We start from the raw sequence: 288,358 nt of genomic DNA, 5'->3' as shown, positions 1-288,358 counted from the left end.
GATCATACTGTATGATCATGATGAAGCATCAATAAATGCAGGGAGCAAATAAAGCCATCCATTTCTCAGCATTGTTGTGGAGATGGGTAGCTTTATTTCCAAGACCAAAGACCTTTATAATCTGCTCTGCTGAGAAATGGTTGTATAAACATGGGCAGATTAGGCTGATGAACTGAAATGGCATATTGGCGATCTGATTGGGAATTTATTCCTTCTGCTAATCATCAGGGGAAAAAACAAGATTTCTCAGGAAACACTATGCTTCCTTTCCCAGAAATGTTTGGAGAATTTTTGTCTCAGTAGTGCTGCACTTACCAGATTTGTTTCTTGAATTTGGCACTGACAACAGTTCATTCATTCATACTCACAATATAGAAAGGTCAGAAGGGAACTGTGGGTTTGGGAGTCCTCTGTTTTCCTTCTGATATTTATGGGGGGCATCATATTGCACTTGTGGGGAAAAACCAGTGGTTGGAAAGGCTAGCAGGGCTATTTATAATGCTAATTTAAAAAAGGAAGAAAAAAGGAAGAGATGAAGTCAGTAAAGAATATGTAATAAATTCATAATGAGGGGAAATCAGTAACAAATACAGTATGTAATATATTCATAATTCATCAGTAATCCTCTGTTGGGAGCAGAAGCTATCATGGGACAATTCAGAGATACTGTTCAAGGGGCCATTACTCAAATCCCCGGCTGGGATCAACAAAAGCAATGCAGTGATCTGATCCTGCAAAGTGGTAGTATTTAATTTAAAGGCACCCAGGAGCTCTGCATTGTCTGACCACACTGGTCAGGCTTGATTACCCCCTCCCCCAATTGCCACGAATCAGGTCTGAAAAAACATAGCAAAGGAAATGCAGAAAACACTGGAAATTGGCATTTTGGAAATGATTATGTCATCTGGATGTTCCATAAAAAGTGAGTGACAAAAGACTGCTGTTCCATTGAAAGGAGCCAGTATGGAAGCACCCTATGTCAAGTTCAAGAGGTGGCTGAAAAGTTCCTAGCCTAACAGAACACTGTTGGTCTGCATTTAGAATTTTCACCTGTGCCCCATATATAATAATATGTCAAAACCCTAATATATTTGTGTGCACAATATCATCACACAGCCCCCTTCTCAATGCTCATATAGTGGTCATATTGATACTACTGGTACATGTAATTCTCATACATAGCAAGTCCTCACTTAAAGTTGTTTCATTTAACATTGTTTTATTTTAAAGTTGGTCAGCAATTCTCAATCTTCTGAACTTTGTATCCTCCATGGTTACACATTTGTAGAGTTACTGGAAGCCACTTTCAGGTTGCGCCAGGCCCACAACCCACTTCCTTGGCCTTGTCACACCCCAGAATGCCTTGCGTAGTTATACAAGTGGGACATGACAAAGAGATCAGCAAGCTGGCCACTTGAGATAATTTTATTGAGCCCACCTACGGTAAAATTGGTTTTGTTATCAATCGGTCCACTTAAAGTGGCAGTTTCCAAGAACCTATTGACAACTTTAAGTGAGAACTTGCTGTGCATGCAAAACATTCAATCACATTCGATAACCAATGATAGTACTACCTCCTCCTTTCTCAGCTGCACCCCTCCCTACTAAACAGTACCATGCAAACAGGCTCTATGACCATAGTCAGTGGCCCCTAATGCAGTGGTTCTCAAACATTTTAGCACTGGGACCTACTTTTTAGAATGACAATCTGTCGGGACCCACCAGAAGTGATGTCATTAAATGTGGAAATGATATCATGGTCAGAAATGACATCATCAAGCAAGAAATTTTTTAACACTCCCCATATCACAAAATCAAATGAAATCAATTAAGTAAATTAAAACTTTACAATAAGTATGAATTTAAACATTTATTAAAATAAATAAAATAAAATAAACTAACCCTTCCAAGCAGTTGCTGATCTGTTTTTAAAAAATTCTCCAAATATCTCACAGGCTGCAATCCTATCCACACTTACCTGGGATTAAGCCCCATTGACTATTATTGTTAAAAACATATACAGATTAGACTGTTAAAAGTACAGATCTGTAACATTTCCACAAAAGCAGTAACATACCAGGGTAGCATCAAGTCTAATGTATTAAAAAATTAAATACACATTGAAATGAATGGGGAAACTGGCTCGTGACCCACCTAGTGGGTCCCAACCCACAGTTCAAGACACATTGTCCTGATGTATTCTCCAAATCTGGAATTCACAAACAGTTCTATCTGAGTGCAAGAGACACACTTTTTTCTTCTGAAACAAATCAGGAAATCTGCACTCACAAGAGTGATTAGGATTTTCAGGGATATGAGCAGAAATGAGGGACAAACCTTTGAACCAGACTGCCTTTTGGTCCTCTTTCAGCCTGCCCAGGGAACAGTGCTAGACTGTTGAAAAGCAGATCATGAGTTGCAGCTTCTCTGGCTTGTGGGTACCCCCTTTGTGCAGCTGAGCTGAGCACATGGGAGAGAATCTAGTTGCCTAGAGTGAAGGAGCAGATAGTCCCTGGCATATCAGAAACCCGATGGTAGGGCAATATTATTCTGTGCTTGTGGGCATTATTTCAGGAGTCTTTATTTCTACTGAGCCATTCAACCACAATTAAATCCGAGATGGCAGATGTGGGAAATGGAGACAACCATGGATTCACTACCATGCATGGAACCTTCAACTAAAATTACTATGAACCAGAGTTCATATGTAGTATACAGGACATTGGTATACCATGCAAATGCACTGAATCATGAGGCAATAGAATATTCCTCTCTATTTTCAATAGCCAGAGATATAAGTTCCATTCTCTGATTATATATTTGGGTGTCAAGCACTAGACAGAAGTATTGAAACTATCTCACCCCTGCTTCCCCCAAATGGGAGATGTCTGTAGAATACCAACTCTAGTCCTGGTTAGCTTTAACAATGCAACAACATTGACAGCTCGTGAAACAGCATCTCTTCAAGTGCCAACTGCCTAGACAGAAGGGAACAGAAACCACAAAGCTTAAAAATCTGCACTGACAAAATAACTCATGACTGTTGAAAGACAACTGGGGCTAATTCTCCTTGTGCAAGGGGTACCTGGCTTAGTTTCTGCTTGCAATATTAAAAGGTATATGTAGCTTAGACTGATGAAGACAGAGCCTAGGTAGCAGTTCCTAGGTAGCATTCCTCTTCCTTGAGCAGTAGCCCAGGAAATGACCAGAAGTCAATACCAAGAAAAGAGGTAACAAATGAAAGAGAGAGGATCGACCCTCTGTCCACAGACAGTGCAGCAAGGGTTGAAGGGGCTCCAAGTCTCTTTCACTTTGAAGAGCTGGCACAGCCTCAGGGAGCAGCCAGTCCCAGGAAGGGTGGAACCAGGAGGGGGAGGAGGTAGAACCAGTCAAGGCCAAGATAATATAAAGAGTGGCCAGGGATGATAAGGGACTGAGGGCTGGAAGAGAGCCTCCAGAACCCTAGGAGGCTGGAGAAAGCTCTGAAGTGGGTACTGCAGGAGCCTAAGACTCAGCCTTCCTAGAACCCCTGGCATTCCCTTGCAACCTTCCTTTAGAATGCATAGCAAGGGCTTCAGAAAGTGATGCCTTCCTTGCCTTTGAGATGCTGTTATGAGAACTGAGCTATGGTGAATCAGGGCAGGGCAAGATATAGGTGCCTTCTTTCAAGCTTTCTTTGCAGAGGTTGTGGTTGGGCCTGACACCAGGAATGACAGTTCTGCCTCTGAGGTGTGAAGCGAGTTTGCTGACAAGCTGACAACTCAGCTTCTCCTGACCCCACCACAAGGTTAAAGACAAGGGAGAGAAGTGAGCACTGGTTAGTGGAAGGGAAACTGTGCCTCTGAGATGTTTTCAAGCTTTCCTGTTACCTGAGCTCTGCAGCCAGCTTCAGCCCTGCAACTGCGGAAAGTCAAATCAGACTGGGCTGGCAGGTTGCTTGGAGGGGTCTGCATAATTGATACATTTGTCAGCTCAGGTGGGCGAGGATCAGGTCCATCTCACTGATCTGCAGAATGAAGGACAGACAACAATCCTCCTGGTTCTGCAGACAGTGGGTGGTCCTGGGCAGCATTCTAATGAATTTATGTGGGAGGTCCTATGCAGCCAGTCCTAGGCAGCCACCCTTTGATTACTACATTCTCTGCTAATCTGTCCGCGGCAGCCGCATTATCCTGAGTGAGGGAGTAGGGACACACCAGACTTCTTTGAAGTAGGTACAATTTACTATCACAGGTGAATCCCAGATGCGTTGCCAGCAGCCAGAAAACACTGGGGAAAGGGAGCATGAGATACTGTGAAATCTGTGTGTTGTGTGCATGGGATCAAGTGAAATGAGCTTCCAATTTTTATCAATGAAAGATTCTGCTCAAATGTTTGGAAAATTTTGTCTTGTGCATATAGAAGACCTGCAGGGCGGGGGAGGGGGAGGGAGATACCACAATATGGGGACAAAAATCCCCCAAGAAATTTCAGAGACACTGCTATCTGGACTTGGCTTCCTTTGGATGAGAGTCAGCATTGGTGGCTGGCAGTGTTTTCATAATATTTGCTTTACTTCCAAAGAAGAGCAGAAATGGAGGCAGGCAATTCTATAAGGCTGGTTGCTGATTCACTACCCCACACCAGTTTCCCAGGCTCTGTGTTTCCAAGGTGCCTTCAGCTAATGCTCAACCCTTTCTAACTGTAAACTCTCTCTCTCTCTCTCTCTCTCTCTGTGTGTGTGTCATATGTCTATATCCCTGCCCCTTCCCCTAAGTGGGGGGTCACCTACTTAAAGCTCTGAAAGATACTTTGTTCAAACATACAGAGAGATCACCAGCTCTATTTCTTCCATTAACTTTTTCATTAACTTTTTCACCATCCAACTGTCCTGGGCTACTTAGCTGGCAATCTGCCTTACCAAACGATGGTCAGTGAGTCCAGAAATCATCGCAATGTCCTAGATCAGGGGTCTCCAAACTATCAAATATCTGGTATGAAGTCAAGGGCTGGAAAAAAATTTTTTTAATATAAAATTTTAATAAATCTATTAAAGACGGAACTTGGCCCCCAGAACACCCCAGACCAGCCTCCCTGGGCCCCAGAACACCCTCCGGATGCAACCGGAGCACAGCTCTGGTTGTGTTCAGTCAAGTGGGCCAGAGGCTCTTAGAGGACTAGAGTCTGGCCGTTTGCCAGATAGAGGTTCACTGCAGGTCACATCTGGCCCCCCGGGTCAGGGTTTGGAGACGCATGTCCTAGATTAACATAGGCCAGTGTTATTCAAACTGTGAGGCGTGGCTCCTTAGGGAGGTGCCACGAACACACAAGGGAGGCGCGGGTTGTCTTCTCGCAGCGACACAGTCACACCACCGTCCCTGGGCAGAGCCCCTCTGTCTTCTGTGCTTTTTTTTAAAGCAGAAGAAACGGGGGTTGCTCAGCTGCTCCCTCCAAGAGGGACTGCAAGAGTGGCTGCTGCTGCCTGCCCTCTTCTCCCTCCTCTCTGAGGCTGCTGCCTTCTATGTCCTCTTCAACTCCAACCCTCCAGCTGGCAAATACCGAGTATGCTTGCTGACCATCAGAAAGAAACCCTCCTTGATCCTTGTCTGGTTGGTTTCTAGTTCCCAGCCTGGGATCACTTCTCATCAATGAAATCTTTCTTTTCAAACCCCTCCTTCTTCTACTCCCCCCTTTCAATCTCCAAACCTTCCCGCTTTCCTCCCTCTCCCAAAATAAAACGCTTCCTATTTTACCAGTCACCAGGGGTCTTAAAGTTGTTTCCATGCAGTTGGCAAAGGGGGAGGGGAGAGACAAGCACACACTTTACTTGGCCAGGAGCAGAAAAAGGGTACTGTTTTTAAAGTGATTTATTAATCTTGTTGTTTGACTGAAGAGGAGAGGCTGTATTTTTAAAGTGATGAATCTTGCTATTTGAAGGGAATACTTATTAGCCATTGATTAAGTGATTGCCAGCCCAATCCTATCCACTTTCTTGGGAGTAAGCCCCATTGAATCTAATGGGACTTACTTCTGAGTAGACATGCATAGGGTTCAGCTGTGCATCTCCTAGTATAGAAGACAAATCAGCCTCCTAACCAAACGCTTATCAGCTCTGATATATTTTCATGGTTTATTTTTGTTTTCCCCACCTGCTTTATATTAAATTATATAAAGTGCTTTATATTAAATTAATAAAGTGTTCAATCCTATCCAAGGAGAATGGGAGAAATGACTAGTTGGATTGGGGTCCACAGGGTGTGTGTGTGTAATGTTGGTCAGACTGGTTGTTCACAAAGTTCATTTGATAAAACAATTCTATTGGTATGCTTACAAAGTTTTTTGTTTTTTTTAAAAGAGTCCTACTGGACCAGACAAAATCTACCTATTCTAGCATCCTGTCTCCAACAGTTATCAGCAGCTGATCATTTATAAAGCATGTATATTGCTGCGTATTAATAATATATTTTTAAGATCTGCATTTAATTAATGATATGATTAATATAATTAATATTAATATAGTTAATATTTCTGGCCCCTTCCTGTTTAATGATGTCACTTCCAGCCCTCAGGAACATGATGGGGAGTCATGGCCAACAGCCATGGGGGTCAAGGAAGCCATGGGCCGAAAACGTTTGAGTACCACTGACATAGGCTTATGTTGACAGTGTCTGTGAAGGTGTCATGTCATGAATGAGCTTCTTCAGTTTTGTCCAATTCTGAAGACTGGCCCACAGGTCTGTGACCTTCAAACCATTTTTTTCCTGTTGTTACTCCCATGGAGCTCAGTGAACTGTCAGTAAAATTAGAGCTTTTTAAATACAGAATTAATATCAACAGCCATGAAAGATGCAGTGGAACTTGTAAAACATGGTTTCAGCTAGCTTCTGGGTTTTGAATAAAAGCAGCCAGTCCTCAGGAAGCTGCTTTGCTATGCAGGCATAACATAATCTATTTTTAGCATGACACTGCATGCTGAAATAGGAAGAGGGCCTGATGCATGTTTCCCTCCTCGTCATAGTGTTGTCTGCATTCACAATCACAGGGGCGCTTGCCCTCATGCACATTCATTCCTTTTACACTGGTACTTAAAACTTCCCTTCTTCAGCATCACTGAAGCAGTTTGAGTGTCACACACAACTCACCACTTCCAGATAGGAGCTACAGAACTCTGTGCAACTTGATATTTCCTTGCCTGGAACAACTCCAATGGGGGGGGGAGCAGAGCTATGTGTCCTGCTCCTGCTTTATTTGGGAGCAGCCATTGCCTTGGTCCTATTCGAGCAGTACAATGCCCTGAAGTGAAATGTGAAGGGACCCCCATTTAGATTGCTGGAAATGCTAAGTTGGTGTGCTCAATGTTACAGTACTGCAGCAAAAACAAAGGTACCCTAGTATAGAATGCTACTTTAGTGCTAAAATTACAGGGAGACCTAGCCCCCTTATCAAGGGATGGCCCACCCTGAGAGGCCCCAGGAAGCAGACTGGTAGTGTCCTTCTCCATCTGCGCTCTTGCTTCCACTGCTTCTCCCACTTTGGCTGCTACATCACCTTAGGCTCCAGAAAGTCTTGGAGCCTTACCTTCTGTGATAACCCCTTAGTTACTGTTTCTAGACAGCCCCATATGAGCCATGATTTGACTGAAATGGGGGAGATTCAGTTGATTGGATCTGCAAATTCTATCCTTACCCTGACCATCACTGAAAATAGTATTCCAACAGCAAGGAGCACTTTACGGTTGTCACAAACAGCCTGCTGGCAGAGCAGAGAGCTGCATGCTGCCAGCCCGCTGGCTGGGAGGCTGGAGTGGCCTTGCGTATGGTGACAGACCATCAAAGCTCTGCCAACAAATGCGGAGAGGGCAGCAGGGGAAAGTGGCAGGGGAGGGTGGAATGGTATATGGGGAGTATGGCTTGGGATGGTGAGGAGGGTGGATCAGGTCTGGGAAGAGGCAGGTTCAGCAGCAGTGGTGGCAACCCAAACCTCCTTCCTGGACCTGATCCTCTGACTAGGTCCACATGGACCTCTGCCAGCAATTTTGCTGGCACTGGTCTGAGTAGACTCCGTGCTGCAGGGGTTTACCTTTGGGTATGGGAACAAATGTTCCCTTATTCAGAGGAGGCCTTTAGATCTGCCCCCATGCAGGATGCAGCACAAGCCATTTTGGCATGGCTACATTGGTGGGGGTGGGGGAAATGTAGGATTAGACTGTTAGCTAGCTAAATTTGAGCCCTAAAGAACACCATCACCAACCCTAGCTTCCTGACAACTGAAGCTACAGGTTGTGCCTGTTATCCACTAGGGTTCTGTTCCGGAACCCTCAGTGGATAAAAAAAATCAGTGGATACCAAAGCAGTGGAAAAATAGCTTTAAAGATCAACTTCCAGGTTTCTTGCTCCTCCATTGATCCTAATGGAATAATTTCATTCCATTAGATTCCATTATTCACCCATCCTAGTGGCTGAATGTGGTATACCTTCTATACCGATGCATTCTGGGGTGAAAATGGAGGAGCAGGAAACCCAGAAGTGGGTCTTTAAAGCTATCTGTATTTGTGAGAAGCTTGCAACTGGTTCAATTTAACAGCACAAAGGTAGGAAATTGGATTGGCTGGTCCTATTTCCCTTGTTACTAGGCAATTAAATGTAAACCCAGTATCTGAGTCAAATCAGTGGATACTGAGGCACCACCTGTATATGATACCTATGTTTGCAATATGTGTTTGTGAGGCATTCGGATATTATGTGATCAGATGTATTCATTAAACTTAAGGGGTAACAAGGGACAGCTGCCACACTATACAAACCTGGCTATGATCTGAGATCCTCTGGGAAGGTTCTAGTATCCCTGCTCTTTGTGTGGTGGTTAGGCAGTTGGAGACTGGGGGCCCAATCCTATCCAATTTTCCAGTGCAGCCATGCCAATGGGGTGTGCACTGCATCCAGTGCTGGGGAGGCAGCCACAGAGGCCACCTCAAGGTAAGGGAACATTTGGTCCCTTACTTTGGGGCTGCATTGCAGCTGCACTGGTGCTGAAAAGTTGGATAGGATTGGGCCTTGGGTCCTCTCAGAAGCAGCAATCTACCTTTGGAATGCCCTCTCTATACGCCTGGCACATATTCTTGTGACTGTTAGGTGCCAGATAAAACAATAGTAGATGAAACATTTTTTAAACCCTATGCTAATATTTTTATCAGCTGCTGCTTTTAGTACATTGGTTTAGTACTTTGATATTATCTGCAACTGTTTTCAGGGGCTTAGTTATGAATGACTAAGCTCTGTTACCATCTTAATCTTACCTGCTGTGATTTAGTTCTTTATTTGATTTCATTTTTTTACTTTGTTGCATGTAAGCTGCTAGAAAAACCTGATGATTAGAGATAAATTGATTTCTAGAAATACAGTACATTTAATTTTAGTATGTTTTAAATAAAATAAAGAAGTTTTAAGTAAACATATAATGTTAAAACATGTAATGTGTGTGCTCCCTGTATCTGTGATCTCCATTGCCCTACAGCTCTTACACCCAATTCTAAGTATTACTCAGAAGTCCATTGATTTCAGTGGAGCTGACTTCCTCTTAACTCTGTACAAGAACAAAAGCACCTGGGCCAAATTATATGCTATTTGCAATGCATAGTTTTTCCCTTCAATGTGTGTTCTTTGCTTTAAGATAGCAGTTGTGTGAAGAAGGTCAATCACGATCTAGACTGCAGCACACAGAGAGGGGGTTTGATTCTTTCCCCCTGAGCTGCAGTCACAGCAAAAAAAAAACACCCCTTCTCCATCTGCTGTTTGGTACAGGAGGGAAGCTACCATTTTCAGGTGCTGGAATGACTAACAGCCCAATTCTATGCATGTCAACTCAGAAGTAAGCCCCATTATAGTCACTGAGGCTTACTCCCAGGTAAGTGTGGTTAGGATTTCAGTCTCAGGGATTTGGTAAAGAATGGAAGGCACTCTGCAGCCAGCTAACAGTTGCTATATCAGGAATAAAGTACTGCTAAAAAGCAGATCATACACTAGGAAATCAAGCCAAGTAGAGCAGGGTCGGGATAAGGTGAGGGGGCCAAGGCATGCCTGAAAATAGGAAAATGTGGAAACAAGACTGGAATGAGCACAGAAACTAAGCCAGAAAAGATAGGGTAGGAAGCCATCATATTCTATAGTAAGGGCTGTAACCAAGGAGCTGTCACATTATTTAGACAGCAATCGGCTCTTTCCCCCCCCTTATGATGGTGCATATCTGATATAGTGAACCTCAAGGCTAATGCACTCCACAAAAACTAATGAAAGCACAAAGCCAATGGGATTAAGACAAATCTGTTCCAGAGCTGGTGCCTGGTTGCTGGAGGTCATTGCTCTGACCCCAAGCTTACTGGTAGCAGGCAACAGCAGCAGCTGGTTTCAAACCCCCCCTCCCCCCCCATAACATTTCCCTGGGTAAATAAGGGAACTTATTTGTGGGCACTGATTGATATTTAGAGGGGCTCAGGAGGTTAGTCTAGGCAGCTGGACCCTTAATGGACATGAAGTCTCAGCTGTTGCCCAGTCTGGCCAACCTCTGATGCAGCCCATCTATCAGAGGTTTATAGAAAATGGATTTTTATTCATGACATTCTGTAACAGTCAGTATCTGGACCACCTCACTGTGTGCCTTCCAGTCTTTTCTATGCATCTGTCTTGTTGTCATTTCTACTTCTCAAATAAAACAAGGCTCCTCCGACAGGTTGTGTCTGACAGGTCCTCCTCCTAGTGGTTGTGGCTGATGCATCTGGGACATGTGGCTGATGCATCTGGGACATGATTGAGACATACAATATTATGCAGGGGGTAGACAGAGTGGATAGAGAGATGCTCTTTACACTCTCACGTAACACCAGAACCAGGGGACATCCACGAAAATTGAGTGTTGGGAGAGTTAGAACAGACAAAAGAAAATGTTTCTTTACTCAGCTTGTGGTTGGTCTGTGGAACCCCTTGCCACAGGATGTGGTGATGGCATCTGGCCTGGATGCCTTAAAAGGGGATTGGACAGGTTTCTGGAGGAAAAATCCATTACAGGTTACAAGCCATGATGTGTTTGTGCAACCTCCTGATTTTAGAAATGAGCTATGTCAGATGCAAGGGATGGCACCAGGATGCAGGTCTCTTGTTATCTGGTGTGCTCCCTGGGGCATTTGGTGGGCTGCTGTGAGATACAGGAAGCTGGACTAGATGGGCCTATGGCCTGATCCAGTGGGGCTGTTCGTATGTTCTTATCTAGAGTGCACCAGCCACCACCAGATTCTTGGTGTTATGCGAGACACTTCTAGGGGTTAGAGTGCTGGACTTGGACCAGGAAGAGCTGCTCCATGAGAAGATACAGTCTCATGAAAATTCCTGAGCAATTTTGGGCCAGTCACCCTCTCGGAGCCTAACCTACTGACAGGGCTGTGGAAGGGTAAAAAGAGAGGAAGGAAGCATTCACTGCCCTGAGCGCCTTAGAATGCTGATGGAACATAATTGTTGTACATTTATTTATAAATAAAGTAATAGGAAAGGACAAAAGCAATGCAAAGCATCTTTAGTCCTTGGTTAGCTCTGCAGCCAGACTGCTTGGCCAGGAAAGTGAAGTGCATAAAGTTTGGCCTTGCCAAACTATCATGTGCTTGAAGCTCAACTAATGCAGAAGCAGGCTATGCTCTGAACCCACAGACTCCTTTGCAGGAAGATCTGTCCTGTGTTGGGGAAGCAAGGATTTTGTGAAGGGAGAAAGGTCTCTCTTATTACCAGCATGATCCAGCCTGTCTCTCAGGAGCTGGCTTGCCTCCAGGAAGGCAGAAAGGGAACTAGTAACCAGACTAAAGAGGAGGCACTCTCCTTGCTTCAGTGGCTTGCTTGGCCTGTCCCTACCTGACTGCCTTGCCTCCAGGAGGAGAAGTCAAGCTTGAAGGGAGATGGCAATAAGTCACGGCTCAAGTGATTTCTGTATAGCCAGGCATTAATTACACATATCATTCATACTTTGACTGGCAAAGACCCAGTTTCAGCTCTAATTAAAATTTAGGGGATTCTTCAGTGGTACCTAGAATACATCTTAGCAATTTACGTTACACTCCCAAGTTATGTACTGGTTCCATTCTGGAGGTTTATCCAGAAGTTGAAATGTACAAAAGCCAAAGCAGCTGGCATTTCTCACCGCAGCACAATCGCAAAAGCAGCACGATGGACAGAGGGTGTCCGTACAAAAGTGCCAACACAGCAATCTTTAACTTGGATGTCTGTAACACAGGGACTATGTATTCTGAATAGTTTCAAAGAAACATAAACTCAGAGTTGGGAGGTGCCCACAAGGTCATCCAGTCCAACCCCCTGCCCGTGTCAGGAAATCCTCCTAGGGCAGTGTTTCTCAAACAGTGGTTTGTGTACCACCAGTGGTACTTGAGATAGTGTTTGGTGGTACCATGGGACCCCTGGACACCTGCTGCTTGGCAGGGAGACCAGGAGTGTGATGCAACAAACAGTGGTAGGAGACTCAACTTGGTGGAAATAGCTTCAAAGCGTACCTTTCTGTGATTAAAAAAGCCCTCCCATCCACCCTGGGCCGCTTACTGGTGCTTGTCACATTGCATCTGGCCTACCAACACAGAAGTAACGTCCAGTGGTTACTTCCAAGTTATGTCCAGTGGTCCAAGTTATGTCCAGTGGTACTTCAAATAGGTGGACCATGTCAAGTGATATGGCAGAGGACAATAGAGAAACACTGTCCTAGGGCATCTCCAGCCACTGCCTGTTGAGCCTCTGCTTCAAAATCTCCAGTGAGAATCCAGCACCCTCCTTGGCAAATTTGTTCCACTGCTGAACTGCCCTTACCATCAAGAATTTCTTTCTGATATCCAACTGGTCTTGACTAATTCATAATGGCCCAAATTGCAGGACCAAATAAAAGAAATACTAATCTAACAAAGTATTTGTACAGCAGAGAAATTTGGCTTAACCCCACAATGCACCAAAAAGCACGTATGTAGTTCCTTATATATTTTCCACTGAAGTCCTCTTCAGTTTGGAAAATCCCATTCGATCAATGATTTTGCATTGGTGGTAAATGATTTACCATGTTTGTTGTCTTGGTTTTATCATAGTGACATGAGAATTAATATTTGGATGCTTTACTTTTAGGAAAGGATAATCCGTTCCACAAATGGGCTTGGTACTGTTACTGATTAACAGGCAGAAACATACAGAAATATGCTTCCTTTCTTTACAGAGCAGCCAAAGCACACTGAAAATTTGAAACAGACCATGTTATTCTTTTTATGATGTATAATGCCGCAGTGTATTGAATGTTTAATCTATTTTATTTTTCCTAGTTTTATATTTCTTATGACTTGCAGTCTTGACAAATAAAATTAGAGTAGACTGACTGATTTCAGGATTGCATGCTTAGCCTGCATATTTGTTAGCAACACTGATATACAAAAAGCAGAGAAACCCAGTTGAAAAGTTACCAGGGATTACTTTTAAATTTGTTGAGGGTTATTCAATACGGGGGAAATATTTAAATGGAACAAATTCGAAGTGGAAATCAATGGACTGTATTTAATAAACTCACACATTCTGTTTATATAAGATAATTTTTCATTTTCAAGTAGGAAGCACAGACAAAGCATTCCTTTTTGAAAAGCCATTGTACATGATGTTACTGGACACCAGGTAAATATACGAGATAAATATATCTCATACAACCAGAGACTTGTAACAAAAGGCCACATATATACCTGGGTCCTAAAAGGAGCTGTTCTATCCAGGGTTTCTTCAGCCTGGAACAAACAAGAACAGTCTTGTAATATTGTTCAGGACTTGTGATGTTGTGGGGAGGAAAAATGACTTTTTCTTTGCCACCAACTTGAACATGTCCTTATTTTTGTGACAGTTTCATTCTACTTCTAAACCAGTGGTTCCCAAACTGGGAGCCATGGAACACAGCTGGAGGAACTGCTGAATCCTCACAAAAACCTGCCACCCTATATAATTAAAATCCTATAAAATAGGATTGTAGCCCTAATGGGGAGCTGCGGCCAATAGCCCAGTATGTCAAGGGAGCTGCCATTAAAAAGTTTGGGAACCACTGTTCTAATAGTCAAAGGATCATATACATTTGGGTTTAGACACGGCTTTTTTTCTAATGGAAATGCCTTCAGAGGCATTCCAGGGTGGGGAGCAAAACAGAGGCATTCGCTGGGTGGGTGCTGGGGGGTGCAGGGTGGGCGGGCGCCTAGCCCCTGCCTGACCGCACAATGACCCCCTCCTGCCCCCATCCCCAAGCTCTCGCCTGAGCCCAGCCCGCCTCCCCTCCCTCCCGCGCTCTGCTTCCCTGCACAGCTTCCAAGCCGGTGGAGGGCGTGACAGAAGGAGGAGCCAAGGAGGAGGGCGGACAGCCAGCCAGCCAGGGAGACAGGCTGCAGCACCCACGGAACGCCCAGGTACTGGCTTGGCGGAGGAGGAGGGGAAGGAAGCTGGCTGGTGCAGCCCCCGTGCCAATCTACAGCACGAGCCTAGACTCAGAAGTAAGTCTCATTGTGCTCAAAGGGGCTTGCTCCTGGGAAAGGGTGCATAGCCTTGCAGCCTGAGAGCCCAAGCCTATGCATGTCTACTCAGAAGTAAGTTCCATTGTGTTCAATGGGGCTTACTCCTGGGAAAGTGTCATAGCCTTGCAGCCTGAGTAGACAGGCAGAGGACGGGCTCTGAGGCTGCAGTCCTCTCCACACTTTCCTGGGAGGAAGCCCCACTGCCTCTACTGGGACTGACTTCTGAGGAGACAGCCATAGGCTTTGGCTCTGAGGCTGCAGTCCTCTCCACACTTTCCTGGGAGGAAGCCCCACTGCCTCTAATGGGACTGACTTCTGAGGAGACAGGCAGAGGAGGGGCTCTGAGGCTGCAGTCCTCTCCACACCTTCCTGGGAGGAAGCCCCACTGCCTCTAATGGGACTGACTTCTGAGGAGACAGGCACAGGATTGGGCCCTGAGGCTGCCATCCTATCCACAGTAAGCCCCATTCACTAAAGTGGACTTCTGAGTAGACATGCATAGGATTGGGCTTTTAGGCTGCAATCCTAGGCACTTTCCTGGGAGTAAGCTCCATTGACTAGAACGAGACTTACTTCAGAGTAGACACACCTAGGATTGGGCTCTTAATCCTGGCAGAGATATATATTTGCACCTGTTTTCACCTGCCAAGACCAGGTGAAAAAGGGATTCTATGTGTGTACAACGTGCTTTCCAGCCTTGCCAGAGATCCTCCTCATCCTTCCCCCACAAACATGCCCTCCACCAGCCAGCGTTTGCAGCTCCTCTCCAGCAATGCACAGCAGCTGCTCAGGGCAGCAGAGAACATACAATTGCATGCCAAGCGCCTTCCCAAAGACACAGAGTATTCTGATATCTGAATTAAACCGTATTTAATTGCTTGTTTGCAAACGTAGCTGTTTCTATGTGCACCTAAGGACCCCTCTCGTGTAAGAATTCCTTTTTTGTTCTTACTCCCACAGTTGCTTAGAGTAATTTTACTACATGGAACTCATGTAAGCCATTTTTCAGAATCCATTCACTGCCTCCTCTCCTTGAAGTAGTGCCACACTACATACTACACGCTACAAGTGCACCTGTACAGTATTTTTCCCCATGTGTAGAAAAAGTAGCTAGGGGGAAGGGGATGAACATAAGAACAGCCCCACTGGATCAGGCCATAGGCCCATCACAGAACTGGATCAGAATAGGCCCATAGGCCATAGGCCCATCTAGTCCAGTTTCCTGTATCTCACAGCGGCCCACCAAATGCCCCAGAGAGCACACCAGATAACAAGAGACCTTATTCTGGCGCCCTCCCTTGCATCTGGCATTCTGACATAGCCCATTTCTAAAATCAGGAGGTTGTACATGCACATCATGGCTTGTAACCCCTAATGGATTTTTCCTCCAGAAACTGGTCCAATTCCCTTTTAAAGGCATCCAGGCCAGACGCCATCACAGAACTGGACACAATACTCCAGGTGTGGCCTTACCATCGATTTGTACAACGGCATTATAATATTAGCCGTTTTGTTCTCAATACCTTTTCTAATGATCCCAAGCATAGAATTGGCCTTCTTCACTGCCGCCGCACATTGGGTTGACACTTTCATCGACCTGTCCACCACCACCCCAAGATCTCTCTCCTGATCTGTCACAGACAGCTCAGAACCCATCAGCCTATATGTGAAGTTCTGATTTTTTGCCCCAATGTGCATGACCTTACACTTACTGACATTGAAGCGCATCTGCCATTTTGCTGTCCATTCTGCCAGTCTGGAGAGATCCTTCTGGAGCACCTCACAATCACTTCTGGTCTTCACCACTTGGAAAAGTTTGGTGTCATCTGCAAACTTAGCCACTTCACTGCTCAACCCTGTCTCCAGGTCATTTATGAAGAGGTTGAAAAGCACCAGTCCCAGGACAGATCCTTGGGGCACACCACTTCTCTCCATTGTGAAAATTGCCCATTTACACCCACTCTCTGTTTCCTGGCCTTCAACCAGTTCTCAATCCATGAGAGGACCTGTCCTCTAATTCCCTGACTGTGGAGGTTTTTTATTAGCCTTTGATGAGGTACCGTGTCAAACACCTTCTGAAAGTCCAGATATATAATGTCTATGGGTTCTCCCGCATCCACATGCCTGTTGATCTTTTCAAATAATTCTATAAGGTTTGTGAGGCAAGACTTACGCTTACAGAAGCCATGCTGATTCTTCCTCAGCAAGGCCTGTTCGTCTATGTGTTTTAAGTTCCTATCTTTGATGAGGCATTCCACCATCTTACCCGGTATGGATGTTAGGCTGACCGGCCTATAGTTTCCCGGGTCCCCCCTCTTTCCCTTTTTAAAGATAGGCGTGACATTTGCTATCCTCCAGTCTTCTGGCACCGTGGCCGTTTTGAGGGACAAGTTGCATATCTTAGTCAAGAGATCAGCAACTTCATTCTTCAATTCCCTAATAACTCTTGGGTGGATGCCATCAGGGCCCAGTGACTTATTGATCTTTAATTTATCAATGAGGTCTGAAACATCTTCTCTTTTAACCTCTATCTGACTTAACTCCTCGGTCAGGAGGGGCCGTTCGGGCAGCGGTATCTGCCCGAGGTCTTCTGCCGTGAAGACAGATGCAAAGAACTCATTCAATTTCTCTGCCATCTCTAAGTCTCCTTTTATCTCCCCTTTCCCTCCCTCACTATCCTCAACCGCTTCTATGGGGGGTTTCCTGCTTCTAACATATTTGAAGAAGCTTTTATTATTCCCCTTAATGTTGCTGGCCATGCGTTCCTCAAAGTCTCGCTTGGCCTCCCATAGTCTTGCTTGGCCATCCCATGAGTCTTGGCCTCATAGTCTTGGCCTCACAGTCTATTTTATTTCTCCATTAAAAAAATGGTTTAAAAATAAATAAATAAAAGATTAACAAGTTGTGAGTTTCTGCACTTTTTTTTTTTTTTTACAAAAAAACACTGGGTTTAGAAGGAATAACTATTTAATTGATAGACCTTGAAGCTTCTTCCAGGCTCCCTTTAAAGGGAAGTCAGATTATTCCTGCAGATGAGGAAATAGGAACATCAGGAAAAATCTTGGGTTTTCAGCTATTGGGGAAAAGTGGTTTTGAGAGACCAGCACAGATCATAGATTGAGTATAAAATTCCACAATTCCCACCACTTTGTGCAGCATATGTTTCTATTCAACATTCCAGGGGTGGCGAGGGGAGGAGAAAACAAAATAATAACATGTTATATTTCTATGAAACTTTCCATTACTAGTTCTTTGAGGCGGGATTGTGGCAGAGGCTGTTTCTTCCTCATGAGCAGTATTATATCAAGAGCAGGAAAGAGGGGTTCCACCCTAGGTGCAGGCCATGAGGGAGTGCCAGTGTGCCTGTTCTTTCAGATGCCAGGTAGACTTGGTCACCCCTGGGGGATCTTAGGGTGGAGGCCACCTTTATCTACTTCTTCAAATTCTGGTTACACTTGGCTTTCCCCAGGGGATCTCTATATCCATAGTGGTTTGTCTTGTTGCAGTAGAAATGCTTCTCTCTGTCATTCTGGTCACAGAGGTGGGACCCTCAACCCTTTAATAATAATAATAATAATAATAATAATAATAAATAATAACTTTATTTTTACCCCGCCTTTCTCCCCGAAGGGACTCAAGGCGGCTTACAACATATTAAAAACATAATTTAGAAACAAATAAAAACATATTAACACATCATAAAAAAAAGCAGTCAGAATAAAAAAATAGGTAAAAAGAGCATAGAGCAGCAGCAAGTCATAAAAGAATCAGGCCTGTAAAAAATATTAAAAGATGTTAAAAAGATGTTAAAAGGCCGAGAACTCAGAAGGCCTGTTTAAATAGAAGGGTCTTCAGGCCTTGCCGAAAGGTCTCAAGAGAGGGAGCCATTCTTAAGTCAAGGTTGAAGGGAGTTCCATAGTGTTGGTGCCACTACTGAGAAGGCCCTATTTCTTGCAGCCGCCCCATGTACCTCCCTAGGCGGCGGCACTTGTAAAAAGGCCTTCTCTGATGACCTGAGGGCGAGCCGGATTGTACGGGAGCAGGCGATCTCTAAGATACCCTGGTCCAGAGCAGTATAGGGCTTTAAAGGTCAATACCAGCACCTTGAATTGGGCCCGGAAACGAATGGGCAGCCAGTGCAGCCGCTGGAGAAGCGGACTGACAGAGTCGAACCGCCTACCTCCAGTAACCACGCGGGCTGCCGCATTCTGCACTAGTTGCAGTTTCTGAACCGTCTTCAAGGGCAGCCCCACACAGAGCGCGTTACAGTAATCTAATCTCGATGTCACCGAGGCATGGATCACCGTGGCCAGGTCTGCACAATCCAAGTATGGCCGCAGCTGGCGCACCAGCCGAAGCTGAGCGAAGGCCCCCCTTGCCACAGCTGCCACCTGGGAATCCAGGAGCAGCTGCGAGTCCAGGTGGACCCCCAAGCTGCGGACCTCCTCCTTCAGAGGGAGTGCAACCCCATTCAGCGCAAGCCGATAGTCCAGCACCTGCATCGAGGATTTCCGAACCAGGAGAGCCTCTGTCTTATCCGGATTTAATTTCAGCTTGTTAGCCCCCATCCAGATCCTCACTGTCTCCAGACAGCGCTCCAGGCCCTCAACCGCCACTCTGGAGTCTGGAGGAAAGGAGAGATAGAGCTGGGTGTCATCAGCATATTGATGGCACCCCACTCCAAACCCCCGGATGACCTCTCCCTGCGGTTTCATGTAGATGTTAAATAGCATGGGGGACAGAATTGAGCCCTGTGGCACCCCGCATCTCAAGGGCCAGGGTGTCGAACAGGCATCCCCCAGCACCACCATCTGGGACCGACCCTTCAAGTAGGAGCGGAACCACCGCAAAACAGTGCCTCCAGCTCCCAACTCGGCCAATCGGCCCAGAAGGATACCATGGTCGATGGTATCGAAAGCCGCTGAGAGGTCCAGCAGGACCAACAGGGACGCACTCCCCCTGTCCAGTCCCCGGCGTAGGTCATCCACCAAGGCGACCAAGGCGGTTTCTGTCCCAAAGCCCGGCCTGAAGCCAGATTGAAAAGGATCCAGATAATCCGCTTCATCCAAGACCCTCTGGAGTTGGGACGCCACCACCCGCTCAATTACCTTGCCCAGAAACGGGATGTTGGAGACTGGCCGGTAGTTATCCAACACAGTGGAATCCAAGGAGGGCTTCTTCAGGAGGGGGCAAACCACCGCCCGTTTCAAAGTGAGTGGTAACGTCCCCTCCATCAAGGAAGAGTTGACCACCCTCCCTGTCCACTCAGCCAGCCCACCCCGGGCAGCTCTTATCAACCAAGATGGGCAAGGGTCGAGCAGGCAGGCAGATGGCCTCACACTCCAAAGGAGTCTGTCCACATCCTCAGGCTGTACAAGCTGAAAAGAATCCCACAACACAGGACAAGCAGTTGCCAAGGGGACATCGTCAGACACTGTCAATGTGGCATCCAAGTTGTGATGAATACGATTGATTTTATCTGCAAAATGTTGCGCAAACACGTCACAGCAGCCTTTAGAAAAGAATAGCACCCCTATTCAAGATGCTAAGCCCCTCTGAGTATGTGCCTTGGGGTCCTGACTGTTGGAGTTGGTGCAATTCCATCTGCTGTCCAGAGGGGGCAGGATACTGTCCAGAAGGGGTCAACAATTGCCCAGTGACTCAGACCTTTCTAACTGTACTCTCAGTGATCCTTGCAAGGTGTGGCCCTAACCCTTTCTCCTCCCCTTCCCCTCCTTTTTGTCCTCTGACCACCAATCTGTTAGGATGTGCATACCAGGGGCTCTGATGCCCACACCATCTTAAGCACAAGGCCCACAGGGCAAGGCAGCTCCAGGGCCTTGCCATCTCTAAGTGTTAGCTGAACCTCTGATCCTAATCAGATGCTGTAAATATGTATTCAATGGAACCATGAGTAAACAACTTCTTTTTACAACTTTAACAAGCCTCTGCCTCTGTTTGTCTTTTATTGATAGCAGTTGGCCTGGTGAGGGAGTTTCCCTGGGGTGATACCCAAAAGGGGGTCTGCTGCTTATTATACTCTGCTTCCCCCCATCACCAAAGAGGAAAATATTTCCCCAGCACTGCCTTCCCTCAGGGCATCATGTCTGGCTATACTTTGCATCATATTCTTAACCAGTTGCCAAGCCTCTAATCTCATGACAGATAAATTTACTCAAAAAGCTTTGGAGAGGAACTTTGTCAAATACTTTTAGAAAGTTCTAGTATACAGTGTCAACTGGATTGCCATTATCCCCATGCCTACTGACTTCATAAAAGAACCTGTGGTTAGGAAGGCAGACTTCCCTTTGCAGAAACCATGCTGATTCTCCTTCAGCAAGGCTCGTTTTTCCAATATGCTTAATATATCTTTAAGCTTTTCCGCCGCTTTACCTGGAACAGCTGTTAAGCTGACCAGCCTGCAATTTCCTGTATTTCACCTGGATTCCTTTTTATCTGCATTGCATTAGCTATCCTCCAGTTCTCAGACACTGAGGCTGCTTTGGACTGGCAGAATGGGCAGCAAAATGGCAGATGCGCTTCAATGTCAGTAAGTGTAAAGTCATGCACATTGGGGCAAAAAATCAAAACTTTAGATATAGGCTGATGGGTTCTGAGCTGTCTGTGACAGATCAGGAGAGAGATCTTGGGGTGGTGGTGGACAGGTCGATGAAAGTGTCGACCCAATGTGCGGCGGCAGTGAAGAAGGCCAATTCTATGCTTGGGATCATTAGGAAGGGTATTGAGAACAAAACGGCTAATATTATAATGCCGTTGTACAAATCGATGGTAAGGCCACACCTGGAGTATTGTGTCCAGTTCTGGTCGCCGCATCTCAAAAAAGACATAGTAGAAATGGAAAAGGTGCAGAAGAGAGCAACTAAGATGATTACGGGGCTGGGGCACCTTCCTTATGAGGAAAGGCTACGGCGTTTGGGCCTCTTCAGCCTAGAAAAGAGACGCTTGAGGGGGGACATGATTGAGACATACAAAATTATGCAGGGGATGGACAGAGTGGATAGGGAGATGCTCTTTACACTCTCACATAATACCAGAACCAGGGGACATCCACTAAAATTGAGTGTTGGGCGGGTTAGGACAGACAAAAGAAAATATTTCTTTACTCAGCGTGTGGTCGGTCTGTGGAACTCCTTGCCACAGGATGTGGTGCTGGCGTCTAGCCTAGACGCCTTTAAAAGGGGATTGGACGAGTTTCTGGAGGAAAAATCCATTATGGGGTACAAGCCATGATGTGTATGCGCAACCTCCTGATTTTAGGAATGGGTTAAGTCAGAATGCCAGATGTAGGGGAGAGCACCAGGACGAGGTCTCTTGTTATCTGGTGTGCTCCCTGGGGCATTTGGTGGGCCGCTGTGAGATACAGGAAGCTGGACTAGATGGGCCTATGGCCTGATCCAGTGGGGCTGTTCTTATGTTCTTATGTTCTTATGTTCTTATTACATATTTTTGTGAGAAGACCAGCAATTTCATATGTGAATTCCTTAAAAACACTGAGGTGGATGTCATCTGGACCCAATGATATGTTAATGTTTAATTTGTCAATATGCTCTAGAATCTCATCCCTTGAAATTTCAATCCCTGGAGGCCATCCCTGGAGTCAGTTCAGGAATGGTTATCTGGCTTACATCTTCTGTAGTGGAGCCAGATACAAAGAATTCATTTACCTTTCTGCAATTTCCCTATCCTCTTTAAATTTTCTTTTTATTTCCTCATCTTCTGTCCAACCTTGTCCCTGTCAGGTTTCCTGCTTTTGATGTATATTGAAAGGTATTTGGTATTTATCTTGCTGTTTTTAGTCATGAGCTCCTCCTATTATTATTGCATCCCTTAGTGTACATCTCTTTTGCAAGGTTTGTCTTCCTATTTGTTCTTCTTTGAGAAAGTCTTCCATTTTCTGAAGGAAGTTTTTTTTTGCCTTTTATAGCTTCCTTGACTCCTCTTGGGAGCCATACTGGCTGCTTCCTGGGCTTGGTAATGTCTTTCCTACTTAGTAATATTCATTCTTGTTTAGTTTCCGTTATGGTTTTACAGAGGCTTTATGGAGAGATCTGACCCTTTTGACTTTCTCTTTTAGTTTGTTTGCCAGATGCAAAGGAGTGGCAACAGGATACAAGTATCTTGTTGTCTTGGGTGCTCCCTGAAGCCATTGGGTGATACAGGAAGCTGGACTAGATGGGCCCCTATGCTCTGGCACAGCATTTCTCAACATCTGTCCCCCATGTACCACTTTATATGGTCCACCTATTGGAAATACCACCAATGTCATCTCCAATGACTTCTGGATTGGGAGGCCAGACATGAAGTAAAAGGCTCAGGGCAGATGAGAGGACTGTTACAAGTGCATGCTGGAGTACTGCCCGCAGAGCCAAGCCTCTTACCACTGCTTGTCACATTGTGTTGCTGATCTCTTTTCCAGGCAGCGGAGGACTAGGGATCCCCTGCATACCAGCAGATGCCACCTGAAATACCACTGGTAGTACAAGTACCACTGGTTGAGAAACACTGCTGTGGCATATTCTTGTTTCTCAGTCTTTCCTTCATCTCTTTCCTCTGGCAGAGGCAGTGGCGTAGCTAGAGGGGGTGCCTCTGTTTCTCTCTCACAGCCCAGAATGACTCAAAGGGGAGGGGGAGGTAAGCCCCTTATTTCTGCATAGACAGGCATAGGGGTGTCACTCCCTTCATTTCATTGGTGTACTTTCTTTAACTTACATGCATGGGACTGATGCAAAGAGGTGTGCATGCTGTGGTGAGGCTCCCTGCAAAACTTAGTGCTTTGCACCTCTCTAGCTATGTCACTGGTGAGATGCTCTAGGCCATTTATTTTAAGTGCTATAGAAATTACTGAATAAATCTGTCAACATAAGAAGAGCCCTGCTGGTTCTGGCCATAGGCCCATCTAGTCCAGCTTCCTGTATCTCACAGTGGCCCATTAGATGCCTCCGGGAGCACACAAAACAGGACACCTGAATCCTGATGCTCTCCCTGGCATTCTGAGGCAGCCTACATCTAAAACCAGGAGGTTGTGCACACCTGTGATGGACTTTTCCTCCAGGAATTTATCCAATTGCTTTTTAAAGGCATCCAGGTCAGATGCCATCACCACATCATGTGGCAAGGAGTTCCGCAGACTAATTATACGCTGGGTAAAGAATTATTTTCTTTTGTCTGTCCTAATTCCCCCAACACTGTGGGGGATGTCCCCTGGTTCTGGTGTTCTGTGAGAGGGAAAAGAGCATCTCTCCATATTCATCTCCTGCATAATTTTGAGTGTCTCAATCATGTCCCATCCCCCAGCCTCTTTTCTAGACTGAAGAGCCCCAAACACTGTAGCCTTTCCTCATAAGGGAGATGCCTAGCCCACTAATCATTTTGGTTGCTCTGTTCTGCACCTTTTCCATTTCCACTATATTCTTTTGGAGGTGCGGCAACCAGAACTGGATGCAAAACTCCAGGTGTGGCCTTACCATTGAATGGCATTATAATATTAGCTGTCTATTCTCAGTACCTTTTCTAATGAGCCCAAGCATGGATTTACCCTTCTTGGCAACAGTCCCATGCATGTAGGTTAAAGCATGTACACCATTGAAATGAAGGGGGTGCTTCCCTGCACAGTGACGCCCCTATGCCTGTCTGTGCAGAAATAAGAAAGAAGGGGCTTACTTCCAACAAAGTCTGGCTGGGACTGCAGCCTCAGAGCCTGATCCTATGCCTGTCTACTCAGAAGTAACTCCCATGAAAGTGAACGGGGCTTCCTCCCAAGAAAGTGCAGATGGCGTTGCAGCCTCAGAGCCCGGCCTGGGCCCGTCTACTCAGAAGTAACTCCCCGAGAGTGAATGGGCTTCCTCCCAGGGCAGCGTGGACGGGACTGCAGCCTGCCCCTGCAGCAGCAGCAGCCCCACCCGTACGTGCGAGAGGCGGGCAGCAGCTGCTTCCCAGCGAGGGGCTCGGGCTGCGCGCGCGCGATGCTCCCAGGCGCCCCCCAGCCCTGCCGGGACCAGGAGCCCGGTATCCTGGCAGCCGGAGGCCCGTTACGGGAAGCGCCCCTCTCTCCCGTCTGCCACGCCCCCTCCCGTGACGTCACGCGGCCGGGCTGGCGGAGCGAGCAGTCAGTCAGGCGAGCGCTTCGGAGCGTGGAGGGTCCGCCGCCGCCCGCCTTCAGCCCCTCGTGAGGGGCCATGCGGCGCTCGAGGCCGCGGGGCGCGGAGGTGAGTGTGCCGAGGGGCGCGCGCGGGGTCTCGACGGCCTTCCAGGGGCGGGCGGCGGCTGAGGCAGCGCCAGGCCGGAGGGGGACTTGGCAGCGCCTGGCAGGCGGAAATTCCCCTCCGGCGAGCGGGGGCTGGTCCTTGTGGGCTGAGGGGAAGCGGCCTTTCCTCTCACCGCCCGGCCGCTGCGGAGTCTGCGGCAGCTCCCTGGTGTCTCCCCGCGGGGCCTCTGCACGCGGGTCGCCTCCCGACATTCAGAGCCCCATCCCGGGCTTGTCTACTCGGGGTTAAGTCCCACTAGAGTCAGTGCGGTTACTCCCGGGAAAGTGTGTAGCCTGGGAGCCCCATCCCATGCCTGTCTACTCAGAAGCAAGTCCCATAGTAGTCAATGGGGCTTACTCCCAGGAAAGTGGCTAGGATGGCAGCCTCAGAGCCCATCCTGTGCCTGTCTACTCAGAAGTCCCCTTATAGTCAGTGGAGCTTACTCCCAAGTAAGTGTGGACAAGATTGCAGTCTCAAACCCCAAGCCTGTGCCTGTCTACTCGGAAGTAAGTCTCATTATAGTCAGTGGGACTTACTCCAAGGAAAGTGTGCATAGGATTGTAGCCTTAGAGCCCCATCCTGGATCTGTCTACTCAGAAGTAAGTCCCATTGTAGTTCACAGGGCTTACCCCCAGGAAAGTGTGGATAGGATTGCTGCCTTATGCTCCCGATCAGCATGGCCTCACTTAAGATGCTTTAAAACCCACCCACCTCTTTCTGGAAGTCACCTCATGTGTTGGGGAGGAATTCCCCTGCTGCCCTGCGTTCTGTGTGAGCTGTGACTGTGCACTCCCCTAATTCCTTGTTCATCAAAACCTTATCAGGAGTTTTTGGTGGCTTGGTTTTCATCATAAGGAATGCAGAGGAACAGTGGAGGACCTGGTGGAAGGAATTATCTGGTGCATTTCTCTCAACAGTCTTGCAAACCGTTTCCTTCCCTCTTCAGTAACTCAGAGCAGTGTTTCTCAAGGCTTGTCCTCTGCCCTACCACTTCACATGGTCCACCTATTTGGAGTACCATGGAAATTGGTGATGACATCATTGCCAGTTACATGGAGTTCGGAGGCCAGATGCAAGGTGACAAACACCAGTAAGAGGCTCAGGATGGACAGGACAGCTTTTTCAAGCATGAAGATGCATGCTTTGGCACTCTGCTTGCCAAACCAAGCCTCCTACTGCTGTTGTGTCATGTTCCTGGTTTCACTGCCGGGCAGCAGGGGTCCTACAAGTACCACCAGACATCACCTAAAGTCCCACCTGTGGTACCCATACTGGTGGTATGGTATGGCTTGGTATGGGTGGTACCCATACCGATGGTACTGGTGGTGGTTAGTTGGGAAACACTGACTTAGAGGCGCTTGTGGGTGCCTCACACTCACGGCTGGCCGTGACAAAAGAGATGTAGAGATTCTTTCCCCTGATCTCTCCAGCTTCCACCACTGCTATCCTAGGTTACAATTCTATCCTCACTTACTTGGGAGTAAGCCCCATTGACTATAATAGGACATCTGAGTAGACAGATATTGGATTGGGCTGATAGTCTGACTATTCTTTATCTGCCCCACCTCCCTTCTCTGAAATGCTGATTAAACTCATGAGGAGTACGCATCCTGCTGCAAGAGCTGTACCACCTCTACAGTCACCACCATCTTTTCCCCCCTCACTCCAGTATTTGTATACAGAATAATAACAAACAACACAAGGAAATAATTGGGTGTTTTAAAAACATTGATCAAGCATTGTGCATACAAAACAGATACAGTCTCAAGTAGCTCTGTGAATGGCGTATGTTTTATGATGAATCTTCTATGGGTTGCTTATTACGGAAGTGGGCTGTGCCACGTTGGATTGCAGATGGGAATTCTAAACAGAAAAAAAAATATTTCAAGAAAGAACATGTAAATGTTGGGAAGAAGACTATTATGGGATTTTTATCCTTGATACCTAGTTTTCTGTGTGTAGGGAAGTTGTTTTTTGGATTAAATCCTGTGCCCTGCAATATGAAGACAGAAACTTGGGTTTTATCTCAATGAAAATTGCATTTTAGTTCTGTATTGAATCTTTTCTATATATGTAGCTGGAAGGGGCAGGACCGGTGAAGCTCGACTTCACCAGATCCAGAGCTCCGTTTCAGACTGTACAATCTGACAGAGGGCTCTCCAATTCTGCGCCAGCTCAAGAGCCACCATAGAATCGAGTAGCCCCATTGCAGGGCTATTTCCCTTACTCAGGGAAAGGGGACTAAAGTCCCCTTCTCTCTAGGCACTACTGCAGGCTGCCTGGTTGTGCGTTGGATGCTGTGGCCATTCTGGGCAGCTCAGGATTGGGCTACCCGGTATGCCTGAGCCTATTAAAGTCAATTTGTAAGAGCCAGAAGACTGAATATACTGAATAGACAGAATATTTCAAATGTTCTGAATATTCTCAGATGCTAGCAGCAAATTTCTAGTAACTTGGAAGACACGATTGTATGATATTTTAATGCAGATTGAAGTACAGTGTTTGCCTGAAAAATGGATGTACTAGCATAATCTTAGACATCATTTTGGCATTGCAAGATTTGCAAAATAAGGTGATAGAAATGGTAGGAAACTAATTGAGAGCTAACGCAGTAGTGTGGGGCAGAACATAATTTTGCCAGTCTATTTTTTTTACCCAGAAAACTTTCCTTTTCTAAAAGAGAATTGTTTCATAAAATTAGGATGCAATCCTAAACTCATTTAAAAGCAAGTAACAGTCCAATCCTAACCTGTACTAGAATTGGTGGGCCAACTGGCCTGTGCAATATCCAGCACAGGGTTAGAGGTGGCCGTGGCACAACTCTGGGTAAGAGATATTTTTCCTCTTACCCCAAGCAATGCCCCAGCCACTGCAGTGGGACTACTTGAATCTGCGCCAGTTAAATCGCTGGCACAGATCCGAGCAGACTGGTGTAAGGCCAGGCTGCTTGGGAGGGGGGTTAGGATCTGGCCTCATTGCCTGAGACCAGTCCCACCCCCCTCCCAGGCCCAGTTCACCCACCCTCTCCTGTCCCGAAATGCCCTCCCCCATCCTCTCCAAACTCCTGCGCTAGCAGCCTGCCAGCAGCATGAACTTACCGGCACAGATCCAAGTCTGGCACAGGGAGGCCAGTGTGTGTCCTTGCACAGGCCTTCCTGACTCCTGCAGGTTTGCTTTACAGCACATTCGCAAGACCCGGAAGCCAGCCCAAGGGCCTTGTGCCAGTTTAAGCACAACTCAGGTTTGCACTCTAAGCCCCATTAAACACTGTGGGTCTTAATTCTGATTTAGCATGCAGTGGTTTGTATTGTAAATAACAATGAATTGATACAATATCAATCAAATTGAGAAGTTTCAAAACTGTAATTCATTTTAGGTGTCTTTTCCGTGTATATGAGACAAATCTGTCTGTGGCTTCATTATTTGTACAGGGCAAATTAAAATGCACAATACAGATTTAGAACATAAGGACATTTTCTAGAAAACCCACATCACTGGCTGAGGTGAAAAATTCCTAGTCACAATTGAGAATATCCAGACATAAATCATAGTATGGGTTTGATGATTATATATACAGGCACTTCTAGATTTATATGGTCTTGATTTACACATTTTTGAAATAGTGTAGTGTGATTTACAAATTAATACCAGAAATCTAATTTATGTGGGTAATTTTTTTAAATAACATGGTCAACTATTTCCTAGCAGAACTACTCAGGAAGACATGAAGATGTTTTGTGAAGTTTGTCAGCTTTGAAATACAATTGATTAGTACAACAAATTGTGTTCGTCCCTTCTCCTCTTGCCATCTAGGTACCCAATAGCAGACAAGGAAGAGCTGGGAAGTAAAGTGCAGGAGTTGACAGTTTGGTGGTTGTTTGGCTGCTCTGATCACCTTGACAACATAGTGACCAAACAGGGATCACTACACTATGCAATGAGACAAGTCTTACCTATTTTTCTTGCTCCAAGATTCAGAGGAAGCCTCATCATGTTTGCCAGATGATAGTGCTGTGGTGGCTGATAGTGGTCCATCTAGTCCAGTACAGTATTGTCTTCTCTGACAGGTGTTCTCAAATAATTCAAACAGGCATCTTTTCCAGTCATACTGCTTTAGATTCTTTCAGTTGGAATTGCAGGGAATTGAACCTCAGACATTTTACATGCAAATTATGCACATGCAAAGTATGTGGTTGTCACCCCCCATCACAAAGGGAGTTGGGGAGATGGTCCTTTGGAATGGAATATGTTGTAATATATGCTTGGGGAACGTGACTTTTCTTCCATGTAATGCTTTGAAATGTACTTCAGCTACTCGAGTACTGTATATCAGCCCAATCCTGAGCTGTCTGGGGCACGGGGCTGCAGCAATGCCGAAAATGGCTGCCGCTGCATTCTGTACACTCTGGATAGCTGCCGCCTCCTCCTCGGGCGAAGGGGACTTTTGTCCCCTTCCCCCGGGTAAAGCAAGTAGCCCTGCAATGGGGCTACTTGATTCACCACCAACCCAAAGCTCTGGTGGCCGCCCAGCCGTAGCCGAGCATCAGCCAGCGCTGAGCTGTCAATGGCACTCGCTTGGTAGTAGGGCCCGAAAGCGTGCCTTAGGGCACGTTTGTGACAGTGCGCACTGGCGGTAAGCCGGTGTGCACTGTTCAGGATTGAGCCCTAAGTCAGTCTCACAGATAAGTCAAGGACAGGTTTTGTGCCAAAAATCATGGAATTTTCTATGACCCCCAGATAAGTCAAGGGTTAAACTTAGGGTGGGTATCTGACTATAATTTTGTCTGATTTTGCCCGAGACCAGATCCTGAAAAATAACCTACTAGTAATTGTTACCAAAGGACTGTACAGTCTCTAATTTATTAAAAATATAGTAAAAGATCATAAATTTTTATTAACTTAAAACTTCTTAAATTCTGGTCTTCACAACTTTTTTGTAAACGCTATCGGAATAAGTGCACTAACAATGTACCAGTAAAACCATTAATCAAACCCTTCTTTAAGGTGCCTGGTGTGTTAAGTCAAAGGCACAATATATAACATGCAACTTATAACACATAACTGGTAGTACGAACAAGCAACAAGGAAAATCAACTATGAACACATAGTTGGAAACCAGTTTACTCAGAAGTAGACCCATTGCTTTCCATGGATGTTATTCTTAAGTAATGGTGCACTGAATTGTAGCCTAGAACTTTGTTTCAGATGGAAATGAGGATTAAATCCTGGTGTTTTAAAAATCAGACCTCTGCCAAACATTTGCAAAATGGTACAAAATGTTTGCAAAACGGTGCAGAAGGGTTGGGTGTGATCCTATCAAAGAGAACAAGGCTTGTTTGCTTTAACTGGAAGCCTTGACCCTTCTTACTTTTGTCTCAGGAGGAGATGATTTACATTTGATTTATGGGCAGAAGTTTGTTGTCTTATAGGCGAGTATCTATGGTAATTCTTCCTTCCCTTAACATCTAAAGGTGCTTTTGAAATGTATTTAGCTATTCAGAAGTAACCATGGAGTTACATGTACTGTAGTCAGAGAGGGGTGTAAATCTGCAGAATGCAGTGCCAGAAAGACCTTGGGAAAGAAAGGATGTTGCAGATGGTTGTGAATCACAAGTTATCGGATTAGCTGGACAAGAACAAGAATATCACAGTGCTATAAATTTGGTATTATGCCAATTAGATGAACTGTGTACCTGGCTCCTGACTCTTCAGATTTTTGGGAATATGTCATTGGGTGAAACCCCTTGAGAGACTGAGTCTTTACCCTATTTAAGGGGGCGAGGTACTTCATTTTAGTGTGCGTGTGTGTCCACGGTGCTGCAAAGCAGTCTGTCAGACTAGATACTAATCCATATGAAAGCACAGCTATTATGGACTGAGGGAGTAGTAAAGCGAAAAGGGGTAACTATTCCTTAAACACATAGCAAAAAGGGGGGGATAGCTGAAGTAAACAACCCTTCCTCTAAAGCCTCTGTTCCCGAATGGGCGCAGCATTCTTTGGATGGCGGATAGGCAAATAACAGGTCAGGAGAATTCAGAGGGCTTCGGAAAAAGCTTTTACTACGTTTTGCAAAATGGATCCACCACACAGACATGATGGACCCCGAGGAGTTACGAGGCTGCAGGTTTTATAGAGCATTCTGAATAGAGGAGGGGTACGCAAGGGCACAAAGAGAGAGAGGTAAACATCCTTGGGAAATTAACAAGTAATCAGGCAGAAAGCAAAATCAGCATTGATTATCAGTTTGGAATGCTTGGTCGGAAGAACCATACAATGTGCGTCGACAGGTTATTTACGTATGGGATGTCCATAATTGAAGGTTTGGTAATCAGTTACACCACTTTACCCTAGTCCTTTCAGGGTCTCACATCCTTGATCTATTTGTTTATTGCCATTCGTCCGTCCTTAGAGGCCCATACTGGGCTTATCTTGATTAGTCAGCTTGTTTCTGAGAAGGATGGTAGATGCTGACTGGTAGAATTCCTGAACAAGGATCAGGGAGAGGCTTAAGCCAGAGAAGCTGGGCTTTGAAGCAGGCATTGAGGGTATCTTGGTATTGTGAGCTGCGTATTTTGGGGACACCTCCTTAGAATTAAGGATAGAGAAGAAAGCTGATCTTACATGTTACTCTTTGCAACTGTAACTTGTTCTCGGTGAACAATCATTTGAAGTACATTGATCAAAACCTCATAGCAATTTACCATCAAAGATGAAGTTCTAGTGTATTTTTATGTTCTGCAGGCTCTCTTCGCCTTCAATTCCATGTATCATGTGTCCAGTTCAATTTATTTTCTCTGCTGTGACAACTTTCCTGAAACTAGCCTTATCTGTGGCGACCTATGATCTGATTTTTTTAGGGCATCCTCCTGAATCATTTTTATCACAGTATGTACAATGGAATGTTCTAAAATCTAATGTCAGTAACTTATTTTCTAAGACACTTTTTGAATGTTTACTGTATGAAAACCCAATCCTATCCAACTTTCCAGCACTGGTGCAGCCGCAATGCAGCCCTAAGGTAAGGGAACAAATGTTTCCATACCTTGAGGAGGCCTCTGTGCCTGCCCCACCACCACAGGACGCATTGCACACCCCATTGGCATGGCTGCACCGGCACTGGAAAATTGGATAGGATTGGGCCCTCAGTAAGTAAAGACTAAATATTGCATGGCCCCACCCCTTGTTCAAGGGATTTACCTGCAGTATGTCTCCTCCTTTTTAGCCCAAATACCCTCCAGTCATCAGCTGTTTTCTAGGTTACTGCTAAAAGCGCTGGATATTTTGGTATTGCTCAAATTGAAATGAGATATGCTTCCTTGTTTCTTAGATCTTTTTCTCTTTTAGAAAACTTAAAAGGCTGCCCTGGGCCATTGAAATATAGGGTCAGTCTTTTTTATTTCTTTTAAGGTTGCAGCTCATCTTTTTACACGTGTGCGTGTGTTTATGTGTGTGTATACACACGCATGCACGTGCAAAAAGCATTACCTAAAAACTGTGTATCAGCCCCAGTTGGCTCACCTCATGCAGTCTTTGTGCAAACTGTATATTGCCTTGCTGTCAGGACACTGAGATTAAGTCTCTTTATTATTACTACAGCTGTTGCCGAGACTTCAGGTTATGCATGTTTTATCACACACTTTATTTTGTCTTCTAACAGTAATGTGAAGTATAACTATAGTTTATTCTCTCCCCTGGTTTCTTAGCTATATGCCACTTTATTCTTACTCCAAGAAACCTTGTTCATGCTTTTAAACAATTCAAGCTAAAGAAACATAGTACCTGTTGAGAGTTGTCCTCAAAAAAAGAAGGTAATAACTGATTCAGCGCAGTAAAAGGAGACTACAAAAATATTTTATTTTTACAGTGACGTGGTTCAAGATGTTTCCAAAATGGAGTTGGTCTGTTCAAGCTGTATGTATGATCCTGAGTATTTACTCCTTTGGAGGTAAGTCTGAGGGAATAATTGCATAAACTTGTGAGAGTACTACACAACTGTTTATGCTTTAAATATTACAGAAAAATCCTTTATGTGAGTTTGATGCTGAAAGACCTCTTAAGGAATTCTGTCTCCCTTACTAGTTCTACTAGTTTGATACTCTGGTTTTTGAATTGGACATTGTTGAACATTTTTCAGTTTGATTTTGTCTCAATACACAGAATTAAACACTAATAAAAAGTTGTAGTGTCACAAGATAAGGCAATATAAATTGAAAGATTTCATTTTCACTTTTCACTTAATTAAACTGAATTAGGTGGGTCATGCAACTACGTTTCATATCATTTCAGGCTTTATGTCTTGCTGTGTTTCGCTGATAAAAAGATTCCAAGTGTAGCATGTTTCTAAGAAGGGTAGTTAAACATTTACATCCTCCATTTCCCCCTTTGAAAAAAAGGGGGATGAAGGAGGTAGCTGAGGCCTCGATTGAGCCTTCCACGCTGCTTGTAAGCTGATAATGAGGGCCCACAGTACATTGCACTTTTCCATAATGTGCAAGAAGGGAAAATCTCACTTACTAGCAGAAACAGAAAATGCAGAGCCATAAGGAAAATGGTTGCATTTGCTTAGACACTTCGGGTGGTATGCCACCTACTGTTTCTCCTTATCAGGAGTTTTCTCTACAAATGGAAGTTTCGTTCTTTTGTTCACAGAGCTCCTGATAGCAGAACTATTAGTTGGAATGTCACACAGTGTTGTAAATTGGAGTACTGTGTTTTTTCCCCCCTAGATCATCTAGTGCAGGGATGTCAAATGTAAGGTCCGGGGGCCAGATGCGGCCCATGGAAGCCTTTTATGATGCTCAGGCGCTCAGCCGCTGAACAGTGCTGAGGTGTTGCTGCTGAAAGGGCAGCCCACATGAAAATTGGGCTCTCCCATCTTGAAATGCAATCAAGATTTGCATATTTTTGTCATTTGCAGCTAATGAGTTCCTAAGTGAGAAAAAGTGCTTATTTTTTGTTATGGCCTGTAATTACATCACTTCCTGCCTAATGGCATCACTTTCCGCCCTCAGCAGTCATGATGAATGCTATTCAGTCCTCTATATGAAATGTGTTTGACATCCCTGATCTCGTGTTTTTCTAGATATCTATTGCTCTCTTCGGTTGTGGTGTTACTGGAATTCACTGATTGCATACAGCTACTGGATTGAAAAACAAAGCTAATGATCTCCTTCAGTTTCAGATGCACTGGTGAATTCATGCGGCCACATTGAGCCAGAATCTCCACTAGTGTCCATTGGTTCCACTTTTACTGCATACTGCATTCTTGGTGTCGGTTGTAATGCTTATGGTAACATTCATGCAAATCAGATCATCTGGAAAATGAAAACAGAGGTTGTTCCTAAAGAGCAATATCGTGTGATAAACCAGACTGTTTCCAGTGTAACTTTTAATGACACTTCAAAACTGGTTTCTCCTCTGACATGCAACATCTTAGTAGAAGGAAACATTGAGCAGAACATCTATGGAATTCACATTCAGTTGGGCCGTAAGTAGTTTCCTTTTGTTTCTTGTGTGGACATTGATAAAATTCTACATTAAATGTACCATCTTGCTAGGTGGTTGTAGCTTCCATTTCTTGTCTACTTGTTATATAATGTATATCTTCTAAGAGTGTGATCTTTCTTGTTTCAAAGTGAAATACTTGAAAAGAGAAAAAAATTGTTCAGCATTAGATAAATATTTTAGCAACTATATTAAAGTCAACAAAAAGCATAAGAACATAAGAACAGCCCCACTGGATCAGGCCATAGGCCCATCTAGTCCAGCTTCCTGTATCTCACAGCGGCCCACCAAATGCCCCAGGGAGCACACCAGATAACAAGAGACCTCATCCTGGTGCTCTCCCCTACATCTGGCATTCTGACTTAACCCATTCCTAAAATCAGGAGGTTGCGCATACACATCATGGCTTGTACCCCATAATGGATTTTTCCTCCAGAAACTTGTCCAATCCCCTTTTAAAGGCGTCTAGGCTAGACGCCAGCACCACATCCTGTGGCAAGGAGTTCCACAGACTGACCACGCGCTGAGTAAAGAAATATTTTCTTTTGTCTGTCCTAACCCGCCCAACACTCAATTTTAGTGGATGTCCCCTGGTTCTGGTATTATGTGAGAGTGTAAAGAGCATCTCCCTATCCACTCTGTCCATCCCCTGCATAAAGCCTAAGCAATGTTTTGCATGAGTTAACAACAAGGCATAAAGTAAAAAAAAGTTATTTTTCTCTTACAAGGTTTATTTTATTAGAACATGCACTTTGTTTTCTCTAATAACAATATGAAGCTTCTTGATCCTACTGATCTACTAGATTTAATTGGAAATAGTAGAAGGAATTACAGGTGATCCTCATGATCCACGGGGGTTTGGTTCCTTCAGCCCCTGCAGTTGCAAAAATCTGTGGATGGCCGTGGATGGAACCAGAAACATTTCTCCAGAAGTGATATAAATCCATGGTTAAGTCCCTTTAAAAACATGTAAACAAGGGGAAACAGAAAAAAAGCTTCCCTTATCTCATGCGGCAAGCTGGAAGGCTGCAAGGCAGTCTTTTTGGTTGCAAGAAGCTGTTTCTGGATTGTGCTGAGCTGCCTCCCCTGATCCTCCATTCTCTGAAGTGCTACCTGTTCCACGCGCAGGGCCAGCTAGGCAGGCGGAGATCATGGGTCTCAATGCGTGGATGAGACGGTGGTGTAGGGAGGAGGGGTTTAGATTCGTTAGGCACTGGGGAACGTTTTGGGACAAGCGGGGCCTGTACAAGAGGGACGGGCTCCATTTGAACCAGAATGGAACCAGACTGCTGGCGCATAACATTAAAAAGGTGGCAGAGCAGCTTTTAAACTGATCCCTGGGGGAAGGCTGACAGGAGCCGAGGGGCATCCGGTTCGGGACTCCTCATCCCTATGGGATGAGGATGGGGAGGTTAGAGAACAACAAGACAAAGGCAGGGTAGGAGAAGAAATTGGGAAAGGTAGGGTGATGGGATGTGATAGACGGTTTGGCACAATGAGAGGATGCGGGGACAAAGGAGTGAATAAGCAGCCCATCCTGGGGCATTCCGTGTATAAATGCTTTTATGTGAATGCCCGAAGTCTACGAGCAAAGGTGGGAGAACTGGAATGTCTGGTGACAAGGGAAAATATTGACATAGTGGGCATAACGGAAACCTGGTGGAATGCGGAGAATCAGTGGGATACCGCAATCCCGGGCTATAAACTCTACAAGAGGGACAGGCAGGAGCGTGTTGGAGGTGGGGTGGCCCTTTATGTTAAGGAAGGGATAGAATTCAGCAAAGTAGAGATTGAAGGTGGGTCCGACTCCACCGTAGAATCTCTGTGGGTTAAATTACCAGGCTTGTGCAGCGATGTAGTACTGGGGGCGTGCTATCGTTCTCCAGACCAGAAATCTGATGGGGACCTTGAAATGAGGAAACAGATCAGGGAGGTGACAAGGAGGGACAGGGTTGTAATCATAGGGGACTTCAATTATCCTCATATTGACTGGGTCAATTTGTGTTCTGGTCACGATAAGGAAACCGGATTTCTTGACGTGCTAAATGACTGTGGCTTAGATCAGCTAGTCACGGAGCCCACCAGAGGACAGGTGACTCTGGATTTAATATTGTGCGGTACGCAGGACCTGGTTAGAGATGTAAACGTTACTGAGCCATTGGGGAACAGTGATCATGCTGCGATCCGTTTTGACGTGCACGTTGGGGGAAGAATACCAGTCAAATCTCTAACAAAAACCCTTGACTTCCGACAGGCGGACTTCCCTCAAATGAGGAGGCTGGTTAGAAGGAGGTTGAAAGGGAGGGTAAAAAGAGTCCAGTCTCTCCAGAGTGCATGGAGGCTGCTTAAAACAACAGTAATAGAGGCCCAGCAGAGGTGTATACCGCAAAGAAAGAAGGGTTCCTCTAAATCCAGGAGGGTGCCCGCATGGCTAACCAGCCAAGTTAGAGAGGCTGTGAAGGGCAAGGAAGCTTCCTTCCGTAAATGGAAGTCTTGCCCTAATGAGGAGAATAAAAAGGAACATAAACTGTGGCAAAAGAAATGTAAGAAGGTGATATGGGAGGCCAAGCGAGACTATGAGGAACGCATGGCCAGCAACATTAAGGGGAATAATAAAAGCTTCTTCAAATATGTTAGAAGCAGGAAACCCGCCAGAGAAGCGGTTAGCCCTCTGGATGGTGAGGGAGGGAAAGGGGAGATAAAAGGAGACTTAGAGATGGCAGAGAAATTAAATGAGTTCTTTGCATCTGTCTTCACGGCAGAAGACCTCGGGCAGATACCGCTGCCCGAACGGCCCCTCCTAACCGAGGAGTTAAGTCAGATAGAGGTTAAAAGAGAAGATGTTTCAGACCTCATTGATAAATTAAAGATCAATAAGTCACCGGGCCCTGATGGCATCCACCCAAGGGTTATTAAGGAATTGAAGAATGAAGTTGCAGATCTCTTCTAAGGTATGCAACTTGTCCCTCAAAACGGCCACGGTGCCAGAAGATTGGAGGATAGCAAATGTCACGCCTATTTTTAAAAAGGGAAAGAGGGGGGACCCGGGAAACTATAGGCCGGTCAGCCTAACATCCATACCGGGTAAGATGGTGGAATGCCTCATCAAAGATAGGATCTCAAAACACATAGACGAACAGGCCTTGCTGAGGGAGAATCAGCATGGCTTCTGTAAGGGTAAGTCTTGCCTCACGAACCTTATAGAATTCTTTGAAAAGGTCAACAGGCATGTGGATGCGGGAGAACCCATGGACATTATATATCTGGACTTTCAGAAGGCGTTTGACACGGTCCCTCACCAAAGGCTACTGAAAAAACTCCACAGTCAGGGAATTAGAGGACAGGTCCTCTCGTGGATTGAGAACTGGTTGGAGGCCAGGAAGCAGAGAGTGGGTGTCAATGGGCAATTTTCACAATGGAGAGAGGTGAAAAGCGGTGTGCCCCAAGGATCTGTCCTGGGACCGGTGCTTTTCAACCTCTTCATAAATGACCTGGAGACAGGGTTGAGCAGTGAAGTGGCTAAGTTTGCAGATGACACCAAACTTTTCCAAGTGGTAAAGACCAGAAGTGATTGTGAGGAGCTCCAGAAGGATCTCTCCAGACTGGCAGAATGGGCAGCAAAATGGCAGATGCGCTTCAATATCAGTAAGTGTAAAGTCATGCACATTGGGGCAAAAAATCAAAACTTTAGATATAGGCTGATGGGTTCTGAGCTGTCTGTGACAGATCAGGAGAGAGATCTTGGGGTGGTGGTGGACAGGTCGATGAAAGTGTCGACCCAATGTGTGGCGGCAGTGAAGAAGGACAATTCTATGCTTGGGATCATTAGGAAGGGTATTGAGAACAAAACGGCTAGTGTTATAATGCCGTTGTACAAATCTATGGTAAGGCCACACCTGGAGTATTGTGTCCAGTTCTGGTCGCCGCATCTCAAAAAAGACATAGTGGAAATGGAAAAGGTGCAAAAGAGAGCGACTAAGATGATTACGGGGCTGGGGCACCTTCCTTATGAGGAAAGGCTACGGCGTTTGGGCCTCTTCAGCCTAGAAAAGAGACGCTTGAGGGGGGACATGATTGAGACATACAAAATTATGCAGGGGATGGACATAGTGGATAGGGAGATGCTCTTTACAATCTCACATAATACCAGAACCAGGGGACATCCACTAAAATTGAGTGTTGGGCGGGTTAGGACAGACAAAAGAAAATATTTCTTTACTCAGCGTGTGGTCGGTCTGTGGAACTCCTTGCCACAGGATGTGGTGCTGGCGTCTAGCCTAGACGCCTTTAAAAGGGGATTGGATGAGTTTCTGGAGGAAAAATCCATTATGGGGTACAAGCCATGATGTGTATGCGCAACCTCCTGATTTTAGGAATGGGTTAAGTCAGAATGCCAGATGTGGGGGAGGGCACCAGGATGAGGTCTCTTGTTATCTGGTGTGCTCCCTGGGGCATTTGGTGGGCCGCTGTGAGTTACAGGAAGCTGGACTAGATGGGCCTATGGCCTAATCCAGTGGGGCTGTTCTTATGTTCTTATGCATTGCAGAAGCTACCCCAAAGAACTACCCTGCACTTCACAGAACAGACACTGTGGTTCCTGCTGAACACACACACATCTCTTTCACGTCTATGCTTTCCTCAAGCACCACAGCCCCCTTTTTCGCTTGCTGCCTCCCATTCTGCGCCCTTCATGGGGGGGGTCTGCCACCAATGTTGCAAGCTGTCCTTGGCTCAAAAGTTTAAAGATCCATCCTCAGCAGCATTGCAGTGAAGCATTTGGTTGAGACCAGTCAGTTTCTTCAGCTGCTTGAGTTGGTAAAATAAAAATTCCTTTAAGAACATTTAAACAAGGAAAAAAGTTTCAGTTTCCTTGGTGTGGCAGCAACAGCGCTTGTCATTGTGTGTATTGTGGGGGTCAAGGGAAGCTTTGTGGCTGGCTGCTTGGTCTTGCAGGAGAGCTGGAGCCAGGCGTGTTGTGCCTGACACACATTTTGCCCAAAGCCTCTAACCCTGTTCAAAAGATATCGCCATTTACCCTCCTCCCTCTAGGCTGCCCCCATGGTCTTCACACAGGTGCCTGGATACAGTTCCTCCTCTCCCACAAGATGAAGCAGTCACTAGTTTGGGAAACACTGGTTTATTAAAAAATCACCTGTGGTGGGACATGATTGAGATGTACAAAATTATGAAGGGGATAGAGTGACTAGACAGATGTTCTTTTCCGTCTCACACAATACCAGGACCAGGACATCTACTAAAATTGAGTATCGGGAGAGTTAGAACAGACAAGAGAATATTTCTTTACCCAGAGTGTAATTAATCTGTGGAACTCCTTGTCACAGGATGTGATGGCATCTGATCTAGATGCCTTTGAAAGGGAATTGGACAGATTTCTAAAAGAAAACAGGTTACAAACCGTGATGGGTTTGTGCAACCTTCTGGTTTTAATATAGGCTACCTTAAAAGGCCAGGTGCAAGGGTGTAGCAACAGGATGCAGGTATCTTTTTGTCTTGTGTGCCCCCAGAGGCATGTGGTGGGCCACTGTGAGTTACAGAAGCTGGACTAAAGGGGCTTTTAGGCCTGATCTGGCAGGGCTTATGGTCTTATTTTCACACAGTCTACAGCACTCTCATAAGCTCAGGTTTAAACACAACTAATTCTATGTAAAGATTCACTTATTAATTGGAGCATGTAATGTGACTCTTGGCATCTTGTTTGAGTGCAGTACAAGACATGTATATCATGGATGAGAATGCACAACCCACCAACCCCTTGGTGCTAATAAAACTACACAACCTTCAGTTTTGTGTTACTATTTGTCACACAACAGATATGTCCTCTGTACAGACATTGGATGATTAATCCTGCATAGTGAGCTAATTGGATAGGTAGGAGAACCAGAATTTCACTCTGGCTTTGTTCTTTTCCTGAAGATTGAAACATGTATGCCCCACCCCATGTATGCTGTTCTTTTGTGGGAAAAGGAGGCTAGCATAGTAACAAGTTAGTTTTGAGGAAGTCTGCATGAGCCAGCTTGGGTAACTGGTGGCTGATGTTGATGCTGATAGGATCTTGGGCTTTATTGAAACATTGGTAACTTTTGGTGTAAGTACCTACAGGTCCATCGATGATATGGAAAACACACTTCTTTTCACATGCGCAAATGAGAGTACCTTTTCTGAGATGGTGCCTGTTATGCCATTTGCATGTGTCACCTAAATACAAAGAGTAAATGCTTTTTCTCTTCATAGCTATTGTTTTATTCAAATGCAGATTTTAGCAGACTTACAGTTAATCAAATAAATTTAAGGAATAGACTTGTGTCCTTTTAATTGGACAGTGACTTATAGTTTTAATATTTTGTGGTTGGGTTTTGGAAAGGACAGGCTAACAACATAGAGGAATAGGAGATCACCCCAGCACTGTCTTTCTAGTGGATGTCTGCTGGTGTTCTTTTGCATCCTTTTAGATTGTGAGCCCTTTTGGGACAGGGAGCCATTAGTTGTTTGTTTTGATTTTCTCTGTAAACCGCTTTGTGAACTTTCCGTTGTAAAGCAGTATATAAATACTGTTAATATTTCAAATTTGAATAAATTTACATAAAAGAATATATTAGAGATGGAACTTACATGAATGAATGAAGGTCTTTCAATAGCTCAAGGCCTATAACACAAAGCAAGGCCGACCTTTCCTTTGCTGCCACTGCTGCATCACATACGGGAAACAGCAAGCAATGGAGGGAGCCCCAGGCCTGCAGCTCACGTGAGAGGTCAAACAGTTGCCCTCATGCTGACAGCAGTTGTGTCGGGCCAGCACTGACTCTAGCAAGTCTCCAGAGCACCAGAGGCTCATTGGAGAGTCTTGGGATTGGGAGTCTTGGAATTGGGAGTCCCTGAGGGCCGCAAGTGGCCCCCAGGCCGGGGTTTGGGCACTCCTACTTTAGATGAATAGCATGTATACTCTGTTAACTACCTAAGTGTGTTTTTTTAATGCAGTACCTCCAGATAAGCCTGAAAATTTGAGTTGCATGGTATATCAAAGACAAGCGGAAACTGGTCCAGAAAAATTTATTCTAACATGTAACTGGGAACCTGGAAGGTATACATGGCGGAACACCACATATTTTTTAAAACAGCAATGGTAAATTTATTTTTAATGTTTAAAAGCATTGAACAATATTTTTTAGACTACTTGTTGAGTTTGCATGCATTATTTTTGAATAATTCATATTCTATATTGCTGTCATTTGTGTCTTGTGCTGACAAATTAAAGTACTGTACATATAAATCATGTTTAATACATGATGTAAATGTCATGTTGTGATGGAATTATTCTATAAGTTTGAAATGTGCTGTGCTTGTGTGTTTTAAGGCAAGTATTGCTTTACACTTTTTTGGCTAAAATAAGAACTGGGATAAAGTCATGATGATGATGACTACCTAAATAAGCAATGGAAATTATTATTAATATGCCTACGATCTTCTGGGTGCTTGCAAAATGGCAATCTCTGCCTTAGGGAATATAGTCCAAGCACCACTTTGTGATTAATTATTTTGAAAGCTGGAACCTGGGGCTACTGTGTTTTCTGGATTTTCCGTTGGGAAATTTTTTTTTAGCACTTAAATGTGGAGAAAAGTTGAAAAGTTACCTGATATTTGATCAAAAGTAAGGCTGTTCCTCCCTTTCCTTTATTCTGTTATGAAAGCTATTGGAGTAAATAAGGAGCCCTTCTACCAGATATGGTGATCAGTGATGGAGCAGAACTTCATTTGGAGCATGTAGTATCCCACTCTTCAACCACCAAGGTTCTGAGAGCAGCTTACAGTAAGACACAGTAACAAAAAAAAAAAGTGCTGAACTAATCAGTAAAGCAGATAAAATTTCAGCACTAAAAGTTAAAACTGGGAGACCTACAAGGTCTTCACCTGGAACTGAAAAGAAATCTTAGTGCCAAGCATGCCTCTCTGAAGATGGAATTCGTTCAATGTGTCGTCACTTTCTACTTGCAAATTAAACCAAACATTTCTCACAGTTCCACTAAGTGAGACTGTGGAACTTACTTCTTGGCACACTAGTCTGCATTTGTGGGACATTTCAGCACAAATGCTCATGATCACAATGCATATGTGACTGAAGCTTATGAAATACTAGGTTCAAGATGTGGGTGTTACTATATTAAATCTTGCTCTTCTCTTGAACTTTAGGCCAAACCACAATTTTTCGGACTGCATACCCCAGGGCACCAACAGCTCTTGCAGCGTTCCTGGTGATCGATTTTTTGTTGACTTGGAAGTGTGGGTAGTAGCCAAGAATGACCTTGGGGAAGCTGAGTCTGACCACATTATCTTTGATCCTTCACAATATGGTAACTATCCTTTAAGTACAGCTAGAAGAATTCCAGTAGAGCTACTTCTGTGAATGAAATAGTAGCAGATAGTCACTAGGAGGTCAAGAGGGACAGTTACTAACCCCTATTACTCTTATATTTAAGATGAGCGCCACTGAAAAAATGCCTCTTTGCCAGCAGGGGTTATAGCAGTGTACGGAACACTGTCAGTGGCATAACTAGCCACCCTGGAGCCTGGGGCAAAGTTAAAAATGATGTCCTCCATGTCACACCCAGAAGTGACATCACTTCTGGGTGTGACAACACACTTGCTGGTTTATTTTAAATTGAGCCCCCCTCCTTCCTGCCCCCTCCAGGCCCCTAGAGAAATGGGGGCACATGGCCAGAGACTGTGATTGCTGCTGCCCCTCTTGCAAAGAGTGCTTTTTCCTGGCACTTTTTGCAAGAGGCACAAGTGACGTTCATGGAAGGGCAGGTGACTAGACTATTTCCCCCAGGCAGCCAGCAATTACCACCCCTGCATCCTGTTTAGCTATGCTACTGATCACAGAAGACTTAAGATAAGTTTGTCACCTGGTAGAAGTAGCCTTTATTCCTTCTTCACCTAGAAATTCTCTATGGGATGACACTTGGCAGATGTGATGGTAGCAGAGAAGTACAGTTTCTTCTTTGCCACCATTGTCTCTTCATAGTCTTTGAAAATGATTCCGTGCCGCAGTTGATTGGCTTTGGCACAAAGTGGGTTACCATTTGTGCTGAAGTTGTTTTCTTCCTTGAGTTCATCCAAAGGACTTTGTTTATATCCAGAGGACTTTGTTTATATAAGTAGAGAAGGATGTCTAGTGGATATCTAATTGGACATAGCTAATCTGCTGTTTTGCCACACAGGGCCATTGAAAGAGGTAGTCATAGCAGCTAGTCAAGCGAACTCCTCAGATAGTTATGGCTTCTTTAATCCCATGGAAGTTGGAGAGATGTTCATCCTTCTCTTGACTGGGTTTCACTGTCTTTTAAAAAAGTTTGAAGTTTACAAGTGCAATTAAATCCTTATGTTAAATACCCAAGTAGTATCTGTGGCATGAAGCACTTTACAGCAAGGTTAGGGAGATATCTGTGCCTTGTTGACAGAAGGAGAGCCTGGTCATAGTTAAAGTCCTGTACCCTCCCATATGAATCTCCTTGGCAGTTGAGATCTTCAAAAGCTGTTCTCCAAGCGCTCCTGATTTCAGAGTTTAGGCAGGTAATAACTGGGGCTAGGGCCTTCCAAGTGGTGGCATCTGTCTGTGAAACTGTAAATTCTTCCCAGGGACATTTACCCGATGCCAGTTTTACTTGGTTCTAGGCCCCCACGAAGTGCATTTTATTGCTTAATGTGATTGTTTATTGCTGCTTTCAGTTTTTATCTGAGTTTTATCATCTTTTAATTGGAAGGTAAATTGGGAATTTTTGTTCAAATTGGGCAGTTCAGAAATACTGCAGTCACCTGCCCATAAGTCGATCCCACAGATAAGTAGAGGGCAGGTTTTGAGCCAAAAATCATGGGATTTTCTGTGACCCTCAGATAAACTTAGGGGGGCGTATGACTAAGTTTTATCTGATTTTACCTGAGGCCAGATCCTGAAAAATAACCTACCACTAATTGTCACCTAAGAACTGTAGTCTCTTATTTATTAAAAACATAGTAAAAGATCATAAGATACATTTTTATTCTTTTTAAATTCTGGTCTTCACCACCTTTTTGTAAACACTATCAGAGTAAGTGCACTGTAAACAACATACCAGTAAAACAGTGGTTCCCAACCTGGTATTCATGTACTCCCAGGGACACTCAACAGAACCTTTAGGTGTACTTGAAGAATAGAATAATGGCAGAAAAAGGCAGGTTGTGCTCCAGAATGCCTTGCAAGGACCAGCAGGGCAGGAAGTGAGGTAGCTAGTTGGCTGTGAAAGCCCCACCAATAGCTAGTTTTTGGTCATCAATTCATCTATGAACCAGTGATTGAAAACCAGCACAGTAAAAAAGCTGAAACATAGTATGGAAAGTGATCACCCAGAAATTCTCAGGACACTTCTGGTGCAAAAGAGTGCAAAGGCAAAGTCTTCTATTCTTCAAACAGATGAAAAGAGAAAATATGTGATGAATATATGAAGTCTAGGTTTTCATAGAGAGGAGATGAGGGCTTGTATTATTGCAAACATTTTGCTAATATGAAGGGTACAATTTATGGAAATGGGCTGCCAAGGGATATGCAAGTGAAAAAGGTTGGGAACCACTGCAGGAGAACCATGAATCAAATCCACCTTTAAGGTGTCTGGTGTGTTAAACCAGAAGCTCTACGTACAACATTCAACCCATAACACATAACTGAGAGTGTGCAATTCAGTTCACAGCAAAGAGGTGCAGCTGCATATATTTGCAACCTTTTTACTCAGAAGTAGAGCCACTGCTTTCCATGAGAGTTATTCTTAAATAATGGTGCACTAAATTGTAACCTGGAACTTTATTTCAAATGGAAAGGAGGATCCCATCCTGGTGTTGGAAAAAAAGACCTCTACCAAATGCATGCATTTGCAAAAACCATGAACCAGAGAATAAAAGGTTAACTTTGGCTGGAATTTCCCAGGAAAGTAACTATAGAAACAAATGATCTCTGCATTGCTTCTAATGCAGAGCCTGCTTTAGCAAGAAACAAAACTTTTCAGAGTTGAAAGCTCTGCCCTCTGATTGATCTGGAGATAAGGCGATGTGATAATTGGAGCTTGATTACTTGGCAAAAATTTTACTTACTGTAGGGGAGTATCTTACTGTAGGGGAGTTACCTTGCCCACTATTACAGTTGGGTCACAATTGGAAAGGGATAAAGGTCAATATGAACTTAATTTGAACCTACATATTAAAACAATGCTGCCAGTGCTCCTGGCTAATGTAGCTTTTTTTTTTCCCCTAGTAAAACCTTTGCCTCCAAAGAATCTGTCTGTCACCTCTGGTGAATTTTCCACAGTTCTAAAACTATCTTGGCAAAATCAGTTTGACGAAGAGCCACTAAATCTGAAATTTAACATTCAATACAAGATTGTTGGCAGTATGAACTGGATTGAGGTAACCCTACTTTTGTTGTATGTCACCAGTTTTCAGTGATATTTTCTTCTTAGTCTAGTTATACTGTTGTATCTGTACTAAGAGTTGGAGCACCTTTACTGTATCCACTATAGTAGTAGGGGTTTAAATGGCCTAAAGATAGCTTCAAATAAATGTTTTTTTTGGGGGGGGGGAGTTCAGTAAATACATAAGAGATTCAGCATCCTTGTTGTTCTAAAAAGTGATATAGAAATAGAAGATTATTGTGGTAATTATATGGAAGAATAGGTCAGCAGAGAAATTGTGGGGGCAAGTAGCTGCCAAAATGAGGAAAGAGTTTGTACTGATAATACAGCATTATGGTTCTATAACTGTTAGCAAATTTGTCAGGTTTAAATTTTAAACCTCTCACTCTCCCCATAGCATGTCGTCTCCTTCTTGTCAAAGGCATGGAAAGGCCACATTATATGGTTTCAGAAAGATTTTTTAATTGCTGTAGTATTTTTTCATTCCCATGTGACCTATTTTTTTAAACCAGTGCTTCAAACTTCTTAAACTTTGCTCCCCTCTAGACTTGGGACTTTCTAGAGACTCCCAGTTCAGCACTAATATGTGTTCCACAGGTGATTTGCACCTTGCTTGCAGTTACGTGTATATAGCTTCCTGTTGTGAAAGTATTGATCGTGTTGGTAATCTCACACTAGCATTAGAAGCTTTGGACTCCGTTCAGGTGATCCAACAATCCATCTTGTCCTTAGCTATCCCCCACTTGCCACCTTCTTTATGTATGAGTAAGTGGTTATGATGGGACTTGTGCCTTTTTTAAAAAAACTCTGCTTTGCTGAGCTTCTGCAGACTGGTAGTTTTAGCTGTGTTAGAAGTGCCGATGGTGTTCTCAGCCACTGACTCTGCCAGTTTTCATTTTTCCCTTTACAGTGTGGCAGAAAGTAATCCATTGGCTTTAGGGTCACTTTCTAATTTGTTCTAAAAGAAAAAGTTGGCAACTGGCAGAAGCCAGACATCAAGAATGCTGTGGCAGTTCATGCACTGCTAAAGCTGCTGCTGCCTGCAGAAGCACAGTTTCACTATTGCTATTAACAGTGGTTAGTGCCCCCCCACCCTGTGCAACAGGAGACCATGAAGTCGCACAGGCAGGTAGATTTGGACGGAGTTAATGATGGGACTGCCACAAACCACAGTTTGTGTGGGAATAAACTCTGAAATCACATACTCCGTCCTTGCCTTTCATCCTCAGCAGCAAGGCATGAATCCTGGCTAACTTAAATCACTGCTCCTCATGTTGTTGTTCAAACTTGGGAGCTATAGTTTAATGGTAATTTACAAGCCAGGATATGAAAGTGGAATCTTATCTTGCCGTAACGTTTAGCACAATTCAGTAGGCTCTCTGTACAATGTCACAGTCTCTTAGATTTGTTCCAGTTGTAGTTAGTCAATAGACCACAGTTGCCCAAAATCAGGTATAATATGAAGCAGGGTTTTCTTGTTAAGGTATAAGTGAAAACTTTTCCATTTTCTGTCATACATGGAAGAGGAGGAGAGAGGAAGCATGTGAACATACAGTTCTCTAGACTCCTCATAGTAGGAAACTGTAGTTTCATGTAACATCCACCAGGCCATTGTAAAGAAATTATTTCTATATTTTTCCAGTAAAATTGTTAAAGTTCTTAAGTATGTTTTATTTAAAAAATTTAATCTTGTAATGAAGTATTAAGAAAATTTGACTCAAGGGACATGTATTGTTTCATATACAGCAATACCTTGCACTTTGATCTGGTTAGGGACCAGAGCATGGATGAAAGTAAAAAATGAATGAATGTCAAAAGCATAACCTTATTTAGCTTGCAAATTTATTTTGACTTATGAAAACCATAAATAATTATATCAGTGTTTTTCCAACTGTGGATCGGGACCCACTAGGTGGGTCGCGAGCCAATTCCAGGTGAGTCCCCATTCATTTCAATATTTTATTAATATATTAGACTTGATGCTACCATTGTATGTGACTGCATTTGGAGAAATGTTACAGTCCTGTACTTTTAACAAGCTACTATGTACCGTATTTTTCGCTCCATAAGATGCATTTTCCCCCCCAAAAAAGGGGGGGGAGTGTGTGCGTCTTATGGAGCGAATACTGGGGGCAAGGTCCGCACCGGGGGCAAGGTCCTCATTTGCGCAGGTGCCACAGGGGGAGGGCAGGCGGAGAACAAAGGGGGCAAGGTCCGCACCGGGGGCAAGGTCCTCATTTGCACAGGCGCCACAGGGGGAGGGCAGGCGGAGAACAAAGGGGGCAAGGTCCTCATTTGCGCAGGCGCCACAGGGGGAGGGCAGGCTTACTTTAAAAGTAAGTTTTCCTCCTCTAAAAACTAGGTGCGTCTTATGGTCAGGTGTGTCTTATGGAGCGAAAAATACGGTATATTCTTTTAACAATGATAGTAAAGGGGACTTACTCCTAGGTAAGTGTGGGTAGGATTGCAGCCTAGGATTGTTAAAAATGTTCCTGCTTGATGATGTTGCTTCTGTTCATGACATCACTTCCAGTGGATGCTGACAGATTCTCATTCTAAAAAGTGGGTCCCAGTGGTGAAAGCCACTGAACTATGTACATGTGAATGTGTGCAAAATCTATAAAAACCGAAATAAACATAAGAATGTTGATGAATGTCCTGGAAGGTTGGATGAAATGGGAAGAAAGGAAAGCATGTAGATGAAATTTGAAATGTGGTTATAATTGAAAATTGCTAGAAGAGCAAGTGGATGGAAATCAAGGGTATTGTATATACTTCAAGAAATGCACTGGCAAAATAAATGTTTTATGGAAGGGTTGTCATAAATTGGCATCAGACTTTAGATACACCTACCAGTCTCTATTCCTTATTCATTCACCTGTTGCACTTTTTAAAGATCAGTTTAATTTTAACAGATTCCTCTTGAAGAAACAGAATCACGGAGAACTTCCTTCATTATCCAAGATCTCAAGCCGTATACAAAATATGCATTTCATGTACGCTGTACAATTACTAACTGCTCAAATTGCTCTTGGAGTGACTGGAGTCATGAAGTAGTTGGGTTCACAGCTGAAGACAGTAAGTAATATTTGAAGCCATTTGTCCAGTTTGCTATACTGGGATAGAGAAATATTAAGCAGATTATGTGTCAGCTTGCCTGAAGAAGGAACGTTATACAGCCTGTCCTTTTGAATGAGGGCCAAAGCATATGTAACACTAAATGCATTTGATTTACTCATTTGTATGAGCTGAGTGCATGTTTAGGTTTGAATTGCAGCTTCATAATGGATGTTTTCAGTGGGAAAGCATTGTAGTAGTAAAGAGTCACAGTAGATACTTGGGTATAAGTTGTTCTCGCACGTAAGTCAAGAGCAGTTTTTGAGCCAAAAGTCATGGAATTTTCTGTGACCCTCAGATGGGGGGGGGGTTAAACTTAGGGAGAGTGTCTGACTATAATTTTGTCTGATTTTTGCCCAAGCTCAGATCCTGAAAATAATTGGTAATAAATAATACTACCAGTACTTGGTACCTAATCTCTGTACAGTTTCTATTAAAAATATAGTAAAAGATCGTAAGATACATTGTATTCATTTTTAAATTCTTGTCTTCAGAACGTTTTTGTAAACACTATCAGTTTTTGTAAACACTTTTTTGTTTACAATAAACACTATTAATAAAACCATTCTTTTATGTGCCTGGTGAGTTAAACCAGAGGCTTTACATATAACACATAGCTGGAAGTGTGCAATTCAATTCACAGCAGAGACACAAGCAACAAGGAATGAGCATAAACAAGTGCAGCTACACTTAGTTGCAACCCTGTTTACTCAGAAGTAAAAAGAAGGGGGTGGGGAGGAATGGACCTTTAAACATGTGCTCTAGTGCCTGTAAGGGAGCTAATGCATCATCTTTCATGAAGGAAAGTATCTTTAATGGTGAGACAGAAGAGAGCTTGTTATTTATTGTTTTAAAGAACTGTATGAGCACATATCGGCTCAAGCACTCATCCTTCAGCAGACTAATTGTTTAAATGCAGCATTAAGCAGGGTGAGTTGGCTTGTCATTTGTGATGTTAAGAGCATTTTCATAGTGATGCCCATGACTGTAGCACAGTTTCATTTTAGTGACATCTGCTGCCCCTGATGCTTTTGTTTCAGGTTTCACATCTTGGTTCCTAACAGATGCTAATGATTTCAGAATGTGAAAGCTTGACTATGTAGAATGCTTACTGCTTATTGACTCTGATTTGAAGTAGTATTGATATACATCTGACCTGAGTCCATTTGTTCTGAAACCAGACCTTAACTGTGTTAAGCTTTCGCACTACAATACTTTTCTTTGTAGGAGGGAACGGGAGGCATTCATCACGACATGGGTTGCTCCTCCTCTGGTCAAGGCTGGGCCAGACTAGTTTCAGATTCCACCATCAGAGTGGGCATCCCATCCTTCCCAGTCCGGCTCTGCCTTGCACAGAGCTAGGCCGTGACTGAGCTCGGCTCCTGGGCTCAGCTTCTTTCCACCTTCTTTTTTCCTCTTCGGCCCCCCCCCCCTCCAGCCTCTTATATTCTTCCCCCTCCACCTCCTCAGCATCCAGGAGGTCAGCCAGGGGGTCAGGCAGCAGACCTTACCAGCCCGCACAGTGAGAGCGGGAGGCCTGCCGGCCCTGCTAGGCCTCACACACCAGGCCATGAGGCACCGGCGGGGACAGAGGAGAGAGAGAGAGACAGGGAGAGCAAACCAGCGAGCGGGCGCAACCGGTAGAAGACTTCAGGAGGGTAGGCACAGGTGAGCGCTTTCCCACTCAGGGCACGCCACTGCAGCCACAACCAAGTTCCCCGCAGGTTCGGAGCGGAGGTTTTGCCCAGACCACATGTCTTGACTTTGCCATCCTGGCAGCGGTGCGGCCATGGCCCCTGGTGGGCTGCTAGCACATGTCAGACCACGCGGAAAGCGTACACCTTAGACAGCACGCAGCAGCTCCAGCAAGGTACGGAGGCTGGCACTTTTTTGGAGGAGGGGACAGAAAGGAGCTCCCCCCCCCAGCTATCTGGGTCCAAATTTGTCCAGGGCTAGTCTCAGCAGGATGGTCAGACAGTAGAGGGGGTCCTGGATAGCAGGCTCCTGGACAAAGTAAGGGCATGCTCTGCAAACCCCTGCCCACCTAGAAAGGCTAAAAGGAAGAAGGCTGCCAGTCCTACCTCAGTCTCTAACTATTTGGCTTGTGAGAATCTCCTCCCCTCCAGCTTCCAGACATATACCTAGACATGCTTTGCATAAAATGGTAAAAAGCAAGAAAGCTTCTTCCTATGACTTCAGTTCCATTCCTCCTTCTTCTGATAGGAAATAAGGGGAACTCTCGGGGGATGAGGGAGGAGGAGTTGCAAAAGGTGAACAGATTGTTCCCGGCGGACCTCTTCCCAAGGGTACTGTCAAAATCCTCTATGGCTCTGGAGCTCACTTCCAATTCTGACTCCACACAACTCTCCACCTCTGGGTCTCAGGGCAAATCTAAGCCAGAAGAGGTCCCCTTCCCTGAACCCTTTGAGGGCCGTGGACTGTGAGTGGGAACAGCCAGTACACCCCAAGCACTCTTCCAGGATGATCAATAAGCTTTATACCCTGCCTGAAAGAGTGATGAAACTGCTAGAAGTGCCTTCGGTTGATGCACTAGTGGCTTCTATTTCTTCATCTGCTATACTGCCAACGGAAGGGGAGGGGGTCCCTAAGGACATCTGCGATAGATGAGTTAACACCTCCCTAAAGTGTAACTGAGGCTTCCTGTCAAGCCTTCAGGGCTTCTGTAGCCAATTCTATTATGGCAAGAGCAGCCTTTCTCTCGGTGGAGGAGTTAGCTACCTCTGAGCTAAGGCTCTCCCAAAAAGCTAAGAATTGCCTTAAAAAGATCTCCCTGGCAGCGGCCTTTAGGGCTGACTCCTCTTTCAATGCTCTACAGCTAAATGCTAGGGCCATGGTGTCTAATGTCATTGTGAAGCGTAATATATGGCTTCAATAATGGGATGGGGTCATTGCTTCCGTGACTGGACTGGTTAGTGTCCCCTTTATGGAAGGAAAACTTTTGGGGGAAGCTTTAGATTTCCCCTTTGATTGAGAATAGGGATAAGAGGAAGGTGCTACGTCGAGGGGGAGGGAAGACCCCTCTAAGAAGGTTCAGTCCTTTCATTCCCCTGGAACCTCCTCACGTACCAAGGACAACAGGCAGCATAGCAAAAATCGCTGGAACAAGAGTAGAGTTCCCTAGAAACCAAGGTTCCAGCTGATCTGCCTCCTATGACAACAGAGCCAGAAAGGATCAGTATAGCATATGACGCCAGAGGAGGAGGCAACTCCTTGCCTATAGGAGCTTGCTCAGTAGTCTTCGCAGATCACTGGCGATCCGTGACCTTGAATGCCTGGGCTCTGCAAACTATTCCACACTGGAGTTTCTCCGAATTTCCCTGGATCACTTCTGGAAAGTTCTAATCTTGAGGGACCCGACCAGACATCAGCAAATGCTAGTGGCCATTCAGCATCTTCTAGACACCAGGGCCATAGAACCTGTGCCACCCAAACAGAAACACCACAGTGTGTATTTAGTAGTCTTCCTGGTTCCCAAAAAGAATGGGGACATGAAGGCCATTTTGGACCACAAATGGCTGAACACCTTCCTAAAGAGGAGGAAGTTCAGGATGGAGACATGGAGGTCCATTGTGACATCCTTGGAGGAGGGGGACTTGGAGGGGGACTTCCTGACCTCCATAGACCTTTCAGAAGCTTATCTCCATGTACTCATTCTGGAGCACCACTGCTGGTTTCTGAGGTTCTGATATAGAAATTGCCATTGCCATGCCTTTCGACCTCATGGCGGCACCAAGGATGTTTACGAAGATCCTGGTGTTGATGGTGACCCATCTATGTCTCTGAACCGTGGCTCTGTATCTGTACTTGGATGATGTCCTGATCAGATCTGTGTCCGGGGAACAAGTGCTGCAGGATCTGCAGAGGACATTGAGCTGCCTCGGGTTTGTCCCTTGGGTTTGTCGTAAACGTGGAGAAGAGCTCCATGGTCCTGACCCAAGAGTTGGTGCACCTAGGTCTGGTCATAAATACCAGATCATCCAGGATCTCTGTTTCACTAGACAGGCAGAAGTCAGGTGAGGGAAGCACCTGGACCCGATGGAACTGGCCAAGTTGCAGGGGCTGATGGTGTCCTGCCAGATTATTGTCCCATGGGCTCGTTTTCATCTACATCCTCTTCAGAAGCTGCTGTTGCCTCACTCCACCAGGATAGAGAGAAGACTGCATCGGTAGATCCTTCTCCCTCCACTTCTACACCTGGACTGGTGGCTATCACCAAGCTGAATGGCTCAGGGGACCGACATGACGACCCCCTCACAGACCGTAATCACCTTCGATGCAAGTCTCCAAGGATGGGGGGGGGGGCTCATATGGAAATGCACTATGTGCAGGGACTTTGATCCCGGGAGGAACAGCTTCACAATATAAACTGGCTAGAGCTCAGAGCACTTCACCTGTCGTTGTTACACTTTCAAAAAAGAGTCCAGAGGAAAACATATCTTAATCAGAATAGACAATATGAACACCAAGGTGTTCATAAATCACAGGGAGGGACCCGTTCCGACAGTCTCATGCAGGAGGTGACTCTGCTCTTCACATGGGCATAGGTTCATCTAGTCTCACTAAAAGCTCAGCATCTGGCAGGGTCGAGCAAACCGGCTAAGCAGCCAATGACTGTCCGAGGCCAAGTGGCAACTCCATCCAGAAGTGTTCCTGGAGATCACCAGACAGATGGGAGGGCCAGCTGTAGACCTCTTCGCCTCAGTCATCAACTCCCCTGATTCTCCACATTTGCATCCATTCTGTTCTGGTTGACTGCCTGGAGTTTGAAAGGGAAACCTTAATCTGGTATGGCTATACTGATAAGGTTTTGGCAACACTCCTGATTTCTTTTTTTTTCTTTTTTTAAACTCTACTAAAAAAATATATGGAGCGACCCAGAGGAGGTTCCGGGATTGGGGCCTGGAGAAGGGGGTGTCTGTTCTAAGCTCTTAGCTCTAAGCCCAAGCACATTTTAGAGTTTTGGAAGCCGGGCTGGAAAAGGTCCTTAGCACTTACAGAGGCAGGCCTCAGCCATAAATAGCACGTTGTCAACTGAATTAGGTCATAGTGTTGCCTCTCATCCACTTATCAGACACTTTCTCAAGGGGGTGGCACAGATTAATCTCTCCACAGTTCATCGCTTTCTTTCTTGCAATCTCCATAGGTTACTCTCTTCTATCATGGGTCCACCCTTTGAACCCTTGGCCACCATTCCACTTCAAGAGTTAACCTTGAAGACATTTCTTCTGGTTGCAGTGACTTCAGTCAGGAGACTTTCGGAGTTGAGTTAACCCTTTCTGTTAACCCTAAGCTCTGCATATTTCAGATAGAGTGGTGTTAAGGCCGAATCCTGCTTTTGTCCTTAAAGTTATTTCCTGGTTACATAGGCCCAAGATATTATACTTCTTCTGTAATAAACCTACTCATCTGAAGGAGCGGAAATGGCATATGTTGGTTGGCCACAGAGCCCTCAGGTTCTACACAGACTGTACCAGAGACATTAGAAGGATGGATTGTCTATTTGCCTTATTTTAGGGTCTATCTGTGGGTAAAAGCCTCTAAATCTACTTTTTCCAAATGATTGGGCAGCTATAGAATTGGCTTATCAGAGTGTGGGGCAGTTCCCTCCCCATGAGATTACAGCCCATTCCATCAGGAGGGCTGCCACCTTGGCTGCCTTTGAGGGTTTTTGTTCACTTGAGATCATTTATAGATCTGCTACCTGGTCAGCCCCTGGTATATTGGCAACCTTCAGTCTCGAAAGACTATGGTATCGCGCTCTGAAAGGTGGTTCTGGCACAGCGTCTAGTGTGGCTGAAAAGGCCAATCCGGGAGTGACAATCCCTTCCACACCGGGAGCAAGTGCAGTCTGTCCCTGGTCTGTCTCCCTGGCTATGGGCCTTCCTTCTTTGCCTCTTAGCCTCAGACTGTTGGCAAAGTGTCTCTTCAAACTGGGAAAGGCCATGCTGCACAGCCTGCCTCCAAGCGGGCCGCTCAGAGGCCAGGGTTTCCCACTTGTTGAGGTCCATCCCTAAGGCCTTCAGATCCCTCTTGCAGATGTCCTTGTATCGCAGCTGTGGTCTACCTGTAGGGCGCTTTCCTTGCACGAGTTCTCCATAGAGGAGATCCTTTGGGATCCGGCCATTATCCATTCTCACGACATGACCAAGCCAACGCAGGCGTCTCTGTTTCAGCAGTGAATACATGCTAGGGATTCCAGCACGTTCCAGGACTGTGTTGTTTGGAACTTTGTCCTGCCAGGTGATGCCGAGGATGCGTCGGAGGCAGCGCATGTGGAAAGCGCTCAGTTTCCTCTCCTGTTGTGAGCGAAGAGTCCATGACTCGCTGCAGTACAGAAGTGTACTCAGGACGCAAGCTCTGTAGACCTGGATCTTGGTTTGTTCCGTCAGCTTCTTGTTGGACCAGACTCTCTTTGTGAGTCTGGAAAACGTGGTAGCTGCTTTACCGATGCGCTTGTTTAGCTCGGTATCGAGAGAATGAGTGTCGGAGATCGTTGAGCCAAGGTACACAAAGTCATGGACAACCTCCAGTTCATGCTCAGAAATTGTAATGCAGGGAGGTGAGTCCACATCCTGAACCATGACCTGTGTTTTCTTCAGGCTGATTGTCAGTCCAAAATCTTGGCAGGCCTTGCTAAAACGATCCATGAGCTGCTGGAGATCTTTGGCAGAGTGGGTAGTGACAGCTGCATCGTCGGCAAAGAGGAAGTCACGCAGACATTTCAGCTGGACTTTGGCAAGGCACCTGGAAAAGACAGCATCCCTGCTGAAGTCCTAAAATGCTGCAAAGAGATCATCGTCACTGAGCTGCATGAAATCCTCTGTCTCTGCTGGAGAGAAGGTGGAGTACCTCAAGACATGAGGGATGCAAACATCATCACGCTGTACAAGAACAAAGGTGACAGGGGTGACTGCAACAACTACCGCGGCATCTCTCTCCTTAGCGTTGTAGGAAAGCTGTTTGCCCGAGTTGTACTAAAGAGGCTCCAGGTACTTGCAGAGAGCGTCTATCCAGAATCGCAGTGTGGATTCCGAGCCAACAGGTCCACCACTGATATGGTATTCTCCCTTAGACAACTGCAGGAGAAATGCAGGGAACAACGACAGCCACTCTTTATAGCCTTCATAGATCTCACAAAGGCTTTCGACCTGGTCAGCAGAGACGGCCTCTTCAAGATTCTCCCCAAGATTGGATGTCCACCCAGGCTCCTCAGCATCATCAGATCTTTCCACAAGGACATGAAGGGCACTGTTGTCTTCGATGGCTCCACATCAGACCCTTTTGACATCCGAAGCGGAGTGAAGCAGGGCTGTGTTCTTGCACCAACCTTGTTTGGGATTTTCTTCGCTGTCCTGCTGAAGCAGGCCTTTGGAACTGCAACAGAAGGCATCTATCTCCGGACCAGATCAGATGGAAAGCTCTTCAACCTCTCCAGACTGAGAGCAAAATCCAAAGTCCAGCCCCTGGTACCTTCACTAGATATTACCGTTTTGAAGCGGCCTTTGGCAGAAAGGCTTTGTCAAAAGTAGTCAAGGTGTCATAACATCACCTGATTCTGTCCCACCCTAGGGAGAGACTGCTCATTCACATCCCATGTCTTGATGAATGCCCCCCTTCTCTCCTACAGAGAAAAAGGGATTCTTACCTGAGAATCTCCTATTCTGGGAGGAGGAAGGGGGCATTCGGCCCACCACATCGGATCAGACGTCATTATTCCAGGGACCATGACCAGGGTGGTGGTATGGGCAGGTAGGCAGGAGTAAGTTGTGGAATTCCTTCCCTTTCGTGCCTACTAAACCTTTTCTCAGTTAACCATTAACTGTTAGTTGCCCGGGTTTTCTTTGAGTTCAGTTGAGTGCCAACTACGGCATTTGGAGGGAGAGCTCCCGTCACCCAACTCATCAGAACCAGACTGGGAAGGATGGGATGCCCCTTCTGGTGGTGGAATTGGAAACTAGTCCGGCCTAGCCTTGAGCAGAGGATGGGCAACGCATGTTGTAATAATGCCCCACCTTCCTCCTCCCAGAACAGGAGATTCTCTGGTAAGAATTCCTTTTTTTCTTTTTTGAAAGACAACCCAGTTTTAACATTCTGGTAAATGTGCATCTGCATGCTGGAACCTACTCCACTAATAGGCAGTGTGCCAGCTGTGTCCCTTTCTGGGAAGACAGGGTATCCATGTTTTGTTAAGAGTCAAGCTTGAATACTCTAGTGCATTCTATGTGGGGCTGCACAGGAAAAGTGTTAGGTTAAATGTTACTGCTGTTGTAGTTTGGACACATTAACTGGGATTTGCCATGGTGAAATATAATTCCCAAATGCTTTAAAGTTTTTCACTGGCTCCCAGTTTGTTTCCAGGCTCAGTTCAAAGAGCTGGTTTTTATCTATAAATTCCTAAGCACCTTTATGTGTAGGGATCTCCTTTGACCTCTGAAATGAATCTATCAATTGAGATAATCTGTAAAAGTCCGGTGTGTGTGTGTGTGTGTCCCTGCTTTTGAGTTAGGCAGTAGTTACTGATGAGAAGTCTCTTAAGTGGCAGCACTCCAATTGTGACACACTGCCCCAGGCATGTTTGTGTGGTCCTGTTATTTCTGCCTTCCACATACCAGGTAAAATCAATCCTCTTTGCTTGAGCATTTAATAGCAATTAAATTGGTTAGTTCCTCTTCCAGATTTTTTACTACTATAATTTATGCTTGCTGCTATTTTTTTAACATGTTTGATAATTGTTTTATAAGCTGTCTTTATAATGAAAAGGAGAGGTAATAAATCTCTTAATGTAAAAATAATTACAGATAACCAACTTCTGCGCTCTTTCTGGTTTACATTTTATCTCTACTATATTCTATTGCACAGCGCTTTTGGGTTTTCTTATTTATTCAACCTGGGTAACTATAGTCCCTTGTTGTCTTTGGTCTCTTGGCTATATGATAATTCTAGTTAAAGGACACAAACAGATGTTTAGTTCAACTAAACATTTAGTCAAATTAAACCTGATGTGTAGATGCTTCTATAGTTTCTCAGATGAAATGCCCAGTAGCTGGCATAGATATGCTGAGAATAAGGATAGAGATCTTTAATCATGCTCTCTGCATCTAATAGGAAATTACTTTGGGAAGCTTTGCTGTGGCTATCATCCACAAGTAAATTCTAGACATACTTGCCTTGTAGTAAGGTGTTTAATAGGCAGCCTGATAAGGGTAACTTAAAATAAAATATACTTTCCATCTGGGTTTAGGTCTGTGGAATTGACTGCAGTAGAGGGTATACGAATGTGGAGACATAAGTCACTTTTAAAAACAAAGTACAAATATAGGAAAATGAGCAGTGCGCTAAAAAATAAAGCTTCTAATTCTTAGAGAAACATTTGTTTTTGTTTTTATCAGAACCATCAAAAGGACCAGATGTCTGGAGAAAGATTGGTGCTGGTTACCCCCCGGGAAATTGGACTCTGTTGCTGATGTGGAAGGTAAAGAGTATCAGATATTTGCCAGTTTGTAATGTCTGGCATACTGACCTAATTGGCATCAAGTGATTTAGCTAAGAACAGTGGTTAATCCTATGTCTGACCTAGTTACAGTGCTAATTCCTCTACAAATGCATCATTATCCTTGGTAGATGACTTTTAAAATAATAAGTTGAATCTTATTACCAATCTTTTTTGTTTCTTTGCACTTTGCATTTTTTAATACTCTTTTGATTATAATATGGTAGAAAGTAGAGATTACCAATAATATGAGAGAAATGTTCCTTTGGGGGAAATGTTCTAACAAGCTTGGCCCTTCTACCAAAAGATGTGGAGTACTGACAACCCCTGCTTTCTTCCAAGTCTGTTGTCTGCCTAGCAAACTGCTAAGCGTTCCTCTCCACCTCCACACTCTGCAGGAATCCTCCAGTGTAGGTACAATTACTTAGGAGGCTGCCAGGAAAGAGGGAGTAAAGTAACCACCACTCAGTTCCTTCAAGTCCTTTGGGAATGCACTTCTCTTCTAGATAAGTAACCAAAACACATGGAATAATGTAGATAGTTCTAGTTTTAAAAATGTCAGTAGTAAAATGAGAGATTTCTTCTACCCAAACCAGGTCAGAACAGGAGGAAGTCTAAAAAATAGACAAATCTGAAGACAACAAGGAAAACAAAAAGCTGACTACACAGGCCAACACACATTTTGCTTCCTTTGGGGTGCTGAATTCCAAAAATGGCATCCGTTTTGCCCTATCACATCTAGTTTTGGAGGCACAGCATAGACTCTTTAGTGAATGGTTCAAGCAGCTTCCTCATGAGGAAGCCTACACCATGGCTTCCTCTTGAGAAAGCTGCTTGAACCATTCACTAATGAAGCTATACTATAGCTCCAAAATTGGACGTGATAGGGCAAAACGGATGCCATTTTTGGAATCAGCACCCCAAATTCATATCAAACCACCATAAAGTTTGGGAAAAACTTTTCTGACCCTCAGTTTTGTAGGCCTGTGAACTACAAACTTCAACTCACAAGGCTTGTATAGTGTTACAGCCAAATTGCTATTCCAATCAGCAGAACCTCCCAGATAAACTATTGCTCAGAAACATCTCTGAGCACACATATTTTATACCTTTTACTCTTCCCTATGTCCCCAATCTTTCGCAGTTTATCAGGGCTCCAGTCCTACAAAGACTCAAAGCTTTCACTTTTCCACATTAACAATTGTTCCGTACCCAGCATTTCCCTTCCCAAGCATACCAGATAATTCTTTCTACTTCAAGGCATTAGATATTTAACCCATTTTGCCCAGCCCACAGGTGTACACATTTGGTCCCTGTTGCATATATGCAATGTTGGGCAGAAATGGCTTTAAGTCACTCAACTTCCCAAACACCCTAATTCCTCCTAGAGAGCATCCAAATGGTCCCACAACCCATCTCCGTCACAAACATATTTAATGGCTGATAGTAAATTCCTATTAAAATGCTTTCATCTTTCCAGGTAACTTTTTGTTTCCTTATGGCTTACTTCTAGGTGATATGCACCAGAAATATTTGTGTGCTTGCCCCTTTTATACTCTGTTTCACCTCTAAGGAGTTTCAAACAGCATTTAACCTCTTAAAAATTTAATATGAGAGTTAGCTGCCCAAGGCTACCTGGTGAATCTTTTAGTTACATGTGAATTTGAACAAGTTTTCTCATATTGCTCAGTCTCCTGCATCTCCAGTTAAAAAAGTAATCTGAGAGACTGCAAAAGACCTCTGCTGGATACTTTGACAAGCTGTGACCCATCAAAGTAGACTAGGGGTCTAATCCTATCCAACTTTCCAGCTCTGGTGCAGCTGCAATGCAGCTCTGAGGTAAGGGAACAAATGTTCCCATACCTGAGACAGTCTCTGTGATAGCCTCCCCACCACAGGATGCAGTGCAAGCCCCATTAACACAGCTGCGCTGGCACTGGAAAATTGGATAGGGTTGGGCCCTAGGGCTGCAAGCTTATGTAGCAGTTCTGTTGCTGGAACTAAGGTTCTGGCAGTGGTAGCTGCTTTATGGCTGTCATGAACAGCATTCCAGCAGTGCACGAAACTGTGCACATTTCTAGAATGTAGCTGGACTTGCACTAGCCAAAAAGCTGGCGCAGGTCAGAGGAGACCCACTGGCAATCAAGAAGCTTCTAAAGAGGTAAGGAGTAATATTTTCCATTTCCTCCCAAGTTTCCTGATCTGTCCCCCCCCCCCCACCACCATAGGATAAGGTGCAGCCTGATTTTGCACAGCTGTATACTGTGGCAGGGGAAATGAAAGAATTGGGTTGTAAATTAGGCAGATGGACTAAAAGCCTGACTGCATAAACCTGCTTCATTTGTTCACATATTCAGCCCCAAATGAAATGCATCTTCTTTTAACAGGAACTGAATCATTCTGAAGCTAATGGAATAATTAGGAAGTATGATGTAAGTGTTAAGGGAAAGCCACCACTTTCTTTTCCACCTGAATTCTACAGTGTGAATACCACTGAACTGACTCTAAATGTACCAAATGGAACATATGAAGTAAGAGTTACAGCATATAATAATGCTGGTGGATCTCCTACATCAGTTTTGCTTATCCCAGCAGTTAATTTAAAAGGTAGGTTTTCCACATGATTTTATAAATGTCTAATGTATCTCTAGTTTTAAAAGTGGAGGGAATTTTCCAAATAAGAATCTTCATTTTGGAAGACTTTTTAAAAAAAGTTTATCTTTGTTCTTCATGGTCTCTGTACAATTACACATATTGGAATACTGCACCACTTTAGAGCTGACTGCATAAGCTTTCTGAGCTTTGTTAAAAGCTCTCCACTTTGTTAAAGCTCTCTGCTTTAGAGGAGGCAGGGCACGATTGCTCCGCTTTCACTTTCAAAGCTGCGGGGAGCCCTGCAGAAGGTCATGCAGGGCTCCCCGCACCCCCGGGGAGGTTGCAGGAGGCTCAGGTACATGCAGCCAAGCCCCTGCAGCCCTCCTGATCCTGGGGATTGCACTGCTGCCTCCTCCCTACCTTCAGGCTGCCCCCCCCCCCCGTCCCTAAAGGTGAAAGTGGCCGGGGCCCACCGGCTGGGGCGTCATGACAAACAAGGCTTGTGAAAAGCTTTGACCAAAAGCAAAATCTTTTCCTCTGTTTGGTTAGGGTCTAGTGGGGGAAAGGACATCCAGTGGAGTTGTCCAGTGTGCAGTCTACTTCTCCCCTGCCAAGGGAGAGGTACTGCTGATTATAATGCCCTGTGCATGCCTACTTAGCAGTAAGTCCCATTGTTAAAGGTGTAAGATAGGATTTCGGCCTAAGACTTACCACAATGGACTTACTTCTGAGTAAGGTACGAGTAAATAGCACAATTTTCAGACACCTCTACCCATTGTGTTTCATGGAAACTAACTGTAACACTGATTAAGTCAGGGGTGCTCAACACGTCGATCCCGATCTACCGGTCGATCATGAGGCAAAATGAGTCGATCGCAGAGCCCTTAGTCTACTCTAGTCTATAGACTAAGGGCTCCGCGATCGACTCATTTTGCCTTTAGCTGATAAAGGGTTGGGCTTGACTTTGCAGGACAGCCCTCACTAATCGATTGCGGAGCTCTAGCTAGACCTCTCCCAACCGAGCCACGTGGGAGTGGGGAGGTTGCTTCTGGGGTAGCAGGCAGGCTGCGGATTTCTGCCCTTCACATCACCAGCTCGGGCTCTTGCGATGGCTCAGCTTCAGGTGCGCTTCTTCACCGATGACACGAGGTACGTGTGGGAAGGAGCCTGGCTGGGGCTGCAGTGCTAGCCACTTACATGGGAGTAAGCCCTGTTGGCTCTAATGGGGCTTTCTTCTGAGTAGACATGCCTAGGATGGGGCTCTGAGGCTGCAAGCTTGTCCACACTTTCCTGGGAGGAAGCCCCACTGGCTCTAACGGGGCTTACTTCTGAGTAGACATGCATAGGATGGGGCTCTGGCTTCATGGAACTAAAACTGAGCCACATATTCAATTCAGTCCCAATGGAACTGCAAGGTTGTTTTGTACCATCACTTCACACTTCCCTGGAGGTGAATCCTTTGAACACAGATTTACTTCTGAGTAAACATGCAGAAAACTGTACTGTTAATAGCTTTTTCCCCCCTATAACTTTTTCTTTGTATCCCCCTGTGCATCTGTTTGCTAAATGCAGACACTTTATGCATCTGATAAAATGGGCTTTGGAGCCCAATCCTATGCCTGCCTACTCAGAAGTACATCTCATTATAATCAATGGGACTTGCTCCCAGGAAAGTATGGATAGGATTGCAGCCCTACAACACAGTCCTATGCTTGTTCTACCCTGAATTAAATTCCATTATAGGCAATGGTGCTTACTCCCAGGTAAATGTGCATAGGATCAATCCTGTGCCTGTCTACGCAGAAGTAAGTCCCATTATAGTCAATGGTTCTTACACTCAGGTAACTGTAGTGTAGTAGTAGTAGTAGTAAATCTTTATTACGGTCATAAGACCAGCCACATATAGAATGTCAAAATATAAGCATATATATAAATATACAAAGATATGCAATATATTATGATTAGGTTTAAAACAATAAAACAGTTTATCATTATGTTGAAACAGTTCTAAAATACCCAACAGCAACTTCCAGCCATCTCCCCAGAAACAATTCCATTCTGTCTAGCAGACTATACTCTAACTACAGAGGTTCATCCATATTTATTAACTGTAGTGGAGCTAAACAAGGGTTGGGCTTGACTTTGCAGGGAAGGCTCGGAGCAGAACTTCGGTTGTGCCTTGGAGAACCTGAGGAGGGTCTCCAGAAGGGCTTGGAAGCAGCCCGGGACTGTCTGGAGGAGTTGCTTGGGGCCACTCAGAAGTGCCGCTGATGCAGGGTGGTGACAGCCTCTGGATGGGGAAGTTCAGCAGCAATTGAGAAATGCAGGTGCCCAAGGCTGCGGTCCTCTCCTCACTTACCTGGGAGTAAGCCCCATTGACTAGCATGGGACTTACTTCTGAGGAGACAGGCTTAGGCTTGGGCACACAAGCTGCAATCCTCTCCACACTTACCCGGGAGTAAGCCCCATTGACTAGCATGGAGCTTGCTTCTGAGGGGACATGCAAAAGATTGGGCTCTAAAGCAGGGGTGCTCAAACTTTCAACTTTAGGGATGCTGGACCTTTAACAAGTGTATAGAAGAGAGAATTTCAGCAGGTGCAACTTGTCATCCCACAGATGACAAGCTGCACCTGCTGGAATTCTCTCCTACACAATTTTAAAGGTCCAGGGTCCCTAAAGTTGAAAGTTTGAGCACCCTTGCTCTAAAGCTCCTATCCACACTTACCGGAGAGTAGTCCCCATTGACTAGCATGGGACTTACTTCTGAGTAGACACCATAGGGTTGGGCTCTGAGGTTGCAATTCTGTCCACATTTACACAGGAGTAAGCCCCACTGACTATAATGGGATTAAAAAAAAACTCTGGTAGATCTCTGGGCCTTGCTGGGTTTCAAAGTAGCTCTCCAGCCAAAAAAGTGTGAGCACCCCTGGATTAAGTCATGATTAAAGCAGCCCACTAGCTTTTAAATTTCATGTTGTAGTTGAAATGAGGGAGGTTTTAGAAAGCTGGAATCTCTCCATTACAGCTCCTCTCTGAAATAAAGCTGCTGGTTTTGGTCGTTTCAGCTCCTGTGAAAGATGTTAAAGCATTTCCTAAAGATGACAAACTCTGGGTAGAGTGGTCACCTCCCAGAGACAATGTCAATAAATACATAATTGAATGGTATGAAGACTGCGACAACTTGAGCCACTGGCAACAGGAACCTGGGTCATCTCAGGGCACATTTTTAAGAGGTAATCATTAAAATTAGTCTGGGGTGTCTGCCTGCCTGCCTGTGTATGTTTATCAGTATTGTCTACAGAGGCAAAAGACTACGTTACTGTATATCCTAATAATATAGAGGTCCTGGACAGATCTGAGGAAATTAAATAATGTCTGACTTTCTCAATGCTAAAACTCTTTCACAACTTAAGGAATATGCAACATGGAGGTGGAATGGTGGGGAGTGGAAAGCAAGGAAATAGGATCCAAAAGGAAGGCATTGCTTCTGACTGGGAGGAGAGGTTGTTGAAGTTATGCTTTTTGTTGTGCATGTTGTGGATCTTGGCATCTTTCCTTGCTGCAGTTGATATTTATTTTTCACATTTTAAGCCGCTGTTCCTCTAAGGAGTTCCTTCTCTCCTTTTGTCCTCACAACAGCCCATGAGGTAGGTAAGGGTGAGAGATAGTGACTGGCCCAAGGTCACTCAGGAAGCTATATGGTTGTGTGGGGATTTGAACCTGGATCTTCCAGGTCTTAAATCCAACTTCTGAACCACTACATCATCCTGGCTTCTCGCTTTTCTCCCCAAAGGGCACCCAAAGTAGCTTACAGCACATGAAACCACATTATAGTAGATGATATCTAAAGTTTAGATGTTTAGACTCTAAATTTTAGAACAAAAATCACAATAAAACATGAAACTAGCAGCAGACACCCCTTTAGAAGGGCTAAAGATTGTAAAATCTAATTGGTATGGAAGTAAAAATCCAGATTTCCAGTAATAAAAACCATAACTAAGAAGGCTAATTTGAATAGAAATGTCTTCAGGCTCTGTCGGAAAACTTCTAAGGTGGGAGCAGTTTGTAAACGAAGGAGGAGGATTTCTGTAAGGTTGGTGCCACTATTGAGAAGTTTCTATTTTAGTGTGTCAGGGCAGCAGGGGAGGATAGCCCTTGCTTTCCCAATAGCAGAGGGGCACGGGAGCGTAGGGAGACAGCACAAGAAGCAGGCGATGCCAAACAGAGCCAAAGGAGAAGACACAGGCTTGTTTGTTGCAGAAGCATGTATTGGTAAAAGGAGCAGGCAGGAGAGTAGTCAGTCAAACGGTCCAAGAGTCAGGGATACAGAGAGGCACCGTCACGATAAGCACAGTCCAAGTCAGTACACTCCACCACAGCAACCCACACCCGGAGCCTGTGCTTGCCCCCATATATACCGGGGCCAGCCAATCAGAGTAGGGTGACCTCATAGTCACAAGACAGTCTTGTGACCCACTCTGATTGGCTGTCCAGTAGTGCACTGCACCACTCCACCATAGCCTTCGTGACTCTGCACATACTCCCAGGTCACATGGCTCCTACCTAACACAGGTGCAGTTGATTGCTAATCACACATATACAGTGCAGCTGTTCCATTACTTGCATTTCATAACAGGCCTGGGCATCAAGGCCCCTCCTGCCACATCCTGGCTTACAACAATTCAGGGCCTGGGATGCCAAAGGCCTGACACAGTGTTTCTCAACCAGTGGTACGGGTACCACCAGTGGTACATGAGGTGGTGTCTGATGCTACTCACAGGACCTCTGGACACCTGCCATCTAGCAGTAAGACCAGGAATGTGATGCAAACAGTGGTAGGAAGCTTGGCTTGGTGGCAAGAGCTCCAAAGCACTCAAAAAAACCCTCCTGTCCACCCTGAGCGTCTTGCTAGTGTTTGTCATATCACATCTGGCCTCCCAACCCAGAAGTGACTGGCGATGATTCCTTGTCAATTACTTCTGATGATACTTTAAGTAGGTGGACCATGTGAAGCGCTTTACTTTGAGAAACACTGCTTGAGGAAAAAAAACCTTAAGAAACACTGCTGTATTTCTTGCCACATCCCCTCCTAACTCAATCAGTGATAGAACCAATGAAAGGGCCTTCTCCAATGATCAGTGGGGAAAAGCTGGATTATACAAAAGGTGATGTCCAAAATATCCTGGCCCTAAGTCATGTAGGGCTTTAATGGTCAAAGCTAGCACCTTGAATTGGACCTGGAAACGTTTGACAGCCAGTGCAGTCCACCAGGGCAGCAGCCCAACAGAGTCAAGCTGCCTACCTCCAGCAGTATTATTATTAATTATTAGCAGTATATATACACCGCTTTTCAACGATCAAGTATCTCACCTTTACAGGTATCTCACCTTTCCTCCAATAAAATGGGATGCTCATGGTGACTGCTAACAGAACTTTCCAGGTCTAAAGGAGATTGATAAACGAGTGTTTAAAACAGAAATACAAAACGAATATATTCAATCAATTTTTTAATATCTGAATCTTAACTATTTCCTTAGGAGATCTAAAGCCATTCAAGTGTTACACAATAACAGTATATCCACTGTATACTAATGGTCAAGGAAAGGAAAGATCAACACAAGCTTATCTTCAGCAGGATGGTAAGTTCAGCAGGATGGTACTGCACACTCAGGTACCTACTCTTTTTGTTGCATGCAATATAATCATAGGCATACTGTGACATCTCATTTAGGTTATAAGCATTTGTGGATAATTTCTGCATCTAAGCAGAAACTGGCTGCCTTACTACTTACTGAACAAGACGGGGGAAATAATTTTCTATTCAGAAATGAAACTTTTTTTTTTATTCTTATTAATAGTGCCTGCAATGGGTCCAGCTGTTCGAACAAAGAAAGTTGGGAAATCCGAAGTAATTTTACAGTGGAATCCTCTCTCAATGGAAGAACGGAAAGGGTTTATCAGATACTATGCTATAAGTTACAAAATTGCATCAGAAAATGAAACAGGTAATTTCATCTGTGCTTATTACTAATTTTTACCCTGATTTTCTGCAGTTCAAAATGACTTACAGAATTGATCATTAAAATCATAACATTACAATAAATGCATAAAAAAGCTGAATAAAGCCATGCAAACAAGTTTGTCAGTTCAGTTTGAAGAGGAGTGTCTTTTAAAGGTGAAAGCATTATAAAAAGGGAGCAATACAAATTTCCTGGGTCAGGGAGTTCCACCTCTTGGCTGTCACTACCAAGAATGCCCTCTCCTGCTTGCTTGCTAGATGCAGAGAGTGACTGTTTTCTGCTGTTTCACATAAGAAGAGACTTGCTGGATCAGGCCAAAGGCCCATCTAGTCCGGCTTCCTGTGTCTCTCAGTGGCCCACCAGATGCCTCAGGGAGTATGCAAGATAACAAGATACCTACGTTCTGTTTCCATTCTTGCATCTGGCACTCTGATGCAGCCCTCTTCTAAAACCAGGAGGTTGCATGTACCCATAATGACTTGTAATTTGTGATGTACTTTTCCTCCATAAATTTGTCCAGTCTCCTTTTAAAGGTATCTAGGCCAGGTGCGATCACCACATCTTGTAGCAAGGAGTTCCACAGATCAATTACATAGTGGAAAAAGAAATACTTTCTTTACATTTACATATATGATTGAATAATAATGAAGGGTGTTTTTAAAGTTTATTTGGCTGTTGGAGGCCCTGTGTACTGAGATTCCTAACATTTTAGCATGTATGCCTGCAACAGTATAGTGTGTTTTGATGTTACACAGATGTAATAACTGGCATACCTCAACTGATGTACTTTTTTTGCTAGCTCATCTGTTTTGAGGGACTAACCAAAACTTTGGCTTAGTGTGATTTTTTAAAATCTCTTTGAATGGAACCTATAATCTAGGGACTTCTGCCATGAAGGAAGTTCAACTTCTCCATTGTCTGAGGGGTGATCCCTCTGTGGCAATGGCTAGAGTGCTGTTTACCATTTCCTTCTAGTGAGAGTGTCCCTTGACATGCATAAAATCCTTCAAGATTTCATAAGCTCTTGACCTGACAAACATAATGAACACTTTGTGAATAGCTTTCGATTACACAGGCCCACAAAATTGAGGGTCAGAAAAGTTTTTCCCAAACTTTATGGTGCTTTGGTATGAATTTGGGGTGCCGATTCCAAAAATGGCATCCGTTTTGCCCTAACACATCTAGTTTTCGAGATATAGTATAACCTCATTAGTGAATGGTTCAAGCAGCTTCCTCATGAGGAGGCCATGGTGTAGGCTTCCTCATGAGGAAGCTGCTTGAACCATTCACTAAAGAGGCTATGCCATGCCTCCAAAACTAGATGTGATGGGGCAAAACGGATGCCATTTTTGGAATCGGCACCACAAATATACCCAGGAATTGGTGTAATGTTTAAGTAAGAAAAATGTGTGTTGCCCTGTGTTACCAGGAAGTTTCAACTGAATGTAGTGGTTGCGCTTTGGGGATAGGTCACTGGGATTGTTTGATACATTTTTAACTACCAGCATTTCTGCTGGCTTTCAATACATGTTTGAGTAAGATGGCAGGTGCTGGTTTGACCTACAAGTAGCATGGCCCATGACTTATAGACTGCAAGACCTTGTAGACCTTCACTATGCCCTGTTGAACCCTTCAGAGCTCAACTGAGAGCATTTTCATTGACCAATATAGGAGAGTAGCTCATCATAGGCGTTGCCATAGAGCAGGGGTGCTCAATAGGTGGATTGCGATCTACCGGTAGATCGCGAGGCAAAATGAGTAGATCGCGGGGTGCCGACCCCCCCTTCAGTGCCTCTGGGAGGAAATCCCGGGAGTAAGGCCCATTGTACTCAATGGGGCTTACTCCCAGGTAAGTGTGGCTAGGATTGCAGCCTCACAGCCTAATCCTAGGCATGTCAACTCAGGAGTAAGTTCTGTTATACTCAGTGGGGCTCAAGGTACACCAACATACATTGTACACATAAATGTTATATGTTATGATGGCGCGAACATTGTAAAAAAAACTCTGGTAGATCTCTGGGCCTTGCTGGGTTTCAAAGTAGCTCTCGAGCCAAAAAAGTGTGAGCACCCCTGCCATAGAGCATGTCTTGAACAGACATGGTTGTAAGGAAGAAGATTGTCCAGGCATGCTGAATAATATGGAAGTTACTGTGTTCATAGTGAACGTTTACCTGGTAACTGGATTGTAGCTCTGTTACCTGAAAAGTTGAATGTTAAGGAAACAGGTAGCGTTATTATGTGCTTCTACTGGAATTTGAGTTAGCTTACATTTCTAATTTGATCTCAGTTCCCACCATTGATTTTGAGAAATAGTCTTGAATTTCTCAAGACTATTTAATTTAGTAATACCGCTATTACATAAAGTTTTTGTTTGAATTTATTGAATTAGAAATGCAGGCAAAAATATTCAGATCTTGCTAAATTTGCTAATTTTCCTTTGAATTTTATGAAAATGGCAATTAATATCAGGTGAAAGTTGTTCAGCTTGTACAATGAAGAGCTGGTTTTATATTGCGACCAAGAGACTTGAGCTGCGAATCAGAATTTCCCTGATTTCCTGCCTTGGCTCCCCAGCTGCAATAGAGGGATAATAAGACTTGCCTTACAGGGTTGTTGTATGGATTTATATCACATACGCATGGAAGCACTTTATATACTCACAAAGCACTGTTCAAGTGAGGTGTCCACAAAGCTGAAATAATGTACCTTCAATAATGGAGACCCTTTTGTTCTTCTTAGTTGTTAAAGTGGAACCTTCCAAAACAGAGTATGCACTGTCATCCTTAAAAAGTGACACTTCATATACGGTACAAATGACAGCATATACTGATAAAGGAGGAGCACGAGGTCCAACTGTAGTATTTACAACACACAAGTTTGGTAAGCTTTAACATTGTGCTTGAGTTTTTTAAAGTTTTAATGGCTCACATTTGTCATGATTACAGTGGTGACCCAAGGGTGCCACACCATGTTCATCTTGTGAAAAGATCTGTACCACAGAACAGAATGTTCTGCCGGTAGCAGTAGGTTTCCATTAACGCCCGAGACCTTTGACCAGGCTGCAAATTGTGTTCAAACATGGTAAGACTACTGTTAGCTTCTCCTACTGAATGAAAATCTCCAGGGACTCCCTGTTGGCTCAAAAGAAGTTGTCATTTACCATAATAAGATTTTCAGTGCTTCCTTTTTGTGCCCTAAGTTATCTTTTGGTCACATGAACATTTTTCTTGGTCCAAGAAGGCCAGAGCCAGCTTTGACAGAAGATGTTATCTTGGCTACTGCACTGTCATCATTGACTTTTATTTCAAAAGTTTTGAAACTATCATTCTCAAATAACTACTGAAAAAGAAATGCTGATTTCTTTGCATTTATCTTTTAGCGGAAGGAGAAATTGAAGCAATAGTTGTCCCAGTATGTCTAGCATTTCTGATCATTACTCTCTTGGGTGTCTTATTTTGCTTCAGCAAACGAGATATGTAAGTAATTTATCCTTAACACAATATACTATATAACATTTTGTATAAATTCTATATTGGGCAACAGACTTTAAAGTGTCCTTGAATCACATAGAGGTTTGCCCCCAAAATGTTGCATTACATCATTAAGTAGTGCAGAAATGGTTCAGCAAACAAGCATAAGAAAAGGACTGCTAGGTCAGGCCCAAGGCACAGGTAGTCCAGCATCCTGTTTCTCACTGTGACCCATGAAAGCTTGTGGGCTTTCCAGTTGCCTCTGGAAAGCCCACAAGCAGGAGTGAAGGGCTTACTTTTCTCCCCATAGCTAGAATTCAGAGGAAGACTGCAGCTGAACCTTGAGGTAATGGGTGTCCAATATGACTAGTAGCCATTGGTAGACCTGTCCTCCATAAATTTGTCCAGTCCTCTTCTAAAGCCATCAAAGCTAGTGACTGTAGTCACTGCTTGTGCTGCTCTTATTATGGCACCATAGTTAAGAGCACCACAAAATACTGGTGGTATCTTATTTACTTGCACAATTGTTGAGGTCATAGTCCTTTAGAAATAATATTTTTCTAACATTTTATGCATGTTCTGTACTTAGAATGGAGGCTTGCTTCTTCAAAAAATTGGAAGCTTTTGCTCCAAAAAGCAAAATGTCAGCTCAGAATATCTTGTTGCTATAGGCTATCTCTTGGAATGTTGCTAAATTTGTTAACTTTTGTAAGGTGATTCTGCATCCTAAAATATATTCATGAAGACCTTCATTGCTGTGCTAGGCTATGATGTTAGGCAGCTATTTAAATGTTAGTGCTTGCTGAAATTTTTGTAGGAAAGAAGGAATAGTTCAGTGAGGATGTAATTTAAAACTGCAGGCCTCTCTCAGTATTGACATACATCTTTCATTTTGCATTGCTTCTTAAGTTTAAAATTTTCTGGGTGTTTTTTTGTTTCCTATTGCTGTATATTAATTACCTTAGTGTGGATATGAAATGATAGCTCCAAAGTTTGTATGTTATTCTGGAATTTGAAATGTAGTCATTACATTGTTTTCTGCCTCTCTGCTTGTTGTCCTTCTGTATCTGGTCTTTTATCTACCAAAAAAACAAACTAGGGAAATTGCCCCTCTTCAGACAAAGGAGAAAGCAGGAGGCTTAAAAGGGAGAAGTATGCTCTGTATACAGAGCCTCTCACTGCTGACAGAGAAAGGCTGGGAGGAGCTTTCCAGATCCAGCAGCAGGCCTGGACAACTTGCTACCCCTCCCTATCCACTTTGTCTGACTATAACACAGGAATTAGGCAGTAACCCTTACTTAAACACAAGTTGTCCCACCAAACAGAAATATTAAGGGCACAATCCTAACCAACTTTCCAGCACTGACCTAGCCACAATGCAGCCCCAAGGTAGGGTAACAAACATGCCCTTACCTTGAAGAAGCCTCCTTGACTGCCTCCCCACTGCAGAATGCAGTGCATGCCACATTGGCACAGGTATGTTAGTGCTGGAAAGTTGGTTAGGATTGTGCTCTAAGTGAGTTATCTGTGTGTGTTTTAAGAAACGCTTTGGTGGAATATAAAACTGGCAACAGTATTGTAAATATGAGAGATACAGAGAGTTTTGGCGAGGTTTGTGTAATGGTGATGCAGTGACTTGTCCCTCTCAATCTTTTGCCAGCATCAAGAAGCATATCTGGCCTAATGTGCCTGATCCTTCAAAGAGTGTGATTGCACAGTGGTCACCACAAACACCATCAAAGGTAAAAGAAAAAATAATGTTTTAAACTATTTTCTACCAATATGGCAGTAGTACAGGGCCGTAAGCTGACTAGAAAAAGCATAATAAATGGAGAAGCAAAGAGGTTACACCAGCTAAGAATTCAAGATTTTCTTAACATGCAATATTTTTAACAGGGATGCTTATCCTGGCCGTAAGAAAGTAGTAAATTGCACTTTGTCAGACAATTAAAATTGCCTACCCCATCACTTCTGGAACTGTAAATTGGAGAGATTCTGATTGATATTTTGGCTTGCATTAATGTAATTTCATTTCAAGAACACTAAAGCTAAGTCTGGAGTGCTTATATATCGTGGCAGTTGCCCCAGAAATTAGCAGCTGAAACAGTGGCATAGCTAATGATCGTGTAGACCGGTGCCAAGCTCAAAATGTTGCCCTGGAAGTGATGTCACAACCGGAAGTGATGTCACACTCGGGCTTTTTAAAAAGTGAAAATTGGGAGGAACCCACCTCCTCCCCCCAGCAGCTTACCACCCACTTGCTCAGCTGCCTCCCCACACTCAGTGGCATAGCTAAAGCATCTATCTGCTACCTGGGGTCAAAGAAGATTTTGTAGCCCCCCCACACACACACATTAATTAAGTAAATAAATAAAAAGTTATTGGTTTCATGCTGTATTATAACAACATCTCATTGGCACTCAGAACAATCAGTCTCAGCCCGTTTGGAGTTAAGCAAATCCACTTGGTGTTCCACAAGACAGTTGTGTTTTCATTTTCTGGTTAATTGGCCATAATTTTTGATAGAATACTGATATTCCAGTGCAGTTTGTTTCATTGCACTATGCATTAAATTACCTTTCCAGTGATATATAGCATGATGGTATTATTCATACATACCAAGATTTTCACAATTTTGGTCACTAGTGTTAAGCTCACTTGTTGCCCCTCTAGAGCTTGATGCCTGATGCAGCTGCTACCCCCTGCACCCCCTTAGCTACGCCACTGAGCTGAAAAACTCTTGTGTTGCCAGGGAAAGTACTTGTTTTGTACATCAGGTACAGATTGGCAAATAGTCATCATTTGACACCTTACATAAGACCATTCCAAACTTGAAAGGAGCAAGAAATTTGGAAACAAAGTTTCTGCTAACTTCATTTTATCAGATTTTTTTTTTTAAACTTGACTGGGGTTGACCATCTCTGAGATCCAGAGAAATCTCAGGGATGACCATCTCTGAGATTCAGAGCCTGTGTTCTGTACTGGGGATCATATTAGTGACTTAGAAAAATATTTTAATTACTTATTTTTCATTGCTACAACCAACCAGGGTTGTTGTCGGATATCAGCATGGTTGGTCAGTGGCCAAAGGTGATTAGAAGAGTCATCCGGCCACACTGCACCTGAATCCATGGTACTGGTGACAGCAGTAATACCCCTTATGCCATCAGGAAGCAGGTGGGAGAGGTCATGGGGGTGGCCTGTGCAGGGTTTTGCCTCTGGATCCACAGCCACCTATTACCAAACACTGCAACCAACTGCCATATAATGGGATTTAAACTAGAGATAAAGGTAAAAGATATTCCAAGTTAGATTGCTGCTCTGGTACCTCTATATTTGCAATGTGACTACACCAAAAGTGACCCCTGGTAAACTAAGATGTTGGCCAAAAACGATGGGGGTTAAATGGAAAGGTAAGTAGGCACTGTATTTATTTGCCATTCAAGACACATGAATTCTCTGAAGCAATGAACTCTGGATGCATGTCAAAGAATCATAGATGTTGCTGTTTACAATCAAGTTGCATCAAAAGTAGCCATAACTTTTATTCTGTGTTTCTTTCTAGCATTTTAATTCCAAGGATCAAATATACCCAGAAGGCAGCTTCACTGATGTCAGTGTGGTAGAAATTGAAGCTGGTGACAAGATCTCGCTTTCTGAACAGGACTCGAAGCCTTCTGACTTGCTTAGAAAGGAGAATGCCTCGGAGGGGCACAGCAGTGGAATAGGGGGTTCCTCCTGCATGTCTTCTCCTCAACAAAGTGTTTCTGATAGTGATGAAGGCGAACCTGCACAAAACACTTCAAGCACTGTACAGTATTCAACCGTGGTCCCCAGTGGCTACAGAGACCAGATACCTTCAGTGCAGGTCTTTTCTAGATCTGAGTCTACCCAGCCCCTGCTGGACTTGGAGGAGCAATCGGAAGACCAGCAAGTGTTGGGAAGTGACAACTCAACCCCAAGATATCACTATTTCAAACAGAATTGTAACCGAGATGAAACCACAATGGATGAATCACATTTGGAAAAAGTAAAACAGATTCCTCCTATAAATGAGGAAGATTTGGCTGGACTTCAAGCCCCACAAAAGTGTGGCTCAAGTCTAGAGAGAGAGGAACAGGGAGTTGCCTTAGCAAGTGCTTTCCACCCAAGCCCTGAGGGGCCAACTCTGCAGGTTGAAACCACAAGAGTAAATGGAGTGACAGACGAGGTGCCAAAGTGTTATCTACCACAGACTGTAAGGCAGGGTGGTTATATGCCCCAGTGAGAAGGACAGACTGCCTCCAGTAGAGCTGGATAACGTCAGTGATTCTGATGACTTAAAACTAGTGCGCGCGCGTGTGTGTGTGTGGTTTGTTTTGTTTTTCTAAATCTTGCTTCAGGTGAACAATTCAGGTTCACTTGTGGAAGAGAATTTGGACAAGGTGGACTTGGGGAATTTTGAGCAGACATTTATTTGAAGTTTCCGGCCAATCTTATTGGAATGTTTCTTCAAACACTACATCTAATTCCAGTCTTCACATGATTCTGTTACTGTGATGTCCCATTCCATTTTACTGTGGAATGAAACGCCTTTTTCGTTGTTGCAGAGGTGAAGGCATAGAAATGGTGACAGGTTGAATACCTCCTTATCATTTAGACTATGAAGAGGTTAGACTAGTATATTATGAATTATCTCTGTTCATTAAGCTAGGGCAGTGATTCCCAAACTGGTGGGTCACTGTCCACCAGCCAGGGAAGCACTGACCTATGTCCCTATAAGGGGTGGGGGAAAGGCAGCAACCTGATCCCCAGGGGTGTGCTGCTGCCAGGGAGGGGAGGGGCTTTTTTTTACTTGCCTCCAGCCAGCACTGGAGACCTGGGAGGTGCAGGGGGTTGGAGAGCTCTCCATAGGTTTCCCCAAGCCCCTGTAAGCCTGAAAAATAGGGGAAAATGGACACATGGTTTTTGAGACAAAATGGAGATGTCCATTTTTTTCTTTTTTTACAGACTTACTGAGGCTTGGGGAGCCTTGAAGAAGGCTCCCCAGACCCCCCAGGAATCCAGCACTGACTTGGAGGTAAGTGAAAAAACTCCCCTCCCTTGCAGTAGTGAAATTCTGGGGATTGCATTGCTGCCTCCCTCAAGGGCAGTGCTTCCCTGGCTGGTAAGTCACAACCCACCAGTTTGGGAACCACTGGGCTAGGGTATACCCTTTGAAAGAAAGTATAGTGCTTTATTATAAATGACTTTTAAAATATTATCCAGAGACCAAAACTACTGGCCCACTTCTGGCCAAATCTAGTGGCTTAAGGTAGTGAATCCAAATATGATGGGGTCTAAGATATTTGCAGATTAACTGACTAGAAGCATTTTGTTTACTTTAGACTTTCCTTTTTCCCTGGATTTTGTACTCTGCCCCTCTCAGTAAAGGGCTACAAACCAATGGAGAAAAATATCATCGTGTTGAAAATAACTGTCAGAATGTTTAACTCTGAATGTTGGGTGTAATTTCCAGCCAAATGAATGGAAATTTAAACCTTAAGGATATATATGCCAGTTAGAAAAATTCAATCTGGACACATTTTGTTTTTACCTTCCACCAGGTTAGGCTCTGTTTGAACGAAATATTTATATTAATGAATAATAAAGCTGTTAGGAAAAACATTAGATTAAGATGAAAGTCCATTTTTAGTGATGCCAATATTACCTGCCACCAATGTCTGACATCATGGTTGTCTATAACAGGAAAGAAAACCATGTGGCCATGGTGATCTCCATGAAGAACACAAGCTTTGACTGTTTTTCTCCTCCCTCCTACCAGTTTCATTTCATGAAAATATTGCTTGGAGCCTCTATTTTATATTTATCATAAAATTATCCAGGTCACTTCAACTTCTTTCCTGTAAGGTAGCTGAAGCTAATGTGTTCCTTTTTATTCGATGCATTAATAAGTTGAGACTATGATTCTGAAGTTGTCCACAAACACTATAGCTGTTTAAAGAGAAATAAAGGTTCATGTCATTCTTCCTCAACAATTTAACTATGTGTAGTGATTTTATCTGTGAAGCTTTAGTGGTTAGAAATCATCATTAATTCTCCAGCCATTTCAGACTATAATTGGTGGCTATTATGAAGCTTGGCCACTCAGCCATTCTGTCCACTCAAAGAAAGGTGACTACATTCTGAATACCTTCAGAAGTTTGCATCTACAAAACTGTTCTAATTGCAGTATTGTCCTCAAGCTCATAGATGATGGTGACTTCTTGTGAGTTTTTCTGCTGTTAGGATATACATACAAGCAGGTATGAGCATGAGATACTCCTTAATCCCTCTTGTATGTGTCCTAATAACAGTTTCATCCAGTGTTCAGGCACTGAATGATTGTCAGTCTTGCTGTTTAATATAGACTATATTTAGTTTGGCTATTCTTCAGAAACAGCCTTTCAAGTTTGCTGTCTCTTTCCAATAGCCTCTTGGCTATCTGTAGGTAATAGCACTTGGATTACTACTCACCGAGTACTTGTGCATAGACTGTGGGAAAATAGATGGAAGTTGTAAAACTAGGATGAAATATGCCGTGTCCATAGTGTGCAGTTGAAAGCTCAGTACCTGAAAAAACAGACTTATATAAAAATGCATTTTGTTAATCTCTAGAAACTTGTCTCTTCAGTTGTTCTAATTCTTTCTGCAGTGAAAAGTCTCAAGGCTTGACTCTGAGAAATATTCCATTTCTTGGGGGAAAATATCACTAGTGTCAGAAACCCATTTTTATGCTTTAGCTGTTGGTTCTTACCAAGGTAATGTTTGCAATACTGTCCCAAGCTCTATGGAGCTGGAAAGAGCTTTTCACAAGCACCTTAATTCAAAAACATCTAGAATATACTTGATCCACATGTCCTGCTTTGAAAATCATACGTTCAAATTACTTTGAAGCTAGCTAATCAATCCCTTGCACAAATGTTTACTTTTGAAAAAGATCACTTTTAATTCTTGTGTTATAGACTATATATAATTCTACACAGAGTCAATTTTGTACTTCAAACTAAATAGTTAATGAACGTGGAACTGTGTGATGACTTGTATTGGAATACTTTGGTTTAAGTTGTAATACATGGATACATGGATTTTAACATGTAATACATGGATTTTTAAACCCTATGCAGCCTGATCCAGTGCTTGTTTACTCACTGTTGTGTGCGTAAGTCTCACCGAGTTCAGTGGGAATTCTAAGTGTTTCTAGGTTTGCAGTCTTTGTTGCATTTGGAGTCAGTGGTGGTCATGCCATGTGACCTACACCGTTGCCCAAGTCATGGATGCCCTGAGACTATGTATCCCCTGTATTTTTACATAAACCATGCTAATTCCCTTTGCCAGAGTAGGGGCGGTGCAGGCTGACATAACTCCTCCAGAAGAATGCATACAATTCTGTTCAATATGCAACACTTTTCTTCCCTTAATACTCTCTGCCGTACTTTGGTTGTCAACTAAAGTGACAAGCTGAGAAGCCCCATACCAATCTTAGCTTGGTGAAAGGACATTTAGAGAAACATCCTGTTCTGCTTATCTGGTGAATAGAAGAGTAGCTAGAGAGCTGGCTATGCAAGTCTCTAAAAAAATGGCCATAGAAAATTTCATTTGCTTCCAAAACACCTGTGAAATCTGATGATTGTCAATATTGCAGTTAGCTGTGCTTTATATAGACATCAGTATGACTTCTGTCTGTCAGCTCATGATGTTGCATCTTGTATCTATGCAAAATGCTGAAGCTTGTTTCAGGGTTTGTCTATAGCTTACTACAGTGGTTCCCAAACCTTTTAGCATTGGGACCCACCTAAAAAAAATTTCACTTTACTAGCTGCTCAAGCCTCTGTAGCTATAATGGTGATTGTAATGCTCCCCCCCCCCAACACAACAGGTTGTTTAACCCTTGATGCACATAGCCTAGTCTGCCTTGTCAATTTCATGACTCAGCAAAAATTGGATTATGACCTACCAGACCCACAGTTTGGGAACAGCTGGTTACTACAAGTAGTCATAGAGCTGGTGCCATCTTTGCATCAGAGTAACTGCAACTAGTTAACTTGAACCCCCTTGTTCATGCATAGCAGTGTGATATCCTCTGCCAAATACAGTTTACTGAAAAGCTTTTTGGTATTTTCTTCTCATCATTAAGGTTTAAGTTAATATGAATGCCTCTTAGTAGAACAAGTGAACATAGATTCTCCATTCTTGTTGCCAGTTGGTGGTCCAGACAGCTGTGAGTGGTGATCTCTCTCTCTTCCCCCCTTTCCCTGGTCTACTAGGAAGTAGATCAGCGATTTTTCAACCTTTTTCATCTCATGGCATACTGAGAAGGTGCTAAAATTTGTCAAGGCACACCGTCCGTTTTTTGACAATTGACATGGCTCACCATACTGCCAGCCAGGGCTCACATCCCAATGGCCCTACTAATATAGGGCCCTTCACCAAATTGCCATGGCATACCTTCATACCATTCATGGCACGGTTGTTGAAAATCACTCAAGTAGATTCCTTGGCTGGATTCTGAGACATCTCATTTCCTACATAGTTTGTACAGATGTGATTCTTTTTGTGCCAACCAGGTTGTTCAAAGGAAAGGCACAGCTCAGGAGTGTGCATTTGTATTTATCTCAGCACCGCTACTATTGTGTTAAAATACAGTGAAGATCTCCCCATTTATCCTTCCAAAATGCACTGCAACTACAAGCAACTTTCTATGGTGCTTGAATTGTATGTTTATTCCTGGATAGTTGCTGCAGAGCAATAGATGGTCACTACTACTAGGCACTGACATATAGACAACAACTTGTAGCATAGACAAACCCTTGGCTTTCCTTAAATGCAGATATTGAATACCCCTTGTCATTTATTCCAGGTGCATGTTTGTTATGTAAACATTGTGAAAATGGCTGTTAGCCCTTGTATTTGTAACTTTCAGTGTTTTTTTGTGGATATCCATATTCTGTACATGTATGTTTTCTAGCTAATCTATAAATGACTATAAAAATAACCATTAAAAGAAACAATCATAACTTGGTTTCTCAGTATTTGCCAGCATTGCCTTCAGGTTAATTCTGTAATGGGCAGTAAATTAGTAGCATGTGTTGTTACTTGACATACATTAGCTCAGTGACTAATAGGGCACCATTATTTACTGTTTCACAAGGCAGGCTGAAGTGTACTTTTGAAAATTTACTTCTGAGTGTTCAGTATATCCACTGCTTCATTGAAGCAGGTAGCCCTTCCAGTCCTCCCACCCCACTCTGCAGCAATATATGAGCAGCAACATCAGCCCTAGCCAAAGGAATAAGAATGCACAGGAACAGCAATATATGAGCAGCAACATCAGCCCTAGCCAAAGGAATAAGAATGCACAGGAACAGCACATGCTGCAGATACCTCGTAGATAAGGTTGAGCCTACTTAACAGCAGATTTTGTATCCGTGGATTTGGCTCAGGGTGGGTCCCCCGGCCCAACCTCTAGCAAGAAAAACCTCTTGTGTTTACCCAGGAAGCCGTTTTTGGCACAAGAGCTCCAGCACCAGCAGCTAGCAGGGTATACTATGTGATCAGAGATGGGCTGGGGGGGTAGGCTCTGCTGTGGTGGACAAGCTAGTAGCAGCCACAGCATCCGTCATTCTCCCTGCCTCCCTCCTTGGTTGTTATTACTTATAAATAAGTTTATTTCTAGATTTCTTTTTTTTAACGTCTGGTAAGCCTAGGTGGGTCCTGATCGAGTGTTTTAAAAAAATGGGACCTGGTGCTAAAAAGTTTGGGAACCACTGCCCTAGAGAGATATTTGGAGAAAAACACCAAAGAAAGTCATCTCAACATATGTCTGAAAGATTAAACATATTTTCAGATCAGGCTGTCAAAATAATGAGGTGCACATTTTGGGTTGCTTACTAGCTTCCAATTCATGCTCTTGAGTTTGTTAATCTCATCTTTTGGGGGGGGGGGAACCCATCACTCTATCCTCACAGTGTATGTGCAGACCCACTTAGAGTGAGCTCTGGGCCCTGAAAGTTCCTGTCACACCAAGGGCCCAATCCTATCCAGCTTTCCAGCACTTATGTAGCCGCAATGTGGCCCTGAGGTAAGGAAACAATTCCCCTACCATGAGGAGGCCTCTGTGACTGCACCCCACTGCATGATGGAGCACACACCCTGTTGGCACTGCTGCACAGGTGTTGATAAGTTGGAAAGGATTGGGCCCTAAATTTTAGTCTTCTAAGTACCACAAGACTATTTTGGAGATTTTTTTTGTCACAATATACACAGCTATTCATATACAATAATAACATAATAATGTTCTGAAAACTGTTTTAGTGTAAGTATAGTGGCTAAGAAAATACTTAGGCAGCTTTAAATGCAGCCTTATTCTGCCTGCACTGCACTTTTTTCATTCAGAAAATAACTATGTTCTAAGCTTTTTGTTTTCAGTGGTAGTGATTCTACTACAACTTAACACAAATGAAATAGATGGCATACTAAAGACAACTCTAATGTGGCCCTTTCAGGGAGTAGTGATCAACTAGTAGCAAGGATGGAGAGGCAAGGCAAAGGCAGGCAGAAGTTCAGGCAAATACAGGTTGATAATTAAATGGAATTCCCCCCCCCCCTAATTCTAGTAGTCACAGTATTCCCACAAATGTTTTGTTCATAAAATATCTGTAATGCACATCAAAAGCTGTATCACATTTCACTTGCAACAGGAATAAGTCTAGAATTTTAGCAAGCTATTTAACACTTTAATAACAGATTTCATTCCAGCATAATTGTTCAGATTAGGATAATAGGTGGAGAACCCAAAGGCCCTGTTCACTAGTTACTCATTTTGCAGACAACCGATCTTCATGCATATCACAACAAGCATCTATCAATGCAGGGTCTGAATAATTTATGTAGTATTTTAATAAACAAAATGTTTTACAGTCTTTAGTTCAAAAGAAATAGTGATGTAGATTACTTTTACTCCCATTTGACAAATGGGATGGATGGGGTTTTCAAAGTGCTGAGAGATGGTTGACCCAAGGCAAACCAGTGGATCTGTGGGCTATGGAGTCATAGGCTCAAGGCTGGATCCCATTTCAATATACTTGCATATACAGCCTTCTGCTTAACAAAAACTACATAGTGTTTAATATGAGTTTTCTGGGTGGAAACATTTGCTGTGTCTTCTAGTTTAATTACCATTTAAGGAACATTTCAGAAAATTTGCAGGAAAGTTGGTGGTTCACAAACCACTTCCAACACTTTATTTGTGGAAGTTGGTTGAGAGGCAGTAAACTGCATCCATGTATTCTTAATATTGTGTTTCCTAAGGCAAAGAAATACTGATGTTGCTATAGTGATACTACAGTAATCACTGTAAACAGTGACTAAACAGCCACCGGGTAGATGGGACTCGATAGCCTGGGAAGGCAGCTCATCTGAAAGAAGGAAAAGTCTGATCCCAAACCTCCACTGCCTTGTGGCTACATCCAGTTATGGAAAAGGCTTCAGGAGTCAACCTCGAGGCAAAATCCGGAGCCGGAGTCCCTGAGGCAGTTCATGGCTGAACACAGTCATGTTCTGGCAACTCCTGCGACGCCGCTGGAACCAACCGTATTGGCCTCTGCCTTTCCATTGGACCATTTCAGCGACGTGGAGAGGGGAGATTTGCTGCATGGGGAACAGTCTATCCTCCATATCTACTTTACCCAGGCTTTGCACACTGGAGAGGACACTCTGTTCCAGAACCACCATTCAGAGCGTGATACCATAGTCGTCTGAGACTGAAGGATGCCAACAACTACAGTAATACTGGCAGGGGATACAAGCCAGGGAAGAGCACAAGGACTCTCAGGCTGGATGCAAGTAAAAGGATATTTGGGTTTTCCTTGCAGAATGCTTCCACCCAGCCTCCTTGTGTTGGACCAGATGCACACACAAAGTCACTACAAAATGGTATGATCAACATTGACACTGGCAATTGCGTGAGTGGTATAATTACCGTTCTGGTAGGTGTGGGGAAAGCCAAAAGGTATAATTTTAAAGTATTTTTTTCTTTGTAAAATTCACCAATGACTGTCATGCCTAGTCCCACCCACACATTTGAAGGCTGTGTTAGATCCACCTCCCACGATACAGGAGTTACTGTCCAAAAATACAGAAGTGACACTGTCCTCACTCAGACTTCACATTAGCCACCTGCACAGGCCTCCTGTATTCTACATGAAATGCTACAGAGAAGGTGTAGAGACCAATTGTAGGAAAAGAGTAGCCTCCCTGCCATTCTCTTGGGGTAGCTCCTATACTCTTCAACTGCTCTTGATCTTTTAAGAGCCCTTTTAACTTATCTGGTGTTTTTTTCCAGAAAGCATGGTTTACACCCCTCCGCAAGCAGCAGTGTGCCCTAAAAATAACAAACTGCCAGCACCTAATACCTGGACAAGTGAGCCAGCAGCTCAGTAACCTTCATTTGCGAAGCCTGCAAAGTCAGGACTGATTCCAATCTGCTCAGCTGAGGAAGGAAAGCCCTCATGTAGATATTACAGCACCTATTTTCTCATACTATGTTTCTTTATTTGAAAGCACCCCATGTGCTAAGCAATCTGGACAGAGAATATGGTTTGTTTTTCATTCCTTTCTGTGCACTGGCTGAAATGTCCTTTCCGACAATCCTGAGTGGATAGATCTTCCAAACCGAAGAGAAGCGAAATAGGTTTATATCCAAAGGGAGCTTTCCAAGAAGAATGCTGTCCTTTTCTGATGACTTCAAGGCAGCTCAGGTACTGTGGCTCACACCATTTTGAAATGACTTGAAACTAAAAATCTTGGCTTCCCGCAACTGCTTTGGCCCTCCGCCCAATAAAGCCCCATGCTAGGCACCATGAGAGATCTGTCATCTACAAAATCTCAGTAATTTTTAAAAAAATTTCATGTTTTTGCTAGCGTTTTCTTCCATGAAAATTTGCACTCTTTATAATAAATTCCATTTTACTTTTACATTACAATTATATACAGGCGCCCCTGCATTTTTTTGAGGTTACACTCTTTCAACACATTTCAGTTATACCTGAAAGTTATTCATCCAATGCATGCTCCACTCTTTCAACCTCTCTCTGCTGGTCTAAAGGCTAAAATTGCCATCTCCTGTGTTGATTTGCATATGACATGATGATTCAAACTGTTTTGTGGTGTGTGTGCTCTCTCTCTCTAGAGCACACCAACTTTAGCTCCCTTCCTATTTCCCAAAGGCATTAATGAGAGTCCATTTTGCAGAAATCTTTGAGTGACAGGAGGAATTTGCAAGATAAAAAAGGCATTTGCAATTCGCTGTCTAAAAAAGCAATTGGAAGCAACATTTGAAAACTAAAAAAAGACCAGCTTCCAATTTTCAACCATTTCTGCTTATCACCACGGCTCCTAACCTTTCAAATGAGAGGGAAACACCAGTACTTTTATCTTCCACTCCATTTTGTGTCATGCTTAGATTAATGCTCTCATTCTGGATACCCCAATTAATATTGTACTATATGCAACTGGATAAGGCATTCTGGTAGCTTGGACCCATGAGAAGGTGGCAACACAGTGAAGTTTTTGACCATTTCATGGTCAGATAGATATGTGACGTGCATGAGGGCATGTTTGGCCCCAGTTGATGACAATCCCTCATTTTATGGGGTATTCATAATATTGAATATGGGGTATTTATAAGTTTCATGATCCACTTTGTTCAGCATTCCATTGTTCACTGCTCTTTGTTTGGGAATGCAGAGCAGCACACACTCCACCCCGATCACCCAACCTTTGTGTGGATTTATTTTAAATTGTAATTCATTTGCTGCAGTAGTGCAGTTTCTCAATAAATAATGAAACTAAACAGAAACTCCATTAAACTCTTGTCAACAGTTGAAAGGATCCAGCTTTCTGTCAACTTAAGGTATCTTTGTTTGGAAGAAGCATCAGCAAAATGCTCTCTGGGTTGAGGCAATTGATCAGTAGCAGTGCTATGCAAAATTATTCCTTCTACGTACGTTTTATGTCCCCTGCAATTCATTCATGCTTCAAGAATAGTTCAAATGTGTTCAGTGCCACGTAAGGTTGCCCAGTGTCATTTGGCATGCAGGTAGCCAAGTGATTAGTTGAGTTTTTAGATTCCTTTGTATTTTGGTTTGAGTTCTCACATAACAGGAACTCTCTTGTATGGACTGAGTTTTTCAAATATGGGTTGAATTCATTTGACTCCTTCCAATTCGTCTGGCCTTGATCTTGCCCTATTGAGGGAATTGCCTGTGGAAGGGGTTTTATATCTTCAAGTTCTGTACTGCACAACATCTGGTGCCTGCCAACCACATCTCTCATAGTAACATCTGGCTGGCTGAAGTCATTTTCCAGATCTGGTAACTGAACTTCATCATTACCATCATTTTCACTAGGAGCATCTACTTTCAAAATACTAATGCAGTCAGGAGATTCTGTGTCCTGCTCAGATGGTGGTACTCTCAACATTATTTTCTGTTGGGGGGAGAAAAGAGAAACAACCATGTGAGCATTTTCTATGCTGCAATTAGCTTAGCTTTTCATTTATGAAAAGAGAAGATTAATTATCTTATTTTACTTTGAATAACTTTCTACAATGTGTACAAACAAAAAGTAAGAATGTTTCAAATAATTCCTTATGTGCTGCAAATCACCACAGTACAAAACTACCAGTGAGCCTGTGGATATTTCACATTGTCTCTGTATTATATTCTTCATGTGGCAAATGCAGCCACTATGTTGCTAATGATAAATATTATGCAAATAAAAAGGTATCTCTGATCTCACTCGCATGGTAGCCCAATTCACTTGTCTTAAAACTGGGTATGCTGTGTCCAGGTAGAGGGGAATGAGAACATGTTGGCAGGTCCCACCATCACCCACACCAAAGTATTCTTCAGTTGTGCTCCTATCTGCTTTTCTTGCTTTGGTTCAGGAGGGCAGCACTGAATTCTGGATACTTCTGCCATGTAATTTTAGATCACTCTGGGTTCAGCTTTGCCTTATTTAGACAAGGACTGAACCCAAGGAGGACAGGGGGCATGGATGAGGAGCAAAGGAGTGATGCTACTGGGTGCTGCTCCCCCTCTACCAGGGTACAGCACACCCAGTTTTAGAAGATTTGAATAGGACTAATCTGCTCTGCTGCTCTAATAGCAGTAGATCCTGCCAAGTGGTCCTTCGCCCATCAACATTTTCAGTCTACCAGAGGCTTATTATTATTTATTTGATTTGTATTCAGCCTTTCTCCCCGGAGGGCACCCAAGGTAGCTTAAGGTCACCACTGTGGTGTATTATTATTATTAACAGTAAAATATTATAACAGTATAACTTTTCAACAAAAGTTCGCAAAGCGGTTTACAGAGAAAAATCAAACAACTAATGGCCCCCTGTCCCAAAAGGAATCACAATCTAAAAGATACAAAACACCAGTAGACAGCCACTAGAAAAGATACTGCTGGGGTGAGGAGGGCCAGTTACTCTCCCCCTGCTAAATAAAAGAGGAGCACCCACTTAAATTTGGGTGTGAAAAATTGCCTCTTACCCAATTAGCATTGGATATCTGTGAATCACAGTCTAGAAAAAAAAGATAAATAATACCCAGCATTTCTAGAGTTTTTGAGTAGTCAAAACATTTTGTAAATTATGCCAGTAATCTTAAATCACTCCTAAGTATTATCTGTCTACTGTAGATACATTCACAGGTCATTTACCTACTACGTTACACTAGCTTTCAAAAAGTCCTTTCCTTTTGCCAGTCTCACTCACTGGTGGTGACACCCACCCTTCAGAGGCAGAATTGCTCCACAGAGAAAGGGAGGCAACATGAAGCCTGGCATGATAGCTTACCATGTCCAGGTCTCGCACCCTACCAAGGGAGGGAGTCGGGCTACATGTCAAGGAAAATCTTAAGTGATCACATCTACCAGAACAGTTGCTTTCATCTACAGCTGCATATTAAAAATAAATTTCTCACAGATATATTTGCTCAGCAAGAATAACTCATTACCCGAGATGCGTCAGAACAATCCGATACTGTAGGATGAGGTATTTTAGGCCAACAAATATTTTTTAACCTGTCAAAACAAAAAAATATATTTTTAGCTATTTTAAGAAAGTATTTGTTGATCTATTAAGGAAAATCTCTTTTCATAAACTAAATGAGTTCCTTTCCCTTCATTCTGTAGAATGTGCAGATTCATTCTTCATTCTATGCGCAGACGAGAGAGAGAAAGAGAGAGAAAACATCTTCCTACGGTAATCTCAGTTCAGCAAGGGCCTCAGCCTTTCATTTCTATGGGTTCATCTTTCAGGTGCATAATGGTATGAGACAGTGTTTCTCAATGTGGGTTGGGACCCACTAGGTGGGTCACAAGCCAATTTCAGGTGGGTCCCCATTCATTTCAGTGTATATTTTATTTTTAACATATTAGACTTGATGCTACCATGGTATGTGACTGCGTTTGGGTAAATGTTATATATCTGTACTTCCAACAGGCTACTAGGTATAGGTTTTCAACAATGATAGTCAATTGGGCTTACTCCAGAGTAAATGTGGATAGGACTGCAGCCTTTGGGGTGTTGGGGGAATTTTTTTTAACCAGATCAGCAACTGCTTGGAAGGGTTAGGAGGATTCTTCTTTATTTTAAATACATTTTTAAACTTATTGCAAACTTTCAATTGATTGATTTGTTTTCATCATATTGGGGGTGTTAAAAATGTTCCTGCTTGATGATGTCACTTCCGGCCATGATATCACTTTCAGAATAATGACATAACTTCTGGGGGGTACCGACAGATTGTCATTCTTCAAAGTGGGGTCCCAGTGCTAAAACTTATTAGAACAGTTTGAGAATCACTGGGATAGCAACTTAGCAAGCAATAATCTTGATTTTGAAAATCTTTGATTTTGCTTTCATAAGAAAGGATGCCTTCTTTTTACCTGTTTAAAGGATTTGTGTAAAATATTTACTCACCTGTATTTTTTTAGAGCCCACAATGACCCAACAGTTAACAGGAAAAGCATGAATATTCCAACAACAATGTTGATGAGAATACTCTCTATTATACCTAGGAAGGAAGGAAAGAGAGAGAGGAAGAAATATAAAATGATAGATCCACAGTAACAAGCCCCAATTCTGATGTACTCTTACTCATAAATAAATCCCACTGAAATCATTAAGACTCATTCATGGGAACCTTCAATACATTTATTAGCCTGTAAGGTGCCAGAAGAGCTTGAGCTCTTTTGCATTTATGATTATGGCCCAAAGTGTTAAGTCAATTAGCATGGTTTATAAGATTAGGGTAAAACAAGAACAGAAATACACAAGATTTCTATAGTAATAGCCATACACAGGGCCATGCCATGAGGCAGCCTGCATCAGTCACATGGAGTGGTGGACATGGAGGGGTGGCAAGCAGACACGCCCAAGCCCATCTTTCCAGCAGCTTCTCCTGTCTGCCATTCCATTGGGTGCTCTGTTCCACCTAGCTGAGAGCCAGCAGGAAAAGGGTTGCGACAGCTCCCTTCACCCTCCATTGCTGGGGAGGGAGAAAAGACACTTCCAGAGCTCCAAATCACTTCTGCCCACCCAAGTAGGCAGGGAGAAGCAAGCTGGAGCCCACCTACCCCCTTTGTTACTAGAGCAAGCAGACACTCTCTCCCCTTTATATAATTTCTGTCTAAAACGAACAAGAGCAGTATGTGCTTTCTGACAATTGCTGTTCTTGTTTGTTGCCGACTGAGCATGATGGAGGGAGGCTGCATGCTGAGCTCAGGTAAGTACAGGATACATTCTCTGATCCCCGTTGTTATGTAATTAGGTCCTTAAACAAACATTCAGCCCAATCTAGTGCCTTTGTTGTGTAAACAGAAACTCCCTGTCAGACTCTAGCTGGCACAGGCTATTAGAGATAGATTGCCTTTTCTTTGCATTAAAAGTCTCTTTACTGTGCATACCCTCTGTTGCAGGCTATGGGAGACATGATTGCCTCATTAAGATCCTCCTTGTTGTGCTTTGCCCTCCATCATATATAAGGTCTGTTTTTAAGCAAACAGTTGTTAAGTGGCGCACACCTGTACAGGGAAGTTGAGTGGGGGTAACTCTTTCCTACTTATCCACATAGGTCTGAGGTATTCAATCTGCACGTCCCGCCTCCCTAGTGAGGCGTGGCTAGCCTCCAGGGGCGTCACCAGGCATCTCGGGGAGAGAGGTGGCCACAGCTGTGCTGCTCTGCTCAGCTGCAGGTGCTGCCTCCTGACTTGCCGCTTTTCCGAGGCTGAGAACGAGGTGAGTGGGGCAGCATGAGGTGGGGAGGGCGTATGAAACGTGGTGGGAGAGAAGGCTGGCTAGGCAGCTCAGAGGTGCTGCATCTCATCAGCACAGGGCTTGCTCCTGGTAGGCTTCAAACTGGGAGGGAAGCCTGACCTAGAGAGAGCAGGAAAGCACTTTCCTCCAGTTGGGAAAGAGGGAGCCCAGCCTGCTCTTGGGGAGGGGTGAGTGTCCAAATGCCCAGCCTGCACCCCTCTGTCTTGCCTGGGGGGAATAGGGGTGGCATCTGCATGTTGGGGTGTATGTGTATGAGCAGCCCCCATCTACTTTGGGGGTAAATTGAAATCTTGCTGGGTGTGGCTGCAATCCTGTCCACACTTTCCTGGGAGTAAGCCCCATTGACTCAAATGGAACTTACTTCTGAGTAGACCTACATAGGCTTGGGAACATAGGCATCAGGTTAACCAGGGATCTTCACCTTTCTCTTTTTCCTCCCCCTTCAAAAAAAAATAAAAGCCGCTCTTGATGGCTTTGTCTCCAAAAATTGATTAAAAAATAAAAACACCCATTCCTTTTCAGCCACCCCCCTTTTTCCTCCTGCCTCCTTTTGAGAAGGGGGTTACTTCCCATGTTAGCTGCTATTATAAGACAAAAGGCACAATCCTAGCTAGGTCTACTCAGAAGTAAGTCCTACTGTGTTCAATGGGACTTACTCCCAGGAAAGTGAGGTTAGGACTACAACCAAACAGCCTCTTGGTCTCAGTTTGCATCAGTAGATACACACAAAACAAAGTCTTCCCCTCCCCCGGCGAATTCATCACTTCTTCCCCCCTCCCTTTCCAAACCCCTCCAGGTGTGCTGCTAACAAACTCAGGGCACAATCCTAACCAGGTCTACTCAGAAGTAAGTCCTATTTTGTTCCATGGGGCTTAATCTCAGGTAAGTGTGGTTAGTATTGCAGCCTCAGAATGCTGGCAGCTGTTTTTTTGTTTCTAGTGTATAGTTATAACACCTTCATTCCCATTTGGAGGTAACTGAGGTGATCAGCAGAGCCGCGGGCTGGAAAAGTTCGAGAACCACTGCACATAGGTGTTCACTGGCCTCCTAATTGCTTGCTTGACAGCTAGTCTGCCCACCTCTCCCCTTGTCCACAGGTGGAGTGCACATGTGAGAGACCACAGGGGTGCCAACATCAGGAGGGATTGAGAGGCACAGGCCACTACTGGTCATATAAAAATGTGAAATATCTTGTACTGCATTGTGCCCCCCCAAAACCAAAAAGGTTACACCTCTCATTGTGTTTTGAACATTTCAAAACAGAAATATTCTTCCAAATAGTGAAAAAAAAAATAAAACTCTCAGTGTTCTGTGGGAAGTGTCGATAGTAATATTTGTGAATGTGCGGCGGCAGTGAAGAAGGCCAATTCTATGCTTGGGATCATTAGGAAGGGTATTGAGAACAAAACGGCTAATATTATAATGCCGTTGTACAAATCTATGGTAAGGCCACACCTGGAGTATTGTATCCAGTTCTGGTCGCTGCATCTCAAAAGACATAGTGGAAATGGAAAAGGTGCAAAAGAGAGCGACTAAGATAATTACGGGGCTGGGGCACCTTCCTTAGGAGGAAAGGCTACGGCGTTTGGGCCTCTTCAGCCTAGAAAAGAGACGCCTGAGGGGGGACATGATTGAGACATACAAAATTATGCAGGGGATGGACAGAGGTGGATAGAGAGATGCTCTTTACACTCTCACATAACACCAGAACCAGGGGACATCCACTAAAATTGAGTGTTGGGAGAGTTAGAACAGACAAAAGAAAATATTTCTTTACTCAGCCTGTGGTTGGTGTGGAACTCCTTGCCACAGGATGTGGTGATGGCATCTAGCCTGGACGCCTTTAAAAGGGGATTGGACAAGTTTCTGGAGGAAAAATCCATTATGGGGTACAAGCCATGATGTGTATGCGCAACCTCCTGATTTTAGAAATGGGTTATGTCAGAATGCCAGATGCAAGGGAGGGCACCAGGATGAGGACTCCTGTTATCTGGTGTGCTCCCTGGGGCATTTGGTGGGCCGCTGTGAGATACAGGAAGCTGGACTAGATGGGCCTATGGCCTGATCCAGTGGGGCTGTTCTTATGTTCTTAAGTGTATTGGCTTGATGTAATTCTCACAACAACCTTGTAAGATAAATATTACATCCATATATGTTGCAGGCGGGAAGCTGAGGCTAAGAGGAAATTTTGGTGGCACTACTGCCACCTAGTGAAGTCATGGCAGAGATGAGATTTCAATCGGCAATGTCCCGATTCATAACTCAGCCAGGACACTACATCAGCTCTCATCTGCTACTTCCTCAAAGAAACACACTGTGGTACTCGACTATCTTGAATCTTCTCTGGTTACAAGTAATGTCTGATAAACGAACGAGTAAGAAATTGTGTGATGAAAAATAGTTTTGAAAAAAGTGACTGCCTTCCTATACTGAATAACTCAGGATTTTCCCTGCTCGAACCGAACGTGTTAGCACTTTATACTATGCTCTTATAGTTTACAGTGGTATATAAGAATGAACATGGGATGGCAGAAAGCATTTGGATGGTCACATTCCATCTGCTTGCATGTACTTTTTTCCTTTTCCTTTGCACATATTGAACTACACCCATAGCAGCTGATAATGCAGGCACAGGTACAAGCACCCCCAACACAGGGGAGATTAGGTGGGCTGACTTTTTATCCAGGCATTGCAAATCCCACCCCTTGCCTAGTGCTCTGCCCACTCATTTGCATTCAGGTCTGGTCAGGAATCACTGGCTGTTTGTGTCTCTGAGGCAGAAATGTATATCAACGCTTAGACAGGCATAGCCTACAAGAGCATTCTTGCATTGTAAAACATCATGATAAACAAAAAGTTAACTCTTTGGAAATACAGAACTATTACACTAGTGCTTCTCAAAACTGTGGGTCACAACCCACTGACAGGTCAGGACCCAATTTTTGGTGGGCTGCAGGCCCACTGTGATCAGAAAGTTGCAGGGCAACATGACACGCAACCTTGTGGAAACAACGCACCCAATGGCACGAGTTGTGGGCCAACATGACCCAGAAACAGCAGACAATGAAGCGGGTCATGCAGGTAAGGAGTTTGAGAACCCCTGTAAATCACTTTCAACTCTTAGAGTTAAGGTTCTACAGATCAAGTGTTAGAGCACAGCATAAAATACCTGGACTCTGAGGTATTCTCTAAGGCCCAATTCCATGCATATTAAAAACAGTCCATAAACAGAAAAATGACATGTACAGAATAACGTACTAAGTCCAGTGGTGATGAATTTGATGGGCTTCCCACTGGTTCCGCCAGCACGGGTACTTGCCATTACATGAACTAAGTATGTGGTTTTGGCTTGCAAAGACTTCAGTTGATGTTGCAGAACACTGGCATTCACTGTTTCTCCTAACAACATACAGATTTAAGGTAGTATGTTAAGCTTTTCAAATATAGAATGCATGCAATTCCTTTAAGCCTGAAGGGTCCCCATCTGACACACAAAAATTAAGCAGGATGTTTGGCACACAGACCTCTGAGGCACAACTGCTTAACACCAGAGGGCAGTAGTGGAACATTCTTCATGCACCCAATTGAAAAACTGATTAAGAGATGTTTTTAGGTAGTGTGCAAGATTAATCAAACATGGGCACATTTGCTACTTTAAAGAAAACAGCTCCAATCAGTGCAAGCTGGAAGCATCTCACTCTCTATATTAATTGTGTGTGGTTTATTATTTCCCTTCATATACCCTCTGGATCCATGACTTTTTGCTCTTTTCCTGTGAACATTAGAATAGGTTCAAAAACCCTCTTGATACATACATACATACATACATACAAGTTCAAAAAGCTGCTTTTCAGGAGTAAGAGCCATCCCTTAAGATATTAGATGATATCAAACTCACTGAATTCAAGAGCTGCTATAAGGCAACACACTCTGGGTCAAATGACCTTTAACAGAGATTGTTTTCAAACTGTCTCACAGCAAGCCAATCTCACAGCCCAATCCTGAGCTGCCTGGGTGCAAGGCTGCGGCAGCACTGAAAATGGCTGCCATCGCATCCTGTGTGCTACGTACCTCGGGAGAAGGGGACTTTCGTCCCCTTCTCCTGTGTAAAGGGAGTAGCCTCGCAATGGGGATACTAGATTCACCACTGACCAAAAGGTCAGCAGTGAGGTGAAAGCCTTCATGCCGGGTGGTGAGCCTGACGCGGAGGCTTTAGATCTGGTGGAGTAAAGCTCCACCAGTCCGCCTTCCTCCCCACTCCCTTCCTCTGACACGCTTCCCTCACCCTCTCCCCATCACATTTCCTCCCTGCCCTCCGCCTGCCTCCGCCCTCCCCAGAATGCCTCCTCCCCACCTCCCCCCACGCCCCTGCTTTCCACTGCTTGGCAGTCTGTGTGACCACCGAGTGGCAGAGGCTGGGCGCCTGGCCAGCACTAGCACAGGCACTCACCTGGTGTTAGGGTTTGTAAACGTGCCTTACAGCATGTTTGCGACAGTGCACACCAGCGGTAAGCCAGTGTGCGGAGCTCAGGATTGGGCTCTCAGTCAGAAAACAACATTATAGTATCCCCAAGTGTAATAAACTGGTAATCATGAATTTTGACACTAGTTTGGGAAAGATAAATGAAAGGAAGAAGCTTTAAGAAAGCATCAAGCCTGAAAGGAGGAAAAAAAGGGTGAGGTGGGGATTGGCTAATCATTTCAAGTGCTGACAAAAGAGGATGGTGGTGGACACACTTTTATACTGTGTGCTTGGAAGGGGCAGAGATGGAGAGGCCAGAAATCTACCTCAGTCACTTGGTCACACAGTATGTCTGCCTTCCTTAGCAGACATACCAGGGTAAGAGTTTGGGATTAACAGCTCAATCCTATCCACACTTTCCTGGGAGTAAGCCCCACCGACTCTTATGAGACTTACTTCTGAGTAGACATGCATAGGATTGGGCTCTAATACAGCTAGTTTCCAAGTTTAAAAATTGTGTCCTTCCATGGCAAATATTCACACCAGTCTTAGGGAGGGTCCCCTCAGATTGTAAGAACCAAGAGCAACAGGGTCAAACCACCATTATCAGCATTGTTTATCAGTCATCTAATTTTCTGTTTTATATGTGTATACATACCTAATTCCTCTCCACCTTCAGGTTTGTAAAATACTGTGTAGTTAACAATATCACCATTCGCTTCTGCTTTTTCAACTTCTTTCCATGTTATGGTGACCTCATGTTTACCAAGATTCTCCACTCTGGCATCAGGACCTTTCGATGGGCCTAAATCAAGCACAATCTGCAAAACCTCAGCTACTTTGAAGTGTAATTCCTTTATTAATCACTATTGCTAAATGCAAAACAGTTAGATCCAATTTTTACTTGCAGAGTAAAACTGTCTCCACCCACAGCCAGCAGTAATTCTTACTGATGCTCCACCTAGCCCCTTACTATCAGTGTTGACTGGCAGTCAAATCTCAGGGAAGCCTTTCCAACCCCAAATGATCCCAAATTGCCTATGTACAGGTGGATTAGTTTGTTCTTATATGCTGCAAAGGTGCAATAACTATTTATGGTATCAGAGGAGAATTATGAGTTCAAAGCAATTTTGAAGCAACACACACAAAAAAACTTTAAATGTTAAACAGTTTTCACAGCACTTCCCATTGTATAAGCAAGAAACAGACTCAGGAATTCACAGTACTACCACTAAGCATCAAATTCTGTATAATGGATCCTCCTTGATAATGAAATTCCTAATCGAGTTATTCAGAAACTACTGAAAAAGAAGAGACTGAATTCATTACAAAGGCAGTCATTTATACATACGTTTTTCATGAAAGTAGATTCTTACAGAACTTGGTGATTCTATTTCACCTTTGTACAGGGGATACACAGAGATGTTATAACACTTAAAAGCTTCAAAGGCTCCTGCAAAAGAAATCAGAAACCACTACATTTCTTCCACAAATATATACTACACACATATGATATACACAAACATACTCTACAGAACAACAAAACAGCACAATCAGGAGAGCTTCACTCAATGACACCTTTTCCTTATCACCTTGATCAGAAGCATGATCTAGGAAACCAACATGGGAACATTTGTATGCCCCAAAGAGTTAACAGGGATGCAACTCTCATGGACAATTATCAACAGTGAGATCTTTGGGGACAGGGAACCATTTATTTTGCTCCATAAACCACTTTGTGAACTTCCTTGTTGAAAAATGGCACATAAATTTTAGTAGTAGTAGCAGCAGGAGCAGCAGCAATTTTCAAATGTAATTAACTTAGACTATATGCAGTCCTACTCTTTGACAATGAGCTTCAAACTATAGGCAAGTCCCCTCTTGCATTCTTCTTTCTGGCCCTTTGCATTACACAACTGTTCCCAAAACTACTATCTATTACTTCAAGATTGCACTCCACAGATAAATGAATTAGCAGTCAAGCAAAGGTAATTATCACACAGAACCCAATTTATGTACAGTACATACAATCCCTGCTGGTTTGTTTTGGACTACGCAGTCATGAGTAACCTGCACAAAGGGATGGTCAGAGCTGGACCAACACCTGAAATGAGACCCAGAGCCTGCTACCCTATTTTCACATGTGCCCCACACCATCACTACTACCACTACCCTACACTGCCCAACGATTCTTCAAAACTACCTGAGCAGTTTTGGATCCTGGAAGTCAGAGAGGTTTTTCCTCTGATCCCAAGGTCCTCTCTGTTCAGCCTGTTTTGAAGAAGTATCAGGCAGCAGAGGAGGCATGGAGGCACTAAATGTAAGGGGAGAGGGAGGATATGATTTTTAGGCTGCAATCCTAACCACACCTTCCTGAGAGTAAGCTCCACTAAACAAAATAGAACTTACTTCTGAGTAGACCTGGTTAGGATTATGCCCTTAAATAAATAAAGCTCATGTAGAAAATCTTAACGTACATTTTTTTAGTCAGAGTTGGGGGGGGGGGAAGGTGTAGAAGAAATAAACAACACAGCCTTAAAGACAGTCAAACTGAACCTTCGCCATTATGCCAGGCAAAAACAAGAATAAACACTTACGTTTAGGAGATGTCCACTTTGTGACATTTCTTACATATTGCCACGATCGCTTATATATATCTTTTTCCAACTCATCATACCATTCTATAACATAATCAGTTATATTGGAACATGTTGTTTCCCATTCCACAACCATTTCTTCAGGTAAAGCAGAAGCATTGAGAAGAACGATTCTCTGATCTAAGAGAAGAGTAATAGTCCACACAATCAAGAACGTTGACTTTAATAGGTTTCAGCATTTTAATCTTGTGATTAAAGAAAGCAAGAAGAGCCCTGCTGGATCAGGCCAAGAGTCCATCTTTCTGTATCTCACAGTGACCCACCAGATGCCTCAGGGAGCACTCAAGACAACACGATACCCATATCCCAGTGTTTCCCAAATGTACCTGGCCAACAACACCTTCCTCAACACTGGAACACAGAAATAAATGGCGATGACAGGAAACACATCACATGATGACATCACTGGCCACTTACTTCCAGGTTGTGAGGCTGAACGAGTCTAAAAATAGCAGTAAGGAGGCCAGGACAGGCAAGAGGGCTTTCACACACAGCAGCTCTGCCCACCATACTGAAACTCCTGCCACTATTTTTAGGCTTGCACTGCCATCGCACTGTCAGGCAACACAAAGACTGGGAATCCCTGCCATATTCTGTTGCCACTTTCTTGCATCTGGCCTGGTAGTCTACCTCTAAATCCAGGAGGTTGCATATAGTCATCCTGACTTGTAATCTGTGATGGACTTTTCCTTCATAGATCTGTCCAATCCCCTTTTAAAGGCATCTAGGCCAGGTGCCATCACAACATCCCATGGCAAGGAATTCCACAGATTGGTTACTCATTGGGTAAAGAAACTTTTTTTTGGTCTGTTAACTCTTCCACCACTCAGTTTTAGTGCACATAATCCTTGAATGATTATTTTCAGCAATAAGCAGAAGGAAACAGAAAAGCAAGTCATGTTAACATATTAACACAGTATTTCTTGACAAAAGCTTTGTGACATTTCTACAGTGTAGGAAGAAAGCATGATCAACAAAGTAGTTATACTTCTGTAAGTCCTTTCCAGTATAGTAAATAACACATAGTAATCAGGTAGTGAAACTGCTCAGCATTATCCTTACACAGGGCTGCCCAAACCCCAGCCTGTGGGCCACTTGCGGCCTGCTGGGGGTCCCCATCTGGCCCCCAGGGGGTCCCCCCATCTTCAATGGGCACCCGGCCCTCACCACAGCTCGCGCTGGCCCAATGCGCGAGCTCTGGGTCTGGCTTTCCCTCGCTGCCGCTGAACTTCACACCTGCAAAGCTCAGCGGCAGCAAAGGAAAGACGAGCCCGGCGTGCACACAGGGCCTTTTATAGTGGGAAAGTAATGCAAAACTTGCAAGTCTCGCGTTACTTCCCACTATAAAAGACCATGAGCGCACCCTGGGCCCATCTTTCCCTACCTGGCCGGTTGAGGGTGGGCGGGCGGGCAGGCAGGCAGGCTGGCTGCAGCACAAGCTGCTGGATGGAGGGAGGCAGGGTGGGTGGGTGAGCGAGTGGGCCAGCGGGTGGCTGGCCAGCCAGCCGAGTGAGTGGGCGGCCAACTGGGCAGGCTGCAGCACAAGACGCCAGAGGGAGGGAGGGAGGGCGGCCAGCTGAGTGAGCAGGCAGTGACTGGCCAGGCTGCAGTTCAAGCTGTTGGGGAGAGGGATGGCGAGCAAGCGGGCGAGCGGGCGACCTGCCAGCTGGCCAGCGAACCAAGTGAGCAGGTGGCCAGCTGGTCAGACTGCAGCACAAGCCACGCAAGGGAGGGAGGGAGGGAGGGAGGGAGGGAGGGAGGATGGGCAGGCAGGCAGGCAGCCAGAGCGGGTGCGCAGGCAGGCAGGCAGCCAGGTGGATGGGTGTCCGGATGGCCAGGCTGCAGCACAAGCCGCGCAACAGATAGAAGAAGGGAGGGAGGGCGTGGGGGCAGGCAAGCGTGGGTGAGAGTCCTTAAGAACTGGCTGGAAGATCACCCCCTTCCTATGGGCGAAAGTGCTTAAGAACTGGTTTGAATTCATTCATTCATATAAGTTCCCGTCTCTAATATAGCCATTTATGTAAATTATGCAAATTTATTCAAATTTGAAATGCAAATTAATTCTTTTTTTTCCCCTGGCCCCCGACAGTGTCAGACAGATGATGTGGCCCTCCTGCCAAAATGTTTGAGCATCCATGTCCTTACAGATAGCATTTCATTTGTAAAAGAGAGTAGGACTAAAATTTTGTGACCTGAAAATTTTGTGACCTCCATCTTCTCATCACAGATATGCAAGGCCAATCGTGATTATTGAGTGGTGAGGAAACAACTGTGTGAACAACACATCTGTATCTAAATGTAAGGCCTAGATCTGAAAATGGATTATGGGGCTAAGTGCCAGTAATGCTCTGACTAAAGCAGCCCAGGAATAGTCAAGACATCCAAATATGTCTTCATTATGTTTATTAGAAGAAAACATCCACAGCAATTTTTTGCTAACACATCAGCAATTAGCAAAGAGAAATAATTTATTTCACAGGTATTCAGCAACTCACAGGTAGGGAGTTAGGAGGGAAAGGTTACTACACTACTTTGAAAATTTAAAGTTGGATCCTAAACACACTGACTTGGGATAAGTCTTATGGAATTCCATGGAACTTATTTTCTGAGAAGTATGTTCAGGATTGCAGCCTTTGTGCAGTTTCAGAGTTACCTTTATGGCACAGGATTTTCCCCTCTGCTGTATTTCAAACGGCACTTTCCTCATTTCTGTTGAATCCTATCACGTGTAAATAAATGGGTATCTTTTCATAGTTTAAAGCAAGGGTCTCCAAACCCCGGCCCGGGGGCCAGATGCGACCCGCAGCAAGCCTCTTTCCAGCCAACCTCTTGTCCCCTGAAAGCCTCTGGCCCACTCGACTGAACATGACCAGAACTGTGCTCTGATTGTGTCTGCAGGGTCTTCTGAGGGCCAGAGAGGTTGAATGAATGAGCCCATTCATTCATTTATTCACTCATCTAAGTTCCATCTCTAATTTATTTATTTAAATTTCATATTTAAATTTTTTTTCCGACCCTCCACATCATGCCAGATATTTGATGCGGCCCTCTGGCCAAAAAGTTTGGAGACCCCTGGTTTAAAGAATTCATTCTTCTGTGAAGGTCTTGTATCATGATGGTTCTTTTTGGTCTTTATTCCATGAGTATTTATGGTCTGATCCCAAAGAATCAGAGAGATCTGCCCCACATTGTCATACAAAATTTTAGAAGTTGCTGTTTGATGGGCTCTTCTTTGCTTTTTATCTTCCTGTGCAAATGTTATATTCTGTACATAAGGGTCAAAGTAGACGCAAAGTTCATCATAATCTTTCTGTCTTTTTTTTCCTCAATAGCACTGTGGATGATTGGAACTGCAGCTCAGGTAGAGAGGGGATTAACCTCCCAACAACAGATTCTTTCCTACAACACAATTGGGCATGGGTGGGTGCTATTCACTGGGACTGTGGTACAAATGAAAGGCTTAATACGCATGCACACACACTCTGAACTCATGCCCTGTTCATGGTCAGACCCTAAAGGGGCTTTAAAGAAAAAAGCAATGGAAACACGACATGCTGAATGTTGCATCTACTTTGGCCCTATCAGTGTTCGCATTTTAAAAAAAACAAAACCTAAAGTTTTAAAGAAAAAATAATAGCACCCATGTGTTTACATATAGAGGGAGTATATGACAGTTCCCCACTTGTAGGTGGCCAACTTCTGAATTAAATCACACATACAGATTGCATAAACTCACCCTTTCTCTCTTCACGGATCGATGGAATTCTCAAAATAGCCTCTGGAGATTCTCCAGCTGCGTTACGAGCAATGACACTGATTTGATAGGCTTCCCCCGTTAGGTTGCAAGTCATTGTTTCATTACTAGTGGTTTCAGAAGAATGATTGTTTTCTGTGGAGTATTTTATTTGATAGTCCACTATTATTCCTGAAGATGGGAATTCTTCACATTTCTGTTTTTCCAAAAAAAAATCAGTACATGATAATATAAAAAACAGATAATTAAGAATACCAAAATCTGAGTGTATGTATATTCAAAATTAAAATAAAATTTCAGAGAGAGAGAGAGAGAGAGAGTGCGTGAGAACACAGTTTCAGCCAAAGAATTCCTCCTGCGGTTACTTCAGATTTACAGATACCCCACAGTAATTAACAACATCACACTTTGTGGTACTAGAAAATAACTAGCTTTGAACTAGCTACCAATTTCTACTTTTGAAAATACTTCCATTAAGTTTGTTCTTTCAAATATATTTCTATTTTTTGTTTCTAGCAAGAGGAATATCTGCAGAGCATCTATAATGAACAATGGAATAATTTGCCATAGCAAATTAGCTGAAGATCACCTCTTATTTTCAGATTTCTTATTTTTACAGTTTTTACTTCATTTATCCTGACAAGAACTCCGTGAGATTTCACAAAATGAAAAACTAGCGTCTTGCTCAAGAGCTTTCAGTATGCTTCATGGCTGACTGGAGATTTCAATATAGCCATCACACATTCAAATTTACTACTACTACTATTACTACTACAACGTTACTCACTGTATTTCAGTGGCTTGCAGATTATGGGACAGAGTAGATAATGATCAGCTCATTCACTCAATGACCCCTTACAACTGCTGTGGAAGTGTGCGGGGCTCCTGGCAAGCTTGAAAACAGGTAGGAGTTGCATGATAGCACCAGTTGCATGAATCAGCAATCACATATCAGGCCAACAGGCATGGCTGCCCCACATTATGAGAACAGGCAATCCCAATCAACTTCAAGGTTGCAAAACTCCATGTGAAAAAACCTCCTTGGACCTCTTCGTTTTAAATAAGCATTGGGCATTCACAAAATCCTTGCTTTCGGTAAGGTCCTTGAGAGAGCAACTGCAGGCATTCTTGGATGATTATCTGAAACATTTCTAACTGGTCTCAGGCCTGATTTTAACACACAATTATCTTGATTTCTGGATGACCAATGTTGGGGAAAAAGACGTGCAAAGCCTTGGCCAGTTGTATAAAATTGTATGCAACCGCCCAGTTGTATAAAATTAATTATAACTCAATTAATAAAAGTATAAAATTAAAGTAACTCAATTGAGATGAAACATTTTTGTGCACTTATATAAACAAAACTAAAAAATTACCCATTCTCTCTAACATTGCTGCTTTTATGTATAAAAAACTTTTGTGTGTCTGGTGTTTGAAGATTTGTTTTTGAACTCAACAAAGCTGATTTTTTTCATTTTTTTGAGCCCAAATCAATTCCTGATTGAATACAGGAGTGCCCCCATATCTGCAGGGATCAGTTCCATGGACCCTCCATGGATATGGAAACTACTGATATGGGGGCGCCCGTATTAATGGTGGCCCCCTGCAATTAAGTTTATAGCGTGACATGTGCAGGCTACCAGCAGCCTGAATGCTTGACGGAGCTAGATCTAATGCTAAACAGGAATTGGAAGTTACCCACTTTCTGTTTAGCATTAGATCTAGTTTCAGTAAGCATTCAAGCCGTCCACACCCAGCTTATGCTGTACTATAAGCTTAAATGCTTCTAGCAACTTGTTAAAACAAGAAGCACTTCGCCCCAGTAAGCTTTAAAACAATGCTAATGGGTGCGAGGGGGGCAGGATCCGTGGAGAACTGAGGATATGGGTGGTCATCTATACTGCACTTGGTAGCACGACTTGATACCACATAATCAATACTGGTGTAACTTATTAAACTTATTAAAAATTAATTTAAACTTTAATTAAGTTTAAACTTTAGTTTAATTAATTAAAATTAAATATTTTATTATTATTTTTCACTGGCCACCATTTTGTTTGTATAATTTAACTCTGCCAGGAATGAAAGTTCCCCACAATCCAAGTTTGTAAGCTACATGATCTGATACTACTTCCATGTTTATTTAACTAATGGCCACACAAACTTGCATTTGCTAACAGATTAACTGGTTGAACGTGCCTGTCAGGTGTTGCTGGAAAGAAAGCAACTTCCTCCCTGCCCAGTGCAGCAGCTTACATGCATTCTTGTGAAGGGAATGTAAACTCATGCCCTCTTGCCTGTTGATAAAGGTATTTGTTGAAATGTTGTCTTTCCATAGAGACAAAAGATAATGAGAAGGCTCTGGTTGAGAATATGCATCCAGAAGACTTGCAGAGCCAACCTAATTGCCTAGAGATCTAGTCAATTAATGCTCCTCTACTCTGAGCAAGGCCAAGCCCCCTAGGTCTTGCACACCCTACTTGAACAGACTGACACCTGTAGTGATAACTATCCTGTCTAGAACAAAGAGATCCACTCCCTTGGACAGTCTGTGAGGATTCAGGTCAGATTCAAAGTAATCACCACAGAGAGATGGTGATTGCACCATCACCATTGACTGCACTGTGATACTGAAAGGTTAGTAGACATTTTTTGCAGCAGTCAAGTATGAAAATAAATCCAGCTCACCAGATCCTGGCATGAAACCATCATGCCTAGAAGCTGTGGTCAAGACATGAGATCCAACTTGGTTACTTACTTGACGGAACAGGCTAGTTGAGAAATCTTGATCAGCCTGTCTTTTGTAAAGAGCATTCTATGCTGAACCAAGTCAAACACTACTCCCAAACCATTACTCCCACATCTGTGTTGGTGAGAGGGTGCTCTCCTTCAAAATTATAACAAAACTATCATTCTGTAGGCATGAATTTGTGGTGGATACATCCTTCAAGGTCTGTGTTCTGGATGGGTACTTGGATCAGGATATTTATCCAGGTAATAACATCAGCAAATGCTTTGTGAGCTCTGTTTTAAAAGTGAACATAGTGGCCCCACAATGACGCAAGCGTTATGTTGCCATTGAATGTGACGGAGCTGCTGGTGGAAATGGACAGCAGCTCCACACACCAGAATCACCCAGTTGTTCCACTGGCTCAGGCAACAGCAGAGGGGAAGGTTCCTGGGCAGTTCAGGGTGGTGTGGAGCCACTGGAGGAGGTAGTTCTTGGTGGCAAACATGCATGCAGGATCCTACCCTGATTTTTCAGTATGCCCCATCCCTTCCTCTCTTCATCTCCTCTCCAACAAAATAGTTGGTATAGATCAGAGAAAACCTATAGGTGATCAGAGGGCCCACCAGGAGATAAGTTAAAAAAATACAACCCTTTTACTTATCTCTAACCTGCCAACTGATCACCGCCCCGCCCCCACACACACACCATAGAAGTCAGCGTGCACTCTGTTGGCATGGGTGTATGCTATGGAGTGGCGAGCAGTAGTATAGTTAGAGCAGTGCAAAATAGTAAGTAGTGCAGGCTCCCAAATGCGAGTGAAAGCCATGCATAGCTGTTGCTGCCTGAATGGCTCCAAGGGCAAGAGGGAGGAGCTGCTTACACTAGCGTTCAGGAGCCTCCACTACTTACCATTTTGTAGTGTTCTAGCTATGCTACAGGTGGTGGGGCATCAATTGGGCTGTTACATAATTTAATTTTCTGAGGCATGTCTGAAGAGATAAAGCCGTGCAGTAGCAGACCTAGCACTGGGCAAAAGTCCCAAGTGCTGAACCTGCACAACCCCAGGACTGTGTGGAAAATCTTACAGAGGCTCCCAACACAACTGAAAGCAATACTTCCAGTTTTCTGGAAGTGCTGTTTTAAGACCACGGGAAAGCTTCAGAATGCTTGCCCAGTTGGTCCTAGAGTCGCGCGAGGCTCTGTTTCATTGGCAAGCATGGTGGGCAGCGTGGTGCAAGGGGGGCAACATTGCGAACCTTTGCCCTGGGGCACCTCGAGGGCAGGTCCATTACTGAAGCCGTGAAACAGCACAAAATATTCACCACTTGGATACTAAACCAGAAGAAACTATAATGACAAAGTGTTTTTACCTTCCACAAGAGATGCACGATTCGGTTTCCAGTAGGCTGATGAGATTCAATTACTCTCCACAAGTCTACTTTCATAGGAGCTATTAAAATTAATAAAATAGAATTAAAAACATACAAAGCCTGGGCATCCTGCTCCTATTGCCCCACAAAGATAGCCACTGCTATACTGCTGCTTCTTGTACTGCTACAGACTAGTTGGCATCCTGTCCTCATTTAGCTGTGATCAGCAGCTCAGAAATGCAAGGGCAATACACAGAATACCAATAAACAATTTAGCAGCTGGTTTACTCCTCCTTTACCCATGGACAACTACCCCAGAACTGTGCATAGTAAGCATCTATCACTGCAGTGGAAGAATATAATTGCTTGGTTGACAACACTTAACCCATTCCCTTTCTGTTCAGACCATGCCTTGGATCAAAAGAACAGGGAACAGTAGCCCCAAGATCTTCTGATGCTTGAGGCAGTATGCCAAATGATTATGTGCCAGCCTCTGCTCCTCCCACTCTCCAATGGTCAAATTCAGCACTCTCCTCTCCTCCAAATCTCCTCTTCCTCTCTGTCCCCCTATTCCTTTTCCAATCCAGGGAGTGGAAGGAGAAGAAAGAGCAGTAAAGGCAAATAGGCAGACAGAGATGAGCACTCCCTCCCCCAACCTGCTGCCTGAGACAACTGCTTCAGTTGGCCTCATGTGCCAGCCCTGCTTGTAGCCACCAACTGGTCTGGTCAATGCAAGCATCTCTTGCAGGTGACTTCCACCTCCCTATAGCTACTTTTAAAAATTGGAAGAGACTGGAGACAGGAGCAGTAGTTCAGTATTCCAAGACAGGTTTTGCTTTCCTAAAAGTCCCAGGGGTTGCTAGTGTTTACAGGGAATTGAGTTGAGCGAAATTCTCGTAAGTCTGAAAAATGTTGCTGCCACCTCTGGGAAGGGATTACAGATGGACCCATAGTATTATCTCTGAGAGAAGGTGAAACAATAGCCCAAACTAATTTGCTATCATTATGAGTTACCACCACTAAAAGTCTCTTCCACTGAACCATGGCAAATTCCTGTCTTTTCCTTTTCAAGAGTAATTGGAAATGTTTTTTTAGATCAAAGTAGCTAGCTGGGATGGATACTACCCCAGAATCTCTATATTGGTGGTAAATCTCATGAATACGCATTTTCATCTCTACACACTCCTCATCAAACCAGGGGTCATTAATGTGATTATTTGTATTCCTGGTGAAACAAGACACACAGTGTCACATTAAGGAAATGATTTTTAGCTTGAAAATGGTGTGCAGGGGAACAGCAAACTTTGGCCTCTCCACACATCTAAGTCCCTATTAGGGTCAACTCCCTTATTCAAGTTTGGTTGTTTTTGACTAGTAAAAGGTGCTTCTAGTCTTACAGAACTCTTTTTTTTCCTAGAAAATTCATGCATAAAATTCTTACATATAATTATATTGTAATAAGCAGCAAGCATGCTGCATTTTAACATCAGAAAAGCCACTGAAGCCCTTAGACACTGAATCCCCTAATATAAAATATATATTAGGCAGGCAGAGGAAACAAGCACAACCATCATGCTTTCACGCATTGTCATGTTTTTCTGCTTCAGTGTTTTCTAGCTTTATTGTCTCTCTCTCTGGCTACCACTTAATTTTTTTTTAAGATTTATTTTACTTCATCAAATTACCACGTTGCCTTCCCCAGCTCCGGTCACTTTTTGTGCAAGGGTAAGAACATAGCTTTCTTTTCTTCATCTACTGTTCTTTCCACTGACACACACTCCATCATGCATTTCTGTTCCATTCCACTTGCCTTTTTCCCCCTGCTAAAGTCCAACTAATCAACAAGAGTAAGATCCCTTGAACTAACTGGGAATTTTCAGTAGTCATACATAGGATTGAACTGTAAATCGGTTTATTGCCTTGTACTTCAGAAATGGTATATGCCATCCTATGCAGAATTAGGCTGCTGGCCGTGGCTCTTCGCAACAGTGGAAGACACTGTCGGTATCACAAAATGTCTGCCGACAGCAGGAAGGCTATTCTGCAACCATTTTTGGAGTACTGCCTTAAGAGGCAGCAGAGCTTCCTGTTCGTCGCTGGACCTGTCTGCAGCTATCAGAGCAGGAAAGGCTGCAGAGGAGGCAGGGAAGGAGAAGAACAAGGGGCACCGAGGCTGTTGGAGGAGGTGAATCCAGCGGCAATGACATCCGCCAGATCCTATCCTCCCTTTTTGCAGTCTCTCTGTCCCTTCTCCTCGGACTTGGTTCAGCTACAGAGCTAATGCAGGTCTGAGGAGACCCACTGCAGAGTAAGAAGCTTACAGAGGAGTAAGGGGATTTAAATCCCCAAAGCTTCCTGATCTTCCCTGCCGGATACTGTACGCTCCTTTTCAGCATGACTGCACCAGCAGGGAGGATATAGGATTGGGCTGTAAATATCACTATACCTGTGACCTGTTTTTAAAAAATTGCAAAAACAAAATTTAAACGAGACAGAATATAACTGAAAATAAAAAAGTACATATGCTTTAAATGTAATTTAAATTACAGCCAATGTGTAAAAGCTTCTCTGCAGTTTTTGCTTACCCTGTTCTTCTGTTATTCCTGTTTTGTTTGCACTCCATTCACTCCAGAATCTTGACTCTTTATGGGCACACCGAAGCTCAACAGTATAGTTTGTTAAATCCCACAGATTGGTGAGATTAATGGATTTCATTCTTACATTGTCACCCATATCATCATTTACTTCTCTCTAAAAATGAACAGAACACTTTTCTTCAAAAGAACACAGAAAAAAGATTATTCACCAGTTAAAAATGTCTAAATATATTCCTTTCTCATCACTTACAAAGATACAATCCTTCATCATCTCTTACATCTCTCACATTCCTTTTTCAGCTCACAACCTAGATACAAAAGGGATTGAAAGGGAACACGGTCTTTCTGTAATAAGCAACACAGGTGGGACCTCGGTATCCACTGATTGTTAACACTGATACCAAGGTCCACCTTTAAATGCCTTGTAAGAAGAAAAAAAAGCACCAAAATGCAATTTCCTACCTGTTAAATAATTATAATTTTGTTCCATTAGATTCTATTAATCACCTCATCTGGTGGCTGAATGTGGTATAGTGTCTTTACCAAATGCATTCTGGGGCAACAATAGAGGAGCAAGAAACCTGAAAGTGGGTCTTTAAAGCAATTTTTCCACTGATTTGATATCCACTGACTTTTTTTTTTATCCACTGGGGTTCTGGAACAGAATCAAGTGGATAACGAGGCACAACCTGTAATATATGAAAATATTTCTTTGCTACTGTGTGTGACACAGTTCCCCAATCTGCTTATCCACAATCAAGCTACTGGAGGAAAGTTATTTGGGATGAAGGATTCTCTGCCAGGAGGAGACTGACAGACATTGGGACTGAGTGTTCATACCAGTCTTAGAGCCTAAGACTGGTATGGACACTCAGTCCCAATGTCTGTGTCAGTCCCTGACACTCCTTCCCAGGATTAAGGGAGGTAGATACTGTATGCCCAGTGGACTTCTGCACTCATTCTGTTCTCACACTGCAAAGAAAGTAAATGCTAATTATTTAGCATTACAACTTGGAAGGGGAGAGAAGCTTTACATTCTTTGTCAGTGTACCTAAGACTTTGTATGCCCAGCAGACTTCTGAACTGGCCCTAAGAGTGGCCCAAACGAGAGATTTAGAAAAAAGCCATTTTTGGAAAGGATGTTTCAAAATTAAAATTTACCTTCCAAACTTGAACCATGGATTTAAGTCTATATATTCAGTAACATTATCTTCTAACAGTTTCAGATTAGCTGGTTTGTTATTTTATTTCCTATAGAAACATTTCCAATTGGATAGCTCTGCTGAATTAGGTGAAAATTTGGAGATTCTATAATATTAGTACAATTTGTACACTATCAATCAAGTCTAGTCACAGTCAAGATGGGGCCCATACCAGGGGTGCTGGAAACACCTGCTTGTAGTGTTTGCTTGGATGTATTTCAGTTTCTGACTCTGAGGATCTGAAGGCCTTAGGAGTGGACCTCAACAAGTGGGAAACCCTAGCCTCTGAGCGGCCCGCTTGGAGGCAGGCTGGGCAGCATGGCCTTTCCCAGTATGAAGAGACACTTGGCCAACAGTCTGAGGCTAAGAGGCAAAGAAGGAAGGCCCATAGCCAGGGAGACAGACCAGGGACAGACTGCACTTGCTCCCAGTGAGGAAGGGATTGTCACTCCCGAATTGGCTTTTTCAGCCACACTAGACGCTGTTCCAGAACCACCATTCAGAGCGCGATACCATAGTCTTTCGAGACTGAAGGTTGCCAACAACAAAAGAGGAGAAAACGGAATACATGCACAGAGTGAGAGTGAGGCAATGTATTTCATAACCCCCCCCCCCAAAATGGTGAGAAAATGCACTGTCAGGAGACTTGGGCTGCAATCCTTTACGCACCTGAGAGCCTCATGAAACATAGTAGAACTTACTTCTAAGTAGAAAGGAATACAGGGTGGATTCATAAACATATTTCTACTTTATCCCAATATGCCAGCTGCTATTATAAGCGTTCTGCACAGAATTTGTCAGCATAAGTTATCACAATAATTGCTCCAGGGTTTATTCATTGCCATTATTTACTATATACAAAGACAAAAAAATTAAGAATCAGTTTACCAAGTGATGTTTTGTTGGGGCTTCGTATCGAATCTGGCAATTTAAAGGCCCAAACGAATCAGGACATCTTTCCCAGGTAACTGTCAGCATTTGCTTAATCCCTGGAATTGTTTCTATTTTAGTTATCCGAGGAGGATCAAACTTTACTGAAATTGAGAAACAAAGGTCTCATACTTTCAAATGACAATACACAATATATATTAGTTTCTACGGACAATGTTTCAACCTTCTCATAATTTTAGTGTCATCTGTGAACACAAATGTTCTGTTTGTCAGTGGAAATATTTTAGTTTTCCACCCACAATTTTTCCACAGAATTGTACACAGATATATTTCACTACTACTACTACTACTACTACTACTACTACTACTAGTAGTAGTAGTAGTAGTAGTAGTAGTGCGTTTTAACCTTTTCTCCCTATACAAAAGCTTACCTTTAGTCACTATTAAACAGGCACTGTATTTCAAAGGAGAGTATGTAATGACACCATTATTTTTGCCCTTCTAACAACAGATTCCATTGCAACTAGTTTGCCAGAGCTCATGGGGAGTAGAAGGGGGTGGTGGGGAAAAGGAAAAAGCATTTCAAGTTCATAAAGGAAAAAGGGGAGGGTAGCAGCATTAAAAGTTGCCACACTGCTACTGATATTGCCTTTAAAAGCATCCTTAAAAGGAACTAATGATATTTTTGTGTATATAACAAATGCAAACAGGCACTTTATTTTTTACATGCCTAGGATCATGTCACTGGAAGCCTTCTCTTTCTTTGTCTTTCTCCCTCCATGCATCTAGTCCTCAACCAGAACTAGAATTTTTGATTTGCTTGATGGAAAGGTCCTGAGTTTGCACCAGTACTGGAGCATGCAGAAATATTTTAGTTAATATCAAAACTGTAAGTGACAAGACCCTCTATCTGTGAAGTTGACAAGGATGATTACCTTGCATAAAAGATAATGTTTTGTTCTGCTACAGCAGAGGCAGGCAGGCACTATGGAAATACAAAGTTATATACTGTACCATATTATGCAATTACTTCCAAATCTGGCTGTCAAGGTAGGTATCTGATGTAGGTAAGAAGGGGAATGTCATGTCTAGGACTAATTGGAGGGAATGATGGCAATATTTAAACTGGAAAAAGCATAGCTTGTGAGTGGTGGCAAAGCACAAACAGGGAAAGATCCCTAGTAATAACCAAAGAGTTTTAAAATGCACACCAGTTTCAGCCAAACAATTTCTGCTCAAGAGAAATGTTAGCTAGAGCTCTGTATGGCTGAAGTCCTGTATAGGATCTTGCTGAACAAATGCAAAATCCGATCTATGTTTCTTGTATCATGAGTTTAAATAATTTTCTCTATAACTTACTAACTTCCCGTGGACCATGGCGAATGCACTCCGACTTTACTTCTCCCAAAGAGTTGTTTGCCTTCACCTGCACACAGTAGTTGTCAAAATGCTCTGTAATTTGAGGTTCATAGAGTGAGCACGAACCATTCTTGCTTGAGCAGGTGTAATGTTTTAACGCATGTGTTAAATCTTGATCTCTGTTATCGAAAAATATCAAAACAGAAGTGATTACCACATTTACATTCAGGATATAATCCAGTAATTATATCCTTCCAGGTTCAACACAATGTAGAAAGAGGACAGAGTAAGGTTATCCTATGCTCCTCTTTAGTAACTGTAATGGGCACAACTGAGCCAAACTTAACTACTTTCAAATCCTGCTGATTCCAATAGGAAAAAATTTAAGTATGTGCTTCACAGAAGTGAATAGAACTTAAAAGGGGCATAACTTCAACCAGATCATACTCTGGTTCATAAAATTTAGACTAAAGATTTAGGGTTGCCTAAACACTATTGTCAGATAATATACCAATTTTTCTCATGGCTACCATGTGGAATGTGATTGTACACAATGACTGTACTCCCCCCCTTGCAAAAAAACACTAGTTTTTTTACACTAACTAACTAAAAAAACACTAGTTTTCTAGGGCAGGAGGTCTGGTCTAGAGGGTAGAGCCTCCGACTGCCTGAAGATAACATCCACAAGGTCGCCAGTTTGAGGCCACCGGCACCGTGCGACCTTGAAGCAGCTGACAAGCTGAAGCCGAGCGATTCCATCTGCTCTGAGCGTGGGAGAAGGAGGCCAGAATGTGAAACCAGATCAGAGTGAAACACCTGGACTGTTGTGGTTCTTGAAAGATAGAACCTTCTTTCAATTGTAAAAATCCCTACGGGGATTTAATCAGCCTGCCTATGTAAACCGCCTTGAATAAAGTCTTGAATAAAGACCAAGAAAGGCGGTATATAAATACCTGTTTATTATTATTATTATTATTTCTTCATTTTGATTCTGTAGTCACTGTGTTCAGTCCTGCTGTATAACAAATATCTTTCCAGAGTTTTATTGTACTGAATTTATGATTATTTTTATTATCAGTGCAGTAGACTGTACAATATCATGGATATTTTCAAAGAAGTAGTTAATACAAAAAGAAGTAGTTAATACATTTTAAAATGTTGTAGTACCACTACTGCCCATTTATGTACTGTATTCAAACATTAGCATATTGGAAGCAAAATGAATACTAACTTAAAGCAGTGGTTCTCAAACTGGTAGGTCGCAACCTGCCACACTGAGAACCCCTGCCCTTTTCCCTTTAAAGGGGTGGGCACAGGGAGAAAGCAGCAACGCGATCTCCAGGATCGCACCACTGCGGGGGAAGGGGAACTGTTTTTTTACTTACTTGCTGCTAGGGTCTGGGGAGCCCCACGGAGCCCTCTACTAGGCTCCCTCACAGCTTGCAGAATGCTAAAAAAAAATCACAACCCATTTCCAGTTTAGCAATCACAACCAGGAAGTGGGTTATGATAATTGGTGAGGTAAAAAAAGTAAGTAACTAAGGTAAGGAAGAAAAAAAAACCATCCCCCTTTCCCTGCAGCAGCCAGATCCTGGGATTGCGTAACTACTGTCCACCCCACCCCCGCAAAGACTTGTCCACGTTCTCAAATACCTGGAGAGTTTGAGAACTAGTGACTTAAAATATCTTGACACTCCTCTCTACATTTCAAATGACACTTGAAAATTTCCATTCAAGCTGCCCATTGTAGTTAGTGACCACACCAGATGTCCCATAGTGAGATTCACCTCTCAACTGTTTAGATGGTTCCAAATCTTGCAAGGAATTGATACACAGAAGCACATTTCTCTGAGCGATCTCTATTGCTGGATTTGGAAAAATTTTTTACATTGCCTTCAACTGGTCTAAAACCTTGAGAAAGGAATTATTGATATTAAATGCAATACTTACTGCAGCACAATCTTCCTGTAACCTGTACTTAAATAAACAACATTTCTTGCAGTCCACTCACAGATGGAACGGCCACATGAATAAAAACAGATAACATTTTCTGGCATATCTGGTAGGAATCCAAATCAGAGACAAGAATTTTTAGTTTCATAAAGGAATGTTTCTAAGAATTTTTCTAGAATGCACATTGGAAGATTAAGTGGGGTATAAATAAATAAATAAATAAATAAATAAATTCTGCTTCATCAACACACTATCCCTGACAAGTGTGTACAGAGGGGTAATGTACTGAAGTTCCACATGTAACCAGTTGATCATTTCTACCCTTCCTCACTAAAAATTTTAAATCAAAGTTTTGGACAAAATTGCACACTTACCATAGCCAGAAGATACCAAACATGCACTAACAGTGACCAAGTGTCCTTAGTAAGGAAGCTAGAATAGTACTTCAAATAATTCCTTTGCAATGGCACTACCTCAACTGTGGACTACCCTCCTGGCATTTGCTACTGGCAACAACACCACTCAACATGCATCTAGTGGGATTGTTTGAGAGTGTTCAGAGATTGATTGAGAGTGTTCAGTGGGCTTCTCATATACTACCTTGCAAATGAAAAGCAGCATAGAAATCATTTAAATGAATGAATCTTGCTGCAATCCTTACAACAAGCCTGTAGGACCCGCTGACGTAATTCACCCCATATTACAGATGGAGAGCGGAGGCTGACAGAGTGGCTTGCCTGAGGCCCCCTTCTGATATAAGGGTAGAGGAGAGATTAAAATAATGGATTTCTTGATTTGTAGCAATAGCGTAGCTAGAGGGGGTGCAAAAGGCGCAATCCTAACATCTATGTCAGTGCTTTCCAGCACTGACAAAAGGGCAATGCAGCTCTGAGGAAAGGGAGCAAACATTCCCTTACTTTGAGGAGGGCCTCTGTGAGTGACACCCAACTGCAGGATACAGCACATGTCGCATTGGCACCGCTATGCCAGTGCTGGAAAGTACTGACATAAGAGGTTAGGATTGCACCCTAAATTTTGCAAGCATCAGAACACACTGTGCAAGTGGCCCCTCGCCCTCCCCTTTGGAGCCATTCCTGATGGTGAATGTCTCAGTTCTGCTCTTGCCGCCGTGAATGGCTCTGAAGGGGAAAGGGACGGGGAGGGGCCCCTAGCACAGTACATTCAGGCACCTGCAAAACTTAGTGCTTTGCACCCCCTCTACCTATGCTACTGATTTGTAGTTCAATGTCTTAACTACTACAAAACAACAATTCTCTCATTGAAAGTACAGCTAAGACTGGTAAACCATTTATGTTATAAACCAGAATGAGTCAGAGCCCAATCCTGGGCTTGGTGCGCTGGCTCATCGCAGGTGTGCACTGTTGCAAACATGCCATAAGGCATGTTTGCGGGCCATACTGCCAGGCAAGCACGGACCGCTGAGCAGCAGAGAGGTAAGCAGGAGTGGAGGGGGAGGCGGAGAGGAGGTGTTCCGGGGAGGCAGAGGGCAGGGAAAGGGTGGGGAAGAGGTGTGCCCGGGAGGCGGGCAGTGTGCTGCGGGGAGGGAGCGGGGAGGGAGGAAGGTGGGACCAGTGGAGCGACACTCCACTGGATCCAAAGCCTCCGTGTCGGGCTCATCGCCTGACACGGAGGCACATGATTCACCTCTGAACTTTTTGTTGGTGGTGAATCAAGTAGCCCCATTGTGGGGCTACTCTCTTTACAATGGGCTCATGCACAGTGATGGACCAATCAACCAACCCAGGTAAGTTGGTGGGGGAAGTGGGACAGAGTGGGGGGGGGCGGAATGTGACAGGGTAGGTTCAGTGGCAGCCGAATTCAAGCCCCTTCCCAGACCCGATCCAACAGCCCAGGTCTGTAGGGGCTCTCTGGATTGCCCTCCTCTGCAGGATGCAACACAAACCGTTTTTGGTGTGGCTGCATTGGTGGGGTGGGGGTGGGGGGAAGTGCAGGATAATCATATGAGAATAAAATTGACAAATCAGCAGGCACATTTTAACCATCAATTTAACATTTAGTTAATTAATTCCATCGATCAAATAAAACAAACAGCTCTAAATGAATGTATTCACACTACAATATATGTTGGCAAATGCCATGCATATTTTACCTGGTCTGACAGCTTGTGTAGAATTAAAACCCAGCCTAATTTCTTTTTCAAATGTTGCAACAAGATATTGTGGTTGAAATATATCACACACACTAGTATTTATCACATGGACGGGGACGTTCTCATTTTGGTTTTTTACTTCCATTTTAATACGGCTAAAATAAAAAACCAGATATTGCCACATTAAAATTATTTCATTAAAAGTATCTTCACTGTATCACGGAATAACATATCTCACAACGTAAGAAATTGCCTTATATCATCAGATTTGTCTAGATCAGTTGTCTTTGCTGAATAGCAGTAGATTTCAAGGATTTCAAATGGTTGTTTCCCAAGAAGAAGAAGACACTAGGCGTAACCTAGGCCCCTTTGCATGCAAAGCAGGCAAACCACCACTAAGACATGGTCCTTCCCTTTTTTATTTTCCTTCCTGGAACCTTTCATAAAAGTTTTTCTTCTCTTAAGCTTTGCTCTTTTTCCCGAAATCTCGCAACCACACACTGATACACAAACAGAATTCCCTGAATTTGCTGATCTTTCAGCTGTGCCCTCTCTATAACTTGGGAACTTAGTCATGTATCACAGAAACATAGCCATTCCAACTGCGAAGCAACCTGACGTCGCTTGTGTCAGTCACAGATGGCTGGGGAGGGAAAGGATAGGGCAGTGGTACTCAAACTTTTCCGGCCAGTGGCTCCCTTGACCCCAGTGGCTGTTGGCCATGACTCCCCATCATGTTCCTGAGGGCTGGAAGTGACATCATTAAACAGGAAGTGGCCAGAAATACTAACTATATTAAATATTATATTATATTATATTTATTATGCTATAATATTAAATATATATTAACTATATTAATATTAATTATATTAATCATATCATTAGTTAAATACAGATCTTAAAAATATATTATTAATACACAGCAATATACATGCTTTATAAATGATCAGCTGCTGATCACTGTTGGAGACAGGATGCTGGAGTAGGTAGATGTGTTAATATGTTTTTATTTTTTTTAATTATGTTTTTAATCTGTTTTAACCTGTTGTAAGCTGCCTTGAGTCCCTTTGGGGAGAAAGGCGGGGTAAAAATAATAATAATTATTATTATTATTATTAACCCCTGGGGGCTGGGGGATAAGAATAGGCCCTCAGTTTGGCTGTACTTGTCGTAAGAGGTGACTAAACAGCCATCGGGTAGATGGGACTCGTTAGCCTGGGAAGGCAGCTCATCTGAGAGAAGGAAAACTCTGATCCCAAACCTCCACTGCCTTGTGGCTACATCCAGTTATGGAAAAGGCTTCAGGAGTCAACCTCGAGGCAAAATCCGGAGCTGGAGTCCCTGAGGCAGTTCATGGCTGAACACAGTCATGTTCTGGCAACTCCTGCAACGCCGCTGGAACCAACCGTATTGGCTTCTGCCTTTCCATTGGACCATTTCAGTGATGTGGAGAGGGGGGATTTGCTGCATGGGTAACAGCCTATCCTCCATACCTAATTTAGCCAGGCTTCGCGCTCTGGAGAGGACACTCTGTTCCAGAACCACCATTCAGAGCGTGATACCATAGTCTTCTGAGACTGAAGGATGCCAACTCAGTATTATTATTACATTTTGTCTGGTCCAGGAGGACTCATTTTTTAAAACTTAGTAAGCATACCAATAGAATAGTTTTATCAAATGAACTGTGAACAACCAGTCCCACCAACATTACACACACACACACACACACCCCTGTGAACCCCAGTCCAACTAGTCATTTCCCCATTCTCCTTGAATAGGATTGAACCCTTTATTAATTTAATGAAATTAAATTTTTCCAGCAGCTGGTGGGGAAAACAAAAATAGACCATGAAAATATATCAGAGCTGATAAGGGTTTGGTTAGGAAGCTGATTTGTCTCCTGTTCTAGGAGATGCACAGCTCAAGCCTATGCATGTCTACTCAGAAGTAAGTCCTATTAGAGTCAATGGAGCTTACTCCCAGGAAAGTGTGGATAGGATTGGGCTGACAATCACTTCATCAATGGCTGATAGGTATTCCCTTCAAATAGCAAGATTCATCACTTTAAAAATACAGCCTCTCCTCTTTAGTCAAACAACAAGATTAATAAATCACTTTCAAAACAGTACCCTTTTTCTGCTCCTGGCCAAATAAAGTGTGTGCTTCTCTCTTTCTCTCCCCCTCCCTTTGCCAACTGCATGGAAACAACTTTAAGACCTCTGGTGACTGGTAAAATAGGAAGCATTTTATTTGGGGAGGGGGAGGAAAGCGGGAAGGTTTGGAGATCGAAAGGGGGGAGTGGAAGAGGGAGGGGGTTGAAAAAGAGAGATTTCACTTTGATGAGAAGTGATCCCAGGCTGGGAACTAGGAACCAACCAGACAAGGATCAGCAAGGGTTAAGGACTGCAAGCTGACAGGGTGCCCCAAAAGGAGCAGGTAACAGTGGGTTAACTGGGGGCTGCCCTGCCTCAAATGCTAGCTTCACTGGTTGCAGCCTGAATACCTTGAAAACAGGGACACTGTTAGATGTCTGGTGAGAGGCAGACAGTTGTTGCATTTATGGCTTGTTGTACATTGTATGAATGAGAGAGGGAGGAATAACTGGCAGAAATAAGAAGCCTAACAGGGCCATTATAAAGGAAGAGTAACCAGGTAATCACCAATCTGCTCTCCATTCCTGAAGCACATTAGGGTGGAAAGATCTGATGATGAATGCTGGGGGCGGGGCAGTGACGTACCTAGTGGGAAGCGGGCAACCTGGGTGCCACCCTCGGGGGACGACGACGACACACACACAACACCACTGGTGACCAAAATAGCTAAAATTTTACGTACAATACCTACAAATACCTCAAGTTATATACCATTCAATGTGTAATTTAAAGCAAATTTAAATGAAAAAAACTGGAGTGAAATATCTCCATTCTATCAAAAGTTATGGCCAAAATACCAGAAGACAAAAATGTCTTTTGTAAACTGTCTTATGTAACAAAAAATACATTTCCTTAACTCAAAACAGACCAATGAGACAGATTTTTCAAAGAGCCAATGAAATGTTGTTTTGACACCACATGGAACCAATAAGGTACTAGTAAGGTGACACCCTGGGGGGGGGTGACACCACTAGTGACCAAATTGTGGAAATTGTGGTTTTTAGGAATAATACCATCATGTTATATATCATTCAATGTGCAATTTAATGCAGAATATAATGAAACAAACTGCATTGAAATATCTGTGTTATAACAAAAGGTACAGCCAAATAACCAGAAAAGAAAAACACAACTGCCTTATATCACAAAAAGTGGATTTTCTTAACTCAAAACTGACCAATGAGTCTGAGTGTTAAGAGAACCGTTTTTATGACACAGCATGAAACCCATAATATGTTGTTATGAGTCAGGTCCCATTTCCATGTATCAGAGCTAATACCCGAACTCCCATTCAGTTGTGCGAGTGTCATCAAGTTGGCCACTTTTTTTTGTTGGTTACTGATTGGTTGGGTGACCTGTACTTTTCTATAGTAAAATAAATAAAGTTATTGGGGGTGACACCATGAGTTTCCAGGCCAGGTGACACCAACCTTAGTGATGCCACTGGTGGGAAGGTTGGGTTACTGGCTTAGATGACTTCTAAAGTTGATTCTAAACATTCATGGTTGACCATAGTCTGTCAGTGGTAATTAACCATAATGGTTATATTAAAACTCCAGATGCAGGGACAGTATATCACTGACTACTATGTGCAGGGGAGCAATAGCAGGGGAGGACACTGATGTTTACCCATTGCTTGTGGGGAAATATTCACAGCATTTATTTTCTGGTCATTATTATTACTCATTTCATGTTACTTTCTTTCAGCCTCACCTACCTCACAAGGTTGTTGTGAGAACAAAAGAAGGAGAGGAACCATGAACACCACCTGAGTTCCTTAGAGGAAGGGTGGTATTAAAATGTGAAAATATTAATCAATCAAACAAAAAATTTTGCCTCTGGAGGTGACAAAAATATATGGGCCCTGGATGTCAAATTTCCTAGCTACGCCACTACCAGGGGGTGCAAGACTTATTTATGAAATAGATTCCCCAAGTACAAGATTCTCAACGTTATCTATCCATAAATTAACATTCTTTCAATATATTATCATAGTCAGTAGTCTAATGAACTGGGGACCAAGAAATGTCATAAGAACATAAGAACATAAGAACAGCCCCACTGGATCAGGCCATAGGCCCATCTAGTCCAGCTTCCTGTATCTCACAGCGGCCCACCAAATGCCCCAGGGAGCACACCAGATAACAAGAGACCTCGTCCTGGTGCTCTCCCCTACATCTGGCATTCTGACTTAACCCATTCCTAAAATCAGGAGGTTGCGCATACACATCATGGCTTGTACCCCATAATGGATTTTTCCTCCAGAAACTCGTCCAATCCCCTTTTAAAGGCGTCTAGGCTAGACGCCAGCACCACATCCTGTGGCAAGGAGTTCCACAGACTGACCACGCGCTGAGTAAAGAAATATTTTCTTTTGTCTGTCCTAACCCGCCCAACACTCAATTTTAGTGGATGTCCCCTGGTTCTGGTATTATGTGAGAGTGTAAAGAGCATCTCCCTATCCACTCTGTCCATCCCCTGCATAATTTTGTATGTCTCAATCATGTCCCCCCTCAAGCGTCTCTTTTCTAGGCTGAAGAGGCCCAAACGCCGTAGCCTTTCCTCATAAGGAAGGTGCCCCAGCCCCATAATCAGCTTAGTCGCTCTCTTTTGCACCTTTTCCATTTCCACTATGTCTTTTTTGAGATGCGGCGACCAGAACTGGACACAATACTCCAGGTGTGGCCTTACCATCGATTTGTACAACGGCATTATAATATTAGCCGTTTTGTTCTCAATACCCTTCCTAATGATCCCAAGCATAGAATTGGCCTTCTTCACTGCCGCCGCACATTGGGTCGACACTTTCATCGACCTGTCCACCACCACCCCAAGATCTCTCTCCTGATCTGTCACAGACAGCTCAGAACCCATCAGCCTATATCTAAAGTTTTGATTTTTTGCCCCAATGTGCATGACTTTACACTTACTGACATTGAAGCGCATCTGCCATTTTGCTGCCCATTCTGCCAGTCTGGAGAGATCCTTCTGGAGCTCCTCACAATCACTTCTGGTCTTTACCACTCGGAAAAGTTTGGTGTCGTCTGCAAACTTAGCCACTTCACTGCTCAACCCTGTCTCCAGGTCATTTATGAAGAGGTTGAAAAGCACCGGTCCCAGGACAGATCCTTGGGGCACACCGCTTTTCACCTCTCTCCATTGTGAAAATTGCCCATTGACACCCACTCTCTGCTTCCTGGCCTCCAACCAGTTCTCAATCCAGGAGAGGACCTGTCCTCTAATTCCCTGACTGTGGAGTTTTTTCAGTAGCCTTTGGTGAGGGACCGTGTCAAATGCCTTCTGAAAGTCCAGATATATAATGTCCACGGGTTCTCCCGCATCCACATGCCTGTTGACCTTTTCAAAGAATTCTATAAGGTTTGTGAGGCAAGACTTACCCTTACAGAAGCCATGCTGACTCTCCCTCAGCAAGGCCTGTTCGTCTATGTGTTTTGAGATCCTATCTTTGATGAGGCATTCCACCATCTTACCCGGTATGGATGTTAGGCTGACCGGCCTATAGTTTCCCGGGTCCCCCCTCTTTCCCTTTTTAAAAATAGGCGTGACATTTGCTATCCTCCAATCTTCTGGTACCGTGGCCGTTTTGAGGGACAAGTTGCATACCTTAGTCAAGAGATCTGCAACTTCATTCTTCAATTCCTTAATAACCCTTGGGTGGATGCCATCAGGGCCCGGTGACTTATTGATCTTTAATTTATCAATGAGGTCTGAAACATCTTCTCTTTTAACCTCTATCTGACTTAACTCCTCGGTTAGGAGGGGCCGTTCGGGCAGCGGTATCTGCCCGAGGTCTTCTGCCGTGAAGACAGATGCAAAGAACTCATTTAATTTCTCTGCCATCTCTAAGTCTCCTTTTATCTCCCCTTTCCCTCCCTCACCATCCAGAGGGCCAACCGCTTCTCTGGCGGGTTTCCTGCTTCTAACATATTTGAAGAAGCTTTTATTATTCCCCTTAATGTTGCTTAATGTCCTCTTTTCAGAGCAATTCATATGAAGACATTGTGTTCAACAGATGAGCAAGCTCAAGTATTAATACACACAACCTAGTCCCTGGGTTGCGTGTGTATATCTTGGAAGTAGCTGGCAATTATATTCATAAACCACCTTGAATGCCCTGGCACAAAGGGAATATATAACAGTGCAATCCTATTCATGTTCACTAAGAAGTAAGTCCCATTGAGTTCAGGAGGGATTACTCTCAAGAAATTGTGTACAACAGCATTTCTCAAACTGTGAGTCGAGACTCACTAGATGCACCACAAGCAAATTTCAGGTGGGTCCCCATTTATTTCAATGTGTATTTTATTTTTAATATATTAGACTTTATGCTCCCAAGGTGTGTGACTGCATTTGGGGCAATGTTACAGATCTGTACTTTTAACATGCTACTATGAACATGCTTTTAACAATGATAGTCAATGGGGCTTACTCCTGGGTAAGTGTGGATAAGATTGCAACCCTTGGGATGTTTGGGGAATTTTTTTTTAACAGATCAGCTTGAAAGGGCTAGTTCATTATTTTATATACATTTTTAAGCTTAGACTTATTGCAAACTTTTAATTTAATTAATTAAACAGATTTGATTTTGTCATATGGGGTGTAAAAATATTCCTGCTTGATGATGCAACTTCCAGCCATGACATCACTTTTGGGTTAATGACATCATTTTCGGTGGGTCCCAACAGAGTGTTGTTCTAAAAAGTGGGTCCTGGTGCTAAAATGTTTGAGAATCACTGGCATACAGGACTGCAGCCAGGAATGAAGTACATCAATAGCGATCAACTTAGCACTTACTGTGTTTTGAAGAGAGTGTAATCCGTTTCAATATCTGTTTCTCTTGTAGTAGTCCAGTTACAAGTAAAATTTTTTGTATAATAAAAAATGCAGGAAATATTTTCAGGAGCTTGTGGTGGAACTATAATGAAAGGAATAGAGCATCCTTTTCAGGAATTAATTTGTATTTAATGTGATGGAAATGTACAACCAGTTTCACATTCTACAAAACTGTATGGCAGTAGTGCCATCTTGTAACCTACAAGACTATCAACATTATTCCCACCCTGATTCTACTCTACATAAATACTGACAACTATGTTTTACACTCTTTATTGCATCTAGTTTCAGTTCAAGACTTTTAAGCTTACTTACAACCCGTCTTAACTTCAGCATGAGCCATGTGTTGCTTTTCAGATGGAGAATCAACAAAGCATTTCACACAAGCTTTTCCATAAGTGAAATTACGTATAATTACTCCAGAGACAGATTCATTGATAATAATGTAGTTTTCTTTCACAATAGCATCATTCAGTGTCCAGATGATGTCACTTGCATTTTTATAAGGATAGAGCTTTTTGCCAAGACTACAAAAGACTTCCAAAGTTGAACCTCTTTCAATCACAGGGGATGAAGGAAAAATACGAGGATATGCCACTGCATCTTCATCTATTTTCAAAAAGATCACTTATATCAGATAGATTAACAGCAACAAACAACAAAATACCAATGAGGCAAAAGTAACAAAAAAAGCTGTACACTGCTCATGTATACATGGTCACTCAAAAGGTGCGTCTTTGCCAGTTAGTTGGGCATATATAATTTACTGGATTTTAGCTGAGTAAAATCACAAAGCTTTATACTTTTTTATATTGCATATTCTCTATCTAAGGGAGGTAAGAGCAGGTTTGCTAACATCTTTATCCTTACAATATTTATTTGGCACTACAGTAAATACCACAGAAGTCAATACAAATTTCTTCTAATAGACAGCTCAATCCTATCTAACTCCCCATGTGGCAATGCAGCAGCGTCAAGCAGTGTCTGTTGCATTCCATGGGGAAGTTTTAGCCCCAGGAGGCCTCCTTCGTGTAACGTAACATCCATTTCTTTGCCCTGGGGTAAGCCCATGCCTGGTTGCTGGGTCTATCGGACCTGCACCAACAATATCAATGGTGCAAGTCTGTGTGGACTGGCGAAGGCAAATCAGCCCTGCAAAGGGGGCTAGCATTTGGCAGGCGACACTGCCACCAAACCCTTCCTGGATGTGATCTGCCCTCCTTCCCACCCCATCCCCGTTCTACCTACCCTGTTCCACCCCCTCCCTGCTTCCCTCCTGCCCACTATACAGCCTTACCCCAGGCTGTAGGTGTCTCCAATGCATCGCCACATGGACCTGGCTGTTCACCATTTGCAGCGGCAGCCAGAAGCATGTTCTCCAACATTATCATATTTGCAGGGTGACCAGATACCATTGAGGACAGAGTGCCTATACCTTTAACCACTGTATAAAGGGGGAATTGTAGCAGGTGCAGCTTTTTAAACCCATTCGTGCTGAGCTGCACCTGCCAAAATTCCCTCTTCTATACAATAGTTAAAGGTAAAGGCACTAAGTCCCACTTTGTATCTGGTTACCCTACATGTTTGCAGCAGCTGGAAAGCGCGTTACACTGCTGGAACATGTGTTCCGGTGGTGTAACGGCTCAATAGGATTGGACTGAATGCTTTCTCAGGATTGTAATCAGACAGTAATAATAGAAATAATCCAGCATACCTGCTAAATCAATTCTGTCAAGGATTGTTAAGATCCAGATCAAACTATAGAGCATTTCATTTAGAACCATTGTGGGCAGGTAGATACACTGCAATAAAATTGAGATTTTTTTTTTCAAAAAGGCCAGTAATGTTCATGCAATATAGTACATGGTGCTATCTGCTAAGCATAACAAAATACAGCCATTTACATAATGCACATAATACAGTATATATCGGGGTGAGCAAGCTGCACCTGCTGAAATAGGAGCCCTAAAGTTGAAAGTTTGCCCACCCCTGGTATATATTACAATCAAGGCTTATGGCACAATAAATTTTTCTTTTTTTTTCACTGCAACAGATTCACATGGCTATTCTTTCATAACGAGAGGTAATAATTTATAATGAAAATAAAATACATTTTTCAATTTTCTCTCTTCAGCTCAATTAAAAAAAAAATTGATGGAAGACATGGGAGGTGGCTTCTGGCCTTGGTCTTAGGTGCCAGTAGGGTTTGGCCTTGACCTGCGTGTGTGGAAGGCTAGTGGAAAATCCACCGACACCACATTAAATTTTGAATTTAAATGTTGAAGTGAGATTGAACATAAAAAGAAAATACTGGAACAGGTACCTGTTTGGTAAATATTGATAAACATCTTAAAGACCATTAATTTCAAACTTACCGCAGATACTCGCCTGTAAGTTGATCTCACAGATAAGGCAAGGACAGGTTTTCAGCGAAAAATCATGGAATGTTCCATGACCCTTGGATAAGTCGGGAGTAAAATTTGAAAATGGTGCTTGCGAGGAGGAGCTGCAGCTTACCCTGGAGCCTGATTGGAAGGGGGGGAAGAATCTGAGCCATGCCACTGTTTTTGAAGACATTAACAAGGTACCTATATCATACTGTTTGCCATTTGCCTCCTTAAAGCAACAGAATGGAACACTGCATTGATTTGCTAAAACCAAAACAAAAAATAATCCAGGTTTGAACCTATAGAAAAGCATTTGCAGTTATAAAAACCATCCCAAACAAATGCAGCACCTATATAAAGCAACATGAACAGCTTACCACAGCACAGCACCCTGCTTCCATTGCTGCCAGACACTTTTTTATACTGTTCACTGTTGTTTTTAAGAGGCACTCCTGGATTTGGAGTTAAGGAAGAAGACTCTACAACACAGCTTGACAAATGTAAACAAGCTGCTTGTTTGTAAGCTGTCAGCAATCACTCAAAATGTTCCTCAGATGCTTCACAGACCCTCCGCAGACACTTTTAAACCTCCAGCCCTGACCCACCCCAGCCGGTGATCCACAGATAAGACAAAGTGTCAATCTACCTTTGATTTATTGGTAGAAATTTCTGGCCATATAGGCAAGTATGTGCAGTAGCAGCTTTCCACTCAAGCTCTTAGGCATATGGCAGTGGTATTCAAACTGGGGCAGACCCACCAGCCTGCGGGTCCCGGCCTCTGCCCCCTTAAGGGTCGGGGGCAGCCAGGAGACAGGGGGAAGGCAGCCCAAGCCTCCTGCAGCTTCCCGGGGGTGCGGGGAGCCTTGCGAAACCTTCAGCGGGACTCCCCAGGTCAGGAAAAGTGAAAGTGGAGCGATTGCGCCCCACTCTGCAAAACCAGAAACAGAGCACGATTGCTGTGCTTTCCCTTCTGACAGGGCTGCAGGGACTGGGATGCACTCACCAGTCCCTGCAGCAGCCGTCCCTGTGTGCGGGGAGCCCTGCGCGAGCGCCTGAAGGGCTCCCCAGGTCAGGGAAAGGGAGAGTGGGGCGATCACGCTCCGCTTCTGCTTTTGCGGAGGCAGAGCAGAACACTCCACTCTCCCTTTCCCTGACCTGGGGCGCCCTGCAGGCGCTCGCGCAGAGCTCCCCGCACACAGGGACGGCTGCTACAGGGACTGGTAAGTGCATCCCAGTCCCTGCAGCCCCCTGAGCAACGCGATCCTGGGGATCGCGTCGCTGCCTTCCCCCTGCCCCTGCTGCTTCCCCCCCCCCGCCCCCACAAGACTTACTGCGGATTTCAAACTCCCGGAGAGTTTGAAAACCGCAGGCATATGGGATTGTCACCCCAGCAGTAGCGTTTTATTTTCCAAGAATTTTAGGACTGAACTTTCCATCAGCTTTATGACAAGGAGAGAAGAAATTTTTTTCCCCAAAAGTTTAAAAACATTTAAGGCCCACTCCAGCCCCACTATAAAACATATCTGCAGGCAATCACAGTTCTCTCATGAATACAGTTACCTGCGGAGTGGTAAAGGTGAGGGAGTCACAATCAGGGATTCCTGCATAAAGGAGAAAAAGATATGGTAAGGGAAAGGACTGTCCCTACAAAGATCAGAACTCGTGGAAGGTGTATATGTGTGTGTTAAAAATAAACAAAAACATTTTTCATGGTGGAATAAGAATAAGATAAAATGATTGTCTCAGGTCATGGTCTTAGGACACAGGAAGCAGCAGCCTTGCTAATCCAATGGTTTCCAAAGAAAGCAGAACCACCCCCTTGGGAGTGGCAGGGTTACCTGGGAAGCACTAAGAGGCAAAGGGGTGGCAGGGGGGCGCTGGAGGTGGTGGGATTATGGCACCATGCTAGCAAATCGCTCTCCAAATTCCTGCCTCGGCATAGTGCTGAGATCTGGTGGAAACTATCAGAATAGTTAGTAAAATGCTCCACTAGAACTCTCATCAGACCAGTATACCACATCTGAGTAGGCATGCCTAGGATTGGGCTGTAAGTCTCCTTGTCATTGAACAGAAATGGCAGAAGCATTAAGATCAAAGAAATGTAGACAATGTAGTTTGGAATACCTGAAATAATGGATTTATACCAGCGCAAACGAACCAGCATCTGCCAATGTACTAATATGTGGAAAAGTCTTTTCTAATGGGAAAATGAGACCTTCCAGACTGACTGAACATTTGAAGCTGCCTGAAGAAGGCACATCCCGACAAGGCAGACAAGACCTTAACTGTTTTCCAATCACTTTGTGACAAATTTCAAAAGCAGCCAATACTGTCAAGCATGTTTTGCAACACTGCATGACAAAACACTAATGGTTTGCGTGCATCGCACAACATTTCATTGTTGATTGCTAAGTCTGGAAAGCCACATACAACTGGCGAAGAACTCATCCTAGCAGCAGTTAGTGAGGTTCTGAGTACAGTTTTGCATAAGTCACTACACCAGTGGTTCTCACTCCTTTAGCACCAGGACCCACTTTTTAGAATGAGAATTTGTCAGGACCCACCAGAAGTGATGTCATGACTGGGAGTGACATCATCAAGCAGGAAAATTTTTAACAATCCTAGGCTGCAATCCTATGCACACTTACCCAGGAGTAAGTCCCATTTACTATCATTGTTAAAAGCGTCTTCGTAGTAGCCTGTTAAATGTATAGATTTGTGACATTTCCCCAAATGCGGTCACTTATCAGGGTAGCATCAAGTCTAATATATTAAAAATAAAATACTGAAATGAATGGGGACCCACCTGAAATTGGCTTGTAACCCACCTAGTGGGTCCTGACCCACAGTTTGAGAAACACTGCACTACAGGATATAATTAAGACAATTCCTATCAGCAAAAATTCAGTGCAAAGACCATGGATGAAACGGCTGAAAATGTGGAAGACACATTGTGCATCATGCTACAGGCAGGAGAATTTGCATTACAGTTGAATGAGTAAACTTTGCCAAGCAATGAAACATCTCTTGTCATTTATGTGTGCCTTATAAAAGACAAAAGTTTGGCTAAAGATTTATTTGCAAAGCAATTAAGAACAGATACTAAAAGGGAGTCCATATTTCATGTTGTTGAGCAGTTCTTTAAAGACAAGGAAATTCCGCTTACTAACATACTTGCTTTGCAACTGAAGGAGCACCATCGATGACTCCTTGCTACTATGAGTATGCTGATTACTTGAAAAAAGTAGGACCAAATCACTGTATCCTTCCTCACCAACATCTGGTTGCAAAATACCTTGGTGGTCCCCTGTACAAGTCATTACACACTGCCATTACTACAGTGAATAAAATTAAAGTCCATGCTCTCAATAATGGATGATTCTAGGAACCGTGTTGAAAATGAGGATTTTGAACGTTTGCTGCTTCACACGGAAGGGTGTTGGATATCAAAAAGTAATCGTGTGAGATGCTTTTACTATCTTTTTGACATGTTTCTTAAAGACATAAATGTTTTCCTCAATGATGACTCCAAGACATCATATATCATATTGCTTATTTCTTAGAACTATTTTCAAAGTTTAATGAAATGAATTTGCAGTTGCAAATAAATCTTATTAAGACCAAGTCTGTCATCTCTATGTATATTTCAAAGTTAATTCTATACAAGTGCAATTTAGGCTGTTTCAAGCTATACCAATTTCCAAGCCTATCTAAGGGCCCAATCCTATCCAATTTTCCAGGGCTGGTGCAGTTGTGCCAGTGGGGTGTTTGCTGCAACCTATGGTGCAAGGGCAGTCACTGGGGCCTTCGTAAGCTATGGGAATAAGTGTTCCCTTACCATGGGGCTGCATTGTGGCTACACTGGAGTTGGAAAGTTGGATAGGATTCGGCCCTAAGTTAGAAAAGAAAGGTGGGATACAAGGTGAACTGCTAGTTTTAAAATGACCATTTGGATATATCTGAGTAATCTCCGTTTACTGAGGAGCCGTTGCTTCGGTGGCTACACTGGCTGCCGGTTCTGTTCCGGGCCCAATTCAAGGTGCTAGTTTTGACTTTTAAAGCCCTTTACGGCTCGGGTCCAGGGTATTTAAGGGACCACCTCCTTCCTTACAATCCTGCCCGGGCTCTTAGATCATCTGGGGGGGCCCTTTTGACTGTGCCGCCACCAAGAGATGTGAGAGGGGCGGCAGCCAGGAAGAGAGCCTTCTCGGTGGTGGCCCCCGAACTTTGGAATACCCTTCCCTTAGAATTGAGAACTGCTCCCTCTTTGCTAACATTTCGGCGTGGACTGAAGACCTTTTTATTTCAAAAAGCTTTTAATTGTTGACAGGCTGGCTGGCTTTCTTGCTTTTTTATATGAGAATCCACGGGGTTTGTTTTCAGATTTTTAATTATTTGTAAATTGTTTTAATTATTGTTTTTAATGTTGTATTTTTAATTGCTGTAAGCCACCTTGTGTGCCCTTTGGGCATAAAGGCGGGATATAAATTAATAAAATAATAATCATCATCATCATCTGAGGATCATATTTTGATGGAAATTCCATACTGAGTGATAAAACCATTTTCAGATACTGAGGAAGTTGGGGTAGTGGAGAAAGAACGGGTAGCCCAGCCCTGAGCTGTCCAGCGCCCAGGGCTGCAGCAGCACTGAAAATGGCTGCCACTGCATCCTGCATGCTCAGTGGACACCACTGGAGGCACCCTCGGGAAAAGGGGACTTTCCTTCCTGTGGGTAAGGCAATTAGCCCTGCAATGGGCTTACTCAATTCTACGGTGACCTGAAAATCAGTGTAGAATTAATAACCTCCATGTTGGGTGGGCAGCACAACACAGAGGCTCAGGATCCAGAGGAGCAGAGCTCCACCGGTTCCACCTCCCTCCTGCCCTGCTCCCTCCCCAGCACACCTCCTCCCCACCCTCCTCCATTCCCCATGGGAATGCCTCCTTCCCGTCTCCCCCCATGTCCCCACCTACCTCTTTGCTGCCCAGCACTCTGCACAAACGAGGAGCGACGGAGCACTGGTGTTTTGCCAGCACTGGGCTAGCACTGGCACTCCATCAGCCTTATGGCATGTTTGCCACAGTGAGTGCCAGCGGTGAGCTAGCATGCATTGCATAGGAAGTTTAAGAAATTGGACCAAGAGTTTTGGTTACAGTACTTGGTGGTTGTGGTTTTGGTTTCTGATCATTATCCTACACTATGGATAGTGATTAAGAAGCACCTTTTCACACTGTTAACAGCATATTTGGTAGAATGCGGTTTTAATGGGGTCATCAAATAACTTTCCAAAGACAGAATAAATTAACTCCAGATTACTAAACACTGTGATGCAAGACTCCTGCTATGTTACTTTAAACCAGACATTGGGGAACTGGTATCACTTCGTCAAGCCCGTCTATCGCATTAAATAGTTTACTGAACAGTAGAACACTTCCTAAATGCGATATCTAAGATTCTTGCTAAATGACTATCCCATTTTGGAAAGCCGGTATCACTGGATTGAGCCCATCCATTTTGTTGAATAACTTCAAACTCAAAGTTTTCAGTGTGAGTGTGAATAAATGTGCAATTAACTGTTATGGTGTTGAATTTTATTATTATTAGCTTCCAAAGTGGGTCGTGCAAACCACTATTCTGAATAATGCTTTCTATAATGTAGAGCAGGTGGCACTGGGTACAAGTTTATGGAACCAAGAGGGGTAGTGGCCTGCAGTGGCATACTAGATGGGGTGCACAGCTCTAAGTTTGCAGGGAGCCTCACTGCAGCATGTAAGGAGCCCTTTGGAGCCATTTTGCCTCCATTTTGCTCTCCCTACCTGGAATGGCTCCAAAGGAGAGGGGCCCCTTGCTCGCTGCAGTGAGGCTCCCTGCAAAACTTAGAGCTGTGCCCCTCCTCTAGGTATGCCACCAGTGGCCTCAAAAAAGTTTGGTACCCACTGGTCCAAATAGAGCCTGGGGACCACATCTAGGCTGCCTTTTAAGTTTGAGCATGGAAGAAAGTTGGCACAGACATGACATCAGCCATTTCTGCCAGAATGGGACCCGCTGCTGCTGGAGCCACCTGTGCAAGGCAAAGCACTCCTCTCCTGACAGCACACACTCCCATAAATGTGGAACATGCTCAGAATTAACCCCTTGTTGCCTGGCCCACCTTTGGTCCCTGTTGCATATATATGCAACATTGGGCAGAAATGGCTGGTGGGGAGTAGGGATTCCTCTTAGGTAAAGGATGCAATCGTATCCACACTTATCTGGGAGTAAGAGCCATTGACTATAGTGGAACTTCTGAGTAGACAGACATAGGATGGGGCTGAGAGGCTGCAATCCTAGCCACAGGTACCTGGGAATAAGCCCCATTGACTATAATGGGGCTTACTTCTGAGTAGACGTGCCTAGGCTCGGGCTGCAAGTGTCTCCAAGGACTGCAGCCTTGGAAAGCCCGGACTAGGCAGGGCTGAGAGCCTTCCTGGAAGCGTGTCTTGCTCCAACAGCAGGGCAGGGCGGGGCAGGGAGTCAGGAAGGGAAGGAGCAAGACCAGGCACGCGAGGAGAGCCGGAGGGGGGTGGAAGCCCCCGAGAGCCCCTCCAGGGCGCGGCGCGCGCGCTCACCTGCACCTCCGGCCGGGGATCGCTGCCTGCCTCCGCCAGCAGCCTGCCTGTCTTCCTCCCGCCAGGAGCTCCGCAGGGCAGCAGCCACCCCGCCGCCTCTTCCGCCTCCTTCCAGCCCTCTGACGCCAGGCTCCCTGCGCCTCCCACCGCGCGTCCCTCCAACCTGGCTGGACGAGGAGAGGGTCCCTCTGGGAAGGAAGCGCCCAGAGCCTCCCTGGGACCAGGCGGGCATGGGCTGGGGGTGGGCAGCGCCCGCCCCTCCCCACCTCTGGCCCCGGCCTCGATCAGGGAAGGCTGCCTCCGGGGATGCGCGCGTCCTGCACAGGCTTCCTCTGCTCTGAGCGCATCCCTCCCTCGCCCACGAGTCCCCCAGATGGAACGAAGCTCGGCTGCCCCCCCCCCGCCCCGAAATGGACTTTGCTCCCGACGCGGCCCCCTCTGGCCTGCCACCACCCCTCTCCCGCAGTGCATCCAAGACCACAGGGTGCCATGTGGCACTTGAAAGACTCGCACATGGCGCAGGAACATGAAAGAGCCAACCATTAATGAGCCTTTTTTATGTCCCTGCTTTTAGTTAAGCAGTAAGTGGAGAGAACATCAGAAGAGCGCCGCTGGATCAGGCCACAGGCCCATCTAGTCCAGCTTCTCACACTGGCCCACCAGATGCGTCTGGGACAAGAGACCTGAATCCTGGTGCCTCCCATTCTGAGGTAGCCTATTTCTAGAACCAGGAGGTTGCACATACCCATCGTGGCTTGTAACCGGTGATGAACTGTTTCTCCAGAAATTTGGCCAATCCCCTTTTAAAGGCATCCATACCAGATGCCATCACCACGTCCTGTGGCAAGGAGTTCCACAGACAAACAACATACTGGTAAAGAAATATTTTCTTTTGACTTTCCTAACTCTCCCGACACACATTTTTAGTGGATGTCCCCTGGTTCTGCTGTTGTGTGAGAGGGAAAAGAGCATCTATTCACTGTATCCATCCCCTGCATAATTTTGCATATCTCAATCATGTCTCCCTTCAGGTACCTTTTTTCTGGACTGAAGAGTTCCAAGTGCTGTAGCCTTTCCTCATAAGGGAGATGCCCTCGCCCAAATGCCCCCCTGTGCAAAATGTGGTGCAGAAGAAACCAAGTGGAGAGGGGCGTGCACATGCATAGCTCCTGCTTCCTTCACCCCACCCATTCCTGCACTCTTGTGATGACTGGAGGGAAAGGCACTCTTTGTGTGTGTGCTTGCGTGTGTGTGAAGAGAGAGAGCTGTATAAAGCATCAATGAATATATGACGTCAGTGGCACCCCTAGGGGTGTGCAGATCACACCGGGTGACAAACTCAGGAGAGGGGTGACACCACTACTGCCAAAATTTAATTACTGTGAAAATCTTAATATTTTTGAACACCACCACCTTGTTATATATCATTCATTGTGGAATTCCACGCAGTCACCTATCATTTCCATGTATCAGAGCTAATACATGGCTAGTATTTAGTTGTGTGTCATCAAGTTGGCTACTTTTTTTTTTGTTGGTTACTGGTTTTTGGGTACCCCATACTGTTTTTATTAAAATAAAGTTAATGGGGTGCCAACCCTAGTGATGCCACTGCATTAAGGCTGTGTGCATGATATAATTTATTGTGTATGGTCTGGTGTGGTAGAAGATCCATCATGGGGGTGATGCAAAGAGCTCCTACATAGGGTGATGCAAACCCTAGTGACACTTCTGCCCAAAAGGGTATCATTTTCACACACACATACACACACCCCACCTTAGGCCTGGATTTTTGGGGTTTCCTAGTTCTTGTGAACCAATAGAAAGAGGTTTCTTGGGTCACTGTGTTTGGAAGTGGTGCCCAAATGACCCCTATCAACTTGTCCTGCTACCCTGGACAACTAGGAAAGGATTCTAGATCTACAGACCAATTAGAGCCCCCAACCAAATGATCTGCTGTTAGACTATTATATGACATCTCTATGAACATGCGTTAGCATGCCTGACCAACTGCAAAAGGTTTATTCCTAGGGTATACATTCCTTGTGGTGGGGAGAGAGTCATTTTGTGTTAGCAAACATGCTTCTGAACTTGGTGAGAGAAGATGGAGACCTTTCGTACTCCCATGAGGCCTATGGAACTCACCATCCCACCACCAGTACTAGAGCAATGGCCAGAAAGCATTATTATCAGCTCTGGCTCTGATAATAAGTTTTGGTTTCAGTGGCCCAAGTGAGGGCCAAGTAGCCTTGGATGTATTTGGTTGTAAGAGAGACATACATATAATGCAAAATTGTATTTTTTTTTACTGGAGAAAATGGGATATTTAAAGACCCTTAAATCTTCCAGGTCCCTTTTGCAGAGAGCAACTAAGGGCACAATCCTAACCGGCAGTTATGCTAGCATAGGAGCCCCTGGAGGGTCGCAAATGTGCTGTAAAGCATGTTTGTGCCTCTGTGGGAGGAAGCTGCGTTGGCGTATCCAGATGCGCCGCCACACAGAGGCCAGCAGAGGCCTCCATGGCAGCTTCCTCCCCACCACTTGTGCCGCCATAAGTGGCAAAGGTAGGGGTGGGGGGGAGGCGGGAGGGGGCATTTCTGGGCGGAGGGAGGGCGGGTGATGAGTGGCCCCGGGGGGAAGGTGCATGGGGAGCCGGGGGCGGGTCAGATCCCAACCCCGGATCCCAACCCCTGTCCCCAGGGAGAATGGAGCAGCTTTGAGCCGCTCCGCACTCCTCGGTCGCGCAGGTGGCGCAGATCTGAGGAGACCCATTGGGGCACGCAGCCCTTACGCAGGGGTAAGGGGAAGAGCTTCCCCTTGCCCCTGGCTGAGCTGCTGCAGCCAACGAACCTGCGTTGGATGCAGCACAAGCCTCCTGGCTTGCCTGCTCCAGCGCAGGTTTGGATTGCACCCTAACTCACATTACACTGAAGCCAACTGTGTCAAACTTCAAAAACATGGGGCCATGAGAACTGGGTGAGATTTGCAGCATATGGAATTTTCAAACACTGCAGCAAAAAGAATTTATTCAAGACCTAGATGCTTTGACATGTACTTGTTTACTGAATACTTGTCAAGCATCTATGTTTTGAATGAATTCTTTTTGCTGCCCAGTTCTATAAGTGACAGATACTTTAAAACAGATCGTAGATGGGACTCATCAGCTTGGGAAGGCAGCTCATCTGAGAGAAGGAAAACTCTGATCCCAAACCTCCACTGCCTTGTGGCTACATCCAGTTATGGAAAAGGCTTCAGGAGTCAACCTCGAGGCAAAATCTGGAGCCGGAGTCCCTGAGGCAGTTCATGGCTGAACACAGTCACGTTCTGGCAACTCCTGCGACGCCGCTGGAACCAACCGTATTGGCCTTTGCCTTTCCATTGGACCATTTCAGCGACGTGGAGAGGGGGGATTTGCTGTATGGGTAACAGCCTATCCTCCATACCTACTTTACCCAGGCTTCGCGCACTGGAGAGGACACTCTGTTCCAGAACCACCATTCAGAGCGTGACACCATAGTCTTCCAAGACTGAAGGATGCCAACAAGAAAATTGTGTACCACACCACAGTAAAATTATAAAACAGTAAAATCACAGAAGTGGCAGCAGGAAATAGAAGAAATGTTCACCTGGCACCTATAGGATTTGATACATGTGTTTTGAAGTTAGTATTTGTTTTTTGTGGCTACATAACAGCCCTAGTGCAAGGGAATATTCTTCTTGATAGAATTCTCAGGGCCCAATTGTATCCAACAATCCAGCACAGGTGCAGACACAATGCAGCCTTGAGGTAAGGGAACAAACATTCCCTTACCTTGAATAGGCCTATATGACTGCCCCCCCCCCCATACATACCACAGGGCGTGGCTACATCAGTACGGAAAAGTTGAATAGGATTGGACCCTTAGTAGTATTACATTTAAAGTTGTGGCAGCTCTGTCCTGTACTTCTGCATCCTCTTTCCCTAGTGTAAAGAGCAGTCAGTGGTGTCGCTAGGAGGGTGTGAGGGGTACGTGCCGCATCGGGTGACGCGCACAGGGGGGATGACGCGCACTGGGGGGGTGACATGCTAAAATCGCAGTTGTTAGGAGAAACCCCATCATATTAGATACCATTGGATGTGGAATTTCGGGTGGAATGCAATGCGAAAAACCAGTGTGAAATACCTCCTTTCTATCAAACGTTATGGCCAAAAAATTGAAGAACAAAAAATGCATGGATCCCCATGGAAAGTGAGCCGCATCACATGTTTACTCGCAAGTAGGCAAACTTGCCCTAGTGCATCGGAAAGGGCATGCTGAGAGGAATCCAACAACACCAGAATGGTCCTGATCCAATGAATGCAGCCCCCAAAAACACCTGAGAAGGAAGTCCCTCCCTCCAAGCAGAGGAATGTATTACGTCCTTTGGAAAGCTAAACTAAGCCTCACTGTCGTGTTTACTCATAAGCAAGCAAATATGCCTTGGCTGGTGGTCAGGCCAGGCAAAGGGGAATGTGAAGCTACCAGAATGGTCCTGATCTGATTGAACTGGAGCTCAACAAATGCTCCAGAAGGCAGCCTCTCCCCCCCCCCCCCTACTAAAAAGGAGGCTTCAGCTGATAATGTGAACATTTTTGAGACTTGCAAAGCCAGGTGGATCCTGACAGTGATCTGGTTTAAACAGAAGTTCTTAAATTGAACTGGGCACTGAGTAGGGCTGAAAACCTTACTGGTTTTGGAGGGGGGGGGGTGTTATTGCAGGCAGGCTACAGAAGAAATTCACTTGGTGGACCAGGGCTGGCTTCTGCTTATTTAATTTTTTGTTTCACTTTAATTATATATACATTTAATTTGCCTGATGATGTCACTTCCTGGTGGGTCTTGGACAGATTGTCATTCTAAAAAGTGGGTCCCAGTGCTAAAAGTTTGAGAACTGCTGGACTAGGGATCCTTCTTTTGATTTGCTAACAACTTGTTTTTCCCTAAATCAGTGTTTCTCAACCTGTGGTACAAGTACCACCAGTGGTACTTGCAGGACCCCTGAATACCATGAGATCATAAACAACAGACAGCAGCAGGTTTCAACGGTCCATGCTTTTCTGTGCTTGCAAAAGCCCTCCCATCCACTCTGAGCCTGTTACTGGTTTTGATTGCATCACTTATGGCATCCCAACCTAGAAAAACTGGCAACAATGGGTTGAGAAACACTGCCCTCAATCACTGCCCACTGCTTTTAGGAGGGGACTATGATCACGAGCTTGCTGTGTCCATGCGTTGTGATTATGTCATTAGAATTTTGGAGCAGAAGCTCCATCTGAGACACCCTGATAGAATTGGGGTGGCATGGGGTGGTAAATTGCTTTATTAATCAGAAGTGAGGCCTTCCTCTTGGGCTATGGATCGGAAACCTTTTGTCATCAATGCAGTAAATAATCACGATACTGACCAGGGTCTTGCTTTCCTAGTGGATGCTCAGCACCAAGCACACTTGCGTTTATATCTACACTGTTCTCCACACCCCTCAAAAGCAAAATAAAGGGAATAAAAAGGCTAACAGAACAAAAGTAAATTTTGTTTACTCCCACTGTGTGCTACAGATAACTCAAATTCAAGGGAAGGATTCACACAAGATTTTTTTCCCCCCAGTTGAATTCCAGTTTAATTTGCAATACAACATGTGGAAGAGTAAACTGAGGTGATGGTGAACTTGAAACAATCTCCAGTGTCTCAGAGAGTCCTGAATAAATGGAAGGATGAATAGCCAGATATCCATTCCTACACAATGGCCTTCAATTTAAAAGGGAGTATTTATATTCATTTGCAGCTTGTTCCATTATCCAAAGCTGTGAGGAAGAAAATACCTCCCCTTTCCCAAACTTTAAAAACATGTTTGACAGTAAAGAACTATTAGGAGACACTTGATCACAGTAATTTGCTTATGCACTGGCATAATGTAATAATGAAATGCACAAAGAATTAATAAAACATTTGCTAAAGAAACTTCTAAGAAATTGCCAGTGGCAGTTGCAGGCAGTGCTCTGAAAACTGAATTCAAGTTGTTTTCCCAACAGAGTGTCCTCTCTGTTATTGAGCTGAAAAATATGCAATACTTCCTTCCTGTTGCTTTCTGTGAAGGGCCTTTGTGAAGGGCACTGCAATCATCACAGCAAAATTAATAAGCAGACACAATTTAAAGGCTTCCATTTGAGAGAGGTTCTATTCCTGCTTTTCCATTGAAGACTGAAAACATGTACAAGAATCATGGTAACACTAAGGTCAGTGTGAGAATTTACACACAGCTACTTATCACTCCCTACAAAGTATAGTCTTTCATGTAGGAATTCTGTAACTTGTAAATGACCCTAAACCGGTTTAGATTTTTCACATGTTGGTTTTTCCCTCTCAAAGGTTCTTGATTGATGTTTCCCAAACTGTGCATCGGGACCCACCAACATGTTGTGACCTGATTGTTGGTGGGTCATGAAACAAACTGACAGAATAGCTGAAAAGGAAAATGGATCAAGCCCTATAGAAAGCAAAATGGAGCCACAGGTGCATGTTTATGTATGGGTAGGCGACCATGCCTCAGTCCACTTCAAGGCATAGGGTAAGAGGAATGCAACAGCACCAGGATGGTCCCAATCCGATGAACACATGTGGGAGGGATTACAGTTTTGCTTGCTTCATATCTCCTTGCCAGCCTTCTGGCTTGCTTGCTCATTCTCACAACACGGCTCTTGCCCCAAGCTCCTCCAGACTTCTCTGGCTGCCCAATCAGTGCACTGGGAAGGCAATGGTCACCTTATTCTTGCTTGGCCATAGGAGCTTCAAAGCGGATGCTTCTGGCTGCTTTTTAAGCCATTTCTGCCCTACGTTGCATATACGCAATAGGGACCAAATTCATACACCTGTGGGCTGGACAAAAGCATGCAACACAAAGCAGAGCTCTGGTGGCTGCTTCTTTTACTTATGCTGCCATGCAAGGCTCAAAGCAGTCACTTCTCTCACACAGCTCCTGTGGCACACCAGTATGCTATGGCACAGCAATTGAAAATCGCTGCAATAGTGTCATTTAGAAAAGTGGGTCCTGGTGCTAAAAAGTTTGGGAAGCACTGCTCTTGATGCTTGTTTCCTCAGCAATACTTACCAAAAGTTTATTATTCAGTTTTGAAGAACTGAGGGTGAGATGGGCCTTGCAAAAGGTCCACTGTGGGCCAAATTCTGTGTACACACTCACAAAAAATTACGAATTAGGGAAGGGTTTTAGTAATAAAAGAGTAATGATATTGTGATCTTTTAAACATCACAACAGCCTCTTAGTGGCAAGGAATACTAGACTACACATTCAAATGGAGACTTCAGTGACCTAACCATTGATTCCTGTCATTATCAGGTGACCTAGTCATAGGATATAGTGTCTCCCCCCCCCCCCCGGAAGTCATGTATTAGCACAGATTCCAGAGAAAGGACAAGGCTTGGGGCCAAATGCTATCTGGGTATGTACCAGCAGCTCAAGGCCTTTCTGACAGCACGAAAACTGGGACACTATCATGCACTGCTGATGCAGATGGACAGAGGTGCTGCTGGCACAAACAGAATTATGCTCCCAGAGGTTGTACCAGTGTCAGTAAGCTGGTGACAGGGAGGAGGTGGTTAGGGAGCAGGAGGGCAGGGAGTGGGGCTGGATCTCAGAGGCAAAGGCTGGAACCTATTCCCCATTTCCAATGCACCCTGCCCCCTTACTCTCCTCAGGCATACACTGGCAAAATAATTTTACTTACCTCTAACTGGCCTTCTGATTCCCCCCCCCCCCCACTATAGCATGCAATGCAGTATTCACTGGCACAGTAACATGCTAGTGTGGCAGAGGATAGGATTGGGCTGTAAGCTCATTATATGCAGCACCATGCTTGTTTTTTATTCTATAGTAGAACAGCATACATTGAAGGAAGAGACAGTCTGGATCAGACACCCACTACACTTCTGTGCTGCTCTATGACCAGGGAGAAAAACTCCCACTGATAGGAGGCTGAATCAGGCCAAAGACCCAATCGGTTCAGCATCTTGCTTCCAATGGCCCACCAGCTGCGTTTGGGAAGCCCACAAGCTGGAAGAGGGTGTGTATGTCTTACACCATTGTTCCCCTGCAACTAATATTCACAGCATAATCCTATCTTTCTAAAGCACCAGTGCAGCAATCGCTACACCAGTGTGAGCCCCATAGGGCTGGTTGGAGTGTTACTCAGGTAAGGGGGAAATATTCCCTTACCCCATGACCTTCAGCCACCACCTAACCTATGCTGGATACAGCACAGGCCATGTGGCCTGGCTCTGCCAGCACAGTTTAGGATTGAGCTGTTATAGGCATACTTACTTCACAATGAAAACTGTCCACTAATTCTTACCGTTTGCTCCCCATTCTTTAACTTGCTTTCTGTTTTTTTACCTAATCCATAAAAGGCCTTGTCCTCCTATTCCATGACTGCTACATTTATTCAAAAACATTTAGTGTGGAACTTTGTGAAACCTTTTTGTAAGTCCACGTATACATCAACTGGATTAACTCTGTAGATGCCTGCAGACTTTCTCAAAGAGCTTGAGGTTAGTGAGACAAGACTGTCCTTTGAAGAAACCATGCTGAGTTTCCTTCAGCAAGACTTGTTCTTCTACATATATTTTAACCTTTAACTATGCTTTCCACCAGCTTACCTGAAACAGATGTTAAGACAACTGGCCTGTATGTTCATGGGTCCCTTTTTAAATATCAGTGTTGTATTAGCTACCTTCTACTCCTCTGTCATAGAGGCCAATGTAAAGGACAAGTTACACACTTTGTTAGATCAGCAATTTCACATTTGAATTCCTTGTTAATCTCTGTCAATGCCTCTACAACTTGAAAGTTCTTCAGACACCCTCCCTAAGAAATTCAGGTTCAGGCATGAGTATCTGCCCTACGTCTTCTGCAGTGAAGATCGATGCAAAGAATTTGTTCAGACTATCTACTGAAAAGATGCAAAATCGTTTGTTCAGCCTTGCTACAATCCCCATATCTTCAAAACTTTTTATTTCCTTGCCTACCCAGCAGGTTTCCTGCTTTTGATATATTTGAGGAAATCTCATTCGTAACTTTGAGAGTTGGCGAACACTTGTTTAAGCTGGAATTTTAGTTAAATTTAGGCACCTCCCAATTGTTTTCTCTGCTCATTAGCTGATCTGTCAAGTTCAGGTCTTTATAGTGATTTTTTAAATATAGTAGTCAGCAACGTAAAGTGCCTTGATACCTTCTTTGGGGGCAAAAACGCAAGGTTTCAAAGCTGAGGGCATAACCAACAGATTGCTCCAAATCCTGGAAACATGCAAATTTCTGGCATCCACTTCATAGGTTAGGGGTGGCCAACCCACGGCACGCGTGCCACTAGTGCCACTTAGACACTTTCTAAGTGGCAAATGCAGTCACCACATATTTTTGAAAACGTTCAGATAATAAAGCACCACAGCAGTTTATGGCTTGCTTTGTTATGATTTCTTTACTACTGCTTATGCAGCAAGCTCCCAAGTTTCTAATGCTGCAATGGGTGCACTCAGGGTGGCTGCGCCTACTCTGATTTGGAAACGGGGAGAGAGGCAGCAAGAAAAATGATGGACAGGAGAGAAAGCTAATAGGGGAGGATGATAGTGAACTGCACTCTGCTAACTGGCAGGTCACTAACATATCTGAGGTGAGATTAGTGGACCACAGAAGAGGACGGGGTGGGCTATAGAGGGTGGGGGGCTGAGTACAGCAGTGCAAAGTCAGAAATAGGCAATAGCACTCCTGTTTCTTGATCTGTAGATAGACTGCCCTCAAACTTGGGAGGCTCTATTTGGCTACTGTGGTAATCACTAAAAGCCCTATTAAGGTGCAGTGGCGCATTCAAGATTCTTTACATTAAAAGCAGCTCATGGCATGCTGGCCACTCCTGTAGATCATATAAGAACTCTGGCAGGGCAGCACAGTGATTAAGTTCAGAGGAAGCACACACAGTACAATAGGTCATATCTTTTGTTTTGGAAATGAACATCTCTGTAAAAAGATACAAACATTTGCTTCCCCCCAAAAAACCTAGCATTTCTTTTTTGTTCAAGGTCAAAAATGTTGATTACTTTGCTTTAATTCAGTTCCAAATTATACCAAGCATTTTGGCAAACACAAAGAAAACTTCATACAAGTTAGCACTTTGAAACAGGAAATGGGGTACCTTTAAAGCTTATAACTCTACCCCTAGCCCACAAGGACACTTCGAACACAAAGATCATAGGAAGAAGCAAATGCATTAATGGATGTGTTGAGATGATGCCAGTCCTATTCACTTATGTCTACAAATTCAGCAGAAGGAAAATTCTGCAGAATAGAGAAGTTAAGAGCAGTTCTGCTCTTATCAAGGTACAAGACAAAGAGGTTGCTAAATGCATTTATTCATTCCCTGCCCCCAAAATACTTGAGGCCAGAGCTGTGGTGAATATAGCAAGGCCACTCATTTCAACAAAGAAGCCAGTTTGTGGTATTCTCTAAAAGGCACTTGCTGCTCAGCTCTTAAGTCCAAAGCTGCCAGGGACTATATATAGGAGCCATCAGGCTCTAACTAACTGGATAGTGCTGGCTTTTTTCCCTATCTAGTAAGATAAAGCTCAAGGTTCATAGACCTGGCAGCTGCAAGACTGGTCCCAGCAAAACCCCAAAGACAGTTTGAACATTGTGACTGCTGCATGCACTCACCTTGTGGCCACATCATACAAGCCACTAAGGCAAGAGAATCTTCCAAAGCAACAATATACACACCTGAAAAGTTTTGTGCCAGTTTTTATACCCAACAGGTTACAGAAACAAAACTATGGAATGTTGCATTCTATCCTGTACATTTTGCATTCTTAGCAAAATGTACAGGAGAATTATTGTAGCTTTAAGCAATCATTTTAAGATGAACACCACAAACTTTGAACTAACTGACAAGGGAACAACAGTGAAGTCAGACTTATATTTGAGTCAAAGACGGTTAGGATTGTACTCAGTTCTATGAAAATAGAAAACAGGACATGATCTTAAGTTTTTATTAAGCATTGTACAGTCATTTACAACAGCTCTTTACAACAAATTAGTGTTACTTCACAACCACTGAACATAAATTCAAAAGACAGAAAAAACAAATTCCTGTAGACCATTCAGTTGTCCCAATAACAAATGGATTGTATCATCAACAGTTCTTAAACATTTGAAGGCCACAATCATAAACACATGTACACTTGGAAGTAAGACCCACTGCAGTCAAAAGAACTCAGCCAAGTACATGTGTTTAGGATTTGCCAGGTTTTCAAACTATATTGTTTGGAAAATTATGCACGGTAAAGAAAGTGGTTTGATGATAGAAAAAGAGTCTTAGTCCCATGACTCATCAGCTGCACTTATATTTGATGCTGCAAATCCTCCACTATGCTGATCCTCTTTGCCATGGTAAACCTGCATAAACCAGAAGGGAGCTCATTTGCAGTTAGAATATTGCAGTAAAATGTAATATATTAATTCTTCCATTCTCAGATATATTAGGAAGGACTTGTCCGAGTTGTAGGCTGCCCTGAAACAGGCAACTTATCACTCTCATAGAACATCTTAATCTAGAAGTTGTATCTCTTTCCTGTACTTGGGATGTTCCCACTTAATTCTGCCTTCTATGACAAATTCTATAATTTGTCTTCTATGTAACTTTGAACTAAAAGTATTTTTTACAAAAATCCAACACCAATATTTTTCCTAACAATTCTATGTGCTCAATCAGCAAGATTAATTAGAACCCAATCTTGAGCCTTGCATGCCGACTTACTGCCAGTGCGCACTGTTGCGAACGTGTCATAAGGCACGTTTGCAAGCCCTTACTGTGGGCCCAGCACCAGAGCAAGTGCAGTGCTAGCTCACACTGGGCCCGTGTTCCACCACCCAGTGGTCACCCAGACTGCCGGGCGGCAGAGAGGTGAGTGGGGGAAGCAGGGGGGGTGTTCTGGGGTGGGGGGGAGGTGCGGGGGCAGGCGGAGGTAGGACCGGCAGAACTCAGCTCCACTGTATCCAGAGCCCTGTGTCGGGCTGTGCAGCCCAACGCGGGACTCTTTGATTCTGTGCCAACTCAAGAGCCTCCACAGAATCGAATAGCCCCACTGCTGGGCTACTCCCTTATTTGAGAAAAAGGGACCAAAGTCCCCTTCTCCCTAGGAGGCAGCGGCTGCCTGGGGTGTGCTGGATACTGCAACAGCCTGTTTTGGGCACTACGGCAGCCTTAGAATTTGTTTGCAGCAATTGCCATATAGTGAGTGTAAGCAGATTGATCTTTAATAGCAGATGCCAATGAAAAGTTTCAATTTCTCTTCCATTTGTTCTTGCCCAATACGAGAATATACTTTAAGACTTTCCCTTGTTGCTCTGCAACAGCAAAGAATGGCAATTGGCACATGTCTGTCAAGCCCACAAGACTGCTTGCCACTTGCTCCCTCTGACCTCACTCTCCTCCTCCCCTGGATGAGGGAGGGGAGAGAAGTTCATTGCCAATGTCATGCTATGCTTCAGAGTTGTTTGGAGCACCTCCAAAGTACAGAGCACCAGCAGGAATGATTCTTTTGCCCCCAAGGATGGAGATGGGGAAGGATTTAAGGGACAATGCCAATTTACAATTCCTGTTCAACACAGTGTAACACGGGGGGAGCCAGAAATGCACTCAAGTAGAACATGGATTTTCTACAAGCTGCCCTAGTTGTGACACTATGGCATACCTTGAGTAATTGATCCAATTGTAGAATCCATGTACTTTCACTTAGCCTCTACTAAATTGGGTAAGAACATAAGAACAGCCCCACTGGAACAGGTCATAGGCCCATCTAGTCCAGCTTCCTGTATCTCACAGCGGCCCACCAAATGCCCCAGGGAGCACACCAGATAACCTGCATCCTGGTGCCCTCCCTTGCATTGGCATTCTGACATAGCCCATTTCTAAAATCAGGAGGTTGCACGTACACATCATGGCTTGTAACCCGTAATGAATTTTTCCTCCAGAAACTTGTCCAATCCCCTTTTAAAGGCATCCAGGCCAGATGCCATCACCACATCCTGTGGCAAGGAGTTCCAGAGACCGACCGCAAGCTGAGTAAAGAAATATTTTCTTTTGTCTGTTCTAACCATCCCAACACTCAACTTGAGTGGATGTCCCCTGGTTCTGGTGTTATGTGAGAGTGTAAAGAGCATCTCTCTATCCACTTTATCCTTCCCCTGCATAATTTTGTATGACTCAATCATGTCCCCCCTCAGGTGTCTCTTTTCTAGGCGGAAGAAGCCCAAACGCCGTAGCCTTTCCTCATAAGGAAGGTGCCCCAGCCCAGGAATCATCTTAGTCGCTCTCTTTTGCACCTTTTCCATTTCCACTATGCCCTTTTTGAGATGTGGCGACCAGAACTGGACACAATACTCCAGGTGTGGCCTTACCATCGATTTGTACAACGGCATTATAATATTAACCGTTTTGTTCTCAATACCTTTTCTAATGATCCCAAGCATAGACTTGGCCTTCTTTACTGCCGCAGCACATTGGGTCGACACTTTCATTGACCTGTCCACCACCACCCCAAGATCTCTCTCCTGTTCTGTCACAGACAGCTCAGAACCTATTAGCCTATATGTTAAGTTTTGATTTTTAACAATTTAACAATTAATTGTTAACAATTTCAGTTAACAATCTCAGAAGTTCACCAAAACCTAAAAGTTGTTACAAAATTCCTTTTTGGCATCCATACTCAAGTTTATGGAAACCAGAGAACTATGTGGCTGGCCAGGAAGGGGATCAGAATCCAAACTAAGTTGCCCAAGGCAGGATTGTTCTCTTAGTATGGTTAGCCTGAAGAAAAGGAAACTAAGGGATGATACAATAGCTGTCCTTTAAGTATGTTAAAGGTGACAACACAGAACAAGGAGGTAACAACTTGTTCCTTTAAGTATGTTAAAGGAACAACACAAAACAAGGCTTGTGAAGGCAGAACTAGAACCAGTGCTTGGAACTATATGGAAATAAATTTAGGCTAGGCATGAAGAAGCATGTACTAAATTTAAGAGCAGTCTGGCACAGGAGCAGTGGATGGATAGCCTCCTGTCAGGGATACTACAGAAGTTGCCTGCACTGAGCAAGATGTAGACTAGATGACTTCCAAGATTCTTTCCAACCTAAACAGTTTATAATTCTATTACAATCTTCTCCTCTCTGATCTTTTATTGACGCACTGCAGCCTTGTCACCTCTATTCAGTATTCAGCTCAAAAATTTACTTTTCTTGTTGCTCTGATTCAAGCATGTCCCACTTAAAATCCTTGCACTGTCTTCTTGTCTTCTCCCAGAACTAGCACAAGTTCCTGGTACTAAGTTTCAAATCCCTCCACCGCCTTGTCCCTTTGCTCCAATCTCCTGCTTTGCTCCTGACCTTCAAACTTCTGACTTCAACTACTTAGCCGGCCAAGGGTCTGCTTCTCTACCCCATATGTCAGGAACTCCCTCCCTGATTACCTGTGAAATGTCCTATCTTTATTCAAATTCCTCCTCAAAACCCACTTTTTCTATGAAGACTTTGGCCTATTCTTTTGATGCTACTACTCATTACAACTATCTATGTCTAGGTACACACATAGGAAATAACCGCACACTCTTCCCAATCTAAGCTGGCACATTCCCTGTCCATACTTCTGTTATATTCAAAGGAGATATTTTAGATTTGTATCCCCTTGGTGCAGTGACCCACCTTCTCTTCCATTGTAAAGCACAATGCATTCTGATTGTATATAAATTGCATCATCATCATCGTCATCATCAACGCTTCAGTGAAGACTTACCTTTCGCGAATCAACAGATGCAAACATATTTCCCCTTGGATTGCTGAAATCAATTCCACCAGCAATTTCTTCTAACCATGCTGGGACTTCCTGTTGAGCCTCCAAAAGGAAAAAAAAAATCAATCACATTATAAATAATTCATTTTGCCACTCTCAATCTAATAAAAACAAGACCTTCAACAAAAAAGGCAACTTACATCTGCAAGCACTTTGACTAAGGGCCGTGCAATAGCACTGTCTGAATGGGGATCAAAGAAAGAAATTGCTTTGCCTGTATTACCACACCGTCCCGTTCGTCCAATTCTGTGCACATATTCATCAATTGTGGAAGGAAGATCTACATTTATAACATGTTGAACATTTTCAATATCCAGGCCTCTTGCTGCCACTGATGTAGCAACAAGAACAGGACATTTTCCAGAACGAAAGTAATGAAGAGCTTCTTCTCGCTCTCTCTGCTCTCGATCACTGTAAAGAGAAAGAATTAATACAACTTTGCAGAGACAGTAACTTTACAAGCAGTCAAACCTCTTATCAAGATGTAAGAAAAATGCAAGAAAAATGGTTTAAATACACATCTGTGAAGCTAAAAATGGTACTCAATGTTATGATAAATAAGAATACTGACTGTAGATATGTAGCTTGCCCAAAGTTTGTTGCACCTCCTACATATTCCATTTGTTCTTTTCAAAAAACGAGGTAGCTAAAAGAATTACTTCAGAGGAACATCCTAATTTTACTGATGGGAAGGAGACCAAAGATAATTTACAACCTGAAAAATGCAACTTAAGTTTTGCAAAAGGCTTGTTCCTTTCCATACAGCATAAAACTATCACAAAAATCTGTACACTTTAACAGAGCATTAAGTATTGTGGAGTAATACAGAAATATACAAAAGAGGCTAAACCTAAAAACCTCCACCTGTAACTTTTCATGGTTGCTGTAAGAGTCATTCTACGAAAGATGTATTTTAACTTTCCAAACACACACATTATGTACATCAAATTCCCAGTTTTACAGCATTGAGAGGCAAGAATACAAGAAACTATTCTTCAACTGTAATCAAATATGATACATAGACAACTGTGCAAAGAACTAAGGTTGGGTTTAACTGTAACATTAAACCATGGTTTAACATGACTAGCATAAGCCTCAAGCTTGGACACAAGGAGAGGAAGTTTGTTGCTTCCATTCTTGACTTAAAACTAGAATTTGTTGTTGTATCTGAACTTGGGCAAAGAAATACATGAAGAGGATGCACATGGAGGAAGGATCACTTTCATCAACACAAGTCTGTCCATACATCAAGATCATCTTTGGAGGCCCTCACTGCATGCCTCCACTGCAAAAACTGGGATGAGGAACTTCGGTGGTACTTTTGGGGAGAATGCTTTCCCCAGGGAGGCTTTCCTGGTGCCTTGCTTGATATTCTTTTACTGTCTGACAATCTTTTTAATTTCCTCATGCTTTTTAATTCTTTACTGCAGTGTTTCTCAGTCTGAGAACTGGAACTCATCAGGTGGGTCACAAGCCAGTTTCAGGTGGGTCCCCATTTATTTCAATATGTATTTTTAATATATGTATTAGATTTGATGCTCCCATGGTATGTAACTGCATTTGGGGAAATGTTATACAACTGTACTTCCAACGGGCTATGTATATGCTTTCAACAATGAAAATAAATGAGGCTTACTCCTGGGTCAATGCAATCAATAGGATTGCAGCCCTTGGGATGTTTGGGGAATTAAAACAAAACAAAACACAGATTAGCAGTTGCTTGGGAAGGTTGGGGGAGGTTCTTTAAGTTTTTAAACATACTTATTGTAAACTTTTAATTTACTTGATTTGATTTTGTCTCATGGTGGTGTTAAAAATTTTTCCTGCTTGAAGATGTCACTTCCACCCATGATGTCACACCCAGGTTAATGTCATCACTTCTGATAGGTTTGACAGATAGTCATTCTAAAAAGTGGGTCCCAGTGCTAATAAGTTTGAGAACCACTGTTTTAATGAATTGTTTTACTGTAGGTTTTATCTACTGTTCTTCTGTACACTGTTTTTATTGTAGCATTAGTGGAGACTTTTTCATTGCTATATACTATATTAATATTTATATGCCACTTTTCAACTAAGTTCAAAAAGTAGTGTACATAGTAAGAGAAATGAAAAGTTGATTCCATCCCAAAAGGGTTCACAATCTAAAGTTATAAGAGACACCAGGAAACAGTCAAATAGACATTAGGTTGAAGGATGAAAAAAAAAGTTGCTCTCCCCCAGCTAAAAAGAGAACCACCACTTTAAACAGTGCCTCTTGCCCAGTTAGCACCTGAAAACTTTCTCTTTTTTAGTGTGAGTACCAGAATATACATTCTTAAGATGAATATGTTTTAGCTGAACTTAGTTTTCTCCAGGATATACACTTCCTTTGAGGCAGGGACTTCATCACATTATGCTCAGAAGACTCGACAGATGCCTCCGAGGATGACGCTGTGAGCAAGTTCTCTCTCCAATGCTGGGAAGGAGATTCTGAAGCACACCCCTATTAGGCTCAGCATCAGACACACTAAGGCAGCAAGATACCAAAATGTCTGCAAAGCTTTGTATGACAAGGACATCCCACACTACCCTGCAATCTTGAGATGAAGGTGAGGAACTTCATTAGGCTTTAAAAGTACATTCAACAGAAGTTAGTATGTTGTTGGGCATTCCTGAATGTATCCATGTCTAATGTTATCTGCAGTTGCTCTTTTCTTTGTATGCCTTAGACAGAACCCAAGTTTTTGAGCAAGTATGCTACAAAACAAGTCCAAAGGAAAATAGTAATGCACATGGGAAGCCCCAGGGATCCTGCCTCTAATCAGCCAACCTGGGAGCAGGCAGCAGTGCAGAATGGGAGAGGCAAGTAGACAGGTTACATCTTATACCATACCATTCTTGGAACCAGGATCTTCCTAGTTTCTGCCCCAAAAATGGCACACTAACTTGATGCAACTAATCCACTTGTGGCACCTATGCTGCAAGCTTGCCAGCCATGTAGAAGACTGACAACCATGCACAACCATTCACAAAATCTTTTGCCACCAACCTTTATTCATGGGAAGTAGCCATATATCTGAAATAAAACAGGAATTGAGCTAAGAAAAGAAGAAAGAAATGAGATCAACTGAAAATGAACGGCTTGGATTAGCATATGAGCAAGGAGTTAATTAAAAGTCCAGATCCAATTATGATCTTAAAAGGAAGAATGAAAGCAAATGCATGAGAAACAGGAAAAATATAAACCATAACTGCTTACAAGCTAATCTTTATCTAAATCACTAGTGTGTCTATCTTATGGACTTTCAAGAATATTTGCTTTAGTTGTTTTGGTCAACTTCACACAATTCACCACCTTAGCCAAACTCACAACACTGAGTTAGGTGTCAATATTAAAACTTAACACAAAAGCAGCAGCAAACCTATTCCCTTTAGGTTTTGCTTTGACTGTAGCCATGTGTCTTGATGTAATATGTTGGGGAGGGGCACAGCAGAGGAGAACATAGGGAAAAGTTTGCTGGCTCTTCAAAGCAGCACCCAAAAACTGAGTCCATAGAGTGCATCAGCGAACACAAGATACACAGGGGTCAGCCAAACAAGATGCACTGCATCCTGTTATTAAATGGGATACAGATAGCCCCCAGCTTATGGGCATCCTGACTTACGGACAGCTGCGTCAATACTTTTGTGTGTAGGTACAATCTGTCTGGCCTTGCACTTTTGCACAGGCATGATAGTGCTGTTCCAAGTTACAGTATGTTGGTTCTGACTTCTGGTGAACCAGAACACAAGTTAAGGATTTGCTATACCTACAACATACTAACCCAATTCCCAGGGCAACTCTAAAATAGCTTCATTATCAATTATTGAGACTTGTAGGATAGAGATATTACCCATGAATACTTGTTGTTGATATATTTTCTTGGCAAAGAAATGTTGCAAGAAAGTCTGCTTTTTTCTTCGTTTCCACAAACACCATGGTCCGCTTATCCCCTGTGAATAGGTAGGCATTGACAGTCTAATATGCTTAACTATCAACATAATATAAAAGTAAACCAATAGCTTTCAAGTATCAGTAATATTGATGCTCCATACTTTTATTAAATATCTAATTCAAAAACTCAGGAAGCATGTATGTTAGATCCCAAATGCTTCAATTCACTATGGCTTTTTCCTGTTTAAAGAGCTCTTATCTCTAACATGCTATAAACATGCAAGTAGGGTCTGTGCTATAACTAATCTTTTTATACAGCCCATAGTTTTTATATACTATTACCACCACTGTACTATATTACTATTAACATCTTTACGCTTCACAATGCAATTTCATATCATTTAGCACAAAATACAGAGTAGAGCTATACTACCCTTGTCAAAGTCTGCAGATACTCTATTAGAGAATGTAAAAATCTGGAAAGATGCTTTTTCCAAGGCAAGGCTCATCCCAGAACCTACAAGTATTTTAAGGGTTGCACTGCTGCAATTGCCATTGCTATACAATTCAAACCAACTGAAATATACCAACATTTTAGAGAGCTCTTCTCCTCCCACCCTTGCTTGTCACTTGTACCTTTTTAGGAGCTCCCTTTTTTGTTGTGCACCACACCCAATTTTAACAGGAGATAGCTAAGATTAACAAAACCCTACTTCAGGGTGTTGCATGTAGAGAGAGAGAAAAGATTATTTTTGAGAGAGGAGGTTATTCAGTTAGAGTTACTTACGAATGCCACTGAGAATCTCTACAAGTTTGTTTCTCTTATCATACTGATTTACTTGAAGTATAGTCTGCTGAACATCACTGCAAGCTCCACCCACTTGTCCAACAACAACAAACAAGTATTCAGTCTTTAAAAATTCTCCAGCCAGCCTGAAAATGAACAAAAAACCTGAACTATTTCCAGTTAGGAGACATTTTATCAGATAAGTAGCTTCAAAGTGAAGATGTTACTGTTACAGCACAGAAATAAGTGGGAAAGTGATAAGGCAGAACTAGGTTTATGGTATTCTCGTGCGTGTTTGCATAACATCTATGATCTTAAAATATACCTGTTAGTCTCATGTCAAAATGGATTTTCAAAGACTATTCTGAAAGACGAGTAGCAACTATGGAGTACATTTAATTTGATATTGGTAGACAGCTTCAAATGCTAAACTGTATTGACTAATATACTGTGCTATTTTACTTAAGTGAACAAGAACCAACACTTCATTAAGGAATTTTGATAAAACAGATGCTATCATTTTAGAAATATTATATTCTGCTAGCATGTTTTCTCACCAATTCAATAATCTAAAATTTGTAATTCCATTATCTATGTTCTCAAAATGAACTGCTAACAGATACCTCTGAATTTCTTCTGGGAAAGTTGCACTAAACATTAGTGTTTGGCGCTCATCTTTGGATGGCATGCCTGGAGAGGAAATCAACTTCTTCATCTCTGGCCCAAATCCCATATCCAGCATACGGTCAGCTTCATCCAGCACCAAATATTTTAGTTTGCTCAGACCAACCTAAAGAGTTCAAACAAAAAGTAGTTAAGCCAAGAAGTAAACACTCTCCTCCTCTGACAAATTACAGCTATACAAATTTAAGCAAAGTGTCTCCATATTCCAGACAAATTTGCTATGATAATAAATAATAAATAAATACCTCTGTCTGACTAGACAGAATTAGAGGTTCAAAACCAGAATCAGAACCTCTGGACTATTGCCATTAAGTGGAAACAAGTCTCAGAGTACAATCCAAATTCACCCTTCTGCCATCACTCTGCTGGCCTAGAGTGTCACAAATGTGCTGTAAGGCACATTTGCAGCTACTCAGGAGTTGGCTGTACCAGGCTACCAGCGCCACATCCTGTCCTAAGGCCACCAGTAGAAGTAAGTATTCTGCTAACCAGTGCAGGAGCTGGGAGAGGGTGGCGGGAGGGCATTTCTGGGCAGGGAGAGGGCAGAACAGTGGTTGGGGCAGATCCAAGAGAGGAAGATTGGCAGAGGCCTCCTCCACTATATCCTAACTTTCTTCCCAGGCCATCCTACATTAGAGGTTACAGGCTGCTCAGACTTCTGCCAGCCATATAGCTGGTGGAGATCCAAACAGTCCCATAAGGCTGGCTGGGGCATTACTCCCCTTACCTGAGGAGACCTCCAACGGCCTCCTAACCTGAAAAGGATACAGCACAGGCCATGAGGCCTGGCTGCGCCAGTGCAGCTTAGGATTGGGTTGCCTATGAAATAAATATAACTTGCTGCCATTTCATGTTGAGGTTCAGGGTGTTAGAAGAATGATAAGCCTCAAGAGAAATCTACTGAATGCTTATGGGCCACAAAAATCTGTGAAGCAACTGAGGACAGTGTATAGGTTGGGTTTCCCTCATCCAAAGTGCTTGGGACCAGAAGTGTTTTGGATATTAGATTTTTCTAGATTTTGGAATACTTGCATGTACGTAATGATAGATCTGGGGTATGGGGTCCAAGTCTAAATGCAAAATTCATTTATGTTAACAAGGTTTCTTTATAAACCTTATATGCCCTATAATAAAGGGCACACTAAATTTAATGGCGGCTAATGTTGAACAAACCTCAATTAGTCTGCCACCTAGTGGCAATTGTAGACCAGATGCTTGCTTGTATGTCAGCCTATCAACTTTGAACAAAATATGAGCCAATATATACCAACTGCAGGTATAACCGAATTATCCACAATTTTTTAAACTTCGGTTTTATCTCAACAGGATGAGAAGGGCCCTTTAAATTAAAGGGAAACAGTCCTTTAACAATAGCCTCCTTAATGCAAGAGAGGGCAGCCGAATTAAATTCATCAATCATTCTCTCTCCAGGCACTTACAGAACAGCTTTAGAACAGGGCAAGCAATCCTCCCCCTCCAGAGCACATGAAAGAAAAATAATCACTTTGCATTCCTTCTCAGCACTGTGCTCTGGGTGAAGGGAGGGGTTGCTGGCTCAGAGTAAAGCCTTTCTAAGCACCTGGAAACCAATTGATGGATTGCCTGCCTAATGACTGCCTTACATCACAAAGGTCAGCAAGGCTATTTTTAAATCACCTAACAAATGGACATTGTTTTTTAAATGGATTTGCTTTAATGCGATTTTTGCTATCCTCTTCTGGGAATGGAATTCTCACAAGACTCAACCTGTACAGCAATTGTACTTATTGCTGCTAAACAAATTATTTCCTACAGCAAAACACAGAATACAAGTTGCCTCCACTGCCAATCTCAGCAAGTTCATCCACAGGAATGTAGTCATTCAGTGATCACAATCAACACTGTCATTTCAGCAGAGATTTCCCACTAAACATGTAATGCAATTGCCAAGGGTGAGTAAACCTGCAGCCATTTGAAGGTTTAGTGGAAGATGTGCCCTCATCTTTCAAGAAATCATGACTCCTAGCGAATGGAGAGAGGAACATCTCAGTTGCACCAAGTAGGATTAAGAGGTAACCCCTCCCCCCAAAACTCTCTCCACCCACCTGTAGAGATGATCCTCTCCCCCTCCCATGAGTCAGCATAGTATCTCACTGCTAAGTAATAGAGCACATGCTTGAGAACCTGGGAGGGTCACTTCTAGTCAGTATAGAATACTGGACTATATGAATCAGTCAATTTAACTTAACTTGAGCTTTAGAAAAGGTGGCATATAAGCCTTTTTAAATAAATAAAAACTCTCATGTTTCTCAGCTAGATAAGTGCAAACACACGCAACAGTGACCAGCATTCCTCTTTTTGTTATTCTGGTCTTCCAGCCAAAAGAAAGAATGCACTAACATGCTTTCCTTGATCAAAAACTATAACTATTTTGTCTATAAAGCTGCCTACGATACATGATCTTGTCCTTCTGCTAGAATTCTAACTCATTAATGATCAACTATAACAATACTACTTTGTAGACTTAAAAAACCTTGACATGCAAAAGCCTACCTTTTCTCTACCTATGACATCCAAGAGCCTTCCTGGGGTAGCACATAAGATATTACAGCCTTGCAATATCTGACGAATTGAATGACCCGTTTGTGTACCTCCATAAATCACAACTGGCCGTATACATGTTCTAGACAAGAAAATATAAGTTACAATTCTCTTTTACCAACATGACATGTTTGCACTGTTTATGATCAACATAACTTCCATTATGATCAGACGCTGTCTTAACAAAAACATGTATTTATCTTAGGTGTTTCCTGCACTGACAGAAAGCACATCATGTTCCCCTGATCTTCCTTCATTTCTGCTTCCCTCTGACCCATACAGTCCTGTTCTGGAGGGTCCCCCAAGCCACAGCAGCAGATTTGCATGGGGTTGCTACATTAAGGTACAGACATTCACTTGTACAAGCTTCCTTTTCTCGCATTCTTTAGGATACAACATATTCATAATACACTAGAAACATTCTAATAATGCTACATTACTTACAGTTTAAAACAAATAGTGAAATGACAATATAGCAGACATATAATAGTCTAGTTATCTAATATAAAATCCATTCAACATTCTCTCTACACTTTTAACATACCTAGAGTACAAATACTGAGCAAGCCCCTATTGAAATGCACAGAGAACGTGCAGTTGTAGTATGTTATGAAAGGCATCCAAACTGATATGGTCACATTTTAACCTTCCTATACTTTGGAAAAATTGTCTGATATTGGGGTCAAGATTCCCATTTTAGTCTTTTAAAATTAAAACTGTAGACTACAACACAAAAATGTAGGTATGTTCCAGATCGTTTATAACAAGAGATACAGATACCCCTAAACTATATGGTATATATAATTTCCCAATGTTAAATTTTTATTGGTCAGTACCCCAACTCTGGTACTTCTCCCTTCAATACAATTTTCTGAAAATATGAATAAACGTATAGAAGGTTAACATTATTAACTTACTTGAAGCATCAACACCAAATAGCTCCTGTGATATTAAAAGTTTTCACTACATTTGGGTCATTTAGGGCCCAATCCTATCCAACTTTCCAGGACTGATGCAACCGCAATGCAACCCTGACTTAGGGGAACAAATATTCCCTTAACCAAGGTAAGCCTCGAGGCAAGGCTTACCTTAAGGAGGCCTCCATGACCATCACCTTATTACAGGATGCAATGCATACCCCGTTGGCACAGCTGTATCAGTGATGGAAAGGACTGGGTTCTCAGACCATCTTAATATCTTGCATGTCTTTTCAATCATTAGTTATATACTGGACTGGAGTTTAAATCTTTTGAATGAATAAATGATACAGTCAGACCTACAAACCAAATTCCTAGCTCATCATATCACATATGTCAAACAGTTTTAGTTACCAGTTCCCTTTTCTGCATTCAATTTTCTGGAGCATCCAGCATTTTAGTCATCCAGGAAGTTAAATAATTTGGCAGTTTACCTCAACAGATTGAACTGAACTTCATCATATCAACCTGAGACTGCTTTTCAAGTTACAAGACATTTTTATGTTCTTTTAACAGAACAGTACCCATGGCCTCAATTCTACCAACTAGAAAAGTATAATCTGTTAGGGAGGGAATAGATACTGATTTCTTAAAAACAGTTACATTTTTATATACTGGTAGAAACACTATTTGATTTTTAAGTTTCATTGAACACTTACCCATATGCAAATTTTCTTGATTCCAGAAATATCTGGTTTATCAATTCTCTAGTGGGAGCTACAATTATACATTCTGGTTCTTGCTGCTCTTTGAACTGACTGGCAGTAACCCCTTCTCGCATCATATGAGCCAAAATTGGTATAAGAAAAGCTGCCTAGAAGCCAAAAATTATTTCCAGTTAAGAATTTCCAAACCCCCAAGGACAAGAAATGCCCCTATTTTAAACACATCCTGTAAACTCTGTTTACATAAGCTTATGGAAAGAAAAATCATTTACACAAGTTTTAAAATAACAGCCTTCTATTAAAAGTACCATTGTCAATAAAGCAGATTAACAATGTGCACCCCCATCCCACAAAATGGAATATGGACAAAGTGTGAAGCCAAAAGGCTGCAACAGGAGATCTACGGGTAGTGAAAGTGTCGACCCAATGTGCGGTAGCAGTAAAGAAGGCCAATTCTATGCTTGGGATCATTAGAAAAGGTATTGGGGCTGTTCTTATGTTCTTATGCCCAACTTAAGGACATCCCCTCTAAAGGACAGTCACATCACGCTGCTGTGTAGGTGCAGTTTCATTTTGTACAGTGATATTTTTGGACAGGCAAAACAGTACGGGTTTCTGAGAGAGAGACATACTGGTTTTTGGACAGGCAAAAATTGTGTGTAAAGGAAAGCCAGTAGTTTTTAACAGAATTGTACTTGTGTTCCTCTCCAACTAATACGAATTATAAAGTATTGCACAATGCAACTACTGTAGTACAAATGTAGCCCCCTCCTCCTTCCATCTAAGCTGCTCTAAGATTTGGTACATGACAAAAATGCAGGATTACTACAGAATATACATTCACAAGGGAGTGATTTTCTATTTTATAAATGTATAGAAATATTTCTATATTGTTTTTCAACTGCTAAAGAACATTGTTTACAATTTTGTTTATTAGAAATAGTGTAAGTAAAAAAATGTTTCCACTTACATAAGTACAAACCTCCAAACCTAACCTGTACTTAAGTAGGGGGACTACCAATAAAGTAAAATGCTTGATTTAGTATACCAAATATGTATTTTGCCAGTAAGCAAAGTATAAACATGCGTGTCTTTGTGAACTACTTGTATTACATCAAGCGTCATTTATCCAGCCATTCATAACTAGAAAAAGCATTTTTCCATTTCACTTTACCAATAGTGTCACTGTGAAACTGACTAGAAATTCAACTCTAAAAATAAGTTCAGTTATTTTATAGCTGCTAGTGTTTCTAATTCCCCTGGGGGATGGGGATAAGAATAGGCCCTCAGTTCGGCTGTACTTGTCGTAAGAGGCGACTAAACAGCCACCGGGTAGATGGGACTCATTAGCCTGGGAAGGCAGCTCATCTGAGAGAAGGAAAACTCTGATCCCAAACCTCCACTGCCTTGTGGCTACATCCAGTTATGGAAAAGGCTTCAGGAGTCAACCTCGAGGCAAAATCCGGAGCCAGAGTCCCTGAGGCAGTTCATGGCTGAACAGTTACGTTCTGGCAACTCCTGCGACGCCGCTGGAACCAACCGTATTGGCCTCTGCCTTTCCATTGGACCATTTCAGCGACGTGGAGAGGGGGGATTTGCTGCATGGGAAACAGTCTATCCTCCATATCTACTTTACCCAGGCTTTGCGCACTGGAGAGGACACTGTTCCAGAACCACCATTCAGCGTGTGACACCATAGTCTTCTGAGACTGAAGGATGCCAACAAGTGTTTCTAAACAGTTGCACATTTCAATGTTAGCCCTATTTGTTAATTAATGCACTCATGACTTGAAACATCAGATGTGTAAACACCCAAAACGACTACTGAACAACATGCACACATACACACTCCCAAATTCTCTACCTCAAATAGCAGCATTTGGCATTTTATACTTACTGTCTTTCCAGAGCCCGTTTGGGCACATGCCATTAAATCACGTCCTCCCAGCACAATAGGAATGCTATACTTCTGTACTGGAGTAAGTTTAAAATATCCAGCTCTAGCAATGTTCTTGACTAAAGTTTGACAAAGATCAGCTTCTTCAAAGGTCTAATAAAAGAATAAGCATATTACACATGAATACACATTGAGGAAGCAATTCATGCACATTCACTCGCATTCAGCAACTTGAAGTCCATTAGGAACTCACTCAGCATTTTACTGTTTGAGTAATTTCACACTAACCCAAAGGCCAAAATAGTCACATGAAGTAGATCAACATGCTAGTACAGTGGTATTGCCTGAGGGCCCTGGCCTCTGCTCCTTAAGGGGTGGGGGCAAGGGGGAAGGCAGGGATGTGATCCCCAGGATCGTGCCGCTCAGGGGGGCTTCAGAGACTGGGATGTACTCACCAGTCCCTGCAGCAGCCTTCCCGGGGTGCTGGGAGCCCTGCGCGAGAGCCTGCAGGGCTCCCCAGTTGGTTCGAAGTGACAGTAGAGCGATCATGCTCCACCTCCGCAAAACCAGGCTCCCAGCACCCTGGGAGTTTGAGAACCACTGTGCTAGTAAATTGTGCTGTGGTATTTTAAGGTTCCGCATTTTTCAAGAAGATAAACAATCTATAGTTCCTTTATCCTTGAAAACTAAAAACTAAAAATCCAAATACTAACTGGGTTTACTAAGAAGTCAGAAGATGTTCAAGAATTCATGCTGATTTCAGAACACAGAAAGGCTGAAACTGGAAATATGCTTCATGCGGTCTCCACAATCTACAGCAGGGGTGTCAAACCAGTTTCATACAGTGAGCCAAATAGCATTCATAGGACTGAAGAAGCATCATTAAGCAGAAGTGATATAATTAAGTAGATGGCCAGATACAAGGACTTGGTTCTCGCATAGGGACTCATTAGCTGAAAATGACAGAAAATGTGTAAATCGTGATCATATCTATAAGATATGGGGAAGCCCAATTATCACAGGGGCTGCCCTTTGAGTAGCACCACTTATGCAGAGGCATTAATTTGCAGAGCAACTCTCTGCTGCTGAACTGCAAAGTGAAGTAGCATTGCTGAAAGGGTAGCCCGTGTGATAACTGGGCTCTCCCAGCACCTCAGCAGCATTTCCCTCTCACCCCTCTTGGTCTGTTCCTTCCTCCAAAATATTCCTTGCCATCTGAGACAACTTCTGCCTGCCCCTCCCAGAGCTTCAGCAGAAGTGGTCTGGGAGACCTCAATCATCACATGGGCTGGATGGCTTGTGGGCCTTAGGTTTGACACCCCTGATCTAGTCCGGAATAACTATCTTCACATTCTTTAATTTTACAACAGTGCACAGGTGGCACTTCAGGGTAACATGCTCAATAGATTCCTATTGGAGTGGCAGGACACAGTGGAGGCATTTCTTAAAGATCCAAACTGCATGTAAATTGCTTTTACATTCTTGGTTAGCTGCCTTGGATTTAATGAAAAACAAAAATGAAATAAAGTATCTGTAGACCATAACCAGCAAGTTTTGGTAAAGCAAAAATGATTTAGCAGTCATGCCTCAAATGTAATGCACTCATAATAGAGCAGTGAAGCAAGTTTACCAGAACATTCTGAACTGGAAAGTTTTCCAATGCCCTAAATAGACTGTGTTCTGATTTAGCATGTTTGCCTTACATATAGAAAGCACAATTTAAAAAGCTTCTCATGTTATTTGACTTCCCAACATCCAAAATATCTGAACATAACAAAATTATGAAATAACAATGAAATAACTGAATAGGAAAAAATGTCATGCGGTGTAGTTATTCAGATTTGAGGTTTTATGCAAAACTAATTTTTATTGAAATACTACTTGTACAAATGTAATGACAATGTAGAAGGTACTTCCTTTACAATGCTGTTAAACACACACACACACACACACACACACACACAATGCAGGCTAACTCAGTTTGGCACACAAAATTGCCATAGACATGGTCATCCACTCATTTCAACAGTTAACTCTTTTCTACAGAAATCATTGCAGTACCTCAGTAGTATTATTTATTACTTCTATAACCAAGTTGAGGCAAACCCCACTCAGAGCTACTTTACCTAGATTCTAACGACTCTATGAGCCAAGACAAAGTATCATACCATCTTGTTCACCAATAGTGCTTGTGACAATTACCCAGAAGCAGTTTTGCAAAATAGAAACAAGCTTAGCAGTGCAGTCATTTGTCTATAGTCTATTCTTTTGTCTTGACAGAGTCAAAAGCATTCCAACTTTGTTCACAATGAGCAGGTGATGGTGAAACTTAGGATCTTTAGGGCAATCCTGGACAACAGTCAGGTATTACAAGGTAGAAAAGATACTGTAAGAGGAGACATTGGCTGCTTACCAAATGTCACCTTTTCTTCATTTCTCTTGCGTTGTGCTTTGCAATGTCTGTCATCAGGACTATTTCATCAATGCTGGGGACATTTGTAGTTATGTCCATAATTGTACCAAGTATTATTGTATTGGCAACCTTCAGTCTCGAAAGACTATGGTATCGCGCTCTGAAAGGTGGTTCTGGCACAGCGTCTAGTGTGGCTGAAAAGGCCAATCCGGGAGTGACAATCCCTTCCACACCGGGAGCAAGTGCAGTCTGTCCCTGGTCTGTCTCCCTGGCTATGGGCCTTCCTTCTTTGCCTCTTAGCCTCAGACTGTTGGCCAAGTGTCTCTTCAAACTGGGAAAGGCCATGCTGCACAGCCTGCCTCCAAGCGGGCCGCTCAGAGGCCAGGGTTTCCCACTTGTTGAGGTCCATCCCTAAGGCCTTCAGATCCCTCTTGCAGATGTCCTTGTATCGCAGCTGTGGTCTACCTGTAGGGCACTTTCCTTGCACGAGTTCTCCATAGAGGAGATCCTTTGGGATCCGGCCATCACCCATTCTCACGACATGACCGAGCCAACGCAGGCGTCTCTGTTTCAGCAGTGAATACATGCTAGGGATTCCAGCACGTTCCAGGACTGTGTTGTTTGGAACTTTGTCCTGCCAGGTGATGCCGAGGATGCGTCGGAGGCAGCGCATGTGGAAAGTGCTCAGTTTCCTCTCCTGTTGTGAGCGAAGAGTCCATGACTCGCTGCAGTACGCAAGTGTACTCAGGACGCAAGCAAGTGTACTCAGGACGAAAGCTTCTTGTACCAAGAAGAATATATAAATATCCCCTAACAGCCAATTTAATCTATCGGATAGACGCTGGGATGGGCAATAACAAGAGGCAGGGCCTTGTGGTTGCCCACAGTTATCAACTCCCTCCCTGAAGATCTGAGAGTTGCCCCCTCCCTCAATGTGTTCAAACAGGGACTGAAGACATTTGTTTGGCTTTTGTGCAGTTAGATGGTGGAAGGGTTATGTCTGTTGATGTTATTACCGCTTACTTCATTCCCCTTTGTTCTTATGTCCATCAGCTTGCCATTTAATCTGCGCCATTTATAGTTGCTGCTTATTTTTTACATATTTATGCTCTTTATGCCACTTGTTTTTTATTGCAAGTCTCTTCCATTGTTTTATTCCCAATATATGCAGGGTTTTGTATACTGTGGATTTTTAGTGTGAATATTTTTATGCTGTATTGCAATTATGATTGTTATTTTATAATTGAAGTTAGTTGCCTTCAGCATTCACTATATGAAAGAAAGTTAGGATAAAAGTTTTCTAATTATGGTTATAGACAGCTGCTTGTAATGGACTGCATATCTGGCAACACTGTGAATCAATAAACCATAAAACCAGAACACATTGCCCTACAATGGCTAATTTCTGACCAGTGTCCAAAACCTCCTGCTTTTGGGCAAGGTAATTGAGCATAAACATTGCCTGCAGCTTTCTTACAACTCTGAAAGCAGATTACCGCCAGATAGAGACTTGTGCAATCCGAAGGCAAAGTCAGCTTTACAGCTTTCTTAGAGCCTTCTAGGAAAAACCTATGGTTAAATGTCTATTAAGATAAACTGAGAAATACAAGTTATTGTGAGAATAAAGTAGTGTCTAGTCACCAACTCACAAGTCTCCCCAGAGCCTTGCCTGCCCTGCTGCATTCAGAAGTGAAAAGCAGCCACCGTTGCCTTGCTCAGGCCTGTCTGGCTGCACCACCCGCTTGTCTGTCTGTGTTGCTGCATAAGCCAAAATTTGCTTCCTCGCAGAGGCTCACACATTCTCATGCATAGCAGACACCAAAGGGACATACTGGGGAGGCCCCCGGGCCAGCTAAAACAGCCATGGCTGAGAGGTGGCTTTGGGATAATTTCCCATAGCAACAATATGCAACAGGAGGAGCCTTCCTCTCAACAGCGAGCAAAACAGGCATAGTGCAATTGTGCCTAGTCAGCTTCCCAGCAAACCAAGCCCAGGAGGTTAAGCTTCAGGAAGAAGGGAAAGCAGCGAGAGGGAGGGGATCCTATTGGGATGAGGGATGCTTGAGAAGTGGAGGGTTCACTTTGGCTGGATGGGGTGCACACAGGATGCCAGCTTGCCCACTGCAAGGATAGCAACCTGTTTTCATATGGTGTGGGCAGGGAAGAAGCCAACTTTTAAACTTACTTGCTCAATCTGCAGGTAGGATTGCTCCAGTCGCTTTGCTCCCCTCCCTCTGTGCCTTTTACGCCTATATATGAGATTTATGTAGACAATCTGAAATACTTCTAGTTCCAAGCATTTCAGATAAGGGATACTCAACCTGCAGAACACAGTTCACTAACCAATATTGCTGGCGGAGGATCAAGTCCTGAAACTTCCACAAGAATATTATCATATTTGTCAAAGTTTATCCCTGTCTGGTAATGAGCAAAGATGGCATCTTCATTTTCTGGTGGCGGCGGCGGTACATATGTCACTTTTGGACCTGGAAATACAGGAGCATAAAGTTTTGAAGTAAGATAGATATAAATATACAAAACTTACCTATGCTTGTATACTACAATCAGATAATTTCTACTAGTAGAATTTTTTTTTTTTTTTTTGGCATAGGGTGGAATTAATTCCATCTTCATTTTCACAAAATTTAAACACAGCAAGAAACAAATTACAAATATTTTGCTTCCAGGTGATTTCACAGTTTAATGGTCAATAAATAAAGTACAATCTAAACCAGCATGTATGCTGGCCTAGCTCACTTGCATCATATTTCAGGTGTCACAAACATGCCATAAAGCATGTTCACATCACCTTGGGAGTTGGGGAGGCCAGCGCGACGATACAGGTCAGCCTCCTCACACCAGATCCCACAACAGGCTAGTGAGTTTGTGCCAGCCAAAGGTAGCCAGCACGGGGGGGGGGGGGGGGAGAAGTGGGGCATTTATTATTATTATTATTAACAGTATTTATATACTACTTTCCAACAAAAAGTTCACAAAGCGGTTTACAGAGAAAAATCATTCAAGGCAGAGGGGTGGACTGGGCCCAGGAGGGGGCTGGGAATGAGCCTCTGGCACTTAAGCCAGTTCCTAACCCTCTCCTGAGCAGTTCAGAATTACACCGAGCTGCTCTGATCTGCACCTGCGATTTTGCCCCACTGAGGTGGCTAGGGCATTACTTGGGGTAAGGGGACATAACTCCAAGTTGCACCCCTTTTACCTCCAACCCTGCACTGGTTACTTTTCTAAAAGATGTAGTCCTGACTTTGTGAGTGAGCTCAACGATGGGCTGGGTATGGGTTCTAACAAGCTAAAGCGTTGGTGGTCAAGACAGCTGATCTGAATTTGGTTGTACCTTCCAGATGGTGCTGCACTTGACTTGAGAGAGGGGTTCACAGTTTGGGGATGATGCTGGTCAGGTGGTAGCAAGGGTAGGAGTATCACTGCATCAACTGAACTCTTCTAGTCAAGACAGATTTAGCCAATACTACACGTATAATTGTTAAATAGATTGACTACTCTGCTGTACTCTATAGGCACACTCTTGAAAACATTCAGAAACTTCAACTGGTACAAAATGCAGCAGGAAGAGCCCTGGTTATGACCCCTGCCGGAGAGTACATAAGAACAGCCCTGCTGGTTCAGGCCATAGGCTCATCTAGTCCAGCTTCCTATATCTCACAGCAGCCCACCAAATGTCTCACAAAGCAGCACACAAGACAAGAGACCTGCATCCTGGTGCCATGCCTTGTATCTGGCATTCTGAGGTAACCCATTTCTAAAATCAGGAGATTGCATGTACACATAATGGCTTGTAACCTGTGATGGACTTTTCCTCCAGAAATTTGTCCAATCCCCTTTTAAGGGTATCTACATGCCGAGTAAAGGAATATTTTCTTTTGTCTGTCCTAACTCTCCCAACTCTCAAATTTTAGCAGATGTCCCCTGGTTCTGGTGTTATGTGAGAGGCAAAAGAGCATCTCTATCCACACAATTCCAATTTTTTTCCCCTTATTGGTTACCAGCTTATTTTCAAGTCTTATTCAAGGTATGGTTATATACTTTAAAGTCCTTAACGGCATGGAACCAGGATATTTGAGGGACCATCCCATCCCCTGTAAGACTGCCCATTCTCTTCAGAAGCCCTGCTATGCATCTCTGCCCCCACCACTCATAGAGGTCTACATGCAGGATGAGAATGCACAACAGGGCCTTTTCTACTGCAGCCTCCAAACTTTGAAACTTCTTGCCCTGGTCCCTCTGAGTGTTTTTAGCTGCAACTTGTTTTTCAGTTTGTTAACTGTATATTTTTCTATGTTGAATTATTTTAGTATACTGCTACTGTGAGCTACCTTGGGACCTGAAATGGGGCTATGATTGTCTAGATCGGGGTGGCTAATCTTTCAACTTTATGGCTCCTGGACCTTTAACAACTGTGTGGAAGAGAGAATTTCAGCAGGTGCAGCTTGCCATCCCACAGATGACAAGCTGCACATGCTAAAATTTCCTCCTCTACACAATTGTTAAAAGTCCAGGAGCCATAAAGTTGAAAAGTTTGCCACCTCTGGTTTAAAGAACTAATGTTTTGTTTATTGAACTCCTTACCTGTAAGTTGTTCTTGCAGACACCAATATGTTTATACCATACACTAGTACTCCGCACTTTATGTCTCTCCAACTATATGTATTTTTGTGTTCAGAAGAACAGGCAAACTGTTTTCAAACATATTTGGTGTGGAAAACAGATCTTGAAATTGGAGATGTGTCCAGACATCAAAATACAGTCTCCAAAATCAGGAAATGTTAAAATAATCAGTCTTCCCTTGCATTTGCTGTTTTATAGTATTATGTTAAAAGTTTTGCTTTTCCATAATACAGTACATACAAGAAGCTATCCTAGTCCAACACTAGAATTCAATTAGGCAATATTTTTATCATGAAACAATGTTAACATTAAGGCATTAACACTAAACACAATTATCACTCCTCTGAGGACATGTTTATTTTCATGAAATTTAGTAACTACCAGTTACCTTGACTTCTCTGTCCATTTCATTTATTTGTTTATGTTTAACATACCTGTGCAGTCACCTCCTTCTGCATCACCATCTGATTTCCACATATCTTTATTGAAATAGTTTGGAAGAAGAAATAATGTCAGAGGAACATTTATATAAAAATCTATTTATATATTGACATTTTTGAAGCTTATACAGGTCCAGCCTATTTATACACAGATTTTTTTATATACAGATTTGACTCAACACGAATGGGCCCTGCAAATGAGAAGAAATGTGCTGATCTTTGGAGAAGGGGAAAAATGCACCCCTTTAAAATCAGTTTAAAAAACTGAGTAGTCCTTTAACAGTAGCCTCCTTAATGAGAGAGGGAAAGGGCAGCTGGCTGACAATCCATCAGTCCTTCTCTCTCCACCCTTCCCTTCCCTCTTGAGCATGTGAAAGAAAGATACTTTGGATTGGTGAAGGGAGGGGTTGGAGTGAAGCCTTTCTAAGCACTTTGAGAGAGACTTGAAAGAAACTTTGTTTCTTAAATTAATTTGCTATAGTGTGTTTTTTGCCATCCACTTGGGGGTGGATTCCACCCACACGGAATGGAACCCACAAAAATAATGAGGCTCAACTTGTATGTGAATACTTACTTCTTCCACAACCTCCAATTACTTCTTCGTTGCTTCCTTTGTAACCCCCTGTAAAATTGTATAGAAAGCATTAGGCAGACTTTAACCAAGCACTTTTTGACAATGCAGCTGGAATGGACCATATTTCTATGAGGCAGCTACACTGGAGATCCCTAGATTGACAGGTTAATATGAACCAGAAGTAGATTTGGCTAAAATGAAGCAGAGTACCACACATTATTATAGGTCAAGGAAAATGAAAAAAACTATTCATTTCAAAATAGTTACAAGAGGCAGTTTAAATTTAAAGAACTAAAGAACAAAGTCATTAGCGCATGCACACACAACACCTTCTCTTCAGTCCTTCAAACCACTTCTTTAGACATTTTACAACTACCTACGTAACACTAGAGTGCAAACCAATTGAAAAAGTCTTACCTCTGCCTCCAAATGCTCTTCCTTTATTTTCAAAGTCACCTAAAACACAAGTGCATAGTTTGAAGAGTAATGTGACAAGAGTAAAGCTCAGTGTAAACCAAATTCTACCATTTATTTAGCAGTAGATTTCTCTGTTGCACAAATCTATAATCTTACCTTCTACTAACTGAGCAAAAGGGACACCTTTTAAGATAGCCACTCTTTATCAAGATGAATGCAATAGAGTCTCCTATAGGTCTACAGGAATACCATGCACATTGATCTGGTTAGGTACCAGAGCATGGATGAAAATAAAAAATGGACAAATATCAAAGTATAGCCTTATTTAGTTACACAGTAGTGTAGCTGTGACCTCACAACTTTTTCAAGCAGGTTTATCAGCTGCTGCTGGAGACAGGTTAATGGGTGGAAAGGGTGGGCAAACTGGAGCAAAAGCCTGCAAATGGTTGAAAGAGCAAAGTGAGCAGAGTCGAGAGAACCAAGTCAGAGTATGCCTCTATTTGCTCATGCCCCTTCCTCCCACTCCTGCTGTAGCTTCTTCATGATAGGAAACCATATTTTCATTCCTTTTGCAATATAAACTGCTGTTTAATAAAGTTATCAAAGCAATATATAAATATTTTCAATAAATAATAAATTTTACTTCAGTTCTTACCTGAAGGAATACCAAACCCTCCTCTCCTACAACCAATGAAGCCAGAATTCTGCCTTCCACCTTGCTTTTCATTTTCATCATCTGGTGGAGCTGAAACCAAACAAAATAAAAAGCTCCAGTTTTTGATTTGGAGTTTCTTTTTTAAAGACCGAAAGATGGAATAATCTACAAAACGAATTTACAAAATAGCAGTCCCCCTTATCTACATGAGCTGTCAGTAATAATTATTCAAAAAACAAAGTATAGGCATGCCCCCTTGTTTGTAGGGATTCTGTTCTGGAACACCCTGCGGATATTTGAAACTGCAGAGGGGGCAAATGCCCTGCCCCACAGTCCCAGGGGACCGCTCCCCCTGGAGGGGCCTCTGAGCTCAGCCATCCCTGGCCTCTAAAGAGCTCAGACTGAGCTTAAAGACACACTACTTCCGGTTTCTCAGTGAAACCATCTTTAAAGAAAAGAAGAAAACATGGAATAAAATAAAAAACAACCAACATCCTCAAAAAAATACATTAAAAGTACAGATAAGAAAACCTCTAAAAATGTAGCATGGACAGAGTAGAATATTCTAATTACTTATAGCTCAGAAGTGACGTTTTTAAAGCCTTATGAGGCATTAGAAGGCCCAGGAATCCCTATAGTGGGCGCTCGCAGGCGTGTCTGGACCCAATCCAGAGATAATGAATCTGTGGATAAGGGATCCGCAGATATGGGGGCCCTCCTGTATATGCACAAAACACTTAAGAATAAAGGATACAGTAGATAGAGAGATGCTCTTTACACTCTCACATAACACCAGAACCAGGGAACATCCACTAAAATTGAGTGTTGGGAGAGTTAGGACAGATAAAAGAAAATATTTCTCTACTCAGCGTGTGGTTGGTTGGTCTGTGGAACTCCTTGCCACAGCATGTGGCAACGGCATCTGGCCTAGATACCTTTAAAAGGGGATTGGACAAGTTCCTGGAGGAAAAATTCATTACAGGTTACAAGCCATGATGTGTATGTGCAACCTCCTGAGTTTACAAATGGGTTGTGTCAGATGCAAGGGAGGGAACCAGGATGCAGGTCTCTTGTTGTCTTGTGTGCTCCGTGAGACATTTGGTGGGCCGCTGTGAGATATAGGAAGCTGGACTAGATGGGCCTATGGTCTGATCCAGTGTGGTTGTTCTTATGTTCTTAAGAAGTCAGTGTATTTGTTCAAATTGTCAAAATGCATCTCAAACACAATACTGGACACATGTCCACTGCTAGGTTGTTCAGGTTAGACCTGTCACTTAACAGGACAGTTCAGACAGCACTTTAAAGACCGAACCAGCTCCCTATACTTAGGAATATGCACACCGACACATCCTGGCTCTCTGTCTCTCACATGCAAGCAAATTTGCCTTATCCTGTGTAGAAGTGTTCAAACCACTTCCTACACACCAAAAAAGAAAACCTAGTGAAAGTGGTGGTAGTTACAACCAGGATGTGCAAGTGCACGCTGTTAAATGTTTAAAAGTGGTCTGTACTTGAAAGAGTCATTTGAGTCAAATCCATTTCATTTTACTCCATTACCCATGGAACTAAAAGTTACAAAGAACTTACTTGGAAGCAGCCCATATCCTCCTCTACCACTTCCAGCTGGTCCTCTTCCACCCCCACGAGCACCAGTGCCATTTCTCATCCCTTGGAAACCTGTAATGCAAAACAGTATGTACTAACCATGCTCAAGAGTTACTTAGACACACTGGCTCAATTGAAACATACTCACAAACCATTTTTAATCTTATGTCTAAATTAATAATTGTTCTGGATAAGGTTCTGGCACCATGAAGATGAGTTGACTTATAAAGCCATATGAGGACAGAGAAATGAAAATTTAAAGTAGCTATTTGTATTGGCAACCTTCAGTCTCGAAAGACCATGGTATAGCGCTCTGAAAGGTGGTTCTGGCACAGCGTCTAGTGTGGCTGAAAAGGCCAATCCAGGAGTGACAATCCCTTCCACACCGGGAGCAAGTGCAGTCTGTCCCTGGTCTGTCTCCCTGGCTATGGGCCTTCCTTCTTTGCTTCTTTGCCTCAGACTGTTGGCAAAGTGTCTCTTCAAACTGGGAAAGGCCATGTTGCACAGCCTGCCTCCAAGCAGGCCGCTCAGAGGCCAGGGTTTCCCACTTGTTGAGGTCCATCCCTAAGGCCTTCAGATCCCTCTTGCAGATGTCCTTGTATCGCAGCTGTGGTCTACCTGTAGGGCGCTTTCCTTGCACGAGTTCTCCATAGAGGAGATCCTTTGGGATCCGGCCATCATCCATTCTCACGACATGACCAAGCCAACGCAGGTGTCTCTGTTTCAACAGTGAATACATGCTAGGGATTCCAGCACATTCCAGGACTGTGTTGTTTGGAACTTTGTCCTGCCAGGTGATGCCGAGGATGCGTCGGAGGCAGCGCATGTGGAAAGCGCTCAGTTTCCTCTCCTGTTGTGAGCAAAGAGTCCATGACTCGCTGCAGTACAGAAGTGTACTCAGGACGCAAGCTCTGTAGACCTGGATCTTGGTATATAAAACATGTTATACATCAGCAAGTTCTAATCATCGTGGAACCATTCAGCCCATGGTGAGCCACTATATCCTTTTTTGCACTGGGACCTTCTTTTTAGGTATAACAACCTGTCGGGACCCACGGACATGATGTCATTAAGCAGGAAACAGAAGTGAAGACATTGTGCTGGTAGGGTCAGAAGTGATGAAATTAAGCAGGAAGTGAGGTCATAGTTTTGAATAAATCATCCTTTTTGAATAAACTGCATTTTGTAATGTTTTACTCAAAGTCTCACTTGCAGAAATGGATGGATGGCAGTTGTGTAGCCAGATGGGGTGCAGGGGCAGCAATTGCACCAGGCTGCCAGGGGACAAGTCTGGCCAATTGTCGTCATCCCTGTCCCCCAATGATTGCCGCTTACGCCTTTTGCAAAAAGTACTGGCAAAAATGGCACACTTTGCAAGAGGGACAGCGGGGATCAGTGTCTCTGCTTGCTCCAGAGCGCAATGGGGGACTGCAGCGGAGTAGAAGGAGCGAGCAGCCAGAGACTCCAATTGCTGCTAGCATCTCTGGGGGGGGGGGGGGAGCAGCTGATTTTTTTGTTTTTCAATTTTTTTTTTTAAAAAGTGCTTTTTTAAAAAAAAAAATATTTAAAAGTGTGATGTGCAGGGGCATCATTTTAAACTTTGCCCCAGGATGACTATGCCACCGATGGATGGAAAATGAATGAGTATGCGTGCAAGCCATTGGAGATGACTAATTCTCAGTTATTCAGAGACATAATATAAAGGTGTGCTATGTCTCCATACTCCAGCTGGGAAGTAGAGGTGCAAAGGGAGCAGCTTGCCCAAGGTTGCCTGCAGCAGGGAAGTGGAGGCTCACAACCCCAGCCTGAAACTTCCTCTGACAACCATATCAGCAATCAGTGATAAGCATAACACTCCACTGCATGCACAGATACAATGTCATGCAGAATCCTGTTGTTGGCAACCTTCAGTCTTGAAAGACTATGGTATTGCGCTCTGAATGGTGGTTCTGGAACAGCGTCTAGTGTGGCTGAAAAGGCCGATTCGGGAGTGACAATGCCTGCCACACTGGGAGCAAATGCAGCCTGTCCCTGGTCTGTCTCCCTAGCTATGGGCCTTCCTTCTTTGCCTCAAGTCTGTTGGCCAAGTGTCTCTTCAAACTGGGAAAGGCCATGCTGCACAGCCTGCCTCCAAGCAGGCCGCTCAGAGGCCAGGGTTTCCCACTTGTTGAGGTCTACTCCTAAGGCCTTCAGATCCCTCTTGCAGATGTCCTTGTATCGCAGCTGTGGTCTACCTGTAGGGCGCTTTCCTTGCACGAGTTCTCCATAGAGGAGATCCTTTGGGATCCTGCCATCATCCATTCTCACGACATGACCAAGCCAACGCAGGCGTCTCTGTTTCAGCAGTGCATACATGCTAGGGATTCCAGCAAGTTCCAGGACTGTGTTTGGAACTTTGTCCTGCCAGGTGATGCCGAGGATGTGTCGGAGGCAGCGCATGTGGAAAGCGTTCAATTTCCTCTCCTGTTGTGAGCGAAGAGTCCATGACTCGCTGCGGTACAGAAGTGTACTCAGGACGAAAGCTCTGTAGACCTGGATCTTGGTATGTTCCGTCAGCTTCTTGTTGGACCAGACTCTCTTTGTGAGTCTGGAAAACGTGGTAGCTGCTTTACTGATGCGCTTGTTTAGCTCGGTATCGAGAGAAAGAGTGTCAGAGATTGTTGAGCCAAGGTACACAAAGTCATGGACAACCTCCAGTTCATGCGCAGAGATTGTAATGCAGGGAGGTGAGTCCACATCCTGAACCATGACCTGTGTTTTCTTCAGGCTGATTGTCAGTCCAAAATCTTGGCAGGCCTTGGTAAAACGATCCATGAGCTGCTGGAGATCTTTGGCAGAGTGGGTAGGGACAGCTGCATCATCGGCAAAGAGGAAGTCACGCAGACATTTCAGCTGGACTTTGCTCTCAGTCTGGAGAGGTTGAAGAGCTTTCCGTCTGATCTGGTCCAGAGATAGATGCCTTCTGTTGCAGTTCCAAAGGCCTGCTTCAGCAGGACAGCGAAGAAAATCCCAAACAAGGTTGGTGCAAGAACACAGCCCTGCTTCACTCCGCTTCGGATGTCAAAGGGGTCTGATGTGGAGCCATCGAAGACAACTGTGCCCTTCATGTCCTTGTGGAAAGATCTGATGATGCTGAGGAGCCTGGGTGGACATCCGATCTTGGGGAGAATCTTGAAGAGGCCGTCTCTGCTGACCAGGTCGAAAGCCTTTGTGAGATCTATGAAGGCTATAAAGAGTGGCTGTCGTTGTTCCCTGCATTTCTCCTGCAGTTGTCTAAGGGAGAATACCATATCAGTGGTGGACCTGTTGGCTCGGAATCCACACTGCAATTCTGGATAGACGCTCTCTGCAAGTACCTGGAGCCTCTTTAGTGCAACTTGGGCAAACAGCTTAGACAGATCTCATGATAGAATCTGAGATTCACGATAGAATCTCAGATAGATAGAGATTCATAGATCTCACGAAGGCTTTTGACCTGGTCAGCAGAGACGGCCTCTTCAAGATTCTCCCCAAGATCGGATGTCCAACCAGGCTCCTCAGCATCATCGGATCTTTCCACAAGGACATGAAGGGCACTGTTGTCTTCGATGGCTCCACATCAGACCCCTTTGACATCCAAAGCGGAGTGAAGCAGGGCTGTGTTTTTGCGCCAACCTTGTTTGGGATTTTCTTCGCTGTCCTGCTGAAGCAGGCCTTTGGAACTGCAACAGAAGGCATCTATCTCCGGACCAGATCAGACGGAAAGCTCTTCAACCTCTCCAGACTGAGAGCCAAGTCCAAAGTCCAGCTGAAATGTCTGCATTACTTCCTCTTTGCCGACGATGCAGCTGTCACTACCAACTCTGCCAAAGATCTCCAGCAGCTCATGGATCGTTTTAGCAAGGCCTGCCATGCAGAATCAGGAAGACAGAAAAACAGAGACAAAGATGAGGAGGGATGCAGAGAAAAAGACACTGCAGCAATACACAGCACCAAATTAATTTCAGGATGGGAGCGGAAGGCTGCATGAATGGAATAAAAATTAGATGGATGACTGGAGGGGCACACAGGAAAGAGAAAAGGAATTGGAATGTAGTTCTAGCAGTAGAGCAACCTGCAGCCTGCTCTCCTTGCCCCTGCCGCTCCACCACCATCCTTCAATACAGTTCTTGACTCTCACTCCTTGGCTTTTCCCTATTCTTGCCCCCCCCCAATATTTAAACTTCAAGATCTATGACTGCAAGTAATGCTTATGCTTGCAATCCCTCATCTCTTCCCCACCCCCAAGTTCATGCCCACCTTTCATTCCGAACACATCTTCTCCGTGTGCTGAGACTCATGCAGGCATGCACAGGGAAGGCATGACACTCTGAGATCCAGAAGAGACTTCACCACACACCATGCACATGCGCACAGACCACCCCTCCCCCAAGACAAATCCAAGGCAAAGCTAGTTTCCCCCACAGCCAGAAGCACTGAGGAAATGGCAGTTTAATAGAAAAGCCTCTTACCTAGCCAGAAATTTCCACTGCTCCCAAATGCTAAGTTTTACAAAGCTATTTTGCAAAGGGGCTGCAGCAGGCGCAGGGAGAATTACTATCTTTAATAATATCTTTGTCTTTTAAGATAGTAAAAAAAGCATACTTAACGATCATAAACGATTGCTCCAAGAACTGCTCTCAGACTCTCGTTGTGTTCTTGCCCACCTCATGATCTCACCAACCATGTTCTTAAGCTCTCCCTTTCAGAACTCTGCTGAGCTCTTCGTGACCACCTGAAAAAACCAGCCCATACCCCCCCCTTGTGGGTCCCAACCCCCAGGCTGGGAACCAATGCACTATATTCTACAATGGAAGAGCACTGGGCTAAAAACCCCACGTTCAAAGTTCCGTTATGCTTACTGGATTGCACTGAGAAAGTAACTTCTCTCTTGCCCTCATTTCCATCACAGTAATGTTACAAGACTAATACACTGCTTTGAGCTCCTTCGAGGGAGGGAGAGGTAATAGAATACCAATACAAACCTGATTTTTAAAAAACAAACTGCAATTTCAATTTACTAATGTTTGGATTCAGATATAGCAAGTTCTAGTGGAACTGCTCCAAACAACCAAAACATATTTTACACTACTTTTGATAATGACTACAATCCTAATGACTTACACACATGCAACACAAATCACTGTAGATACTCGCCTATAAGGCAAGGGCAGATTTTCAGTTAAAAATCATGGAATGTTCCAAGATCCTCAGATAAGTCAGGGTAAAGGTGTTTATGAGGAAGAGCTGCAGCTTGCCCTGGAACCAGACTGCCCTGTATCCTGACTGAAAGCAGAGGGTGGGGGGAGAATCTGAGCTGCACCGCTGTTTTTGAAAATATTAACAAGGTGCTTATGCAGTACTATGTACCATCCCCCCCCCCCCGGTAATGGAATAGCCAGGAGGGAGGGGAGAAGAGAGGTAGCGAGGGACATTTTTTCCCCCCATCTACAGTTGTACTGAGGCTTTAAGACCCAGCAGCAGCCAGGCATCCAGACTGCCTGCCGAGTCATGTACTGGTTAGTTGCAACTGGAGAGGTTAAGCATGGCCAGCAGGAACAACACTGCGCACAACACTCCTGCCTGCTGCTCCTCTGGATTTTCCTGGCTGCTGCAACACTCCTGAACTGCCCTGACCCCCTGGGTGACCCACAAATAAGACAAGGAGATGGTCTATTTTTTGGTAAAAATTTCTCACCTTAAAGGCAAGTATCTATGGTACTTGTCTCACTGTTAATGCAAGTTTCAACCAAGAAACAGTTTCCTACACAGGCATACTCAAACATTTTATCTTGAAATAATCTAAATCACAAAGTGAGAGAGAAAAATAGCAAACAAAAGTTCTAACTTTTACACTTACCTCCTCTCCTTGAAAACCCTCTGTTTGCCTGGTTGTCTTCATTATCAGCAACTTCTTTTATTACAAAGGCATTAAAATGGAAATATGTGATTAACATTTACATGCCTGTACAGACCATTGTTTTAAGAATTCTGAATCTCAATTTAAAAAGCTTAAGCTGATCTTTTGATTCATTAACACCTTTTTAAAAGCTTGACAATGTAGTGAAGTTTGAAATTTCTCACCTTTGAACAATAAAGGAGAATAAATATGGAGCTGAATAACCATGTTTAATATCCAAGCTGACAAAGGGTAAAAGAACTGTCACAATGTTTTTTTACAAATGAATTTCTCTATGGCTTTAAACAAGTCACATTTATCACCATCCAACTAAAAGAGAAACTTGAGGGCCTTTAAGATACGTACTTGCAGATAAAACCAGAAGCCTGGGAACAGGCTTTATTCTGCTTTCTCCATTTTCCAGAAACAAAAAAAATGAAAGCCTCATCATAAAAAGAACTTTCTGTGACAAGGCAATGGATCTTAGTTCTAAGCAAACAAACATAAAACTATAAGTGCCATTTGACAGATTATGCTGTTTACAATTCCATCTCATCTACACACTAATGGCTTGCCTTGCTGAAATTTCTTAAAAGTAGCCACAACCTTTTATTGGTGAGTTCTGTGTCCAAGAAGTTTGTTTTATTGGGGGAGAAGGAGAGTTTCTACCTTTTCAGTAATTTATCCCCACTAACCAGGCAAAATGAACCATACCTAGCAATTCTCTTATTACAGTAACCCAGAAGTACAGTAACCCAGCTCTCCAGTAGCTGTATGCTACCACCCCCTTGTGACTCTTCTTAAAGACTACAATCCCCTTTATGGGATATTTTCTAATTTTTGTTTTGTTTTGCTATGAGAAGATTGCTGAAAAGTGGCATTACATCCTTAACACCATCACTGATTTTTCATCTTTGCTCAAAACTCACTAAAATTGTGCCTCAATAGTTCTCCACAGCAGATGAGACATGGTCAAGCTCAGACCAAACATGTTTTCACAAGTGAGGAAATCAAGTGGTTATTCCTTTGAAAATGCTGCTTGGATACAGGAACTACATGAAGTGCCCTAAGGTAAACCTGAGTTTCCTTAGCTGTGAGTTGTCATCCCCACCCTCTGAATAAGCCAAACACCCTTTACACAGCTTTCTGTATCTCAGTGGCCCACCAAATTCTTAGGGAACATACAAGGCAACAAGATACTTGTATCCAGTTGCCACTCCCTTGCATCAGGCATGGGACAGCCTACTCCTAAAACCAGGAGGCTGTATATACACCATCATGGCTTGTAACCTGTGATGGACTTTTCTCATAAATCTGCCCAATCCCCTTTGAAAGACATCTAGGCCAATCCCCTTTGAACGGCATCTAGGCCAGATGCCATCAACCATATCCTGTGGCAAGGAGTTCCACAGATTACACGCTGGGCAAAGAAATATTTCTGTCTGTTCTAACTCTCCCAACACTCAATTTTAGTGGATGCTCCCTAGTACTGGTGTTGCGTGAGAGGGAAAAGAACATACTCTACCCATCCCATGCATAATTTTATACATCTCAATCATGCCTCTTTCATGCCTCCCTCAGATGCCTCTTTCTAGACCAGGGGTGCCCAAACCCTGGCCCTGGGGCCACTTGCGGCCCTTGAAACTTCTCAGTGCTGCCCTCAGGGAACCCCCAGTCTCCAATGAGCCTCTGGCCCTCCGGAGATTTGTTGGAGCCCGCACTGGCATAATGCAACTGCTCTCAGTGTGAGGGCGACTGTTTGACCTCTTGCTGAGCTGTCGGATGAGGGCTCCCTCCACGGCTTGCTGTTTCACGTCTGTGATGCAGTAGCAGCAGCAAAGGAAAGGCCAGCCTTGCTTTGTGCAAGGCCTTTTATAGGCCTTGAGCTATTGCAAGACCTTCATTCATTCATGTAAGTTCATCTTTAATATATTCATTTATGTAAATTTATTCAAATTTTAAATGTAAATTTTTTTTTTTCCGGCCCCCGAAACAGTGTCAGAGAGATGATGTGGCCCTCCTGCCAAAAACTTTGGACACCTCTGTTCTAGACTGAAAATCCTTGACCAGGATGTCCAGTTCCTTTGCACTAACAATGGGGTGGGTGCATGCCACATGAGTGGCTCAGAGGTGGTAAAGCAGGAGGTGCGCTGCAATGATTACGGGCATGGGGAAAGCAGAAAAGAATTGGTCTTACTCCCCACAGTCAGGCTTTCTGCATCAGACATCCCAAGCTGTGAGTGAAGTAGACAACCTACTTTAACAGACATCTTGCACATAACAGATGTCTTTAAAACCAAGAATTTCTTCCATCCAATGCCTTATAGAGAAACACTTGGAAATGATGCAGGAGGTGGTTAGTTACCAGAAGATGGGGATGCAAATGTCTTTCCCACCTTCAGCACTGATTGCAGTAAGGATAAGACACGTATTGTACTATTTAAAGCTGAGTTCTCCTTTACAGAAATTGAACAATGGAGACCTCAGATGAACAGGGTGGAGAGAATGTGGGATCTGAGAAACAAGCAGAAGCAGCAGCACCTCAAGTTCTCCAAGGAGCTGTTACAGGCGAACTGATAATAAGTTAAAAGCTTACAGAGACACCCAACCCTTCCTACACAAACAGTCACAGCAAAGAAAACATGCTTTGAGCGTGAAGGGCACCAACAAGTAAGCCTTAGACTACTATCAGCTTCAAGACCTCGGCAGAACAGAAGTTGAAGACATTAGGAGGCTGTTTGGGGCTGTTGAAGACAGTCAGTGCATGATAGGTTGCTTCATGGAGACTTAGCTGTCCAAGCGTCACCTACCACAAACAGGGGAAAGCACTAGGATGTTCCATCATTGAGACATGAACCCTATTTTTGCACCTTGTCAATCTGCTACCATTTGTTTTGCGTGCATCTGGTTGTTACACTGGAGTGCTGTATTAATCCCATTAAAGATTTCAGAATGTTTGACAGGTTATGTGGCAGCAAACCATTTTAAAAACAAATGCTTGTTTGTTTAAAAAAACCTTATCTGAACCAGTAATCTCTCAGTGCCACTACCCTGTCAGGACCCTTGAAGAGCGCTGCCTTCAAAAGCAATACAGAGAAGAGACCAGCGCATTTTCTTATGGTGCATAAACTCCTGGATTGGAGTGAATGTGTGGTTGCAAATGCCATGAGGGTGGAAAACTCAGATGTAATTTTCCATGAAATAACTACATCTAGTGCAGGCTTCTGACTGGCTTCTTCCCTGCAAATAATCAGTAACCTTACCTTTTTTAAAACCTGAACATTTTCTTTCTTCAAACCTATTTCCCAATGCAGCTGTAGAAAAAGTACATTAAAAGTATTTTACAATTCTGTTCATTCAGTTTTATCCAAGATATTGCATCTTTCACCCTACCTCAGACAATGACCTGTCAAATCTCACAATCGGCTTCTCATTTAAAATTAAGCTTCCATTATTTTTACAACTGACTACACAAGCAGTAGCTGTTATTCCCACAAAAGAGTACTTCAAGGTAATCTTTCTTGTGTAAAGAAAAAGTTCAGGCAATAGTCCCCAATGTTAGAATGTTCTTCTGTAAGTCAGCAAATCCTGAAAGATTAGTATAGGGGTGTCAAATCCATTTGATACAGTGGGCCAAATAACATTCATGGTGCCAGCTGAGGACCAGATGCAATGTCATTAAGCAGGAAGTGATGTCATCAAGCAGCTAATGAACAAAAATAAGCATTTTTTCTCATCTAGAAACTCATTAGCTGCAAATGAGAGAAAGAAAATTCTCAAACCTTAACTATTTCAAGATATGGGAGAGCCCAATGATCATGTGGGCCACCCTTCCAGCAATGCCACTTCTGCCAAGGTTATCACTCTGCAATTCAGTAGCCAAGGGGTACTCTGCAAAAGCAGCACTGCTGAAAAGGGGGGCCTGTGGGTAACTGAGCTCTCCCAGCACCTCGGCTGTACTGTTCCTTGCTTTCTGAGGCCTTCAGTCTCTCCCTCCTATTACCTCAGAAGAAGTAGTGCTGCTAAAAGGACAGTGCTGAGGGAGCCCAAGTATGACAGGAATTAGATAAAGAACTTCCACAAGCCATATCCAGCCTGCAAGCCTTATTTGTGATACTCTTGGACTAGTATAGCATTTCCCAAATTGTGGGCTGGGACCAGATTTTTTGGTGTGTCACAAAACATTGAGCAAAAGCTTGTAAAATGTAAACCATGTAACTGAATGTAAAAAATAGGTGATGGCAAGATCAGATAACCAATTGCCTCAAGCCCGGGTGCTATTCAAAAATTAGACAGCTCCTAATTACACCCTGCAAACAGCTCAGCTCCTGGAGTTTGCAAGATAGCTGCTAATTGCCCTGCCAAAGAGCTCAGCAGCTATTATGCAAAACTATAGGAGCCAAGGCCTTTGCAAGGCAATTAGCAGCTAACTTGCAAACTCCAGGAGTTAATTGTCCTACAAAGAGCTGAACTCATGCAGTTCACAAGCACATGTAAATACAGAGAGATCAGTGTGTAAATACAGAGATAAGTTCTTCTTAGCTGATGCTCCCTAACAAAGCATTAAAAGAAATAGAAGATTTAAGGTATTTTAAATTCTGGGGGAGAAAAAGGAAAGTACTGGGGAGAATCAGGAAAGAAAGTATTTGTTCAAGTTCATTAGGGCTTGGATCAAATTTTTATGAATAAAAATACTAGTGATTACTTCCTTCTAGATCTTTTTTTAAACTCTTGTAAACCAAGGTGGGTCTCAATAGTAGTTTTAAAAAGTGAGTCCTGGGGCTAAAATGTTTGGGAACCACTGGACTACTGCATTGGCATGTGCGCACGTACACACATGGAAGAGATTCAAATGTCAAAAATACCATTAACCGTGGATCAAACATATTCTCTCCATTCAACTGCCATCCAGCAATGAAAGCTTGAGAAGAATCAACCATATGGGTGGGGATGAGGAGCCGAAGATTTTCTCTCATCTGTAAATGGTCTCATCATAGGAAAAGGTACCACAGAACTAAAAAGCGTGTTGAGTCATGCTTCAGGTTTCATGGACCAGAGTCTACTTTCTTAGATCCATGGTCTCCAAGGTAAAAGTACAGAGTTTGCTCTTTGCCTCATATAATATTTTATATTGCACTATTTTATACTGTGAACAATAAACAATAAAGATTCTGAATGGGTATGACTCATTTTCAAGTCAAAGACATCGACTAATCAACTCAACTAGTCAACAAGAGGGGAAAAAATCCATTCACATATTAGGTCCAAGTTTACTGAGTAGTCAGCTGAGAAGAAATTACAAAATATACTTCAGTGTTTCAAGTATCCCAAGAAGAATTAACATTTCCCCAAGTTTCTACTCTTGTTGTGACTTGCAGTACAGTCATGCATGTCTACTCAGAAGTAAGCCCCACTAGTTTCAGCAGAATTCACTCCCAGGTAAGCATTTACAGAATTGCAGTCTTAAGTGTTCTTGCACCTCAAATTCTACAAGTCACAACACCAAGATGAAAAGAAAAGCAGGCCAATGTTAGATTAGCACACACTTTCTCTGTTAACAGGTATCTGACAACTATTTCCCTTTTATGAACCACCCCCCCCCCAATCTGAAATACAGGTCCAGCCTTGTTATACACTGATTTGACTCAACAAGAATGGCCCCTGCAAATGAGAAGGAATGTGCTGATCCCTGGAGAAGGGGGAAAATGCAACACTTTAAAATCACAGTTTAAAAAACTGCTTTATTCTGTTGCAAAGGGACAAACATACAAATGATTACAGGTATAACCTAATTATCCACAGATTTTTCTATCTCAAAGCTGATGAAAAAGGCCCCTTAAATTAAAGGAAAATAGTCTAATAATGCCAGAGAGGGCAGTCTCTGACAATCCTTTAATCATTCTCTCTGCAGGTTTCACTCCTCCCTCCCCCCCCAGCACATGAAAGAAGGCTAAATGGCAGCAATTATCACCACCTCCATTCTTTTCACCTTGCTGGGGCTCCTGGTGAAGGGAGGGATTGCTGCCTCCTAGTGAAGCCTAAGCTCCTGGAGAGAGACTGATTGTCTCTGTGTGCATTACAAAGGTCAGCTGGCCTGTTTTTAAATCACTGGAGCAAAGGGCCTTTGTTTTTTAAATTGATTTGCTATAGGGCAGTTTTTGCCATCCACATGAGTTCTTAGAATGGAACCCTCACAAATAATGAGACTCAACCTATATAAAATAAGCTGTGTAGACAGGTGTTTCAGATGGACCAGAATGAACACTTAATGTCTTCTTACATCCCATTTTCCATATTATGCCAACTACAATAATCAAGATTCACACTTGGACATTCTTTGCAGTATTCATCAACACTCTAAAATAGACCACAGTTGCCAATAAATTCTCAAACTTGGTTAATTGATTTGCTCTCAGAAACCAACTTAATCTCTACTAAATATTCCATTTTACTAAAATGATTTCAAAACTAACAAGGATTTATTGTTGGCTGTGCAGTTTAAATACAGTTTAAACTATTCAGATATTTATTGATGTTACTTGGACACCAAGTGAAGAGTGAATAAAAATACCTATATATATTTGTTCCAACATAAAAAAAAACCATTATGTACATTAAGGTCAGATTTCAGGGGCCAGAAATGATCAAAACAAGACTGCGACCAAAAATGAACTGAAGGGCCCAATCCTATGCTTCCCTAGTGTCTAGGGTTACAGAGGCATTAAAATGGCTACCGCTGTATCTATGGGGCCAGGGAAACAGCTGAATGCCTCCTCAGCATATGAGAACAAACATTTTCTTACCGTGTGTCAACCTATAGCAGCCCCAATAGGTCTGCTCAGATCTGCACCTGCCTTTGAGTGACCCAGAACCAAGGAGACCTTTGTTGGGTTTCCCAGCTTGGGAGGGAACACTGAATTCAGCAGCACTGGAGTCTGCTGCCGTCTCCACCCCACCCCAGGTCTGTCCCACCCCCTCCCCCCATCCCATCCCAAATAAGTTTACTGCTATCAGTGGTGCAGCAGCACTGCCTGGGTATCTTCATGGAGCCAAGACCCAGCACTGACTGGCACTGGCCTCAGCACCAGTCCTGTACTTTCATCGCCAGAGTGCCTTATGGCACTCTTTGCAATACCTGGAGCTGGCAGCGAGTAGAGAACACGCAGAGGTAGGTCTGTTAAAAAGAACTCTCAAGAAGCCTACCTCTATTTCCAAAAGTCCTTTCACTTCCAAATCCACCTGCCATTTTGCTTTCCTCATTTGGTTTTCCACGAACACCTGAAAAATTTAAAGAGATCTAATTAACCAAAACTTACCTCCCATCAGTTTACCACAAGTAATGTAAACTATCTGGACTAAAAAGTTTACAAGAACTTTAAAATATTAGTTTTTGTGTCATCATATACAAGTCAACCGATTATCTTGATTAGTCATCAGTGTATTTATAGCAGCACCACAGAATACCCAACCCCCTCCACCAGGCCTTGATCTGCCTTCCTGGGTCCACTAGGACTTGCATCAGCAAAATCACCAGCTCAAGATTCCAGTAGACTGATTTCGACCCTGAAGGAATACCTCCAGGGAAGGGGGCAAATGTTCCCTCATTCAGAGGAAACCTCCGAGACACCCTCCCACAGGATGCACTCTGGCAGTGCTGCTGCATTGGTGGGGAGGGAAAGAATAGGGCTTGGACTTTAATATACTTAAAGTACAAAGGCTATAGCACAAATTATTAAAAATATTTAAATCATGATACTCCAAATACAAGAGAAATATACTGAAAGCTTCCGTTTTTGATTAAAGCACAGTTTCTCATTATATCAAATTATAGTTAGATAAAATAAAGCAGGATCCAACTGTATGTTTCCCATTCCTATTTTGCACAAGGCCAATACTTGTTACAGCCGATTTCACAACATAATGCCAGTGGATCAATGCACACATGGCACTAAACCAGGGGTCTCCAAACCCCAGCCTGGAGGCCAGATGCAGCCCGTGACAAGCCTCTATCCAGCCCATGGCATACCTCTATCCAGCCTGTGACAAGCCTCTGGACCCCTGAAAGCCCCTGGACCACTCATACCCCCATAGTTGTGCACCAGTTGCATCTGGAAGGTGTTCTGAGGGCCAGTGAGATCATGCGTCTCCAATTAAAATGCCTTTTAAAGGCCTAAAAATATCACTTCTCGTTTTCCTGCAAAACCAGAAGTGACATTTTTGGGCCGTCTGAAGGCCTTAGGCTTTCTAATGTATTTATTTAAATTTTATATTTAAGAACATAAGAACAGCCCCACTGGATCAGGCCATAGGCCCATCCAGTCCAGCTTCCTGTATCTCACAGCTACCCCACCAAATGCCCCAGGGAGCACACCAGATAACAAGAGACCTCATCCTTGTGCCCTCCCTTGCATCTGACATCGCCCATTTCAAAAATCAGAAGGTTACACATACACATCATGGCTTGTAACCCGTAATGGATTTTTCCTCCAGTAACTTGTCCAATCCCGTTAAAGGCATCCAGGCCAGATGCCGTCACCACATCCTGTGGCAAGGAGTTCCACAGACCGACCGCACGCTGAATAAAGAAATATTTTCTTTTGTCTGTCCTAACTCTCCCAACACTCAATTTTAGTGGATGTCCCCTGGATCTGGTGTTATTTGAGAGTGTAAAGAGCATCTCCCTATCCACTTTATCCTTCCCATGCGTAATTTTATATGTCTCAATCATTTCCCCCCTCAGGCGTCTCTTTTCTAGGCTGAAGAGGCCCAAACGTTGTAGCCTTTCCTCTTAAGGAAGGTGCCCCAGCCCAGGAATCATCTTAGTTGCCCTCTTTTGTACCTTTTCCATTTCCACTATATCCTTTTTGAGATGCGGCGACCAGAACTGGACACAGTACTCCAGGTGTGGCCTTACCACTGATTTGCACAATGGCATTATAATATTAGCCGTTTTGTTCTCAATACCTTTTCTAATGATCCCAAGCATAGAATTGGCCTTCTTCACTGCCGCCGCACATTGGATCGACACTTTCATCGACTTGTCCACCACCACCCCAAAATCTCTCTCCTGATCTGTCACAGTCAGCTCAGAACCTATTAGCCTATACGTGAAGTGTCAGGTCAGCAGGGGAGGATAGCCCTTGCTTTCCCCGATAGCAGAATGGCTCTGGAGCTTAGGGAGATAGCAAAAGAAGCAGGCAATCCCAAACAGAGCCAAAGAAGCAGACACAGGCTTGTTTGTTGCAGAAGCAAGTACTGGTAAAAGGAGCAGGCAGAAGAGTAGTCAGTCAAACGGTCCAGAAGTCAGGGATACAGCAGGTCACAGTCACGAGAAGGCAGTCCAAAATCAGTACACAAACCAGCAGCACGGCACGCAGAAACTCCACCACAACAACCCACACCTTTGTGTCTGTGCTTGCCCCATATATACTGGGGCCAGCCAATCAGAGTAAAGCAACCTCATAGTCACAAGACAGTCTTGTGACCTACTCTGATTGGCTGTCCAGTGGTGCACTGCACCACTCCACCACAGCCTACGTGACTCTGCGCACATCTTCCCAGAGTCACGTGACTCCATCTGCAACAGGTGCAGCTGATTGCATCAGCACTTCTACCTTGCTGATTGCTTCACACCAGGCCTAGATATCAGGACCTCCTGCCACATCCTGGCTAATAACCATCTCAAGCCAGGGATGCCAAAAACCTGATATGAAGTTTTGATTTTTTGCCCCAATGTGCATGACTTTACACTTACTTGCATTGAAACACATCTGCCATTTTGCTGCCCAGTCTGGAGAGATCCTCCTGGTGCTCCTCACAATCACTTCTGGTCTTCATCACTTGGAAAAGTTTGGTGTCGTCTGCAAACTTAGCCACCTCACTGCTCAACCCTGTCTTCAGGTCATTTATGAAGAGATTGAAGAGCACCAGTCCCAGGACAGATCCTTGGGGCACACCGCTTCTCACCTCTCTCCACTGTGAAAATTGCCCATTGACACCCACTCTCTGTTTCCTGGTCTTCAACCAGGTCTCAATCCAGGAGAGGACCTGCCCTCTAATTCCCTGACTGTGGAGTTTTTTCAGTAGCCTTTGGTGAGGGACCGTGTCAAACGCCTTCTGAAAGTCCAGATATATAATGTCTATGGGTTCTCCCGCATCCACATGCCTGTTGACCTTTTCAAAGAATTCTATAAGGTTTGTGAGGCAAGACTTACCCTTACAGAAGCCATGCCGATTCTTCCTCAGCAAGGCCTGTTCATCTATGTGTTTTGAGATTCTATCTTTGATGAGGCATTCCACCATCTTACCCGGTATAGATGTTAGGCTGACCGGCCTATAGTTTCCCGGGTCCCCCCTCTTTCCCTTTTTAAAAATAGGCGTGACATTTGCTATCCTCCAATCTTCTGGCACCGTGGCCGTTTTGAGGGACAAGTTGCATACCTTAGTCAAGAGATCTGCAACTTCATTCTTCAATTCCTTAATAACCCTTGGGTGGATGCCATCAGGGCCCGGTGACTTATTGATCTTTAATTTATCAATGAGGTCTGAAACATCTTCTCTTTTAACCTCTATCTGACTTAACTCCTCGGTTAGGAAGGGCCGTTCGGGCAGCGGTATCTGCCTGAGGTCTTCTGCCGTGAAGACAGATGCAAAGAACTCATTCAATTTCTCTGCCATCTCTAAGTCTCCTTTTATTTCCCCTTTCCCTCCCTCACCATCCAGAGGGCCAACTGCTTCTCTGGCGGGTTTCCTACTTCTAATGTATTTAAAGAAGCTTTTATTATTCCCCTTAATGCTGCTGGCCATGTGTTCCTCATAGTCTCTCTTGGCTTCCCATACCACCTTCTTACATTTCTTTTAATAATAATAATAAATAATAAACTTTATTTTTATCCCGCCCTTCTCCCCAAAGGGACCCAGGGCGGCTTACAACACATTAGAAACAAAAACAGATTAAAACATAATTTAACCGATAAAAACATATTAAAAACACATTAAGAGAAACCATAAAAACAGTAATCAGATAAAAGTCAGAATAAAAAGAGCATAAAACAGCAGTTCAAGGAGGAATTACAAACTAAAAAACTAAACTGTAAAAAACTGTAAAAAACTAAAAGATGTATAAAAGATGTTAAAAAGGCCATAGAGTCAGAAGGCTTGTGTAAACAACAAGGTCTTCAGGCCTCGCCGAAAGGTCTCGAGGGAGGGAGCCATTCTCAAGTCAAGGGGAAGGGAGTTCCATAACATTGGTGCCACTACTGAGAAGGCCCTATTTCTTGCCGCCGCCCCACGTGCCTCTTTAGGCGGCGGCACATGTAAAAAGGCCTTCTCTGATGACCTGAGAGGACGAGCCGGATTGTACGGGAGTAGGCGATCTCTAAGATAGCCTGGCCCAGAGCAGTTCTTTTGCCACAGTTTATGTTCCTTTTTATTCTCCTTATTAGGGCAAGACTTCCATTTACGGAAGGAAGCTTCCTTGCCCTTTACGGCCTCTCTAACTTGGCTGATTAGCCATGCGGGCACCCTCCTGGACTTAGTCGAGCCCTTCTTTCTTTGCGGTATACACTTGATTTGAGCAACCTCCATGCTCTCTATAGAGACTGGACTCTTTATATCTTCCCTTTCAACCTCCTTCTAACCAGACACCTCATTTGAGGGAAGTCCGCTCGTCAGAAGTCAAGGGTTTCTGTGAGAGATTTGCCCGGTCTTTTTCCCCCAACGTGCATGTCGAAACGGATCACAGCATGATCACTGTTCCCCAATGGCTCAGTAACACTGACATCTCTAACCAGGTCCTGAGTACCGCACAATATTAAATCCAGCGTCACCTGTCCTCTGGTGGGCTCCATGACTAGCTGCTCTAAGGCACAGTCATTTAGCACGTCAAGGAATCTAGTCTCCTTTTCGTGACCAGAACACAAATTGACCCAGTCAATATGAGGATAATTGAAGTCCCCCATGATTACAACCCTGTCCCTCCTTGTCACCTCCCTGATCTGTTTTCTCATTTCAAGGTCCCCTTCTGGTTTCCGGTCTGGAGGACGATAGTACGCCCCCAATATTACATCACTCCTCAGGCCTGGTAATTTAACCCATAGAGATTCTATGGAGTCTTCAATCTCTACTTTGCTGTATTCTATCCCTTCCTTAACACAAGTGGCCACCTCACCTCCAACACGCCCCTCCCTGTCCCTTCTGTAGAGTTTATAGCCCAGGATTGCGGTATCCCACTGATTCCCCGCATTCCACCAGGTTTCCGTTATGCCCACTACGTCAATGTTTTCCCTTGTCACCAGACATTCTAGTTCTTCCATCTTTGCTTGGAGACTTCGAGCATTTGCATAAAAGCATTTGTACATGGAATGCCCCTGGATGGGCTGCTTATTAGCTCCTTTACCCCTGAATCCTCTCATTGTGCCAAACCGTCTATCCCATCCCATCACACTACCATTCCCAATTTCTTCTCCTACTCTGCCTTTACCTTGTTGTTCTCTAACCTCCCCATCCTAGTCCCATAGGGATGAATTTAAAATTTATTTTTCCAGCTCTCAATACCATGCCAGGTATTTGATGTGGCCCTCTGGCCTAAAAGTTTCGAGACCCCTAAACTACACTAAGGTTTAGCATAATGCCCAAAATGGCGCACCAGAATCAGAAACTGTGGTATGCAAACATGGTTTACCTGGCCTGATTTGATAGATCACAGTTAAATCAATCTACCTTCAAAAAACTGCATCATGAACAAGAATGATTTTATGAAGCCAACCACAGAGACAAAATAAAAGCAACTCACAATAATTTGGCATGATGCCTGAACAAAGACTACAAAAGAGAACTACAAGTGTTCTTGTAGTGATGGCCAAAATGGCTGTTCTGCCATTTTCAACCACTGTGCCGTGGCACACTGGTGTACCACGAATGGTCCACAGGTGTGACACAGGAATTTGGGGGGAGGTCATTTATTAGTAGTGCCAATGGGGGATGTGAGCCCCCCACTGGCAGCATGGTGTGCCTTGTCCATTGTCAAAAACCTGATGGTGTGCCTTGACAATTTTAGTGCCTTGTCAGTGTACTGTGAGATGAAAAAGGTTGAAAATTGCTGTAGTAGAACTTTCAACATATGTTTTAAAGCAAATCTTATCTAAAGACTAGAATATAAAGTTTGCACACTAGCCACATCCAATGACTTTTAACCCAGAACCATGGCTTGTTTGATCATTCAAATTTGGACCATCAACAACCACAGTTTGATTCAGATAAAGCAGGGGTGCCCAAAACCCAGCCCTGGGGCCACTTGCGGCCCTCAAGGCTTCTCAATGCGGCCCTCAGGGAGCCCCCAGTCTCCAGTGAGCCTCTGGCCCACTGGAGATTTGTTGGGAGTCTGCACTAGCCTGACGCAACTGCTCTCAGCGTGAGGGCGACTGTTTGACCTCTCGCATGAGCTGTGAACATAAGAACATAAGAACATAAGAACAGCCCCACTGGATCAGGCCATAGGCCCATCTAGTCCAGCTTCCTGTATCTCACAGCGGCCCACCAAATGCCCCAGGGAGCACACCAGATAACAAGAGACCTCATCCTGGTGCTCTCCCCTACATCTGGCATTCTGACTTAACCCATTCCTAAAATCAGGAGGTTGCGCATACACATCATGGCTTGTACCCCATAATGGATTTTTCCTCCAGAAACTCATCCAATCCACTTTTAAAGGCGTCTAGGCTAGACGCCAGCACCACATCCTGTGGCAAGGAGTTCCACAGACTGACCACGCGCTGAGTAAAGAAATATTTTCTTTTGTCTGTCCTAACCCGCCCAACACTCAATTTTAGTGGATGTCCCCTGGTTCTGGTATTATGTGAGAGTGTAAAGAGCATCTCCCTATCCACTCTGTCCATCCCCTGCATAATTTTGTATGTCTCAATCATGTCCCCCCTCAAGCGTCTCTTTTCTAGGCTGAAGAGGCCCAAACGCCGTAGCCTTTCCTCATAAGGAAGGTGCCCCAGCCCCGTAATCAGCTTAGTCGCTCTCTTTTGCACCTTCTCCATTTCCACTATGTCTTTTTTGAGATGCGGCGACCAGAACTGGACACAATACTCCAGGTGTGGCCTTACCATCGATTTGTACAACGGCATTATAATATTAGCCGTTTTGTTCTCAATACCCTTCCTAATGATCCCAAGCATAGAATTGGCCTTCTTCACTGCCGCCGCACATTGGGTCGACACTTTCATCGACCTGTCCACCACCACCCCAAGATCTCTCTCCTGATCTGTCACAGACAGCTCAGAACCCATCAGCCTATATCTAAAGTTTTGATTTTTTGCCCCAATGTGCATGACTTTACACTTACTGACATTGAAGCGCATCTGCCATTTTGCTGCCCATTCTGCCAGTCTGGAGAGATCCTTCTGGAGCTCCTCACAATCTCCTCACAATCTGGTCTTTACCACTCGGAAAAGTTTGGTGTCGTCTGCAAACTTAGCCACTTCACTGCTCAACCCTGTCTCCAGGTCATTTATGAAGAGGTTGAAAAGCACTGGTCCCAGGACAGATCCTTGGGGCACACCGCTTTTCACCTCTCTCCATTGTGAAAATTGCCCATTGACACCCACTCTCTGCTTCCTGGCCTCCAACCAGTTCTCAATCCACGAGAGGACCTGTCCTCTAATTCCCTGACTGTGGAGTTTTTTCAGTAGCCTTTGGTGAGGGACCGTGTCAAACGCCTTCTGAAAGTCCAGATATATAATGTCCACGGGTTCTCCCGCATCCACATGCCTGTTGACCTTTTCAAAGGATGAGGGCTCCCTCCACGGCTTGCTGTTTCATGTCTGTGATGCAGCAGAGGCAGCAAAGGAAAGGCCAGCCTTGCTTTGTGCAAGGCCTTTTATAGGCCTTGAGCTATTGCAAGACCTTCATTCATTCATATAAGTTCATCTTTAATATATTCATTTATGTAAACTTATGCGAATTTATTCGAATTTTAAATGTAAATTAATTCTTTTTTCCCCAAGCCCCCAACACAGTGTCAGAGAGATGATGTGGCCCTCCAGCCAAAAACTTTGGACACCCCTCAGATAAAGAAACCAGGAGCTAAAAACATGGATATCAGTGTTTGCGTTAGCTGCGGATTTCACATTACATCAGAACCAAGAATCCTGTCTTAACTGTACCTTCAGTGGCTCTGCCATCACAGAGCTGGAAACCAAGATGCCAGAGCCTATCAGCAGAGAGAGATATGCTCTCAAAAAACACTGTCCCACTTTGCCCATTTGGCAACAGCTTTGCTCACATGCAGTACGGAAATACAGTAGCAGATAGTTTTGGGCTCCACCACAATCATCAGTAAAATATAAATGTAAAGCAATCAAAAGCACCACAACCTAATTCTCTGAGACACAAAAAACTCAAGATTGTATAACAGGTACAATTTGTAAACAAATTGCTTAAACACTAAGGAAAACTAAGGCAGCCAATCCAGAGACACATGGCCCTCCCCTCACCACCCTCCCCCCACAACCAGGACCAGAGAGCAAAACAAACCAGACAAAAACAAACACAGCAGGGAATCCAGAAGTATGAAAATGAGCACAACACTACAATTTTGCCAATTATACAAAAAGCAAATTATATTGACAAAACACAAGCATTCCCTTACAACTTCAAAAAAAATCCTAAAGCAAAAGTACTTACAAAAAATGGGTCCAATATATTTCTTCACTTAAACATATAGGTTTAGCAATAAAAAAGGTTGAATTAGTCACAAAATATTTCTGATCACTTTTATCTGGGTATCATTTAAAACATTTATTTTACTTAACCAACATCTCCTCCACAGCACCACACTATTCAGTTTCACACAGAATATTCATTCATATTCATACAAACAGAAGGTTAACCAACTGCTACCCACACTGCTTAGGCCAAGGTTGTGGCTGTGGCTGTATACTCTCCTACAATTACACCACTTCCCTTCACCAATGATTATTCAGGGAAGAAGCGAGATGGAGACCAAGCGAACACCCCATCTGTGTCCCTTGCATACTCCCAACTTGTAAGCATCTTAGTATCATATTATTCAAAGACTGGATACAAGACTACATTTTAGAACGGATAAAAACTAATACAACAGGAAAACTCTGAGAATTTAATATGGACCATAACATGACTGAAGTTTTCATGATGACCCAGCTCAAGAGTACTTCATGAACTATGTCAAAAAATACTTGATGAAAGTTTTCAACTTCTTATGCATCACGATTTGTTTCTACCAATGTATTATACATCATAAAATTACCTTGGCTGCCAGGACGCCATCCAGAACCCTGCATGGGTTGATGCCCTCTGGTAGGCTCATCATCAAAATCTAGGAGAAAACAAGATTTTAGACCACTAAATTATGCATATGTGGTCACAGGGTCATCCAGCATCAACTGTGCTCGGAGGAAAAATCAAGAGGGGAAGACAGAGAGAGGGGCCAGCCAAGACAGATACCTGCTTTGTTTCAGCTAGACCAATGGTTCCCAAACATTTTCGACTGACAGCTCCTGTGACCTACTGGGCCACTGGCAGTGGCTCCCCACTAGGTCTACAATGCTATACTCCAGTGTTTCTCGAACTGTGGGTTGGGACCCACTGGGTGGGTCGCGAGCCAATTTCAGGTGGGTCCCCATTCATTTCACTATTTTATTTTTAATATATTAGACTTGATACTACCATGTTATGTGACTGCATTCGGGAAAATGTTACAGACCTGTACTTTTAATAAGCCACTATGTATATGCGTTTAACAATGACAGTTAATGGGACTTACTCCTGGGTAAGTGTGGATAGGATTGCAGCATAGGATTGTTAAAAATTTTCCTGCTTGATGATGTCACTTCCGGTCATGACATCACTGCTGGTGGGTCCTGACAGATTCTCATTCTAAAAAGTGGGTCCCAGTGCTAAATGTGTGAGAACCACTGCTATACTCTATATATGTCGGTGGGTTTTTCATGAGGATTCTGTGGCTCCCAAGGGAGCCATGGCTTCACAGTTTGGGAACCACAGAGCTAGACTATTATCTTCTAACCAATAAGGCCACCTAAGAACTGTCCTAGAAGAATAATGCCAGGCAACAAAAGGAGGCAAAGACATCAGACACCTGCTTCAGATGGACTGGTAGCAGTATTTTGCTGAAGTCTATTACATCTTATCCAGCCCTTCCAAACTTATCTGATTGGTGACACCCTTCCCCAGTGCCCGAACCTGGATACAGAGGGTGATGATGTGTTTTGTGTCACAAAGTGATGTCACCACCACTCACTTCAGGATTTGGAGGCCTGCAGTGAACTTAAAACAGCGGTAAGAGGGTTTAGGCAGGCTGGCTTTACTAAGCGTGTGAAATCTGAGTGCAGGAGCTCTGCGTGCCTCACCAAGCCTCCTGCCACCATTTGCAGGGTTGCATCACTGTCTCCCAAGCAGGTGTACCCCGCAATGCCCCAATGGGTACCTCACAACATCCTAGGGAAGTGGTTCTCACATATTTAGCATTGGGACCCACTTTTTAGAATGAGAATCTGTCACTGGAAACAATGTTATGACCGGAAGTGACAACATCAAGCAGGAAAATTTTTAAACAATCCTAGGCTGCAATTCTATCCACACTTACCCAGGAGTAAGTTCCACTTACTATCATTGTTAAAAGATTATACATAGTAGCTTATTAAATATACAGCTCTGTAACATTTCCCCAAATGCAGACACATACCATGCTAACCTCAAGTCTAATATATTAAAAAGAAAATGGGGACCCACCTGAAATTGGCTTACAACCCACCTAGTGGGTGCAGACCCACAGTTTGAGAAACACTGCCCTAAGGTGTTGTATCGCATAGCTTGGGAATCTCTATAGAGTTGCTTTGGGGACTCCATTTCAAAAGCAGAATACAAATCTACTAGATCAGTGTTTCCCAAACTGTGGGTCGGGACCCACTGGGTGGGTCGCGAGCCAATTTCAGGTGTGTCCCCATTCATTTCAATATTTTCTTTAATATATTAGACTTGATGCTAACATGATACATGACTGCTTTTGAGGAAATGTTACAGACCTGTACTTTTAACAAGCTACTATGTATATTCTTTTAACAATAATAGTCAGTGGAACTTACTCCTGGGTAAGTGCGAGTGGATTGCAGCCTAGGATTGTTAAAAATGTTCCTGCTTGATGATGTCACTTCCAGTCATTACATCAGTTCTGGTAGGTTCTGACAGACTCTCATTATAAAAAGCGGGTCCCAGTACTAAATGTGTGAGAACCACTGTACTAGATAAAACGTGTAGTTCACATGATAAAACATGTAAGCAAACAATCTTACTTTCTCAGTACACTGTGACATTGTGATGATTAAGATGTTCTAGAATTTTTTAAAAAATAAACCTGGAGCTTCTAGCCACTCTGCCCCACTCATTTGACAAAATGGTTGTCCTGCAGATGTTACTGTCTAGAAGTCAATGCCAGAAGAGTGGCAGCAGCAAGTAGAAACCGAGGAAGGCCAAATAATTCTGGCATCATATGTAAATAGTTATTCTGTTTTCAGTTTTAACATATGGTATTTTGGCTCATATGGCAAGGATGTTTTGTAATCTATTTTAAACTCCTTCAGGGATACAAAAGGAGAATATAAGTTTTAAAACACGCATGGGTGGTTATTTCAGAGTTACTTGATTTTGTCAGCCAAACTCAGGTAACTCTGAGTCAAACAGTCCTATTATATTGATTTTACATGGCCTGCTGCTTGTATAAAAATGCAGACAAAGTCTTGTAACCTAACAAAACATCCACCAAACATCCTGAACAGGTAATAGCAGCACTGTGTTACCATATGAACCTGAACTTGTTGCTTAATAGCTTGAGGTTCAAACAAGCCAGTGAGTTATTTAGTCTAACCATGATTTAAATATCACAGCTCTGTACTGAAGGTAAGAAAGCGTAAAGAGGAATTCAGGCTTGGAAAGATTCAGGCTCTGTTCCCCTGACACAACAAACCAGTTTCTTTGGTTAGCTGAAACAGCCTGCGGTAGCTTAACTCAGCACACTTACTAAATGAGAATTTATTTCTGGTGTTTTACCCTTGTCCTAGAACACATAATAAGTGACAGCCCCAATTAACTACTTTAAGAGCACAATCCTAGGATTGCGCTGGGCAGCTGCAAGTCCCTTGCGCCAGCCCAGTACTGTCAAAGTTCCATAAGGTACATTTGCACTGACTTGGCATGTCTGCGCACCAACTTGTGAAGGCCAGATACGGCCTCTGTGTCAAGGTGGAGAGGTTAGGTCACACCGGCCTCCCTAGGCTGATTCGGGTGTTGGGGGGCAGGGCAGAACTGGGGCATTCTGGAGCAACGAGAGGGCAGGTGGTGGGCGGGCCCGTATCAGACTGGGCCCAAGAGAGGGGTGGTGCCAGAATCTGGCACTTGGGCCTCTTTAGGTGGCACAGATCTGAGTAGCCCCATTCGGGCCGCTTCCATGTTACACATGGTAAGGGGAATTGATTCCCCTTGCTCTGGGTTCGCCACAGCCAGCCCCAACCCTGCTCTGAATGCAGTGCAAGACAGCTAGTCAGCCTGCCCCAGAGCAGTTAGGATTGGGCTGCCCGTGTGTTTTCTAACCTAGTCACTTGAGTTTGCAGTGCAATCCTATGCATATCTACTCAGAAGTCCCACTGTCCTCAATGGGGATTACTCCTAGGAAAGTGGGCTTACATCAAACTCTGAAGTAGCACTAAACAGTAATTTAACCAATTTGCCAACGTAAGAAGGTTGGCTGAAAAATCTTAATGTAATCATGGGATTATCTCAAGTGCAACCATAAAATTACAGAAATAAAACTCAGCACATACTCCATTAGATTAATAATTTGTTTAAATAATTCCTTGGCACATACCTGTTGGCTTTACACTGAATGTGGTTTCATTTACTCTTCCGGATAAGCTACCCTGTAAGATTGAGCAAAAAAATCAGAACACATTAGGCTAGACCTTAATTTGAGTAAACAATGGAAGTGTACTATACTGCACATTAAGCATACACTAGTCGTATCAAGAAACTAGTAGCTATCTTTTGAGAGAATTAGTCACGTGACTAGGGTTAGTGTGACCAGAATTAGTCACATGACATTAGTCACATGACTAGCATTAGCACAACTAGCTTGACCATGGCCACCCCTTCTTTTCAATAAACATGCAATCTATGATCAATAGATGCAACAGGTGAATAAAAATCAGAGTAATTGCAGCAATACATCAAGAGATAATTTCTAAGCATCTTTATACATCAAATTCACAGAAATCAAGGGGATCACTCGAACTTGCACAGGAATTACAGTCTACAGCCATATTCAGGCACCCACTCTCCAGTGATTGTAACTCCAAGGAAAGAAGGGGAAGGTACTTCAAGAAAGAATCACTGATCGGTGTAGGGTTATAACACTATGGTTACCAATTTGGATTGCAGAACCAACACTAATATTCTCAGGCCCTAACAGGAAACCCGTTAGGCCCTTTGATGCTGTGCAAATCCTTGTTCCTACTGGAAAACACAAAAAAGCCAGTTTTTAAAACTTCCGGAACTAGGACAAACATTCAGCTTCCTATTTCAGGAAGTATTAAGCCATTTCTACCCAACACTGGATATACACAACAGGGACGAAATGTGTTCACCAGTGGGCCAGGCAAAAGTGGATTAAGGCTGCTCCTCCTCAAAAAAAATTTTAAACTACTGGAATTCCATTTAACACCAGAAACTCCTTTCCATCCCCCCCCCAACTCATGTTTAACTGTGTTGAATAGTAAGGATCCTTCCTATTCCAAACTTTCATATCCACCTACCAGTTTCTGGAAGCTGGGCTGGAAAGTGGGTAGGGCACCACCACCACCACCACCTCTGCCCTTATCAATTATCTCCGTGTCCCAATCCTCACCACTCATAGTGGCTTGGCTGCTCCACCCCAACAGCAGCCCTGTGAAAGGAAAACAAAGACAAAAACCTGCTTAGTATACACAGGAACACAAGAAGAGTCCCTTCCCTTTGGATCAGGCCAAATGCCCACGTAATCCAGCTTCCTGTATCTCCCAGTGGCCCTCCAGATGCCACAGGGACCACAAGAGACCTGCATCCTAGTGCCCTTCCTCGCATCTGGCATTCAGTTTGTAACCTGTGATGAACTTTATCAATTTATCCAATCTTCTCTTACAGGCATCTAGACCAGGCTCCATCATAGCATCCTGCGGCAAGGAGTTCCACACACCAATCACACACTGGGTAAGTCAATATTTCCTTTGAGAAGGACCTTTGGAAAGTACTGCCAGCTACATAAGAATAATCTCAATGGATCTGGCCAAAGGCCCAGCTAGCCCAGTTTCCTGCATCTCACAGTCAGGGAGCTCCATGCTCCACCTTAGGGAGCACACATTGACAACAAGAGACCTGCAGTCTGGTCCCATCCCTTGAACCTTGCAATGAGATAACCTCCTTGTAAAATCAGCAGATGGCATGTGCCTATCATGGTTTGTCACCTGTGCTGGATGTTCCCTCCAGAAATCAGTCCAATCACCTTTTACAGATGTCTTGGCCAGGTACCATCACAGCATCCTGTGGCAAGGAGTTCCAAAGACTGATGACATGCTGGGTAACCAAATATTTCCTTTGAGATGGACTGATGGAAGTACTGCCAGCTACGTAAGAAAAGCCCTTCAGGATCAGACCCAGGCACAACCCAGGGCAGCCTCCTGCATCCCACAGGGGCCCCCCAGGTGCCACCAAGGGATCTGCACACCTGGCGTACAAGCGGGGGGAGGGAAGCCTTGAAGAAGGCGGTGAAGCTAGTCCCGAGCCTCAGCACCGCATGCTCCCCATCCCCTCAGCCCCCCCCCGCCTCCCAACGCCCTCTTCGGAGCCCCACCTGGCCTCACCCGCAGCCCCTCCCTCCCACCACCAAGCACCCCGCGGCCACTCCGCCCTGGACTGCGGCGGGGGGGGCTTAAACGCCGCCCCCGCGCTAACCCCCAGCCCGACCAACGACAACCCACCCCGCGCTCCTCGCCAACCACCGCTCCGCAGCACGTGCCAAGGCGACTGCCGCCTGCCCAACCCCCGCGCCGCTCGTCTTCTACCCGCCGGGCTCTGGTCACGTGCCGCCTCGCCTTCCCACCAATCGCAGACCGCAAGGGCTCGAGCGGGAGGGGGGAGAGCGGGGAGGTTAGGGTAGCAGCGTAGGGCGAGTCCCTGGTTCAATTACGCTAGTGGCGTAGCGCAGCCCCCGTGATTGGTCGCGGCCTTTGAAGGCAGTGGCTGCGCGCCAAAGGACTTTGGCCCCTCGGGGCGTTGGGTGGCGCCTGCCGCTGAACTGTGGTTGTGTAGAGGGGACGGGGCTTCTTTGGCCGGGAGCCACGCCCATAACTCCCACCCAGTCAGGCTCGGAGTGTGTGTTTTCACTCGGGCGGAAGGGTCGCCCTCAGTGGGGCTCCAACACGTACAAGCGCTGCAGTCCTGTCCTCACTGCCCTGGGAGGAAGCCCCACTGACTGTCCTGGGACTGGCTTCTGAGTGGACAGGCACAGGCTGGGCTCTGAGGCTGCAGTCCCGTCCTCACTGCCCTGGGAGGAAGCCCCACTGACTCTAATGGGACTGGCTTCTGAGTGGGCAGGCACAGGCTGGGCTCTGAGGCTGCAGTCCCTTCCTCACTGCCCTGGGAGGAAGCCCCACTGACTGTCCTGGGACTGGCTTCTGAGTGGACAGGCACAGGCTGGGCTCTGAGGCTGCAGTCCCGTCCTCACTGCCCTGGGAGGAAGCCCCACTGACTGTCCTGGGACTGGCTTCTGAGGGGACAGGCACAGGCTGGGCTCTGAGGCTGCAGTCCCTTCCTCACTGCCCTGGGAGGAAGCCCCACTGACTGTCCTGGGACTGGCTTCTGAGTGGACAGGCACAGGCTGGGCTCTGAGGCTGCAGTCCCGTCCTCGCTGCCCTGGGAGGAAGCCCCACTGACTGTCCTGGGACTGGCTTCTGAGTGGACAGGCACAGGCTGGGCTCTGAGGCTGCAGTCCCGTCCTCGCTGCCCTGGGAGGAAGCCCCACTGACTGTCCTGGGACTGGCTTCTGAGTGGACAGGCACAGGCTGGGCTCTGAGGCTGCAGTCCCGTCCTCGCTGCCCTGGGAGGAAGCCCCACTGACTGTCCTGGGACTGGCTTCTGAGTGGACAGGCACAGACTGGGCTCTGAGGCTGCAGTCCCATCCTCACTGCCCTGGGAGGAAGCCCCACTGACTGTCCTGGGACTGGCTTCTGAGGGGACAGGCACAGGCTGGGCTCTGAGGCTGCAGTCCCTTCCTCACTGCCCTGGGAGGAAGCCCCACTGACTGTCCTGGGACTGGCTTCTGAGGGGACAGGCACAGGCTGGGCTCTGAGGCTGCAGTCCCTTCCTCGCTGCCCTGGGAGGAAGCCCCACTGACTGTCCTGGGACTGGCTTCTGAGTGGACAGGCACAGGCTGGGCTCTGAGGCTGCAGTCCCGTCCTCGCTGCCCTGGGAGGAAGCCCCACTGACTGTCCTGGGACTGGCTTCTGAGTGGACAGGCACAGGCTGGGCTCTGAGGCTGCAGTCCCGTCCTCGCTGCCCTGGGAGGAAGCCCCACTGACTGTCCTGGGACTGGCTTCTGAGTGGACAGGCACAGGCTGGGCTCTGAGGCTGCAGTCCCGTCCTCGCTGCCCTGGGAGGAAGCCCCACTGACTGTCCTGGGACTGGCTTCTGAGTGGACAGGCACAGGCTGGGCTCTGAGGCTGCAGTCCCGTCCTCGCTGCCCTGGGAGGAAGCCCCACTGACTGTCCTGGGACTGGCTTCTGAGTGGACAGGCACAGGCTGGGCTCTGAGGCTGCAGTCCCGTCCTCGCTGCCCTGGGAGGAAGCCCCACTGACTGTCCTGGGACTGGCTTCTGAGTGGACAGGCACAGGCTGGGCTCTGAGGCTGCAGTCCCGTCCACACTGCCCTGGGAGGAAGCCCCACTGACTGTCCTGGGACTGGCTTCTGAGTGGACAGGCACAGGCTGGGCTCTGAGGCTGCAGTCCCGTCCTCGCTGCCCTGGGAGGAAGCCCCACTGACTGTCCTGGGACTGGCTTCTGAGTGGACAGGCACAGGCTGGGCTCTGAGGCTGCAGTCCCGTCCTCGCTGCCCTGGGAGGAAGCCCCACTGACTGTCCTGGGACTGGCTTCTGAGTGGACAGGCACAGGCTGGGCTCTGAGGCTGCAGTCCCGTCCTCGCTGCCCTGGGAGGAAGCCCCACTGACTGTCCTGGGACTGGCTTCTGAGTGGACAGGCACAGGCTGGGCTCTGAGGCTGCAGTCCCGTCCACACTGCCCTGGGAGGAAGCCCCACTGACTGTCCTGGGACTGGCTTCTGAGTGGACAGGCACAGGCTGGGCTCTGAGGCTGCAGTCCCGTCCACACTGCCCTGGGAGGAAGCCCCACTGACTGTCCTGGGACTGGCTTCTGAGTGGACAGGCACAGACAGGGCTCTGAGGCCGCAGTCCCATCCTCACTGTCCTGGGAGGAAGCCCCACTGACTGTCCTGGGACTGGCTTCTGAGTGGACAGGCACAGACTGGGCTCTGAGGCTGCAGTCCCATCCTCACTGCCCTGGGAGGAAGCCCCACTGACTTTCCTGGGACTGGCTTCTGAGTGGACAGGCACAGACTGGGCTCTGAGGCTGCAGTCCCGTCCACACTGCCCTCTGAGGAAGCCCCACTGACTGTCCTGGGACTGGCTTCTGAGTGGACAGGCACAGACAGGGCTCTGAGGCCGCAGTCCCATCCTCACTGCCCTGGGAGGAAGCCCCACTGACTGTCCTGGGACTGGCTTCTGAGTGGACAGGCACAGACTGGGCTCTGAGGCTGCAGTTCCTTCTTCACTGTCCTGGGAGGAACCCCCACTGTTGTTGTTGTAACCTTTGTTGGCATATACATACATCAAAACAATATACGAATAAAATTCAAATTTATATACGATCAGAAAATGGCTCCATAATCCATAAATGCATGTCACACACAGGAAAAATCCAATAGTCAATAGTGCCCCCATTAGCTGATCTCATACAGGGCTAAGCTTCCAGTCTCATTTCCCGCGTACTTATGACTGTGGTGATAAAACAAGAGATGTTGATAAGAGTTTCTCCCTTCTCTACTGACAAAAGTGCTTGTAGCACATCTGCCTCTGCCCATCCCTGGAAGCGCACTAGGATGGGCATAAGATGTTTCTGACATCTTATGGGTCTTATGGATGTTGGGTCTTATGCAAGGGACAAAACAAAAGGATATGTTCAACTGACTCCACATGGTTCAGATCACAAGGACAGAGCCTTGTGGAAAGAGGTATCCCTTTAAACCGGCCCCATAGAAGGGCTGAAGGAAGGGCATTACATCTTGCCAGCATGAAGGCTCTTCTTAACTGCAGATTATACAGCTGGGATAAATAAAATGGCATCCTGCCTAACTGGACAGGTACATGAAAGTGCAATGTGGAGCAGGAGGTGTTGGCGAAACTCATTAGCTCTTGACATTCAATGTCCATGATTCTCTCCCTGACAATTCTATATGCTGCTGTTTGACACAACATACCCAGACACTCAATATCGAGACCAATTGATTTTAACTTGGTGTGTAAAATGGTGATCCCACAAGGCAGGACCGAGTCTGATACCAATTGGAACATCAGATTGTCATTGACCACATTGAAAAGGATACCAAGCCAAAACTTTGCAAATCTTAGCCACGCCATTGTGTTCAACCTGATAAGACCTGTCTCAAGGCATAAGACGGAGTAAGGGACACATCTTGGCATGCCTAAAATTTTCCTAAGGAAAATAGATTGAATACGCTCCGTAGCTAGATTTAGTGCCTTGAACCAGACCGGAACACCATATAAAACTTGAGTAACAGTCTTGGCTTTAAAAACCTCCAGGGCTGCTGGAACATATATGTTGCCCTGGGTATGATAAAATCGTGCAATTGCTGACGATGAGAGATTAGCCAAGTTAAGCACTGAGCTGCGGTGGGAAGCCCATGAGTGCCTATAGTGAAATGTAATACCCAAGTATTTAAACTGGCAGACTTGCTCAATCTTATTACCCTTACAGATCCAGCTGTGAGTCTTAAAGCTGGAAGCCCCACTGACTATCCTGGGACTGGCTTCTGAGTGGACAGGCACAGGCTGGGCTCTGAGGCTGCCATCCTATCCACTTTCCTGGGAGTAAGCCCCACTGACTATGAGACTTATTTCTAAGAACATAAGAACATAAGAACAGCCCCTCTGGATCAGGCCATAGGCCCATCTAGTCCAGCTTCCTGTATCTCACAGCGGCCCACCAAATGCCCCAGGAAGCACACCAGATCTCATCCTGGTGCCCTCCCTTGCATCTGGCATTCTGACATAACCCATTTCTAAAATCAGGAGTTTGCGCATACACATCATGGCTTGTAACTTGTAATGGATTTTTCTTCCAGAAACTTGTCCAATCCCCTTTTAAAGGCGTCTAGGCTAGACGCCAGCACCACATCCTGTGGCAAGGAGTTCCACAGACCAACCACACGCTGAGTAAAGAAATATTTTCTTTTGTCTGTCCTAACCCGCCCAACACTCAATTTTAGTGGATGTCCCCTGGTTCTGGTATTATGTGAGAGTGTAAAGAGCATCTCCCTATCCACTCTGTCCATCCCCTGCATAATTTTGTATGTCTCAATCATGTCCCCCCTCTTTTCTAGGCTGAAGAGGCCCAAACGCCGTAGCCTTTCCTCATAAGGAAGGTGCCCTAGCCCCGTAATCATCTTAGTCGCTCTCTTTTGCACCTTTTCCATTTCCACTATGTCTTTTTTGAGATGTGGCGACCAGAACTGGACACAATACTCCAAGTGTGGCCTTACCATCGATTTGTACAACGGCATTATAATATTAGCCGTTTTGTTCTCAATACCCTTCCTAATGATCCCAAGCATAGAATTGGCCTTCTTCACTGCCGCCACACATTGGGTCGACACTTTCATCGACCTGTCCACCACCACCCCAAGATCTCTCTCCTGATCTGTCACTGACAGCTCAGAACCCATCAGCCTATATCTGAAGTTTTGATTTTTTGCCCCAATGTGCATGACTTTACACTTACTGACATTGAAGCACATCTGCCATTTTGTTACCCATTCTGCCAGTCTGGAGAGATCTTTCTGGAGCTCTGAGTAGGTATGCATAGGATTGGGCTCTCGGAACAGTGGGACCACTAGGCTTGAGACCTAGGTGACTTCAAGCTCCGGAAAGGGGGGAATACAGCAGCCCATGGAGGAGTGCAGGGAGTAAATTTACACAGGCCCAGGGTAAAAAGGAGGCCCAGGAACCAAAGAAAGGGGCCCAAAAATGTCCTGGAATCTCAGAAAATGTTTGCAAAAATTGCATGAAGATCAGCGTTCACATTATGTGTGAGCCTACATAGTTTTATACATCATCCAACAAGAAGCTGACAGAACATACCAAGATCCAGGTCCACAGAGCTTGCATCCTGAGTACACTTCTGTACTGCAGCGAGTCATGGACTCTCTGCTCACAACAGGAGAGGAAACTGAACGCTTTCCACATGCGCTGCCTCCGGCGCATTCTCGGCATCACCTGGCAGGACAAAGTTCCTAACAACACAGTCCTGGAACGTGCTGGAATCCCTAGCATGTATGCACTGCTGAAACAGAGATGCCTGCGTAGGCTCGGTCATGTTGTGAGAATGGATGCTGGCCGGATCCCAAAGGATCTCCTCTATGGAGAACTCGTGCAAGGAAAGCGCCCTACAGGTAGACCACAGCTGTGATACAAGGACATCTGCAAGAGGGATCTGAAGGCCTTAGGAATGGACCTCAACAAGTGGGAAACCCTGGCCTCTGAGCGGCCCACTTGGAGGCAGGCTGTGCAGCATGGCCCTTCCCAGTTTGAAGAGACACTTTGCCAACAGTCTGAGGCTAAGAGGCAAAGAAGGAAGGCCCATAGCCAGGGAGACAGACCAGGGACAGACTGCACTTGCTCCCGGTGTGGAAGGGATTGTCACTCCCGGATTGGCCTTTTCAGCCACACTAGACGCTGTGCCAGAACCACCTTTCAGAGCGCGATACCATAGTCTTTCGAGACTGAAGGTTGCCAATACAATACAATTCGTAGAAATTAAGATCCAATAGTTGTATGACACTGTTTCTCAACCAGTGGTATGAGTGGATACCTAGTGGATTTGAGGTGGTGTCTGGTGGTACTTGCGGGACACCTGCCGCCCAACCACAAGACCAGAAACGTGACACAACAAACAGTGGTTGGAGGCTTCAAAGCATTCCTTTCCAAGCTCATAAAAACCCTCTTGCCCACCCTTAGCCTTTTACTGGTGTTTGTCACACTGCATCTGGCCTCCCAACCCAGAACTTACATCCGCAATTATTTCATTGCCAGTTACTTCTGGTGGTACTTTTAAAAAGTGGATCGTGCGAACTGGTACAGTGGAGGATAAACTTTAAGAAACATTGTTGCATGAAATTATGATCCAATGGAGAAGGGAAAAAACTTTGTTCACAAACCATCAGTGGTCAAAACTTTGGCCCAAAAGGGGCCAAAAATAAATGTTGTTCCCTCTGATAAAATTCCTCACAGAGGCCCTGGCTAAGTTCCTTTGCCCCCCTTTACCATGGGGGGGGGGGAGAGCGAGTGAAGGTACTGTGAAAGGGCATGAGTGTGTGTGGGGGGGGGGGGAGAGCCAAGTGGGATTCATTAAGCTCAGAAGTAGAGGTGGAAAGAGAAGGGGTTGGAAAAGAAGAGGTTCTCTCAGTGGTGTAGCTAAGACATCTGCAACCCCAGTTCAAATGAGATTCTGTAGCATCCCACAATGAAATCAAAATTAAGAAAGTAAGTAAATAAAAAAGTGTGCCCCATATTGGTTTGACACGAGTTTAACAAGTACCCCTATCCAGCACATGATCCTCTGGGGGGGCAGGAGGGTCTCTGTTAAATTCATGGAACTTATAAAAGAGCAAGATGTGAAAGATGGGGCTGCTTGTTTTGGAACTTCTTCAGTCCTTAGCTGGTGCTTGAAGAGCAGGTTGTCCTCTCAGCCAATACGCTGCTGTAGGTGCCACTGGGATCCGTGTGTCATTCATGACACACTTCTACTTTTGCAAATTGTTAGCAATATTTCTTGCTGCATCAGTGGTCAAACGCTGGTTCCTTAGGTCTTCTTCAATGTGTGTCAATTTTCTTTGGTGCTTCCTGTATCTTACAGTGGCCCACCAGATGCCTCAGGGAGCATACAAGACAATAAGAGACCTGCATCCTGATGCCCTCCCTTGCACCTGGCATTCTGAGGTAGCCTACTTTTAAAATCAAGAAGTTGCATATTCCCATTTTCTCCCTCCCCCCCCCCCCGCCACTGCCAACATGCCTGATTAGTTCTCTTTCCTGCAGCGAAGGCTTCACCTCAACATAGACTCAAGAATCTTAGTACCTTTGCATGTCTACTCAGAAGCAAGGTCCACAAGAGTCAATGAAGCTTACTGCCGCGTAAGAGCCTCATAGTGGGTTTTCTTTGCTAAGGAAGAGCTGAGAGCTGGGAAATAGCTGACCAGTCCTCAGAAACAACTTTGTTCTGTTGTGCTGGGGCAGCACCAATGAAAAAAAGAGGGCACAGCAAAGATCGTGGCACTCAAACCCTATTCCCTTGGCATCTATGATTTTGGAAGGGAGGGGAAGGGGGGGAGTACAAGTGGTTTGACTTTTTTCTCAGGGGAGGGGCAGCTGTGAGGTTAAAACTCCATTCCAGAAGATACATATTTCTGTTTGCTGCTCTTTGGGCTCTTCTGCCTGGCCGAAGTTATATAGCAAGAGAGGCTGAAGTTCAGGGTTGGTAGCCCCAAGACAGGGACAGTGGAGGAAGGCTGCAAGTAAGAAAACAAAGTGTTTCCTCTCCCCCCTCCCTGTAAGGCCTGAAATGCATTGCACGGCTTCTCTTCTGGGATGGCTGGAGCCCCACAGAGGAGCATGCATGTGCACACATACACGTGCTTAACAGGTGGGACACGGTGGCAGCAGGTTCCAAAGTAGCAAAGAGTGTCAGTTGTGTCAGCAAAGTGGGGTCTTAGTTTCTGCATTTTTTGGAGGATTTCATAGGTATGCAGAAATGTACAGCTTAGAAACTAAAGGGAAACGTAACACAGAAGGAACAGATCTGCATATAGTCCAGCACAGACTGGGCATGTTCAGTAATCTTCAAGCATATTCGGACCTCCCAAGGAGGGGACAGGGATTTTCTACCATATTCCACTTTTCAGAAATTCATTCTCCCAACATTAATTTTCCTTTTCAAAATCCATTCTCCCCTCTTCTGTCTCTAATGTATTTATTTAAATTTATTCATTTATTTTCCAACCTTTGACACTGTCTCAGATATACAATGCAGCCCTTGTGCCAAAATGTTTGGAGACCCCTGTTTTAGACCATTAATTTATGCATATGTGGTCACAGAGCCATCCAACACTAACTGTCCTCTGAGGGAGAAGCAAGATGGGAAGAGAGAGGGGGGCCAGCAAAGACATCAGTGACCTTTGTTTCGGCTAGACCACTGGTTCTCAAACCTTTTAACAACAGGACCCACTTTTAGAATGACAGTGTCTCAGGACCCACTGGAAGTGATGCCATAGCCAAAGTGACATCATTAAGCAGGAATACTTTTAACATCCCTGATATAACAAAATCAAAACAATTAAGTAGGTGAGTAAATTATAAGTTTATAATTAGTATAAGTTTAAATTTATTTAAAATAAAGAATAACCCTCCTAGCCCGCTTAAGAAGTAGCTGATCTTTCTAAAAAAATTTCCCAAACATCCCAAAGGCTGCAATCCTACCCACGTGGGAGAAAGCCCTGTTGACTATCATTGTTAAAGCATATACCTAGTAGCCTATTAAAAGCTCTGTAACATTTCCCCAAATGCAGTCACATACCATGGTAGCATCAAATCTAATATATTAAAAATGAAATACACCTTGTAATGTATTTGTAATGTATTACACCTTGTAATGTATTAATGTAATGTAACCCACCTAAAACTGACTCATGAGCCACCTAGTGGGTGCCGATCCATAGTTTGAGAAACATTGAGAAAATTTGAGCTAGACTATTCCCTGACATGCCGCCTAAGAATTGTCCTAGGAAGATCATGTCCAGAGACAAAAGAAGGCAAAGACATCAGACCAGGGCCTAGTAGAGGGGAGTAAATTTGTACCCGGGCTCAGGGTCATAAAGGGGGCCCAGGAGCCAAAGGAGGGGGCCCAGAAATTTCCTGGGATCTGACATTTTCCTATCTACTCATACTTGTTGCCTGCATGAAATGCTGGGGACACTACAATGAGTGTGTAGCTGCAGCTATTGGCAAGCCATATATGCTGGGCCGAGGAATGCATATATGACACTCCTTAACACAATATCAAATCTGGGAGGAAACTGGTCTGGCTTGTGGATTTGCTTACCATTAAGAAGTGTATAGAAGCTCAGGGACACAGCTGCAAGACTACAGCAGCTGCAGAAGCAAGTTTTAGTATGCACAGGTCGCTTTCCATTCTAGTGTAAACTTAAATACGATGATGCTAATTTTCTGCGTGATTTTCTATATTTAAAAGATTTTAGAGATACTAAGAGCGCAATCCTAACCCCTTATGTCATTGCTTTCCAGCACTGGCATAGCAGTGCCAATGGGACATGTGCTGCATCCTGCAGTTGCGTGTCACTCACAGAAGCCTCCTCAAAGTAAGGGAATGTTTGTTCCCTTACCTCAGAGCTGCATTACCCTTATGTCAGTGCTGAAAAGGGGTTAGGATTGCGCCCTTACAAGTGTTTTTTGTTTTCCGTTATTACTGTATCTAGCTGCTGATTACATATGGGTGGATAGACCTGGGCTTCAAACACTTTTCCAGCTGTCGCCATCCTCCCCTCACCCTGTTTTGTCCCTTCCTGCCCCCATATTGCTTGCCCTTCACCACCGTCCCCCGATCTGTTTCGCCCCCCCCTTTGCGAAGGTGCCCAAAAGGAACTTTGTACCCCCTGACAGAATTCCTCTCAGAGGTCCTGCATCAGATGTACTACTTCAGATGAACCAGTAGCAGTATTTTGTTGAATATTACACCTTATCAGGAGGCCCTCACGAGGAAGTGATGTCTAAAGGCCCCTGTGCACAGCCTCTCTAGCCCTCAGAATGCTTTCAGATGGGGTGGCAATAGGTGTGGGCAGCCCTAAGGACAGCACAGCTGGGGGGAAGCAGCTGTGCCAGCTGTGCCAGCCTGGAGCATCCATGCTTCCCCCAGGTATGCTAGTTCAGCATCCTGCTGTATTCCATTTCAATACACCTTGCACAACAGCAGATCTGGGAACATTTTGATTATACCTGCCTCTTTCTCTATCCCCCTGTCATATACTTCATGTACTCCCAGGGTTTTGGGGTGCTCAGAGTTGTTGGTTCTGAACCCTGATGGTTGGCAACCTTCAGTCTCGAAAGACTATGGTGTAAGCCTACAGCACCCGGTATTCCCTGGCGGTCTCCCATCCAAGTACTACCCAGGCCTGACCCTGCTTAGCTTCCAAGATCAGACGAGATTGGGCATGTGCAACCCTAGAGCCCTCAAAGATCCCTGTTTGGTAGTACTGCCACTACCCTGTAAGAGCCAGTGTCTCAGTCCAGGGATACTGAGACCCTCTAGGCTTAACTCCTTCCCTTGTAGGCACTCAGCACTTTCTTTACTTAAAGTCTCAGTCCTCAAGTTACTAGTCCACAATGAGGATTTGGTAGCTTGCTGAATGGCTAGGCAGGATTCTGAACCTTTGTCCCCAACAGACAATGAACAACTTAGTAAAGGGATTTTTACTTTATTAAGTATATAGGGTTACAAAAAGTTACAAAAGGCAGCAAATGCTAGAGGCATAAAAACTTCTAGGAAACATATCAGCATAAAACAACAAAGCTAACTGGCTAACTCTATTATTCTCTAACTCTCACCTGGGTCAGCTTCTTTTGTAGATCCTCATGGCAGTTACCTATAAGGCCACATGGTCCTGGCGGGGCAGGATGTGCACCCACCACCTATCTCACCAAGAGACAAAGACCAAAAGACACTGTCCTACTGAAGTGGGGCTGGATGCTTGCCCTCTCAGCTCTTCCCTCCCCCCTGGAGATCTACAGCTGCATTCCATCCTTGATGGGCGTCTTTCTGGCTGCCTGGGTGCTACATTATCACCTTCCATTGAGTTGTAAATTCCTTGCAGCTAGGAGCTGCAAGCCACTTCTGTGTTACTGTTTTAGCTTGGTTCAGGCTTTACATGTTACTAGGCCTAAATTGTACATATTCATGACACCCCCACCCCCTCTCCTGTTGCTTAACTTCTAGTCTCAAGAAGTTGGTTGTTGATTTCAAGGGAACTTACTTCCTTCTAGTAAATAAATAGGATTGCAGCCCTTTGTGTCTCCCCTTGTGGTTTCCTTGTTGACCTGATTAACTAATGCAGGGGTGCCCAAACCCTGGCCAGGGGGCCATTTGCGGCCCTTGGGGGCCCCCCAATTTGGCCCGCAGGGAGCTCCCAGTTTCCAGTGAGCCTCTGGGTCTCCAGAGACTTGCTGGAGCCTGCGCTGGCCCGATGCAACTACTCTCAGTGTGAGGGCCGACTGTTTGACCTCTCGCACGAGCTGCAGGCTGAGGGCTCCCTCCACTTCTTGCTGTTTCACTCCTGTGAAACAGCAGCAAAGGAAAGGCCGGCTTTGCTTTGCACAAGGTCTTTTATAGGCCTTGAGTTATCTATCATGAGACCTTCATTCATTCATATAAATTCCATCTCTAATATAATCATTTTTGTAAATTAATGTAAATTAATTGAATACATAAGATATTCAAATTTTAAATGTAAATTAATTCTTTTTTCCAACCCCCAACACAGTGTCAGAGAGATGATGTGGCCCTCCTGCCTAAATGTTTGGACACCCCTGTACTAATGTGGAGCTGTAACAGAAAGAGCTTTTTTGTGTGGAAAGAAGCTGAGTTTGGTGAACTAGATGTGTAAACTGACAGACATACCTAATGCTGCCCTGCAGCTATATGGTGTTAGTGAAGAGGGGTGGTAGTGAGCAAGCAGTCTGTAAGGCAGTTTGTCTGCCATTATGCTACTTGTCTTTGACGATCCCCATAACAACATTTTGAAAACAATCAACAGAATATGTGCATAGAGTATTTTGTAGTTCTTCCAGAAGGGTCTGAAGTCTTTAATAGTTTTGTATGCAGAAATTCAGTACTTTTGCTATGTTCAGCCTACAGCAAACTTCATCCATTACATTTTCCTCCTCCAAGGCAGCTGTTTAGGGGAGCAATCCTAACTATAGTCTTTCACGCCACCCTGGAGGCAGTTGGGCTGGTGCAAGGAACTTGCATTGGCCTAACTGCGCTGGCGTGGGCCCTGGGGATGTTGAGTTTGCGCCGGCCAAGCTCAGCCAGTGCAGGGCTCTGGGGAGGACGGGGAGGAAGCATTTTGAGGCAGGGGGGAGGGGAGTTATGCCAGATCCCAAACCCATTCTCCGAGCAGCGTGGAGCAGCTCCAAGCTGCTCTGTTCTCCTCAGACTTGCGTCACCTTCTGAGGTGGTGCAGGTCTGAGGAGACCCATTGGAGCTGTGGTGGCTTACCCAGGAGTAAGGGGAAGAGCCTTGCTGAGCCTTCCGGCTGAGCCAGTTCTGGCCCCAGTCTTGTGCTAGATACAGCACATGCCTCCTGGCCTGTTTCCAGCACAAGTTAGGATTGCGCTGTAAAAACTTAGAGCCCTGCCAGAGAAAAGAAGGCAATTCTCACAATCCTATTTACACTGTAAGACAGTTGATTTTCTGGCAGGACTTCTCTGTGTATTTAATTTCTATTTTGGAGGTGGGAATTATTTATTTATATTCTGTATTGAATATAAGTTGAAAGGTTGAAAGGGAGGGTAAAAACAGTCCAGTCTCTCCAGAGTGCATGGAGGCTGCTTAAAACAACAGTAACAGAGGCCCAGCAGAAAGAAGGGTTCCACTAAATCCAGGAGAGTGCCCGCATGGCTAACCAGCCAAGTTAGAGAGGCTGTGAAGGGCAAGGAAGCTTCCTTCCGTAAATGGAAGTCTTGCCCTAATGAAGAGAATAAAAAGGAACATAAACTGTGGCAAAAGAAATGTAAGAAGGTGATAGGGGAGGCCAAGCGAGACTATGAGGAACGCATGGCCAGCAACATTAAGGGGAATAATAAAAGCTTCTTCAAATATGTTAGAAGCAGGAAACCCGCCAGAGAAGCGGTTGGCCCTCTGGATGGTGAGGGAGGGAAAGGGGAGATAAAAGGAGACTTAGAGATGGCAGAGAAATTAAATGAGTTCTTTGCATCTGTCTTCACGGCAGAAGACCTCGGGCAGATGCCGCTGCCCGAACGGCCCCTCCTAACCGAGGAGTTAAGTCAGATAGAGGTTAAAAGAGAAGATGTTTCAGACCTCATTGATAAATTAAAGATCAATAAGTCACCGGGCCCTGATGGCATCCACCCAAGGGTTATTAAGGAATTGAAGAATGAAGTTGCAGATCTCTTGACTAAGGTTTGCAACTTGTCCCTCAAAACGGCCACGGTACCAGAAGATTGGAGGATAGCAAATGTCACGCCTATTTTTAAAAAGGGAAAAAGGGGGGACCCGGGAAACTATAGGCCGGTCAGCCTAACATCCATACCGGGTAAGATGGTGGAATGCCTCATCAAAGATAGGATCTCAAAACACATAGACGAACAGGCCTTGCTGAGGGAGTCAGCATGGCTTCTGTAAGGGTAAGTCTTGCCTCACAAACCTTATAGAATTCTTTGAAAAGGTCAACAGGCATGTGGATGCGGGAGAACCCGTGGACATTATATATCTGGACTTTCAGAAGGCGTTTGACACGGTCCCTCACCAAAGGCTACTGAAAAAACTCCACAGTCAGGGAATTAGAGGACAGGTCCTCTCGTGGATTGAGAACTGGTTGGAGGCCAGGAAGCAGAGAGTGGGTGTCAATGGGCAATTTTCACAATGGAGAGAGGTGAAAAGCGGTGTGCCCCAAGGATCTGTCCTGGGACCGGTGCTTTTCAACCTCTTCATAAATGACCTGGAGACAGGGTTGAGCAGTGAAGTGGCTAAGTTTGCAGACGACACCAAACTTTTCCGAGTGGTGAAGACCAGAAGTGATTGTGTGGAGCTCCAGAAGGATCTCTCCAGACTGGCAGAATGGGCAGCAAAATGGCAGATGCGCTTCAATGTCAGTAAGTGTAAAGTCATGCACATTGGGGCAAAAAATCAAAACTTTAGATATAGGCTGATGGGTTCTGAGCTGTCTGTGACAGATCAGGAGAGAGATCTTGGGGTGGTGGTGGACAGGTCGATGAAAGTGTCGACCCAATGTGCGGCGGCAGTGAAGAAGGCCAATTCTATGCTTGGGATCATTAGGAAGGGTATTGAGAACAAAACGGTTAGTATTATAATGCCGTTGTACAAATCGATGGTAAGGCCACACCTGGAGTATTGTGTCCTGTTCTGGTCGCCGCATCTCAAAAAAGACATAGTGGAAATGGAAAAGGTGCAAAAGAGAGCGACTAAGATGATTACGGGGCTGGGGCACCTTCCTTATGAGGAAAGGCTACGGCGTTTGGGCCTCTTCAGCCTAGAAAAGAGACGCTTGAGGGGGGACATGATTGAGACATACAAAATTATGCAGGGGATGGACAGAGTGGATAGGGAGATGCTCTTTACAATCTCACATAATACCAGAACCAGGGGACATCCACTAAAATTGAGTGTTGGGCGGGTTAGGACAGACAAAAGAAAATATTTCTTTACTCAGCGTGTGGTCGGTCTGTGGAACTCCTTGCCACAGGATGTGGTGCTGGCGTCTAGCCTAGACGCCTTTAAAAGGGGATTGGACGAGTTTCTGGAGGAAAAATCCATTATGGGGTACAAGCCATGATGTGTATGCGCAACCTCCTGATTTTAGGAATGGGTTAAGTCAGAATGCCAGATGTAGGGGAGGGCACCAGGATGAGGTCTCTTGTTATCTGGTGTGCTCCCTGGGGCATTTGGTGGGCCGCTGTGAGATACAGGAAGCTGGACTAGATGGGCCTATGGCCTGATCCAGTGGGGCTGTTCTTATGTTCTTAGGTATTTCTCCCCAAAGGGCACCCAAATTCAACCAGTGAAATATTTTAGTTCTACCCCTAAAAAAAGTTCAATTTCTGCCTATTAACTCTGCCAACAACAGTATTACAAGCCTAGGGATAAAGTAGGTGGTATACTTAATGTTAGAACTTAAGTTTTAACATTAAATATACCACCTACTTTATCCCTAGGCTTGTAATACTGTTGTTGGCAGACTCACTCTCACAAAGGCATCCTAGAATCATGATAATTAGGCAAAAGCTTTAACACCTAAGAGAGGCTATATGGAAAAAGGATTTGTGTTGTAATCATCACAAGACAGCTGTTGACAATGGATTGCAAAAGAAATGTTGCAATCCTAGTATTTTTCACTGAAGAAATGACATGGCACTCTGGAGAATTGCTGACAGATCTGACTTTCTCCTAATTACAAAAATAATATGACAAAAACCATAGTTAGTAGCCTAAACTCTAGTTGCATACATAGGCCCTGCCTAGAGCATTACGTATGAAAACAGGAGAAAAGATAGTGATGTTTACTCAGAAGTAAAACACTGCATTCAATGGAAGTTACTCTTAGGTAGGTATGAATTCAGGTCAGTTTTATGTATAATTTAGGTCAATATCTTTTCCTCCTGGCTGGGCTCCTGTGCCTTTAATAGCCACAGGGCAAGGGGGGGGGAATCCAAAGGTAAGCTGCCTTTAAGTTTTTACTGCTGTTGGACAGTGAACCCCTGTCCAAACAATATATTTTAGACAACAGTAGGGCATTTCACTTCTATCTATAATTTTATAGTAGGTTTAATTTTCAAATGTATTTCCTAGTGTTTTTTTTCCACTCTACTCTCATACCTCATTAGCAATCATTAGGTGCAATGTTTGGAATGTACAAATTTGCTTTTTCAGCTCTTAAATCTGAAGTGTATACTAGAGTATCTATTTTTAGTGCAGTCAAGTGTAAACTCAGCTGAATAGCTATTAGTCAAACTACTATAAGCTGTATGACCTGCTGTACAATTCAAACTTGAAAACAAAAATATCTTCATCATGGCATGATAGTTTAGAAAAGTGAAATTTTAAAAATAATGGTTTATTTCTGTGATTTAAAGACTAACTGTTCAATGCTATACACATTTACTCAGAAGCAAATCCCAATGGTCCATGGGCCTTATTCTCAGGTATGCATGAATGGATTGCACCTGAACCACCATATCCAGCTGGTAGAGGAGGAGCTAGATCGGGCCCAGGAGCGCCTTGCCACAGCTCTGCAGAAGCTGGAGGAAGGCCATCGAGAACCGAGCCCTGAAAGACGAGAAGATGGAACTTCAGGAGATCCAGCTGAAGGAGGCCAAGCACATCGCTGAGGAGGCCGACAGGAAGTACAAGGAGGTTGTCCGGAAACTGGTCATCATCGAGGGGGACCTGGAGCGTACCAAGGAGAGGGCTGAGCTGGCTGAATCCCATGCCCGGGGAGCTGGACGAGCAGATCTGGTTGATGGACCAAAACTTAAAGTTCCTTGCTCAGGTTGAAGAAAAGTACTCTCAAAAAGAGGACAAGTATGAAGAGGAGATCAAGATCTTGACTGACAAACTTAAGGAGGCTGAAACCTGTGCTGAGTTTGCAGAGATCAGTAGCCAAACTGGAGAAGACCATCGATGGCTTGGAAGATAAGCTGAAATGCACCAAAGAGGAGCACCTCTGTACACAACGGATGTTGGACCAGACCCTCTTAGACCTGAAAGACATGTAAAAGGATCACTCGCCCTACAGCCAACCTTGTGCGTGCCTCCCTCTGCCCTGCCTCTGTGTTGGAGCCTGCTTGCTCTGTCTTAAAAGTTGACCTCTAACCCTGGTGAGGGGGGGAGCGGGAGGCAGGGAAGCATCAAAGGTTAACCTTTTTCCTTCACTTTTGTTGCCAACATAACCAAAAGCTGCTGCTCCTCTGTCAGTCCACCTCCTCACCCCTTGTCAAGGGGTCACCCCTTGTCATCTCATCTCAAAATGAGATGGCAGGCTTTCCAGGCTGGGCCAGCAAACACTGAGGGAAAACATGCCCACATAACTTGTATTTTTGGGGTGACGTAACTGAGATGTACACATTTTTGTACATCTCCGAGCAGCGTGGAGCAGCTCCAAGCTGCTCTGTTCTCCTCAGACTTGCATCACCTTCTGAGGTGATCTTCACCAATCTTCTACACATTTTTGTAGTAATTCTGTGGGGCGACTGGCCCTGTGTGAACATTGCATTCTTTAAAACCATAGGCTGGAAGGATTGCAATTAAATCCCATTCCCCCCCCCCCCCCATGCTTACTGTCAAGCTTCTGGGACAGCTTGATCTCTCTTCTAACCCCTCCTCCCCATTTTTATTTGGCAAGGGGTTTGGGGCCCCCTTGTCAACTTTGGCTTGGGAATTTTGCCTCCGGCAACAGTGTGGGATTTGGGGCATAGCTGTATTGAAAAGATCAAGTTTTTTTTTAAAGATCCACTTTCCCTAATGCACTTCTTAACCAGCTTCTTGGGCTAGCTCTCTCTCTCTCTCTCTCTCTCTCTCTCTCTCTCCTGGTTGCTAATAAGAACAGGGAGTTCTCTGGTCTGTCCCAGGGCAACCATCTTCCCACCCCTCATGCTGTTCCTAGTAGCTTCTGCTTAGTGTGTGTGTGTACACAGGGTACAGGATCTCCTAGAGCTCTAGCAAAGGCAATTGTGTAGAAGTGGAAATTTCAGCAGGTGCAGCTTGTCATCTCATGGATGACAAGCTGTACTTGCTGAATTCCCTCCTCTACACAATTGCTAAAGGTCCAGGAGCCCTAAAGTTGAAAGGTTGGCCACCCCTGCTGTAGCAACCACATTGTGGATATCTCAACCAAGAGAACCTCCATCTGGATGCAAACTCAGTTTGTTAGCCCTCATTCAAGGGGATGAGCTGGATTAGCCTGGCCTGAAACCAGAGTGAATGGGGTCCAGCCTATTTATACATGGATTTTTTATACACTGATTTGACTCAACAGGAATGGCCACTCAAAATGAGAAGAAATGTGCTGGAGACACATTAAAGTATCCCTTTAAAATCAGTTTAAAAAACTGAACAGTCCTTTAACAATAGTCTTGTTAATGGGGGGGGGGGCAGCTGGCTGACAATCCATCAATCCTTCTCTCTCCAGTGGACGTGAAAGAAAGGTGATCCCTTTGCATTGGTGAAGGGAGGGGCTGAGTGAAGCACTTGGAGGACTACTGATTGATGGATTGTCTTCTTAATGACTCTTATCTTAGAGTCAAAAGGTCAGCAAGGCTGTTTTTAAATCACTGAAGGAAAGAGACTTTTAAAAAATTGATTTGCTACAGTGTGTTTTTCCGACATCCACATGAGTGCTTGGAACAGAACTCACTCGAATAATGAGGCTCAACCTGTAATCCACTTCATCCAAGACCCTCTGGAGTTGAAATGCCATCACCCACTTGATCAATCTTGCCCAGAAATGGGAGGTTTGAGACTAGCCAGTAATTATCCAACATTAAAAACAAATAGCAACAGGAAAAAAAGATCCTGAAACTATACCAACTGGCGGTATTGGAGTTTGATATACAAGGGGCTGCAGAACAACTTATAGCTTACCCTGGCCTGTAGGTCACCAACCTACAAATGATTGACAACAGGGTCTGCCACATCTTTTGGAGCAATGTATTCCATAGGGCAGGAGCCACCACAGAGAGCTCTCTGTTGTGGGTCACCACCAACCACACCATACCTTATGGGAAGCAGAACCCATAAGAGTCTAACAGCCCAATCCTATGCATGTCTACTCAGAAGTGAGTCCCATTAGAGTCAATGGGGCTTACTTTCACGAAAGTGTGGATAGGATTGGGCTGTAAGAGTCTAAGATCTTACAATATAGGCCAGGCTCATGTAACGTAACAGCCCAATACAAACTAACAGCTGAGCCGGCACAGGCTCCTTGCACCCACTCTCAAGTGTTGCAATTGTGCCGTAAGGCATGCTGGCATAGCGGTCCACATAAGAACATAACATAAGAACATAAGAACATAAGAACAGCCCCACTGGATCAGGCCATAGGCCCATCTAGTCCAGCTTCCTGTATCTCACAGCGGCCCACCAAATGCCCCAGGGAGCACACCAGATAACAAGAGACCTCATCCTGGTGCCCTCCCCTACATCTGGCATTCTGACTTAACCCATTCCTAAAATCAGGAGGTTGTGCATACACATCATGGCTTGTACCCCATAATGGATTTTTCCTCCAGAAACTCGTCCAATCCCCTTTTAAAGGCGTCTAGGCTAGACGCCAGCACCACATCATGTGGCAAGGAGTTCCACAGACTGACCACGCGCTGAGTAAAGAAATATTTTCTTTTGTCTGTCCTAACCCGCCCAACACTCAATTTTAGTGGATGTCCCCTGGTTCTGGTATTATGTGAGAGTGTAAAGAGCATCTCCCTATCCACTCTGTCCATCCCCTGCATAATTTTGTATGTCTCAATCATGTCCCCCCTCAAGCGTCTCTTTTCTAGGCTGAAGAGGCCCAAACGCCGTAGCCTTTCCTCATAAGGAAGGTGCCCCAGCCCCGTAATCAGCTTAGTCGCTCTCTTTTGCACCTTTTCCATTTCCACTATGTCTTTTTTGAGATGCGGCGACCAGAACTGGACACAATACTCCAGGTGTGGCCTTACCATCGATTTGTACAACGGCATTATAATATTAGCCGTTTTGTTCTCAATACCCTTCCTAATGATCCCAAGCATAGAATTGGCCTTCTTCACTGCCGCCGCACATTGGGTCGACACTTTCATCGACCTGTCCACCACCTCATCGACCTGTCCACCACCATCAGCTTGCCAGGGCTGGATTTAGCCACTGGTGGTTGGAGGGTTTAAGAGCCCAATCCTATCCAACTTTAACATGTATCCAACTTTAACATGTAACATTTCCATACCTTGAGGAAGCTCCAGTGACTGCCCCTCCACTGCAGGATGCAGTGTACACCCCACTGGCACAACTGCACCAGCACTAGAAAATTGGGTAGGATTGGACCCTAAACCATTTCTGCCCAACATTGCACATACACAACAGTCCAAATGTGTATTCTTGTGGGCCAGGCAAAAATGGGTTAAGGTTGTGCCAGGTAGCACAGGAGGTGGGAAAGGGTGGCAGGAGGGAGTTCCAGGGCAGGGGGGCATTTTGGCAGCAGAGGACAGAAAGGGAGGTGGATTGGGTCCAGGGCGGATTGACAGCCGCAGTGCATGCCATATCCTAATCCCCATTCCCGGTCTGAGTACCCCCATAGGGCAGCCTGGGGCTCTACATGGGGTTAGGAGAAAAATATCCCCTTATGCCATGGTGACTTCCGGCCTGTTCCTGACCTGCTTTGGATACAGCACAGACCACTGCAGCCTGGTTGTAGCAGTATAGGTTAGGATCGCACCCACAGTCATACAGCACCTTAAAGGATAACAAATTTTCATTGCAACCCTGTTGCACAAGAATAAATCCCACTGAATTCATCAGGACTTACTTCTGAATAGACAATCATTGTATCGTTGTTCTATTGTTATTGTATATGTTTCCAGGATCTGAAATGTACTTAGGGCCGAATTCTATCCAGCTTTCCAGTGCTAACGTAGCCATGCCAACGGGGTGTGCGCTGCATACTGTGGTGTGGGGGCAGTCACAGAGGTCTTCTCAAGGTAAGGGAATGTTTATTTCCTTACCTCGGGGCTGCATTGTGGCTGCATCAGTGTTAGAAAGTTGGATAGGATTGGGTCCTTAATCAGTTAAGGCAGTGATTGCCAACCTTTTCCATCTCATGGCATGCTGACAAGGCACTAAAATGGTCAAGGCACACCATCAGGTTTTTGACAATTGACAAGGTACACCATGCTGCCAGTGGGGACTCACATCTCCCATTGGCCCTATTAATAAATGACTTTCCCCCAAATTCCTGTGGCACACCTGTGGACCACTCGCGGCACACCAGTGTGCTATGGCACAGTGGTTGAAAATGGCTGAGTTAAGGGCACAAGCCTAACCAGGTCTACTCAGAAGTAAGTCCTATTTTGTTCAATGGAGCTTACTCTCAGGAAAGTATGGTTAGGATTGCAGCCTGAGGGCGCAATCCTAAACCCTATTTCAGTGCTCTCCAGGACTGACATAAGGGCAATGCAGCTCTGAGGTAAGGGAACAAACATTCCCTTACTTTGAGCAGGCCTCCGTGAGTGACACCCAGCTGCAGGATGCAGCACATGTCCCATTGGCACTACTATGCCAGTGCTGGAAAACACTGACATAAGGGGTTAGGATTGAGCCCTAAATTTCTCAAACTGTAGGTTGGGACCCACTAGGTGTGTCACAAATCAATTTCAGGTGGGTCACATATCATGTAGCTCAGCCGCCATTTAAAATACAGTGCTGAAAATAGGGTACAGAGTTGCTGGGCAGGGCAGGCACCTGGTGGAAGAAGGGCATGGTGCTTTGCCCTGAATAGGTGGGAAGATGGGACCCTGGTGGGAGAAGGGCATGGTGCTTTGCCCTGAATAGGTGGGAAGATGGGACCCTGGTGGGAGAAGGGCATGGTGCTTTGCCCTGAATAGGTGGGAAGATGGGACACTGGAAAGGGGGAGGCTATGTGATTGGAGAAGGATCCAAATCTGCATTCTGTTTTGACTTCTAAACTGGAATGTGGGGCTTCCTCCCAGGGCAGTGAGGAAGGGACTGCAGCCTCAGAGCCCAGCCTGTGCGTGTCCACTTAGAAGCCAGTCCCAGGACAGTCAGTGGGGCTTCCTCCCAGGAAAGTGAGGATGGGACTGCAGCCTCAGAGCCCAGCCTGTGCCTGTCCACTCAGAAGCCAGTCCCAGGACAGTCAGTGGGGCTTCCTCCCAGGGCAGTGAGGACAGGACTGCAGCTTCAGAGCCCAGCCTGCGCCTGTCCACTCAGAAGCCAGTCCCAGGACAGTCAGTGGGGCTTCCTCCCAGGGCAGTGAGGACAGGACTGCAGCCTCAGAGCCCAGCCTGCGCCTGTCCACTCAGAAGCCAGTCCCAGGACAGTCAGTGGGGCTTCCTCCCAGGGCAGTGAGGATGGGACTGCAGCCTCAGAGCCCAGCCTGTGCCTGTCCACTCAGAAGCCAGTCCCAGGACAGTCAGTGGGGCTTCCTCCCAGGGCAGTGAGGACAGGACTGCAGCTTCAGAGCCCAGCCTGCGCCTGTCCACTCAGAAGCCAGTCCCAGGACAGTCAGTGGGGCTTCCTCCCAGGGCAGTGAGGACAGGACTGCAGCTTCAGAGCCCAGCCTGTGCCTGTCCACTCAGAAGCCAGTCCCAGGACAGTCAGTGGGGCTTCCTCCCAGGGCAGTGAGGACGGGACTGCAGCCTCAGAGCCCAGCCTGTGCCTGTCCACTTAGAAGCCAGTCCCAGGACAGTCAGTGGGGCTTCCTCCCAGGGCAGTGAGGACGGGACTGCAGCCTCAGAGCCCAGCCTGTGCCTGTTCATTCAGAAGCCAGTCCCAGGACAGTCAGTGGGGCTTCCTCCCAGGGCAGTGAGGACAGGACTGCAGCTTCAGAGCCCAGCCTGTGCCTGTCCACTCAGAAGCCAGTCCCAGGACAGTCAGTGGGGCTTCCTCCCAGGGCAGTGAGGACGGGACTGCAGCCTCAGAGCCCAGCCTGTGCCTGTCCACTTAGAAGCCAGTCCCAGGACAGTCAGTGGGGCTTCCTCCCAGGGCAGTGAGGACGGGACTGCAGCCTCAGAGCCCAGCCTGTGCCTGTTCATTCAGAAGCCAGTCCCAGGACAGTCAGTGGGGTTTCTCTCAGGGAAGCCTGGCTGGAACCGCGTCCTCAGCCACCGTCCATCCCTGGAGCGCCGAAACGAGCGCAGGCCCGGCGTGGGAGCGCGACTTCCACCCCCTCTGAGGGCAGGACCAGCTGTATGCGGAAGCGCCGCCGCTCTAGCTGACGAGGCCTCTGCGGTGCAGCCAGGCTTTGCACTGGGAGGCTGGAGAACAAGCCCGCCTTCGGAGCGGAAGCACCCGGCGGCGGCAGCAGTAGCAACAGCAGAGCGAGGCGGTGAGTGGTGCGCGCTGAGGGCAGCCTCGGTCGGTCTTCCTGGCTGCGGGCGTGGGGCTGATGGACCTGCCAGGCGTCGCCTGCCTGCCTGGCAGGGGGAGCAGCTGAAGCGCGGTGCTCAGAGTGGCTTGGAAGCGCTGGCCGGGCTGGGCTGAGCTGGGCCTCCAGTGGGGAGCGGCAGCGCCTCCGTTTAGTGGGACTTCCTTCTGAGGACACAAGTGTGGTTGGCCATGGTGGAGGCCCTGTGGGACTCACACACACAACACACACACTCCGTCTCTCTCACACACTGTGTGTATTTGTATAATGACTTATGTATTCCTTGGGCATCATAAAGGGAAATAAACTATAGGGATAAAGGGAACTGTGTAGGAAATGGGGTCCTTGGAATTTTCAGGGAACTGTAGGAACAAAAGGTATTATAAAGCGTATTTGTATAATTATAATTTAATTATATTCTCTCTCTCTCTCTCTCTCTCTCTCTCTCTCACACACACACACACACACACACACACACACACACACACACACACACGAACATTCAGTCCAATCTAGTGCCTTTTATGTGTAAACAAACACTCCCTGCCACACACTAGCTGGCTGCACAGGCTACTGGAGATAGGATTGTCTCTTCTTTGCATTAAGAACCTCTCAGTTGTGTAAACCAACACTCTGCTGCAGCTATGGGAGACAGGATTGCCTCATTCAGAGCATCTTTACTGTGCTTTGACCACCCTCATATATGCAGTCTGTCATTAAGCAGCACACACCTATACACACACACACACACACACGTGTGTGTGAGAGAGCGAGCATGTATGTATGTATGTATGTATGTATGTATGTATGTATGTATGTATGAATGCCCTTCATATATTCCTAAAGGTATTATAAAGGAATAAAGAACTATAGGAATAAACTGTATTAGAAATAATTATCTATCAGTGTGTATATGTATATATATATAGGCTGCAATTCTATCAATACTTTCCTGGGAGTAAACCCCATTGACTATAATGGGACACACACACACTGGTGCTGAAATTCTCTCACACAATTGTCCAGGAACTCTGAAGTTGAAAGTTTACCCACCCTTGAACTATAGGAATAAAGGATAAAGGAAACTATAAGCAAAGGAGCACTAACCATCAAGATGGTAATTTATAGTCTTTTAACTGGAAAAAACTAGAGTCTCTTTTTCCCTCTTCTTCCTTGAATTTCCCTGGTAGAAATGAATTTCTATGATCTGGGGGTAGTCACAATGATTTTTAAAAAGTAGTATGCAGGTATCTTGTTGTCTTGTGTGCTTCCTGAGGCACCTGGTGGGCTACTGTGAGATACAGGAAACTGGACTAGATGGGCCTTTGGCCAAATCCAGTGGGGCTCTTCTTATGTTCTTAAATGTTGTTGACCAGTATTTATCAACCGCCTTAGATGGTCTTTGGGGAGAAAGGTGAGATAAAGTAATTATTCTATAAGTTATTATCAATAAGTAATAATAAATTATTATAAAATAAATAATACCTTAGACATATTTTTCTGCCTGGAATTTAGTAATCTTAGTTGCACTCCATATTTTGCAAAAATCAAAACCATGTCAGTCTTTTCAGGATGTATGATCAAGAAAAATGCATTATTTTGCCAGAAATTTGTCACTGATTGGAGGGTTTTAAAAAACGGAGTATTTTCTTTTCATTCCATCTTAAATATTTGCTTTCATCAAAATGTTGCAATTTTGATGAAATATAATGATGACCACTGTTTGTTTTAACTTTAAACGATGTGAAATAATCTTCTACAATAGGAGGAAAAAGCATTTTTCGGATATGGATGAAGATGCTAAACCTCTCCTCATCCCTGTTGGTGGCGATGAAGTTGGTGCCGGAGTTCTCAACATTCAATTTGACCCAGAAGACTTTAAGTGCAAAAGGTGAGAAGAAATACTTTGATAATGAAAGTGAATAGTATAGGTGTTGCTCTGCATTTCTGATCTGTTTTCATAGTAGATAGTATTTCCTAGTTTGATTTTTATTTCATTTAATTTTCCATGTTTAAAAGACCACTTACCTAAAATACTGGCATTCATAGAATGGCAGAATAAGCTGTGTATCTGTTGTATTTGCTGAATCCATTAAAAGTGTAGGATGATTCACTGTGTGAAGCATATCTTGCCATAGTCCTTTATAATCCAGGTGGGTTGCTGATGTAGGACAGAACTAGCATTGATCTGGACAAGCCTAGGCCAAGGGGCCCTGTGTTCCAAACCTAATCTGGAGAGCCACGATAAGGTGGTAGACAGCCAGGATGGTGTAGTGGTTCTGGTGTTGGACTGAAAACACAATCCTATGCATGTCTTCTCAGAAGGAAGTCTCATTGATTTCATTGGGATTTACTTCCAGGTACGTGTGTATAGGATTGCAGACTTGCAGCCCAATCCTATCTACACTTTCCTGGAAGTAAGCCCCATTGACTCCAATGGGACTTACTTCTGAGAAGACATGCATAGGATTGGGCTGTTAGACCTGGAAGATCCAGGTTCAAATGTCCTCTCAGCCATGAAGTTTCCTGGGTGACAGTCACTATCTCTTAGTCTCATAGGGTTGTTGTGAGGAATAAAAGAGGGAATGAACCATGTACATCACCCAGTGGCGTAGGTAAGGCATCTCACATCCTGGGAGATGCCTTAAAAATGGGAAGCTTTTTACACTCCCCATAACATACACTCCCAAATTTTAACATCCCCCCCATATGACATCTTAGAGGCCTGTGAAAGACCGGGTTTTTGGCACAAACCAGAATTGCTTTTTGGAAGCCTCCAGGAGGCCTTATGAGGCCCTGGGAGGCTGCTAAACTTGTTGTGCAGGCATTAAAGGCACAGGTGCAAAGTCAGAAAACTGAGTAGCCCTTCTGAAAATACAGGTGAGGCTTTGGTATCTGCAGGGAATCTGTTCTTGGAACCCCCATGGGTACCAAAAACCATGAATAATCAAATCTGTGGCCCCTTAAGCCCTCCAAAGGTGAGCCCTCCGCATTGAGTCAGATCAATCCGCATTGAGCCAGATTTTGGATCCGCTGATATAGAGGCCCTACCTGTATATATTGTTTGAATCTGTGATGCAGTAGGTCGTTAAATATTAAGATGGCTAATTCATTATGATGATAAAGTAAGTGGTGCATGCACATAGGCAGAAGAAGTGTTAAGGTTTAGACATACGTTTGTCAAGGACAGGAAAGAGGACCTTTTCAGTGGTGTCACAACTCTGTTCCAGAACTCTGGAATAGTCTCACAATGGAGGTTCCTTTGGCTCCTCTTTGTCTGCTTTCAACTGTGCTTTTTGATTGTCTTGTGCCTGTAAGTGCCATTGTTTTTTAGTCTGTGCCTGTGATGATAATCTTTTAGTGTGCTATCTGCTGATGTGGTCCTTTATGATGCGGGCATCCACTGCAGTTTGTTACTTTGTTTAATTGGTTGCAATATTTATTTTTATCTGTAAGCTGCCTATAAGGCCATGAAGTGGCCTTATACTGAGTCAGACAACTGGTATTTCTAGCTCAGTATTATCTCATGATAGTGTGATTAGCAATGGCTCCCTAGTGGGGGAGGGCTTTCCCATCACCTTCTCACCCCAGAACTGGCTTTGAAAACTGTTTTTCTGCAGTTGTGTATCATCTGTGCAGCCAAGAATGAAAACAAGAAGTATTACTATAGTTCATGTCTGCTCTTTGAAATGCAAAATCAAGAGCAGCATATCCTGCCAACATTTGCAGAATAGTATCAGTGGCCTCTGCCCTGATGTGTCCCCTGAGCTGGAAGCATGTAATGCTTAGCAGGTCAGGTGACTGAGAGCCATTATCATCCTAGATTAGCATTTTTCAATGCTGCTCCCCCAATGTACCACTTGCCGCCACGCTGTTCTTGGAGGTATCACTGGAAGTAACTGGCGATTACATCATCACAAGTTACTTCCAGATTTGGAAACTGCAATGGGAGCTTCCAAGGTCAGTAAGAAGCTCAGGGTGGGCGGGCAGGCAGATGGGGTGAGCTTTTCCTTGCACTTGAAAACTGCACACTAGAGCACTGCCTGCCAGCTTGAGCTTCCTATTGCCTATTGGAAACTCCTGTGGAGGTCTCACTGCTGGGTGGCAGGTGCTGTGCTTACCACCCAACACTGCCCGGTGTATCGCTGGTGGTATGTGTACCACTGGTTGAGAACTTATGTCCTAGATGATTTTAGGAAGACCTCCCAGGTTACAGCTTCCCATGGATGACTTTCCATCCTTCCCATGGATGACCATGACCTATTGACCTACAATTTGAAGTAGAGTATTTTTGGGTGTAAAGCTTTTCACTATCCCCCTTCACTTTTTAAATGTTTGCACCACAATTAAAGTTCCAAAAACACATATGCATTTTTATACACATGTTCCAGAGTATTCAGGTCTTATTTTTCTTTAGATAAATTCAAAAGGATGGGAATTGAACCGGGGTGCAAAGCATGTGCTCTACCATTGAATTATGATCCTTTCCTTCAGATATGACTCCTATCCCTTCTCCAACACCAGGGTTCAAGCTACCTGTCTTCACTTGGCAAATGATAGCTCCAGCCATTAATCAATTCAGCTATTTGGGAAGTGACTGCATGTATTAGTGGGATGTATTAGTGGGACTTTTGACTTGCAGCTTAGTTCTAGAACATGTGGGGGAAAAGTGGGTGTGTTTCTGAGCATGTGCTGAATGTATTCCTCTAACCCAGCGGTTTTCAACCCACCGCAAGGCTGCCTCAGGTGTGCCACAGGACCAGAGCAGACAGGCAGCAGCTGCTCATGGCTGCTTCACACCTCCTGCTGTCTCTTGCTCCTGAGCAAGATGAAGGCTGCAACCTGATCCTCATTTACCTGGGAGTAAGCCCCGTTGGCTATTATGGGGCTTACTTCTGAGTAGACATGCCTAGGCTTGGGCATTGAGGCGCTTGTTGCCTGCCCCACCTGCTGATTGGGCAGCCAGAGAAGCCTGGAGGAGGTCCAAGCAGAGTGAATGAGAAGAGGGAACCAGGAGCAGGCAAGTAGGTAGGAAGTGAACGAGTCTTCTGAGGCCACCAGGCAACAAATTGGCTGGCTCAAAGGGTCCTTCTAAGTCCCTTTTCCTTGCCACAGTTTGCCTGCAACTCTCCAAAGCAACCCTCCATGCCTTGCCTTTGCCATTTAGAGGAAGGGCGTTGGGCCACAATCACTTCCAGTGATACCTCCAAGAACAGCATGGCGGCAAGTGGTACATTGGGGGAGCAGCATTGAAAAATGCTAATCTAGGATGATAATGGCTCTCAGTCACCTGATCTGCTAAGCATTACATGCTTCCAGCTCAGGGGACACATCAGGGCAGAGGCCACTGATACTATTCTGCAAATGTTGGCAGGATATGCTGCTCTTGATTTTGCAATTCAAAGAGCAGACATGAACTATAGTAATACTTCTTGTTTTCATTCTTGGCTGCACAAATGATACACAACTGCAGAAAAACTGCAGTTTTCAAAGCCAGTTCTGGGGTGAGAAGGTGATGGGAAAGCCCTCCCCCACCAGGGAGCCATTGCTAACCACACTTACCTGGGAGTGAGCCCCATTGATTATAGTGGGGTTTACTTCCGAGTAGACATGCCTAGGATTGGGCTTTTGGTCTCAGTCTTTTTTCTTAAATACAGGAGCAAGCAATTGGCACTTCTCTTCTCCCCACCCCACTCCTTCCCACAGGCACACCTCCCCATCTCATAATTGCAGTTAGCACCAATCTTACTGTCCCTCCCTTCGCTCATCCCCACCTTCCAAAGGTCCAGAATCACTTGTGTCACATTCTCTCTCTCCCCCCCCCACTCCATTGGAATCCTGCAGTTGTTTCAATCATGTCTCTTCATTGCCCCTCACCCCACGTCTCTCTACTATGTGCTCAATCTCTTTGCCAACACTTTCTGGCATAACACTTTAAGAACAACATTTTTCCTCCTTTCCAGAATCACATGTACTTTCCTCTCCAAGCTTCTTGTGAGTTTCTTTGTCATGTAATGATTTAATTGTATTAATTATATTAATTAAAAATTAATCGTAATGTAGTGATTTAATGTAAGTAAAAAACTGGTTGTGTGCCTTGACAATTTTAGTGCCTTGTCAGTGTGCCGTGAGCTGAAAAAGGTTGAAAATGGCTGCTCTAACCACTTTTTAATCACAGTCTACCCTGACCTAAAGCCCAAGCCTGTGCATGTTTACTCAGAAGTAAATCTCATTATACTGAATTGCGTTTACTCCCAGGAGTAAACTGGGATAGGATTGCAACCCTCAGGATCCAATCCTATGCAGTTTTCCTATGCCAGTGTAGCCGTGCCAATGGGGCATGCACTGTGTTCTGTGGTGGCGGGACAGTCACAGAGTCCTCCTCAAGGTAAAGGAACATTTATTCCTTTACCTTGGGGCTGCATTACAGCAGCACTGGTGCTGGAAAGTTGGATAGGATTGGATGCTCAGGATTGGATGTGTTCTGCTGACATCTTATTATGTTTGCTCAAACCTTTTAGGTGAGAGGGTATGATCTACTAGCAGTTTTAAGTTTCTTCTCTTAGACATGTACTACTAATCATTTTGCTTTTGATAAAATCATTCCAGCTTCACTATCCGGCACCACTATTTCTCCTATTTCTACATCAGCATAGGAGAAAAAGTGTTATTATTATCTACACAGAGAAGCTACTTTCTGAAAGGCAATGAAGATATTATGGAGATAAGACTTGGAAGAATATTGCGTTGACTGACAAAAAGTGGGTCCACGCATGCATCTTACTTGATGGCAAAACTGTCTAAAGCAGCCATCATAGATAAAATACCATCATTAAGTCTTAACATCACACTTCAGCAGAGATTAATCAAGTTATGCATGTCTGAATCAACTATAAAAGCAGCCAAATGTATGTGTGTGAGGGAATTATGACTAAAGAGATACCAATTTTTAGTAGAAATGTGACTTTGAAAAACGCTCAGGCATCGTGGGACCCAGCTGGTGTCATTTGGGAATGGCTGTTTGTGTATGCTTAAAGCAGGGGTGCCCAAACCCCGGCCCTGGGGCCACATGCGGCCCTCGAGGCCTCTCAGTGAGGCCCTCAGGGAGCCCCCCCCGTCTCCAATGAGCCTCTGGCCCTCCAGAAATTTGTTGCAGCCCGCAGTGGCCTGACGCATCTGCTCTCAGTGTGAAGGCAACTGTTTGACCTTTTTGCGTGAGCTGTGGGATGAGGGCTTCCTCCACTGCTTGCTGTTTCATGTCTGTGATGCAGTAGTGGCAGCAAAGGAAAGGCCAGCCTTGCTTTGTGCAAGGCCTTTTATAGGCCTTGAGTTATTGCAAGACCATTCATTCATATAAGTTCATCTTTAATATATTCATTTATGTAAACTTATGTAAATTTATTCAAATTTTAAATGTAAATTAATTCTTTCTTTCCCCGGTCCCTGACACAGTGTCAGAGAGATGATGTGGCCCTCCTGCCAAAAACTTTGGACACCCCTGGCTTAAAGTGAGGGAGACTTTGCAATAAATAAGTATGAAGTCTTAAGGTGACTGTGGTGCAAAGCTGTGAGGGACTCAGTTAGAGAAGTTTTGTTATTATTAAGAATGCATACAGGTGGGTCTGCTGTATCCACGGATTTGGGATCCATGAATTTCAGTATCCACTGGTCTCTGAACCTGTGGGTTGGACCCACATTGACCCTCTGGAGGCGAGGGGAGCTGTACTTCCCTCACCTCCAGAGGGTGTTCTGAGGGCCGGGGAGGCAGCATGCGGTCATCAGAATGCAATCTAAGGCCTCTAGGAGGCCTTAGAAGGAAACTTCTGTTTTTTGTTTTTGTTGAAAAACTGAAAGTGATGTTTTAAGGTCTTAAAAGGCCTCAGGAGGGCTGGGGAAGGCTTCCCTGAATTATAAGGGCCCTGAAACTCATGGATTTCATTATCAATGGGTTTCCTTATCTGTGGGGGGTGGGGTCCTGGAACAGAACTCCCATGGATAATGCGGGTGGCCCTATATACCATTTTTGAACAAAAAATAGTTCATAACATTTTACAGAGAAAATCAGATACAGACAGTTCTCATTATCAGACAGTTCTCATAAGCTTTTAATTGTTGACAGGCTGGCTGGCGTTCTTGCTTTTATATGAAAATTCACGGAGTTTGTTTGTTTTTAGATTTTTTAATTATTGTAAATTGTTTTTAATGATTGTTTTTAATGTTGTATTTTTTTTAAAGTGTTGTAAGCCGCCTTGTGTGCTCGTTGGGCAAAAAGGCGGGGTATAAATTAATAAAATAATAATAATTATCTGCTAGGGTTAGATCAGCCATTTTCAACCTTTTTCAGCTCACCACATACTGACAAGGGACTAATATTGTCAAGGCACACTAGTAGTTTTTAATTACATTATTATGTTACAATTAATTTAATTAATATTTAAAATTATTAAATATTAAATTTAATTAATAATATAACTAATACATTGAGGGCACAATCCTAACCAGGTCTACTCAGAAATAAGTCCTATTTTGTTCAATGGTGCTTACTCTCAGGAAAGTGTGGTTAGGTTTTTAGCCTTAGATCATTACATGACAATTGAAGAAATTCACAAGCTTGGAGAGGGAAGTATATGTGGTTTCTGGACTTACGTGATCACATTGTTATCAATTGTTATGCTCTGATATGCCAGGAAGTGGCAAAGAGAGGTGAAACTGAGCACGTACTGGAGAAATGTGGGGCGAAGAGCAGTGAGAAGATGTGGCTGAAACAAGTGCAGGATTCACTGGGGTGGGAGGGGAGAGAGAGAGAGAATGCCAGGCAACTGATTCTGGACTTTGGAAGGTGGGGAAGAGGGAGGGGAGGGGCAGGCAGAGAGAGGTTAACTGCAGTTACGATGGGGGGATGTGTGTGCAGGAGGTGAGGCGGAGAAGAAAAAAGCATCACTTGCCTGCTCATGTATTCAATGAAAGAGTGCGACCAAGCCTCTGTACATCTACTCAGAAGTAAGCCCCATTATAGTCAATGGGGCTTAGGTAAGTGACGATAGGATTGTGACCCAGCACTCTTACTGTCAAAGCCAAAGCCTTGCCACTGGAGGCAATGCAGGGAGGATCACTTTGGGGCATTGCAGGTAAGGAAAAGGGTCTCTTAAGGAACCTTTTCCAGCCAGCTGCTTCTGGCTGCGTACCTGCTTCCCACGTTCCGGCTCACTGCCCGCTCTCACTCCCTCCACACTCCCACTGCCGGCAGCTCTTCTAGGCTTCTCTGGCTGCCTTGCTGGCTGTCCAGTCAGCACTTGGGGCAGGCACCAGCAACAGCAGGCGCTTCGTGGGCTGCCACTTTTTCTCCTGCTGCCATGCGAGGCTCCGAGCGGCCGCTTTTCCTGTGCGCGCAGCTGCTGCTATTGCCTGACTCCTTGGCCCCACGCACACCCGAGACAGCCTCACACCTGTATGCCGTGGCACAGCGGTTGAAAACTGCTGAGTTAGATTCCTGGAAACACAAGTGGACAGCGAATTTACAGCAGATAATGAACCATTGATCCCATTCACAGATAGTGGTTTCACATATATAGAGAACTGACTGTAACTAAATGGCTCTACATATTATAGGTGGATAATTCTACATATTACTTCTGAAACAAGATGTAATATGTGCTTTACTATTCAAACACTAACACTGATCCCTTTGCTTCCTTCAATTTGAGCCCTTGGAGTATACAATTTGTGGTTCTAGAGGGTAGGTTTATTGGTATTTGGTCAGCCAAAGAGACACCGAAGCATGCATGCTGTGGTTGCAATACTGTATAATGCAGATCACGCTGTTGGGAGCTAGGCTGGTTCCACACAATGAGTAACACAGAGTAAGTGAGACTATACATCTTTAATTTGACCAACTAATCAATAAGGGTATGGAAAGCCAACCTTTGTACTCTTGTGGGGAGGCTGTTATTCAACTTGCCTAAGCTGTTGACAGTTGCCTATAGCTCTTGTGTCTTTAACATGGCTTGATGTACACAACTCTGCAGATACTGTTTTTTACAGCATAGAGATAAACATTATTATTTATTTATTAAAGTTCTATAATAACATCTCATGCTCTTATTAAATGTACCACTGGTAAAATGTTAGCAACCTTCTTTCCAGTCCTTTATCCAGTGAGAGTCCCTGTCAGAGATGACCCAAAAGAGTTTTTAGTGCTTGAGGCAGAAAATTTGAATGGCACTCTGTGGGCTAATTAAAAATATAATGTATGAACTGACTCTCTTTGTTGTCCTGTAATGTTACTCTGCTGCCTGTGGAAGTCTGATCTTGCCCACAAGCAAGAAGAGAAAAGGCTCACATTTTAAAGACTTTTGTCTGTCACTGAAATACAGTTTTTATTCTTTTCTACAGCTTTAGACACTTGATTTAACTCTTGGATTTTTGCTGATGATTTCACACCCAGCTACACATCTCCACTCCATGCCATTTAGTACTGGGGAAGCTGTTGAAGTACTGAACTGCTGTCTGGAATCACTAGGGAAGCTGTTGAAGTACTGAACTGCTGTCTGGAATCACTAATGGGTTGTAAGAGGGCAAACAAGCTGAAATTAAATCCAAACAAGACAGAGGTACTAGTTAGGGAGTCTGACTACAGTCTGTGTAATGATAAACCTGGTGTAGATCAGGTTGCACTCCTCAGATTTGTAGTTTGGGGGTGCTTCAAAAACCAGTTTTGCTTTTGGGTGTCCAGATGTGACCTGGTGCACCATTGCTCAGCTTAGATAGTACGTTGGCTGTGTCCTCTCTTGAATCAGTCAGACCTGTTTATTGTTACACATACTCCAGTTACATCAAGTTTGGACCACTGTACAGTAATGTGCTTTCTGTGGGGCTACCTGAAGACTACTTGGAGACTTTAATTAGTGCAGAATTTGGCTGTGCAGGTTTTGTTGAGAGCCAAACTATTTGACCATTTCAGTCCTTTATTGTACCAGTTTTACTGGTTGCTAGTTTGGTTCCAAGTACAATTCAAGAAGCTGGTTATTATCTTTACAGGTCGTGCCTCCTACTTATGGATTTGGGACCTACAGGTTTAACTAACTGTGGGTTCCGAATCATGGATTTGGACAGACCTGGATCCTCCAAATGCAACTGGAGCTGTGCTTCGGTTGTGTCCAGAGGGCCTTCTGAGGGCTGGTGAAGCCATGTGCTTCCTTTCTTTGGAGGGCCTGAAGCGCCAAGACCCACGGATTTGATTATCCATGGGTTTTGGCATCTGTAGGGGTTCCAGGAACAGAACCCCCAGAGATCCCAAGGCATGACTGAAATGTCTTAAATGGCTTAGGACCAAGATACCAAGGGATCACCTTCTCTCGCCCTACAGAGCAGTTCATAAGAACATAAGAACATAAGAACAGCCCCACTGGATCAGGCCATAGGCCCATCTAGTCCAGCTTCCTGTATCTCACAGCGGCCCACCAAATGCCCCAGGGAGCACACCAGATAACAAGAGACCTCATCCTGGTGCTCTCCCCTACATCTGGCATTCTGACTTAACCCATTCCTAAAATCAGGAGGTTGCGCATACACATCATGGCTTGTACCCCATAATGGATTTTTCCTCCAGAAACTCGTCCAATCCCCTTTTAAAGGCGTCTAGGCTAGATGCCAGCACCACATCCTGTGGCAAGGAGTTCCACAGACCGACCACACGCTGAGTAAAGAAATATTTTCTTTTGTCTGTCCTAATCCGCCCAACACTCAATTTGAGTGGATGTCCCCTGGTTCTGGTATTATGTGAGATTGTAAAGAGCATCTCCCTATCCACTCTGTCCATCCCCTGCATAATTTTGTATGTCTCAATCATGTCCCCCCTCAAGCGTCTCTTTTCTAGGCTGAAGAGGCCCAAACGCCGTAGCCTTTCCTCATAAGGAAGGTGCCCCAGCCCCGTAATCATCTTAGTCGCTCTCTTTTGCACCTTTTCCATTTCCACTATGTCTTTTTTGAGATGCGGCGACCAGAACTGGACACAATACTCCAGGTGTGGCCTTACCATCGATTTGTACAACGGCATTATAATACTAACCGTTTTGTTCTCAATACCCTTCCTAATGATCCCAAGCATAGAATTGGCCTTCTTCACTGCCACCGCACATTGGGTCGACACTTTCATTGACCTGTCCACCACCACCCCAAGATCTCTCTCCTGATCTGTCACAGACAGCTCAGAACCCATCAGCCTATATCTAAAGTTTTGATTTTTTGCCCCAATGTGCATGACTTTACACTTACTGACATTGAAGCGCATCTGCCATTTTGCTGCCCATTCTGCCAGTCTGGAGAGATCCTTCTGGAGCTCCTCACAATCACTTCTGGTCTTTACCACTCGGAAAAGTTTGGTGTCGTCTGCAAACTTAGCCACTTCATTGCTCAACCCTGTCTCCAGGTCATTTATGAAGAGGTTGAAAAGCACCGGTCCCAGGACAGATCCTTGGGGCACACCGCTTTTCACCTCTCTCCATTGTGAAAATTGCCCATTGACACCCACTCTCTGCTTCCTGGCCTCCAACCAGTTCTCAATCCACGAGAGGACCTGTCCTCTAATTCCCTGACTGTGGAGTTTTTTCAGTAGCCTTTGGTGAGGGACCGTGTCAGACGCCTTCTGAAAGTCCAGATATATAATGTCCACGGGTTCTCCCGCATCCACATGCCTGTTGACCTTTTCAAAGAATTCTATAAGGTTTGTGAGGCAAGACTTACCCTTACAGAAGCCATGCTGACTCTCCCTCAGCAAGGCCTGTTCGTCTATGTGTTTTGAGATCCTATCTTTGATGAGGCATTCCACCATCTTACCCGGTATGGATGTTAGGCTGACCGGCCTATAGTTTCCCGGGTCCCCCCTCTTTCCCTTTTTAAAAATAGGCGTGACATTTGCTATCCTCCAATCTTCTGGCACCGTGGCCGTTTTGAGGGACAAGTTGCATACCTTAGTCAAGAGATCTGCAACTTCATTCTTCAATTCCTTAATAACCCTTGGGTGTATGCCATCAGGGCCCGGTGACTTATTGATCTTTAATTTATCAATGAGGTCTGAAACATCTTCTCTTTTAACCTCTATCTGACTTAACTCCTCGGTTAGGAGGGGCCGTTCGGGTAGCGGTATCTGCCCGAGGTCTTCTGCCGTGAAGACAGATGCAAAGAACTTATTTAATTTCTCTGCCATCTCTAAGTCTCCTTTTATCTCCCCTTTCCCTCCCTCACCATCCAGAGGGCCAACCGCTTCTCTGGCGGGTTTCCTGCTTCTAACATATTTGAAGAAGCTTTTATTATTCCCCTTAATGTTGCTGGCCATGCGTTCCTCATAGTCTCGCTTGGCCTCCCCTATCACCTTCTTACATTTCTTTTGCCACAGTTTATGTTCCTTTTTATTCTCCTCATTAGGGCAAGACTTCCATTTACGGAAGGAAGCTTCCTTGCCCTTCACAGCCTCTCTAACTTGGCTGGTTAGCCATGCGGGCACCCTCCTGGATTTAGTGGAACCCTTCTTTCTTTGCGGTATACACCTCTGCTGGGCCTCTATTACTGTTGTTTTAAGCAGCCTCCATGCATTCTGGAGAGACTGGACTCTTTTTACCCTCCCTTTCAACCTCCTTCTAACCAGCCTCCTCATTTGAGGGAAGTCCGCCCGTCGGAAGTCAAGGGTTTTTGTTAGAGATTTGCCTGGTGTTCTTCCCCCAACATGCACGTCAAAACGGATCGCAGCATGATCACTGTTCCCCAATGGCTCAGTAACGTTTACATCTCTAACCAGGTCTTGCGTACCGCACAAAATTAAATCCAGAGTCACCTGTCCTCTGGTGGGCTCCGTGACTAGCTGATCTAAGCCACAGTCATTCAGCACGTCAAGAAATACGGTTTCCTTATCGTGACCAGAACACAAATTGACCCAGTCAATATGAGGATAATTGAAGTCCCCCATGATTACAACCCTGTCCTTCCTTGTCACCTCCCTGATCTGTTTCCTCATTTCAAGGTCCCCATCAGATTTCTGGTCTGGAGGACGATAGCACGCCCCCAGTATTACATCGCTACACAAGCCTGGTAATTTAACCCACAGAGATTCTACGGTGGAGTCGGACCCACCTTCAATCTCTACTTTGCTGGATTCTATCCCTTCCTTAACATAAAGGGCCACCCCACCTCCAACACGCCCCTGCCTGTCCCTCCTGTAGAGTTTATAGCCCGGGATTGCGGTATCCCACTGATTCTCCGCATTCCACCAGGTTTCCGTTATGCCCACTATGTCAATATTTTCCCTTGTCACCAGACATTCCAGTTCTCCCACCTTTGCTCATAGACTTCGGGCATTCGCATAAAAGCATTTATACATGGAATGCCCCAGGATGGGCTGCTTATTCGCTCCTTTATCCCCGCATCCTCTCATTGTGCCAAACCGTCTATCACATCCCATCTCCCTACCTTTCCCAATTTCTTCTCCTACCCTGCCTTTGTCTTGTTGTTCTCTAACCTCCCCATCCTCATCCCATAGGGATGAGGAGTCCCGAACCGGATGCCCCTCGGCTCCTGTCGGCCTTCCCCCAGGGATCAGTTTAAAAGCTGCTCTGCCACCTTTTTAATGTTATCCCCTGAGGTCCTCAGAAGAGTTCCTTCTGTGGGTTCTGCTGCAAGTGGAAACATGGTTTTCAATGACCTGGAAGAGGGCCTTCTCTGTGATGGCCCATATGCAGAACCCAGCTATTAGAGATCCGACTGGTTCCCTCTCTGCCTGTTTTTGGAGGTGGCTAAAACATTTTTCTTTCATTTTTAGTGGTTGGTTTTTTGTTTGGAGAATAACTGTTCTGTGCTGTCTTGATGTTTTACTGAAATTTTTAATCCTGGCTAATTTTATACTGCTGTTATGTTTTGATTGTGCTGTTATTTTTGTTGATTGTTTTTAATTATCAGTACATGTACATTGTTGTTTTTTAACCACTGGCTGTTGGCTGTCCTTGATGCAGGGGAAGGTAAGGATATAAATATTTTAAAACATTTCTTCTATTTTTAATAAACAATATTACAGGTATTTTCAATTGTGATGCCAAGGATGTGAACTCTCTGCTCTGAAAGCTAATTTCTCTTCCCTTCCCTGTTGGCATTGAGATGCCAGAATGATACACTTTTGATCTGGTATCCTTTTAGTATGGTTGACTGAAATATTGTTCTGGATATCTTCTGATAAGTACTGTATTTTTCATCTTGTGTTGCGATTTGATAATATTTTATTGTTTTTAACCTGGATTTTGGAAGTTCCTGTGGGGATCCTTTGATGGGCCATATTTTAATAAATGAAGATTAATAACTGTCAGGGGTCGAGCCCTTGTCCGACCCCCGCCTTACCTGGCTGTGGCCCAGGGACAGAACCGCCTGGCCACAGAGCCACTGCCACCTCGCCAGCTGACCAGGCGAAACGCAGGGCAGCTGGGTGGGAGAGACAGTCATCCCAGAGCTCACCTGACTGGAGCAATAAGCAGGGCAGGATCCCCATTAACCACCAGAGAGGAGGGAAGCAGGCTAGGGTCTGGGCCCCTTTAAGCCTAGAGGGAGGAAGAGGAGGAGCCGAGGGTGTGGCTGGGGAGGATAAAAGCAGGGAAGCCTGTGATGACAGGCAGTTCTGGAGAGGGAAGGCAGGAGGCTGGAGCTGGAACCCCTGCCTGAAGACCCCCCAGGCCCTGCCTCCAGGAAGGAGACAAGGGTGTAGTGAACCCCCTCCCCCTGACTTGGTCTGAGGCTCCCCCTGCAGGGAATCCCAGGGAGGTGGAGACACCCACCCAGGGGATTCCAAGACACCAACGAGCCAACCCTCGGCATCCCTCTGGGTGACCCCCAGAGACCCCCTTCATGGGGCACCCCTCACAATAACATTCCCGAAAGCCTAAATTTTATTTATCACATCATTAAAATCTCCTGGTTGTCTTCTTTTAATTTTGGCTTAAGGGGTGTTTTCTTTTCTCTTTTAGGCCATTCCATATTGAACCCAGAAATATTGTTAGTGATCCTGACAATCTGCAGAGAGCTACAAATGAAGCTTCAGCAATGAATAAGCGAATTCATTACTACAGCAGACTCACATCACCTTCAGATAGGGCATTGGTAAGGAAAAAGATGGACTTCTGTAGAACACCAGATAAGTAGACTGATGTTCATGTTGGCCTCTTTTGCATTATTCACATGGCAGTGCTCTGTCAGGTCAGCTTTTGAGTAAGGTTATGAGAACTACTTGCTCCTTCAGCTAGTCAGTGTTTATCAATCTACAGGTTGAGTCTCATTATTTGTGAGGGTTCCATTCCCAGAGCTCCAGTGGATGGCAAAGTTAAAGCAAATCCATTTAAATCACAATGTCCTTTTGCTTAGTGATTTAAAAACAGCCTTGCTGTTCACTCGGAGCCTCAGCGTGGGGAAGGAAAGGAGGGGGTGATAATTGCTTTCACTTAGCAGCATTCTTTTACGTGCTCAGGGGAAAGGGAGGGGTTGCTTGCTTCGGACTGAAGCTGGTCTAAGCACCTGGAGAGAGAATGACTGACTGATTGTCTACTGGCTGCCCTCTCTCGCTTTAACGAGGCTATTGTTAAAACCTTTTTCCTTTTAGTTGAAAGGTGTTTTTTTATTGTGTTGAGATAAAACCGTGGGTGAAAAATCAGTGGATAATTAAGTTATACCTGTATAATCCAGGAAAACTGGAAGGAAAAGAAGTAGTGGTTGAGATGTATGGAGACCTAGCGCATGACTAGAATGTATAAGAACAAGGAGTGATTGTGTTGCTAAGAAAAATGACAGACTTATTTAACTCTGTATGCAGGGCATCTGTGTTTATGCTTTAATATAGGACACACCCAGTGTCTTGCCTGGGCTTCCCATTTTATTGCATAAAAGACACATGAAAATGGCCTCTGTACCAGTCTATGAATTCTTAAATCTGATTCACAAGCCACTAGTGCTTCAACTTTGTAGAAACATGATTCAGGTATATAACATATTTACATGCTGCAATACCATACTGCAGTGGTTCCCAAACTTTTTAGCACCAAGACCCACTTTTTAAAATGGCACACTCTCAGGACCCACCTAGGTTTCCGAGATGTAAAAAAGTTTCAGTTTACTAGCTCAAGGCTCTGTTTTTATCCTTTTTACTATGGGAGGGCACCTTCAAGAATCTAGAGCAGTGGTTCTCACACATTTAGCACTGGGACCCACTTTGTAGAATGAGAATCTGTCAGAACCCACCAGAAGTGATGTCATGACTGGAAGTGACATCATCAAGCAGGAATATTTTTAACAATCCTAGGCTGCAATCTTACCTAGAATTACGTCCCATTGACTATCATTGTTAAAAGAATAGCCCTCCAGCTTTTAATGCAGGTGGAGGTAAACTTGTCCGGTTCCCCACCTGCATGACGTGGTGAGCAGCTATTGGTCGGGGGAGGGGGCAAGCTGGGGCGTGTAGTTTAAAGGCTGGTGCCCATGCTTTCCCAGCCTCTTTGTTCCTTGGCAGCAGTGGATCCAGCCACCTTGGACTCAGGACCAGTGCAACTTCTGAGGAGGCCTCTCCTGCACTGGTTCCATGTGCAGCGTGTTTGATCTGTAAGATGGCGATGGGAGGACAGGCTCTGCCCAAGGAAAGGATCAAGTGCAGTCTGGGCACACTTTCCTGGGAGTAAGTCCCGTGGAGCGCAAGGGGACTTGCTTTTGAGCAGACATACTTGGAGCGTGCACTCAGTAGACTATTAAAGTTAATAGGGGTTACACCAACCCTAGTGATGCCACTGCATTTTGGCTGTGTGTATGATACTGTAATTTATTCTGTATGGTCTGGTATGAGAGGAGGTCCATCATGGGGGTGACACAATGAGCTTTTGCACTGGGTGATGCAAACCCTAATGATGCTTCTGCTTATCTATGATTATGAGAAAAGACTTGCAGTCCAGAGGCAAGAAAATGAACACTGTGTTAGCGCACCAAAGATTTATTAGCAAATGATTTGTACTTTCTTCTTTTTGTAGGTGGCTCCTGATCATGTACTTCCTGCTCAAGAAGAAATCTATGTATATAGTCCATTGGGAATGGCTTTTAAAGTACAAGACTGTGCTGAAGGTTATGGCAAAAACTCAAGCTTAGTAACAATGTAGGTGAAGAACATAGTTCGCATGATATATCATTTTGGTATTTGCTAGTTATAAATTTGCAGTACTTACTGTAAAAAGTGGCCTCAGTTGAATTAAGTTTCTTAATGTTATTTTCATGTGTTTTACTAGATTCATGATGTGGAACACCATGATGGGCACATCTATACTAAGCATTCCCTGGGGAATAAAACAGGTAGGTAACTTTTTTGGTAGCAGAAAAAAAATACTTGCATGATAAATCCTATTCAATAATGCGGATGATTATTTTATTTACATCAAAGCACCATTTGTTAATTGATACAGTTAATATTTATAGATCTATTTTTTAACAGGCAGGATTTACTACTGGGATCTGTATTATTTTGTTAATGGGCCTGCTGTCACTTTACTGCTGCTACAGAGTTGTCAAATCAAGGACAATGATACGTAAGTATTTATTTTATTTAGTAAATTTGTAAGTTGCCCTTCATTGAAAAGTATCTCAGAGCAACATATAATTTAAAACAGATGCATTGCATTCCATCTCATAAAACAATAATGTCACATCAGCACTCATTTGAGACACTGTGCTGGGCCGAAAATGTTATTCTTCCCCTGCTAAATATAAGAAGAACACCACTTGAAGAATTGCATCCTTACCCAATTAGCAGGGGTAACTGTATTATGATATATGGAAATGAGAGCTGACTCATATTAACACCTTATTGGTTCCATGCTGTATCATAATAACATATCATTGTGTCATATCAATAACATAATAACATGTCATTGGGTCTCAGAACAATCTTTCTCAGGTTGGTTTTGAGTTAAAGAAATCTACTTTTTGTTCCATAAGGCAGTTGTGTTTTCATTTTCTGGTTAATTGGCCATAACATTTGATATAATACAGATATTCCAATGTAGTTGGTTTCATTGCATACTGCATTAAATTACCTTTCCAATGATTTATAACATGATGGTATTCTTCATATGTACCAAGATTTTCACAGTTTTGGTCACTAGTGTCAAACTCAGCTTGTTGCTCCCCTAAAGCTTGATGCCTGGTGCAACTGCTACCCCCCTACACACCCTTAGCTACGCCACTGGTATTAACCTCCTGCTACATGGATGCTCTTCATATGTTTTTGTTCTTTCAGCTTCAACAGATACCTCAACTTGGGAGTTCCCAGATGTTTGCAAGTATTATTTTGGATCCTTTGGTCAATGGTCCAGCCTCGCATTTTCAATGGTGTCTCTTATTGGAGCCATGATGGTTTACTGGGTGCTCATGTCCAATTTCCTTTTCAACACAGGAAAGTTTATTTATAGTAAGTGTAACATTTCCTCTTTTTTTGAAACTGGAAGCCCTGGCTTTCCAATCTGAAAAACCAATGCAAAAAATTATGGCAATATTACTGCATCTGTTCAAAATGAATTTTTTGGTAGCATTCAGACATTGCAAGTTGTGTGACTTTGTGCACAGTCTTGCACTCTCATCCATAAGTTAACAGATGCCTTTCTGGATTAATCAAAGCATAGGGGCAAAACTATACATGCACTTTGCAAGCACATCTTTGGTTTTTTAAAAGATTAAATAGCTACTAGAGCTGGAGGGGGGGGACTGCAGTGGCATTCCTTGGGTTGTTGACACCCAGGGCAGGCTGCTCAAACCTATAGATAGACCTGGATTTCACCTCGAGATTTCCCAATGGAGGCCAGGTCTACCAACAGCTTGAAGCAAAAACCAGGTCTCCCCTTTGCTGAAAGATGCACACACTCCCCCCCCCCCCGTGGAGATCTGGACTACCAGCCCCTCAGATTGAAGGATAGACCTGACCTCTTCAATGAGATCCCAGGTGGAGGTCAGGTCTATTGCTCGTTGGTGCCTTGGGTGGATTTGACACTCAGGGCACACTGCCCCTGCCCCACCTTTTGGTTTTGCTAGTGATGCAGGGGGATGTGCGGGGATATTTGAGACTCCTTATCACACCATTTCCCAAGGGAGTGCAGCGTTCATGGCACCCATGAATGCTTTTTTCTTTGGCTGATAGGGCAATAGGTGGTGATTCAGATCTGAGACCATTTTGTGGGATTGTTAAGCCTCCATGCCTCACAGTCCTGATTTTTATCCCCAGTCTGGTGGTGTGTGCTTAAAGTAACACATAGTTGACCCATAGTTTGCTGATATAACTAAACTGGCAAATTGTTATTTGAGTGAGCATCTAAACCAGGATTGCAAACCACAGTTTGATTCTAGTTTTCAGTCCTGGATTTGGAAGGCTCCCTCGAAGAGAAAACTTTTTTCCCTTTAAACAAAGCAATTCTTTATTAATCTGTGCATGAGAGAGGATGGGACAGAGAGTGCATACAGTCCTCAAAACTATCTCATGGAAGATTGGAAACATGATGTCTAAATGCAATAACTCTCTACATTTCCCTATGCAGTGAACTCTTGGTTTAATGGACCTCACTTTAACCAACTTTGGAATCAATTGACATTTACTCCTTCATTGAAACCTAAACATGTATATTTTGCTCTCAGATGTCTCCATTGACTTCAGTGTATTTGGATTTAATGGGCTTTCAGTATTAACATGGACCCCTTCTGACATTAGTCTGTAAAATTGAAGATCCAATATATATAATTTTATGTGCATTTCAAACAAACATCTTATTCCTTGGGTTAACCTTTTGCTTGATTGTTTTTATTTGAATATCAAAAATAACAGCAAGAGAAGGCTTGCAGGAAGTTCGATGAATAAATAATACTAGAAATGGAAGATAAAGTCATTGTGTATGCTATAGTGTGGAATGAAAACGAGTGGAAAGACAATGTCATACCTTTCGCTTCAAAAATATTTCCAAATGCCTTTGATAAAAGTGTATTAAATTCTCAAAGAGAAAATGTGGCAGTCTTTCAGTAATTTTGGAAGCAAATACTCTCTTTAGGAGAAGGCTGCAACATGCCTTCCATGCCAAAGTAGTCAAACGGCATTTAACTCTTCTACATATGTCAGGCACAGAGACGAAGATGCTTTGTTCTGTTACATCTTTAGACAAATTGTTCACTTTATGAAAAAGCTCTTAATCATAGCTAGTAGTACCTGACTGTAAAGCGGTGGCACCCAAAGTTGCAACCGCTGTGTCTGGACCACAGCTTTCCGTTCTACCTCTCCAGGGTAGATCTGGGCTCTGGGACACTATGGGCAGCTGTGTCTGTTGCCCAGTGTCCCAGACGTTTGTGCGACAGGACGTCCAGGCAGATGCGACTGCCTGGCATGTTCTGTTGCCCAAATCTACCAAGAGGACAAGCTGCGCAGGAATGGAATGTAAAGGTCCTCTCATCAGATGAACAGATCCACCTGAACGCTGCATCCAGCCTCCAGGCCTGGATTCCCACAGCCCTGCTATAAAGTAACAAGACTCATTAAAATCAAGATTATTTCTTAAGACAGGTAGGGACTCACTTTAAAAGACCAGATGCTCTTTTCAAAACATTTTGTCTGGCTATAAAGCCTGAACAGACTTCGTTAGATGGCATGATCCACTCATTTCCTGTGTACAGGTGTCCCATTTTATGAAGTTGCTTAAACTACATTGAAGTCTCTCTTTCACCTGTGAAAGAGGGACATTACCCAATGCATATTAAATAATCAGTGCACAGGGCAGCTGCATTTAATTCTTGGTTTGTATATAAAAATACTGTGGGTTGGTAACAAAGGATGTCTTAATTGTGAGTAGGTTGTAAGATCATATGTTTCCTTGCTCATTTCCTGCTCTTTCCAGCACAGATCCCTATTGCACTCCATGACCTTGATGAAGGTCATGGACATCAACATTAATTGTTGTTGGGCTAAGCTAGTTTCCTTCTTAAACAGTAACTGAAAGTAGCTTGAGACCTTAGGTTTCAGTTCCTAATTAAAAGGAAAACCCTACTCAGTTTTAGGTTGCTACAGCAGTTTGCTAATAATGGGTTCCTCCCTTGAGCATTTCAAATGAAACAAACTGTGGAATCTAAAAGGGCCAGTAACTACTAGTAATTTAAGGAGGTTGAAAATATTAAGGGAAGACAGGCTTTGAATCATAATAAAACAACTTGCTGTTTAGAAAGAGATACATTATTTTAAAACAAATAAACGCTGAACTGATTTCTAATTGATTAAACAGTTGCACAATATTCTTATACATGGTTAAAGTCATAGATTAAAGAACTCAGTATTGACACACAGAATGTGTCAAAGAACATCAGCAGTGCACATGGTGGTGTCCTGGAACTAATTTATCGATTGGGAAAACATATGCGCATTCCTCCCTTTATGACTGCCTCTTTGAAACATGAATACAGTATTTGATTGTGTAGATATCTTGTAGCTTGATATTATGTATGTCTACTCAAAGTAAGCCCCACTTAGACCAATGGAACTGCTCTTAAGTAAGTATGTATAGGTTTGCAGCCATATTTATGTTTCTATGGTATCAGAGGCACTTTATAGTTGTAAAAGTAATAATTTGTAAGCTGTTTGAGCCACTCTAATTGGTATGGTTTTAAGGATGGTTGATGCCCTGTCCTTAAAAGCATTTATTTGAAAGTAAATTGGTTTTAGTATTTCAAACAGATATAACTACTGTTTAGCTTTTTAAGTAGTTTTTTTTATTAGCTTTTTAAGTAGTTTGCACCATTAGTTTATTATGATGATGAGAGATATCTATTTTATTTAAGCTGTTTATCCAGCAGATGGCAATGTAATGCAGCATTGGAAGAAAAATTAAGGCAGACTACTAACTTTGTATAATCCCTGGAGCCTTTTATCTTTATCTCATGTTGTTGTTTATAATGTGTACCTCTTAGTCTGCAGAAATACTTTTGAGAGTGTAATGACAAAAATACAAATGAACCTGAAATAAGCAGACAAGTGAACATAGATCCAGAAATAGCTGGTGGTGGTATCCCAAAAGAGCAGGCAGCTGTCAGAGCCCAGAAATGTTTGATCCTTTGACCCAATATAACCTTCATGCTGCTCTCCTGAACAAGTGTAAAGAGGTACATCATGAAACTGATGCAAGTGGCAAAGACTTACTGGGGAGAAACCCATGGCCTGGTTACAACTCTAGTTTAGCAGTACAATCCTAGGCATGTGTACTCAGAAGTAAGCTCCATTGAATTCAATGAGACTTACTCTGTGATAAACATCTAACCAGATCCTTCTGCTTGTATTGTGAACATCGTATTTTCTGTAAGGTAGGAAATTCTGTATCTAAAGCAATCCTTCTGAATACCTGTCTAATAAAATTATTCCGAAAAGGAAATCTTTCAACCTTTCTGAACAACTTTTTGCTTTAAATTGCCCTATAATTTCTACCAAGTCTCTTCCTATAGTTGAGATTGCCTGTTTTGTGCCCAGTCCTTTGAGAACAAAGCAACCATCATTCCCTTCTTTTTCTGAGATTTTCTTGAATATCTGAAAGCAGTGGATATATCCATCTCCCCCCTTCTTTTTTTCCCCAAAGCAAAATATACATGGTTCCTTAAGCCTTTCTCATCCTGGATTTCCAAATTCTTTAAAAATTTTATTGCTGTCCTATGAATCCTTCCCAATTTGTCCAGTATTCTCCCTGAATAGGGTGAGCTGAAGGGTTAATGCATAAAATTATTTTGTAAGCTACTTTTTCCATGTGGAAAAGTGGCCTATAAATGTTTAAATGAATAAAATGAAACATGTTGGTGTTCAAGTTACCTGAATGTTCTGTATTCTGATCTGAAACCTCTCTTCCCCCCACCTTTAGCCTCTTCTCAGATGGAAGGGGGCTGGTTGGGTTTGCTCAGAGGCAAGGGAAAATTACTATACATATTCTAGAGTGGAGTCATGCTGGGGAGAGGGAGCAAGGTGGAGAAGGGCAGAGACCTGTGGAGCTGAGCTCCATCAGATCCTGAGCTTTGTGTTGGGCCACACAGCCCAATATGGAACTCTTTGTCATACTCCCAGAGCTGCCGCAATGCGGGGCTTCTTTCCTTACCCAGGGGAAGGGGACAAACATCCACTCCCCCCCCCCCAAGGAGCCGGCGGCAGCTGCCCGACAGCACTCGGGATGCCTCAGCAGCCATTTTTGGTGCTTCAGCAGCCCCACACTCTGGGCAGTTTAGGATTGGGCTGTCAGTCACTGCTGAATAGAAGGGAGCCACAATACTTTCCAAGTTTTGGAAATGTCACTTGTGTTAATAAAACCTAAAAGGGAACTAACTTTTAGTATTGTTTATTCATTATTGTATTGATTTTTTGATTTTGTAAGTCGCCTTGAGGGCCCTTGAGTGGGGTGGAAAGGCGGGGTATAAATAAATAAATAAAATTTGCGTCATCATAGATGCATTATAGACATCATCGTTTGCGTCTTTTTCATGGTTGAATATGTATTGTTGCTAATATGTCTGGCACTTTGATTCTCTGTAGCTTGATATTTTAATACCAACTACTTGGATAATGAGTTCAGCTTTTTATAGCATAATAACTGAAGGAATGGCCTTCTTGCTTATTGCTGCCTTCTGTGTATGACATGTTTGTAAATGTACAACTGGAAAATAACTATGAGGTGGTGTATTCTTCAGGTATTTATTTTTATATTGCTCCACCCCTGAAATATTTTCAGAAGATATTTATTTTCTCATTTTTTCAGATTCTGTTCATGATATTAATGTAACAGATGTTGTTCCTGGTACAGGAAATGGGAGTGATAGAGGTAAGGAAAATAAAACATTCTTTGTTTCTTATTCCCTTGCAAAATGTTCTGATAGAATATGGAAGTCTTCTATGAGTCTCTAAAAGCTGATAGTTTAAAATAGTTCCTACACTTACATCCTTTTCATATTTACTAAGAAGTAAGTTCCATCTTACTCAACGGCTCTTACTTCCAGATAAGTGTGTTTTGGATTGCAAACTTAGGGCCCAATCCTATCCAATATTCCAGTGCCGGTGCAGCTGTGCCAATGGGGCTTGTGCTGCATCCTGTGATGGAGAAGCAGTCACAGAGGCCTCCTCAAGGTATGGGAACATCTGTTCCCTTACCTCAAGGCTGCATTGCAGTTGTACCAGCACTGGAAAGTTGGATAGGATTGGGCCCTTAATCAACAACAATAAATATAAATATTGATAACCAAAGGTAACTAAACAATGAGCTGAAAAATAGCATTTGCCCATGCTTCTCATCTATTACATCTAAGCTGGGAGTAATGGTGAAGCTGCATGTTTTGGTGTGATCATGAAATCTGATGTCTGGCAAAGGCCTGGGTGTTCAAAGAATCTCTCACCTTTTTAAAAATTAGCTTTCTGGTGCTAGTAATTATAAATACTACCTTTGTAAGTGTGTGGATAGCTTATAGTGACAACTCAGAACCCATGTTGCGGGGTGGTGGTTTTCCACTGGTCAAGGCATGATATTTAGTGACCAACATGCTTTCTTTCAGAGAAAATGGGCACTAGCTTTCTATTCATTCTCATATGAGCATATGAAGCTGTCTTCTATAGAATTTGATTACTGCTCAGTACTGTGTATAGTGACTGGAGGCATCTCTTCAGGATTTCAGTCAGGAATCTTTTCCAGCCCTATCTGGAGACACCTAAGGATTGAATCAAGGACTTTCTCCATGCCATGCATGTGTTCTACCACCCCAGCCTGGTTTCCTGTTAGTAACTACGGTGGTAAATGGGGGTGACAATTTATTCAGAAGTTTAGTTTCAGCACAGAGTTTGGTTTTCTCCCCTCCTACAAAAGTCTAGGCAGCCCTGGATGTTGGGAATAAAGTTATAAAGAGAACTAAAAGGTGACAGAAACAACGGGTTTGGGTCAAACAGATATGCAACCTAAACTAAGACACAATTATACCAGTGGCTTGCTATAATAAAAAAGTTCATGAGCCATCGCCATGATGTGTGTACACAGTAATGTATGCAGTAGCATTGCCTGCACTCAGTGATGCTCATATAAACAGTGAGGCTATGATGCACAGCCAGATATTTATTTGCTGCATTCATATATGACCATTTTTGCCTTGGCAAAAGCACTTAATGTGGTTTACAACAGTAAAACAAACATGTTACAAAAGGTTTAAAAAGCAGTGTTGTCTCAGGCCCATGATGGTTTCTCAAGAGCCTGTGACAAGGGCTCCACAGGTTTTAATCAAAAAGATCCATGTAAGCCAAGACTGCCCTGGTTTCTTTGGTGTCTGAGAATATGTATCTGTGCATGGAAAAAGCAAGACCTGACATGCAAGAGAAATGGTGAACACGTCACTCATGAAACTTCCCATGCCAATCAGAGCATTACTCATGGAAGTTTGGCTTCTAGCTGGTGACTGTTATATCTGTTGACTAATAAATGCTGGAATGTGTGTTTAGGAAAAGCTCTGTGTTGAATAACCTTTTAGAATTTTATTATCTGTTATGTGTATAGTTCCATCAATGTACTTGGCACTCTGCAGAGTGAAATAATCAAAAGCATACGTGCCTCAGGACAGGGCACTATTTATTTAAATGTTTTCCAATTACGTGTTTTATTCCATGGTGTTTCTGCTATCGGGATCTCCCTCTGCTAATGGAAGCGCCTTCTGTTCATGGAAGGAGCTCCTGATGGTGGAAGTGCTACTTATGTAGTGTCATGTATTTATTTAATTAAAGATGCACCCAAATAAGCTTGCTTTTTCCAAGGGAGGATTTTGTATGTTTGTTTGGAGGCAAGAGTTCTCTGATTCTGTAACACTTCCTTTCTAATTTGTGCACAATCAGTGCTACATAAGTAAGAATGAGTGCAAAAAAATTTGGTCAACATTTTCAGATGCAATGGTAGCTTTTTAGAAAAGGGGTACACATCAAAAGATTGGTAGTTTTGCCACATTTTCTGCCTGTTCCCTTGATATGACCATGAATCAGTCCATGAATAACATTTTTTAAAAGTCATTGCTGAGAGAGGAGGGAAGGAAGAGTGAACAGGAAGAAGGGTTGAAGTGGAGGGAATAGTGGGGGGGGGGGGGGAGATAGAGTTTGATCCCTTACTTCCCTTCTGAAAAGCTCTCCCTGTCAGTGAAATTTCACAGAACTGCTGAATGAATAAAGACATGGTATGTGTACTGGAGTTCTGATATCCCAGGGTGGCTTTAAAAAATAAGCCATATTCTTATTAAAAAACGTTCTAGTATTTTATGACAAAATATAGTGTGTAACCCAAACATAACTAAATAGAAATTTTGGAATATTGCACTATAGATGTCTCTCCCATATCCACAGATCCAGTATCTATGGATCCAGTTATCCATAGCTCTCTGTTCCTCCCCCCCCCCCCCCATTTTCTTCTTACTGGCCAAGCAAGTGTAAAGGAAGAGACAATGCTATAAACAGGTAAGCTTATAGAAAGACAAGCAGGCAGGCAGCCTGAACACTAGAGAGATACAGGCAGAATGTTAATAGTTTCCTGCTTCCTGTTTACATTCTACCTGTGTCCTTCTAGCATTTAGGCTGCCTTCCTGCTTGCCTTTCTATAAGGTTATCTGGTTATAGCGTTGTGTAAAAGGAAGTGACATGCTTACTTGGCACCACTGGTAAGAAGAAAAACAAAGGTAATGGACGTGGGGAGGGGCTGTGGAGACAGGGTTTGTGCTTATCCACAGTTTCTGTATCTGTGGGGGAAAACCTGGAACGTACCTCCCATGGAAAGGGGGGAAAGCCTGCATATACCGCAGACACCCGCCTATAAGTCGACCCCACAGATAAGTCGAGGGCAGGTTTTAAGCCAACAATCATGGAATTTTCTATGACCTTCAGATAAGTCGGTTAAACTTAGGGGGGTGTCCGACTATAGTTTTGTCTGATTTTACTCGAGGCTGGATCCTGAAAAATAACCCACCACTAATTGTCACCTAAGAACTGTGGTCTCTAATTTATTAAAAACATAGTAAAAGATCATAAGATACATTTTTATTCTTTTTAAATTCTGGTCTTCATCACCTTTTTGTAAGCACTATCAAAGTAAGTGCACTGTAAACAACATACCAGTGAAACAGTGGTTCCCAACCTGGTATTCATGTACTCCCAGGGACACTCAACAGGACCTTTAGGGGTACTTGTAAAAGAATATAATAATGGCAGAAAAAGGCAGGTCATGCTCCAGAATGCCTTGCAAGGCAGGAAGGGAGGTAGCTAGTTGGCTGTGAAAGCCCCACCAATAGCTAGTTTTTGGTCATCAATTCATGTATGAACCAGTGATTGAAAACCAGCAGAGTAAAAAATCTGAAAAATAATATGGAAAGTGATCAATCACCCAGAATTTCTCAGCACACTTCTGGTGCAAAACAGTGCAAAGGCAGAATCTTCTGTTCTTCAGAAGAAAAGAGAAAACTGTAATAAATACATGAAGTCTGGGCTTTCATATAGACGAGATGAGGGCTTGTATTATTAATTACAAACATTTTGCTAATATGAAGGGTACAATTTATGGAAATGGGCTGCCTAGGGATATGCAAATGAAAAAGGTTGGGAACCACTGCAGGAGGACCATGAATCAAATCCACCTTTAAGGTGTCTGGTGTGTTATGCCAGAAGCTCTATGTACAAGATACAACCCATAACACATAACTGGGAGTGTGCAATTCAATTCACAGCAGAGAGATGCAGCTGCATATATGTGCAACCCTTTTTACTCACTGTAGACCCACTGCTTTTCATGGGTGTTATTCTTAAGTAAGGGTGCATTGAATTGTAGCCTGCTTCAGATGGAAAGGAGGATTCCCATCCTGGTGTTTCAAAAAACAGACCTGCTTTGCAAGCATTTGCAAAGCAGAACCAGGCTGCAGCAGAAGGAAGGAGAATAAAAGGTTAACAAATTGCTTCTAAGGAGCTGTGCCTGTCTGCTGCTTGAGAAACTTGGTGCCTGTCTGCCCTTGAGAAACTAAATTTCAGAGCTGAAAGGCTTTGCCCTCTGATTGACCTGGAGATAAGGCGAAGTGATAATTTGAGCTTGATTACTTGGCAAAAATTTCACTTACTATAGGCAAGTATCTACTTTGTGTCTTTTTGTGTACTTTGTGTCTTTTTAAAGCAGTAATTAAGAAACAAAAAGGGATGCCACTCCAGGGGAATTGATCCAATGCTAAGTGAATTATGCAGTAATTTCTATCCAGAATGATTTCCGTCACATAGAAAAAGTTGGACAGAGGGATTATTGTTCACAAAAGAAATATTCTAGAGTTGAAGCAGAATAGTTTAAACATAATTATTTAGATTTTCTTTGCTTTCTCCCAAATGTGCATTCTTTGATATGCAACTTTTTATTTTATTATTACACTGGTTCTCAAACTCTCTTGGAGCTTGAGAACCAGGATAAGTTTTTGCAGGGGTGAGATAGAAAGCAGCAATGTAATCCCCAGTGATCCCCCGCTGTGGGGGAAGAGGGGGCTTTATTTCAACATATTTTACCTGTTGCCGTGGTGTGGGGAGCTTCGCTGAGCCCTCTTCAGGGCTCCCCGTGGCTTGTAGAAAGTGAAAAAAACAATTGCGACCCACTTCTAGTTTTGCAGGAGCAACCCAGAAGTGGGTTGTCATCTTTTTTTACTTCCTACAAGTCATGGGGAGCCCATGGCACTGGGCTCCATGGCACCACCTAGACCCCGGAAGAAGGTAAGATATATTAAAATAAAGCCCCCTCTTTCCTCACAGCGGCACGGTCCTCAGGATCGTGTTGCTACCTTCCTTCTTCCCTTGCCCCTTAAAGGGAAAGAGGCAGTGGTTCTCCAGCTGGTGGCTTGAGACCCACCAGTTTGAGAACCACTGGTGTATTAATGTAATACATCAGTTTTACATTACATGTAATGTTTTATTCCTGGTGATTTTCATTATGTTACATGTTTTACATTACATTACATGTTTTATTCCTGGTGTCATGTCAAAATGCAAAGAGCCACTTCCATTGTCAGCATTGTCACCTGTTTCCCGCTGCTGCTGTTGCTTCTGCAGTGCTTTCTGGGTTTGAACAGGAAAATGAATAAAAGCGGAAATTTGGAGAGAAGAAAGCCTCATTCCTTTTTTCATTTTTAAAATCAGGGCGGGGGTAGGAGTAGTAGTAGGTAAAAGCAGTTCCCACTACCTAAAACAACTGTCTGACTGGACAGTCCAGTTATGGAACAGTATTGATGTGTTTTTTAGTTTGTGCTGTTAGCTACCTTAAGCATTTTTGAATTGGAAAGTGGGGATGGAAACTGTTATAAATAAAATATAGTGAATACGTAAGAGTTCTCAAGTGCGTGAACTCTAGTCTCCATCAAATTGCAAGGGTGAAGGAACCCATGTCCCTCCACAAATGAGTCCATGTGAATTTCAGCAGCGCAGTCATCTTTCTCTCAAACACTGCCATTACACAGACAATGGAGAGCAAACAGACTGGGAAGAATAATGCTGGTGACTCACTTGCATCCATTGTTGGCTTTTCAGAAACATGACTAAATACTGTAGGAAGCCTTGTGTTTACGGGCATTGTAACTGAATGGGAGTGCTGCCAGTGTGGGATGAAAGACTTTGTATTGGGCAGATTCTGTGGAATACATCATTAGACCATGGTCTGCAAGAAACCATGCTTGTTTTCAGTAAACAATCTGACTGGCAGACAGCTGCTTTTACCAAATCCAAACAAAAATGGCAACCTTTTTCCATCAAGGGCTGTGATTTAAAGCTCAAACAGTAACTATATTACTTACATGTTTGTTACAACTCCATCCCACCCTTCTGCCAAGGAGCTCATAGCGCATATAAGGTTCTTTTCCCCCCTGCCCTCCCTTTTATCTCACAATAACCCTGTGAGGTAGCTTAGGCTGAGAGATAATAACTAGCCCAAGGTTAGTCCTTGCAGAGCAGTATATAACCCTGGGACTCCCTGGTCCTACTCTGACATTCCTAACATCTACACGGTCTCTCAGTGTAAAGTGGAGATGGAAGCTAATATTAAAAGGAGTGCATTGGTGAGCAGTACTGAACATACCTACTGCTTTCTTCTCTTCAGTGTCTCTTCAGTCTGTGGTCTGACATAAAATTCAGGGCACATGAAAAACACCTCTTCAGGGTTCAGCTTACTCCGGCATCTCGTTTAGTAGGCCCTTAACCTGCTTGCTGGAGTCTTGTTGTGCTGTGTTTGCATTCAGGGGTCTCAAGGGAAGCTATGAGGTGTATGAATGCTGCATACACAGTGTCTGAGAATCTGTACATGCAGAGCTATCTGAAGTGCTTTTGGCCCACTTTGCTACTTGTATAAGCTTGAGGTCTGCACTCTGGATGTATACCTTCTCTCATCAAAATAATCCATATCAGCATTTACATAGAATACTTCATTGTGTTTTTGGAGGAATACTATCAGTGGGTGAGGATGGGAGTGGTACAGAACAAGAAAATCGAGTGGCAGGAAGGGATTGGGGGAGTTCAGTAGGTCTAAGAACACTGGCAGGATAGTATATTAGGCAGGACACACAATGCCTTGGGCTACAATCCATGCATGGGATTTCACTGTTGACGTAGGAAGCTGCCTCCATCAGATGACTGATACAGTGCTTTTCAACTAATGCTACTTCACAATTTAGCAGATGATACTTGGCCCCACAGTCATGGTGATTATATGGTATTCCCCACCTGGTGCAACCTGCTGGAAGTAGAGATGGTTGGGATACCATTGAGTAAAATATGACTGCGCCGGTTTGGGGAAGGAGAGCGCAGAGCAAAGCCCCAAGCTGCCTATTCTTTTGCATAGCCATTGTCTACGTGGAGACACTCATGGAAACAGTACCTACAGAAGATGGCACTTGGAAGAGTGATGCTTGAAATATAAGAAGGTTGAAAAGACCTTATCTAGCTTAGTACTATCTGCACTAACAGGCTTGGGTCTCTTCCAGTTCAGGGATTGAGCCTGGGGCCTTCTCTCTGCAAGCTCTACCACTGAGTTAGAGGTCATGCCTGACTGCTTGCATGCCCTTATTTCTGCTGGCATTCTAGCACCAGCTGCTGTGCCTCTCTGCTACTGCGCATGCGACTTCCCAATAAGCAAGTAGTTGTGCTCATGCCAGCATTGAATCATGCTGTAGAATGTGCTGTCAAAATTAGCTGCAGCATTCCAGAGCAGCAGCAGGCCTGTACAAATATTTCTGTTCCTAGGGGAGGGTATAAAGGGCTGTACTAGAGGCTGTACTAGAAAGTTGAAAAGGGGGAATAGAAACAGTTTCTTGTAGGAACTCCCTTTCCATGAACAACATAAAGGAAACTGTGCGAGTTGTGACGTTCATGTGTCATTTTTCAGTGATTAAAAATATTAGCCAGTGCTCAACACCATAAATTTCACAACCTTGTAGTTCATCAGTTAATTGTTATGTAGCTATAGGCAAGTAATTATCTTCAAACAACAACCCCGCCAAACTGCAGGTGCGTGTGGGCACACACACGTGTACTCTTTTCCCCATTCTTGCCCTTGCACCTCCCAAGGACTAGCCAGCACATGCAGAAGGAGGGGGCAAAATTCTGAAGTGGTAAACTGGATTTGTTCCACTTAAACTGCAGGTGGTGGGTCACATTAGAATGCACTGTTAAATGAACATGTCTCTACAATTAGAAAAGAAGCATAACAGTGACAAGATTGGGCTAGGATCTTTCTCCCTGATGTGCTATCTTTTTTACTTGCAGAGAGGTGCTTGTGTAGGGAAGCAGTCAAAAATGGTCTTCCCGGAATTGTAGTCTAAGCTGGGACTGCCTTTTGGTACTTACTCAGGTTTCTGCCACCACATTATTTGTATGCGTAGACCAAGCCAGAGACCGCAGTGGCTCATTGGAGAAATACAGCAGTGCCTTTTGGTTACTGTTTTGATGCTCTTATACATGCTTCCTGCAACGAGAAAGACAGAAACAGCATGTAGGCTGGCAGCACCCAAAGCATTGTTCCCCAGTTTGAAAAGCCACTCTTTCTCTCTCTCACTCTCTCTTTTTCTTTCATGATGAGTCACTCCACTGCCTCCCTGGCAGTGCAGTAGGGAAGCTTATAGCCCAATCCTAATAAACTTTCCAGCACAAATGCAGCCCTGCTAACAGGGCACATATTGCAATCGGGAGGGTGCAGTTGTGGAGGCCTTCCCAAGGTAAGGCAATGTTTGTTCCTATATTTCAGGGCTGCATCAGTGCTGGCAAGTTGGTTAGGATTGGGCCATCACACTGAGTTTTGGCAGGTGGAAAGGGACTAGTGACACTACAATAATTTTTCAAGGCTGTACTAGTTTGTATGTTTTGTAGCTGAGATATGTAAAGCTTGTGCTTAAGTCCAGTGCAGTCTGCTTAGGATGGAGTTTCTGTGAGCTATAAGGTGGAGTTTAGGGCACACCTAGCAATTTTCCCTAGAATATGCTTTCAAAGTAGAAACCGTGAGGTGGTGTTTGTCTGGACACCTGATTTCATTTTTGCGTATGCCTTCTTGGAACTAAGTCTCTGTTCATTTCCCTTTTTGGTTTTTCAGTCATTTGTCCAGGTAAGGAAGTACCAGGAGGAAACAAAACCCTGATGTCCTTTTCTACCAGTGATGGAGATTTTGAGGAGTTTGAACGGTGGTGGAACAAATCGAACACTGTCCCATTATACTTGATTGCTATACTTCTGCCCTTATTGAATTTTAAGTCTCCATCTTTCTTTGCCAAATTTAACATGTTAGGTAGGTAATAATGTTCCTGGTGAATCTGTTTGCTATTTGACAAGCGTGTATGGCTGCAAAAGCTGAACTGTTTTTCCCCTCTGATATCCACTGTCCTGGCTTAGGGCTCAATCTTATGCTCCCCAGCACTGGCAGTACCCATGTACTGTCGGCTTTGAGTGTTGCAAATTTGCTGCAAAGCACGTTTGTGGCACCTGGGGAGGAGGGGGCATTGGGCCAGCGCCAGTTGGTGCTGAATGTCAGCACTAGGAGAACACGGCTGATGAGCTGCCAGTGGTAAGTAGCACTGCCAGGTGGCAGTGTAGCTTTTTGGGGTGGGGGAATGGATCAGCTCAGGAGAAGGATATGACAGAGGCCTCCTCCAATCTTATCCCCCGTGTCCAGTTGCAATGCCCGACATGGGGCTTCTTAAGTTTGTGCCGGCAAAATAACTGGTGCAGACTTGAGTAGGTCCATTGTAGACCTGGGGCCTTTCTTGGAAGGGGACCAGCTTCCCTGGCCCTGCTGGATGCAGTTGTAGCCATTTTGGTACCACTGCACGCAGTGGTGCCGGGGAGCTTAGGATTGGGCTGTCCATCAAATTCTTCAGTGTGTTTGTCTTCAGTGTTTCACTATACTTGCAACATTTTTTAACTTTGGACCAAGATTTTTAGGTGTTTTTTTAAAATATGTGTACTTGAAAATAGTGTTAGGGAGGCCCAGTGATGGAATTGGCTTGTAAGAAGCCAATTGTAAGGGCTTGTAAGGGCTTGTAAGAAGCCCTTCCCTGATGTTGTTTTCCAAATGGAAGTTGCCTCTTTCCTCATCCGACCCCTGAAACTGCTAACAACCTTCCTGAGTATATTTTAAAGAAATGTTGTGATTGTGCCTGTCTTTTCCTTTCTCCAGCAAGGCTGTTTGCAGCTTTGGGCTGGGGAAGTTTATTAGGAAAATGCTGCAGGGAGAAAAGGTTAGATGTCCTCTCTGAATACAGGCCCATTTGGTTCATTTTTCATTTGTTACACAGTGAATGCCAGAGAGCTACAAATGACCTGGTGTTTATGTCATGTGATTCATTCTAAACTCTCCACTTGTTTTTGTAATGGCAGAATTACCTGTAGTGTTGAAAGCGATGTAAAAAATAACTGTATTTAAAGTTTAAAAATACTAACAGAGTTCCTTTTTCTGCTTGCCTCCTAGCAGTTGCCGTTCCCTTGCATGGCAGTACTTGGCATGTAGCATTGGGGGAGGGGGGAAATGACCACCAAAACAAAGTTGAATTTTGCATCCTTGGGTAGAGGGCAGGAAAGGTCTGCTGCTCCTTTTAAACTTCATGCAGTTTTTTAAAAAGAAAAAAAGCCTACTGATTTGCCATAGAAGAGGTTAATACCCACACCCCTGTCTCCCACACCCTCCCCAGTTATGGTAGGTATAATGAAAATGAATGAGATAACACCAGAAACAAGTGTGATTTTAATGCATGAATAACAAACACAATTGGAATAATGAAATGGAAATGTTCTTGCATACTCCCACAAATTAGTTGCAGTCTTTCAACTTGTCAAGCACTTTTGATGTGGCCGACTGCACAAGTTATACAACTTGTTGTGTCAAGCACTTTTGATGTGGCCGACTGCACAAGTTATACAAGTTGCATTCCCTACACCAGTTCTGTTTGTAAAGAAGAAAATATGCTTCCCTGTATTGCTGATCTTTTCATGAGCAAGTCTGCTCGTAAAGGCAATGTGTTCTGTGTATCTTCTCTAACAGACTGTTGTCCCCAGAACTGGAGAGGATTTTTTTTTCCTGTCAAGACATTTTCTCTCTCCCCTCATTCCCCCCAAAAGACAACCATCATGTGGAATTAAATTGGTATTAAAGTTGCATTAACATAATTTTCTCTCCCTTCATGCTCCCTTTTTGCCTTTTCATGCTATTCAGTAGCATGAATTAATTCCCAAAGTTAGTTTACAAGTGAAAACACACAAAGGAAGGAATGCAAGAAGATCAGGGAGAGAAGTTTGGATATTGTGTCCTGTGGTTAAGAAACTGCTTGTTTGTGTTAAACTTGTTATTGTGTTTCATTTAAATGTACCTGGGTGTCTGAACTCATTTCCCCATTCCGTCTTTGCAGGTACTGTTTCAGTAATCTATCTAATTATCCTTGTTACACTGAAAACTGCACGTTTGGGATTTCATTTAGAATTCAATTGGGTTAAAGAGGACCCATATTTTGTGCCAGGTAAGCTGTTGGTTTGTGTGTGTGATTTTCAAATCAGCACCAACTCTTGTGTGTTCCCTTTTAATAATTTTAACAGGAATTTAGTTAATTATTTCAAAAGTATTGTTCTTAAAGATTTCCTGTTCCTCTTCCTAGAAAGACAGGTTAATGGTTCAAGGAGTTGTTTTTTTTTCCTTTTTAAAGCAATGTGTAAAACACCACTGATCTGTCTTTCTTCATTATTTATATAAATGGCAAGAAAATGGGTTCCCAGCACATGCTGCTTCTGTTCATTTGAAACAGAAGGGCATGGAGGAGGGAGCTGCATGCCAAGTACAGGTAAGTACTCATAGATAAGCAAGAGCCCTTCCCCATGGGTGGGTGGGTTGGTTGGGGAGGGAGGGGAGGGGAGAACTCAGCCTCCCTTCTCATATGATGCTACTGTTCATTGGAAACAGAAGCAGTGTGGATGAGGGAGGCTGCACCACATTCTCCTGGGAAGGGAAGAGGGGCAGGCCATCTAATCTTGCTGTCTATCATCTCTTTGCTATCAACTGGGTGCTTTGTCAGCACCAGGCAGAAGCAATCTGGAGCTGCTGCAGCTTTTCCCCCCTTCCCCCCTGCTGCAGCCACAATCTTCTCAGGTGCTCACTGAAGTGGTGGGCTGGAGAGGGCTGTGGTCTGATGGACTGGGTGCTTGTTTATTGCCCGTCCAAGGATGCCCAAGGGTGCAGCACCACACAACCATTTAAGGTTGCTTCATGGTAAGGTTGGCCCTGCCTGTGCACATCGTCTCATTAATTCTTGCAACCCAATTCTGCTTTCTTCCCACCATCAGCATGAATGAATGATGCTTAAAGTGGCTTCCCTGTGTTCCAGGCACAAGTGGTTCCTTGCAGCTAGATATGTGCGGATGTGGGGAAATGGTTCATTGAGAAGCAGTCATAGACCTGATGTTTCCAGAGTTACTTCAGGATAGGATGAACTGATTGGCTTTTCCAATTAGCTGGCACCTCACGCTTGCACTAGCTCCACTTTTGAGGCCAGAAGTGTCATTCTACTGCTACAAAATTCTGAGAAAGCTTTCCTCATCTGTTGTCTTATTAGATTATTCTTCTTTACATCTGCTGGCACCTTGGGAAATCATTATGCCAACTGCCAGTTTTTAATTATTTCATGGTTTTAATATGAAGCTGAGGGAATTAGAAACACTTGATGCGTTTTCCCCCAATGAATTTCACAATTCCTTCTGGTAATACAAGGAATTGTTGCAAACCAAAGCAGTTTTGCTGCTCTCCAAGCCATGATATATTGGTCACCACAAACCCAAAGAGAATTGCTAGGGACTAGTTCCAAAAGACCTTCTTTATTCCACAGAAGAATATATGTGGAAAATATTTGATAATGAGAAACCCATGCTGATGTTCCCGTCTGACATTGTCTTCCACATGTAGTCTTTGACACAAGTTTCTCTAATGGAGAGAAAGAGAGCTGTTGTAGCATTACAGGAAGAAACGGCCTTAAAAGCAGCCAGTGAGGAAACTTCCGAGCAGGCTATGCAGTGATAGTTCAGTGGGGCTCAGCAGGGAGAGGTTGACTGGCAGATTGGTGCAGTTTAAAGGGATTCTGCCCCCCCCACCATCCCTGCCTTCTTGCCTCCTTGCTTTAACCTCCCAGTTATCACTATGAATAAGGAAATAAGGGGACCCCATAGCAGCAGCGATGGTTGACAGGAAAAGGGTGAGAGGTGAACTTCCCTTTCAGCCCACTCTGAGTTGAGAGGCTGTGAGCAAGGGAAAGAATTCTGCACTTGCTTGTATGCCCAGGTTATCCCTTTTCACTTCAGCTCTCTAGCTGAGCAGAAAAGCGGCATGCGAATGTGTCCCACAGTGTGTGTTCTGGAGCACACCCACTCTCTTTTTACTTGGAAATGCAGCCAAGACAGAAGCAACCAGGCCAGTTCCCTGAATGAACTGAGAGTCCTGAAGGTGGCTGCAACTCTTGAGGGGAAGAGATGGAGTTCCACTTCATGGAGTTCTTTAGCCCAGGAAGTTTAATGGTACATGAACTTGCCATAGTTTGAATAATATTTAACAAATCTCTAGTCAGCTTTCAGTAGTTAGACATTCTTGTTTTCTCCCCCTCTCCTTAAAAAAAAAAAAGCCAAGGAAGAAATGTTGACAGTGAACCAGTTCATGCATGCAAGCTGAGCTAGGCGGAAGCTCATTCAAATGTGTCATGTGCATTTAGCAAGCTATTTACATGGGAGTGGTTCTCCAGGCAAATGCAGAGCTACTACTGCAGCCTCTCTCTCTTTCTGTAGGTTATGTTGATATTGAGGTAGTGCTGGACTTCAAGCACACCAGTTTAATCCAGACTGTGAATTACAGTCATTACCTGTGAGGCTATGTTTTTACAACAGCTGATTGAAGGCTAGTATATTTTTATTTTCTAAACCTTTATATCCCGCTTTTCCTGAATATAGTGTATAACCCAGAGTATAGCGAGTGAACTCCCTAATCAAATCTTGCCTGAGTTATGAACTGACAAGGTGGTCTTAACTACCTGAGACAAGGAAATAAGACAAGGAGGCAGGAGGTCTGGTCTAGAGGGTAGAGCCTCCGTTAGCCCGAAGATAACATCAGAAGGTCACCAGTTCGAGGACACCGGCAGCTCCCTAAACGGCTGAGAATGACGAGACCTTGAAGCAGCTGACAAGATGAGCTGAGTGATTCCACCTGCTCTTGGTGTGAGCAAGAAGCATCTTGGCTGCCCTCCATGAGAGAGATGGAGCTGCTTCTTAGCCTGCGTGGGAGAACTGGAGGCCAGAAGTGAGGCCAAACCAGGAAGATCCATCTGAAGTGTTGTTGGTTCTTGAAAGAGAGAACCTCTATGTTTGTAAAAATCCCCTTGAGGGATTTAGAAATGCCTGCCTATGTGAACCGCCTTGAATAAAGTCAGAGGAGTAATCTGATGACCAGAAAGGCGGTATATAAATACCTAGTTATTTTAAATAAGCCTCATGCATCAAGATAGTTTATTGAGAAACCAATTCTGATTTGATGAACTTTCCTTTGCAATTTAAGTTAAAATGATGAAGCAAAGCAGAGCACTAAATTGTAATTGTATTTGCCCCTCGTATTACAATGTGTGCTGTACAGGCATCAAGGCCCACTCTGGTTTGATATTATTCTTGGTATTTATAGTTTGATAAAATGTATAAATCAAGGTCATTTGCTTAAGAGGGGAAGAGTAGCTGTTTCTTTTAACAAAAAGCATATGTAAATAGGAGGAATTGTTAGGAGTCTGCACAAAGATTCAGGACTTGCGGTTTGGAAGACATTTTCCCTCCTTTCCAAACCACTATAATAGAGTAAATAACAGCACTAAAAAGTTTTCCTAGTTGATGGCTGATGTTTGTGGTAAACATAATTTCCCATCCAAATGTTGAAATGGAGAGTGGTTGAACCTTGCCTTGAGAGAGAAGGTAGGAGAAACCGTTTGTTTCAAGGAACTCAGAGAGATATGCAGTCCTCTTGATGAAGATCCAAGTAGGAAGGATGCTTTCTTCCTTGTTGTCTTCTTCAAAAAACAGATGCAATAACCATCAGGGGCAAAGTATTTATCTGTATAAGCCCAGACCATCAATTGTTGTGCCAATTCATGCAGAGGGGGGCCAACTGACATGGTAAACACACTTATGGGGTGCACATTGACAGCTTACCAAGGCGAGTGCTGTATCCGTGGCTGCCATCATGTCTGCTTTAGGTCTGTCTTAGCTGATCTAACTTGAAACCCAAAGCTGTTCCATGTCAGGCCTCCAGATGGCCTTCGTCAGAAAACACGGCTCAGATTTTACTGTTTACTGGCACACTTAATCTGTGAATGTTTATAGTCTGCGTGGTTGTCCAAATAGAGCCAGAAAAAGTAGCGCAGGGCGAAATGATGCTGCTTTGATGAATTGTTTGGGAATGGGAACAGATGTCAAGCCAGTAACTGCATCTCGGTGAATCCAGCTTTGACTTTAATCAGACCAGTTCTACAAACACAGAAAGTTCAGCCCTGGCATTCTGTTAGAGATCATGGGTGGGCACTTGGCTCATCCTTCAAGAGCCCTTGTTGAATAAAACAGGCAGTTTCAAGGCTTTTACCTGATTTTGTGAAACAAAAGGAACACGCTTGACATGTTCTGCGTAATTACTGTGGACAGCAGTAAAGAGGTATTGGTGTGTGTTTCATTTTGTTCTTTCTTTTAACAGCCCTTTCATATAATTAGGGATGAAAGCCCCCCTCTTACAATTCTACTTCTATTAGCCTCTGTCTTGCTCTGGGCAAGAGTTAGCTTTGCTGGTAGGAGGTTTGTAACTGTACCAACTTTTCCTGGTGTTTTAAAAATGCAAACGAGCAAGAATTATGCTGGAGGAGTACCCACTATTATTTTAAAAATGAATGAAAGAGCCAGATTGGGTCTTATCCTTCCAAGAAGAAGTTCCACAGCCTTTAACCCCATCTCCAGTTTGCATACCAGCTGGGTTGGGCCTGTGACACATGAATGCAAAGGGCAGAGACCAAAAATGGAGCATGTACCCAATCTCTTCAAAGTAGAGCATTTGTGTTGAGTGTGCCATAAGAAATCAGGTGGCCCCTGGTTGATAAGAAACACAAGACCCTCCTGGAGGCTGGGGAGATTGCAGAAACCATCGAGCAGAACCTTGAAAGCTTATCCTGGTGAGGTAGGAATGGCAGACCCAGGGACCATGGGAGGTGCCCACCATGCAACAGTGAGCTCCCACCAGCATCTGTGCAGCAATGCCACAGCCCTCAGTTGAACCTCACCCAGATCAGGAGCATGGAGCATCTCAAAGGAGATGTTATTGTGATGAACTGGGACACACGTGGAACCAGTGCCCCAGCTAAGAAAGTTGCTCCTCAGCTGCAGCATCAGCAAAACCCATGTTACATGTTGCATCCTATCCTCCACAGGGCCTCTCACCAAAGCATCAGGTTGCGGTAAAGGTAAATTGAGAGCAGTCCCAGGGGCTGGTTGATTCAGAGGTCAATTTTTCTATGGTTCCCAGCAGCCTTGTAGGGGTCACCCAACTCCTACCTAAAGAGATCCATGGATCTATCAAGTACACCTTGAAGCTCTTGCAGCCCTGTTCTGCCCTTGAGCCCTGTCCCTTGGGGGTAGATGTGATGGAGGGGGAATAGGTGCAGTTTCCCCTATATGCAAACTACACTGGTTTACTAGGAAAATGCTGTTTCCAGAAGTGCTATCTTAAGGATTTGTGCAGTACTGGCGTCCCTGTTTTTTGTTCTGCTCATCTTCCTGAGAGTCCTTTGCACCCCAATCCTAAGCATATTACTTTGAAGACTGTTCTGTCATAATGAGGTTTGTCTCTGAGAAAATATGCTTAGGATCAGTGTTGAACTTTGCCCCTCAGTTGCTGAACTTCCAAAGTACCCGCGCTTGAGTTGGTGTCATTTTCTAGCAAAACACAGACTGTAATGGGTGCTTGTGAATCCACTTGGATAATTTATACTTAGGGCTGACAGTAGTAAAATTTAAAATGGCTGAATGAGATACATTTTTTCCATGGAGCTGTTTGTTGGTAATCAACAGAAAAAATTTCCAAAGGCAGTTATAAGTGCAGTGCCATGGAGACATATAGAGAGAGTGAGTGTTTTGTCTGGGAGTAGCCATCCCTTTGCAGTAAGTGCCAGGGCAGTTACTGCATTCAGACGGAACAGCAACAACTCTGGAATGAGGGCTTTCTACAAATGTATTTTGTTTCATTTACATCCAGCCTTTATTCCATCATAAATGCCAAGGTAGTGTATATATAAGGCTTCCAAGATGTCACCCATCCAGTCACTGACTAAAACCTACTTAACCTCAGTAAGGTGGCTATATTATGTGCAGACACATGTGTCAACAAATGACATCCAAAGTAGTAGAGCTACTCCTGTGCCAGGCCCTTGGAACAATGCCCCTTGGAAAGCACTTCTGTTGACATCTTTCCCAGTTGCCAGAAGGGCAGCCCAATCTTATGGAGGATTGGGCTGCCAGCCGGATGTGACAGCAAAGCAGAGTTCCACTGTCCAAAACAGCTGCTGACAGCACAAGGAGCGCTCCGCCAGAGGCTATTTTGGGTTCATTTCACTGCCCCAAGAGGTGGAAGCGCCCCTTATCTGTAACCAGAACCTGCCTTTGGTACCAGAGCAGATAAGGTAGTAGAAGGGCAAGGAGGGAGAAAAACTGAGTGAGGAGGTGGCAAAACTGAGCAGGAGAGGGGAGAAATGAGGGCTGGGAGGTTCCCAGGGCGGTGGATCCAGCAGTGATGTTGTGCACCAGAGCCAATCCCCTCTGTCAACAGCATCTTTCTCTCTTTGGACTTGTGCCCATGAAAGAGCTGGTGCAGGTCCAAATAGACCCGTTGTAGAGTGGGAAGCTTATGGGGAGGGGGGTGAGGGGAGTGTCCTTATATTTCCTCATTTTGTTAGCTGCTTTGGACCTTTACATTGGAGAAGAAATGCACGCTACAAATTATATAAATAAAGCATATATTAAATTGCATTTATAAAGGAAAATGTCTTTGATACTATCACACTTCATGGTACTTAAGATCCTTCTAAAAACTTACCTATCTATAAACTGATGCTTCGTAATTACTGAGTGCACAATACAAATTGTAAAACTCCTTATTCAGTATGTTTTTAATTGTGGCCTTCTTCCACCTGCTCCCTCTCCTTTTTGTTCAGTAAAGCAGGAGATTGGGGTTTCTTCAGTAAGAACCCAGAGCAGCTGTAAAGAAGGTCCTGTTACCCAGCACAGGTCTCCCTGGAGTCAGAAGGGATGCTGTTTACTATCATGGTGTTTGCCACCATTTTGATCATGATGATTTTACTTTTGTTTCCCCAGAGTTCAGGACACTGTTTCCTCAGCTTACAGGGGTGCTGACTCTGGCCTTCTTTGTTCATAATTGTGTAATTACAATGCTTAAGAACAACAAGAACCAGGAAAACAATGTAAGTAACTTCATGAGACATTTTACCTGCAGTTGATAGCTTGTCTGAGCTGTTTTTTGGAAACTAGGTGGGAGCTCAAGTTTGTGGCTCTTTCCCTGAAATTCTGTCATGCCCCTTGCTTCTGTAGTCTGCCTACCTTGTGCTTATTCTTCATCAGTTGGCTGTGTTGATTGGCGGTGAATTGTCAAAAGGTGTAACTTGCATATACTGCACTTGGGGAATCAAATGTTCTGAATTGTGGCATCTAAACCATCCATGTAAGAGCCTTGTGGGCATGCCCTGAAAAAAGGTGATGGAGTTCACCAAATATGTTTCTTTGGTGATATGTTCTTTAATGCCATAAGAAGGATTTCAAACACAATCCCTGAGCAAGGAATCCTGTTTTTTCTTCACTTTTCTTCTTAAGTTTGACAAAATAACCCGTGAACTAAAATATATGACGCCTACATAATGAACTAAATTATCAATTTGGAAGCCAAGTTGCAGAACACCATTTAGTTTGTGAAACACATGGATAACTGCATCATTGAATATTCCAGAAATAGAGCTAGCTTTTAATTTTCCTATTTGCATCAAGCTAGTTTGCATATCATTTTCATTAACATATTTGCTAACTAATCTTGCATTTCTGGGCATGAATGTGTAGTCATCTCATTTGGAAATTATTAAAGTCAAATATTGGCAATTTAGAATCTCTTATTAAAAAGCTTGATAGTACTTGGACATTCAAAGAGCTGAAAGAAAAAATAAAGTTGAGCTTTGTTGTATTTGCCTCTCCTAGCCTTTTGCTGTGCTATTACATCACCAGTCTTACTTCCACAAACATAGTGTCTAAAAGCTTAGTTAAGGAAAGAAAAAAAGTGAGGATCTAGGGTTGTACTAGAACTTTGAGTATGCATAAAAGAATCTTTGGGATCTATATTGTTTACATTCATGGATCTGGTTATTGTATACTGAGCATTAACTTTGAGCTGGAATTCTTGTTCAAGTGTTGGTTCATTCAGGGGTGTTAGAACCTGGAGTGCTGCCCCACACCAGTGCCAATGCAATTGCCTCTTATAGTTCTTGTGTGATTTCATCAAAGCCGGAAGTGCAAGACTTCTGGGTTTATTTAAAGGGACAGCATGAACAAAGGAATCCTGCACTTCAAGTTCCAAGGAAAGTGTGTGAGGAGCAAAATAAGGAGGGGATGATCTGCTTCTTCTCACTTGAGTAGGTGGGAAGTGGATCACTGCAACTTGCATCAGTGACAGGCTGGAGGGAGGGTAACCCCGAATCCACTGCTCTCTCAGACAATCCACTGCTGATGCAACCTGCTTTGGCTTGCCTCTTGGCTGGGCTGGTTTGAGTCAAGCCACTTTTTCAAAACTATCCTTCTTCCCTTCCCTTGGCTAACATCTGTACGCTGGCCTATGATGCTTGTAATGATTACTGTGAAACTTTTCTTACTGAGATTACGGAGATATTCTTAAGTAACAATGATCAGGCTACATGCTTATTTCCCATTGTTTGTATTTTGATTCGGTAATTTATGTGCCGTGTCTAATCTGTCCTACTAACTGCAGTGTGATTTTTACACTGCATGTTTTGATCCTAATATATGCACATCCAAATATATCAACTGTGGCATAATTGTAGTGAAACTTTGTGCTAGGCTTAGATCTCATGAACAGCAGATGAGGTAGTAAACTTGTGACTGAGGGCCCAATCGTATCCAATTCTCCAGTGCCGTTGCAGCTGTGTCAGTGGAGTGTGAGCTGCATCCTGTGGTGCAGAGGCAGTCATAGAGACTTCCTCAAGATAAGCTGCATTGCAGCTGCGCTGGTGCTAGAAAGTTGGATAGGATTGAGCCCTGAGTTCTGCCATTTTACATTGCAAGTGGGAGCTCATATGATGGAATGTTCCCCTACAATACACCAACAAATAAAACCCCCCACCAGACATCTCTGCACATACAAACTAGTCTTTTCCCTGTTATGCTAAGTTTTTAATGTGAGAATTTTTTTAAAGGGGAAGTATTCATAAAACAATTCTTTTACAGAAGAGCAGTCACCTGAACTCCCATCCCTAGCTGACACTCCAAGATCTCATGCAGAGCGCTTATTTTGCTAACTGAGCCACAAAATAGCCTTCTTCAGTCTTCTGCTTGTAAAGCATGCTCTTAAAAAAAGACAAATCATTGCATATGACAAATGAAAGAACATTCTGTGTTAAATGCTTCCGGTGGAATAGCTCATGATTGTGATTGTCATTGCTCATGTTGTAAAGTTGCATTCTTCCAATATGTGAAATGCATAAAAGTGGATTTTACAACAAAGAATGATTTTGTTATACACCAATTTTTATGACATCATAATGCCCCTTGAGGACTGGAACTGGAAAAAGGATTGAACAGACCAACAAAAATCATAAGGAGTATGGAATGTCTTCCATACGTGGAGAGGCTAAAGAGTGTTGGGGCTCTTGAACATGAAAAACGAATGAATAAGAAAGAATGATAGAAGAATATAAAACGGGTTGGAATGAGTAAATAGGGAATGCATGTTTACTGTGTCAGTTAACCCATTTTTGCCTGACCCACAGGTGTATACATTTGGTCCCTGTTGTGTATATGCAGCATTGGGCAGAAATGACTTAATTAATGCCAGAATCGAGAGGCCACTAATGAGATTAACAGACCGCAGGCCTAAAATGAAACGCGTTTTAAAAACTCTTAATAATAACCTGTGGAACTTACCACCATGGATCTGAAATTATACCAACAATCATAACTCCAACAGTACTCTGCTCTTACCACTGTTTTACAAAATATTCTATAGTTGTGTCTTTCATTCCACTAATCTTTGAGGTACGCTGCTGCCATTTTGATTCTATAAATTAGGGAAGTGAAGCTGGCCAGAGTTACACAGTAAGATCATGGTATTGATAGAACTTGAACCCAGGCCTCCTAGTTTAATCATCTATCCACAAGATTGCACTGGCTCTTTTCAGGAAATGTTTTCAGGAAAAACAGTATCTGTAGAAACATTCAGATGCAACAGTTCATTGTTTGAGATCTAGTGTGATATAGTAGTTGGGGGTTAGAACAGGAGAAACCTGGTTTTAAACTCTTTCTCACCCAAGACGTTCACTAGGTGATCTTGGGAGAGCAGCTGTATCAGCTTAACCTACCTCAAAGGGCTATTGTGAGAATAACATGTGAGAGAGCAACCGCTCCAACATTTGCCCATTTCCTGCACGCCTACAATACAGCACAGTGTCTTTTCTCCAGCTAGGAATATAATGTCAGTAGAGAGACCAGTTGCATGTTGAGGGGAAGAGCAACCTGAGCTCTCTGGGGGAAGGATAAAAATGTAATGGATAGTAATGAGAATAGTAATGAGAATAGAGATCCTATCATGATCCCTCTCATTGTAGCAGTTGTATCAAATTCTGCAACAGAAATTGATTACTTCTGATCTGTTGCTATAGTTGTGACATTTTTCCATTCACCAGGGAAAAATGTCCTGACTTTCTCCACCCCTGAGAACTAGCACCTCATCCAATTTTCCTGTTATAGTACTTGTCATGAGAGATTAGAGTGATCCAAAATTCTTCAAAAGCTATTTAATTTGTCCTGTAATCTGTTGAGCCCCTGTTCTGTGCCCCTCCCCCATTTTACATCAGGACTATGCCTTTTCTCCCCCAAGGAAATGTATGAGTTAGTAAGGCATTCAGAGAATATCTTTCATGGCCACTGGAAGGATGGTGTGGGAATCTTGAGTTTAAGGCTGTCTGTCTATTCTTCATATATTTTCTCTCCATTCTCCCTTTTAAATGGTTCCCTTTTTTCCCCATCTCCAAGTAATGCTTACACAATGTCTTGGACCAGAGCCATCGCTTTATGATGTGTTTGTACAGTTCTTTACATGGTGGGCTTCTGATCTGTGTCTGGCGTTCTAGACAGTGACACAATACATTTTAATAACTAAGGTTAAGGTCTGGTCAAACAGCAAGTTGGCTCCTGCTTCCTGCAGTTTTGTCTTTCCTCATCTTTGTAATTTTAAATGGGTACCTGTGGTGAATAACAATGACCTCCAGGCAACTGGACAAAACACTCATTTCTCCCATATCATCCCTTTCCCTGCCTGGCACTTGCCCATTTCCGACACTCTTACAACACAGTGCTGTGTTTCCCTGCCAGCTATAAACATCATGTCAATAGGGAGATCAGCATGTTAAAGAAAAAGATGTGAGGAAAGTCGGAGGTAGGCAGTGGCCCCTCTGAAAATATATTCAAAAGGCTGGTGTGCTTTTTCGCTAGGCAGGTAGTGTATACTGTCAGATGCTTGAGAAATGGCCCATAGTTCAGTGGCAGGGCACATACTTTGCATGTGCAAGGCTCCAGGTTTAACCTCTGCCATCTCCATCTAAGGATATCAAGTAATAGAACTGGGGAAGGCCTGAGACCCTGGAGAATCTCTGCCAGTCAATAGTATGTCATCTAGGACTAGACGAACCAGAGGTCTGACTTGATGTAAGGCAACTTCCTATATGCTTAAATTCCAGTGGAGTTACCATCACTTTCTCACTCAGACAGACAGACAGACAGACAGACAGACAGACAGAGAGGAGAGTTTTAAATGTCAAGAGTGAAGCCAAATGGCTTTGATATGCACGATATATGAATTTGTGACCGTTCTTCTGTAAAGCTTCAATATATGACATAAGTACAGTGATGACTTTTAGAGGAGAGGCATTCTTTCCTTAACATTTCCTTTTTCTGAGCCAAAGCCCATTAATCTTTGGGAGAATTTTAGCTAAATTTTAGCTTTATTCTGGTTGAAACTAAAATAGTTTGATTCTGAAATGCTGTGTTGATGTATTAATTGGTTTTTATGGTGTTGCATTGATGCTGCACATATTTATGAAATTATTTTTTTCAAAAAAAAATCATAATTGTAATGTATCCATTTAGTAGTACAGTCTGGTCACATTTATCCCATTAGTGTGGAGACAGTCAGATCATTCGGTTCCATTTACATGAGGAACAGTAAACTTGAACAAGAACTGTCACGTAGCCCAGGTTCCGACAAATGGTGGCGCAATTATGTTTTGTAGTTCATTGTGACAACTGGTGTAACATAGTGGCTAACACAGGGGTATCCAAAGTTTTTGGCAGGAGGGCCACATCTTCTCTCTGACACTGTGTTGGGGGCCGGGGAAGAAAATAATTAATTTACATTTAAAATTTGAATAAATTTACATAAGTTTACATAAATGTGTTAAAGATGAACTTATATGAATGAATGAAGGTCTTGCAATAGCTCAAGGCCTATAAAAGGCCTTGCACAAAGCAAGGCTGGCCTTTCCTTTGCTGCCGCTACTGCATCACAGACATGAAACAACAGCATTGGAGGGAGCCCTCATCCCACAGCTCACGCAAGAGGTCAAACAGGCTCTCAATGCTGAGAGCAGTTGCATCGGGCCAGTGTGGGCTCCAGCAAATCTCCAGAGGGCCAGAGGCTCATTGGAGACTGGGGGCTCCGTGAGGGCCACATTGAGAGACCTCAAGGGCCACAAGTGGCCCCAGGGTGCCCTTGGGCTATGAGCTGGGAATCAGGACTTCCCCAATCTGAATCTCACCTCTGCCATAAACTTAGTTGCCTTAGGCAAACCACTCCATCTCAGCCTCAGCTCCTCAAATGCAATATAGGGATAAAATTACTTCCTTACAGCAAATTAAGTATTACATCAGGAATGGTATTGCACTGTGCACACTCAAAAAGACCTTTACAAATGCTAATTATCAGTAGCAGTAGTAGTGGTTGATGTTATAATTAAACTGCTTATTTTGTTGTTGAACTGCAGGTCAGAGATCTTTCCATCGCCTATTTTCTGGTGGGTTTCACATACCTCTATGTTGGGGTGTTAATCTTTGCTGCCGTTCCATCTCCACCATTGCGCAAAGAATGTGTAGAACAGGTATGGGAGAACTTTATCACATATTGACCATGCTTTTTAGTACAGGTTGAGTATCCCTCTGACAACCTTGGAACCAGAAATGTTTCAGATTTGTTTGGATTTTGGAATACATATTTGCATATAAATATTGAGATAACCTGAGGATGGAAGCCAAGTCTGAATTTGAAATTCTTTTATGTTTCATATACATCTTATACACATGACCTGAAGGTGATTTTATACAATAATTTTAATAAATTTGTGCGTGTCTGTTATGCACCTGCATTTTGACTGCAACCTGCCGCATGAGATCTGGTGTGGAGCATTCCGCTTGGGGCGTCATGTCGGCACTCATAAGTCTAGGATTTTGGAGGATTTCAGATTTTTTTATTAGGGATGCTCAACCTGCACATCCCCTGTTCTCTTTTCTTGCATCTATCCTTCCATTTATTCTAATCTCCTTGGTATAGACACTGCCTATGCTTGATATAGTAACTGTTTTATTATGGTATTTTATTTGTGAACTGCTTTGAGCAGCATAAAAATATTTTTAATAAATAGTTTGTGTTGGCACTAAACCAGAATTGTAGACAGTGCCACATATAAATGACTCTGGATTTGTCTAGCCAAGGCTGAGTTGGTAGCATGGACTTCTTACTAACTTTTTTAAAATTCCAAAACTAGACAACATTGGGTAATATGCCCATATTGCTTGAGAAATGGACTCTACTCTGCATCTAAATACTTACATAAATGCCTTCAGTACTGAAAATAGAATGTCATGCATATGAGGTGGTTGTTGTAGATCTTTCCAAAGCCTCTCCTGTATTATTTGTATATGTGATTATTATCATTTTTCAAAAAAATTTAGAAATCCTTCTTGTGTATTTTAACTGCATCGTTGTAGCAGTGGAGAAAAACACACAGTACAACAGATCTGTCATTGTTATTTCAATCTGTCATTAGCCTTTCCTCTGTTAGAATTTTTTAGACAATTTCCCCAGCAATGACATCATGGCCTGCCTTGCAAGAATATTCATGCTGTTCCAGATGGTGACTGTGTACCCACTGCTTGGCTACTTGGCACGAGTTCAGTTTTTGGGACAGGTCTTTGGTAATGTGTACCCAAGGTAAAGCTACTTTCCTTCTTTCAGTGTCCATTTTCCTTTTCCTCCCTCTCCCCCAACCCTGCACTTTAGGATACCTTGCTACTGCTCATTCTCCTCATCAGGAGAAACCTTCAGTAGTGGGAAGTAGTGGCTCCCCCGCCTTTCAAACATTTTTGTAACCCAGGAGAACCCAGGAGAGCATTGGAATACTCTCAAGGAAGGATCTTAAGCTTGGTTGTTTCAAAGCCAGTCTTACTGGCCTATTAAGAGTATCAAGTGATTAGGAAGTAGGTAGGGCCGAAGTAATTTTGTGTATTCTGACTTTGATGACATGGAGGATGGGGAAAACTAGTGGCTGATTAGAATCTAGTATTTGTTGACAGTTTCTGAGAAGAATAAGTAACTCTTATGGACTAGCTGCCCACGAATGCTGAGGAAATAAAGAATCAATCCAACAGTCCAATCCTACCCTGGGCCAGTGTGGTAGATGCAGGGTCACTGGCGCACTGGCTGCTGTATCCAACTCCCTGTCCCTGGGAAGAGGCTGGATGAGAGAGTTGAGAGGTAAAAAACCTGTCTGAGTATAGACCGTGGAAGTGTCTCTAATAGGACTCATCACAGCTGCTCCAGCTCTTTTGCTCTGAGAAGCCTGCTAAGGGCATCTTCAACTCACAACAGATATTTGAGATTTGGTGGCTGCTAGCCTCTGCCCCTAATCCGTGACCTGTCCCTAGTCTGCTCCTTCTCCTCACCAGCAGCTGGTCAGTACCATGTGGCTGGTAGCTTATGGCTTTCCAAATGCTGCACCAGTGGCAGCATGGACCAGACCTGCAGCAATGGTGGGACCCTCATATCCCTGTGTACCTCATAGTATGGCCTCATTAGTACTAGATAGGGTTGGGCTATTAGATTTGTTGAAGTGTATGAAGTATGGCGAGGAAAGAGCTTCAGAGGTGATAGATCTAGCCTTGGACTTGGAAAATGCTTTTCCCAAACTGAATCCACCCCTCCATCCAGTCCTCTTTTAAAATGCGCAGGAAAGTCAGTTCTCACAAACATTTGAAAACTATCATAAACCCCTATTTTCAAGCTTCACTGTCTTGCCTAAACGTTTTTCCACCCACTGAACACAATAGTAAATTTTCAGATCTTCATCTTTAAATTACAACTTACTTTTTACAGTTCAGCATGGCCTGAATCTCTCTGTCTTTGAAATTCGAAGTCAACATTTTCTTTTAAGACCGAAAACTTAACAGATGTGGAAACTACTGTTTTATAGCTGCTGGCAACAGCATTCAAGAAAAGATATATAAAAACCAGATAGTTACAATATTGGAGTACAAATGCAGTCTAATTCTCATTATTTGGAAATAGTTTCATACCCATTTCAGTTACATTTAAGGAAGAACCGAAGAAGTTATCTGCTGCTAAGTAACACTTTCCTGATAACTTGCTTTGTTAAGAAGTGCATTGTTCCTGGGTTGTTTTCCTAAATGGGATCTGTCAGCTGTCCAGAAGTTTGTGCTGCATCAAATACCAAATAAGAGTCTGCTTCCTGTTGGAGGTCAGACAATGGGAGCATATTACGCCAATTCTCTGGCAATCCCTTGTGTCGCAAAAGTGCCATAACTCACTCTGGAGACCAGCCCAATCCCTGTTGGGCCAGCAGGAGGGTAAGCCTGCTCGGTCAGCACAGGTGTCGGGGGGCATGGGAGGGGCAGGAAGGAGGCATTACAGGGTGGGGAAGGGTGGGTGGGCCCTTAGGTGGGCCATGGTTGAGCAGGGGTGGGGCCAGGGCACCCTGATCTCAGGCAGATCAGAGCAACTCTGGGCTACTCAGATCTGTGCCACCTCTTGAGGTGGTGCAAATCCAAGTAGTCTCATTGAGGCTACCTGTGGCATTACCTGGCATAAGGAACTGCTTTCTCCTTACCCCAAGCTGAGCTGCATTTGACCCCAACCCTGCATTAGTTACAGGACAGGCCAGCCAGCTTCTCTGTTCCAGTGCGGGTTAGGATTGGGCTGCCCTCAATTTGGGCCTAATTTCCTGGCCCCTGTGTCCTAATTGCCACCAGATAAACGCTCATTAGCAGGACAGGCCTTAGATGTTTGAGTAACTGAGCTGGAAAATCCTAATTGTTCTCCCATTCTCCAGTGTAGTAAAATGTATCACAGGATTGGGCTGTACTGTGGAGCCCATTATGACAGTGAAAGTGAATTCCCCTGTCAAAAAATGGCAGCCAGCAGAGCAGTCTGTTAGCAGCTATTTTGCACACACTGGTGCAACAGCCGGCAGCTCCGCCACTCCACTGTTGGATCTTGCTATGCCCATTGGAACAGGTAAGGTAGCGGTGGGGACAGGGAAGAGGAGGGGAGAGGAACAGGCGCAGGTGAGGGGGGGGGTGGATCCAGTGGCAGCAGCACATGCTGGATCCTATTTCCTCCTTTTTAAAGCTCCCTGCCCCTTCCTTCTCAGATTTAAGCCAGTTAAAGAGCTGACACAGATGTGAGGAGACTAATTGGGGGAATTGGAGACTTACAGAGGGGTCAGCGAAAAGAATTCTTTTTTCTTCTCCCAGCTTCTTTATCCCCCCCAATACATTGTGCGTCTTAGGCACGGCTTCATTAGTGGGGGGGGGGGAGGATAGGATTGAGCTCCCATATTAATTAATATGGATACTTGCTATCTTTATGTGGCACTTCGGAATCTACTGCTTGAAACAGCTGTGTCACACAGTCGCACACAACTATGTGCCTGCCTTGCTCTTAACAATGTCATTCATGTACTGAGAACTGGGATGTTCTAGGAAGTGTTTTTCCTTATACTGAAACAGCCATCAAATGTAGACATCCTTAGTATCCCACCCATTCTCAAAGGAGCTCAACTTGGAGATTTACCCTTGCAACAGACTGGACACACAGTCCCCCCCTGAGCCCACCCTTCAAATTGGCAACTGAGTGTGGGTTGAAACCTGATTTTTCCACCCCCAAACTCAGTACTCTTACACTGTGATGCATTGGTTGGTCACTGGAAGACTCCAAAGTGGCACAGAAAATTATGTTTGCTGGTATTCCACTGAACTGGAACTCTCTATTTTCTATTTATTTTTTCAGCTTGACTTTTCAGGGCTGGGCAGGCTGTGGATGTAAGATGGGGGAACTGCTTAAGCCTTCAGAGATGAGTAGAGCCATCTACCTAGCACTGCTGCATTGCCTCTATTAATTTTAATAGAGTTTGTGCAGCAGCTCTTGCTGAACCACCTGAGACCTGGTTGTTCATTTAAGAAGCAAGGGTTTCTTCTGTTATTTTGCATAAGCTGAATGCAACACCAGAGTTGACTGCTTTCCGCATAATTAATTCATGGTGCAATAAAGCCTGGCTGCCCCTGCTCCAGAAATAGAGAGTTCAAAGCACATTCACAGTGCTGTGAGCCCTGCTTAATACATCTTGGTAAGCTGTAGCCTACCAGCAAATCAAATGCTGGAGCATAGTCTTTCTCATGGCCCTATTGCTGCTGCTGCTTCTTGTTAAAGATAGATGAATTTAAGACACTGCCTTAGGGACCAGTCCAGATTATGCTTAAATTGCCTGACCAACCCCATGCAATAAAAGATGTGATATATTTCCTGGCTCCTCCATGAAGAATCCAGGGTCAATTTCATCAATTGTCCAATAACCCCTCTACATGCTAATAAACCTGCTTTAAAATAAGGTTGATTTATCAGTGTGTATATAGGAGTGGCTGAAACAGCTCCCCCACCATGTGATTAAGGTAACTGGCCCTGGGTGATGCCTGGGGAGGGGCCCTGCAATAATTTTCTTCCACACATGTTGTTAGTGTAGAGCCAGTTTTATGTTGACCGAACTGGCCTTTAAATTAAGTCAAATCATTGGCCCATCTAGGTCAGCATTGACTATGCTCGGCTGGCAGTGGTTCTGCAGGGTTTCACTTAGGGCTCTTCTTCCAAGCTCTGCCTGGAGGTGCCAGGGATTAAATCTAGAACCTGTATGCCAAGCACGTGCTCTATCACTGAGCTACAGTTCCTCCTGTAACTCATGCAACACTTTGTGTTGTGGAACTAACTTGCACAGCTGCTTGCCTGAGCTAATCTCATGTCTCTCTCCCCCACCCACACAGGCACATAAACACATTTCTTTGGTCTGTTGTTAATTTCCAGCCTTTCAGTGAGGGGGTGAGTAACCTCAAGCCTATGAGCCAAATTGGCTCTCCCTCAGCCTTTTCACCTGGTGTCTTGCTGACCAAAGCAATGGTAGCACGAAAGCTCACTAGCAAAAGATGGCTGCCAACAAACAGTCTGTAGGCAGAAAATTGATGGCAGAAGTCAGTTAGCTTAAGAATCCCAATCTGTAGTGAGGCATCAGAATTCATTCAGAACATAGCAACATCACGTAGTTCTTTCAGAATGGTTTGTATTCTCTTTTTCTTGAAAACCATTAGTACCTCGAAAATGGAGAGGCAGTAATGTGGCCCAGTATGTCCAGTAACTCCTGATCTGGAAATGGAACCGGTATTCCTAAATCCTTTAGTCTTTATACAAGTGTGATCCTTGCACTACATTGGAGGAAGAACTGTAGCCCGGTGAGTGCCTACTTTTCATATAGAAGGCCCCAAGTTCAATTGCTAGTGTCCCCAGGCAGGTCTGGGAAAGATCCCTTTCTGAAAGCTTGGGGAACTGCTGCCAATCCGTGTTGACATTACTGACCTAGGTTGACCAGGGGTCTGACTGGGTATAAGGCAGCTTCGCATATGCAGACACATACAGAACATTGAGCTTTCCGACACAGTTGTTCTTATTTTGCAGGATAACTGCACAGTCATTAATGTGCTGATTGTGCATGATTCAGATGGCTTTTTTTTTTTTTTTTGGAAAGCTCTTCCACGTCAGTGAGAGACTGTATTTTTCCTACACTCAGACTTGAATATTTTGTTACTGACAAAATGGGTTTCTTCCCCAGGCTAGCATGTCCACTGTGATTTGCAAGCACTGGATGGAATGCAGTTGCATGAGTATTGCAAACTTGTATTGAATTGTGCTTACAATGCCATTAAGGGTGAGCAGCACAAGTCCCCTTCCCACTGATCTGCAACCCAGTCCACACCGTTTTGTGACCTTTTTGTTTTGATGCTATAGAGGCCATGTACTTACCCAGCTGTGCAAATCTAACTTGGGAGCAGTCATCCTCCTAAAAAAAGAAAAGAAAGACAAGACACTGCATGCAGCATTGCTGGTGTTCAGTGTTCAAAATGACTCTATTTTTTAGCTTCCTGGTGTCATCTTTCTGCATATATATGATATTTCAATGTTGCTGTTTGACAGTCATTTTGAATTCATTCAGATTTATAGCACTGAGAGCCCTGCTTTATTTTTTTAGCCCTATTGAATGATGAGAAAATGTAAGCAACGAAACAAGGAATAGTAATATTATACCTGCAGGTGTGGCAGCACTTTTGCTAATAGTGTGGGGGAAAACCCATGGAGACTTGCATGTGTCAGTGGCAGGCCAGGTGCAAGAGGTTGCATAGTCAGGCAGCTACTGAAGCCCCTGCCTTAGCAAGGGTCTGGCTTCCAGTCCCTGGAGCCCACAGACTTTCCTGCTGCCCCTTCTTGCTTCCTTGCTAACCTGCCCCCTGAGTTAGCAAGCAATTAGCAGGAGTGAGAAGGAGGAGCAGCAACTTTCACTCACCTCTTGAGAACACACTATTATGAGCACACTATAATGTTCACCAAACATTAATGGATTCCTTTATTTCACTAATTTCCTTAATGCCATTCCAGCCAGTTATCTCATATTTCCTAGGTCATAAATAAGAGGAAACATAACATGGCCCTCAAAGCAACATGGTTTGGCTTCTATTTAGCTGTTTAAAAGTGCGTTTTTTGCCTGCGTAAGACAGTCATAGAACCAGAGACTAGCTTTGTATTTTAAGAAGAGGGCAGGGAGAAATGTACTATGAAATTGTCCCCTGCTAATTGGGTAAGAGGCACTTTTTCAAGTGGGTGCTCCTCTTTTATTTAGCAGGGGGAGAGTAACTGGCCCACCTCACTCCAGCAGTGTCTATTCGAGTGGCTGTCTGCTGGTGTTCTTTTTGCTTCTTTTTAGATTGTGAGCCCTTTTGGGACAGGGAGCCATTAGTTATTTGATTTTTCTCTGTAAACCGCTTTGTGAGCTTTTAGTTGAAAAGCGGTATATAAATACTGTTAATAATAATAATAATACTGTACTCTTAGAAGTTTTAATGTATTGCTGTCAGAAAAAAAATTGGAATGGGAACCATGGCAGAAAGTGTTTTAAAAGTTTGTGCTTTTGATTCTTGATCAGAATTTGCTGATCTTTCCTAAGCAAACCCATAATGTTGTTATGCATCATAAGATTTTCTGTCTATGGTTTCTTCCTTTGATTTGAATTTAAACATTTGCTATTTCTAAGCAGATGCCCCTTTTGGTTTTTCACATCAAAAGTTTTGTCCTGCCCTTGAACTGGTATTTAAACAAAGTGTGTGCTTTGTTTGGATTAAGAGACAGTGCTTGTTCAGAATGTGAAAATTCTCCAAAGTTTATTTTTCCAGTTAGAAAATTCAGAGGAATACCGTAACCTTCCTGTTTATATCTCCAAACATCTAGCTTAATGAAAATTGTTCCTAGGCGTGAGTCCTGTAAAGCTAAACATTTGTTTAACCTATCAAAATGCTTAGGATTTGCTAGTATGTGTGTATTTTGTCTAATGCTTTCCACTCTTCCGAAGATTCTTTCTCTGGTATTCATTAGTTTGCTTGCATAACACAGATCATTTCCTGGATCCAAAATGCTGCTTTTCATGTGGGAATTGAGTTCTAGAGTGAGTAGCACTTTGGTTTGGGGTTAGTTTTTTTCTATGTGTGTGTTTAAAAATTATTTCTGCATGCCAAAATAAAATCTGGATAATTGCAGCAGTAGACTCTGCTAGTGACATTGTTTTCAGAAGAACTGCCAAATCATACATAGTTGATTTGAGAATTAGCAGAGAGTCCAAACATTCAAGAGGACTTTTTAGGATCTGGCACTTGGAGGATTCAGTAGAAGTTGGGCTTGATGCAGAATTAATGACCTTTTAGTGGATGAGTCACAGAAATTGAAAGATTTCCACTAGCTTACTGAAACTGGTAAAAAGGGTTGTTCTTGTACCAGAACACCATATTGGTGGCTTTAATTTCTCTTCTCTTACAGTATTTTCCACGTGTTGATTTTGAACATAGCAGTTGTAGGACTTGGAGTTGCAATGGCCAAATTCTATCCAAACATAGGAGGAATCATAAGGTACATTTTGAATATTACACCATTGAAAAGGTCTATTTGAGGTGGAAAATGTCTATAAAATGCTTTTTATTGTATTTTACACTATAGTAGTTACAGTCAAGACTGGTATTTGGTTAGGGCAGGAACTGAATGATTCTTATGGTTGGTCTTAGGTCACATGTAGCAGAATGAAGTGGTATAATTTCAGAGTGCTAGTGGGGGATGCCATTTTTGAATGCTCCCTACATGAAACAAGCATATTAAGGAGAAATGTTTCAGTACAGTTCATTCCCTCTTGTGATAGTTTCTACTTACAGTGAGTTTTTCCAGTTACAGAAGAATTTTTTCTGAAGTGTGATTTCACCTTTTCCATCATTTGAAAACGGAATTGGTACAATCTATCCTACCACTGCAAAACATGGCCACTTCATCACCCCCCCACCCCATTCAATTGCATGTACAGACAGCTTCACGTTAAAACTGTCTCATGGAAGAAGAGGTTTACAGTTAGTATGTACAGATAGCAAACAAACAGGTGGGGATGAGTTCTGTTACTCCAGTGTATTTTGGGTGCTTGTAACATTCTGCTATCTGAATTGGCATTTATGAATCAGCATTAATTTCTCCTGAACTAGACATTTCAGTTCGCTTGGCAGACGTCAGCACTTGCCACCACCCTTCTTCCTTTGCCCTTCAATTTCTGAACACAAATGAGAATTATAACTCCACAATTTAAAAACTGCATGTTGGTTCTACCCCATTCATTAACTTAATAATTTATGTTGTTCAATTGTGATGTGAGGACATATCAGTCAATTAAAAGATGGCTTAAATTGTTCACTGTAACACCTCCTTATTCATCCCCACTTTACAGCTCAATCCTGAAGCTGGCAGCTCTGCTGGGTGTGGAGGCGCAAAATGGCTACCACTGCATCCAGCAGCACCACCAGGGCTGCTGGTGGTCTCCTTGGGGGAAAGGGAATTTTGTCCCCTTCCCCCAGGGAAAGCCTCAAGCTCTGCAATGAGGCTTCTCAAGTCTGCACCAGGTATTTTGCCAGCACAGACTTGAGACTCAGTGTCAGGCCTTCCAGCCTGAAATGGAGTTCAAGATCCAGCAGAGTCCCACCTCAGTTCCTTGCCCCGCCGTCCCCTGCCCTGTTCTGCTCATTCCCCTCCTTCCCCCCACGCTGAAATTACTTACCACCAACTGGTGCTGCTGGAGTGTCATCTGGCCCTCCACTCAGCACTGAGGCTTAGCGCCGGCAGGCCCTCCTCTCTGGATGCTGTGGGCATGCCTTATGGCACGTTTGTGACACCCAGCGCCAGTATTGATCCTTAGCATAAGTGCTGAGGAAGTTTAGGATTGGACCCTTAATTTCCCAGCCTTCCCTTCCTTAGTCCTTACAGATTCAGCATTCTATAGATTTTACTTCAGATTAGAACCCTGGATCATATTCTTTTTGCTCATTTTTCTCCTGCAGTCAGCAACACTCTCCCATTCATTTTTACTTCCCAGTACACAACAAGAAGAAGAGCAAATGAACTTTTGAGGCAAGCTTAGAACCAAGCAATAAACAGAGCAGGTGAATTCTCCCTGCTTGTCCCCCTCCAGTGGTCCAAGACTTGGGCAGGGTACTTTCTAATCTGTCACTTTGGAGAAAGACTTACCTGGGAATAGGTTAGGATACACTTTCCACTTCCTTTCTAAGCCTGCCTTTCCTCCACTGTGAAAGGACTTCCATCAGAGAAGCCAGCTAGTGCAGTTGAATCCTGTACTTACTGGCTGGGCAAGAAGAAAACAGAAGACAAAGAAGTAAACAGACTATCCCTGCCTGCCTCACAGGGGAGATGAAACCAGCTCAGAGCTACCTTGATTCATGACACACTACCCTCCTCCCTGAAGTTTCAGGAAGCAGGTGTGAGAGTGCCCATTGGATAAAGTGAAAAAGATCTTAGCAGTTAAGCCCTTGTCAAAGCTTTGTGTGCTGATATGCCTGCAGGCCTTGATCCATGTGACTGGCTGTGCTTTAGAGACATCAAGTTGTGGGACACCAGGGGGTGAAAATGGTCTAAAACAAGGTAGAAGGCAGTTGGCCCTTCAGAGTGTAAGGATCAAAGGGCTTTAGATCCGCCTGAAAAGTCCTAGCAAAGCCCTTATCATCCTTCAGCAAATGGGCTTCTAAGATGTTTGGGAGGAACACCCTCTTCCACTAAAGAGCTAGCTTTCACCAGAGTCTTGCAGAAGAGTCTTCCTGCCACTTGGTCAGCAAATTGCATAGTTCCCAGATGTTTGCTGCTGCCTCTCCCTAGAAGATGGCATCTAAGAGCATCATCTGTCTTGGTTGTTCAGGAACCTCCCCCATCCTTGTAAGAGGACATGCCTTCAGGGCTTGTTCCGATGTGTTATTTCACTGCAGCAGGTGTTTGGTGTGAGAAAAGATCTTCCTAGCATTCCCTATAGGGAGTGCCTCAGGGCACTAGTATCACCTTGTTTCACAACCCAGCCAAGCACAACCCAAAGAGTCTATAGGAGCAGTCAAACCAGTCCTCCGTGCCCCATTTTAGGGAATGTGGGTGTCTACTCCCTTGTCCTTCCTAGCTTATATGAAGACCAGGAAACTACAAACTGTAGTGAACATCCAGGGTGTAGGCTGGATTCACCAGGGCAACCACTTCTAGTTAATCTCGAGCACCTATATTGACAGCAGCCATGTCCAGCACGTTCCTGACATCCATATCCATGACATGCCTTGTAATAATAATAATAATAACTAGGTATTTATATACCGCCTTTCTGATCATTGGATTAGTCCTCTGACTTTATTCAAGGCGGTTTACATAGGCAGGCATTTCTAAATTCCTCAAGGGGATTTTTACAATCATAAAGGTTCTGTCTTTCAAGAACCAACAACATTTCAGAATGGATCTTCCTGGTTTGGTCTCACTTCTGGCCTCCAGTTCTCCCATGCAGGCTGACAAGCAGCTCCATCTCTCACATGGAGGGCAGCCAAGACGCTTCTTGCTCACAGCAAGAGCAGGTGAAATCACTCAGCTGGGTTTGTCAGCTGCTTCAAGGTCTCGCCATTCTCAGCCGTTCAGGGAGCTGCTGGTGTCCTCGAACCGGCGACCTGCTGTTGTTATCTTTGGGCTAACGGAGGCTCTACCCTCTGGACCAGACCTCCTGCCCTCGTAACATAAGCATTGAAGATTCTTCCATTTTTTTCCTGACTCAGCCGGCACCTCTAAGACAGCTAAATTCCATTGGGCTTGCCTCTGTCCTCAGAATAGTTACTGGGGCACTAGATCCCATGACAGTGGAGTTCAGGATAACAAGCATCCAAGTACTTACTAGACTCCTTAGTACAACCTGAGCCAGAGGGAACCTAGAGCAACATGCTGAGATGGCAGTGGCCACATCCAAAATCTGTTTCTTAGTCCTATTTATTTATTTTAAAAGATTTTTATCTTGCCTTTCCTCTGCCGGAGCAGATGCCTAAGGCAGCTTATAATTTATAGGGGGAAAAATTGTATACGCGCGCACACGCACACAAAATTTATAAAAACAATGCATAAACTCAAAAATAAATAAAATAAAACCAATTGCAGGAGGGCAAAACTATTAACACACAAGGAACTGCTATAGAGGCAGACAACCTGTTGTGCCAAATTTCCGTTCTAAACTTGGCCTAGATAACTTATGCCCACTTTAAGCTAATCAGTTCCCCTTGCTCAAGCACAGCTAGCTCTAGCGGCATATAAACCCACTGCTGAACCCCAGCACCAAAGGGAAGATAACTATTGGGTAGCTTGCTTGTGGGGCTACAAGGTCCCTCCTCCCAGTCCTCAAAGCAGCAGCCCCTCAACTCTCCACCACTCAGCAGTCTCTGTTGTGCTAGTTTGCCAGGCAGCCAGTTAATTCATTAGTTAGTTAACAGGTCCATTAAATGGTTAGCCAGTCCATAATCCAGTTGTCAGTCTGCGAGTCAGTCCATTCATCAGCAAGCCTTTAAGCCAGAAAGTCAGTCTGATAAGCTAGCAGGTCTCCTCCACTCTCTCTCCAGCTACAACCCACAAACTCTCCCTGCCCCAGATGCTGCTTGTATCCTGTAATGACCTGGCTGCCTCTAGTGGCTGTAGCTGTGCATCACACCCACTGCTGATTAGAACTCTGGGGTTAACCCTAGGTTTCTGGCTGATCTTGAGCAAGGGGCTACTGTCAGGGTATGGTGCTATCTCCTCAGGGGAAATCTTCTGCAGTTTCACTACACAACACAGGGCCCAATCCTATCCAATTTTCCAGTGCCAGTGCTGCTGTGCCTATGGGGTATGCACTGCTTCCTGTTTGGAGAGGCAGTCTTAGAGGCCTCCTCAAGGTATGGGAACATTTGTTCCCTTACCTTGGGGCTGCATTGCGGTTGCACTGGTGCTGGAAAGTTGGATAGGATTGGGGCCTCTATCACTCAAACACCAGACAAAACAAAATGGTTTTGAACCCTTGCCAAAATGCCATGAGGGAGGCGGTAATCTTAATTTCCTTGGTAGAGAGTTCCATAATTGTGGCACCACTACCGAGAAGGTTTGCTCCTATGCCACCATTCCCGTAACTCGGGAGAAAGGCGACACTTGCAGGAAAGCCCCTTCAGATGACGGGCCGGAAAATATGGGAGAAGGCGGTCTGTCTATACCAGTGTTTCTCAAACTGTGGGTTGGGACCCACTAGGTGGGTCGTGAGTCAATTTCAGGTCGGTCCCCATTCATTTCAATATTTTTAATATAGTAGACTTGATGCTACCATGGTATGTGACTGCATTTTGGGAAATGTTACAGATTCATACTTTTAACAGGCTACTGTGTATATGCTTCTAACATTGATAGTAAATGGAACTTATTCCTGGGTAAGTGTGGGTAGGATTGAAGCCTAGGATTGTTAAAAATTTTCCTGCTTGATATCATTTTTGGGCCTGACATTATTTCCAGTGGGTCCTGACAGATTCTCATTCTAAAAAATGAGTCCCAGTGCTAAAAGTTTGAGAACCACTGCTTTACACAAAGGGTCAGCTTCTTCCCTTATGCAAGACTGTGTACTTGAGTGTACTTATGGACACAACTCAGGCATCAGTTTCTGTCTTGGTCCAGAGGGTTGGGACTCTCCACTCGTTACTTAGTAGAGCCCCTAGTTGCACCATAAGAGTTCCTACTTGCTTAGGGGTCACAACCCTGACTCCTGGCAGTGACTTAAAAATCTTATGCCCCCTCTTTTTCTCACAAACAAGTGTCTTAGGTAGAAGTCAGAGTCAAGGGGCCATTGTTCTCCTAGCAGTGACCTTAATGGGACTCACGCTTGGTCCAGACCTCTCTCTCTATTCCAACTAGGGCTTCTCCACAGTAACTCTTGAAGATGAGTGGTTGGGACTAACTGGGATTCTGTAGCCTGTGGAGTGGATACTATACTAGTGCATAGGATGGCCTCCTCCATGAGAATCTACAAGACTGCTTTGCCATGTTCACCCTCTGATGCCAGGCCAGAGCCCACCCCTCCCAGATGTCTCCGCCCCAGCCATTCTGAAAATTTTCTGAGATTATTTTGATATAGGCCCTTGCCTAACACTCCCATAAACAAGAAACCACTGTAGGTTATCAGGGTGACTCATCCCACTGGCCGTCCATGTATATGTCATTTAACAGGTGGAGCCAGTTTGATAAGTATTATTTGAACCAACCTTTTGATAATCAGATCCCTTCTTGAGCCACATCACATCCTGATTTGCAAGACTTTAAACTCTGGCCATCGTTTGTACAAAGTTACAGAAGCTTTACAGAGTTCTTTGGGTGGATCAGCCACTTAGGGATGGGAAGCCTTATCAAATATTCAAAGAGAAGAAGGAAGCATCTGAAAATAGAAAATAGTAAGGAGTGCAATAGTCTGCTGACCACAAAAACTAGTAAGTATTTAGCTAGATGGTTAACAGCTGTTGGTTCTTTTGTTCTGGGTTGGTATCTTTTCTTTTTCTTTCTACAATAATATTTCTGACCAAGGTTTAAAACAAAGCCTTTTTCCCCTGCAGATATTCTGGAGCAACTTGTGGCCTCGCTTTTGTATTTGTATATCCATCTCTCGTCTACATAATTGCTTTGCACCGGGAAGGGCGACTGACATGGTTGGCACTGGCGGTTCATGTCTTCATAATCCTCCTAGGAGTGGCTAATTTGATTGCACAGTTTCTAATGTGAACATTAATCTTTGGTCAATTTCCTTCTTGCAAAAGAACTTGGGAGGTGCAAGAACTACGTACCTTGAGCAACAGTATTGTAAAAGCTGAGAGCTGCTCATGTATAAAAACTTTTTCCAAAGAAAAGCCTGCACTTTAAGAAAAGAAAGGAAAAATCTCTTCAAGAAACAAATAATGCACCTTTGAATGTGTTACATTATGGCACAGTGAACAGCCAACTGAATTTTAGATATACTTAAGCCATTTCTGCCCAACATTGCATACAGGTGGAGCCTTTTTATGCACGTGAGTTTTGTTCCTTGACCCGACATGATTAGGAAAAAATGCATTGTGCTAAATCAGTCCCGGAAATGATGTGTTTTACACAAATTGCATAGAGTTGCACAAATATGCTGCAGCCTGACACTTGGGGATGGAAGGAAACTAAGGCAGTGGTTCTCAATCACCTCCCCCTCCGCTCCTTTGCCTCCCCCTGCTCCGATCCATACTCAGCCCTCCCTGTTGGCAGCTGTCCCCGCTTCTTTCACAGGTGGGATACTGAGCTTTTAAGAGTCCAGTCATATGCATTTCTACTCAGAAGTAAGCCCCATTGTATTCAGTGGGGCTTACTCCAGGAAAGTGTGGAGAAGATTGTAGCCTAAATCTCATGCTTTGGCTTGCTGGGAAGACTTGCTTGCTCGGCTGTTTTGTTTGTGTAGGCTGGAGCACAGAGAGCCTGCACCATCTCAGTCTGAAGGGGGGGAATTCAGCAAACACTCCCAGGGTTTTTTTAAAGCAATCCCCTCTGTTACTACTGCACCTGCCCCTGTGTGTGTGTGTGTGTGTGTGTGTGAGAGAGAGAGAGAGAGAGAGAGAGAGAGAGTGTGTGTGTGCTCCACTTTGCTGCACGTGTTCTGGCTACAGAGGTTTCCCCCTTCCCCTCTTCAGCCTATTTGCTAGCTCAGGGGCTCCAGGAGTCTTACTGTTCCTTTGAAAGGGGAACTTCTTCCATGGCTCCAGGGCTATTTCCCTGCCTGTGTGAGGCAGAGCCTTTTTGCAGTGTTTTGGGCTGCCTTGAAATGGAGTGAGACACCAGTACAGGGCAATGGAGGCAAAGGTGTGTGTGACTTTGAATTCCCCCACCTTATTCTGAGATAAATCCTCAGATAAAAAATCCGTGGATAAATAGGTTGCACCTGTATATGCAACAAGGATGAAATGTATGTATACATGTGGGCTGGTTAGAAATGGGTTAAACTGATTTCTGTAGAAGTAGAAGAGCATTCAGAAGTCATGAAGCTTAAATTCTTACTTGGGTAAATCAATATTACTTTTCACATGAAAAAAGTCATGTGAGGCGTCTGTTGAAATAGCTATACAAGTAATTTGGGATCTGTACAGATGAAATGTAGCCTGGCTTAAATCACAGAATGTTTTTTTTTTAAACTGTTCATTGTGATACCTGTTAGAAAAAGTGCAATGCATTTTGTACTTGAAAATGGATTGCTATGTGTGCAGTCCTTCAAGTGGTTAAGGCGTACCCAGTGTAGCAAGAGGAGATTCCTGTTAAGCCATTTCTGCCCAAAGTTGCATATACACAACAGGGACCAAATGTGTATACCCGTGGGCCAGGCAAAAATGGATTAAAGTGAGCATCTTCTATTCCCCTTAGATGCAGTACATTTTTAAAAGAACTTTGCTGGCACAGACTTCATTAGCTTAAATGGAGTTTCCTCTGGGATAGTGGTTTAGCATGCCTGTCTTCTAGGTTGAACATTCAATCTGATCCATTTTCGTGAGGTGGATTTCGAAAGGTGTGCCTATGTTGGACACTTGTTGCAACATAATAGTATTCCTGCACATCCGCTCATTGTTCTTGAGGGATTTCTCAATGTGGAAATCCCCAAAGTTAGGAAACTGTTAATGTCACTGCTCCATCCAATATCTATGCATTCTGTTGAAAGTTAGAACTCATACCCATGACTAATACCAGTCACAGAAGACTACAAAAGTTTTTGATGGCCAGTCTTAATCTACTGTCACTGATACTCTATACATAGCAGAGCAGCACATACTCTTCTATTCAAAGAATACCTACTTGCTGGAACCATCAGCCACACTGTGCTGGTGGTTACTGCAGCCTGGGATTTATTAAGTGGCTTGTTGCTCCTCCAGTCTCAAAGGACCTCCTAAATTGATACCAGAGGTTTTTTAGGTGTAGAGAGCACATTGGTGAGATGAATCAACAACCTGATGTGGTCCCTTCTGCTGATCTGGGTTGTTATGCAGTGCTAGTGAATGGATGGCACTGATGGCCATGATATCTGTCATTGCATCCCACCCATAATGTTGGGATACTACTTTACCAGTATGTGTGAACTAAGAGTTCTGATATAGTGTAGTGGCTTAGAGACTGAACTGCTAATCATAGATTCCTGGTTCATATATTTCCTCAGCCAGGAATTTATTAGGTGGCTGTGGCATCCACACTGTGGATCTGATTGGTTCGAGGCCCTGAAGTGGCTGCTGCGCAGCATCTATCCCAGCAGGGAATGTGGAAGTGAAAAAACAAGGCTCCAGCTGGGCCAGTGAGAATCTAACAGAGGTGAAACAACCTGACAGTGCACAGAGAGGGACAAGCACAAGCCCATCTCTGATTGGCTGGAAGGGAGCCAAGCCCCCCCTTTAATGGAACATGGCTAGGAAAAGACGCCGGCTAGCAACATTACTATGAAGGCTGGTCTATGAGTTTACAAAGCCGCAAAACCCTGGGAGGTAGGGCTCAGGCTGCAGACCCTCTGGAACTGGGGGCAAATATGGTGGTGGCACTTCTGCCTAGGACCAGGGCCAGCATCCCCCCCCAACCAGACAATCGCAGGGGACCCACAGCCCCAGCTTCCTAGGGGACCTAGCAACCCCAAAATTCACTCTGGGGCTAATTCCATGCTTACCAACAAAGAAGAGGCTACTTGGTTGGTCGGTTTGTGCTGACAGGGACCCATGGAACCATCTGTGGACAGAAAGAGGAGACAATCACATTATTAAAGGGACCAGGCTAAGTCGGGCTGTGATGCCCTCACATGAATGTTAAAAGCACTCATTGAGTAAAAGAACGTAAGCCTACCCTGAGTTCAACTGGTCAATTGACAAAAGGGCAGAGCGTATTGGCTGAGAGGGCCATATCCTTGCATGGTTCCTTAGACTCCCACCTCCACACATATGAGGGCACCGAAGGGGGAGGGGACATCACAGTGGCCTTAGACAAGCCACTCCTTCTCGGCCTCTGCTCTCCCCAGCTGCAATATGGGGATGAGTACAGGGTTGCCAAGATCAAGATAATACATGTGAAGTTCTTTCCACACTCAGTAAGTGCTACATAAATGTTAAGTATTATTAATAATGAAATTTTGTCAATGCAGATTACACTGAAGTCTCAACAACATTGGAACAACTGATTAAAGATTTCAAAATTTTCCACAGTCAGAGCATGCTCTTTCTATTTATGGGAGTGGCTACTCTCTGAGTGACTACAGTGCGAGGAGAAAGAATTGACCCTGGCCTTGTTTATCTCTGCCACCAAAGCCCTGAATTATTGCTGCAGAAGATGCATTTTTAGGTATATAGTATGTGGAATGAAGCAGCAACCCCTAGGTTCAGGTGAACTTGCAGAAAACGGATGCTATTCTAGCTTGTCCTTCTACTGGCATTTTAATTCATGCAGCATTTTTGTTTAACATAACAAATCCTGATTACCCTGACTAGGATAATCAGGTTGGTAATGCTTGGGAACTAAAAGTACTGGTATGTACATCAAGAGGCTGCACAAGCCTCTGTCTCTTCTGTGTCTTCCTTTGCTACTCTTGGAGATTGTATGTGAGGGCAAGCCAATGAATCTGAACAAGTGCATTTTATTTTTTTATTTGTTATGTGTGCACATGACAGCCACAGGTCTGAAAAGCAAGATCTGGTGTAGTATGGGGCTTGTATGACTGAGCGGCAAGTCAGAACTTCCCTGGTTCAGATCGCACCTCTGCCCTGAACTCACTGGGTGGCCTTCGCCAATCCACTTCTCTCAGCCTTGGCTACTACATGGGAATATTAATGCTTACTTTACAGGGCTGCCACAAGGATTGCATTCAGATATTGCTTGTGAAGTGCTTTGTACAGTGTGGCTACAATCCTATCCACACTTTCCTGGGGGTAATCCTCATTAAAGGGACTTCTGAATAGACTTGTATAGGATTGGGCTCTCAGAATATATTATACAAATGTTAATTAACTAGAACTGGAGAACCAGCAGGTGTGCTGGATACATGAGGGTCTTGGGATCAGCAGGTCCATGGGTGGGACTGACCCTTCTGGTCATTTTAATAGCAACAGGACTGGCTGGAGAATGAACTGCTAAGGGGGGAAAATGGTTAAAGGCTATAGATTCAAACTCACTTCAGCAATAAGCAAACTCAAAGACTATGTTTCGTCTGGGCAGAATACCACATTCCTGATCCCCCACATGGTAAGCCTTACATGGTTTACGCATTTGGCAGGAATAATCTGTCTGCAGGAACAGGTGATTAAATGGTTGTGTTCGAGTGATAATACAGAACAACTTCATTCTATCTCCCTTTGTAGTTGACAGTGGGAACATATAGCCAATAAACTTGGGGAGGCAGGGGAAGGACCAGAAGAAATGTAGAAGAAACTCCTTGTTTCATTTCCTTTTCCAGAGGCTCTTTCCAGTGACATGTTCCAAAATGTAGTAGGCAGTAAGAAATGTGACCTTCAAAAAAAAGAAGGGGGGGGGAGGGAGGGAGGGATTGAATAGGCAGGGAAATGCAATGAACAACGGAGGGGCTTTGAATAATGTCCATAAAGAAATGCTAGGAACTGAAGAATCTTCATTGAACAGAGGACAAGGTTTTTTAATTGATGGGTCAGGATGAAGGATCATGTACTCAATTTCTGACTCAGTGATTTGTGCCTCCAAGAATGCTGGGTCTTCCCAAGCCCTGCACCTGTTAGCCTTATCTTCCAGCAAAGACTAGCAATAGTATGTACTTTCTCAGTACATTCAGCTTGGCTCCGTTTTAAGGGATTGGATGTGTACACCAGCACTAACCCCTTCTGTTTAACATGGCTGACAGCTGTGCAAATCTTCATTCATCCAGCCTGGAGATGGATTTTCTTGATGCCTTACATTTATTTTTAAATTCACAAGGAATACAGACTTTGGAATCTCATTTACTTTCAAGGTGATAATTTGCTGTTTGTGAATGTATTTGTACACTTTGCAAAGTTCTTTGTATTTTCCTGCCAGGAATGTTATTTTGCCTTACACTATAGGAATAATGTGCAAGCTATATCCAGTGCAAGCATCCAGCAAGGTCCATGGATGATTGAAAGGCACCAACGAGTCAAACTCAGCATAATCTTCAGTCTACCCTAGTTGCTCTCCTAGCACTCTGGAGTCCAAAAGAGATGGCAAATTAAGCTCAGTAGAAATGACAAGAGTTGAGAGGCACTGTTGTGGAGAGGGCCTGTGGCCTGAACAAAATGTTCTGATGCATCTGGCAACACATCCTTCTCTTTTCAACACAAGAGCATCCTGTCTGTGTCTTATTCAAATCTGACCCCATATTTGCCTGTCAAGGTCCTCCCTCCCTTTCAATAATATGTAGTAACAGACAGTCCAATCTTAGAGCCAGTGGCTCCACTGGGTGCACGGTGCCAAAACAGCTAGTGCTGCATCCAGCTGCACCACCAAAGCAATAGAGCTCTGTCCCCATCTTCCTTTTCTAATCCAGTAAGAGGGATTATTGCAGTAGTTACCTAGGGAGACTCTAGGCCAGTCCTGGAGGGCTAGCAGCCCTATGAGTAAATGTGAATTTACATTCTTCCTGCAGCAAACAGGATGAGTTGCCCTGTCATTTAAAAAAAAAAACCTGGGCTGAGTATATCAAAACATATGAGATGAATCCTGTTTTCTGTCATTAAAATTTTTCCACTGAAACCCTAATCCATGTTAATTCAGTCATTTTCAACCACTGTGCCATGGCACATTTGTGCACCACGAGTGGTCCACAGGTGTGCCACAGGAATTTGGGGGAAGGTCATTAATTAGTAGGGCCAATGGGGGATGTGAACCCCCACTGGCAGCATGGTGTGCCTTGTTAATTGTCAAAATCTGATGGTGTGCCTTGACAATTTTAATGCCTCGTCAGTGTGCTGCAAGATGAAAAAGTTTGAAAATCACTGTGTTAATTCCTTCAAAATAAAATGTTCTTAAAAGGGGGTTAATTAGCATTGGTTTCAAAATAGTATACTGTGCTGTATTCTTAAA

The 288,358-nt window shown here is 44.0% G+C and overlaps 4 protein-coding genes and 1 pseudogene across 6 annotated transcripts; 3 read left to right on the top strand and 2 right to left on the bottom strand.

Annotated features, from left to right (window-relative positions):
• The first annotated feature begins 24,668 nt into the window (after positions 1-24,668).
• On the top strand, positions 24,669-75,247 carry IL6ST (interleukin 6 cytokine family signal transducer). Its single transcript, XM_066614410.1, has 16 exons — positions 24,669-24,771; positions 32,676-32,756; positions 33,987-34,298; positions 41,312-41,456; positions 42,521-42,681; positions 45,612-45,763; positions 48,684-48,846; positions 58,296-58,378; positions 60,784-61,003; positions 64,058-64,225; positions 66,530-66,631; positions 66,851-66,997; positions 69,752-69,892; positions 70,392-70,488; positions 72,143-72,224; positions 74,048-75,247. The coding sequence occupies exons 2-16, from the start codon at positions 32,690-32,692 to the stop codon at positions 74,747-74,749; spliced, it is 2,742 nt and encodes a 913-aa protein (XP_066470507.1). The 5' UTR covers positions 24,669-24,771; positions 32,676-32,689; the 3' UTR covers positions 74,750-75,247.
• A 6,820-nt stretch (positions 75,248-82,067) lies between these two features.
• IL31RA (interleukin 31 receptor A) lies at positions 82,068-130,056 on the bottom strand. 2 transcript variants are annotated; one of them, XM_066618107.1, is made up of 20 exons: positions 129,958-130,056; positions 124,907-124,947; positions 123,335-123,484; positions 122,674-122,761; positions 121,275-121,568; positions 120,921-121,041; positions 113,953-114,107; positions 111,819-111,927; positions 109,869-110,047; positions 108,507-108,652; positions 106,405-106,570; positions 103,820-103,899; positions 99,701-99,914; positions 95,905-96,084; positions 94,659-94,760; positions 93,966-94,112; positions 92,104-92,244; positions 87,490-87,583; positions 86,522-86,588; positions 82,068-84,987 (listed from the first exon to the last, which is right to left on the bottom strand). In XM_066618107.1, the coding sequence occupies exons 4-20, from the start codon at positions 122,741-122,743 to the stop codon at positions 84,526-84,528; spliced, it is 2,727 nt and encodes a 908-aa protein (XP_066474204.1). In that variant the 5' UTR covers positions 122,744-122,761; positions 123,335-123,484; positions 124,907-124,947; positions 129,958-130,056; the 3' UTR covers positions 82,068-84,525. The 2 variants fall into 2 exon arrangements, with proteins under 2 accessions (XP_066474204.1, XP_066474205.1); XM_066618108.1 differs by lacking the exon at positions 123,335-123,484.
• Positions 130,057-141,008: 10,952 nt separating this feature from the next.
• On the bottom strand, positions 141,009-195,183 carry DDX4 (DEAD-box helicase 4). 2 transcript variants are annotated; one of them, XM_066614370.1, is made up of 22 exons: positions 195,111-195,183; positions 193,911-194,041; positions 192,968-193,019; positions 189,338-189,406; positions 180,247-180,321; positions 176,307-176,357; positions 173,005-173,058; positions 167,109-167,198; positions 165,522-165,611; positions 164,867-164,905; positions 164,450-164,497; positions 163,870-163,914; positions 161,138-161,280; positions 156,382-156,534; positions 154,479-154,633; positions 152,795-152,924; positions 150,202-150,368; positions 149,579-149,724; positions 148,751-148,850; positions 145,019-145,289; positions 144,822-144,920; positions 141,009-141,426 (listed from the first exon to the last, which is right to left on the bottom strand). In XM_066614370.1, exons 2-22 carry the CDS (start codon positions 194,007-194,009, stop codon positions 141,346-141,348), a joined length of 2,157 nt encoding a protein of 718 aa, XP_066470467.1. In that variant the 5' UTR covers positions 194,010-194,041; positions 195,111-195,183; the 3' UTR covers positions 141,009-141,345. The 2 variants fall into 2 exon arrangements, with proteins under 2 accessions (XP_066470467.1, XP_066470468.1); XM_066614371.1 differs by lacking the exon at positions 195,111-195,183 and adding an exon at positions 194,636-194,678.
• A 16,287-nt stretch (positions 195,184-211,470) lies between these two features.
• Positions 211,471-212,037, top strand: LOC136642112 (tropomyosin alpha-3 chain pseudogene; annotated as a pseudogene).
• Positions 212,038-218,290: 6,253 nt separating this feature from the next.
• Positions 218,291-286,810, top strand: SLC38A9 (solute carrier family 38 member 9). Its single transcript, XM_066614562.1, has 15 exons — positions 218,291-218,351; positions 220,156-220,281; positions 234,389-234,521; positions 236,429-236,550; positions 236,681-236,744; positions 236,884-236,977; positions 237,688-237,858; positions 243,200-243,262; positions 252,044-252,235; positions 254,349-254,456; positions 261,358-261,464; positions 267,315-267,428; positions 268,389-268,537; positions 275,744-275,833; positions 281,878-286,810. Exons 2-15 carry the CDS (start codon positions 220,178-220,180, stop codon positions 282,041-282,043), a joined length of 1,677 nt encoding a protein of 558 aa, XP_066470659.1. The 5' UTR covers positions 218,291-218,351; positions 220,156-220,177; the 3' UTR covers positions 282,044-286,810.
• The last annotated feature ends 1,548 nt before the right edge of the window (positions 286,811-288,358 follow it).

Source organism: Tiliqua scincoides, chromosome 2, assembly GCF_035046505.1.
Source record: "Tiliqua scincoides isolate rTilSci1 chromosome 2, rTilSci1.hap2, whole genome shotgun sequence".
Lineage (NCBI taxonomy): Eukaryota > Metazoa > Chordata > Lepidosauria > Squamata > Scincidae > Tiliqua > Tiliqua scincoides.
The sequence above is the reverse complement of the archived record's forward strand: the minus strand, read 5'-3'. Positions and strand labels throughout refer to the sequence as shown.

Bases quoted from the DNA above. Each gene is read 5' to 3' on its own strand.
- IL31RA (XM_066618107.1), bottom strand. From the start codon at position 122,743: ATGGTTCTAAATGAAATGCTCTATAGTTTGATCTGGATCTTAACAATC. The intron at 121,569-122,673 runs GTATGCTGGATT...TTTTGAAAATAG, and splicing joins TGACAGAATTGATTTAGCAG to ATGAAGATGCAGTGGCATAT. The intron at 84,988-86,521 runs GTAATGAGTTAT...TCCCCCCAACAG, and splicing joins ATTGTTCTGACGCATCTCGG to AAAATAATGTTGAGAGTACC.
- DDX4 (XM_066614370.1), bottom strand. From the start codon at position 194,009: ATGAGTGGTGAGGATTGGGACACGGAGATAATTGATAAGGGCAGAGGT. The intron at 163,915-164,449 runs GTAAGTATTCAC...ATTTCAATAAAG, and splicing joins AATTGGAGGTTGTGGAAGAA to ATATGTGGAAATCAGATGGT. The intron at 156,535-161,137 runs GTTAGTGAACTG...TTCTTTTATTAG, and splicing joins ATCCTCCGCCAGCAATATTG to ACCTTTGAAGAAGCTGATCT.
- IL6ST (XM_066614410.1), top strand. From the start codon at position 32,690: ATGTTTCCAAAATGGAGTTGGTCTGTTCAAGCTGTATGTATGATCCTG. The intron at 34,299-41,311 runs GTAAGTAGTTTC...TTTTTAATGCAG, and splicing joins AATTCACATTCAGTTGGGCC to TACCTCCAGATAAGCCTGAA. The intron at 58,379-60,783 runs GTAAAGAGTATC...TTCTTTTAACAG, and splicing joins CTCTGTTGCTGATGTGGAAG to GAACTGAATCATTCTGAAGC.
- SLC38A9 (XM_066614562.1), top strand. From the start codon at position 220,178: ATGGATGAAGATGCTAAACCTCTCCTCATCCCTGTTGGTGGCGATGAA. The intron at 236,978-237,687 runs GTAAGTATTTAT...TTGTTCTTTCAG, and splicing joins CAAATCAAGGACAATGATAC to CTTCAACAGATACCTCAACT. The intron at 237,859-243,199 runs GTAAGTGTAACA...TCATTTTTTCAG, and splicing joins CACAGGAAAGTTTATTTATA to ATTCTGTTCATGATATTAAT.